Genomic DNA, 288,358 nt, shown 5'->3' with positions numbered 1-288,358 from the left:
GGAAATGAAAAACAGAAGTCATCTTCTCCTGTCTTAATTTTTTCATTCAAAAGTTTAAAAAAATTAGTTAAAATATGTGAACTTCCTGATTTGTTAACTATTCCTGGCTAGTGGGAGTTTTAAAAAGAAAAGTCTTGTAATGGCTCCAAGATGTTTGACCTTTAATCAGGCAGCTTTATTTGTCAGATAAGCCTTCCTAAAATATCAGAATTGCTGTGAACAAGCATTTTGATTGAATATTTCATAATGTATCATCATTTCCTATATTAGGATATAATTCTAACTTCCTTTCAAACTTGTTTGGTTTCCCCCTAGGTTTTCAGATCTAAATGTCTTGTGATGAACAAGACAATGGGAAAAAAAATTGTGATGGTTTGCTATTGCAAATTACATTTTGCTCCTGGGCATCTTTAGTAAGTGCAAGATTTCTCCTTAATACTACAGATGAAAGAGTTGTCAAAACAGGTTTTTGAAATTGTTATCCTTCCATTCTAACCAAATAAATCTGGGTCTATTACTGATTCTACCCTCCCACTAAAATGGCTGTCCAAGATGCAAATGTCCTTGATATTGCAGCAAGTCCTGCTCTTATTACACACACACAGACACACACACACACACACACCACAGGCAATTGCAAGCACACATGCATGCATGCACAGGAATATGAATATAATACTTTAAACCTTTTATTTAAATAAATTCTCATAGTTCTATATAATACACTACATAAAATAAGCTATTTGTTTCATACTATCAAAGAGGAAGAAGAAAATCCTAATTTCACATTAATAAAAATCTGCTACTAAATTTGTTGTTTCTGATATGAAAAAATAGCTTAAATATCATGCATCTGGAAACTAAATATAACGATGAGAAATGACTATTAGGGCTTGAGAAAGGATCAAATTTATATACATGTAGGAAGAACATAAATAATTCAAGACTGTGAGTGGATTGTGTTCAATTAAAGAGTAAAGGTTATTTATCCTTTTTCCAATTGAAATGTAGAGTCTGTTTTACATGATTATAAACCTTGATTTGGGCCCATTGATTTGTTTGGCAAATAAGAAATAACAATGTTTAAATTATAAAATTCAGAGAGCATGTTGAGTTATTAGTTTCTCTCTTAGCACTTAGAAATACTCCCTAGTTGTGCCTAACTATGATTTTATAAAACAATATAAGCTCTAATATGCAAAGTCTGTGAGGAAAATTTCTAGCCTGCAGGTCCACTTGAAGTCTTAGATACCGCCTAGCACCAATTACCAGCTTGTGAATTAGGACATTTTGGAATGTTCAATCATTTAGGTCCTACACCCAAAGCCATATCAAGCAAAAGAGCTGCCAACTTAAGTCTCAACAATCACGCTGCACTGTAGGACTGCCCTCCCATTGTTCATCAATTTGCTTGAGTGGGTACCTGTAATGTCTACAATAAATAATTCCTCTTTGTGCTACTTTTGTGTGGATGAATAGTTTATTGCACAACAATAAATGACAAAAATTGTATATGTTACTTCAGAATGGCCTCCTTCCATTTTGTTGACTTACTATCTTGTAAGAACATCGCTGTCCTCTGTGGATTCCTGATATCATGGTAGGAAAAGAGAAAAAAGAAATGGAAAATCATAAGAAAAATATTTTAGAAACCACATATAAGTTAACATATATATGCATATTATCATTTATTTTTGACCAATAATGATAGAAAAGGCCACATTCAACTACAAGAACCCAAGAAATTTAGCCAAGCAGTGTCATCATCATCATCCTGGTGAGTCTCAGTAATGTGTCCATTCCTCCAAGCCCTGAGATTTTAGAAGCCTCTCTCTATTCATCCTTCCAAGGATGCCGCATTGGAGGCTCTTTCAGGGTCAGGGGAATGAGACCCAACTTGTTACTGGTTTTGGCATATTAATACACCATGTGGACCTTGCCAGGCTCTCCCATGTAGGCAGGAAACTCCCAGTAGTTTGCTGGGTTCTCACAGAGAGAGAAGTAGACTATAAGATATCATGTGGCTGAAAAGGGGCTGCATGCCTCTGGGAGCTTGCTTTTAAGCCTCTGGCTGCTGGCCGTTGACAGGATTACAAGGTGGGGGGGGGGAATTGGAAATGTGGACAGAGGAGGCCCAGTCCCGATCCGAGCATGCTTGGAGGTCTCAGCCCAGGGTCCCACACACCTGGGTTCCTCTGCCGGTTCCTTCATGCATGAAGCTTGCCCGAACGTGTGGGGAAGGGCCTTGAGCATGGCTGTGGCTAGACTCCGGAGGTCTTCGGCAGCTGGGAGCTCTGCTCAGGGCAGGGAAGGAAACTGGGGCCCATCCCCTCTGAGGGGGCCCGGGGAAGACAGCCAGGTGCACGGGCAAGAGACTCTCTGCATATGAATAAAAAACAAAATATCAGCAATGTTCAAATAAGATAAAAATATAAGGATTGGGGCTATAGAGATAGTACAGAGTGTAGGGCATTGGCTTTGTGTGCAGTTGACCCAGAGACCCAGGTAAGATCTTTGGAATGCCATATGGTGTCCTGAGCTCCACCAGGAGTAATTCCTAAGTGCAGCACCAGGATTAGATAAGACCAAAGGCCTCTCTCTCTTTCTCTCTATCAATCTCTCAATCTGTCTCTCTATATATGTACACATTATAAGTACACACATATATAATATATATGCTACATTCTTTCCAAAATACAAGTAATAAAATATTCATTGTAGTATAAGAATGTATTATAATAATATAAAATGCTAAAATCATGTCTATATATAAAGTGAGAACATTTGAAAGGTTTGATGGCATGGATGCAATCAATTTAAGAATGAATAATAAAAAAAATATACATTTGGAACAAATCTTCTGTAATCAATGTAAACTAATTTAGGAGGTTTTTCTTGAATTCAATTGTGATGTTATAGTGTAATTTTCAATTTTACCTAGGCTGGGTTGTGGACACCAGATCCAGCAGTTATAACTCTTTATACTGAAGAATTAAATTCAGGAACTAACACATACAAGATAAGAATTACATCATACCAATTTCGAAAGAATAACATCTCCGATCTCAAAAAGAAATATTTTAAAAGACATATAAATAAAAGAGAGATACATGATATAACCCCCCAAATAAATTATTTATACTTAGGCAATTGAATTTAGATCTAGAACCCACTTCAAAAAATTGGGATTAGTAACTTAACAAAAAAATTCTTATTCAAAAGCCTAAAAGAAAATTAAATTGTAGTGGAACTGTAAATTGTGTGCATTTCTTCTTTGTAAGTATTTTCTGAAAATTATTTGCTAAAACTTGAGACCAGAACTAAATAAATGAATCTTGGAGTTTGATTTATTGCTGATTAAACAGAAAGAACTCCATAGAGATTTACCTCTCAGAAATATATTTTGCTTTTTAGAGATTGTGGGAGAGCTGAAACCCATCCTTTCTTTCCCATGAGGTTTACTTACATTAAAATTAAAAATCAGGATTCTTCCTTCAGAGTTCCCAGCATATTTCTTTAAGGAATAAGAAGCAAAACACGTGAAGGTTACTTAATAATTTTGTGAGGCTTAACAATTGTTCTTGTTACTGTGAGACTTGTTGTTACTGTTTTTGGCTCATAATGGAGATGTTACTGGTCCCCATTACAGCAAATTGATGAACAACAAAATGAACAACAGTACTAAAGAACAACGACAACAATTGTCCTCTGTGATATAGAAAATATGTGTCTAATTTCACAATAATATTAACTCAAGTTAATTAATAAACTTCATACCTAATTGTAGAACTGTAGAATGAGATAGCAACATTTTACCTATAACTTGCAGGAATCAAAAGAGCAATATGAAATTATGATATGTAGGAATTTTTGTCAGTAATAAGGAATCTGAAGAACCTATAAATTTTGGGGGGGTTATAGGAATGTAGATAAGGATAGAGGAAACATAACATAATAACTATAAACTCTAAGGTATAAAAACATAACCTGGAAATCTTCAAACATAAAGAGTTGCTTAAATGTGCTCCAGATACAAGATTACATCAAATAAACTAATCAGATTTTAACAGAAACTGCTCCATACAATTTCTTTGAAGTAACTAATTATAACAAAGTGAATAAAGAATTTTTGTTTCCTCTGTCTCACAATTGCATATACTTAGTCTCAGAATTCTACTGTTGTGAAAATAAAAACCAAATCTGGGGTATAGTTGTAACAATATTGCTAGCCCAAAATTAACATTATTTAAAAGAAAATCAAGGCCTACAAAAATAAGAAAAAGAGTTTCGTGTTCAAGAGAAGGTGGCCAGATTTTAGCCATACTGAATAAGCTGAGAGCAGTTTATTAGACTTAGAATTGAAGAGGGAAAGGTGTATTCTGTTATACTAATGTATCAGTGCATATAATTTTTATGGCATATGAGAGAAATAATTTCAGGACCATAAGTTATGAGGTCATTTTAGAAATATGTACTTGTGAAGCATGTGACTTCTCGGTCTAAATTTTTCTTAGCCAGCACAGTCAATTAAGTAGATATAGATTAATCTTAAATCAGAAAACATTGAAAAAAATTGTTTTCTCATGATTGGGTCTGCATTAACTGAGCAATATGATTATGTTCTTAAATACAAACTAACAGGTGAAAGGGGACGGTTCAAAGGCATATGTCTTGTATATAGAAGACCTTGACATGAGATCTCAAGTTCAATTCCTCTGGCCCCTAAGGACCATAAAACAATAATATGGGCATAAAACAATAACATAAGAGGGGTCAGAGACAGTACAGGGATAAGGACATATACCTTGCTAAATGGTTTGATTCAAAGTAACACATATGGTCCCCCAAGCACTGCCTAGAATGACCCTTATCCCAGAGCCTAAAAATTAAACCCTAAATACCACAGTGTGTGGACTAATGAAAAACATAAAATATATCATGAATAACTTTTGATTAATTCCAGAAAGCTTTCAGAAGTTCTAATGGCCTAGTTTTATGAAGAATTATGATGTTTTATGCAATGTCAGTGCAATGAAATTCTCTGTTAAATAATCATAATGAGATATTTTTATATTCCATCTTTAAACTCAGAAGGAACTGATTTAGTCCACATCCTACAGTTTGGAAAGAAAGAGTTCATGAGATAATAGATGAAATTTTCAGTTTTGAAGAAGTAACTCTGGCATGTCTATGTGCATGTATGTATGTGTGTGTTATGCATGTATGTGTATTGATATTTTGTTCATGAATTGTATTTTTCAAAACTATTCCTGACTATTAGTTAGTTTAACATCAAAGTTTTACCTCAATTCTCATAAAATTTCAGAGATTTAATTATTCTGTGATTTCTATCTAAATTCAATGATCATAAGAAATAAGGGCCTATGACGAAATTACACGCATATACAGTCTGAATTAAAATACTAGAAATTATATATCAATATTCTATTACTTATTTTAGTGATTCAGATTTATCTTAAAATTGGGGCTGGAAAAATAGCATAGCGGGTAAGGTGTTTGCCTTGCATGTGGACTACCAGGGTTCGATTCCCAGCATCCCATATAGTCCCGTGAGCACCACCAGAAGGAAATTCCTAGGTGCAGAGCCAGGAGTAACCCCTGTGCATCGCTGGGTGTGAGATCCAAAACACACACATACTTACACACAAAAAAGATTTATTTTAAAATTAAAATTGGTTACTCTTACTAATGATTTTAAAGAAACAAGGGAAATTTATTTTGAATGCTAAACTAAATTTTTAGCATTCAAACTAAATGTTTAACATTCAACAATACATTTTAATTTACTTTTTCCCTAGCTTAATAAAATCTGTTAATGTGTATTTTGAGTTTTAAATGTGAATTACAAAAAATATGAATTACAAATAAACCAATGTTGCTTATATAGAAATACAAAAAAGAGAGAAAATCTTTGAACATACTTCATTTGTTCTTTAACAAAACCCATAAAGTTAGAACCCCAATGAGTCAATTTTCACTGTAGAATACTGTAATTTGGTGTCATAATTCCCATTATGGCTAATTGGTATCAGGAAGTTAAAACTGCTATTCTACATTAAAAATGAAGTAAGTTCAATATCAAACTGAGCATATGCTTCAAATATGTTTAATATACTATTCCTGTATAAGTTTTACTCAGCAGGACAAACCACTAAAGTTGCTCTTCTAACAGAAATCACTTTGAATGTTCCACTTTTAACAATAAATAAATATAAGCAGAGGAAAAAGGATTGTGCAGACAAATTTGTTTATCACATACTAGCCACCTATGTGAATACAGTATTTGTTCATATTACTATGCAACAAAGTAGTTCCAATTTAATGGTAAAAATATTGAATTGTTCATGAATCAGAGGAATTCTGACTCACGTAAGCTCTAATCAGTCTGATAGATCTTCCACTAAGCATCTCACAAGGTAGAAATTAGATATTCAGTTTTCTTCTTCTTTCTCCTCTTCTCTCCCTTCCCTCCCTTTTGCCCTTCCCTCCCTTCTTCTCCCTTTATTTTTCCTGTTCCACTCCCCTTTCTTCTCTTCCCCTACCTTTCCTCTCATCTCCTCCCCTCCTCCCTATGCCCTCCCCTCCTATTCACTCCTCTCTCACCTCTCCCTCCACTCTTGGTTTCTCCTCTCTCTAAGTTTCTGATAAAAGCAGAGAAAAAGAATGGGTGTTGAGATGGTGGGCCCACGCATAGGCGGGATACAGAGTGTTAGGCGGCTGAGAGCCGCCTTCCCAGAAACTGGGCAATGGGCAAAGAACCTGGGAACAGAGAATGGAGAAATAGGAACAAGGCCCCAGGCTGGTCGGTAGTCAGTATATTTCTCTCTCCTCCCCGGCATTGTCCAATCTCTGCCTTTACAGTGCAGTCACAGGAATTGTTTCGGTCACAGTCCCAGTCATCAGAGTTCCATCATCCTAGTCTCCTCACAGACCTCAAAGTCTCCAAAGTCTCAATTCTTTTTGTCTTCAACATCTTATTGTCAACCTTCTAGTCCTCAGCATCTAGTATTCATCTCACTCTCCGCATCTCCTTCTCAGCATCTCTTTCCCAGTCGAGTTCTGGAGTCTTGTTCCAGAGTAGTTCTGTTTTCCTTCCACAACATCTAGTCTTTATTCACTACTATTCTTTTCTTTTATCTTCTGATCTGTCTCTCTCTTTTAACCCTAACAGCCTAGATATATAGAAATCAGGAAGGGTGAGGATACAAAGATGGGGTTGAACAATTTCTTTTCAACAATGAGAGGTCAAGGGTACTCCTTCAGGACATTAACTCAATGATAAAAATCTCAACAAATAGATTACTTAAGATTACTAGGAGATCAGCTCAAGGGCGGGAATCCATCCAAGGTGTACTGCTTTCTCCTTTCCTCAGCTAGCAATCCACTGAAACGGTGATAGTAAATTAACTTTCTATAATATTTCTAGCAATCTTTTGTACGAGCACAGTAAAAGATAAACTAAGCTTAAAGTTTGGCTCTTCCTGGAGATATCTCACTATATATTCCAGACCACAGTTCTCAGGCAGGTTAGTCTTCCTAACCCCAGCTGGGTTATTCAGTTGCCTCTTTTGGTATCATGACAGTGTTTGTCCATGACCATGCTCTTAACTTATAATTAAGTATTATGGCACTTGGCCTGGCCATTTTTAGTTCCAGGGTAACTCAGAACTTACCCTGGGTCCATCAGTCCTTGTTGGGACCCTGCTCTTTGAATGCTAGGAACTAAGAGAAACTGAGGCTTAAGTCAAGTAAATATGGATGTGTAGGAGTCACGATCACAATCATGAAATCCCATTAATCATTTATTTCTTGAGCGGGCTCAGTAACCTCTCCATTTGTCCTTTCCCTGAGATCTTAGAAGTCTCTCTCGACAATGCCCTCCCAACGATGTCACACTGGAGGCTCTTTAAGGGTCAGGGGAATGAGATCCAGCTTGTTACTGGATTTAGCATATGAATACACCTTGTGAAGCTTGCAAGGCTGTCCCATGTGTGCAGGAAACTCTCAGAAGCTTGCCAGTTTTTCCCAGAGGGAGAAGCAGGCTAGAAGATATTGCGCGTCCGTGAAGCAGCCATGCGCTTCTGGGAACTTGCTTTTAAGTCTCTGGATGTTGGCTGTTGATGGAATTACACACACCTGGGTTCCTTTGCCGGTACCTTCATGCATGAGGCCTGTCCAAACGTGTGGATAGGGGCCTCAAGCATGACTGTAGCTTTGGCCGCCGGGAGCTCTGCTCGGGGTGGGGAGGGAAGCTGGAGCCCATCCCCTCCAAGGGGCTCCGGGGAAGACAGCCAAATGTGCAGGCAAGAGACTCTCTGCCATGTGTAGGAGTAAATATTATTTTGGAGTCAATTAACTACCAGGCTAGATAGCATAGAATTAACTGTCTTCTTGTGTCTCTACAAAAAGGACTTTGCTAAATAAGCCACACAAATGACATAAAGGAAAGCGAAAAGCAAGTTAGTATTATTAGTGCCTGATGTAATTGGGTGTGGCTCAGTTGCACTGTTGTGGGAGTGGCTCAATAAACCTTAAGCTCCCTTCGGGAACAGCAAAGACAACCTAGTGTTATCCAACATGTTTACCTTCTTCTGATGAGCTATGTGTGTGTGTGTGTGTGTATATATATATATATATATATATACATATATATACATATATATATATATATTGCTGTTGTTGTTGTTTGTTTGTTTGTTTTTGAGTGCAGGAGGCGGGAGGGGTGACACCTGTGGGTTCTCAGGGCTTATTCCTGTCTCTGAGCTCTGGGTTCACTCCTGGCATTGCTTGGCAACCATATGTGATGCCATGGATCTAATCTGGTTTGACTGGTTGAATGTAAGACAAGCACCTACCTACTATACTATCATTCTAGTCCTTTTTTTTCTCTTTCCTTCCCTTCTTCCCTTCCTTTATTTCCTTCCCTCTCCTTCCCTTCCCTTCCCACCCTTTCCTCCTCTTTTCTCCCCTCTGCTCTCCTCCCTTCCCTTTCTTTTCCTTCCCTTCCTTTTCTCAGCTTTTCCCTTGTTCTCTCTTTAATTTCTCATGTCGTTTTCTCTCTTCTTTTCTTTTCTTTCTTCTATATTTTTAATTGCTCCATAACTTTTAAGGCTCAGGGCTTACCCAAAGCTGTGTGATCAGATATAACTCCTGATAGAACTTTAGGTACCATATTGTATGGCTAGGAATTCAATTAAGGTCATCAGTAAGCAGGACAAGCACCTCTACTGTATATTTTAATCTGAGACTTGACAAGGAAAAATGTTTTCATTTCATTTGTTGTTCAATCTTCATTTCAATTTTCTTACAAAATTAATTGATTTCTTGTATATCTGAGGGCCTGTCCTATGAACAGTTTGATGGAAACCCTCAATCTCAGTATACAGACACAGGACAATCTATACAACAACTACACAGAACCTTTCAAAACATGATTCTTATTTCAAGGCCATTGGGAGCAGCTCTTCCTCCAGACTTCTCAAATGAAGTCTTCTAATTACACAGTGTAATGACCCTAATCATGGGAGCGTCCGTCCCATTAACTTTTTCACCCTCTATTGACTAGAATCAAGTGTTGGTTTCCAGTTAACTCAGGGGGAAAATATTCCACAGAGATTATCCAATGATTCATTGCATTTCACTCTGTGAATCATCCCACATGACTACCATATTTGCTCACTTCAATCTATTACATTTTCATTTGATCCATATAAAACGTAGGTCCATTATTTTATTTAAACTTCTATATTATACTATTCCCATGATTTTTTTAAAGCCATAACATTTTATTTGTTTGCTTTTACACATCAAGGGTGTCATGCTTCCTTAATTGGCATAGGTGTATGAAATGTGTTTTACTTATCACTTACCAGAGAACAGCTTATTTGACAGAAGTCCCTGACCCAAAATTTCTTTACAACACAGCTAGGTAAACCACTGCTGTTTAACACACATCTATATAATACAGTTAAGAATACTTCCTTCCAAGTCTTTACAAATAATAAAAAAAGGATAGATGTTAAGTGATGACACCCCGAGCAAATAGCACTGAATTGTGTTTTACTATAAAGAAATTATAGACATAATTCTTCACAATGTAAAATTGTTGTTAATTAGTCATTTCAAACAGATTTACAGGAGGTTTAAAGGACAAGAGTTGACTACATTCCTAAATTCTTAATGGCAAGGTCTGTCATCACTTCCAGATTCAATTGAAGCTTCACAGATATTCCTACAGACATTTCCTAGGAATAGGGATGTGATGGCAGATGTGACAGGCATAATAAGAAAGTCGGCCGGCTACTCCTTAAATTACAAGCAATGAGAAGCCAGAAATCGTTAGCATTACTAAAATAGGACTTTTTATAGCTGGATTGTTCTTTAGCCGGCACACATTATGCACCCGCCATCAAATTAACGTTGCTATCTAGTCATTGCAGAGAATTTAAATTCATATAAATTCAAAGATTGTGGAAAAACTTTCCAGACTAATTTTCTCCTTAATAATGTTCTGGAGCTAAAGAAGGGAATAGACAATAATACTGATTTTCTTTCTCACTTTTTCTGTTGTAACGGAACTTCTAAAGAATCAAGGCTGGCAGCTATCAAGAAATATAAATGTTATAAGTGAAATAACATAACTTTAAATATACATTACATTAAATAATTATGGGATTGTATGATATAAATAAAGTGCTCAGTAATATATAAATTAGTGGCTTTAGATGTTTTACAATGCTTTGTAAGGCTGTGATAGCCTTGCAGGTAGGTGACTTAACTTCATCCCTATCATCATCCACTAAGAACCAATGGGAGTGATCCTTGAATACAGAGTTGGAAGCAAGCACTGAGCACTGCCAAGTGCAACCTATAAAATAAAACACTGTCACTGTCACTGTCATCCCATTGTTCATTGATTTGTTTGAGCAGGCACCAGTACCGTCTCTCATTGAGAGACTTATTGTTACTGTTTTTTTTGGCTGGAGTGATAGCATAGCAGTTCGGCTTTCACCTTTCATGTGGCCAACCCATGTTTGATTCCTCCACCCCTCTCAGAGAGCCCGGCAAGCTACTGAGAGTATGGAGCCCGCACGGCAGAGCCTAGCAAGCTACCCATGCGTATTGGATATGCCAAAAACAGTAAAATAAGTCTCTCAATGAGAGACGTTACTTGTGCCTGATTGAACAAATCGATAAGCAACGGGATAACAGTGAAAATAAAACAAAATAAAATAAAATATTTTCTAAGTACAGAACACAAGTAGAGGATTATAAAAGTCAGATCAATGCCAGAGAGAGATTCTTCAACAGGTAAAGTGCTTATTATACTGCCGACCTAGGTTGAACCCCCTGCTACGACATTTGGATTCCATGATCACTGTCAGGTGTGAACCCTGAGCATAGAGCCAGAAGTTAGGCATGAACTCTACCAGGTATGGCCCAGAAAACGAAGAAAACTGAGATTAATATTATATCACTAATATAAGCTAACATAAAAAACATCTAGATATCACATATTCATAATGTACAGGGAATATGTGTATAATAAGTTTCAAATAGTCTAGATTCTAATGACTTCTGGCAGTATATTGTATCAACTCCAAATGCTAACAGGAGTTATATATTTTAGGGAATATGAACACTTTAAACAAAAAAATGTATAGGCAATTATATTTTTGTATAAACAATAATTTAGGCATATAATACAATTATTTGAACCTATTATGTGATTAGAATAGAATAGTACAATATGCCCACCAAAATAAAATATATCAAGTATATGTAGCAATCATCAAGTATTTACTATCTCTTGTAAAACCTCCTATTACACACAGATCTTAAAAATAGCATTAATACTTGAATCATTTTTCTACTTTCTTTTTCATCAGTATTAATAATCATGATTATAATATGACTTATATTAATTTTATTTTTTCATGTTTTATTAATCTTTCATTTCCTTACATTCTTTACATTCCTAAAATATTATTTTAGGATGAATATAGCTGAAAATCTCTCATTCTTGCTATTATATATACATATTGATGTACATTATGCATATATATGATTTTAATACATCACCAAAGTTTAAGTGCCAGCTTATTATCAAAAGATTCCTTGAGTCATTATTCTGCCTATTATTTTATTCCTCCTATTTTTACTAGCTCATAGGTTTTACTGAGTCTAGGAACTAGTTTTTGTGATTTTTAATGATTTGTCTGAGATATATATATCCCTAATTATAGATATATATCCCTAATATATAGATATATGTACATATATATCTATATATCCCTAGTATATAGATACATATGTCCCTAACCCTAACCCTATATATAACCCTATATATATATGCCTGCATGTATATATATATATACATATATATATCATATGAGTGAGGAGACCTGAAATTCCTATTAAAATTGAGCTTAATCACCTTAAGTTCTATAGACTTTTTCCAAAGGGTATACTTCCATATTTTTATGGAAATTAGTACTTTATTGATTATTTATGACAGAGTCAATATGCAGACATGTGTTCTTGAATATAAAGGATTATTTAATATCCTATTATAAATAATACTTCTGTAAATAGAGTGTGCATTTTAAAATAAGTGCTTTTGTCCTTAGGATAAATTCTTGTAATAGTTTGTCTATGTAACATAGAATTTCCATTTCTGGAGCAATAGCACAGTGAGTAGGGCGTTGCCTTGCATGCCGCCTACCCAGGTTCGATTCCTCCGTTCCTCTCGGAGAGCCTAGCAAGCTACTCAGAGTATCTTGCCCACACAGTAGAGCCTGACAAGCTACCCATGGAGTATTCAATATGCCAAAAACAGTAACAACAAGTCTAACAATAAAGACATTATTGATGCCTGCTTGAGCAAATTGATGAACAATGGGGCGACAGTGCTATAATAGGCTATTTATAGTTTTTACATTTCTGCTTTAGTATATTTTTATTAAATTATAATTTAGGTCAATATTTTAAATAGTGTTGAAATTTATAGTTCTGATGTATATAGTTACTACACATCACTGCCACCAAAGTAATCAAGACTATATAATTCTCCATAGATACTGTACTGACTTAGATTGAAACAAATGCAGTCCATTGTTTCTCCATTTTGTCAAAAATAAACTGTTTAGTTTCAAAATATTTAAATAAACTTATCCCATAGGTATGTGGATAACGCTGGTTTTCCCTTCATCCCTGGCTGCTGGGAAATTATGTTTATCGATTGCCCCCCAACCTGTCAATTACCTTTGTCTTCTGATAGATAGCACTGTGACTTGTAAATATAGACTTTCTCTTCTCCTTGCCATCCTTCGTATGGTTACTATTTCAGAGCAATTGCTTTTTGTATGGATACAGGAATGCAGTTAAAAAACAAGCCTGTGGCTTGGGAGTTGATTGACACCAGGTAATATTACATCCTGGACATCTGCTCTCTCGACGAAAGCCTCAGTTGCCCTTACTTCCTAGATCCCCAAAAGCAGGGTCCTAATGATGGACTGGATGGACCCAAGGCAAGTGGTGAACTATGAGCTACCTGGCATCGAAATTGGCCTGGCCAAATTGCCCTAATGCTTAAGTATAAATTAAGAGCTTGGTCAAGGACAAATTCTGTCATGAACCAAAAGTAATAACTAGATTTGGACCCTGCTGGGGTTAGTAATTATTGATCCCGCCTAAAAGTGCGTATTATTGTGTCCATACAGAATGGTAAATATAAAGAAGGAGAATTAAAGTTGCAAGTCTAAGGAGAGGAGAAACACACCTTATAGGCTATTTTGCTCTTGCGGTGTGCTGGTGGTAGGGAAAGTCTGGAAAAACATTTTTGATCACGCTTCCCATGGGGAGTCATGGTTGGGGAGGCATGGTGAGAGAATAAAAAAGAGTGGCTGCTGGGAGAAATGGATGGATTGGAGGATTGGGGATTGAAAAAGGAGAGAAGAGAGAGATATCATAGAGAGAGAGAGAGAGAGAGCTAAAGGAGATGGATACAGCAGGAAGAAAGAATTACACTATTAGAGAGGGAGACAGAGAGAGAGGGGGTTGGAGAGAGCTGGGAGAGACGAGAGATTGAATAAACCGCAACTAATCAGCAACCAGCTTGGCCCTCATTCTTCCTACGTCTGTCCTAGGCAACAGCCTTCCCAGGTGAAGAAGCTGCTCGAGATCCCAGGAACATCCTTTCACGTGTTAGCCCCACTTTTGGATAAGGGCCTTACACAGCTCTGCGAGCGAGTGTGGGAATTTACACAGGTATGAAGTGGTATTAATTTTAATTTCCTTAATACTGTTACTTGAATATTTTATGTGTTTATGACCAACATTTGTACATCTTTCATAAACATATCTATCCATACCTTTTATACATTTTTATGAGTTGTTTTCTTTCATTAGTGTTGTGTAAATCTTTATTTTGGAAATCATCTCTTATACAAATATTTTCTTACAGTTGCCAAGTTGATATTTTTGTGACAATTTTGTTCATTGTGAAGTTGATTTTCAATTTCATGGAACTTAATGTTCTTTTTTGTTGTGTTTTTTTTTATGTTTTTTATTTTGGGGGCCATACTCAGCAATGTTCAGGGATTCCAGTTCTGCACACAGAAATTATCTCTGACAGAGCATGGTAATTAGCACCCTACCCACTGCACTATCTCTTCAGCTCTGGAGCATAATTTTCTTATTATTGTTTTTATTTTCCTTGGAAAAGGAGTCTTCCATTTATTTATTTGTATGCATTTTATCTTTTTGTTCTAATAACAAAGAATTTTATTAATTTTAGGTTTTTTTCTTGTTAGTGCTAACCAGAAATGTGATTTAATATTTTTCCAATGACTATCCAGTTTTTTCAACACCATTTGGAAATATATATGTTTTAAAATAATTTCATTTATTCACATTTTCTTTCAGAGACTGTTTATCGGGGGGAGTGGGGAATAGTTTGATAAGTCTGTGTGCTCATAGGAATAATAGTTTAACAAAAAAATTTCCATGTCAAGGCATTTATCAAGAATAAAACATAACAAAGACTCCTGAAATTAATAACAATATGGTTTGGGAAGATTTTAAAAGAAAAGGAAATATGTAAGAAAAGAAATCTCCTCTGATGTTATAATACTTCAGAACTAAAGAGCTAAATTATAGTTAAATTTTTATGAAGTATTCATGTTTAGAGAATGAACTTCATTGCTGCTTATAACATTAATTTAGCTGCATTATACAATTAATATACATCTCTGTCTAAGCATAAGTCAGTTGCAGATATGTTTATCTGAACTTTAGAGAATCTCTAACCATTAAAGTAGTGAGAATTTTGGAATTAACTTCACAGGATTCAAGGGACTAAACAAAACCATACTTATTTTCCATTTGCCTTATTATCTTGTACCTTTTAGGTCATTGATAGAATATAACCATTGAATCCCCAGCACTGGGAAAAATAATTAGTACTTTAACGGGAGTATTAAATGCCAGAATTGGGAAAACATTTTAAAAGATAAAAAAATAGAAGGGATACCATGCTAAGAAATATAAAACATTTCTACTGTGCCTTTTTGCCTTTCTTGGATATATTCCCAGGAGTGGTATTGCTGTGTCAAATGAGAGCTCAATTTCTAATTTTTTGATAGTCGTCCATATTGTTTTCCAAAAGGGCTGAACAAGTCAGCATTCCCACCAGCAGTGAAGAAGAGTCCCTTTCTCCCCACATCTGCGCCAACACCGGTTGCTTTTGTTGTTTTGGATGTGGGCCAGTGATGAAGTTTACATATAAGTGGATCAACATGGAAACTATCATGTTGAGTGAAATGAGTCAGAAAGAAAGAGACAGACATAGAAAGATTTGGAATATAGTGTAGCAGAGAGGTACAAGCTAGCAATGATGCAACTTCTGGCAGAAATTTCTCTAGACTTAGTTACTAAAATACAGAAATCCAAAATCTCGCGGCCACTATTGTGGCCACAGGACCTCATATCTCTTCATTCTCAGCAATGGAAAACAAATTATTAAATGCTTCCTTTCCAGCAGAATTTTTAGTTTTTGTTGAAATATTGAATGTAATCAAAGTAAAGAGAAAGTAAAGTGAAATTTATCAGCTACACAGGCAGGGTGGGGAGCTGTGGGATGTGGGGGTGTGTGGGGAGGTTTACTGTGGTTCTTGGTGGTGGAATATGTGCTCTAGTAAAGGGATGGGTGTTTGAGCATTGTGTAACTGAGACTTAACCTGAAAGCTTTGTAACTTTCCACATGGTGATTCAATAATATATATATATATATATATATAAAACAAAACAAAACAAAAAACAGAGAACCAACTATACTATTATCATTATTTTTTTAATATGCTAGTGTCATCCAAATTCAAATATTTCTAAAAATCTTTTGGTTTTGGGAACCACACACAGCAATGTTCAGGGTTTAATTCTGGTTCTGCACTCAGGAATTACTCTTAACAGGGCTCTGGGGACAATGTGGGAGGCTGGAGATCAAACCTGGGTTGGCTGTGTGCAAGGCAAGTGTACTACTCACTGTAGTATCCCTCGGGCACCTAGTGTCATCCAAATTTTCACTTATTTTCTCATTCTATTTATCACTTAGTTGATTTTTATGTGAGAAAGGAATGAAAAATAGAGTATCTTAGTTTTCTAGATATATTAAAAAGGGTTAGTGAAGAAAGAAATATTGGAAATTATTTTAAGGTAACAAATTCAACTACTTATCAAAACAATATTTTCAGAAGTATATTCAAATCATTCTCTATACATATTTGTCCTTTTCTGCTATTAAAAAGTTACATTAAGCATTGCTTACAGTTTTCTGTATTGTTTTCAATAGAATAATAGAATCTAGACAGAGAAAAGCTTTATCTCATTCTCACACTTAGCTAATAATCAATATTAAAATAGAGAAATGACAGAATATTTCTTAGCTCACATGACTTAGTGGATGGTAATATGAGGAAATGTTTTTCCAGTTGTGAATATTAGGGAGAATGAAGAAGAGAGAGAGAGGACATGTGTCTGTGATATACTTGTGTGTAATTTTTTCTTAAAAAAGAGAAAACTTTAGATGGAAAATTTTTGTGACATAAAATTTGCTCCTCATTGCTCATATCATTTGTACATCTAATTATTAATTTCCAACTAAAAGCTATTCCAAATTAAAGTATTATATTTTTTATCATTCAACTAAGTCCACATTGAACTTTTATATTTTTTACAATTCCATTACATTAAATATCATATACTCCTTTTTGAATGGTTTGAATTTCTTGTAGGATTTATAATTTATAGATGAAAGAGAATTCTTTGCCAATTTCTTTATTTGATTTTTAGGAGGATAATGTGTTTGCTTAAAGACTCTGGGCTATATTGCATCCTTAATGAAATCAATAGTCTTATGCAGAGATCAAAGATGTGTGAGAGTCCTACCTACATATTTAAGTTGTGGCTTTTTTTTCTCTACAAACCTCTGATAAAAATTACCACCTGCTATATAAAAGATACCCATGCAAGTACTTAAACATGATTTTTTGCAGCCTGCTGAGATATTTGTAATATTAGTGATATAATCGTCCAAGAAAGTATTGTAAAGGAAAAAAGTGCTAACATTTTTGTACTAACATTTTCCAGCTGCTTTGACTGTCTCTCAAAAATATGTGGAAATCAAAATAAATACTAAAATAGATGGCAAACAGCTTTGTTATCCGAGGTTAACAGAATTAATATTTTACTCAACATTGAAATGTCAGAAATGATGAGATTTGAATTTCTTGTCATTATTTGAAGTATTTAAAATGGTGGTTTTGGCTATGCCTATTTAATTGAATGTCTACAAGAAGGTACGTTTTGGGTTATGGAGATGGTGTGTCAAGAATAGAGAAAACGCATTGTAATATTTATTGAGCAATGAACTAAAATGGGATCAAATGAAAGCAAATAGAAACTTTCCTGAAGACACCACTCAATGGTAATCTTCTGAAATTGATCCTAAACTTGTGTCTGAATCACTTCCATAACTATATAAATAAATACTATGCAAAGTCAATTAGGCAATAACTAAAGTAGTTCTATCTACATCAGAAAAAGCAATCAAAGTTATGAAGGTCTTGTGCAAAGGCCTTACAAGGTCTAGTCCCTCACATCTACAACTTTAATCTCACTGCTTCATAAGAGTCGTACTGAACATGTTTGGTAAAATATGTTTATAGGAGTCATACTGAACATGCTTTGGTAAAATAAAGATGAACTGAAAAGTAATTCTTCCATTAGAATTCATCCATCAGAATTCTACCATTAGAATTCCATATTCTGTTGCTGAATGTTACATATTTGCATGTGGGTATATTAGATTAGAAGGTAAACACTTCACATTGTTCTCTTAGATGCAATCTAGTGCAATTTCTTGTTTATCTTTTTCAATTAATTATTAAAGTTCTATTTTAGGCTTGTATTATCTGACATATTTACTTACTAGTTTATGTTTTCTGTTAGTATTCTGCGTTATTTCAATGACTTTTTGAAGGTCTGATATTAAACATGAACTAAACTGTGTACAATAAATCATTTATAAGTCTATGAGTAATATTTTCATCATTTCTCTCTTTATGTTTAATGGGATTCATACTATTTCAACCAAAGAATCTTTCTATAGATTAAAATATTTCCTATTCATCAGCTCCAGAAGTTTTGGGTTTCATACAAGGGAACATAAGTCTTATCTCTTTTGTGAAAATAATTTTTATTAAACAAAATTGAGATGATGTACTTTTGAGTCTTTTAACACTTGATATTCAGATCTCTGTGCTCTTTTCTATCAAAGTATTTTCTTACTTTATATTTTTCATAAAATAATAAATCATAAACTAAAATAAAATGAATCTTAGCTATTTTAGATACATCAGTATACAATATTAACCATTATTATTATTATTGTTACTTGATGCTTTTGTTTTTTGCATGGATACAACCAGCAATGTGTGGGTCTTCCTCTTGGCACTGGCCCTGGGGATCACTCCTGGAAGGCTCAGAGGGACATACAGGGTATGCACCAGGTCATCCATATGCAAGGCCAGAATCATACCTTTCAACTATCCCTCTAGACCCTTTAATTTTTTTTTATTTGGGGACAAAATAAGCAAAGACATGCAAATAATTCTTCTTGTTTGCACTTTTATTAAACAGACAACATCTAAATGTATGGTGAATGTGTTCTACATATACACTAAGCTCATTTTAATAAAAGTGGTCTGAAAAAATTTTATATTGAAAATGTCAAGCATAAGATTTTACCAAAAAATAAGTCTAAAATCACCAATTTCGCTACACCAATTCACTCATGAAGTTATCCTAAAGAGTAGCTGATTAAAAATTGATGGCAAAGTATTAGACTTTGTCCATAATATTATTTTCAATACCTAAATATCCTGGACTCATAGTTAGCTCCAAGGATTGGATCATTTATGGGCTGCGGATTATGGAACATGGCTACAGGCACTGGAGCAGATAAGATCCGACCTTGCAAAGCGGCCAAGAAAGTTGGCAAGAATAGGGTGTCAGCACAGGGGTCCAACCTTGAGCCTCACTTGACCTCCTAGTCACAGGAGCCCAAGACTCAGGAACTGTCACGTATGCTTATCCAAGTCATCCTATAACCACGGCCATCTAGCCTTGATTGTGATTGGACCCAGGCAAAGCAGCATAAGAAAGGTAATAGGCCAATAATGCTAAACTCTATGTTATTGGACCTTCCTATAAGCCTAGATCCTCTATAAAACGTGCATATTGGGCAATAAAGTGAACAGCCACCAGCTGCTCCTAGACGGTGTTCCTTGGTGTTTGGCCATGTGCCTGTCATTCTTTGTCCCACGTCCACCAGGATTCAATGCACGTGTCCGGGCATCTTGGGTAAAAACGGTACCCCAAGAGTGGGTCTGGTCCCCACCTCTGCAGGATCCCTGAGCACTTCCAGGAGTCACCTCTAAGCACTGTGCCAGGAGTAGCCCCAGTACCAAGTAATATGATAAAAAAATAAACTCAATATCTAAAGTAAAACGAGGTTCATAAATTATAAATCAAAAAATAGTCATTACAGTTTACTGCCATCTATAATATTTAGATTTAACAATGAAAACAACTGGTACTCATTCTCTAGACTTTCAACATCTCTTTAAATAAGTATATACGTAAATATTGTTTATCATTAATTTTCTATAAATTTAAACTCATGCATATTGAAACAAAATTATTATTGTTTTAAAGATTTAACATTTAAATGTAATTGAGTTCAGATAACATATTTTGTTAAATTACAGATTGAAACACATACTAAAGATTAACTTGATAGTATGCATAGTGGTTTTTAATTATAAAATTACTGTACTTTATGTGTATTAGTGTAAAGTATGTGGGGACACCAGCAGTTTTAACCAGCTTATTTGGGTTACATGGTATAATAGAAGACTATGTAATAGATAATATTACGCATTTGGGGAAGTTGAAGTGAATATGAAATAAAATATTTATATAATATTACTTAGAATATAAAATTTGATCTTTGAAAGGTATGAGAGATAATCTACATCAGCTATCTTTCTTGATAAAGAACTCAAACACCAGTATAATGTAGGTTATATATTGACTTAAGAAGAAAAGTAATATTTTATTATTTTTCCTGATTTACATAACAGAACTGGAGGATTACCAGCTGAAATTAAAAATTATCTGTCTAGGCAGGACCTTAATTTCTCACATGTTTTCCATTTCAGATTTTTTGTCTGCTTTTTGTCTTCTTCAATCATTTATCACTTGCATGACAATAAACATGATAGCACAGCTTATAGTATGTCTTGCAAATTAACAAGAAGTCCCTATGTTGTATATGATTAACACCCAAGGATAATAGAGACAAGTGCAGGGAAGACTGCCTGAAGGTTGAAAGCATGCCTCATTAGCTGGGAGAGAAGGCAGCTGGCATAGAGAGGGGATCACTAAGTCAATGATGGTTAGAGAGATTGCTTAGGATAGAAGATGAGTGCTGAAAGTAGATAAACCAATACCAAACATGATGGCCTCTCAGTATCTGTATTGCAAACCACAATGCGCAAAAGTAGTAGAGTAAGGAGGAAATTATTTGCCATAGAGGCTGGAGGTGGGGTGGTAGGGGGATGCTGGGAGGAATTCTGGGTTCACTGGAGGTGGAAAATGTACACTGGTGGAGGGATGGGTGTTCTATCTTTTTATGACTAAAATTCATGAAAGATTTGTAACTGGATCTCTCGGTGATTCAATAAAAAAAAAGACATTATAGAGCATGAAATACCCATAAACTCCTGCACAGAAAACATGGTTCTGCACGGGAAACTTGGTTTTCTGTATTCAATATGTATGTTTATATACACATATATACAAAATTCATAAATATTAGCTTATCCTGCAAACGATGCATGTCTATAGCTGACTAATGGATTTTTCTGGATTTATGATATAAATATTTTCTTTGTATTTGTAAAAATATTTAACCACCATCAACTCATGTGAAGAGAAAAAAAAAACTAGGTTTTACAAAAATAAGAATAGGGGGGTGCAGGAGCAATAGTACAGAGGGCAGGGGATTTTCTTTGCATGAGACTGACCTGGTTGGATTTGGCACTCAGTATGGGTCCATGGACTTTCCAGGAGTGATGTCTGATTTAAGACCCAGGAGTTAGCCCTGGCACTGCCATGTGGGATTCCGAAATAAGTAAATAAAAATAGAAACAACATATAATTAACCATCAACATAGCATTTAAACATGTCCATTAGTTTCCTAATATATCAATACTAAAATGTAACAATAACAGGGTTAATTGCCCTAGTAGAAGGGCTAGGTTAAACAAACATCTGTGTTAAAATTTTAACTCAAAATATAAATTTTGTCAATATTTTTGACAATATTATGTCATGAAAAATAAACAATGACAATAAAAAGAGACATAATTATAGCAAAACTGTATTATTTTACAATAGCTGAAGAGAATATAAAACTTAATTCACATTAAAAGTAGCATTACAACATAGGATGTAACTTTAATACTAAATTTTAGTTTTCTCACCAATAGATAGAGCTTCTTTAATGTGTGCTTTTAAACATTAACGCACTATTTTAAAAGGTACTTAGTAAATTAAATATAAACATAAAAGTTCATAAGTTTGTAACTGCAACTCACAGTGATTCACTAATAAAAATTTTTAAAAGTAAAATGTTAGCAAAGTTTATATAACTAAGAAGTAAATGTTTCATGGATATAGGATGTATTCAAAATATAAACAGAAAAACAAAGTAATATTCAATCATTCAAAAGACCTGGTTGATGAAATACTAAAATAAGATAATGTTTATGGACAATCTTCTTAAAATACACACTGCTGAAATTTGAACATATAATATATGGTCAATAAATATATATGTAAATCATAGCAATTTAACACAATTTTCCCAAGCTTTTTTCTTTTCTAATATATTTAAGTATCTTTATTGAAATAAAAATATAATTATTTTTATGACAAATATAAACTTGGATACTTATTATGTAATAATTTGAAACATTTTATTTTCATGATAAAGTTAATATTTACCCACAGGACCAAATTAATCATGAATTATTGCTGAGTTACTTGAAAAAAGAACAGCAACAAAGAAAGAAGTTAGAACTTGTTTAAAAATGAATCAACTAAATTCTGCTCCGAAACTGCTGGCTTTCCCAGTTAACTATCCTATTTCATAAAGTGTTAAAATATTAATGTTGAACTTCTGAATTCATTCAAGTTGACAAATAAAACACAGTTTCATTTCACATAGGAATCTCAGTTAATTAAACACTAGTTGATCTACTCTATGCTTCTACTTTTTTTCATAGTCATAAGAAGGTATAAAACACTTTATGACCAATTTTAGATGATATGCACTTTTTTAAGTTGAAAAATTCTGTTCTAATTTAGAAAACTGGGGCACACTAAAAGTTTTTACAGTAAAAATTTAACTGAAAATCTAATTTTATAGCTACTGTCAATACTTAGTACTACATGTTTAAATACTATTAAAAAGGTTCTGTGATCAGGAATCACTCCTGGAGTGCATATATGAAGTGCCAGGGATCATTTCCAGGCTCGATGTACACCAGGGAAGCATATTTCCTGCTTTACTGTTCTACACAATAACACATTTCTAAAGAATGATGCTAGTCAAAATTTGATGGATCTGATTAGAGTAAAAAATGGTATACTTTTATTATTTGTCATTATTACGGCTGGTATGTTTGTTACTTTTATAAAGGGACATTAGATATTTGAAAGAGTTGTTAATTAGATCTGTGTAGAGAAAAATTTAGTCTTTCCTATTATCTATTCACAAATGAACTATGTATTTCCTCTTATTTCAGGAAATCATTCTAACATTGTGATTGTCATTAAGATAGGAATTCCTCTTATGCCATCCCAAAATCTCTGTAGAATTGTTAAAATTTTTATTATCACATAAAGTTGTTATATTAGTTTTGTAGATGTTATACTGGTCCTTAATGCCCAGCTGGTAAAGTCAGAAGTGAGAAAGTCACCTAGGACAATAAGGCAGTAATGAGTAAACCATTAGCCAAGCTGTATGCTTAATACTCGGTAGAACCAAGGGCTCAACTTATTCATACCGGAAATATATAAAGAGAACAGTGATCACATTAAAGTTATTATAAAAAAATCTAGCCTATATAAACAGCCAGTGGAGGTAATGAAATCTATATTGAAAAGAGTTGCTATTGAAGTACTAAGAGGAAGAAATGCAAAGGTGAGTTTTAGACATTGTATGGAGACCTTGATACCAATTAGCCAAGTAAGAATAAATTTCCATTTTCTTCTCATCTATTTTTCTAACCCTGAGATAACTTAACAAGTTAATTCTGATAAGATACAGAAAGAGAACAGATTACTCTCCAGTAACATCCTAATTTGACTCCCCCAACTACTGATCTCTCTGTCATTGTTCAGGACACAGATGACTGAATGAACATATGAATAAATATAAATTTTAAAGTTTTGATTTAATATGCTTTTATGAAAATCTGTAGTCTAAAGATAGAGAGGATGAGGAAGATTAGGAGTTTGAGAATAAGAAGCAGAGGAATCAGCAGAAGCAGAAGCAGCAAAAGAAGCAGAAGCAGAAGAGAAGATTATAAGGAGGAAGAAGAAAAAGAAGAAGAAGAAGAGAAGAAGAAGAAGAAGAGGAAGAAGAAGAAGAAGAAGAAAACCATTTCCTGATTATAGTCTATCAATTATAATTTAATATATTACATTAAATATAGTACATATACTAAAAATAAATATAAACATTAAAACTAGCTAGTGGTAGAGATACAATCAACCTCATGTTCAAATAAAATATATAGCTACTATTCTTTTTTTTTTTTTTTTTTTTTTTTGCTTTTTGGGTCACACCTGGCGATGCACAGGGGTTACTCCTGGCTCTTCACTCAGGAATTACCCCTGGCGGTGCTCAGGGGACCATATGAGATGCTGGGATTTGAACCCGGGTCGGCTGCGTGCAAGGCAAACGCCCTACCTGCTGTGCTATCTCTCCAGCCCCTATAGCTACTATTCTTAAGGCTTGACTGAAACTTCAATCCATGTTTGCTAACCTTCAAAGCCCTTGTTATATTCAATTACCCATTTATTATATTCTGACATTATTGTATAATGACTCAGTTTTTCCTATTTATTTCCTGCTACATCAGATGGAAGTTAAGAGAAATAAGTCTCCAAATACTTTATTAATGCCAAATCCTATAAATTCAAATGTTTTTGAAAATAATTTATCAAGTCAGGAGTAAGCTCTGAGCACCCCTGAAAGCAGCAACCAAACAACAAAGAAAAATACAAAACTAAACTAGATCTTTAATATACTAGGATGTGTACTAAAAAGTCATCATAGTCCTTAAGTTATAGAAATGAAATTGGTTAATAGAAACAAATATTTTTTTAAGTTGGAAAAGTGTAAAAATATATCAACTGGACAATAATTTTACATTTATTTTATTTTGATGATAAATTACAAATATCAAAATACATAGGATGTCTTTATCTTTGACACTTTAAAAATTGGATTGCTTTTATCATGTATATATAAACTAAATTAAAATTAAACTGTTCTAATTATTATGTCCTTTAATTCAGAAATATGCACATAAATAGATCATAGTTAAAAAGTAAAAAGGTATCCAAAAGATGTTCAGTAACATAATGTAGAACTGTGGATTCCATAATTTTAAAAAGTCTTAAAATAAATCTATTTATGGGGCTGGAGCGATAGCAGCGCGGGTGGGGCGAATGCCTTGCACGCAGCCCACCCAGGTTCTATTCCCAGCATCTCATATGGTCCCCTGAGCACCGCCAGGGGTAATTCCTGAATGCAGAGCCAGGGATGATCCCTGTGCATTGCCATGTGTGATGCAAAAAACAAAAAATCTATTTATGATTCTTTAATTATTTATTTACGATGTATTACCAGTAAATGCTTCCTTTACACATCTATTTTATTTATGCAAATTCCTGGGGTCACGTAAAAATTTCTTGGACAGAATTTTTGATGATGTAGCTTTCTTTCTCTGTATCTACCTGCATATTTTCTTAAGTAAATTTATTTAAATAAAGTGATTTTTCTTAATTAAAATATTGTTCCTAGTGTAATAATTTTAAGAAACCCTGGTTTGAAGAACTCAGTCAGTGAGGGCGAAGTCATGAGTTCAAACATTGATATTAACAAATACATGGAGACAGTCTGACACACCAACACTCTTGGATTCCAGAGAAGGTAAAAAGTGGTCAAACTGACTGCAACAGTGATAGTTATAATAGCAATACTGTCACTGTCACTGTCATCCCGTTGCTCATCAATTTGTTCGATTGGGCACCAGTAATGTCTCTCATTGAGAGACTTATCGTTACTGTTTTTGGCATATCCAATACGCACGGGTAGCTTGCCAGGCTCTGCCGTGCGGGCTCCATACTCTCGGTAGCTTGCCGGGCTCTCCAAGAGGGGCGGAGGAATCGAACATGGGTTGGTCGAGTAAAAGGCAAAAGCCCAACCGCTGTGCTATCGCTCCAGCCATAATAATAGCAATACAATAATAGTAATCCTTAAAATAGTAATATTAATAACAATAATAGTAATAGTAACAATGATAATAGTAGATGTATTTTTCTTAACTTAATGTCATTATGTTATAGATTGAATCCCCATGAAAACATTTTCTAGCCTTCTTAGTATTAATACACTAAATACACGCTACAATATCCTAAATCTACCATAATGCTTGCTTTATTATCTTTCTTCTTTTGCAGGCATGCAAAAACTCCTGCTAAGATAGTAATAAAAGTGCAAAGAGGAAAAGAGTGAGACAGGGAGACAGAGAGCTCCCAAAAGAAATTAACAGCCCTCTTATTGCTAATTAAAAGCTCTTTGCTTTCTCTCCACATGGCCAGTACAGCTGCTTCACATCCTATCATTGTAAAGGAAACACATAAATTTACAGACAATATTGAAAGCAGCACCTGGTTCTGGGTGCACCTGCCGTGATGAGGGTATATTTCATACTGTCAGTAAATTAACATTTCCAGGGGCCCTAAAAGATAATTTTTTCCCTAATTCAACTTTTTCACTCTCCCTAGTGGTAAAGAAACACTACTTTTGCTTCCATTTTTTTCGATACTAAATATATCATATTGTTGTTTGCTTCACTGGTGCAGACACCTTCCTCCTGCTGTAAATGCTGTGTTCAAGCTCCGAGAGATTTCCCCAGGGCTCCCAATTCAAGTATTGGCTTGTAACTATGGCTTAATATCGTGTCAAAATCTCTTAAGGAAGATACAGCCTGTCAAGTCATCTCAAGATTGAACCTTCATCTACTGAGATTCTGAAAATGTCCTCTGAGTGTTTGAAGCATGAGCAGACAAATAAAAGGCTAACAAGTCATTTGTAAAGATAATAGCTAACAGCATGCATTCTCTTTGTCCTCCCCCACTTTCCATTAAATGTTGATAAAGAAAAAGAGCAGACTGCAGGGCCTCAGTTTTCGTTATTTATAAACAGGTCAGAGGAAACGTAAAACTCTAGTGTTTTAGAAATAGAGAAAAAAAACGGAACTCCAATACCCTGAGAGGATTCAAGCATCACTGAAATGTGAGTGGGATGTCAATTTCTAAAGAAAGTGTTTCTGCAGATTTTGAGAAAGTACTCTGCTGAAACATATTTATGTATTTAAAATCTATATCCATTTTACTAGAAAAAACATTATTAACTCACTCCATAAATATTTGGGGGGCATTGGTTTGAGAAGTAATCTGATATACTATATGAACTGGGAAGATTAGCATATAATGTGGTTGGTGAAAAATCAATTCTACATATTTTGACTCATTTTAAATACATAAATAGTATATATGATGAATGATTTTAATTTTGACTTTCTAAAGAATCAAATTTTTTGAAAATAGATTAAAAAATAAATACTTCCTTATGAAAAGATTTGTATGTAAGGAGAATATAATTGTGTTCCCAGACTCTAGCAAGAGAATATTGGAATTGAAACATTTGCCGTACATGTCGCCAACCCTGTTCTATTCTCTCCAAAGCATCATTAATTGTCAAATCTAAGCACAGAGCCATGAGCCTTGAGCACTGCCAAGGTACGACTCAAACAACAATGCCCCCAATATATTCTTATATATTACATCTTTTAAAACATTTTTGATAACATTAAGATATTTCAGATTTATATCTTAATAAATATAGTGAGATTTTCTCTCTTTTAAGTTAAAACATTACAGGTTGATGTGATGTTTTAGAAATCTCATTCTTCTTTCTATAGTTTTATTACTTATGAAGTCATGTTTCTGATAATTAGGTAGCATGGTAAAATAAAGATAACATGCCAGTGGAAATGCCTACCTCAAAATGGAGGTGATAAAGTAGCTCCTGTATAAGATAGAATACCTTGTACATGAAGAAAAGAAAGACACACATTGATTTACCTTGTCTTTAAAAGGGGCTTACCAACCTCCATAAATTAGAAGCACTTTTAAACAGTGAGAAGGAAGCCCAGAGCACTGATTGTGTACTTATGGATTAATCATTTCTTTTTTTGTTTTCCTTTTTATAGTCACTTCCTCTTAGTCAACGTTTTTTCAAAGAGGTATAATAATTATGCTTCTTTATATTGTTAAATTGTTACTTATTAGTCAGAAAAAAAGACAAGCCTACTTTCAGAACTCTGACTGTAATATAATTATATTTAGCATTTTAGCTTTAAATACAAATTGCTGTGATTTTACAATTTATGCTAGGTGTGAAGCAATAGATATATAGGCGTTTAGGTTAAAAAATTTTATTCTATGAATACACCCAAAACTTCACTGAATGTTTTCAAAATTTAATCCGCTTTTTATTGTAACTTAAGAAGTTAAGAAAATTAACTATATAACCTCCAACTTAAAAAAATGTATTCATTTGGAATGAAAAAACAAACCATGTCATTTCGTTTCAATGTTTTTTTTTCTCTTTTTCTGACCTTGATCTGTCCATTCTGAAACTACAGTTTCAGTTAATGCTATTCTCAAAAATTACAGCTAATTAACAAAAGAAAATGAATAACTACTTAATTCTTAGGTAAAAAGAATGTATCATTACCTTGATTAAAAATCACCTTAAAATTACTTTCTAGCAAAATTTAAAGAAGTTTTATCAAAGAATATACCTGTTATATAAAATTAAACTCAACTCACAAAAAGAAATATGTTAATCATGGACACAAAAATCTCCAACAATTCTTTGAGATAGGCATGGACTGTCTCCTCTCTCTTGAACTTGAGAAAACTCCACAACATCTTTGATAGTGATAATTCATACGCATTTATATCATGACTTTGGGAGCTCTCGAGTAAGAGTCTTGGAATCCATGTCAGAAGTTCATCGCCATTAAATAAAGTTGCAATGCTAGGGAGAAGCTGAAATTAGCAATAAAGACGGATCATATGAACTGTTGAAGACAGAGAAAAGAGAATGAAGAGAAAAGTAAAAGAGGAATTGAGAAACAGTGAGAGAGAGAAAAGAAAGATTGAAAGATATAGTTCAGGACATATTTGTATTTCACAAACCTGATTTCCAAACATTGACTTAAAAATTTACATCAATGCTCTTCAAACTGATGTTCTCTCTTGCTTACTTGTCTCTATTTATCAGTTTACTTACACTCTGGAGAAACCTATGTTCTTTTTTGAACACGTATTTCCTCTCTTCCACTCCTCTAAGATTCTTTTAACTTACTGAAACTTAGTTTCAGTAAAATATCTTATTGATTCAATTAAAATGCACACACATATATGTATGTGTATATATGTATATATATGTATATATATATATATGTATATATACACCCTCCTAAAAATTAGAATCTGACGTTCCTTACTACTGCTTTGTAGTACAATTTGAAGTTATGGAAGGTGATCTCCAAAGTTTGCTTTAGCTATTTGTGGGGAGTTATTGTTCATATCTTCTATCACTTGTATCACTTGTAGCCCCATTGATCTTCGAATTGCTCGAGCGGGCGCCAATAGCATCTCCATTTGTCCCTGTCAGGAGCTAGTGCAGCCCAATGATATCTGCTTGCTCCAGGAACAGGAAGAGCCTCAAATCATTCATTCAGAGATTTGACAAAGAAATCTGACCATCTAGTTGGTGGGCGGTCACGAGGTCTTTTGATGTGCCATGGAATCCAGTCGGTAACAACTCTAGTCCAACGATCATCTCTGAATAGCATTACATGACCGGCCCATCTCATTTTTGATGCCTTGGCAAATGAGACAGCATCCCTGATTTTTGACGATCGACGGAGGTCAGAACTCCAGATTCCTTCTCTCACTTGATATTCCCAGCATAGCTCTTTCGATTTCTCTTTGGGATACCCTAGTAGCATTCTCATCCTGTTTGCGTAGGGCCCCAGTCTCTGAGGCATATGTTAGTGCAGGAAGAACGGTGGAATCAAAAAGATGTGCCCAGAGTCAGAGGTTCTTCGTTCTCTTAACCACCTCTTTGATGCTCTTGAATGCATTCCTCGCTGCTCTCTTCCTCCTGTGCAGTTCTGGCACAAAGTCGTTCCTCATGTTGATTTCTCAACCCAGGTACACATAGCTGCTGCATTCGAAGATGTTCGTTCCATTGAGAGCAAATGGAGCTTCAGGGACCAGTTCATTTTTCATGAACATGGTCTTGTTGAGATTCAGCTGCAATCCAACCTTTCCACAATCGTGGTCGAAGTTCGTCAGCATTTGTGCCGCTTGGCTAATGTTTGGTGTTATGAGAACAATGTCATCAGCGAAGAAGAGGTGGTGTAATTGCGGACTGTCTACCTTAACTCCAATTCCTTCCCATTCCAGTCGTCGCATGATGTTCTCAAGGGCGGCACTGAAGAGTTTCGGTGAAATGGTATCACCCTGCTGCACCCCTCTCTTTACATCAATGATCACTTCCTTGTAGAATGGTGAGATCCTGGTGGTGTATTCACAATACAGCTCGAGGAGGATTTCTATATACTGAGTTTGAATGCCCTGTTTGGCCAGGACTTCGATGACTGCCTCAGTCTCAACAGAATTGAAGGCCTTCTTTAAGTCAATGAACATTAAACCTAGTGGCACCCTGAACTCTCGAGAAACTTCGATGAGTTTGGTCACTGTGTGAATATGGTCTGTTGTGCTGAATCTCTTTCGGAACCCAGCTTGCTCGCATGGTTGTGCTTCGTCTAGTGTTATGCCTATTCTCTTCAGAATGACAGGAGTGAACAACTTGTAGATGACAGACAGCAGGCAGATTGGGCGATAGTTTCCGATGTCGTGGGATGTCTCCCTTCTTGTGCAACAGAACGGTCCTACTGCTTTTCCACTGGGATGGAAACTTGCATTCAGACAGGTAGTGTGTGAAGAGTCGGGCCAGTGTATTGATGAGTACTGGCAGCAGATTCTTCGGGTGTTTGGGTCTGACCTTGTCCGGACCAGGTGCTGTTCAAGTCTTTACCAGCAAAATGACATGTCAGATTTCAGAAGGGAGAACTTTGGGAATGACATATCCATCCTGCGGAATTTGGTATGTGGGCAGGTGAACATGGCTGTCAAAGAGATCCGAGTAGAAGTCGTGAAAAATTTTTTCCACTGCCTTTCTGGAGGATGTGATAGATCCTTCTGGACGTTGGAGGGCAATCATCTTGGTCTTGTAGTTGGCGAAGGACAGTCGAGCGTTGCAAATACTTTTCCCGGCTCCTGCTGCACTGGCCAACACTGCTGCTCTTCTCTCTTTGAGGTCTTCCTTTATCAAATCTCTGCACATCTTTGTGAGCTCGGACGTTAGCTTGTGGTTGCCTGAGGCTTTCTTGAAACCACGTTGACGAATGAGCTCGAGAGTTTCCAAAGACAGGCGTCTGTTTGTGGCTTTCTCACTCTTGGTATTCTTTGTACAGACATGGAGGTGCTGAACCAGTCGATCGTATTCCTCGTCGATGTTGTCAAGGACAGCATCTTCCCAAGTTGCTGCAATAGTGCCAAGGAGCTCCCAGTTGGTGGTCATTCTGGGAGTTGTCTTCTTAGACTTAAATTTTGCAGACCTTTCTCCCCGCTCTGTGAAGTAGAATTTTGCAAGAAGTAGATGGTGGTCTGATCCTGTTTGGAATTTTGGAACAACAGCGACATTGGTCAGGCAAAACCTTCGATTGAATATGATGTGGTCAATTTCATTGTGGAACAATTTTATTATTCATATAAATTTCAAGAATGTATGGTCTATTTCTTTGAAAAATATCATGGGTGACTTATAGGGACTGCAGTGTATCTGTATTATGCTTTGAGGAGTACTACTATTTTTACAGTGTTAATTCTCCCAGCCCATGGGCAGGGGGTGTGTCTGCATTTATTCACATCCTTATTTATTTCTTAAAGTAGCATTTTGAAGTTTTCTTTGTACAGGTCCTATACCTCCTTAGTTAAGGTGATTAGAACTTACTTGATTTTCTGTGGTACTATTGTGAATAGGACTATTTTTTAAAATATCACTTTCTTCTTTTTCATTATTTGTATATAAGAAAGCCATGGTATTGTGTATATAAGAAAGCTGTGGGTATTGGTTTAGTAACCTGCCACTCTACTATATAAATGTATTGTTTGGTATCGGAATAAAGACAGATCTGTAGACCGATGGATTAAAGTTGAATATCATGACACAGACCCTTAATATATAATCATTTAAACTTTAATAAAGAAGCAAAAAATATAAAATGGAGCTAAGAAATACTCTTCAACAGTGGTGCTGGGAAAACTGGACAGTTTTATGTAACAAAACAAAACAAAACATGAAATCAGACCTCTAGCTAATGTCATGCACAAAAGTCAGATCAAAATGAATGAAAAACTTCAACATCAGACCTGAATCCATAAGGTTCATGGAAGAAAACACAGGAAAATCCCTCTATGACATTGAAGTTAAAGGCATCTTCAGAGATGAAACACCACTGACCAAGCAAATGGAAGCAAAGATTAAAAAATGGGAATACATTATACTAGAAGATTCTATGCATCAAAGGAAACTGTGTGCAAGATACAAAGACAACCTACAGAATGGGAAAAATTATTCACTCTACCTGGTAAGGAGTTAATATCTAAGATATTTATGGCATTGGTACAACTTAACAAGAAAAAACATACAATCCAATCAAAATATGGGGAGGAGAAATGAACAGAAACTTCCCCAATGAAGAAATTCAAATGGTCAAAAGGCACATGAAAAAATCTACATTGCTAATAGTCAAAGTGATGCAAATCAAAATGTAATGAGATATCATCTCACACCACAGTGACTGGCACACACGAAAAAGAACAAGAACAACCAGTGCTGGAATGGATGTGGGGAGAAAGGGACTCCCATTCATTGTTGATGGGAGTACCAACTGGTACAAACTCTTTGGAAAACAGTATGGACATTCCTCAAAAAAACTAAAAACTGACCTCCCATTTGAGCCAGCAATACCTCTTCTGAGAATATACCCAGGAGTTTTAAAGACATACAGCAGAAATGACATTTGCACTTCTATATTCATTGCAGTACTATTCACAATAGCCAGATTCTGGAAATATCAAGAGTGCCTAAGAACAGAGAACTGGTGAAAGAAACATGGTACATCTACACAATGGAATATCATTAAGCTATTAGAGAACATGAAATCATGAAACATGCTGATAAATGAATGATCATGGAGAGTATCAAGCTAAATAAAATGAGTCAGAAGGAGATGCTCAGATACAGAATGACTGAATTTATTTGTGGAATATAAAAAATAATTATGAGACTAATATCCAAGTCTTGGGTAAACAGGAACCAGAAAGACTGCTCAATTGATGGAAGCTTGCCACAATATGTGTGGGTGTAAGGCAGTTAGAATAGAGAAGTATAGAGTATGGCAGTAATAGTTGGAAATCAATCATCACTCTTGACAAGAACTGGTGTTGAAAGTGGGTAAAGGGATATACATGATAAAGTTTCAGTAACTATATTGCAAACCATAATGCTCAAAAGGAAAGGGGTGGAGAGGAAGGGAGGGAGAGAAAAAAGAGATGGAATGGTGGGGAGGGAAAAGAAATATTAGTGGTGGTAATGAATAAAAAATACTGGTGAAAAGATGGTTGTTGGAACATTATGACTAACACCTAATCACCAACAACTCTGTAACTGTGAAAAAAACAAAAAAGAAAAAATAATAAAAGTCAATTTGTGATGACAGATGAAAAAAGAATATGATAATCTTAAAAAGGTGAACTTTTAACTACTAACAGAAATGTTGCTAGCTAGGTTGCATTGATGCCCTAGAAACAGTATTCTGAGCCCTACATCCTTTATTTCAAATCTTGAGGTTTTCTAACAATGACAGAATAAATTTCTAAAATTAAAACTAGCCATAGAAGGGCTGAAGCGATAGCATAGAAGGAAGGGCGTTTGTTTGCCTTGCACGTGGCCACCTTGGTTTCGATTCCCAGCATCCCATATGGTCTCCCTAGCACTGAGCACTGCCTGGAGTAATTCCTGAGTGCAGAGCCAGGAATAATCCCTGTGCATCACTGGGTGTGACCCAAAAAGAAAAAATAAAACCACAAAACTAGCCATAGTTTTATTTACCTAATATGAGTCTCTAAAGACCAGCTTGCATTTGATGTAAAACAAAGAAAAAAACCTAAAAAACAATATAAGTGATTTTTAAAAATAATATAACATAGAAAAATTATGTGTCATTATTTATTTGTGATTAAAATAAGGCATGTTTATATATAGACATATAATTATACTACATTTATTTTTAAATAGAATTTTCATATTTAACTTTAAGTAATTTAATCCTATAGGTCTTCAGAAGTAAAAATTTTCAAATTATTAACTTTTTAACTTAAAGAAAAATATAAAATTTAAATTCACTGTCTGTTAAAATTAATTTTCCATTGAAATTTTTCAGAAATTCCAGAGTTAACTTACTTTTTATTTATCTTTTTTGCCTCTATATTGCAACTTAGATCAACCATTGGCCACAATCCTTTAAAACCAGCATGATGGGTTAAGAGCACTATTTTAGGAGGTAGGGCTAAAATAGTGGCAACTCTGGTTTGATCCTGAGCAACAAGTGATATGGTTCCACAGCTCTGCCAGGGGGAACTGTTGAGCACAAAAATAAGAGTTTATGGGTTTCTGAACACCAGTTGGCATGCCTCCCCCAAAATAATTTAAATAAGAAAAAAATGACTATTTTTAGTCATTTTTGACTAAAAAAAATGACTATTTGGGGGCTCACACCAGTTAGGCTCAGGAACTAGTCCTGATTGGCCCTCAGCTCTACTCTCCATCAAGTAACATATATAAACAGTTACATTGAGCTATTTTTCCAGCCTTATTCATACCTATCCTATCTATGTAAATATCTATGTATATATGTTAAATTCTATGAATATGAAGTTCTTGCTCCTGTAGGATTTATAATAGGGTTCGTGAGTCATAAACAAACCCACAGCAAGATGGTTTCAAATATCTTCCATGAATGAAAATAAATTAGAAATGAGATAAAAAATGAATGTGGGGTAGAGTGGGTAAGAAATATATTATTTGGGATAAACATTATTATTTCAGAATATAAATTATTATCTGAATTATTTCAAAAGTGTTTATATATCTACCTGGAATAAGATCTCCCTGAACAAAATATGAGTTAATCTTATCAAAACCAAGAAACAAATGATCAAAAAGGATTCAAATATTGTCATGAGAGTAAGATAAACACTAAAAATTAAGTACTCATTTTGCTTCTTTCTTAGAATACTCTTCTCATCAGTTCAAATGATTTCTCTTATATCAATAGAGGACTATATTGACTTATATACCTCTGCTCAATGAAAGAAAACATTGATATTTGCTAAACATAAAATTTTATTTTTTATTTCATTAGTTTCAGAAATACATTTTCCTTTCAGTTAAAAAAATCATCAATTTAACTTTTCCACAAAGATGTTTCAATGAAAAGCTCAAGAAATATAGTATCATTTTTAATTTAACATACCAGTATTTCCCTCCCAAATCATGGAAGTCTTTTTCAGTTCAAAACTTTATTTATGAACTTTTAGTTTATAATAAACTTATGGTATGTAATAATTTTTAAGTAATACTCACTTCTATTTAATAACATTTTCACATGGCACTTACAACCTAGTCTTTTGAGGAAAAAATCTGTGACAATACTGCAGTTAGATACCAGTGTGATATTTGGTCATCTATAAAAAGTTTAGATACCCACATAACAATTAGGTCTTAACAAGTAATTTTCAATATACTTCACTATATTCCCCAAGCAGAGCCCCGGCAGTTGAGGACCTCCGGAACCCAGCCACGGCCATGCTCAGGGCCACTCTCCACACGTTCTGAGGAGCCTCATGCATGGGCGAGCCAGGTGTGTGGGACCCGGAGCCAAGATCTCCAAGGCTGCTCAGATCAGGATTGGACCTCTTCCACCCAGATCCCCCATCTTCCAGTAGCTAGACAGTCACACAGAGAGTCTGACCCTGGTGCTGTGTAATCTCATCCACGGCAACATCCAGAGACTATAAAACCAAGCTCCCGGAAGTACACAGCCACATCTAATAGTCTAGTTCTTCCTCTTGGAGAACCTGACAAGCTATGAGAGTCTTTTGCCAGCTCAGGAGAACTTGTCGAGCTCCCCGTGGCATATTCATATCCCAAATAAAGTAACATATGTATACATACCTCTTGGAGAGCCAGGCAAGCTACCGAGAGTCTCCCACCAGTACAGGCAGAGCCTGGCAAAGTACCCATGGCATATTCGATATGCCAAAAACAGTAACAATAGGTCTCATTCCCCTGACCCTGAAAGAGCCACCAATCGTTGTGAAAGACGAGTAAGGAGAGGCTGCTAAAATCTCAGGGCTGAGTGTAATAGAGACATTACTGGTGCACACTCTGGTAAATCGAGTAACAACGGGATGACAATGATGCAGTGATATACTTCACTATGCTTGTTTGTTCGTTGAATTATTAATGCAACTGCCTATAGTAGCATCATAATAAAAATCAAGCTCCTAATAGAAATCCCCATAAATATTTGTGAAGGATGCTTTTAAAAGATTGTCTGAAGTTCAACATTACATGTGTCATAGATCTGAGAAATGGTCAAAGGCTCCAGAGCTTATTCGCTGCATGCACTATGTTTCAATGGGCCTAGAATTTCCTTAGATTTGGCTCAAGCTCTAAACCATCTGGAATGCTCCCAGGGTAATGAGCAATGCTTAGACACTACGTGAATTATAATTTTATAAATATAATTAGATCACATGTCATCGAGCTAACTCCAATAATTTCAAAGAGAAAAAATATTTTAACAATATGGCACAGATACTATGTGGTATGTATTTTAAAAGAAACACTCTATTCCTCGGGCTAATAACACCTGGCCTAACTATAAATGCTGATAAACATTTTATATTAATAGTTTTAGTTTGTTTCTTTCAAGTATGATTAGGTAATTTTCTTGTGCTGTGCTACTAAATTGTATTGCCCATTAACACTTTTTACATCCTAACTACCTTGATTTTATAAAAATTTGAAACTTTTAAGTCTTCTTTTTGAGTTCATTCAGTTTTATTTTTACTTATAATTTTATAGACAAAGGATATATATTTTCATTACTGATAAAATAATAATTTAATAATTAATAAACAATAAGGAGACTTTATATTTATGTAATAAACATAAAGTAATCTAAAAATGTATGATTATAGCATAATTTGCATACCCTATAGGTAAAAGTAGTTCTTAAGAAAAGTCAAAAATATCAAGTAATTAATTGTAACTCTTTAAAACACTTAGAAAATCAAGAGGAAAGCATAAATATTTTAGTATAGAATTAAAACAAAGTAAAAACTAATACAAATTCAAATTGCAAATTGTCAGACATGCATTTTTCTAATATCATCTTTTACTTTGCATTACATTTATTTAAAAAATGTTCCTTAGAGGGGCTGGAGAGATAGCACAGCGGGTAGGGCGTTTGCTTTGCACGCAGCCGACCCGGGTTCAAATCCCAGCATCCCATATGGTCCCCTGAGCACCGCCAGGGGTAATTCCTGAGTGCAGAGCCAGGAGTAACCCCTGTGCATTGCCGGGTGTGACCCAAAAAAAGCAAAAAAAAAAAAAAAAAGTAAAAAAAATGTTCCTTAGAGTATTTTCATTAAACTATTTCTTTTACAGTACTTTCGTGAAAAGTAGATATGTAAGTTAGAACTCACTAATTTTAGGAAATTATAAAATGCAAATTGATCCTAAAATTTGTTAAGCTTATAAGGTAAATTTAAAAGCAGATAAGAGAAGACCTCTTTTAAAAGACTCTAAATTTGTCTTATTCTACTACTTCCTAGACACCTGTGCTGCCAGGGTATTCTATTCTTGCTTGGGCCCTGTTATATTTTAAATAGACTTAAACTACTTTATCCAGGAGACTTATCCTGACCTTGAAGTGTTTGTTAAGGAGCGATTTCCCACCTCAATAGATACAGCCTTGAGAGGGTCAAAAATCTAGAGAGACCTCCAGAGCTGGAGTGGTGAACATTCAACACTAAGGTTTTAGACCAGGAACTATTAGCATTGTCTTAAGAGCAGGTGCTGAGCTCTCATTTAGTCCACCTCTATATCTGCTCCTTCCACAACAATCCCTAATATGGTGAATGACACTATCACCTAGTTAATGAGACATTAACATTTGGATTCATTGAGATACTTCTTTACCACAGCATATATCCATCAGTCAACCATTACAACTACATTCTAAATATAAGTAACATCTGAGAGGCTATGGGCCTCCACCTCTATCCAAACTACTACAATCTCTTTTCTGGTCATCCTAAATGGTCTTATCCCATTAGGAATGATCAAGCACAGGCCAAGAGTAAGTGCTGGTCACAGCTGGGTAAAGTCCCCTAAACAAAACAAAACCAACAATAAATAACTCTAAATGAAATAGTTATAATGGCCCCCAAATGATATATATATCATATATGGTTTGACTGATGCAAAGCAAGCACTTTACTCACTATACTATCTCTCTGGCCCAAAATACCTATTTGTATATAGAAGATTGAGGTTTGAATTATTGGTGAAATTACACTGCCACAAGAATTATTAAAAACTGCTAAATTTACAGAAAACTATGCAAAAAGACATTAATTTATAAAGCATGCTCCTGTATTTCAAAAATATTAAATGTTATCTTATTATTTTGCATATTTCATTAGAACTTTGAAGTATTAAGCAATTTAAATCTTATTTTTTATGTAACACCTTCATTGTCATCTGTGATTTAGCAATATGACTCTTAGATTCTTATGGCATGCTTTTAATAATTCCTTTACAATACTACTAAAACTACATATTCTTTCATTGGTTAAGATTTGGTTTAGGTTTTCAGTTATTTGTTATCATATGGTCATATGTGTTGCATGATCCATGGGATTTATATATTTTAGAAACTATGTTTAGAGATTATTTAGAGTAGAAAAGACACAGGTGAATATAAATATGGCAACAATCGACAGCGCTTTGAAAGTAGACTACTAAATTGTAAATAAACATAAGTCTAGTTAGGGAAATAAGCTCAACTTACTGAGAACATGCATTGCATAGTGAAGACCTTAAATTTCCAGTCCTACATGGTCACTAGAGCAGCGCTATATAACTCTGAAGTACTGAGCTGGGGGTGACCTCTGAACACCACTGGTATGACCAAAACCAAAACAGGACAAGTTATGATATTTAATTTTTCTAGTGAAGTTAAGTATTTGGGCAGAAATTATATGAGATTTATCCAAGTGTCTTCCACTTTCTTATTAAAATATTTGTATAAGTATTTATGACATTTTTAATAAAATTATAATGTCAAGTACTACACTATAAGTGACAGGTTTCACTTCATTTGGGGTTTCATTATCTGATGGTTTTTGATGTTTTAGAAAGAGAAGTAATTATCTAAAACATATAGATATTCTTTCCAGGCATTCATATATTTAGGAAAATATGTGTCTTATTTTTTATGAGTCAAAATAATTATAATTTAATGGCATCCATAGAAACATTCACCAATTTTTACCCATACAATTAGGCAAGTAGAAGTTGGAAAGTATAGGACCTTGCCTTCCACGTGACCACTTTTGGTATCCCAAATATCCGCAAGTGTCCATCTTGAGAACACATCCTGAGAACCACAGGTATTTAAAAAAATTAAAATAAAAAATAAAAACTATATTGTTTGTTTCTTTGGGGGCCACATCTAGCAGTATTCAGGGTTTTAGACTAGCTCTGAGTTGAGGGATCATTTCTGGTAATCCTCCGGGAATCAGATGGGGTGCCACGGATTGAACCTAGATTGACTGTATGCAAGGCAAGTGAACTAGTAGCTGTATTGTCTGCCTAGCTCACAACAAAGATTATTTTTAATATGTTACTTGAAATACAAAATATTCCATTTCTACCAAATATCTAAAATTTATTTACAAAAATGATTTTTATCTATATTTGTTGAGTCACAAAATTGAAACTACATCAGCTAAAATCAAGCTCTATTTGTGTCTTCTTTATGTCACTTATATGAAAATTGTTCCAGATATATTTTCTGTGAACCAGTTTTTATATTGTAATCATGGACATATTTTCCCTCTCATTCTTAAAATAAATTGAATTGTAGTCCCTCTAAGGGCCACTAAATAAATAAGGCAGGTTTATAAATTTTTCAGAATTTCCTCAGAGTCCCAAATACATTTGTTATTTGTTTTGTCTAAGCTTTATAATTCTCTTAGAAATAAATAGAAAGAGTAAAGACTTCTTAGCCTAACAGATCTAGCCATTTGTAAATGTTTTTGTGAACTATAATAATATTTAAATGGGTTTCTATTTGGAGATAATTAATGATCCATGTAATATTGTGAGGAATAAATAACAGCTAAATTAGCAACAAAACACTTCATGCCAAAACACTGTACAGTGATACCACAAGTAGGTTCAGGTAAGAGTCAAAAGGATTCTTTAGTATATTCACAACAAAGACATATTTTATAACACTTTGAAAGAGAGAAATAGATCTTGTTTTTCCATGCTAAGATATCCACTGTATTTTATAGTTACCTACACTAGGACGTGACGTAAAAATATGTAAGATCTCAGAAACTTAAAGTCTTCCATATGGAATTATTAACTATGGTTTATTGTCGCTTCAGAAAATCCAAAATATTCGACTGGGCAGTACCGCTGTAGGTTGGGCCGTGCAAAAGGCTGTCGGAGCTTTGGTACTGGGAGTTGGCCTGCTCCCCTCCCAAGATCACCCCAAAGGTCTTAGCTGAGAACAGGTGTCTGAGAAATTTTTGCCACTCTTTAGAGATTTATTTATGAATCTTTACAGCAAGGCCATTAGATGAGATTACCTGGCAGCAGTGGCAGGACACACGTGTGTCTGCCTGGCTTCCCGAAGTGTAATGAGGTTGTGGGGGGAGCCATTTCCTAGAAGATCTGGAATCCTAAAAAAAGATCCGTGGCCAATTTGGATTTCTGTGGAGTTCTGTCCTTGGGAGGAAGAGATGGGTCAGAGGCATAGTGGCAGCTTTGGGGTGTGAATGCAGGATCCTCAAATTTGATCACCTGCACAGTGTAATCCAGCAAATACTTCCAGGAGTAGCCCCTTACCACAGATCATGGGATGGCGCTGATCACAACACACAGGTAAGGGACATAAGCAAAGACATGCAAAAATGACCGAAAGACTGAATATGAAGAGAGAAAATAGTCAAGTACTGTCATAGTCTATGATTATCTCAATTTGGGAGTGGAAATACCTGACCCAATCTTGTAACTTAAAGCATAGTCATATACCTTTTAGCAGATGGCTAAGCTAAGAAAAACCTTGTCCCATGTATTACAAGAGTAAGACAGTTTTGTCTGATATCAAGATGGAAAAGTTAGAAACAAGATTTATTTCACTTTGGTTTTGTCATAGAGCAAAGGAGATTTGTTGCCTTATTAGGATAACTTCTATCAAAATATTGTGGAGTAAAGTTATCATTTGCCTTTAGACAGTTACAATCAAGAGAGACAGATTGAAGTTATTTAAAATAACCTTGATAAGGCAACCAGATTTCAATGGACTGCTATTGAAAAAAACTGTGTGAAGGCTATTGATAACAATGAACCAATGGAGGGCTGCAAATTCACTGTGAAAAGTGCCATAACTAAACCTCACAAGAAAAAAAAATATCTTTACACATGTGCCATATTTAAAGGCACCAGGCAACATTCAGAGCCTTATTTACCCAAGAGTTTCCCAAATGTCTTGTTTTCTCTAACATGTTCACACTGAGTATTACTAGGATCAGAAAAAAAATTAATTTATCTCAGCATCTGAAGTCCTAAAAGAAAAAACCCAGAACTTTCTATTTATAAAGCCCACATTTACTTTGCCTAAAGATTATTTATCAGTTTAATTAATTCCAATTTCTGACATCTGAAGAATACATATATCTGTATTACTTCTAAATAACTGAAAATAGTTTTGTATTAAGATTCAATGTAATACACTAAATATTATGAATTCAATTGTTATGAAAATTGATTTCTTCTGATGAATTGATCTATATCTAGATTTTGGTCCCATGGTAAAAACAGCTTCTTCCAAACTTGTTTTAGCAGTAAGTTGGTACTTTGGGAATGATGTTCATTTGTGTTTAAAGAAAAACCATCTTTCCAAATAATTTTATTCTGAAAAGAATCTGCTGCTTCAAGTTTTTCTAAAGTTTATTTATTGATTTATCTTCTCAATGGTTGTCATGAAAGATATTTTAGACACAATTATTCCATAGTAAAAAGAACACAACAAACTGTGATTTAAATCAATGAGGAAATGTAGCTCCGATTTATATATATATGTGTATATATATATTATATATTTATTATTATTTTTGCTTTTTGGGTCACACCTGGCGATGCACAGGGGTTACTCCTGGCTCTGCACTCAGGAATCACTCCTGGTGGTGCTCAGGGGACCATATGGGATGCTGGGAATCAAACCTGAGTCGACCGCTTGCAAGGCAAACACCCTACCCGCTGTGCTATTGCTCCAGCCCCCTCCAATTTATATATTTAAATGCAGAATCAGTTACCAAAAATATTATTAAATTGAATAATAATATAGGAAATATGTGCATTATATATAAATAAATTGCCTTTTAACAATTATTTATCATTGCTGTTTTTAATTTTTTAGCTCAATCTTATCTGACATATAAACACCCAAAATAGGTTTCATAGTTTCAAGGATCCATAGTTCCCGAGGGAGATAGGTGTCATTATGAGAAAAACTTGCCTGCTATTTCTTTCCTCTTTCAATTAAAATAAACACTCAGAGTTATTATAGGAGTTAAAATTGAGTGAAATTTCCCAATAATTATTTATCCATTTTTTTTGCCACAGGGATCAACTTTATATCTTAAGTACTTTGCTGCTCAAACATAAAGCAATGTTATATGTAAGGAGATTGGCTTTGAAGTCATGGCAATTTCAATTTAAATTTTAGCTCTGACTCTCGGGGAGATTGATATTTTAGAATTCATCAGATATTGCACAGCACGAAGTGGCTACGTGATATCTTATAGCCTAATTCTTTTCTGGGCAAACTACCAGGAGTTTCCTGCCCACATGGGAGAGCCTCGCAAACTCCCCATGGTATATTAATATGCCAAAACCAGGAACCATGATGGATCTCATTCCCCTGAGCCTGAAAGAGCCTCCAATGCAGCATCATTGGGTGAGACAAGTAGAGAGAAGCTTCAAAAATCTCAGGGCTAGGACAAATGGAGACACTACTGAGACCGCTCAAGAAATTCGATGATCAACGGGATGATGATCATGATCAGCTTTTATTCTTTGCTTACTCGTTATAAACATTAAGTGAAATGTAGATGCATTTTTCCTGGCCAATTAATTATATAGATGAATTTGAAAAGTGCTGTGTGGCTGTTCATACATATACATATATATGTATATATGTATGTGTGTATGTATATATCCAAAATATTCATGATATCACTGTATTACTGCATCACAGTCATCCCAGCTGTTCATACATATATGTATGTATATATATATGTATATATCCAAAATATGCATGATATCACTGTATTACTGTATCACAAATCATCCCAATTTGCTCAACCAGGCACCAGTAACGTCTCCATTCATCCTAGCCCTGAGATTTTAGCAGCCTCTCTTTACTCATCCTTCCCAACAGTGCCTCATTGGAGGTCCTTTCAGGGTCATGGGAATGAGACCCATCATTGTTACTGCTTTTGGCATATTAAACACCATGGGAAGCTTGCCAGGCTCTGCTGTGCGGGCAAGATACTCTCGGTAGCTTGCGGGTTCTCTGAGACGGGGAACTAGACAAAAAGAGGTTGCAGGGCCGCAAATGTGGCTGCATGCTTCCAGGAGCTTTGTTTTATAGTCTCTGGATCTTGGCCATTGATGGGATTACACCAGGAAGTTTGTGGGTGTGACCGCCTAGCTACTGGAAAATGGGGGATCTGATCCTTCTCTTCCACCCTCCACCCAGATGCATGATATAAAAATGATAACTAGGGGAAAATGATGCCCTGTGATAGAATAGTAATACAGATATGAAATAGATAAGACAACTATAGATTTTTAAGAGTAAAATATGGCAATGTAAAGTTAAACAGAGATCATTAGCATCTTATGTGTTAATTGACACTTGAAGTTGTACATTGGAAGTCAACAAACTACATTGGAAAACATTATTTTGACTCTTTACCTTGAAGTCTACTTGGGCATAGAATGGTTTTCTTTTACTTTGTGTGTGTGTGTGTGTGTGTGTGTGTGTGTGTGTGTGTGTGTGTGTTTTGGGATGCTACACATGGAGGTGCTCAGGGCTTATTCCTCACTCTACTCAGAGATCACTCCTAGCAGGGCTGGGGGGACAGGATGGAGTCTTAGGCCAACCCATGTTGGCCCCATGCAAGGAAAATGCTTACCCATTGTACTATTGCTTTGGTCATCGGCATAGAGGGATCGTGTATGTGTGTGTGTGTGTGTGTGTGTGTGTGTGTGTGTGTGTGTCTGTGTCTGTGTGTCTGTGTCTGTGTGTCTGTGTTTGCATGTGTGAAGTGTTTTTGGGGGCACAGAACTTACTCCTGTTTCTGCAGTCATTGATCACATCTGGTGGTGCTCAGTTGAATATATGCGTTGCTAGGGTTCAAACTCAGGTCTCCCACATGCAAGGAAAGCATCCTTATCCAATGTACTATCTCTCCAGCCCCTAGACAGTTAAGTTAAAAATTAATCTCTGTTCTCTATGGGTGTTAATGGAAACAAATCAACAACTAAATCCAAATGAAATAATTCATTAATTTCATTGATGCTAAGTGAGTAGACCTGAATGGCTTGGCAAACACCAAATTTCCATCTCTCTCTCTCTCTTCTGTCTCTCTGTGTGTAACACAGTGAATAAATGCATGTTGCAAGAACTATCCCTTAGAAAAAATTAATAACATTTGAAAAAATAACATAAAATTCAATGGGAGACACTTGAGAGCTGAATGTAAATGCATCCCTTTTATCACGTATTTTCCTTTCCTTTATGATTTTTTTTTAAATTTCGTATATTTTAAGGTAGCAGTTGTATATGTATCACCCATGATCTCCACTCAAACACCACTTCCAAATTAGCTTGTGTGAGCTTCTACTAGGTTCATATCAGTTTTGTTGAAGGGGTGAGGTGGGGCTTCCAGCAGCTTATTTCTGCTCTGCCTGGAATGTGGTAAATGTGGCTTCTAGGATCATAGCAAGTGGTATGGAGAAGACTCTTGTTCATGTCTGAATTTTGTACTATTTGTACTAACTGAAAGCTCCTGAAAAATTTACCCCCATTCTTAACTCCCTGAACTGCCCTTATTTGTCCATATTTGAATCAATAAATTACTGGGGATATTGGTGGGTGAGGGGGAAGCTTGCTCTTCATGTGCACCTATAGCCCTTGCTCCTAATAAAAGAGTCCTTCCATGAGCCAGCTCCTGAACATCACAAACAAAAAGTCATTGAAATCCACTATTATTCACATGGGGAAAAAAGGTATAAAGTAAGAGCTTTAGAATTAGGTCCAAAGATCTTGTGCAACAGGATAAGAGCTAGTATACCATTGCCTTGAATGCTGTAAACTCCAGTTGGGTCCCTAGTTCTACATGTGCCCCTAGAGGACGGCCAGGCACGATTCCTAAAAACAGAGCCAGGAGTAAGCTCTGAACACTACTGCATGTGACCCCAATGTGCCCCTAAAAGACATGCAAATAGGAAGATCCTTGCTTTATATAAAACCAGTATTTTATAACATATTTAATAAAGAATTATTTTTATGTTTTTCCGCCAGTGGCGATACCTTGTAACATTTCATTTGCAGTTACTTAACCTTATTTCTAAAATATTTGCTCCATGTTAATGTTACCTATATTTTAAGTTCATTATGTTTTGAATAAAACGTCCATTCAAATGATTTTATGTTAAACGTGAACCCTATATGTTCCGTTATAACAATGTCCTTATGATTTTTAACTTGTGTGCAATACAAATGAAATAAATGAGAAGGAAATTGCTATGCATTAGAAAGCAGGGAAGCAGCTGTGATAAATGTGTGCAGATAGTAGCAATCAATAGTTAAAGGAACTATTTATTAATACATAGGAAAAAAAGTACTGGGTTAAGGAACTTCGAAACAATAACTTTCATTTCCCAAAAGGTTTATAATACAATAAAATATCAAAAGTGAAACCTCAATCATCAGCATTGTTTCTTCAATGTACAGTTAACAAAGGCACATCCATCAAATAACAATAACTAAAAATTATATGCATATGGGATACTTAGAAAATAAAAAATCTTACAAGAAAATAAACCTATAAGAATTCCCCAAACACACTACAAATTTTATTCTTTTTAAAGTGATTTAACAACTGAGATTTCTTTACTAAAAAAGACATTTTAAACAGTTATCATGTTGCTATGGCAAAAATTAATGTAAAAAACTAAGTGCTACAAAATCATAAAATTGGCATATATATATATATATATATTAAGCTTGTGGCATACATTTGTGTTATTTATGATCTCTTAATTAATTTTCTTATTTTAAATTATATTTTATTTTTCTTTGTTTACTTGCTAATTATTAATCAAATGCCATACACACTGAATTCTAGTTGACCTTTGGATATTTTTACATAATAAAATACAGTTAATGTTTATTTTCAATTCAGTACATTTATCTAGAAATACCTTGTACTGTTATAAGACAGAACAAATCTTTAGTCTCACGTAAATTTTATTTTACTACTGAGACAAAGCATTTCTGAATATTCCATTTGGTTCCCCATGATTTTCAATACTTACCCACCTCAGTTGTTGAAACACAACTATTCAGTGCCCTGCTTGAGCTTTGGAGATGTGCCTGAAAAATGTATTTCAAGTGCCTTTTCTTCCTAACTTCATGTATTTTCCTGTGTGTTGATAAGACATAGGTGTTTACTTGAAGAACATTCTCTATAAATCTTTGAAGTAATATTTTTCTATAACTTGTTATTGGTTCTCTGCCGCATATTCATGCTGCCTTGATCGCCAAGAGTCAGTTTCTCCCCCAGGGTTAATGGGTAGCTTGTGGTCCATACTTCTGCATTATCGCTGAAGAATCTCTTCAGGCAGCAGTAGGGACACTTTCAGAGTTTACCTTGCTGATTTTCCTTACTTAGGATGACCTGTTTTTCAGGTCTCAAAGCCTGAAACCATTAAGAGTAAAAAAGGAATAGCTGTGAAAAACTAAAGCACACTGACGGGCGTGTGCACTGACGGGCGTGTGCACTCACGGGCTCTCTGGGCAGCTCTGTCTCACCAGCCGTGTTCGGTGCTCTGGAACCGCTGTGTATGAACTGAATCGTGTCGGCCGTTGGCCAAGGGCAGGTGACGGAAGGACGAGGACCAAGCTGCTTGCTGATTAGTTACCATTTATTCAATCTTCCATCTTTCCCACCTCCCGCACTCCTAGCTCCGTCCTCTCTCTGGATCTACTGCAGCCTGGATTCTCCTTCACTTGTCTCTCCCCCTACTTGTCTCTCCCACCTTACCCTCTAGGCTACAGCCAGGTAGCAAAATCAACATAAGAAAGCCCTTCCTGAGGGCAGTCAGGTTCAAAGGGAACACTACCTAAGGGCATTCCAAAGCCCTTCCTGACACTTAAGGTGTTTTTCTCCTTTCCTTAGTCCAAACATTCATTAACATCATCTTGATACTAGTTATTTTTAACTAGTATCAAGTTAGGATGGACATAGCAAGAAATACATTGAGGCTTGCAAGGCAGCTCTCTTGGCAACATCTTGTTGCAGACTCTGACTACAGCAATCAGGCCAGATTAATCATTCCTAACCCTAACAGGGTTCAAATCTAGTTATCACTGTTTGGATCATGACAGCATTTGTCCATGATCAAGCTCTTAACTTATAGTTAAACATTAGGCACTTTGGCCAGCCCATCTCAATGCCAGGGTAACACACAACTCACTGCTTGCCCTGGGTCCGTCTCATCCCTGTCGGGACCCTGCTTTTGGGGGTGCTAGGAAGTAAGAATAGCTGAGGCTTAGGTCGAGAGAACAGATGCCCAGGAGGAAAATATCATGTAGACAAATGACTCCCAGGTTACAAAAGCATGGCATTTGCTAAGTCTTCCTGTGTCCATACAAAAAGGACATGGCTCTGAATAAACTATGCAAGGGATTCAAGGAGAAGAGAAAAACAATATTTACAAGTCAACAGAACACTAAGAAAGAAGCTACAAATAAACACAGAGGAATGGGAGCACTGTGGTGGAAGTAACCCAATAAACCTAAACTACCTGAGATTACGTTATCCTACAGCTAATGTGTGTGTGTGTGTGTGTGTGTGTGTGTGTGTGACTAAATGTACACAAACACAGAGATTCATACAAAGGAAGCTGAGTATCTTCTGTTCAGTGAGCCCAAACTAGTAAAATCCACTTGGAGTCCACTCTAATCCACAAATTCAGTTTGATTCACTTTTGATACATAACCACTCACCTTCAGAAGCATATCATCCAGGCGTGTTGCTTCTGTGGGTGCAAACAGGGTCCTTGTATTTAGCATGTAGTCTTGAAGGGGCCAGGGGACAATTTTCCCTATGCCTCTGCCCCTACAGTAGAGTAAGCGGTGGTGTGGGTACAGTTGTTGACCAGTAAGTCTAAATGACAAATGACATGGTAGCCTACACTGGGATTGAGGAAAGAGTAACAGTATTTCAAGGGTGCTTTGCTCCATGCATGAGACTAGTAGGCTATAATATGAGATTACTGGCTCTTCTCAGACGATGCATCTCCACCTCCCTTTTCCCCAAAACTTATCATCACACAGAACTTGTGTGTAGTCATACCATGGTGCCTTTATTAAAGCAACTTTTAACCTTGTACATACAGAACAGTGGCCAGAGAAATAGTGTAGTCAGTTAGGTGTTTGCCTTGCATTTGGTTGACCTGGGTTCAATTCCTGTTACCTCATATGGTCCCCTGATCCCTGCCCAAAGGTGATCTTGAGTGCAAAGCCAGAAGTAAGCCCAGGTATGTCTCCACCCTCAAAAATATAAAGCAAAAATTCTCAACGTTGAACCAAGGATGAACAAAAACTCTTTATTTTATCCAAAGAGAAATTTCATGGTGCCTCATTAAAAAACAGCAGCAGCAACAACAACAACAACAACAAACAAACAAAAAGAACAAACAGAGAGAGCTCAGCTTGGATTTGTGGCTGATGAGGCAGAGCACATAATTTGAATTTGTGAGGTCTTGGGTTCCATTCCCACACTGTGTGACCTCAAACTACAGAACGAATATTCCTACTAGCACCACCACCACCATACAACGACAAAAACTGGAAAAATTTTAGAACCATCATAGAGGAGAGTGTTAATCATGATAATATCCAAAAAATTGCATTCCAATTTTCAATTACATCAAATTCATTTTGCAGATTTGTGATATAATGTTATGGAAAAACCTTATTATTATTGAAAAAATAATATTACTAATATTTTTGGTGGTGGACACATCTTAATCAGTGCTCAAGAGGCCCAAGTGATCTATGATATAATGGGTACAAAGATGCAATGCCAAACATTACCTAGGCCACTCCAATGATGGCTGTACCTAGTGATGCTCAGGTACTATGCATGCAAAAGAGTTAACTAGGGTTAGTCACATAGAAGACATGCATCTTCAACCTTGAGCTATTTTGCTGGCCAATACTGCAAATTTTAATATTTGTTTATCCACTTTTATTTGTGCAAAATCTTTACATTTTGTTTTATTAATAATAGTACAAAAATTGTACAGATTTGATATTTATGTAAAATATAGCACAATGAACTAATAATTTGAATTCAAGCTGTGACCTACATTATATGATGATGTTGATAAAGGTGTTGATAAATCCCTTATCTTCATGAAAGCTGATCTAGTAGGAGAATAATGTTAAAAGAAGCGTTGAATTTCTGCAATATTATTTTTTTCCTATTATATAGGTTAGAAAGCATACTACTAAGGCAAGAATTTACAGAGTAGAACAAGGTTTTTCAACTATATATGTATTTGTTTCATAAGAATCAGCAGACTCTATTCCCAAGCCTCAGAGCTTCTGATTTAATAAGTCTAAGGTAAGGTAAGATATACATTTTAAAAATTACTTCCCATGTGATGCCAGTGAAGTGGCTTGTTAAATTGCAAGAACTCTGGTCTAAAAATTGAGATGAACAAAAGAATTTGGACTAGAATTGGTTATTGTTAAATAGAAGGAAATAGAAAGAGCACCTGGAATAGATGAGGAAAATGGTTCCCCTCCAATTTCCAGTACAAACAGTAACATCTTAAGAGAAGAATATATTTCATTATATATGTAAATTTTTTAAAAAATGCTTGATTTATACTCAGTTTTCAGAGCTTTACCAACTGTACATTTTTCTCCTTTTATAGTTTTGTCTTTGGATTTTTGTCTTTGGACCATACCATGAGGTGCTCATGACTTACTTCTGGCTTTGTGCTCAGGAATCACTTCTGGTGGGCTCAGGTGCCCATTGGGATTCCAGGGTCAAATCTAGGTCAGTTGTGTGCGAGAAAAAACCACTAATTGCTCTACTCTTATACCAAAGAAATATATTTGGAAGTGGATAGTTTTTCTTTCGTACAGAAACCACAAAAGCTGTGGGAGGCAGAAAGTCAAACAAAATGATAAGATCATAAAAGAGAGTGAGTAAGGGCATTATTTAGCCCTAGCAGAAATGATATAAAAATCAAAGCATTGTTACTGTGTAGTGACACGAGTTAGTTCAAATTTCAACTGCCAAACTCAAAACATAGAAGCAAATAGAAAGCATAGAAGTGAATAGAAAGAGCACCTGAATTGATGAGGAAAAATGGTCCCCTTCCTGTTCCTAGTACAAAAAGTAACATCAAAAAAAATTATGGTAATTAGATAGCTCATTAGATAGATACACAAGCAAGCAAGTTCTACATGTCAACATGATAAAAGTTGAAGCAGTTATTGTAAGATTTTTGTTGTGATTGTTGTTATTTTATTTCTATATGTCACAGACCTATAATGTTTTCACACTGATGTTCTAGATTTCTATTACAGATGCATATATATATATATATAAGTATGCATACATATATACATACACCTTTTTTATTACACCTTCACTGTGATGTTCTTTATTTATTTTTTAATGAAGCACTTTAATGCTTCATTTTATAACATCTGGCATATCCCTGTTCAAAACAAATATGTGCTCATTTTCAGGTGATAAGAAGAAAGGCTATATATGCAACTACATCAAAATGAATTATAAAATTTCTGTGTGTTATTTTCTGTTACTCTTCAAACAACAGCTCTCTTTTTTCTTTTTCTCTTTTCTTTCCTACCTCACTGTGATAGCAATCAATATGCCCTGGGAAACTAATACGTTTTATGTTCCTATTTTCCTAAAATTTTTCCTATGGGTGTTAATATTTTATGTAGACTTATATTGGTTACTGGGAAATAAGACACTAAATTTAAGAAAGTTACATTAGTCACAGATTGAGCATCCTAACAAATAGTGTATCAATTCTGTATTGAATCTTGCTAAATATAAAGTGTGCTTTAAATATAATTGTGCTTGTAGGGTAATGTACTTCTTTTTGTCTGATTGAATGTACTAAAAGGAGAAAAATTATAATGCTAAAGGGATACAATAAAGTTTTTTACTTAGGGAAAAATATAGGAATTTAATAAATCAGTTTCCATCCCTGAGAAAATATATCATGGTATATTTTTGTTGTGATTGCTGTTATTCATCCAACTTTGTTTTTCTCTACAAAGGTGGTTTAGACATTTTAAGATCTTTGCATTTACATGCATATTTTTAATCAGATTTTTAATTCATTCCCCTGAAAATTGGCACTGTGATTTTGAGAGGTATGCATTGAATGCATATTGGGGAAATTCTGACATATTAACTGTATTGAATCTTCTGAACTAATTAACTGACTATATACATATATACACATATATGTGTGGGAATTCATACATATATTTGTTTTTAGACCTCTTTTAAACAATATTCAATCTATACTGTGATTTGTTAAATATATCATAATTCATTTGTACTCTATTTGTTCTGTCTGTTGTTTGTTAGTCATTTATTTAGTTTCTATTCTCTTTGTAGGTTGAGAAACACTTATAATATCCTGGACTCTCATAACTAAAATACTTCATTTTGCAATTTTAGTGATTTCTTCAATACATACTTAATTTATCATAATTTTCTTTCAAAGTATGAAATTATGTCACATCCCTATATTATAGAAAAATGGTCTATATTTTATTTCATTTCTCTGCTATTTCATTTCTCTGTGGTAATTTTATCTTGCAGTTTGTATTTAATTGTCCTGGCTTTAATCTACATTTTAGAGTGCTTAATTACATTTGAAATTGAGTAATTAAACAACATTAGAGACATGCTTATAGGGCATTAAATAGCATTATATTACTATTAAAACATTATCTTGGTATTGTTTTCATTTAAAGTTAACTCTCCTTTAATGTCATTTTAGGGTTAAAAATATAGTTAAAAATTTTACATATCTAATTGCATAGTTATATTTTCTGATATTCTACTTCCATTTATTAGGTATGAATTTATTTCTGTTAGCATTTTCATTTTTTGGTGACTGCTTACTTAGATAGCTCATAATCTCCAAATCCTGTGTCCATATCATTGTGTGTTTTTTTCCTTTCTGTACTTTAGCTATATGAGTAATTCTGAACCAGTACTATAATATCATATTTCAAATTTTACACTGCTAGGGTTTGGCATGACCAATTTATAAAAATATATATTATAGTATAGATAATATATAGTATAGTATAGGCAGAGAATCTCTTGCCCCACACCTGGCTGTCCTCCCCAGGGCCCCTCGGAGGGGATGGGCTCCAGCTTCCCTCTCCACCCTGAGAAGAGCTCCCGGCGGCCGAAGACCACCAGAACCTAGCCACAGCCATGCTCAAGGCCCCTCTCCACAAGTTCGAATAAGCCTCAAGCATGAAGGTACCTGCAGAGGAACCCAGGTATGTGTAATCCCATCAATGAACAACATCCAGAGACTTAAAAGCAAGCTCCCAGAAGCGATATCTCATAACCTACTTCTCCCTCTGGGAGAAACTAGCAAGCTCCTGAGAGTTTCCTGCCCACATGGGACAGCCTCGCAAGCTTCCCATGGTGTATCCATATGCCAAAGCCAGTAACAAGCTGGATCTCATTTCCCTGACCCTAAAAGAGCCTCCAATGCGGCATCTTTGAGAAGGCCGAGAAGAGAGAGGCTTCTAAAATATATCAGGGATAGGACGAATGGAGATGTTACTGAGACCGCTCGAGCAACTCGATGATCAACGGGATTTCATGGCCATGATCGTGATAGTATAGATAGCATGGTTATAATAGTGTTAATATAATTTTTATGTTCAAATTAACTAGTCCTCTTACTCACTTCCTCAATCAACTGCTTGAAAATCTGTTTTACTACCTAAGATGAAGGATATGTAATGGTTCAATACTGTCTATTCCCATGTTTTGTACAAATGAGTTATGTATTCTGGTATATATATATGGGCTGATTCCATATCCTACCTAAAGTACTTCATGATGCAATGAACAAAATAAATGAACAAAATATGCCATCTTGTTTAGGGGCAACTATTTGGCATATATTTTTGTGTTGCAACAAGCAGCTAGTAAATACTTTGATGACTTAAATACGTTGGTTATATGAAGTTTAAAGAATCGGCTAATCAACCAAATATATAAGCAAATGATATTCCCAAAGTATTAAAAGATTGCCCAAAATTCTACTTGCTTAGCATGGAAAAATGTGAGTGGAATAAAGTCAAAATATGTAATTGTTATTTTTTAAAAAAAAAAGAATGTTGCTTTTAACATATGTATTTTATCTGATTACCAAGTGGTAGAAAATTAATGAATAGCTACTGAGGAAAGATCAAACTGGGACACTGCAATAAGGAAATAGTTATTCCTAACACATAACTGTAAAATACTTTTCTCAAATCTCATAGATATTGACATTATTCTCTCAAAGGGCTATAGTTAGAAAATGGCTCTCCAAAATATTAAGGATGTGTTTCACAAATCTTCTTAATCAAATATTAGGTCTCCTAGAAGATTTAGGGTATCACATCTCACCTGAGACCTATATAAAGTTAGCAATATTTTACGTTGTGGATATCTGTTGGTGTTTTTTATTTCGTTGAATTGAGTGAAGTTTAATAAAAGTCACAGAAGACTCGTGATTTTTTTAAAGAATAATACATAAAGTAATGTTGCCAAGCTGACCTTAAAACAAATAAAATCACAGGCAATGAAATTAGGCCTATCTCTTAGCCTCCACACAACCACTGGGAAACACGGTGAGAAAACTATCCAGCTACAAATATGTTTCCATTCACTAAGAAGGAAGGATTGTGAAGAAGATGAATGGAAAATTGGACTTCAGAGAAGAGGGCATCAGAGTGTTTTCCTCAGGCTTTCACTGTCATCATCATCACTGTAATCCAGTCTCTCATCAATTTGCTCGAGCGTGCACCAGTAATGTCTCCATCATTGAGACTTCTTGTTACTGTTTTTAGCATATTGAATACTCCACGGGTATTTTGCCAGGCTCTGCCCTGTGGATGAGATACTCTTGGTAGCTTGCAGGGCTCTCCAAGACGGGCAGAGGAATCAAACCTGGGTTGGTTGTGTGCAAGGCAAACGCCCTACTGCTGTGCTATTGCTTGCTTGCTCGCTTGGTTGTGCATCTCTTCCTCAGGCCTTGTTTTGTGTTGAATGTAATCAAGGTAAAGAAAAAAATGTAGTGAAATTTATCAGCTACGCAGGCAGGGGTGGGGGTTGGGGGGATGGGAAGTATACTTGGGTTTTGGGTGGTGGAATATGGGCACTGGTGAAGGTATGGGTGTTCAAGCATTGTATAACTGAGACATAAGCCTGAAATCTTTGTAACTTTCCACATGTTGATTCAATAAAATAAATGAATTAGAAAAAAAAACTAATATTACTGCTTGGATTTCAGGACAATTAAGGAAGTCTTAAATAAGGCATAGAGTAGACTCGCTACTCATATTTTAAATACAGGTTCTGGCTAGATGAGAACAAAATAACCAATATATCATAGATTAAGAGAAACTAGTTGAAGAGCTATACTGAAGTTATAGCACCTCATACTAACTTAGAACTAATTTAATAATATAATTTCAAATTTCAAGGTCATATTTTATTGAAATGATGTTTTAAGGGCCTTGGGGAATGTGCATATATTTTTGTGATGGAGCCAAATAATATGCATATATTGATATCTCAGTTTCCCACTTCATTGCATCAGGCTTCTTCCTGAGATCAATGATATACAAAGGAAATAGTTATTAAATACAGTAAATTCCATATAATGAGGTCACTTTTAATTAAATACAGTAAATTTCATATAATGAGGTCACTTTTCACCCTTCCACCCTTCTATCTCTCTGATCACTTGTTCTATGAGAATCCAGCTACAGTATCATAAATTCATTCATGCATCCTGTGGACAAAGCCATATTGAAGAAATGGAAACCAATAACATGTCATATTTGGCAATAAACTGAGGGCAAAACACAGATGATAATAATAGCTAGCAAAGAACAGAGATTCTAGGAGCAATTACCATTGTGGAACAGGGTGTGACTGACTGTGAGGATGGATGTATCCGTATCATTCCCTAGACAAGTTTCCAAGGGGAGTTACACACCATCTACTATGTTGATCAAACCCCTGTGAGTTTCACTGAACTAAAGACTGATTACATGAAACTCGGATCTGAAATTTTGCCAATAAACAGCAAAACAACAAACATGTATGAATTTAAATAGCTGTTTATGGGTAATTTATTATGAAAAATGCAATTTGCAATGATAATGTACATTGATAGCTTTCTCTAAATCACTTCCCTAGAAAAAAAGGCCTTCGGTCAGGGGTGAGGGAGTAGATTGATAGTTCAGATAGCACTTTTGCGTTGCACACAGTTGAACAGGCTTCTATTCTTGACACCATGTATGGTCCTTAAGTTTCAATAGGAATTGATCCCTGAGTGCAGAACCAGGCATAAGCCCTGAGCACCACCAGATATGGCCCTATAACAAAATAAAGAAAAAAAGGAAAAGGCCAGCTAGATGTCTTGAAACAGAATATTTCAAAGAAAGAATTTCACTGGAAAGAGGACAAATAAATGAAACTAAATTAGCTTATACTAAATAGATCTAAATCCCAATTTCTCCATGCTTTTACCTATTATTTTAATACTATGCATCATATCTGTGGCAAAGGTTAACGTGTCAATGAAGTATGTGACCCAGGTCAGGACATAACTCCGTGCATCAGACAAAGTCCCACCTTTACAATGTATGAGGTGCTCTATGGGTAGAGATCTTATTATAATGCAGTACAAGTTTGTGTATCTAGGTGTTTGACAATTTTAAAAATATTATTCAGATCATTAATACCTTTCATGTCTCTCACTTTTGAACAGATAGATTAAAATAATAACAGGACAAATATTTGTGCTTTTCTACTAATTCTGAAATCTGATTAAAATGTACTTTCTTTCAATAAATAAATAAGAACTTGTTATAGTAGAAATGACACCTGCACTTGTATGTTGATTGCAGCACTCTTTACAATAGCCAGAATCTTGAAAAACCCAAGTGCCTGAGAACAGATGACTGGTTAAAGAAACTTTGGTACATCTACACAATGGAATACTATGCAGCTGTTAGAAAAGATGAAGTCATTAAATTTGCATATAAGTGTATTAACATGGAGAGTATCATGCTGAGTGAAATGAGTCAGAAAGAGAGGGACAGACGTAGAAAGGTTGCACTCTTTTGTGAAATATAAAGTAACAGAATGGGAGACTAACACCCAAGAACAGGAGAGATAAATACCAGGAGGATTACTCCACAGCTTAGAAGCTGGGCTCACATACTGGGGGGAAAAGGCATGTCATATAGCGAAGGAACCACCAAGTATAGGATGCTAGAAGGGTCCGTCAAGGATGAGAGATGCGGTCTGAAAATAGACTGTAGACCAAACATGATACCACTTAATACATCTACTGCAAACAATAACACCCAAAAGGAGAGAGAGAGAGAGAGAGAGAGAGAGAGAGAGAGAGAGAGAGAGAGAGAGAGAGAGAGAGAGAGAGAGAGAGCAAGAGAGCAAACGGGAATCCCCTGCCAAAGAGGCAGGATGGGGTGGAGGGGATGGGGTGGGGGTAGGGGAGGGATACTAGGACCATTGTTGGTGGAAAATGGGCACTGCTGGAGGGATGGGTACTTGACCATTGTATGACTGAAATGCAAACACAAAAGTTTGTAAGTCTGTAACTGTACCTCACGGTTATTCACTAATAAATTTTTTTAATAAATAAGAACTTGTTTAAATCACAATAATTCCATTTTCTATGTGATTTTTTAAAAAAAATATGATTTTAAATGTCTGCTGGTTTCTGTTTGACTGATAGGATCTATTTTTTCTTTTATAGATGGTGACTAATATTTAAATTCTTATACATATATATTGAGATTTATTCTAATACTTCATTAAATTAATATTAAGCAATTTGATCCTTTCTGGTTTTTAAAGTTTATTATGCCTTTAAAGTTGTAAGGCGTAATAAAAGCAGTATTTGATCTACGACTATTGAATATTTCTGAGATAAAAATGTTCTGTATATTCAAGTATATAAAACTGCTCACTTTATTAACACTGAACACTGTTATTTCTAACACATCCTGTAGATTCTTTGCATGTATTAGCTACCTTTCTCTATTCTCCTGAATACTTGAAAAACACCCTTTGTAAATTTCCAGAACCTTTTTATTCAAATCTCGTCTCTCTGGTCTGTTTTAGTGAACTGCAGCACCTTACTACCCTTGAATATTATGGTAGTCTCTTCAACTCAGAAACCTCAAGGGACTCCTTCTGAGTTATCTTTTCCTGGAAGTTCTTTACAGGAAATGCAAATTTTGGAAGTAGGAGTACTCATATCACTTGCTTCCTATCATCAGAGATCACCAATGTCATTGTTTGATGTTCACTGTCTTGAAAAACATTGCTTCACATACTTTGCCTTCTTTTTTTTTATTCAGTGGAGTTTTATTTTATGCCATTAAAGTTAGAAGCCAAATTCCTTATATAGCATGTACTGAATATTTTAATTTTTTCATGTTAGAGTATAAATATGCAATAAGTTATTTTTAACTTTCTTCTTATATCTGTAATTTATCTAACTTAATATTAATGTTCTATGTGTTGTTTCTGATTTTAAGGAAATATTTTTGTAATTTTCTCCTTAAATTGAATGTTACCCACTAGTAATAAATGCCAAGATGTTCTTTACCAGTGTAAACAAGTTATTTTCTCTTGATAATATTCTGATAATTTTATATATCATTGATAGATGATAAAGTTTAATATCAAATATTTTCTAATTTTTGAGAACTCCTTTAATCCATTAGTGTTAGAACGTATCAATTAATATTGAAATTTTAAACAAACGTATCAGTCCTACAGTACATCTCACATTTTACTTTCTATTCTGTTTTAAATTTTGTACAGAAAAATAATTTTTAATTATAAATATATCTTATTTATGTATTTATTTCTTTATTTTTGGATCACCAAGATATAATGTTGTTCATGACTGGGTTTCAGGCATACAATGTTTCAACACCCATATCTCACCAGTGTACATTTTCCACCCCAGAGTTCCCAGTGTCTTTTATGCCACCCGCCACCTAGTCTGCCTCTATGGCAGGTATTTTCTTCTCTCTCACTTTCCCTCCCTGCCTCTCCCCCCATCTCTTTTTTTTCTCTCTCCCTCTCCCTCTCTCCCTACCCCTCTCTCTTCCTTTCCTTTCTGGTCATTATGGTTTGCAATACCAGTATTGAAAGATTGTCATGTTTGTCTCTCTGCCTACTCTCAGCACTCAGTTCTTGTCCAGAGTGATCATTTCCAACTAGCATTGTCATAGTGGTCCCTTTTCTATCCTAACTGTCCTGACTTCCCCTCCTGCTACACACGCACAACCACTTGTGGCAAGCTTCCAACCATTTACCAGTCATCCTGGTCTTTGTTTATGTTGATCCCTAGTGCTAGGGTGATAGCACAGCGGGTAAGGCATTTGCCTTGCATGTGGCCGACCTGGGTTCGATTCCCAGCATCCCATAGGGTCTCCCAAGCACTGCCAGGCATAATTCCTGAGTGCAGAGCCAGGAGTAACCCCTGTGCAATGATGGATGTGACCCTCGAAAAAGAATTAGTCTCATATGGTTTATTTTTAATATCTCATAAATGAGTGCAGTAATTTGATGTCTGTCCCTTTCCTTCTGACTCATTTCCCTCAGCATGATAATCTTCATGAACAATTATAAGCAATTTTAATGACTTCATTCTTCCTGAACTTTGCAACCTTGCACTCCAAGCTCAATGAGACACGGAAATTGCTACAATGTCCAGCGCTCCGCCCCAGGGATCAAACCCAGACAACCAACCCTACAGGAGCCAGATAAATACCTCACCAGCAGACCTCCACTATCTCCACTACCCAGCCACCGCCATGCTCCAGGCCGCTTTCCGGACTATGCAACACAGCATAGGACGCTTAATACCCATTTTGCATAATTTTTGAACCATATTTGATGGGCTTCAAATATGGTATGAACCATGGGAACACCTGTAAGGGCAATTGGAGGCCATCCTAAAAGCCTCCATCCCTCTTGGAGAGCCCGGAAAGCTACCGAGAGTATCCCACACACACGGCAGAGCCTGGCAAGCTACCCGTGGCGTATTCGATATGTCAAAAACAGTAACAATAATGGGTCTCATTTGCCTGACACCGAAAGAGCCCCCAATACAGCAGCAATACAGCATTTTTCCTGATGGCTGCATACTATTCCATTGTGTAGATATAGCATAGTTTCTGTCTCCAGTCTTGAGATCTTGACAGGCACTTGGGTTGTTTCCATACTCTGGCTATTGTGAATAGAATAATGTTTCAATGAACATAGAAGTGCAGGTGGATTGCCTGCAGTGAGTTTTGGGTTCCCAGGGTATAGTCCCAGAAGTGGTATTGCTAGGTCATATAGGAACTCAATCTCTTGTTTTTTCAGGAATAAGGAATACCCATATTATTTTCCAAAAAACCGTGACTGTAAAAAACTAAGGCATGCCTAGGGGCGCGTGCACTGGCTGGCTCTCCGGGCGGCTGTGTCTCACCACCCACTTTCGGTGCTCTGGAACCGCTGTGTATGGGCTGGATCGGGACAGCCTTTGGCCAAGGACAGGCGAAGGAAGAACGAGGACCAAGCTGGTTGCTGATTAGTTACCGTTTATTCAATCTTCCATGTTTCTCATCTCCCACACTCTCAGCTCTGTCCTCTCACTCTCGATCTACTCCAGCCTTTCTCTGGCTTCTCTCCTCTCTCCTCCTACTTGTTTCTCCCACCTTGCCCTCAAGGCTACACCCAGCCAGGTAACAAAATCAACATAAGAAAGCCCTTCCTGAGGTCAGGGCATTCCAAAGCCCTTACTGACTCTTAAGGGTTTTTTTTTTCCTTTCCTTAGTCCAAACACTTATTAACATCTTAATACTAGTTATTTTTGTAGGGACATAGCAAGAGATACATTGAGGCTTGCAAGGCAGCTCTCCTGGCAACATCTTGCCACAGACTCAGACCACAGCACTCAGACCAGATTAATCATTCCTAACCCTAGCAGGGTCCAAATATACTTATCACTGTTTGGATCATGACAGCATTTGTCCATGACCAAACTCGTAACTTATAGTTAAGCATTAGGCACTTTGGCCAGGCCCATCTCGACGCCAGGGTAGCACACAACTCACCGCTTGCCCTGGGTCCGTCTCGTCCCTGGTCAGGACCCTGCTTTTGGGGGTGCTAGGAAGTAAGGGCAGCTGAGGCTTAGGTCAAGAGAACAGAGGAAAATATTTCCTGGAGGAAAATATCATGTAGAGTCAAATGACTCCCAGGTTACAAGAGCATAACATTTGCTAAGTCTTCCTATGTCCATACAAAAAGGACATTGCTCTGAATAAACTATGCAAAGGACTCAAGGAGAAGAGAAAAACATTATATACAAGTCAACAGAACACTAAGAAAGAAGCTACAAATAAACAAAGAGGAATGGGAGCACTGTAACGGGAGTAACCAAATAAACCTGAACTACCTGAGGCTATGTTATCCTAGACGTGACCAGTTGGCATTCCCACCAACAGCACCACACATTCTCAAGTTGTAATGACACTTGTGAATAAAATTCAGCTTTCTAAGTTTTGATAAGATTTGTTTAATGCTATTAGGAGTAATCCCTGTGTGAAGAACATAGAGTCAATTTTGAGCACTAACCAGCGTGGCCCCAAAACAAAGCAAAACAAAAATCAATTCTGTTTTGGTTGCAAGCAATTTCAGAGATGCTTTAGAATAAAATAAGGGTACACATTAACCGATATTTATTTATAACACATTGGAAAGATTTTCAGATGGCTTTGTTGATCTCAGTGTACTCGTCTGTCAAAATATGGATCAATTAGCTATTAATTTTTCTGGAATCTCCTAGGATAAAGCATGCCTGAGTATGATTACCTAATGAGAGATGACTAATACGTGGAGTAAAACCAAGTCATTAGTCATTCTCTTGAGAAAATGAACTCCAAAGTCATAGAGCGATTAGGATTAGGATATATAAATTATCTCTATCAATGCAATATATCCATCTCTAAAATAAATTAATGATTCAATACATGAAAAAATGATAAAATATTCTTATCTTTTAGTAAATGAATGAAATGTATTATGTATTATAATGAATAATAGAAATAAAATGACACAAACTATTCCCTATGCAAGTTTATAAACAGTTTATAGCCTAACCAAAGCTGTTCTCTGAACTCTGGGGATGAAAAGTTGAATAATATCTATCCACAAAGAGCTTACAATCTTTGTGGATTGCAAAGAATTGCAATGCATAGTATTCTATTGTCTGAGTGGTGTAAAATATAAGTTCAAAGAAAAGGGCAATCTCTGCTCACTAGTGGGGGGTATGGATATTGCAAAATGCTTCTTTGTAGGTGACATGTTAGGTGAAGCTTGACAGATTAATCGAATTTCAATAGGTAAAAATGACAGGGTTTGAGGATTGCAGGGAAAAAAATGGTGTGAATAAGTGAAGGCAATAAAGTGCAAGACAAGTTCTGAAAAAATCAATGCCTGTATGGAACTCTAGCAGTAGTTTCAGGGATCAAATTAGATCTGCACTGACTTCATATAAAGCCTAAAATTTTCTTGTTGAAGTATCTATCATTTTTACATGATATCTGTATTTTTCTTATAAAATTTGAAACAAATGAAAACATGATACAGTATTTCAAAATCCTAACTTTTAAATCTCTCGTCTCTTTTTAAAAGTAGATAATGCTTACTTCATCCTAGCCCTACTTTCCTACTTCAGAAATCAAGCATAATTTGTATATGTATATATATATATATCACCAACATATATTTAAAAATAATATATATATATATCACATCAACATGTATTTAAAAAAATATTTCTCTGGGGTTAGAGCAGATAAGGTATTTGCCTTATACATAGTTGAGCAGGGTTTGATCCCTGAAAACTAATTTTCTAATTTGTGTTATGTAAATGAACAATAAGGTGGCATTAGTGATGTACTATTTATAAGCTTTCACTCTCCCCTAGGCCCTTGCCCTGTTTCCTAATAATAAGTAATTTTATTGTACTTTGTATGTTTAATTTTAAACTAGGTCTATAGGTCTATTCTTGGTGAGTAGGAAAAAAGCAATCACCAGAACTTCTGAGAAGATCCAGAAACTCTATAGATCCCCAGAGACATTCATCTTTGCCAAGCAATGTCATCTAAAATGGTGTAAGTTCCAAACTACCACTAACAAGAATCAAGTGAGACTGAACGTTTTTTTTTTTTTTTTGGATTGACTCACTAACTTTTTCTATGCTATCCTGAGGAATAGCAGACAAATCCACCACCTATTCAGGTTTTGTCACTGTATGGATGGTATAGAGTGTAATTATATAAACTTATATAGTATATTCGACTGTACATCTATTTATATAATGTATAAATATCTATATCTATATCTATATCTATCTTTCTCTATCTATCTATCTATCTATCTATCTATCTATCTATCTAGTGTACAATGTATATTCAGTATTTAGAACACCATTCTCCAAGAAGTAGATCAATGCATTCTTAAGCTATACATAGATTACAATATTCATTGTTTAATAATTTATTAGAGTAATCTGCCAATAAAGAATTATGTAATATCTATGGGCTGGAGCAATAGCACAGCGGGTAGGGTGTTTTTGCCTTGCATGCGGCCGACCCGTGTTCAATTCCCCCATCCCTCTCAGAGAGCCCAGCAAGCTATCAAGAGTATGCCACCCACACGGCAAAGCCTGGCAAGCTACCTGTGTCATATTCAGTATGCCAAAAACAGTAACAACAAGTCTCACAATGGAGATGTTACTGGTACCCCTTGTGCAAACTGATGAACAACGGGATGACATTGCTACAGTGCTACAGTTATATCTACATGGATGGACGCCTTTTCTGTGCTCATTTATCCAAGAATTCTAAAAACTGTGGCTGCATTGCAGAAGAGGGAAGGGAAAGAAACTGTCAGATTAAAGTCAGATTAAGTCCTGAAAATCTGGTGGGCATTAGTAATGTAGCCTGAAATAATAAAAATATCCCTTACACACTATTATGAAGTATAAAAATTTAATTATCAACAAAAATTTATAGTTACTACTTGACAAATATTAGGTTTTCAATATTCATCTACTTATTGAGCAAAGGGTGATGAGAAAGTATATAAATAATATCTGTGTACCACCTAAAATCTGTTGCTTGAGTCACACGGAAGTGGGGTTATCCTCCCTGAACTGGACGAACCTGAGTACTGTAATTATCAGAATTCTGCTCTGTGGGAATTGGATTCAGTAAGGAGATAGTACCATCCTGTGGTGCAGAGATTTGCCGCTTACCTCATCTTTGGAGGTCTGAGGGCTCTGAAGCACTAAAATCAGAGCTGAGTTGAAGATCAACTGCAGAACTATTTGAGACTTACAGTATGGCAGCAATGATATTCAGTCCTCCTGTTGAATCTTCAAACACCAAAAGGAAGGATAAAGGTTTTCTTTTTCTTTTTATTTTCCTTTTTTGGGTCACACCTGGCAATGCACTGGGGTTACTTCTGGCTCTGCCCTCAGGAATCACCCCTGCTGGTTCTCAGAGGACCATATGGGATGCTGGAAATCGAGCCTAGGTCGGCCCAGTGCAAGAAAAATGCCCTACCCACTGTACTATTGCTCCAGCCCCAAGGAAGGTTACAGTTTTACCAGGAAATTCATTACTCAATGAAGATTTAAGATAGCTAATCAAAAGACATTGCAATGAAGTTCATACTCAATTTCCTCTGGATTTTGCCAAATATGTGAAAACATCTCTATAGTAGTAGAAGAATGAAGAAGCGAACTTTCTTGTATATTTGTGTATTTGTACAGAAAATATACTGTTCATGTGGGACTTTTTTTTTTTTTGCAAGAGAAAATTCTTAAGAATCAATGGAGGAGGAAGAATTACCCTTTGCATATAGGACGTTTCCATCCCAATTCAGAAAAATATTACTTTGTTTAGAAAGAATAAACTTCTCCCTACCTCTGTTTATGCATTTCTTTCTATTGATACTGATTTTTGAAATTAAAATACAATATAAATACCAAGTGATAGCTTTTTCCAAAAATTATTTGGAACTAAACTTATTAAAATTGTTAAAATGCAGGCATAGAACATAAAAAGAACATGCCTGTTACCATTTTGTTACTCTTTATAATTAAATATTTATTTTTTTATGTAAGCAATAGCACAGTGGGTGGTGAATTTGCCTTGCATCTGGCTGACTTGGGTTCAATTCCCCTGTCCCTCTTGGAGTGCCTGGCAAGTTACCGAGAGTATCCTGCCCACATGTCAGAGCCTGGCGAGCTACCCATGGCATATTTGAAATGCCAAAAACAGTAACAAGTCTCACAATCGAGACGTTACTGGTGCCCGCTGGAGCAAAAAAATTAACTCTGGGACAACAGCTCTACAGTGCTACAGTGATACTATCTAAAATGTTTTCTTATAGTATATTTCTGATTTCAGTTTCAAAGAATGAATGATAATATCAGATGGGTAATATTTCCTACAAGCATGGTTAGCAAATAGAAATATTTTCCTCTATTTCACTATAAAATTTATAAAAATTTTTGCCCCATGAGGTATTGTGCAATATACCCACACTGATGGGCTGGAGCAATAGCACAGCGGTTGGGCTTTCACCTTTCACACGGCCAACCTGAGTTCGATTCCTCCGCCCCTCTTGGAGAGCCCGGCAAGCTACCGAGAGTATCGAGCCCGCACAGCGAGCCTGGCAAGCTACCCGTGCATATTGGATATGCCAAAAACAGTAACAATAAGTCTCTCAATGAGAGATGTTACTGGTGCCCGCTTAAACAAATTGATGAGCAATGAGATGACAGTGACAGTGACCCACATTGATGAGAAAATCATAAGTCAGTCATACATAAATACATGTAAAGAATCTTTATTTACTTCATGCACTGTAGCCCTGTTATTCCATTGTTCATCGATCTTCATTATGAGACTTGTTGTTCCTGTTTTGGACATATTGAATATGCCACAAGTAGCTTGCCAGGCTTTGCCATGCGGGCTGGATACTCTCGGTAGCTTTCCAGGCTCTCGGAGAGGGACAGAGGAGTTTAACCCAGGTCGACCATGTGCAAGGCATATGCCCTATCTGCTGTGCTATAGCTCCAGCCCATGCAGAAATTAAGTGAGAGAAGAGTTTAAGAAAAGGAATCTTTTTTTTTTTTTTTTTAAAAAGGCCCTAGCAAAGCAGAGTATGTTTCTGGTTTAGAAATCCTATACTGGAAATAAGACATAGAGATATTCGGACATTTTGATTTTTTAGTTTTTGACTACACCTGTGGTGCTCAGGGTGTGCTCCAGGCTATTTACTTGGGAATCACTATTGGTGGGTTGAGAGGACCCTACGGGGCCCCAGGGATTGAACCCAGCTGAGCTGTGTGTCACTACTATCTGGACCTAGTATTTCAATGCTTTTTTTTTTTTTTCAAATGTTTTCTTCCTGTGATGTGACCATGAGAGAGAGGGACAGGGTCAAAAACGTGCTCACTATTCCTATTCCTAGAAGCTAAAAAATATATGCAGAAGGTAATGTTTATTAGGAAAGTAGGGATTAAACCCTATCCCCGACTTTGCTATTAATAATGCCTTTCAGGAAAGTATTTCCACTGGTGAAGTTTTTAGAGGCCCTACGGTGGTGAGTAACGTTTGAAATAAGTTTTCCTTATCACAGCACAAGAGGAAGTGTTTGGAAACAGAATGCTGTATCTGAAATCAAGAGGCAAGCAACGGGCTTATGGATCACCATTTTATAATGGACACAAGAGTCCCTAGAACAAATAATAAACCAATCCCAAATTTAGTGGCAAGAAACTCTAAATTAGAATTACGTTTTGATAATGTGTTAAAGCTGAAAAATTCAAACTTCAAGTTTATAACATAATATGTTCTAGTAAATCAAGCTTAGCAATTAGGATATTACTCTTAGGAGAAAAATAAGAAATAAAGCACTATAAATAATTCAGTGCTATTCAAAATGAAATAAGAGAAAATTTGTCTCATTCTGTATGCATAAAAATCTTTATAATGAAAATTTAACCAGTGATATTGGTCATTAATGTTACAATGTCCAGAATTTAAAAATTTCCAGAATTAAACAACAACAACAAATTATTGCTTGATGCTATGCAATATTTGAATTTGCACATATCACATTATTTTACTTATAATTCAGCAGGGGCGGGGGTGGGGGGTGCCAAAAATTATAATTCAGCAAAGATAACTTTAGTATTTTCTTTTTTAAATAATATAAATTGGGACTGGCCCTGTCCATGAGACAATTTATATTTATTATTGTTTATGTTTGGTCTTTTTTTCACAACATGTGTTTATGTAACACATTATATGATATTCATGTATTAATATGAGCTGACATGAGGTTTTTATTTTTGTTGTTGTTGTTTTCTAGAGTATGAATGCCAAAATACTGAGAACACTGGTGACAGAAAATAAAGGATTTTCCACACCTAAACTTGATGCTGCCACTGGACTGGGAATTCTCCTATCTAAAACCAAGCATCAGTTTCAGACAACTTCAGCTAATCAGTTTTTCAGACTGTTGTACAATTCTCTCCCTCCTTACAGCAAAACCAGAGGCAAATGATTTCTCTTTTGTCTTCCTGGTCTCAATATCTTTCAGTCATTTGCTGACGTGAGTGATGTAAACATTAAATATCCATTATGGCAAAGTCCACCACCCTGAATTTCTTGCTCAAACTCAAGTTAGTTCCAACAAGGCAAACTATTGTTTTTATTAGTGCTTTGCAGAATTTTCAAGGAAGCTTTTATTATGTTACCAATGGAATGATTATATTGCCAAAGAAGCAATTCTGATTTTATGGATCAGTTTTGTGAAAGCAATTAAGTTAACATGACTCTGGAGAGAGGAAGTCATTCCATGTATCCTAATGAAATTATGTTCTAAGACTACTAATCTTAGAAGTATTTCTTTAATGGTTATAAAAGTCATTAAAGAAATAGTGATCTATTGATGTTATAGAAGTGAGACAAGAGATATAAATCTGGTGTTGCACAACTCCTTTATTCTACAAATATTAATTTCCATGCACTATCTCATGTGTAGTTATGATTCTCTCCTGAAATAGTAATCATTATATCCTAAATATGGATTTATATTGATCAGCATATACTTAATATAAATTTACCAATTTTTTAGATTGGTAAATGTTTTCAAACAAAACTGTCATGAAAGGACAGAAGCATTTGATGTGTTTGTATATATAAGATTAAATTTAAGAGATAAATGATTATATTAAAGAATTTCCAGTGGTGCAAAACACATAAGTGAAAAAACGAACTGACTAAAATAAGTAGAAAACATGTAAACTAACAAAGTTTTCAGGGGGAAGAAGCCTAATCTTTAAACCTTACCTAAAATACATGCTCCATTTTAATTTCAACACATCCATAATTTTTTTCTTTTTTGTTATAAAATTTTAAATGAAACACCATGAGATAGAATTACACACTTACACACTTTTGTGATTGAGTTTCAGTCATACACACAATGGTCGAATACCCATCCCTCCACCAGTGCCCATTCTCCACCATCAATGTTCCCAGTATCCCTCCCGCCACCCCCACCCCATACCCCTCTGCCTCTGTGGCAGGGCATTCTCTTTCACTCCCTCTCATCTTTTGGGTATTAATGGTTTGCAATACAAGGACTAAGTGGCCATCATGTTCGGTCATAGTCTACTTTCTGCACACATCTCTCATCCCAAACGAGACTTCTAAGCATTCTTTACTTGGTGGTCCCCTCTCTATCTCGGCTGCCTTTTCCTACAGCATGTGAAGATGGCTTTCAATCTGTGGAAGAATCCCCCTGGCTCTTTTCCCTGCTATTCTTGGGTGTTAGTGTCCCATTATGAAATGAGTCAGAAAGAGAGGGACAGACATAAGACGACTGCACTGATTTGTGGAATATAAAGTAACATGCACAAATTCTTAGTGACCTTATATATTGACTAATAATCCTTTAAGATAAGAAGAATCTGAGTAACCAATTTTCTTATACACATTTTATCAAACAAACGCTTGCAATATTAGAACTCTATTGAAATGTGTATATTGAGACTACTGATAGTTATATTGGAAATACATGAAAATATTTCATTATCAATTCAAAGTCATCATTGGATGCATACTTATGTTTTGTCTCATATTCGTGGCAAAGCATTATGAATTTAATCAGTGCAATTTAGGTGTTTATTTTGGGGGGAGAGGGCTTCCAATGCCTTTTTATTTTACAGTTTAATTTATTAATAAAAATAACCTACAATGTTTCTTGGTTTATTAGTCATTGGTATACTCTGGAAAAAGACCCTTAGAGCAAAAATTTTATTTTTTAGTTATATTCGATTGCTATAGGAAGAAGTTTAATCTTCACCCCCGTGGCCATCTTGCCTCACTCAGCAGTGAAGAATCCTGGCCGGTGGGGACCACAATGCCAGAGAATGCTCCGGACTCCAGACCGAGCCAATAATACCAGGGTGCCCCAGATGGAGCAGGTGCAGTTTCCCCACCTTCTCCAATGAAATCCCAGCAACCATGAGCTTCTACAAATATGGTTCTGGTATGTGGAGACCAGAACTATTTTTCCAATCCCGGCGACATTTCCTGATATATAAAAAACGTTAAGGAAGGGCTCCTCTGCCCCTGAACGGCCATGATCTCAGAGGCACACAAACTAATCTTAGAGTACAGCGGCTTCTGGGAAAAATGCTTATGGACTGTGAATTAAGCTAAGGCCGCATGTCGCCCCTGGAGGGGAAGGGTTTTTGTCCCTCGGTCTTTTCTCCTTTGCAGCAGCATGGCAACTGCCACCTTTCAGAGACAATTGGGCAGAGAGGTAGAAGTTTGCAATGATGGGGTGAGCGGGAAATCTTGAGATGGGGAGGAGGAAGCCGGCCGGCCCTGCTCCCCACCCAGACTAGACCCTAAGTGACTGCCCAGGAATAGCTCCTCCGCTCTGGAGTGGCCATGAACCCAGAGGCACACACACCAATCTCAGAACACAGTGGGTGCTGGCAGAAATACCTCTGAACTTACTTGCTAAAATAGCGGAATTCCCAAAACCAACATCATATGCTCTTCATTATCAGCGATAGAAAACAAATGATCTAATGAAGCTTTTTCAGCAAGTCTGATTTTAAGGGCTAATCCCAAATAATAATGGTGGGTTTTCTGTCAAAAATTGAATGTAATCAAAGTAAAGAAAGAGTAAAGTGTAAATCATCTGCCACACAAGCAGGGTGGGGGGTGGGAGGGGGCTATACTGAGATTCTTGGTGATGGAACATGTGCACTGGTGAAAGGACAGGTGTTTGATCATTGTATGACTGAGACTTAAACCTGAAAGCTTTGTAACTGTTCTCATGGTGATTCAACTAAAAAAAAAAGAAGAAGTTTAATCTAATCCTTATAAAACAACAATAGTTTACAGAGATGTAAAATTTTACTTCTAACCGAAGTTTCCTTATATATAAATTTTGTATTAATTAATGATGTTTTTAGAGATTGATGTCATGTTTTAATTAGTTGAATAAAGTGCTTCCACTGGTTAGCACTTAATAATTTCCCATATATTGCCTCACAAATTTGAACTTAATTGTCTTCCATTATGACACTTAATAATTTATTTGTGTCCATCCTTCTTCAAGAGACTAGTGTGAATTATTATTCTTCCTTTTCAGAGAAACAATTTTTATAAATTGATTTTATTTCATAAAACTCCTTGAATACTTCAATAAAAAAGTTCTTTATATTTTTTGAATATTTATTTTAAAAATCATTAATTCTAAATGGCTGGAGTTTAGAAAGGCAGGATTTATTAAAGTCTTTTTTTTTTTTTTTTGCTTTTTGGGTCACACTCACAATGCACAGGGTTCACTCCTGGCTCTGCACTCAGGAATTAACCCTGGCGGTTCTCAAGGGACCATATGGGGTGCAGGGAATCGAACCTGGGTCAGCCCCATGCAAGAAAAGTGCCCTACCCACTGTGCTATCACTCCAGCCCCACAGTCTCGAATTTTGTAACTTTGAAAGCATATTTGATAGCACAAAGCCTTCTAATTTTTAGTGAATCAAGAACAAGGAAAAATACTTTTTAACAAATGAATATCTTAGTTTATTATTTTATGAAATTATTATGCGTGATATGTGAATGAAAACAAGTTAAATTCAAGTCTGGTGATGTACAATTACAAAAAAAATAGTAGCAATATTAGGTATTTATAGAGTAGAAAGTTAATCTGAAATGAAAATGTGTGAACTAAATATAGTGTTGCCAGATATGTATCAGTACTACCTTATTGTGTGCTTGTTTGACCTTCTGATTATTAAGGGTTCTTGATTTTCTGGTCAGCCATATATATATATATATACATATATATATTCATATATATATAATACCATCGAATAATACTATGTGAAATTAGTCAGGCAGTGAAAGACAAATACTGTGTAGAAACACATGTAAAAGATCCTTAAAAAGTCAAACTTATATTAGCAGAGCAGAACATGATCTTAGACTGAGAAAATAGGGTGAATGATAGAGGTTGGTAAATTATTACAAACTTTAGTTATATGATAAAATATGAGTATCAAATGTTTAACATAAACGTATAGGTGACAATATTATTTTATCATTGAAGTTTGATGGAAAGAATGCTATCTTATCACTGAAATTTGCAGAGGTAGAAATTAAATGTTCTAATACACTGCAGAAAAAGTACATGTGTAGATATAAATATTATTTAAATCAATAGATAGAATAATGCTTTCACATAAACTGTACCTGCTTATCAGTTATTGTATTGTACACTTTAAATATCTGTCAATTTTATTTGTAAACTATTCCTCAGTGAAGCTGAGGACAAAATAATAGTGAGCCTGCTGAAAATAGTTTCACTTTGTTTTTCTTAGAGTACAAAAAAAATAATAACATACAGACCAGCAACCTGAAACTTCACATGAATGTAAAATTTCAGTATTCCAAGATAAGGAGAAAGATAAGGGGCAAGAAAAATCTTTGTTTACTCTCACCTCAGGTTTTGATCTAATTACAGGGACAAACCTTATCTTTCTCTTTCTTAATCAACTAGAAAATCAAACAAAATACATGAAACAAAAGTTTTTGCAGATTAAAAACAGACAGTGAAGGGCTGATCATGGAGGCAGTGTGGGGAGAGTAGGAAATGAGGTGAACTCTAAAATTACTTCAGTTAACTGCCTGCAGGCAGTTTTCCAGGTCACCTCACAGGAAGAACAAAAAGACTAAACAGACCCTGCATTATTGACAGATTAAGGAGATCTTAATCAGAGTTTCGGGAGAAAAGACAGTTAGAATTTGTGGGGCAGAGCACTGAAGAAGAGGTAGCTTATGTATATATGATAGCTTCAGACATCTTCAGACGGCCCCCTTGAGCCTTTGGCTGTGTTCTAGTCTGTCCATGCATGAGAGAAAATTTACCTGAGGCAGGAAATAACCAGCAGAAAGCAATAGTCTAACCAATTCCCAGCGTTCAAACAAAATTGCAAATTCTTATGTTCCTATCAGTTAGAATGGAAAGAAGTCTTGAAGCATAGGACACTGGAAAGAATCTTCCTTAGGAGCCTTACCTCAGTGGTTTGACTAACTAGACCCAGAATAAAGTTTACTCTGAAGTTGACCTAAAAAGTTTATAAGTGAGCATAGAAAAGGTAAAATAGATTCCAAGAAACTTTACTGAGGAAAATGTGACAACTTCTTAAACAGACAAAATTGAGCATAGAGCATCCTACCATTAATTGGCATCTAAAAAAAATCTGCCCAATTACTCAGAAATATATAACATATGCATATTTTATATGCATATATAATGAATATATATTTTATATATATTATATATATTATAAATTACTATTAATGCCATTGCCTGTGAAGGGTCTTTTCTTGGCAAGGACCCCTTCACAGGCAATGGCATTAATAGTAATTTCCTGGAAAGTCATAGCTCTGAAGTTGCAAAAAAACAGGAACAAAGGCCTGATAAGACTGTAACCTGGCATCCCCTCCTACAGGAGCTCTATCAGAAACAAAAGGCCAGAAGAGGAATTTCAAAGAAGACCATCACAGCTCCCAACCTCCTTGGTAACCTCTTGGCAACTTTCACCCAGGTAGAATTCCCACTTGGTACAGGTTGGAGAAACACTATAAAGGCCACGTTGAACAAAGGAAGTGCTATGCACATATGCTGCCCAAGCACATATGCTGCTTGTGCCCATGTGGCTGAGCACATGCGGTGCCTGAACACATGTGTCGCCCGAATCTCCTCTCTTGAGATGTGTACTTTCATGCGTTTGTGTCTCATGCTGGAATATGTGTAGGGGTTCTCTGCTCTTCTAGAAGTCCGCGTTCTCTCTCTAGCAAGTTACTGTCCACTCTCTCCCACTCTCGCTTCCCCCTTCCCTTCAAAAACCTCCAAATAAAAACTTTTGCTTCACTGCTTGTCTACTCCCGAAATTCTTTTCTGCAAGGTGAGACAAGAACCCAGTAACCCTGGGTCCAGGTGGCAGAGGCTGGTGGGGAGAAAGTAAGCATCTTTCTCCTCCCTACTTCACATAAGGCACCAGTGGGGTCCATGGACCTCACACACACACACACACACACACACACACACACATACACATACACATATGTATATATGTATGTGTTTATATATATATAAAGATAGATGGATAAATATTTTTTATGAATGGGAGAAACATCAAAAAATATTAAGTTTCTAGGATAGTAAAGCTAGAAAATAATTTTGGAAGATATATTTTTTCTTTTACTTTGCTAAAAAATTAAATACCACAATTTTCAGAAGTAACAATATTAACATTGTAGGAGTGAGTATAGCATCACAACAACACACCTCCCACCAGTGTCAGTGTCCTCCATCGCTGATTGTAGATCCATTCTTGTCTCTCAGTAACTTTTCCATGATTAAGTACATTTCTGAATATCTTCATTGCAAGGCATCTGTTTTAATAATATTTTTCCAATGTTCTCAAGAATGTTTGTAAAAAGGAGAGCCTTTGTAATGGTTTTATGTTGACTATAATCCTCCTGAGAGATGGAGAAATAGAAATATTTATAATTGAAATGAAGTGGCATGCCACCAATTAAAGCAGTCAGTTATTTAGATAGACATTTACAAGAAGATGCTTGAAAAGATGGATAGGAAAGGTAGTGAGAGGGTAGCAAGCCAGAATGGAAAAAAAAAAGAAACTCTCATGTGCAGAGGACAAGCCCAAATAAAAACTAGTAGGAGCATCTAAAAATCACGTCTGAAAACATCAAATATAGTAGTTAAAGTATGTTAATCTGAGATTCTATGGACTATGCCTATTGATTTTTCAATACCTAGTTCAGACTTGGAAGCTGGTAGTAAAGTCTCTAAGTACAAGCTAAGTGCTTCTATCCTAGACAAACTGACACTGTAAAGGAGTTTCCAGATCCATAACTTAAGACTCTTTCTCCTTGATCTCCAGTACCTCATCTTAATATCCATGTTTCCCCAGTTTAATGCGAATTAAATTGTATATTTATATTGTTATTTATAGATTTTCTTCTATAATTATGCATGATTTACTTTATTTGGAAGTAAAACCTTTCTACCCAGTATATATTTAGCACCTTAAAATTATGATTCCAGGAAACTACTATACCCTAGGAGTAAATGTGGTATTTTCATATAGCTTTGAAAGAGAGATGGCTTTTTCATTCCACCTTAAATCACTGGTCTTGAAAATCCAGAGTAACAATGCTGACGCTATAATAATTTTCTTTTTTTTCTTTTTTTTTTTTTGCTTTTTGGGTCATACCCGGAGATGCACAGAGGTTACTCCAGGCTCATGCACTCAGGAATTACTTCAGGTGGTGCTCGGGGGATAATATGGAATGCTGGGATTCAAACCCGGGTCAGTCGAGTGCAAGGCAAACGCCTTACCCGCTGTGCTATCTCTCCAGCCCCAATAATTTTCTTGAGTACTCTCTATTGTTTATACCTTGTAAACACAATGTCTTCTATTATTACACATAAAACTATGGCAGATGAATGAGTTAGTTTCTCAGTAGGGTAAAATTCCACTCCCTTCAAACTTTGTTCCTTTTAATATAAGAAATATATTAAAAATCAATGACAACAATGCTTAAAATATCAAATAAAGTAGAGGGAGAGAAACAATATGAGGCAAAATAAAATTACAGTGACAAGAAGAACTGTTAGGAAAAAAAAATAGTAGCCTGGGGCCATGGAGATAGCACAAAGGGCTAGAAAATATGTTGCTTGCAGGAGCCCCAGGTTTGATACTCAGTAGTACATGGTCCACTGAGAATGACTGATAAACTTTTCCGAACAAAGAACCAGGTTTAGTCCCAGTATCCCCACTAGGTATTGCCTACAGTCAACAAGCAAACAACAATATAACATTTGCTGTGAACATGATTTAGATTAATTGTAGATTAACAGGTAGAAAATATTTAGCAGGCATAAAAACAAAGCAAGTAGAAATATCTAAAATCGAGTGCAAAGAAGAGAGAAAGGTAAAGGAAAGTTAAAAACTATAATGCACATTAAAATTAGAATATTGAAAATAAGTGATAATATCTTTACAAGACTATGAAGAGTGGGAGAGATAAACACATTACATAGCAAGAAATAGTTCTAAGTAGCAAAAATCTCTCATAAGAATTGCAGATAAAAATGTCTGATGCTAAATTTAAAATAGAGAAAGAAATTATTTATCTAACGTGCTGTGAAGAAATATTAATATGGATTTTTAGGCAGTTTAAAAATTCCAGTCCAGATTTTCATATATATGAAACTACAACTCTGACCCTATTTTGAATCCCATACTCAGTACAGTATTTATCAGAAACAAAAATTGAGTTTATCCTTAATAGGAACAAAAATGAAAATGCATCAACACCAACAAAAACAAATACATACTTAGGAAGAAAGTAGATAATATGAGATCAAAATTTGATCTTAGAATAAGAATTAAGGAGTTGTCACACAATTTTGATCACATATAAGTTTTAATATCTCAATTATATTAAGAAAATTATTTAAATAAAGTTGGTAGTCTTGATATACAGTAAAATTTATAAGTAGCATGTGTGATTAATATATAGCATACAAAGGAAAGTTTAGCATTACAAGAATCAAAAAGCACTTATAAAGTGTTTATATGCTATATGTTCATATGATATGCTATAATTCAAAGTAATCTAAGGTATGATAAAAAAGACTATAAATCCTAAAAGAGCCACTAAAAATATAGCAACAAAGCATGCACATATTCAAATTATGAATAAATAAATCTGAAGAATAAAAATAAAAATTGAAATGATGGAATACTGGAAAAATATTAAAATTAACTAAGAAAAATAAAAGATATATGAAATAAATACTTAGATGATACATTTGAGCCAACAATAAAAATGTGTGAATTTTAAGCTGGAAAGAAAGAGTAAAAGAGCTAAACATATACTTTGCATGTAGTAGACCTAGATTCAATGCCTGGATTCACAAGGTCCTCTGAGTACAGCTGGGAGATACCTCTGAGCACAGAGCTGGAGTAGCTATGAGCAATGTCAAGCATAGCTCCAAGCAAAACACTAGCAAAGCACACAATCCAGTGAATGCAATCTAAAGATTCCAGTATCATATAATCATTAAAATTGAATTTAAAGATTTATGTATAGCTATATGAAAAATCGTTTTAGGTTTTGTAACAAATGACAGATAAAATTAAATATTAAATACACTGGCGTGCTGAGCTGTGAGTTGTCTAAGGCAAGATGGTGAGCCGGGTTCGGGAGAGCATGAGAGGTTCGGGTGGCATTGGCACCATCTGCTGGAACTCTATACGTGATTCCTGATGGATATCACAGGCTGTTTTGCCAGATTCAGATAGAATGGAGTGGATGGGGCATGGAGAAACCTTGGCAGTGACTGCAGTGTCACCACCCTCCCTGGCCCGGATGAGTCGCAGCACCGTTGGACATAGACCCGTGGCAGCAATGCGCGATATAAAACAAGATATAAAATCTAGATATAACAAATAATACAAGATATAAAATCTGGCACAGACCCTCCTCAATAGGGTCCTGCTCTGTCAGCTGCTCAACAACCTCCAGGTGCACTCCATCAACCTCAAAGAGGTCAACCAGAGTCCGAAGATGTCCCAAGTGCTGCCCAGAGACTCGCCAAGTGCATATTTGTCAGTGTGCAGCAGATCTTTACAACAGGCCAGTAGACCAAAAGCTTCCGGAAATTTGGTAGACTGGGAATACCTGTAAAGGCGATTAGAGGCCGCCCCAAAAAGCCTCTGTCCCTCTCAGAGAGCCCAGCAAAATACCGAGAGTATCCCGCCTGCACGGCACAGCCAAGCAAGCTACCAGTGGCATATCCGATATGCCGAAAACAATAACAATGACAATCCTCATTCTCCTGATTCTGAAAGAGCCCCCAATACACCATTGGGCTACATTAGCTCTAGACAGAGACAAATGGAGATGTTACTGGCACCCACTTGAGCAAATCAATGAACAATGGGATGACAGTGATACAGTGATACAGTGATTAAATAGAATAAATAGTGTTAAAAAATAGAAACAACTAATTGAATGTCAGAGATAGCAGAGTTCAGAGTAAGGGTATTCTGGGAATAGAGAAATATTTAATAATAACAAGGGTATCAATAATCAGAAATTGAGAAATCTTTAGTGTGTTTCTAACACCCAATAACAGAATAACTAAAATACATTAATCAAATTAGAGAGCTTATCCAAATCCATAGTCACTGCTAGAGATTTCAGCTCTCTTCTTTTAATTATTAATGAAAAGCAGAGAAAAATAAATAACACTATAAAAACCAGAGCAACAGTAATAAAAATTAACTATTCCTTATAAAAACTTACTGAAAAATGTATAATAATAGAAAATTATACTCTGTTTTCAAATTTATATAGAATATTTATTAAGGGCAAATACATTATTGGTAATAAAACATTTCAATACTATAAGGATTTTTGAATCATACAAATAATGTTCTATGAACAAAAGTAGAATTAGACAACAACAAATATCAAAACTATATATGGAAACATGGAATATATCATAATTTCAGGAACTGAACACATTTTAAGAAATTTAGGGCTTTAGACAATAATATATGTATATATAATAATATATGTGAATTTATATGATTTTTTTTTCTTAATCAGGATTAATCTGTGTTGAAAGTCACTGTCACTGTCATCCTGTTGCTCATTGATTTGCTCGAGCAGGCACCAGTAATGTCACCATTGTGAGACTTGTTACTGTTTTTGGCATATCAAATACGCCACGGGTAGCTTGCCAGGCTCTGCTGTGCAGGCTAGATACTCTAAGTAGCTTGCCGGGCTTTCCGAGAGGGCTGAGGAATCATAAGTCATAACATAAAATACATGCAATGAAGCTAAACTAGTCTTAGAAATTAAGAAATGCCTCATCAAACTTTTAAACTATGTTCTGCTTTTCATTTGTTTAATCATTTTAATGAATTTAGGGGTTTGTGAATTTATACAGGTATTAAGGTATTTGCTTTGCACAAAGCCAACCATGAATTTATACACCATATGGTCCCCTGAGCATTGCTTGTATATATATCAGGTATATCACTATACCTGAACACAAAGCCAGGAATAAGCCCTTAAGACTTTCATATCTAGGCCAACTCTGCCAAGAAAAATTTAGTGTTGGGGGAGGTTGGGCCACTCTCTGATAGCCTACCAACAGGGCCAGAATATTCAATGCTAGAGTCATTTTTTTGCCTTGGTCCCACTTTTTAAATGCTTGTATGAATAATTGAAATCTGCAATTAAAAATATCGCATAGAGTTGCACAAGACACTAGAAATGCTTAAAATGTGGAAAAATGTGATAAAAAACTACAAAATGCTATAAATAACAAAGATGAAAAGCAAATGGAGAGATACATCATGTTTACATATTTTAAAAATATTTAGATGTTACTTCTGCCCTACTTGATCTATAGAGCACATCTCATTGAGAAAATCACTTTAAAAATGGAATAATCTTAATTGTATAAATAGTAATATGATTGAAACAATAAAAACAGTACTTTTTTAAGCAACAAACTTGATTCATATATATTTAATGTCATCACTAGCTCTATATTAGAATCAAGATAGGGTGATTCTGACACACAGCAGACAATTAATAAATATAACAAGATATAAAATCTAAACTCACAAATTAATCTTAAAAGAGAGCAGCAAGATGCAGAGATGCCTCCAGATTTCACATCTGGCTGAGTTTCATCTTGGTTGCCCCAGAAGGGGTTGTAGGTGAGTCCACCACATGCCTCAATGGAGCTCCAGCATCCACAAACCTCCAGGACCCAATCTCCTACATCCTCAAGGCCAATCTCCACTGGCTCTGGATGAGCCTCATCCATGAGAATGAATCTGCTATAAAACTCAGGTTTGCATGTTTTGTAGGCTCTCATGGGATGGGTGATGGATGGCCTCCCCATCTTCCTGTTCTTCCAAGAGAGTGGTAGTCATGCCAAGGAACTGCCTCTGCCACTAATGGCTCATTCATGGCCATGATCCAGACTCACAGATAAATCTAGGAGGGGAGATACAAGCTGCAGAGATGCCTGCAGATCTCAAAGTCGTCATCCAGTTAATGCCCTGCCGAAGAGGCAGGGTAGGTTGGTGGGGGATGGGGTGGGGGTGGTGAGAGGGATACTGGGATCATTGGTGGAAAAGAATGGGCACTGGTGGATGGATGGAAAAGCGATCACTGTATGACTGAAATGCAAACATGAAAGTCCATAAGTTTGCAACTGTAACTCACAGTGATTCACTAATAAAAAATTTAAAGAAAAATTAACTCCACCTGTATCACCCTATTTAAAATTTTAGAATTACTGGAGCATCTCACACTCTACGCCACTGATGCACCAATATTTGATGGTGTGAAAAGTAGAAGGAAACCGTTCCCTAAGATATATATAGATATATATGTGTATATATATATATATATATATATATATATATATATTAGCACAGGGGGCTGAAGCAATAGCACCATGGGTTGGGCATTTGCCTTGCATGTGGCTGACCCAGGTTCAATTCTTCCAACCCTCTCAGAGGGCTCGGCAAGCTATCCCGCCCACACGGCAAAGCCCGGCAAGCTACCCGTGGCATATTTGATATGCCCAAAACAGCAAAAACAAGTGTCACAATAAATACGGTACTGATGCCAGCTCAATCGAATAGATGAGCAATGGGATGACAGTGATACAGTGATACAGCACAGAAGGTTCAACCTAAAACAACATGCTAGTAATCTCTTATAAAAGGGCTTAACGGCTCCAGGGTGAGATACAATATTCTTCACACACCTTCCTCCAAGGAAGTGAGGAAGGGAGGAAAGGAGGAAGGGAGGGAGGGAGAGAGGGAGGGAAGGAGGAAGAAAGAAGCAAAATTCAAAGTGATCGACATGTTTTATATCAAGCTCTCTTTGGTGATTATATCATTGCATACATTTGTCAAACTCATCAAATTGCACTCTAAACTTTAGGAAAAAAGTCTAATTTATACATCAAACTGATTAAAAGTTTAAATTGTTTTTTAAAAGGACAAGGAAGATTTAAAAATGGAGATTTTAAACTTAAACGATAATAAAATTAATTTAATGATGAAAGAAAACTGACTAAGTGATTAGGTTGTAATTAATTTTAAATAGGTTCTCTATATTTAAAACTAGTAATTAGCCTGATTTTTTTTGGTCCTTGATGGCTAAGTTCACTTTATTGAGACAAACCAAGAATCAAATTACTTGATTTCTGTTTCATGGTAAAAAAGACATGTTGCTCCTAAAGGACACAGCCAAAGATTACTTTGAGACAGAAAGGTCTCCTGTTCACATGCCATTATCAAACTATCATAGTTAATCATTTCTTCTTCTATACTGTACAAAATAAGAAGAACAAAGATGAGATCACAATAATGTTCAGTATCGAAGATACAAAAATCTCTTGGGCCATTGTTTGTTTCTTCTTCAATTCAAATAACACCTCCCAAAGACTAGCAAGTGTGTGTGTGTCTGTGTGTGTGTATGCACAATACTCATATACATAATTAAGTGGTCATATTAAAAGATACTGTAGTCATGAAATTAGCTTATAAATGGATGGCTGTGGAGAGTATCATGCTGAGTAAAATGAGTCAGAAGGAAAGGAACAGACATAGAATGATTACACTCATTTGTGGGATATATAAAACATATACTATGAGACTAATATCCAAGGACAGTACAAACATGGTCCAGAAGTATTGGTCCATGGTTGAGAGCCTAACTCAAGTGCTGTGAGAGAAGGCACTTAGGATAGACAAAGAACAACTAAGACAATAATTGTTGGGAATGATCACTCAGAATATGGAACTGCCTACTGAAAATAGGTAAAGGAAACAAACATGATAACATCTCAGTATTTGTATTGCAAACCATAATGCCCCACAGGAGACAGATTGATGAAAAGTGCCTGCCATAGAAGCAAGCTTGTATGGGTGTGTGACAGGAGGGAATCTGGGGATATTGTTGGAGGGAAATGTACACTGGTGGAGGGATGGGTGTTTAAACATTCATCATCATCATCATCCTCATCCCGTTTATCGTCTATTTTTTTTGAGCAGTCACCATTTGTCCTAGCCTTGAGATTTTAGCAGCCTCTCTTTACTTGTCCTTCCCAATGGTGCCTCATTGGAGGCTCTTTCAGGGTCAGGGAAACAAGACCTATCATTGTTACTGGTTTGGGCATATGAATATGCCACAGGGAGTTTGCCAGGTTCTCCCATGCGGGCAGGAAACTTGTGGTAGATTGCCAGGTTCTCTGAGAGGAGAACTAGGCTATAAAATGTCCAGCAGCTTGGTTTTATACTTTCTGGATATTGGCTGTGGATGGGATAACATGGCATAGGGGGCAGTTGCTGGGTGTGACCACCTAGCTACTGGAAAATGGGGGATCTGGATGGAAGAGGCCCAGTCCCAATCCGAGCAGACTTGGAGGTCTCAGCCCTGAGTCCCACACACCTGGATTCCTCTTCTGGTTCCTTCATGCGTGAGGCTTGTCCGAACCCATAGGGGCCTTGTGCATGGCTGTGTCTGGGTTCCAGAGGTTTTTGACTGCAGGGGTTCTGCTTGTGGCAGGGAGGGAAACTCAACCCACCCCCTCCAAGGGGCCCTGGTGAAGACAGCCAGGCGTGGGGGCAAGAGACCCCCAAATATAAGCTAACAATTCAGTGAGACATAAAAACCAGTGCAACAGGCATTCCTTGGAAGCACGTGGGAGAGCACAGACACATCCCATAATATACAACTGGTTGGAACACCTAACGTTGCCATGGTGGCACTTAAACAGATCTCTAAATACTCACAAATGGGGCTGGATTGATAGCACAGCTGGTAGGGTGTTTGCCTTGCTCGCGGCTGACCTGGGTTTGATTCCCAGCATCCCATATGGCCCCCCGAGCACCAGCAAGAGTAATTCCTGAGTGCAGAGCCAGGAGTAAACCCTGTGCATCGCCATGTGTGACCAAAAAAGCAAAATAAAATTAAATACGTAAAAAAAGGAATGGCTTCCCAAGTGCTGACTGTGGGTCCCCAGCTAAGCATTCAGAGAAAGAGGTGACAGCAGAGAAGCAAGGCAACAGTTTGTCCCCTCAGTGGTCAAACTAAGCAGATGATGTGATTATAAATACCCAGAGACACGGCTACCAAAAGAGAAGCATGAGCCTCTCTTCACTAAAACAGCAGAGAACAATGGAAAGAGGAATCGAGGACAAGTTAATGGGCATCTACTAAGCACCCCACCCCCCCAAAATCAGCCTAGTCCTTTGTCCCCAGACAGGGGGGGGGTTATGATGCTTCCTCCCAAAGTGGGCTGTCAAGGCCCCCTGGGAGAGGCCTGGAACTCTGGGGTCAGGTTTGTGGCCTTGGGTGTGAATGTGGGGATGCTTTTCCACTTGTTCCCTTAAAGAGGGTACATTTCTAGAAGGGTTCTGTACTCACAGGGGGAAGGGAGCAGGGAGCAGAGGGAGAGGGTCATTCCCAAAGGTGCTCAGAGCCACGTAGTGCTGGGGGTCAAATGATGCCCAGAATAGTGAAGACACCCCACAAACAGGGACAAAATATTTGTGCACCACTCATCTGATAAAGGGTTAATATGCAAGCTATGTAAGGCACGGGTAGAACTTTATAAGAAAATAAAACATGGGGCTGGAGCGATAGCACAGAGGGTAGGGTGTTTGACTTGCACACAGCGTGGCCAACCTGGGTTCGATCCCTAGCGTCCCATATGGTTCCTTGAGCACTGCGAGGAATAATTCCTAAGTGCATGATCCAGGAGTAACTCCTGTGCATTCCCGGGTGTGACCCAGTAACCAAAAAAATACATGAAAAAGTAAATAAATTAAAACACAACCCTATAAAAAAAAATGGGTGAAGACACAGAAACTTCCTCAAAGGCAAACAAATAGTCAAATTAATAATTAATAAAAAGCTCTGAGCATCACTAACCATCAGGAAAATGCAAATCAAACTAGGGGATATCATCTCACACCAGTGAAACTGGCACACATCACAAAGAATAAAAACTACCAGTGCTGGTGTGGCTATAGGAAAGGGGGCACCCATTCATAGCTGGCGGGAATGCTGAGTGCCCAGCCCTTTCAGAAAACGAACATTTATCGAAAAACTAGAACTGAGCTTCCATACAGCCCAGCGTTTCCACTCCTGGGCATCTACCCCAAAGGCCTAAGAACCCTAGTCAGAGCATAGTTCACTTCACTGAAGCACTAGTCACAGGAACGAGCACCTGGAAAACACATGGATGTATCTACAGAGTATCAGGATGAGTGAAGACAGAAAGGAGAGGAGCAGGGACAGAATGATCTCTCTCGTACTGGGGATAGAAAGGAACAAAGCAGGGGTATGTTCTGTTGCCAAGGGGCAACAGAAACTGAGAACTGGTCTTAAGCAGAAACTTTTCACAGGGTGGAGAGGGACGGGTAAACAGTGAGTTGGGGGAAAAGCTGGGAAAAATGGTGGAAGAAAGTGGACACTCTCATGGGGGATTATACTACTGAAATCTGATCATGAACAGTTTTGCAACTGTGTATCTCATGGTGAGTCAATAAAAAAATAAATCACGAATCACGAAATCTCAAAAAGCGAATAATTAATTAATTATTAATTAATTAATACCTAGCTTTGATTTTTTTAAACAATTTATCTGCTAATTTTAAGGTCTTTACTATTTTTTGATCACTACATATTGGCTGATATTTTTAATTGCAAGTTACATTATCCTTTTATTTTTTTCTGATCATAGATTTTATCTTATTAATTTTATATTGTTGTGTGTATGGCTTTCATTGTCATATTTTCAAGAACATTTAGCTTGTTTTATATCTTTGGTCCACTCTAATTTTCTTATTTGGAAATTCCATTCCAGCCCAAAGCAAGGATGTTCTATTTACTTTATTTCCTTTTGTCTGAATAAAGACTTTTTCTTTGTCACGAATGCTATCTACGTTCATGTTGTCTTAATTTGGATAGGGTCCTTAGGAGCTGGAAATGAAGTATGAATACTAAAGTCTTCATATTTATACGGTTTTGTAAAATGTTTTTTCCAAAGGTTATAATTTGTATGTAACCAACTTCAACAAATATATTTTAGCAATTAATATCTTTATTATTTTAATTTATATCTCTATTTCTGATAGAAACTCTGTTGTACTTTCTCCTCTTCTTCCTCTCCCTCACCCCTCTCCCCTTTCTGTAGCAATGCACTGTATTTGATAGAACAATCAACCTGTAACAATCTCAATTTCTTTCTTAGTTCTAGTGAGCTACAGTATGTGTGTATTTGTAGATTTCTCCTCCAGCTTTTCACAATAACTTTAAAATGTTTCTATTGTTTGTTTGTTTGTTTGTGCCACACCCCAGGATGCACAGAGATAACTCCTGTCTGTACACAAAAATGGCATCAGCTGGATCATGTAGGGTGCCAAGGATCAAACCCATGATAACCTGTGCAAATAAAGCACTGTATCCACTGTATTATCTCTCCAGCACCCACGTTATCACAGTTCTAACAGAAAAGTTTGAAAACTTCTTTTCATGCTGTCATCTTTTCTCCCATTTTGAAAGGACACAATATAGCTACAGTAACTATAGAAATGTTACAGTAAAAAAAAAAATGGAATAACTGAAAACAGTAAACTACAAGTCTATTTCTAGGGCAAACAGTAAACTACAAGTCTATTTCTAGGGCAAAAATGTGATACAATTTTGTGAAGCACAAATTCTCTATCTGACAACTACACTGGAATCTTTTTCTAGCTCAAATCTCTGGGGAAGGGAGAAGGCAGAGATATTAGTACAGTGGGTTGGTGGGTGTGCGCTTCCCTTTCCTACTGCCTTCGCTGGTGGCAGAGCCAGGAATAAGAGCCAGGAATAAGTCCTGAGCAGTTGCCTGTCTCCAAAACAACAACAACAACAAAACTTATGCAAATAGAATTCTCTTGGGATAATGATGTTAGTGTTTAATATTTCATGAAAGAGGTCTTGGTTAGTTCTTAGGATCATTCCTTAACACATAAACTGGTGTTAAAACACTGCGAGAAGTAGTCTTCAGAAAGACAAAATTATGCTCCCTAGCCATCTTCAGCTTATCAGAAGAGGTTTTCTTAAATAACCAAAAGGAAGTAGGAAAGTTACCTGAAATCTGACTCCCCACAGCTTTCTTTCTTCTCTGCAGCCCACTGGAGCCCAGGATGTGAACATTTGTTGAGGGAATTTTGTTAGAATATGGCTGAGTTGCTTATATGGTTTTTGCCTTTTGTGATCAATGTGTTTTTAATTTTTAATCTGTCTTGCTCTATTAAATCATTCTGAGCATCAATCAAACTCTGAGAAGCTTACCATCCGGACAGATTCAGAAATGATTTTCACCTCTTAACATTTAGATCATAGGAATAAAATTCCCAGGGTATTTTTACATTTCGACATATTAAGTTTGCTCTCCCTAGTTACTTAGAAATTCTTATTTCTTTCTTCTGGACCTACTGCTAATACTTTATAACATGTCCCTCTTTGCAGGATCAATTAATGGATTTAGAACAGCATTTCAGAGATAGACTACAGAGCTCTCTTCTATGTGCAAAACAAAGAAACCAGAACACTTTTAAAAATAAAGGATTTTTCTCAGTGTCTTAGGACCCACAAATAACCTCGAGGGCCATAAAGTTCAGTTTGTCCTATTATAGCTTTTGAATTACTAAAAGAAAAAAAAAAGGTAATAAATAAAACTAAGTAAGCACTGCCCCCCAGTGTTCAATTTGTAGTACTGTACAAATTGCTCCATCAGGCTTTCTCATTATTTATCCATCGAATTTAAGGAAAATATTTTAATTTAATTATTCACATCCTGAAAGATCTTGATCCTTTAGTCCATCACCCTACTCTATCCCTAGAAGTTTGTTTTTAAATTTCAATTTAATCTTCTTGTAAATTACCCTTTGTCTCAATAGCAGAAGTACATGCATATGTCTATCTAAATGTTCATATGTAAAAATAAAAAGGTATTATGAGTATGGAAATGTACTTTTTTTCTAGAATGGCATTCAAAGTTGTTTCATTCAGAAACACAAATAGTTACAAAGCTGTTCTAAGGGGACAAAATTATATTTTCCCTGCGTTTAGTATGTGCTTAAGAACAGAATTTAACAATAAATGAAGATGAACATGGTTTATTGACTAAAGAGTGATACATACTCAATAGTTTTTAAAAACTTGTTTCAAATTCTGAAATGGTATCACCACTGACTGAACTCACAACAAATTCATACCAGTAAAGAATTTATACCAAGTGAACACTGTAGCACTGTAGCACTGTCATCCCCTTGTTCATCGATTTGCTTCAGCGAGAACCAGTAACGTCTCCACTGTGAGACTTGTTGTTAGTGTTTTTGGCCTATCGAATATGTCACTGGTAGCTTGCCAGGCTCTGCCGTACCGGGGCGGGATATTCTTGGTAATTTGCCCGGCTCTCCAAGAGGGACAGAGGAATTGAACCCAGGTCGGATGTCTGCAAGGCAAATGCCCTGACCGCTGTGCTATCGTCCCAGTCCACCAAGTGAACACTACTTATAATAATTCTTTAATTATTTTATTTAGCTTAGAATATTATTCTGAGTATGAAAGTTTGTTGTATATAGCATTAAAATAAAATGAGTGAAACAGAATTGGTACAGACCCCTTAATCTTGACATATTTAAGAGGTACATGGGGAAAATCATGAGAGAGTTAGCACGTCTTTAGGATCAAAAATGGTGAAGAGTTAAAACTAAATTTGTTTTTGCTATAAAAAATGACCAAAATTCCAAATATTGTCTTCTTTCTTTTAATTTTTTTAAAAGACTGATTAAAGCTCAGTGTACTTTAATACCACATTTCTCTCATGCTGTATGTTTTTAAGGAACCATTGAAAAAGCAAACAAAATAAAACCTCCTATTTTTATTTCTAGGTTAAAAAAACACTCAGTAAATGGAAATATTTTAAAATCAATGATATTTTTATTGTATGCATATTTTCTATTAATCGATACAGAGAAAAGCCTAAGGATTAAAACAAGACAATGACTTTATTGAACAAGATTTAAGAAAGCAAATGGTTGAAGAAAATAGATCACTACTGTGATCTATGAGAAAAATCCGGTGGAGTAGAACTGAAACAAGGAAAAGAAACAGCGTCAATAGTGTGCTTTGAAACAAAAGTTATTGATACCCATAATTTAGCTACTTGAATGTAGCAGGGCAGAAAGAATATAACTCTCTTTGCATTGTCATAAGGGAATTTCCATAAGTGGAAAGAAATTAACCACTATTCTGTGAAAGAACAGCCACTGTAAATCTTTAGCTAAAAATGTGTAGAAAATAAGAATGTTCTTGAGCTGTGTCAAAGCTGGAGAGTTAATATTTCAACTAGGGTTGCTTTATCTTGCTTTTGTGCAGAGGAGGTGAAATAGATCAATTCACAGGTTTTAAAAGCATAAATTTCACTTAAAAACATTTCCTCTTCTGCCTTAGCAGGAATCACACTCAATAAATGTTGAGATAGTATATTACTCTCCCCAAAGTTTAAAAAAGTGTATTTGATAAATGCTTTTTTCTAATCATCAAAAGTGAAAGATGTAAATATAAATAAGCCATGCAAATAAAGCGGTATACTGGCTAGGATTGCAAAATTAAACTCTAAAATTTCTCAACTAGAGTTTTTTTTTTTTAATTTGCAAAATAAACATGTAGCACTGTCTGTAGCCCTGTCTTCCCGTTGTTCATCAATTTGCTCAAGTGGGCACCAGTTGTTACTGTTTTTGACGTATTCATATCGAATACTCCACGGGTAGCTTGCCAGGCTGTGACGTGTGGGCGGGATACTCTCAGTAGCTTGCCAGGCTCTTGAGAGAGATGGAGGAATCAAACTTGGGTCGGCCACATGCAAGGCAAATGCGCTACCCACTGTGCATATTCACGGATAAATGTGAGTCTTTTTAAAAGTCTATAATTATTTTGCTATTTTTTGAATCTCTTTTGGTTGTGAGAAAACTACAATCTTTATAAAATCAATTAATAATGAATCAGAAATATGATTTTCTATTGCATTTCATTTACCAAACACATCCCCCACCACCATCTCCATTTAACGTTTTCACTTTTATTTCTTATTTTCTCATATGAGATAAGAAATTAGAATAGAAATATTTATAGTCCAATGCTGCATTTTAGGGAGGAGGGGATATATACAGAGGAATTGGTCTGAAATGAGAAACCCGAACAAAATTCTCCAAATGATTTCCAAAACCAAATGAGATTTTATGCCTTTAAAGCTGGACATTTCTGGAAGTGGGGAGATAGCTCAAGTAGTAGGTCTATGCCTCACATGTTCAAAGAAGTTTCTGGGTTTCTCCATAGGCACTGCAAACCAGATAAAATATCACACTACTGGGGACGGCTTCTATAAGAAAAACAGCATAAGAACAATAATTCTTTAGATAATTGTGTGGTATTTTTTGCTACGAATGCCCTGAGAAACCCCAAGATCCATCCGGTGAAAAGTGGATGGAAAATAATTGCAAATAGCTGCTACAATATTCCCAAGGTAAAAGGCAAAGAGTGGCTGTTCTTTCGCAGAATAGTGGTTAATTTCTTTCCACTTATGGAAATTCCCTTATGACAATGCAAAGAGAGCTATATTCTTTCTCCTCTATAGCTCCATTATCTTTTTCTTAACCTTTAAAATGCAAGACAGAATTTCATGACTTCATGCTTTCTGGTAGCTGCATAGTATTCCATTCTGTAGATGTACCACAGTTTCTTTATGTGCTCATCCATACTTGGGAACTCAGGTTGTTTCCAGATTCTTGCTATTGTGAATAGTGCTACAATGAACATAGAAGTGCAGACAGTGTTACTGTAGAGTGTTTTTTTCCCCAGTTACTTTGACCTAATTACACTGAAATGTACAAGACCTTCCTTCCTTCCTTCCTTCCTTCCTTCCTTCCTTCCTTCCTTCCTTCCTTCCTTCCTTCCTTCCTTCCTTCCTTCCTTCCTTCCTTCCTTCCTTCCTTCCTTCCTTCCTTCCTCCCTACTTTCCTCACTTCATCTCTCTCTCTCACTCTCTCTCTCTCTCACTCTCTCTCTCTTTCTCTCTCTCTCTCTCTCTCTCTCTCTCTCTCTCTCTCTCTCTCTCTCTCCCCTATTCCCTCCCCTCCTTCCACCTCAGTTCAATCCTCCTCTTTTTTTTGAGTTGGGGGTGTGTGTCACAACCCATGATACTCAAGGCTTACTCCTGGCTTCACACTCAGGGATTACTCCTAATGGAGATGGGAGGAACATAAGAGGAGCAGAGATCGAACCCTTAGATGGTCACATGAAAGGCAAGCACATTCTATGCACTGTATTGTCTGTCCATCCCCTAATTGAATTTTTTATGTCCAATTTTACTTCAATGTTTAAATTAATGTCACTTCAATCAAGAGTAGATTCATAGGTGGGTGGCACGGGCCCCTCCTGCGGCCAAGATGTGACCCCGGGAGCTCTGCAGCTGCACGAGCGTGAATCCAGACCCAGCTAAACTAGTTTTGGCATGGGCAGCTCCTCGCAGAATGTCTCCAGCCTGAGAACTAAGCCACGGCCTGTGCCCTCCCAGGAGGGGAAAGGTATTTCTCTCTCTGCCTCTTCCTTTCTGGGCATGAAGGACATGGTGACCGCCATATTATGACGACCACAGATGGGGTTTACAAGTTTGCAATGATCCAATATCTAGAAGAAATCTCCCTGGACTTAGTTGTTAAAGTACAGAAATCCAAAACCACATGGCCACTGTACCTCGTATCTCTTCACAACAGGTCTGACTCTTGTGGGGTACTCCTAACAATAATAGTGAGGTTTGTGTTGAAATATTGAATGTAACCAAAGTAAACAGAAAGTAAAGTGAAACTTACCATTTACAAGACGGGGGCAGGGTGTGGGATGGGAGGTGCACTGTGTGGGTTTTTTTTTTTTTTTTGGTGGTGGAATATGGGCACTGGTTAAGGGATGGTTGTTTCAGCATTGTATAACTGAGACTTAAGCCTGAAAGCATTGTAATTTTCCACATGGTGATTCAATAAAATAAAATTCTTGTTAAAAAAAGAGTAGATTCAGACTTTATTTTCATCACCAAAACCAGCATTTCACATAACAGTTTTCTCATATTCTACTAGAAGCTACATATAATAAGAATTTACCACAAGGCTAATTATAATTATAGAAGTCTATTGTCAAATTTCCTTATTAGGTCATCCTTTTATTCCTTTTCTATAGTATACACATAAGATAAGTTGCATTCCATCTTTATACCTCTCTGCTCTCTTTTAAAAAATAAAAACAGGGCATTGTTTCTTTTTAAAAATTTTAATTGAAGGATACACACACACAAACATACACTCACACACATACACATACGTAACACTGTGGCACTGTCATCCCATTGTTCACTGATTTTCTAGAGTGGGCACCAGTAACGTCTCCATTATGAGTCTTGTTACTATTTTGGAATATCAAATATGCCATATTTAGCTTGCCAGGCTCTGCTGAGCAGGCGGGAGAATGGGATACTCTCAGTAGATTGCTGGGCTCACAGAGAGGGACGGAGGAATCGAACCCAGGTCAGCCACGTGCAAGGCAAACACCCGCTGTGCTATTGCTCCAGTCCACACATAAATGTATGCATATATATTAATTCGTAATGAAGCACAAAAAAGAAATTAGTAAAAAATGACTTGGGTGAAATTAAGGAATAAAGTTTTTTATTGAAGATTTCCAGTTGAAATGAAGAAATAATGAAACAGCAAAATAATTTCACAAAACTATATCATTTTATTCAAAAAACACTCATTAACATATGTGTATCATTTGTTAAAATAATTAATTTTGTAATTGCTAATAATTTTATTTTATATGTGAAAGCAAAATTTACTTTAAGTTGGAAAATATAAAAGACAGGATTTTACAAGTGTCCATATGACCACTATTAATAATGGGATATATTTATATTATGTGTATTCTGATGTGATAACATGAGATGCACACATTGATAATAATAATTGGAGATACCTAAAAACTGAATATCAGTAAAAAAATCACAAAACTATACGTGGGCTGGAGAGAAAGTATACTGGCTATGTTTACCTTGTATGCAGATGTGGTCCAGTTGGTTCAATGCACAAATCTTCATGAAGTCCCCTCAGCAGAATCTAGAGTAATCCCTAAGTCAGAGCTAGGAGAAAGTCCTGAGCATTGGGTATACCTCCTCCACACCACACACATACACACACACAAACACAAATACACAACAAAACAAGCAAAACAAAAATTAACAACTGTAAACATATATATACTGTGAGATGACTAGCTTTCACTTTTCAAAAACATTTATAAACTAATAAAGTAAAAACAAAAGACAAAAACTAAAGCAGACTGATATGGACACTGAATGTTAACATGGTAATTACATTGATAGCTCTCAGAAGTTATTGGCATCGTTCATGATCTTAAATTGGGAGGTATTTATTTATTTAGTTAGTTTGGGGGCCTCATTTGTAGCAGTGTTCAGATTTTTTCCTGGCTCTTCACTGGGGGATCTATCCTGCTGGTTCTCAGAGGAACATATAATGTGCCCAGAATTAAATTTAAGTCAGTCTCATGCAAGGCAAATGCCCTACCCATTCACTATGAACATAGCTTAATTTTTGAGTTCTCTGTTTTATATATTTAAATATAAATATATGTGTGTGTGTTTGTAGAGAGAGAGACATGTTCTTAAAAAAGATTTTGACTATTTATGGTTTGCGTATTTTTATATACCCTAAAGGCTTAACAGGTAAATTGTACTATGTCCCTTCATAGTATTGTTCTAAGGTCTTTGCATGTCTATTATATAACATTATTTCATTTCAAAGTGGTTTTATATATTAAGTAATATAATGACTTTCATATTGTGGGGAAGTAATTCATTGTAAGGGTGTAAATTATATCCAAAAAATATTTTGCTATCTGCCTCAGTTCATAAATTTTGGTAATGAATCTAGTCTACTGACTCCAGAGTCCCCTTTATTAACCATGAGGGTAACAATTAACCTTCATATCAAAACGTTAAGAATTAAACTTCTTATCCAATTATTTTTTAAACATTTCCCCAAATATTCTTTTCTACATCCTCTCTTTTTCAATATATTTTTAAGAATGAATCTGACTTCTATCAAAACTATGGGTATAAAAGTCTCATAATATAGGGATTGACTATCTTTGAGGGAAGGGAGTCACTCGGGGTGGTACTCAGGTTTCAATAGCTACTGCTGGTGGTAGAACTGGGCTCAGGCAGCCACAAGGAGGCGAGCTCCTTGCCTCCAGTACTCTCTCTGCAGCCTAAGTCCATCTTTTAGGAGAAATAAGAGATGCCAGAAAATGTTTTTAGATAGTTCTGAAATAAGATGGTATTTTAAAGTATTTTTGAAGTGATAGCCCAGTGCTTAGGCGTTTATCTTGCACGAAACTGACCAGGGTATGATTCCTCTGTCCCTCTCAGAGAGCCCGGCAAGCTACCGAGAGTATCCTGCCCACATGGCAGAGCTTGATGGCAAGCTACCCGGGGCATATTCGTTATGCCAAAAACAGTAACAACAAGTCTCACAATGGAGACGTTACTTGATCCTGCTTGAACAAATCAATGAACAATGGGATGACAGTGCCATTGTAGCTATAATGTATTTTAACCCTGACATAGTAAATAAAGCAACATTAATTAGTATATCTATCTATCTATCTATATATATATATATGACTGTATTGAATAGAACAATGCAGTACATATAGTATGGCATAAATTGTTTGTATGGGAATTGGAGTTTTTAGAAATTGTGCAGGTACTCTTTTTTCAGCAGTATTAAATTTTCATTTTAAACAAGTGGCCAGGATCAAATTGCAAAGGCTAGAATAAATCTTTAAGCTCATTTTCTTAAAAAAGGAAACAGACAGATTTTTAGTTTTCAATAAAGAAAGTTCAAGGATTTCTCGCAGATCTTTTTACTTCAATAACTAGCATAGCCTTCTTCATCAACTTTTGAAAAGCTCAATACATAAAATAAAAATATTATCCCAACAGAATAATTTTCTGCAGTTTTGGTGTTGTTTCTATTTTGTTTGTTTGTTTTTTTTAATCCTTAAATCCCTGGAGTTACATAGCAGAACCCTCTGTTTCATTTTCTGGGGCTATAATGACAGAATAAAAAACTACAGTGCACTCTTAACAGCAAATTTTTTAAATGTATCAAAGCTCCAAAGGGAAAAATACACTGAGAATTATAAGTTCTATTAGGCAGCGACCCACTTGTAGGGTGACATTTATGTGTATGCTTACAATGGACTATTCCTCAGGAGACACTGTGGATTGTTGTAGAATCAGCATGGACTTAACCACTAAAACTAGTGCCAGGGATGCATTAATGTTAATTTCTTAAAGCTAGCTTTCCAGATTTTCAAACTTGACCTTCAACAGTTGTATGCATCTTTACCACTCTGACATCTAAAATAAAAGTATGTATGTTTAAATGTTTGAAATATTTATCTTCATAAGAATCATCACATTAAAATTTCATAATTTCTCTCAAACAAATACACCCACATGCTATTTAAATCTTACACATTAAATTATTTGTGCTTACTTGTTTTGTTTTGTACTTCTGTCCTAGCCTCCCTCTAACTCTCCCACTTTTTTAAATCTTTTTCTTCTCAAATTAATTGTTCCAAATTAATGAGGTGGAGTCTCTGTAGGGATGCAAAGCATGACATTTGAAGACTGTCTTTTTAGGTCTAATGTCCGCTGACTGTGCAAGGGAAAGTTAATTGGCCAAATATATTTGCCTTTTACAGGTATATGAACCTTAATAGTAAATTCTTTTCACAGCCTTCACCTTGTGCCTCAATATACTTCTATTATCCAAAGTAACCTATTTGCTTAGGAACTTTAACATCTTCAGAGTCACAGCTTGAAATTTCAATCAGTAGACAGCAAATTTTTAAATGACAAGGATTTTAGTACATATGCTTCTGCAATGAGCACAAGATGACAAGGATTTAAAAGCAGAGTCTTGATATATATCTATAACGCAGCCTGAAAAAAAAATGGATGGGTGCAAAAAAAATTATGTATCAGTCTAATGCCCTGATTGACTTGCTACAGCTCATGCAACTCTCCCAAAGATTAGGCCCTGTTGGTGTATGCCAATGTTATCAAACTTGTCTAATAATGAGAAAACCTGTGCTGCTTGTGGTTAGAAATACAGATTTGGGGCCCCCTGGAGAATCTAATTGTGTAGATATGGAGTAGAATTCAGGAAACTCAGTTATTAATAAGAACCCCAGGTGATTTTATTGATTCTGCAAGTGTGAGTCATACTGATTAGTCAATGCATGCCATTGGCAACACTCTACAAGTTGCAGTTTATTCCAATACTATCTAAAAGTTCACTTCTGAAATTCCTCGCAGAATTTTATTTATTTCTATTTCAATTTTGCAGGTTTTAGGCACAATACTTCCTTTTTCTAAGATCATATCAAAGATATTTTCACACAGACTTGTATGGACGTTTTCTCTGTTTTAACGCAGTGTGCACGATGCAAGTGTGAGCTCTGTTGCTCTAAGAAATAGGTCTCTGCACCGCCTTTACTCAAGTACTCCATTTGCATAAATTAATCATTTTAACGTGTTGTATTTGTTTGGATCCAGGTTTCTGTTTAACTATTCACCAAATAGTAATCTAGCAAATGACTATAGTCTCTTGGAAAGAAACACAATTTCCAGGTTGACTCTTCTCCACTATTGAAAGGAGAGTTCCAGAATTTTCCCATCATGTGTCATGTATCTTCTCCAGCTCAGAGTCTTTTGCTTCTAACTGAATGAGTAGTGAACAGAAGAGGAGCTGTCTATCTTGATAAACAGTTGTTTCAGATGGACTAGTAATGTGCTCTTAATGAAGCTGGAGATGATTTTTTTTTTTTTGGTTTTTGGGTCACACCTGGCGATGCACAGGGGTTACTCCTGGCTCTGCACTCAGGAATTACTCCTGGCAGTGCTCAGGGGACCATATGGGATGCTGGGATTTGAACCCGGGTCGGCCGCGTGCAAGGCAAACGCCCTACCCGCTATGCTATCACTCCAGCCCCCTGGAGATGATTTCTTAGTGTCTGTTGAAGAAAAGGAATATGGGATGTGGATGGCATACCTGTCTGATCTACTACCTTATTTCTATTGATCAACAGATATTCTCTCTGTCAGTATCCCTGTAAAAACTAATAGCAGATTTAAAATTTCTGGTTATATTTTTAAAATACGTAATTTTTGTAAATTTTATTTTTATAAAGTATTTCACAATATTTGATTACATTTAATACTCGAACACCAATCCAACCACCATTACACCTTCCTATGACCATACTTAGAATGTTTCCATCCTGAGCCCCAACCCCTACCCCAAAGAGGAACCAAAATAATTTAGTTTGTATTGTATGTTACATATAAAGCGCTAAAAATGCTCCAGAAACCTTTCCTTAGGGGAGAGTGTGTGAAGATTATTGTATTTCACTCAGGGGCCATTAAGCCATTCTATAAGAGATTACTAATATGCTGTTAAAGATTGAGCCTTGTGTGCATATATATATATATACATATGTATAAAATATATATACACATTTACATGTAAACACATAAACACAAATATACATATGTGTGTAAAAATATAATTCCCTCTAAGACTGATTGCCTTCTATTTTAAACCCCATTAAGCGTGGTGTGGTACTCTTGGAATATGAGTGGTTTGAGGTGTAAGATGTCCAGGGATAGGTTAAATCATGAGTGATGCTCGACCCAAGAGCATGTGCAGAGTGACTGTGAGTGTGTAGGTAATTGAGTTCTGGAGATATTCACCTGCCTGGACTGGGTGCCTTGGAACTGGGAGGGGCCTCACCTGCCCCCTTCTGGGTGCCTTAAGTGAAAGAGCCTGGCTCTGCACCCAGTGACATAACTCTGGATAGCAGTTTTATGCTCTTTCCGGAGAGAACAACAGTGAGTCTCTAAAATATGTAATTTTTGGATTTTATTTAAAACAACTGACTTTAAAAGACTTCAGAGATAATAAGAGTCCAAAAAGACAGCTCAAAAATAGTGTATTTTTTAATTACTTTTTGAACAAGAAATGTTGAAGATGCACATTCCCATTATATTTACTTGTGTTTAAAGTTATAAGTTAGTCTACTAGTTAAATAAATAACATTGAGACTTAATCTTTTGATAACAAAGAGAGACTACTTTTTTCTTTCACAGAAAGGACAAAGGGATAGTCTTCCCCTCACACACTACCATCCCTGTCTATACCCAGTCTATTCAGACAAAAGGCTTTATACAGAAGCATTATAAACATTTTTCCTCTTTAGACCTTTAGAAACACAACATGGCATTAGTTCTCTTGCCTCCATAGTCTCCATTAGTTCTCTTTAGTTCCACAGTCATTTATTTATCTCTGAATATTCAAGGAAACATTTTGATTCATGGAGCCTTCATTTAGATAGGATATGACAGATATTTAGGCAAATAGGCGATGGTTGTGAGACTTTTTCCTAAAACAAACTAGAATCACATAAACAATGTTAAGTGTGTTTTCATTAAAGTCAATGCATACATAAGACAAGACATGTAGTGGATGAAAATTCAATAACCTTCAACATTGAAATATTAGTAATCCGATTAGTGACTGCAGAATTATGAAAAGCAAAAGTCAAATTTTTCAGAAGTAAGGTAGTAAGTATGTTCAAGCAGTGTTAGGATACATCTATTTGCCACTAGATTTATGGCTCATTTTTCATATCATCAGAAATAGTCTTCCCTCATACCATATTTAAAGAAAATAAATCATTGATCCTTAGCTTCCAGAAATATAAACTAGATTCTGTCAAAATTTCTCTCCTGTAGTTGTCTGCCTCTCCAAATTGTGTGCTTATTCCTACAAACTTTCTAACAAAAATGTTACAAATTCTTTGTTTTTGGACATGTTTTCTGACTCAAATGATTTCAACAACTATTTCTTCAGTCAATTTTAACTTAAGTTTTGACATTCTGAATGAAAGTTTGATTACTTCATAATCTCTGACTTAGAAAATATCATGTGGTATTTTTTATATATTTCATCTCTTATTTTCTAAATTTATCTTTGAGATATCTTGATTATAGTTTATCTTTTAATACAACAAAATTTATAAATTATTTAAATGTTATTAACAAGTCATAGATTGTTATTTCTCTATTCAACAGAAATCGGAAAGAGAATATGTCCACAATTTGGACAGCAATCATATTGCCATGAAATCTAAGTTTGTTTGTAAAAAGAAAGGCATATATATGTCTGTATGTACATATGTTTTAACATAAATTTGATTTTGTGACCATAATTGTTACAAATTATGCAAAACTTAAACAGAAAAAAATTTATTATGCCAAAATCTGTAGGGCTAGCATGAGTATTATTTGAGGCTAAAATAAAATTGTTTGCATGACTGTGCCATGTATTAGAACCTAGAAGAAATAATTCTCTCCCATGTGTTCTCTGGCCTTTGAAGTAAAGATAAGGAATGGGATATACCTCAACAGAGGGCACATATCTTACAGAGACCTAGGACACACACACATCTAAAATATCAAAACCATTACCATCATAAACACCACCATGATGCTAGACTCAGGGTCACTTTTTTCATACTTAAAGTCAGCAGGGTTATATATTCCCAACATACTATTTCTAAGTATAATTGGAATTTTTTTTTACTTTTAAGTATGTTATTGTATTATATTGTGCAGACTTAGGTAATAATCAATAGCTTCCCCAACTTAACCCTTCCTATCAAACTGACAGTGTGATTTCTTTATTTCTCCCTATAGTTCTCCTAATTTTGCAGTAATTCTGACACAACAAATTAGTAGTTTATATTCAATTTCATACAATACTGAGAACATATTTTACTATGATTTACAATTTTTACTCATCTTCTATAAATTTCTATGTAAATTCATATAGCTTTTAAATTCATTAATATATTATTAATAGTTCATCATTTTATTTTATTTTATTTTATTTTATTTTTATTTTATTTTTATTTATTTTTTTAATAGTTCATCATTTTAATGTATATTTTAAATTTTCAATGATATGATTGAAAAGTCTAAATATTTCATACTAGATCACTTGTATCACTTGTCATACCATTGTTATGTCTCTGTCTCTAGTCATCCCTGTGGCATGCTAGTGTAGCCCAATGGCATCTGCTCGCTCCAGGGACATGAAAAGCCTCAAACCTTTCATTGAGGGTCTTGACGAAGAAGTCTGACCATCTCATAGGTGGGCAGTCACACGTTCTTCTTCCTGCACAGTTCAGGTGCCAGGTCATTTGTCGTGTTGACTTTTCTACCTAGGTACAGATACCTGCTGCATTCGGAGATGTTCCTTCCATTGAGAGCAAATAGAACATCAGAAACTATTCTGTTTCTCATGAACATTGTGTTCATGAGATTGAGCTGCAGTCTGACCTTTCCACACACATTCATGCTGCTTGGCTGATAGTTGGTGTTATGAGAGTGATGTCATCAGTGAAGTGGAGGTCATCTGTCCTCCCGTCTATCTTCACTCCCATTTCTTCCCATTCTAGTCATATGATGTTCTCAAGGGTGGCACTGAAGAGTTTCAGTGAAATGGTTTCGCCATGCAGAACCTCTTGCTTTATGCCGATGATCACTTCTTTGTAGAATGGTGACATCCTGGTGGTGAATCTGTAATACAGCTTACAGAGGATACTGATGTACTGAGTTTGAATGCCCTGTTTGGGTAGGGATTAGATGACTATTTCAGTCTCAACAGAATCAAAAGCCTTCTTTAAATCAATGAACATCAGACAGAGCGGCATCTTGAACTCTTTCGAAGCCTCAATGAGCTTGGTCACCTTGTGGATATGGTCGATCATGCTGAATCCTTTTCAGAACCCGGCTTGCTCACAAGGTTGTCCTCCATCCAGTATTCTGACATTGCGATTCAGGATGACTCGAGTGAAAAATTTGTAGATGACGGACAACAGGCAGATGAGGCGATAGTTGCTGATGTTGTGGATGTTTCCCTTCTTGTACAACAGAATGGTCCTGATGGTTTTCCATTGCGACAGGACCTTGCATCCAGACATATAGCATGTGAAGAGGCGAGACAATGTACTGATGAGTACTGAAGGAAGATTCTTCAGGTGTTCAGGTCTGACCTTTCTGGACCGGGTGCTGTACATATCTTTACTGACGAAATGGTGGGTCTGATTCGGAACAACATATCCATCCTGCAGAATTTGGTATGTGGGCAGGTGGAAGTGGGTGTCAAAGAGATCCAAGTAGAAGTCGTGGATAACCTTTTCCATTGCCCTCTGGAACATGTGATAGATCCATCAGGATGTCACAGTCATTTTGGTCTTATAGTTTGCGACGGACAGGCAGGTGTTGCAAATACTTTTCCCGGCTTCTGCCACATGGGCCAACACTGCTGCTCTTGTCTCTTTGAGGTCTTCCTTTATCGCTTCTCTGCACAGCTTTGTGAGCTCAGATGTTAGCTTGTGATGGTCTGAGACTTGCACCAGACCACGTTGGCAAATGAGCTTGAAAATTTTCATGAACTCATATCTTGCATCATGCTAGATATTCACTATAATATAGATAAAAATGCAATAAACAAAGTTTAGAGTACACAAGGCCACAACATTTCAGAAATATTTTAAAGTAGCCATAACATTGCAATTCTAACCATTGTACTGAAATATAATTTTTTCTAACATCCAGGACAATATTTTATACTAAACTATTGTTGGCAATCATTCAAAGTCATTCTTATGTATATATAGCTAATAGTAACATAAAATAATTCACCTTGGACTTATATTCTGTTAATTCTATTTTTTCCAATTTTTCTAAAATTTAATTGATTTGGGCTAGAACAATAGCACAGTGGGTAAGGCATTTGCTTTGCATGTGGCTGACCCAGGTTCGATTCCTCCATCCCTCTCAGAGAGACTAGCAAACTACCAAGAGTATTTCGCCTGCATGGCGGAGCCTGGCAAGGTCCCCATAGCCGATGGTATTTGATATGCCAAAAAAAAGTAATAGCAAGTCTCACAATGGAGATGTTACTGGTGCCCGTTTGAGCAAATCGATGAACAACAGGACAGTGCTATAGTGCAACAGTACTAATGATTTATTAGTCATAGAGAATAGAGACAAAATGCTAATTATTTTAAAACATATGTCACAAAACTTTTCCTTTTCTAGGTTGTTTTTATTTCTGGTAAAACACCTTTTAGAGTCCAGAGAGTTTGCACAAAAGCTTAGCATATACTTTGCATGTAGGTGTTCTAGGAAGTTCCCTGGTGTCACATAATTCCAAGTACTGCCAGAAGTAAGCCCCAAACACAGCTGAGCAACATCAGGTGTGCCCCATAAGCAATTCTTAATGCCTCTTAATTCATATAATTTCTGAATTTGAATGTGATAAAAGATTTGTCTTTTCCTATATACTTAATATTCTTCTGCTTTGTTAAAAAATCATTGTCCTCAAGAGGATTATAACGATATTTTTTTCAAAAATTTTCCTAAGTGACCAACATATTTTTAATATGTTTGTGATACATTTTCAGATGCTTTCTAATATACAAATAACTTTCACTAAACTTCTCTGCAGGAAAATATTTCAGTATTGTTTACAGATTAGTTTCACTCTAAGTAAAGATTTTTTTTACTGGCCGTTACACATTGGCTTTTGTTTTTTGCCTTATTTAATAATCCTTGATTTCTCAATTTGCTGTTTGTTTTGGTCAGAAGGCCACAACCAGCCCTACTCCATGGTTTACTCCTGCCTCTTGCTCAGGGAACACTCTAAATGCTCAGGGGATCAAACCCAGTTCCACCATATGCAAGCCAAGTACAATGCCCACTTTTCTATCTTACATGCTCTCAGCATGCATTTTTAAGAATGGGCACTGGTGGAGGGATGTGTTTGCAAACATTGTATGAGGGAAAAACAAGCTCGAAAATGTGTGAATCTGTAACTGTACTCTCATGGTGACTCACTAAATTAAAAAAAATAACACTTTCTTTGATTAATTTCGGATGTTAGGTCTTATAAATAAACTTTTAGATTTTCTTCTTGAATTCTACCATTGGATCCTGTATCTGACATAAAGAGCAACTTTTAGGAAGTAATTGTGTGCCACCCCTGGGACATTTATAGGCTTAAAAATATAGTTACAGGACAACCCATAATTAGACAGAAGATTGACTATGTGTCTGAAAATTAGAAGAAATTGTTTTCATGAATAGCTTGTCAATTTATGATTAAATATTCTCTTCTTGATTCCAAATCTTTTTGTTTTCTACATCCTTAGGGTTAAGAAGCTTCCAAACAGTATTTGAGGTCCTGGGACCATTCTAGGCAATACTTGCACAGATTTGATGCTTCATGTTTTGATCCCAGAACCAGGAAACCATAGGGTTAAAAGGGACACATCTATTAAAATCATGATGAATAAACAGTAACTAAAAGAAGGGTTTATTCTTTGAATAGTACACATATAATTACTCTTAGATTACTCTTAGCTAAGGTTTTTTTTAACTGTTTCAATATTGGATCAGGTAGAGATAGCAATTTTAAAAATTGGAATGTAAGGAAGCATAATAACAGGTAAAAGAGAGAAGGGGGAAAAAGTCAAGGAATGATAGAATAAATTAATTAAGAAAATGAGAAACTGGAAGATTTTCCTTTCTGGTTAAGGAAAAATGTTAACTCTTGCACTTCCATAAGTCTTCATTTTTTTTTCTTGATAGCTAAGGACAGATAAAACTTATTACAGAATAATGCTTACTGTATTAGTATTATTCTTGTACTCTTTGGATAATATGGAAATAAGCAGAAAAAAATGTGAGGATTTTGTGATAAAGTGCTTAAGAAGATTTTCTTCTACAGAGAGATTATTTTGGTATCTTAATAGTTCTTATATTCTCAGTTACTTATGCTTTACTTATCTGGGAAAGAGGTATAGCAAGAATCCATAGTAGAGTGAATTTCTACTGATTAGGATATTTAACAATTATTTGAGAAACATGCTTTTTGTCAAAGATGAAAGGAGAATTAAACCAAATATTGCAACATATTCATAGGGAGAAGTTATAACTGGATTCTAAATGCACCATTGTTTAAAATAAGCTGCTCACATTGGAAAAATTTATAGAAAAATTAAACATTTCTGCCAAAAATATATACATGAAACCTTTAGCAAATTTTCTCTTCAACATTTTTACTGTTTTAAGTGTGCAAATTTATCATTTAAAAGAAAATTTCGCATCAGTTTTTTCTCTTTAACAATTATGTAAAAAGTGATTGGAATAAAAGTGCTGTAACAGCACATTATTAGAAAAGGATCCCAGCTACTCCATCTACATCACAAAATTTCTTTATGTGAACTTCCTGTAAGTTTTTTAGTAATAACATTGCAAGGATAAATGCCATTTTTCCATAAAGGAGCTTTGAATCTAATACCATACCCCTTGTCTTTAGTGAATTCTAGAATTACATAAGAAAATCACATCCTTGATATAACAATGGAATCTTCGATGATCTCTGAACATGTTCTTACAAACTTGGTTTGTGGCTGGACCTTGAGCCTGTTTGATATGACAAATTTCCTGTTAACACCTGATCCAAATAGAAAAAAACATTGCAACAGCTGCTCAGAAAGAGCACTGGAACTGGCCTACTATCCTATTGTTGCAACTTACAACTCTTCATGGTTTTTGACTTCAATGTACTATTAGAACTTTACCTCAGGCATTAGGTGAAAAAAAGTCACTGTCATCCAGTTGCTCATCGATTTGCTCGAGCGGGCATCAGAAACGTCTCTCATCACGAGGCTTATTGTTACTCTTTTTGGCATAATGAATATGCCAGGGGTAGCTTGCCAGGCTCTGCTGTGTGGGCATGATACTCTGGGTTTTTTGCCGGGCTCTCCGAGAGGGGTGGAGGAATTGAACACCAGTTGGCCTCGTGAGAGGTGAACACCCTACCGCTGTGCTATCGCTCCAGCCCAGGGATTCAGGTAATCATCAAAAAATAATAAGAAAAAAAAAGGAAATCAGTAGTACTTCCTGGAGTTCCAGGAACAAACATTCTGAACTGTCAATGCACCCATCATTAGTCTATGACTTTCTGAATCAAATGTTCTTGCCTTGATCAGATACTGTTATGTGTCTGTCCAGATTCCCCTTGTTTTCCCAGAAGAACCCCATTATATGTTTTAATTTCTCTATTACTAGAACCTTGTACATATTGAACATTAGTTATGTGTGCAATAAAAATACTATTGAAAGTCAGAGTTTAGCTTTACATATTTAAGGTTTAGAGATGATTAACCATTATGATGGAATTAAAATTAGAACAATTTGGAGCAACATAGAGGGAAGGATACATCCCAGTGCCTTAAGGTAGCCATTTCAATTATTGGTAAGTATTTGGCAATTCTACTAAAACAAATGTATATACATACCCAACCATCCAAAAATAGTTTAGAAGAACTTATGAAGTGCATATCTATATTTATACTCTAGTGATTTGGGGAAGACAAATTCTGAATTAAGTAGATACTATTCTTAGGTTCACTTTAGTGGATTTTTTATGATTGACAATGTTATCCTATGAGAGAAATAAGTTATTGTGGATACTGTTACTTAGCTTTCTTGTCTTGTGACTGCACTGAGATATCCTGAGTAGCCCCTGATATTTCTATTAGAAAGGAAATTTCATGCTTCTTCGGTAAGGGGAAATAGGACCAGACTGGGGAAGGAATAACAGTTGATCACCAAACTGGTGCTTACTGAAGGGCATAGGAAGTACTATAAATAAATTTTCTCTATCCTGCCTTACTTTAAAACTCACGAAATGTGTCATGTCAGCTTACTGTGTGCCCCCATTTTAGTTTAAAATACTGAAAATAAAATTCTCTAGAAATCCAAGGAGTTGCCATAATCAGAAAGTCTGTCTGTTGAGCACGTTTAAAAATACATAACAGTGGTATACAATTTTTTTGAAATGAAGAAAAAAGAACTTTTTAACATTGTCAGAAATGCAATTTTATGGATTTTATAACACATTTCCAGTTCACCCAGTTCACCTGTTGTATTTTGAATTAATTATTATTATCATATTTAATAATTTTAATGATATTTTATACTTTTAGCACATAAAATTATGCAAAATCTGACAAATTATATAAACATATGTGTGCCAGATTCAGATCTGTCTACTATTAAATAGTAAGAATCTGTTATTATTTTTAGTGTTGCCGCTTTCTTTTATTCCTTCATGTAATTTTAGTAACTGAAATTTTCAAGTTTTATAAAGAAAAATGACTGAACATATAAAAAGCAAAATACTTCTGTTCTAATATCTCAGGAAATCAACAGAAATATCTTAAGTATTTGAGTCTTAGAAATTCTGTGATCCACTTATCTGCTACATCTAGCTGCTAAAATGTTTTAAATTGATCTCTTGCTAGAAATAAATGATACAATAACAATTAATCATTTTTATTTTCAGTTTTAGGTCAACATCTTGCTGCACTCAAGGCTTTGTGTTTAGGGATTACTCCTGGCCGGCTCAGGGGACCATGTGAGATGTCAGCAAATGAAACCAGATTAGTGTTGTACAAGGAAGGCACTTTACCACTGTACTGTCTCATTTACACCAGATTAAGTTTGTTTATGAGTATAATGAAATATCTTTATTATTCAGTGCCCCTTAAGGAGTATGCCCTGGAGCAGAGTGAAATTAATAAATTGCAAGATTTGAAGCCAAAGTCAAACTATTTCCCACCAGTTTGAACACACTCTTCATTTGTCTTGCTAACTGTTCTATTGTAAGTAGACCTGACATGTAAAAATAGCTCCAGCAGTAAACCTTTGGTCTCTAAGTGCCTACCATTCCCCATGAGTGGTTGTATAACTATATCTTACTTTGTTGTAAAGTTGTAATGACAGCTGTCATCAGAAGGCTTTCATGAAGCATTTACTGACCTTTAGATGCTGCATGTAACAAGTACCTTTATATCTCCAAGGCATTTTCTCTGTAGTCTAACTATCAATATAGTTTTCACATGATCAACCTTTAACATACTAAATAAAATCTGATGCTTCATATCATTTCTTTTCCTTGTACTTCTTCATTCTCTACAGATTTACCAAGTTCCTCCAATTTGCCACAAATTGTCTTAAGTTCCAGATACACAATCATGAACAAAATTACCACTTCATATTCTTTTGGAAATTACCACCCAGTAGCATTTCTGGATAATACAGAGTCAATATTATAAAATATATTTTGTCTTTGATAGTTGCCCTATTTTTAACCTAAAGCAAACTTCATGCACCTCTTTGTTTCTGAGCTTTCTAATTCCTTTCACCACACTAGCTCAGTAGAAAGTTTGCAGCCCTTTTTCAAACTTAATCAGTTCAGCAACTTCCCAAGCCTCATGTGAACAAATATGAAAGAACGGAAAAGTGAAGCTGCTCAATACAATGGGGGCTCATTAACATTGTTTTAACAAGCCTTAGCTTATGCAAGCCGATGTCTTACATGCAGTTCTAATTTGAATCTACCCTTCTCAGCATGGTAATGAGGGCTCAGCTGAATGCCAGTGTTTGTGCATATACATGAGAACTCTGCATTTAATTCAATCAAGGAAATAGAAATTTATAATCAAAGTTATTGTACCTTTGGGTTAACAACCTGACAATACTGGAAGTTTCCAGTAAACTCAACTTCTTAAAGAGGGAATTAGAGAACATGATGAAATGATATAACATTGCCATCATTTTAGGCGAGAGATATTTAAATTCTTTAGTGTGGGGGATGAATGTTCTATATTCTATCACTGCATTGATAATGCCACCTTTGTTCATGTTCAGATGATGTTTAACACAAGTACAGAGCAAGGTGTTATATTTTGCTGCATAGTATCATCTGGCATTAAGTAATTCATGTATATTGGTATCTGTAAAATATTTTACTACAGTATGATCATTAGGAATACAATAGAACATATACACTGGACAACCAAACTGAATATATATAGCTTATTTTATTAAAAATATAACCAAATATCAGACACAAAATATTGCAGCAGTAGAATTTTATGTAATAATGCAAACTAAAAATTAATAAATTTAATCGGAAAAATATTTTAGCAAAATTATTATGTATTAAAAGAAGATCAATGGATTTCATAATTTAAAATGCATCATAGAGCATTTTATTAATTCTGAAACATGATGGTTAAAAAGTGATTTCTAAAAAAAAGTTGCACAGAGGTAAATATGTTAGAATACAAATATTTAGAATTAGAAGTATAAAAGGATTGTTTGTTTTGCTTTTAACAGGGAATCTAGCACACACAAAACAAAAATACTTTTATTATGGTAAATATATATTTAAAGCTTTCCAGTTTACACTTAAATGTCATCTTTGCCCTTTAATTTCTTCTAATAAAGAATAATATACTGTCACATTACTCAATTAATTTCTTTATTTGCTAGTGAACTTGAATTTTATTTTTTAAATATTTTATTAATTTTGAAATTAAGGACAATGGCTGGGAGAATGTTCAAGGTATGCACTGCATGCTTTGTATGCAGGAGCCCTGAATTCACTCCTGAAACTGTTACCTTTTGGTTCATGGCACTGCTAGGTGTATTTCCCACCCTGGTACTGTGGGGCCTCAAAACGAAAGTTTTTTTTTTTTTTTAGAAGTAAAAAGTAACATTTTAAGAACCCCAAATTGTGAACATCCCTTTCACAATTTTTAAATCTGGAACACTTCAAAACACAAATGTAAAAATGTAAATATTTTAAAAGTCAATAATCTTCTTGACTGTATTAAAAAAGGGAAGAACAGCCTCAATTTCCTTTCACAAAAAAGTCTTTTGACTTTTTTCCAATGATGAGTCTAGAGAGGCATATTTTTTAATGATGCAGCTGTTAGTTTAAGACAATTTCAAAGTTAGAGCTATTTGGTTGCATCTAATTAGAAAATTTTCATGCAACACAAAAGTAGTCATGAAAATTTGAATTCCAAACATTTCATTAAGCCATTTGTCAATGTCACTGTCACTGTTATCCCATTCTCATCAATTTGTTAGAGTGGGCACCAGTAACATCTCTGGATTGTGAGACTTATTGTTACTGGTTTTGGCATATCCAATACGCCGTGGGTAACTTGCCAGGCTCTGCCGTGCGGGCTCGATACTCTCGGTAGCTTGCCGGGCTCTTCGAGAGGGGCGGAGGAATCAAACACGGGTCGGCCGCATGAAAGGCGAATGCCCTACGCCATTTGTAAAATAATTAATTCCATCTCGCAAGATAAATTTGAAATAATATATAATATGCCAGTCAAAATTAGATTGTATATTTTTCCTTTGAAAATTTATAAGCAAGTGCATTATTATTTGTCAATGACATGGTCCAGTGGTGACAATGTCCCCTCGTATGTTTGGGGCTGATGACTATACCACCAGCTGATAGATGAAGGGATGGGGACACGGGCTAGTAACCAGTGACCTTTATTCAAATCCACAGATTTATAAAAGGAAAATCATGAAGCATTGGAGGCGGCAATTAAGTGTGATTTGAACAATAACATAAACAGTGAACAGATGTAAGTCCCCTCCTTCAGGGAACATTCTCTAGGAGATTCATCCAAGGACAGAATTTCATCTGGGGGCTTCAGCACTCTATATTCCTTCTAGGATATCTGCCCAAGGGCAGAATTCCATCTAAGGTCACATTGCTTTCCTTTTTCCTTTACTGGTAATCCATATAAATGATCTTATTAAATTTACTGATAGCACAGAGGGTAGGGTGTTTGCCTTGAATGCAGCTGACCTGGGTTCGATTCCTCCACCCCTCTCAGAGAGTCAGGCAAGTTTCCAAAAATATCTCGCCTGCACAGCAGAGCCTGGCAAGCTACCCATGGCGTATTTGATATGCCAAAAACAGTAACAACAACTGTCACATAGAGACATGACTGGTACCTGCTTGAGCAAATCAATGAGCAATGGGATGACAGTGATACAGAATATTTTTAGTCCTTTTTTTATGAACACAAAGAGATATGGATTTTTTATCTATGCCTTAGATTAAGCTTAAATGGTCTCTCTGGACTCATGGTTACGGGTGGCTTTTTCTGGGAACATATCTGCATATTTCCTAGATTACAGTACTCAGGCAAGGTTTTCCTAAACCCAATACGGTTACTTCTTTTTGGTTTACGTGAGTTTGTTCTATGAACATGATCTTAACTTACTACACTTTTTAGGGCACTTAGGGTGTCCCAGGACTGGAGCAGTAGCACAGCTTTTGCCTTACACTCAGCCAACCCGGATTCAATTCCTCTGTCCCTCTTGGAGAGTCCGGCAAGCAACCGAGAGTATCCTGCCCGCTCGGCAGAGCCTGGAAAGCTCCCCATGGCATATTCAATAATATGCCAAAAACAATAACAACAAGTCTCACCATGGAGATGTTACTCGTGCCAGCTTGAGCAATTCGATGAACAATGGAATGACAGTGCTACAAACTGTCCCATGTCAAAGCCAGTGTAGCTCATGGTTACATAAGCAGGACCCATCTTTTGGGGTGTAAGGAACTAAGGTCAATCTAAGAGCAAATGAGGCTTACGTCAAGTAAATATGATGGATGCACAAGAGTAAGTATTATTCAGAATTAACTAACTCCCATAATACAAAAGCATAAAATTACCTGGTTTCCTGTGCTTTTTCAAAAAGGACATTGCTCTAGAATAAAAATATGCAGCGGACATAAAGAAAGAAAAATGTAATATTTCTCTTACATATTAAAAATCCAGAGTCATCATAAGATTTGACTTTACACATTACCATGTCTGATTAGGAGATATTTGTGACTAGCAGATAGGGGAAGACAGGCACAAAGCAGAAGTTAAATATAAACACAGAAGACTAGAACCGATCCACAGTACTGGGTGTACCTGAGGAGCACTGTGATGGGTATAATTTAATTAATCTAAGCTTCCTGTGGGTGGAGAAAAAAAAATGTTAAACCTAAAATACTTTAAATTATAATCTAACAATTACTGTGTAAAAAAATCTATAGAAAATATGTAGACCATTTATCCAATCATTCTTTTTTAAAACAAATTCTACAAACCATTAAGTTAGATAATATCATGTCCCGTCCCGCGGGACCAAGTTATTCCAGGGTCTGAAAAGGCGCTACCTGAAATAGCAAGGGCGAGAAAGAAAAGGGAGACCAAGCAAGGAACTGTTGTAAAGGTCTCGTTTATTGAAGGCGAGTATACAGAGTATATAGGCTGAAGGGCAAGGCTTGCATGCAAGGGGGCCAGGGTGGATCACGCAGGGCATTTGCGGGGCATTTGCATAAGGGGGATCAGCAGGCTGGAACATGATATGCTTGTCATCTTTGTGGGTTTTGCCCTTGGTACAGGATGTCTGTTTCAGAATACAATATCTTGCTGGGCACTCCCTGTCTGGGGAAATGGCTAAGTTCTCCTTTTCCCAGGATTTCGGCCCCCCACAATATCATAGTAAAGCACAATGCCACATTGCTTTTTATGGCATCTTGAGTTTTATACATTTTTTTTGGATGCTTATGGTGTGCCCCCTTGAATGCCCTTGCTTAAATCCCTCGTGGTACCTAAGAGCTGTCAGGTCTTCTGCTTTTAGTCCTTCCTCCTGCTGAGTGTGGCCTCTGAGTAACACTTTCAAACCTCTGTACCAAAGCAACAATTAATCACTGGGCCTGTGCTCTAACCCTTCCCCATTGCCAAACATTAGCGGTTTTTGTCTCATTTTGGATAGAGTAACACGCATCACTCCCACTCAAGACATTCTACAAACTTGTAATTCCTCTTTCATTTTTTTTTAAACTAAGAAATAGACTTCAGGGCTAGAGCAATAGCACAGAGGGTAGGGCATTTGCCTTGCACGCGGCTGACCTGGGTTCAATTCCCAGCATCTTATATGGTCTCCTGAGCACTGCCAGGGGTAATTTCTGAGTGCAGAGCCAGGAGTAACCCTTGTGTATCACCAGTTGTGACCCAAAAAAAGGAAAAAAAAAAAGAACTAGATTGAAACAAAGGAAAGCCAAACATGTCCTAGTTTTAAAATATATAAGGGCAGTTCTGCGAATATAAGCAAGAAGAATTAAACTATCTTTTCATATTAAGCAATACAAGACATGTATCAGTAGTCAATGAGGACAGGGCAGGAATTCTATAACTCCTAGTATAGATAGCATTAATTCTACAATTTTTCAACCCAAGTAAATGACACATATTCAATCTTACAATACACAAATGTGGTAATATCAACAATGAATATAAAAAGAAACATAAAATATTGATTTTATTGACCTACCTATTTGCATAAAAATTTTAGTAAAATAACTATTTTGTCAATATCAGATGTAAATTGAAATACAAATATTAATTCAGCTTATTGAAAACACATATTCATTTAAATGTTTTCTAGTTAAGGTAACAGGATTACTGTAATGTGTGCCTCCATGCTTTTAGTGTACAAAATGACTGCACTAGCACTGTACCCTAGACCTTCCAGCAGTTGTCCCAGTGTTCCTTGAGGTATACCTCTTTCTCCTTTGATGCTGCTTATTAACCTCAGTTCTGTATTCAAAGCCCAAGGAGTTTAATGTTATCATCAGATATCATCTGCTCCTTTGGTTTGTTTCTCTAGATATCACATGTAAGTGGTATCATCTATTATTTATTTTTCTCTCTCTGAGTAATTTTGGTTAACATGACCATATCTAGCTGCATCAGAGTTGTAGCAAAAGGGAAGATTAAGTTTTATGCACATCTTTAATGTATCACTGTAATCTTATTGTTCATTGATTTATTTAAGCGGGCACCAGTAACGTCTCTATTATACTCAGCCCTGAGATTTTAGCAGTCTCTCCTTACTCGTCTTTCCCAACAATTGAAGGCTCTTTCAGGGTCAGGGGAATGAGACCTATCATTACTGTTTTTGGCGTATTGAATACGCCATGGGTAGCTAGCCAGGCTGTGCTATAACTAACATCTTAGTTGCTCTAAATAGTGCACTGCAATGAACATAGATATCATGTATATATACTTTGGAATTAATGTTTTAGTGTTCTTGGGATTGATATCAACAATGGAAATCTCTGCATAATACAGGTATTTTATTCTTCAAATTTTGATAAGTATAAATGACATTTCCTATCGAAGTTGAATCAGTTTACGTTTTTGTCAAAAGTAGAATAAGTATTCTATGTTTCTACATCACTACCAACTACCAACTTTCTCGTTCTGTTGAGATCAGGAATTTATCTTGAGTGAAGTTATATATCATTGATTTTATTTGAATTTCCTTGATAATAATTGATGAAGGTCATTGTTTAATAGGTCTATTGTCTATCAGTATGTCTTTTTCAAGGGAGTGTCTGTACATATCACTCAATTTATTTAAGGGGGTTGTTTGTTTTTTTGTCACTGAGCATTAAAAGTGCTCTATATGTTTTGGATAATTGGTTGGAGGTATTTGCATTAATAACTCTGAAAAGTTCTGAAATCTCATTCTTTGGGGGAGTTGAAGAGACACCCAACAGTACTCAGATCTCACCCTTAGACTAATGCTCCAGGATCACTGCTGGCCATGCCCATGGGAACTTATGAGTGGGGGATAAAACTAAGACCAGTTGTGTTAAAGGTAGGAGTTAATTCCCTGTACTACTTGTCTGACATTTTTCATGTCCTTCTTGCTTGCAAAATTCCATTTGAGAAATCCACTATAAATCTAGTGAAATTTTCCTTGTATGTTTGTTTTATGCTTCTCTCTCTCTGCTTTTAGAAGATGGTTTCTGGTTCTTGACATTTTGATTACACGATACCTTGGTTTCTATTTGAACTAATTTCATCTGAAACTCAGAGTTTCTAGATCAATGCACATGTCTCTATTCATAGATTGAGGAAGTTCCTAACTACTAACTTTTCCATCAATAATTCCCCTTTCTTTTGTTTCTGTAATTTCTGTGACTCAGATGTTTCTCTTCTTGATATTATAATTGTCTTAGGCTCTCTTTTCATTTTTTTCTTCTTCAAAAATGATTTTCCTCTAATTAATTATTGATGACCTGATATCATCAATTATGTGAGGTGACCTTTGTCTTGACTTTGTTTTTTAGTCCTATCACTGTGTTAGTTATTTCAGCTACTGTCCTTTAGTACCTTCAGCTCTACATAGATATGTTTTTAACTTTTTCTTGGGCTTGCTCATGCATTTTCCCCCTTATTTCTTCATATTAGTAAACATTGCAAGAAATAGTTATTTTGAAGGCTTGCTCGGACAATGACAAAGTTCTAATGTATGTAGAAGAGGTGCATGTGTGGGATGATGTCCCCAGCTGATATAGTGTATTTACTTTATGTTTCATTATTCCTGCCACTACTTGGTGTCAAGAAATGTAACTCTGTGGACAAATTTGTTTCAGCAGTGACCTGCTCTTCCTGCTCACTACATCAGCTTCTGCCTTTGACTCTGGGTTTGTGAAGGGCTAGAAATCTGCAGGGTGTTTGTGGCTTCTAGTGCCATATACTCTTTATAGATCTGAGGTCTAGACAGACTGAGCTGCAGATTAAAGATCAATGTTTATTAGCCATTGCCCCAGATAACCAGCCAGTTTAGGGAGAAGCTGGATATGATGTGCACAGCAATCCAGTCCCCATAGTTCAGCTAGAATACCTTTATAGTTACTGGGGACGATTTGCCAGGTTTAGGATGCAACAGTAAAGCCAAATTTCAGCTATTCTGGGATGTAACCTGTTATACGCTATTGTTATTAGAATGGATCTACGACACACAGTGGAGGCCTTTGCTGCTGCCACAGGCCTTAATTCCTGCCTGACTCATTATGACTGGTATTATATTTTAACAGCCCTGAAATATACTCACATATGTCTATGTTAGTTTTAAGTAGCTTTGGTTGCCTCATGTGTTGTTTTTAAAAACCATTGAAACTCTTTAACTCCTATTTGAAATATCTGGGCAGAAACTGCCAGAATTCTGGCCATCTGTAACTGTGGGCTGAAGATTTAAACTTTGGATGATTAGACTTCACATTATAATTTTCTCCAGGTGTAAGACATAGATCTTTACTTTGAAAAGATCTTAATGATAGATCCTGGTTTTCTATTCTCAACACTTGATAAACTATTGACTGTGGTCCCCTATTTCTTGGACCTAGAAAAAAAAAAACACCAGGTTTTTCTAGTTTTCAAGTATTTGAGGGGAGCTCCTGGACTAGGCAGAAATCAGGGTGAAGGATCTGAGTTCATAAACCACTGGGACTGGCTTGCTTAGAATTAACTTGCAAGCCTGTAGCATAAGCTACAGTACTTGGTATATTTGTTTCAATGGCACTCCCAGGAACCACTGAAGATGGAATTTGGATCTCAGTTTTGCCCTGCACTGTCACAGACCAGTGACTGGTAGGAGGTCAAAAAAGTTGAGTCAACTATTTTAACTCAATTTTATATATAATGTGTCAATTCACCTTAAGTTTATCTATAGATCTAGTGTAACTCAAAAATGTCAACATACATTTTAATAAAAATTAACATATTTAATGCAATCCCTATCAAAATTTATAACACATTTTTCACACAGTAAAAATAAGAGATAATGGTGTCAATATTTGGAAAATACTACTACTAATGTGTGTAAGTTAGTTAGTTACCACTTTTTGATAATTATGTTTTCTCACAGAGGGTCACAAGGATTGGGCCATACTTCGCTCTGCTCAGGGATTACTCCTGGCTATTTATAGAGATCACTCATGGTGGTGGTGCTGAAGAAATTTGTGCAGTGCTGAAGGACCATATGCAGATCAAACCAGCATCAGTAAAGTGCCACACAAGCACTTTAACCTCTGTAGTGTCACTGTGGTCTAGCAAATACATTTTTTTTTAATGAGAATATCTCACACATCTGTAAATGGCTATAATCCAAGATAAGTGTTGGGAAAGACGTGGGAAGAAGCGAACCCTTGTCCAAAATTGTTAGGAATGTAATATTAAGAACTCATTTCCATTTCTTTTATTCAAAGTAGTATGAGGATACCACAAAAATTTAAAATAGAAATTTCATATCGTTTAATTTTTCCAATTCTTGCTATTTGCCTGAAGAATATACAATGACGAATATGTCTTCTGGACTTTGCAATATTTTTGATAACTTCCAAGAGCTGGAAATTTCCTAAAGCATATTGACAAAATTTAGTAGAGAACATGTGCATAGACTTCTACTCACCTACATACTTATTTTAAAAGACAAATTTGTTTATTTACAATAGCATATATGAAACTAAATGGTCTAGTGCTTAGCCAAATATATGTGCATGAATTTTCCTTCTCTACCTAGACACATATTGTCTAACAGTTATCAACATCATTCAGCAAAATGAAGAAACATATATACTTAACAATCATGGAGCAATAACGCATCAGGTAGGGCATTAGCCTTGCACTCAGCCGACCCGGGTTCAATTCCTCCACCCCTCTCGGAGAGCCCGGCAATCTATCGAGAGTATCTCGTCCGCACGGTAGAGCCTGGCAAGCTACCCATGGTATAATCAATATGCCAAAAACAGTAACAGGTCTCACAATGGATTTGTTACTGGTGGCCTCTCAAGCAAATTGATGAGCAACGGGATGACAGTGACAGTGACAGTGAATTTTCTATAGTTTACCTTTGTATTCACTCAGGGTATTAGAAAGTCTATGTGAGTAATCAAATCATAGTGAATATTCACATTAGAATATTATCAGTGACTAAATAATACGCCTGTGGTACTATTAAAAAATGTACTTTTTTTCTTTTGGAATCACACATGGCAGCACCCAGGGTTTATCCCTAGAAGGGCTTGGGGAACACTATTTGTTACCAGAGATCAAATTCAGGTTGGTTGTTTATATATATATATATATATATATATATGTATATATATATTATACACACACACACACACATATGCACCTAACCTACTGTATCTTTCTGCCCTCCCCCAAAAGCTGTTTTTGTTTTTGAGGTTAGGAATCATCACTCAGGCCTATAACAAAAGGACAGTGACAAAATATGTTATGTCAGGGTCAAGATCAGCATAAGGGGAATTGTAAAGAAGCAAGCAGAGGAGTGACCTAAATTTGGCCATTTATTTGTGACTTTTGAATATGGGAGTATAAGATAGAAAGTTGCCATGTGGTAGTCTACAGCAACTATCAGTTGATGCCTTTCCTGTCTTGTTTGCTCATCATAAGAAAGGAGACAACTAGGTGCTACTTTTTTTTCACTGCCATCTATGAAGAGATATGAGTGGGTACTAATTAATAGTGGTTTGCGGAGAGTTGGGTCAGTATGCTAAGGCAGACTGCTTGATTTTTACTTAGAAACCTCAAAACGAAGTTAAAGAAGAGATAGTCCTTGTTTGAGTAAAACTATCTTCTAAACTATCACAGAATATTTATTACCATGAAAATTCTCTCTGCTTTATCCGTTCTCCCCTACAATCTCTGATTATTTTATTGTCTCCATAGATTTGCCATTTTCCGTACCATATTACAGCTGGAATCATACAATAAATGGCCTCTTCAGTTAGCTTCTTTCACTTAGTAATATGCATTTATTCTTTGTCTACATCTCTTCTTAGTTTGATAGTTCAGTTATTATAGCCAAACCTCCTTGACATCCACTCACCTTCCCTGAAATCTTGCACTTAAACATCCTGGAGCTCAGGGTGTGTGAAAATGCCAGAAGCCCGATTGTCTCTGGGCAGCCTGCCCCCAACTGTTATTGCAGCTCTTCAAACAACCTTCTCAAGTTGAAACCACGAGTGAAAAGCATTTCTCAATATGGAGTCAGTTAGCTTCTTGCCTTCCCATCTATATAATGCAGTGTAATGTTCCTGATTTCCCCCAGATTCAACCCCCATTCCTGACAGGTTCTACATCTTCTTCCACCTCTATTACCCAGAGCTTCCATCATGCACCTCATCCTTCCTTACACTCTTTTAAAGGTTCCTTGCTTTGAGTCCCTAGAGGATTTCAAATTCTCTGTTCCAGGACCTCTGGTTGTCGTGTTCCTCATGCTCCTTATACTATGTAATAAAACTGTGCAAACGCATCTCCCCTCCTTCTGCTCCCTACTGATGCTACATGCACTGGGAATTGCCGTACTGCTCTTCCAGGTCAAGGGCTTGAGGAGATTACACTCACTGCATGCGTGGGACTTTAGGATACTTTACTATGCCAGATTCCTCCCTAAGAATAGCTTATTCAGGTATGACCCTTTCCCAAGATCTTGGGATTATAGTGCCCACTGAAAAGTCATATTATTTAGGTAAGTAAGTTTCCCAGTGGATTTTTCAAAAGCATGCTAGAAAAAAATAATTCTACAAAAAAATGGAATTACTATCTGCCAAATTTATGAAAGCCAGAAGTAACAATGTTGAAGAGTCTATATAAAAAAATATTATTGACAGTCTTTGGAATTACTCACTGGTAAAACCATGGGATATAGTTTACAGATGAAGTAGCAACTTTGTACCAAAGGAAAGGCCTTTCAGTCTTGTTCATAGAATGCGGGGGTGATTACAAGAAAGTTTTTGACATTGATTTTCATGCTCTATTCAGCTTTTCTAATAGAATTAATGCATCACTTTTATCTAATCTGGTATTTCTTATCTCCACGTTCACACACTAGAGAGCATTTCCATCCTCTGAAATAGCTTAGCTGCATTCCACTTCCATCTCTTCCCTACTTAAAAGCTCTTTTCTACTTTTAGAATTCAATTTATAGTTAATGCGATTTTTACAGCCATAGATGTTATTTTGTAACACTAATTACTATCTATCTATTTTACAGATAGAAAAAAATACTACAAAATAATATAAACATTGATGTGCATATACATAGTTTTGCAAATACTTTCTTGTATGGTGTTTCCCAATGGTAAAAGTATCACATAATGTAATTATATAGTTATTTGAAATAGCATCAATCCTGAGACATGGGGCTATGTTAAATCTCTTTCTCTATATATGTACATACATATAAATTAATAAATAATTACATATGCACACTTATATAGTTATACTGTAAATTTATATTAACAACCAGGATTTAATTTTGTTTTATTTTCTTCTTTGGGGGACACCCAGCAGTGCTCCTGGCTTACTGTAGACTGTGCTTAGGGATCACTCCTTATGGGCTCAATAGACCACATGGGGTGCTTGGAACCAAACTCCTATTGGCCACATACAAGCCAAGAGCCTTACTTACCCATTGTACGATTTCTCCAGCCCCATACCAGGTTTTTAGTATAAATTTCAATGTATATTTTGAAAATCACAATGCCCCTAAAAATTACAAGTGTGAATATCACCGCTTTAATGTTTGGTGCAGGAATTTGTCTTTGTTTTTGTTTCTTTGGGGATGACACCCAACATTCCGTGGGGTATTACTGAATGTATTGAGAAGTGTGTTCAGGGAATCATCTGTAGTACCAGGGATCTGAAAAGGAGTCACAGATGAAGGCTAGTATCTTCAGCCCAGTACTAAAATTTGGGCCATTTAAAACTGCTGTAAACCTAAAACTACTCTAGAATTTATCTGAACTAAAAACTGTTCATTTATTTGAATTATCTTATCTCTACATAGTAGTTTTAAATGAAAATCAGTAATAAGAGTTAGTTAATAGTTGTTAATAATAGTAACATGGGTTAGTTAATATAATCTATAAAGTTATGGTTTACATCTCCCACAAATAGTGAACAAATATTATTACTTTAGATGAAGAGTTTTATTTAAAAGTGGATTGATAAGTAATCACTATTCAAAAGCCTGGCCTAAAAGAAATTGAAAAATTAAACAGAAAAATGAAACTATAGAAACAAAATCAAAATCATTACCAAGTTTTTCACCTGAAATGAATAACACATTATTAGGATATTTCAAATAAGTAGTAGTACAACTACCAGCATAACTGACCAAACAAGTGGAAACAGAGATAAACAAATGGGACTATATTAAACTAAGAAGCATCTGCAAAAGATACAGTGAACAAAATACAAAGACTATCTACAGAATGGGAAAGGATATCCACCCAATACCCATCCTATAAGGGGTTGATATCAGGGTATATAAAGCACTGGTTGAACTCTACAAAAAGAAAACATCCAACCCCATCAGAAAATGGGCCGAAGAAATGAACAGAAATTTTTCTAAGGAAGAGATACGAATGGCCAAAAGGCACATGAAAAAATGCTCTGCATCACTAATCATCAGGGAGATGCACATCAAAACAACTATAAGATACCACCTCACACCACAGAGAATGGCACACATCCAAAAGAACAAAAACAACTGATGTTGGAGAGGATGTGGGGAGAAAGGGACCCTTCTACACTGCTGGTGGGAATGCTGACTGGTTCAGAGATTTTGGAAAACAATATGGATGCTTCTCAAAAAATTAGAAACTGAGCTTCCATTTGATCGAGCAATACCACTTCTGGGAATATATCCCAGAGAAACAAAAAAGTATAGTCGAAATGACATCTGCACTTATACATTCATCACAGCACTGTTTACAATAGCCAGAATCTGGAAAAATCCCGAATGCCCAAGAACAGATGACTGGTTAAAGAAACTTTAGTACATCTATACAATGGAATACTATGCAGCTGTTAGAAAAGATGAAGTCATGAACTTTGCATATAAGTGGATCAACATGGAAAGTAACATGCTAAGTGAAATGTGTCAGAAAGAGAGGGACAGACATAGAAAGATTGCACTCATCTGTGGAATATAAAATAACAGAGTAGGAGACTAACACCCAAGAATAGTAGTATATAATACTAGGAGGTTGGCTCCATAGCTTGGAAGCTGGCCTTACATGCTGGGGGAAAGGCAGCCCAGATAGAGAAAGGGACACCTAGTAAAATGTGGTTGGAGATCCCGTGCTGAAAGTAGACTAGAGACTGAACACGATGGCCACTCAATACCCCTATCACAAACCACAACACCCAAAAGGAGAGAGAGAACAAAATGGAATACCCTACCACAGAGGCGGGTTGAGGTGGGGGGAACAGGATTGTAGGGTAGGAGGGATACTAGGTTCATTGGTGATGGAGAATGGACACTGGTGAAGGGATGGGTTCTCGAACATTGTATGAGGGAAACACAAGCATGAAGATGGGTAAATTTGTAACTGTACCCTCAGGGTGACTCACTAATTAAAAAATAAATAAAATTTAAAAAAAGAATAGGAGAGTCATATAAAGGTGATTTTAGGTTTCAAATTTCATGATCTTTTTAAATGGTATTTAACATGATAGTGATTTTCAAACTAGGTTACAGTTTTATATTTAAATAATTGGCAAAAAAGTTTTTCAAGTTCACTGTCAGAATTTTTTTTATTAAACTCTTGAAGAATGCTTATCCCTAAAAGTATCTGTATAAAATGCATTAAAGGAAGCTACTATCAGTCATAGAGCAATTATAGTTTGATGAATAGATAGTGCAATTAAAACTATACTACTTCATATATTGCTTCTACTTTAATTTCAATGACAGATAACAACGAAGGAAATTGATAGAAAATGAGCAAAGAATAATTTAAGGTATATTGTAGTATGTAAAGGTATTTTCTGTACATTTTACCCACAATTTTTAATGATATTATTCTTCCATGTAATTCATTTGCTTCCTTTGATTGACACATCATGTAGCACACTTTTATTACCTTGTGAATATTCTAATTAGTTTTTATGTTTTTTTAATTATCACTAGAACGCTAAGCAAGAAGCCAAAGGGTTTTCATTATATACCAATGTGTTCCATCAACAAATCAGTTCTCTTTAAGAAATAACTCTAGTTTTTATGTGCTACCTACATCCGATGTCACGTCCTCAAACATTGCAGGTATCCCACCAAATTTTCACCATTTTTCCTCACTTCTCTTAATGTCCAGTCTCAAAACTACCTTCCTTTAAGTTTTTCAATTATATCTTATCTCTTTCAATCCTATGTATATTGATTATATCTTTTACATTATGTTGTATATCACACTCACATATTGTGTTGTATACCAAGCTTGATCCATTGATATGCTCCAAGCAATGTCTATGGTCTTTAAAAAAATCAGAAAGCCAATATTATTATTAACAGACAGATCACAGTCTTGTCTTTATTAGTTTAGATCAGTGCTTTGTTATCTCTGGTTCAGTCTTTTCATAAATAATGCTAACATCTGTATTATCATTTATAATATTCTGTGTATTTTTATAAACATAAATTTATTTTACTTTCTCCCATGGTTACACACCAACATAACTCTAACTCTAACCCAAATTATAAGCCTAACTATGACCATAAACCTAGCTCTACCCTAACCCTATCAGTTGGTGTATCAATTACACTGACACTCGACCTCACATTAATTTCAATTTTATTTTTTATTTTATTTTTTTAAATTTTATTTTATTGAATCACCATGTGGAAAATTACAATGCTTTCAGGCTTAAGTCTTAGTCATAAAATGCTGAAACAACCATCCCTTCACCAGTGCCCATATCCCACCACCGAAGACAAAAAAAAAATAAACACACAGTACACCTCCCATCCTGCCCACCCCCACACCCCCCTGCCTTGTAACTGATAAATTTCACTTTACTTTTTATTTACTTTGGTTACATTCAATATTTCAACACAAACTTCACCATTATTATTAGGAGCACCCCACTAGAGTCAGACCTGTTGTGAAGAGAAATGAGGTCGCGCGGTTTTGGATTTCTCTAATATCCTGGGCGGGCATGGGGTCACGGCTTAGTTCTCTGGCTGGAGACAATCTGCAAGGAGCAGTCCATGTTGAAGTTGGTTCAGCTGGGTCTGGATTCACGCTCGTGCAGCTGTGGAGGAGCCGCACACATGCGTGCGGCCCCCGGGGTCACATCTCGGCAGCGGTTAATTTCAATTTTAATAGTCTATCATGACTTCACACTAACCAAAATCCTAACCCTAGCCCTAACCAATACCATAACCTTAAACCTGACAACAAATTATTCTAATTTTTTATCACACCCTAACACTAAACTTAAATCTAGACATCATGCTACACTAAACCTAACTAATCTACTCACTACGCAAACAATAATATTAACCCTTACTCTATCTTTAATTTCTTCAATGGCCCCTTATCTGAATCCTAATACTAAACTAACCTTATCCTTAACCCTATCCCTAAGTTTAATATTAAACTGAAGTTTAACCCTTGCCATTGCCTTAAATGTAGCATTCACCCTAATCCAACTTTCATTCTTATGTTCTACCATATACTAACCCAAATTTAACCCTAATCATAACCCTGAACCTGATATTACCCATTAGCCTAACCTAATTTTAGTGTTAAATCTAACTTCCATTGATACTTTGTCATATCTCCCTAATCCAAATATAACCCAAATTTGAAAGTATAGAGAATTAACACACAAAACATAATCTGAATCCTACCCTAAACTTAACCCAAACCTAACTTTAATGATATCCCTTGTTCTGATCATGACATTAGCTCTAGACCTGCCCTTACATTTATCATAACCTAAGATTTATCAGCACATTAACTTTATATCTCACATTCTATCTAATTCTAATTATAACACTAACACCTTTCCCCTTTTGTTATAATGATGGCAGTGGCTGAATATCATATACTTGATTGTAGTACTTTCACGACGGAATTTTCAGATTTTAGAATTGGTATAATGAAGCGTGCACATTATATTTCTGTAGTTTCAAATATTCCAAAGAAGTTCTGAGTATTAAATATGTCATGTGTGTAGTGCCAGAGGTCCAATTTGTTTTTTTTTTTTTTTTTTTTTTTTTTATTGAATCACCAAGTGGAGGGTTACAGAGTTCTCAGGATTATGTCAGTTATACAATATTCAAATACCCCTTCCTTCACCAGTGCCCATCTTACATTCCCAACCCCCCCAGTCTATCTGCCGCCCCCTCCCACCTCCCTAGTCCCCACCCTTATACGTGATAGGTTTCACTTCATTTGCGCTTATCTCGTTTACATTCCATGTTTCAACACACAACTCACTACCGTTGCTGGGGTTTCCCCCCAAAAAGAAAAAGACAGTCCTATTGCCAATGAGGCATTTGATAATTCTCCATTACTAAGCATATAGAGATATTAAGTCCTGCTGTTTGTTACATAACTTTTCTTTTTCCCCCTTGCCCCGCGCCACCGAGTTCACGCCTGTTTAGTAATCGCCACGCTGTCTGACAAAGGGAAAAAAAACCGAAGAGGATGGTTATTTCCCGTCATCAGCCGGCGTGGGGCTCTGGCTTAGTTGATAGTCTAGTAGAGTGTCTGGAAGCAGTTTCCGGAACCAAAGCTCTTGCGCTGATATCGGCTCCGGCTCGAGATACCACCAGCGTCCCGCTGGTCCATGTACCTAATTTTTCCCCTTATTTCCCATTCCCATGCCACCAGGTCTGTTTGCTTAATAGACATCACACTATGTTTGACACCACGCCACGTTTCTTCCCGAGAAAGAAGGATATTTCTTCTCAGCCAGCGTGGGGATATAGCTTAGTTCAGTCTAGAGAGATGGCTACCATTTTGATTGCCTTCAATATTTCAACAAAATACTTACTATTCTTGTTAGGAACACCCACAAAAGTCCGACCCATTAAGAAGGAACCATTACATACTGCTGATACTAAGATGACATTAAGTCGCGCGGCCGCGGCAGCGGCCGCGCGGTTTTGGGTTTCTGTCTAAAGTCCAGGGAGAAAGTTGAAGGAGAGAGAGAGAGAGAGATTTCCGCACGGGGGACCTGGCGGAAACTCTCAAGTCACATACTGCAGGTTGCTGGTGGGCTGCCGGTGTCCCAAGCAGCTCCGTCCTCTTCGTCAGTCATTCTGGGGGTGCGGGCGCGGAGAAATCCAGAGGTCCAATTTGTAAATTCCTGGCTAAAGGCAGTTATTGTACCACTAACAAAAAATGTTTCCTCCATTTAGTTCTTTTGTCATATGTATTAATGTATTTTTACCACAATGACATTTTTAGAAACTTTTTCTTTCATATTTCCTGCTTTATTACATTATATATGAAGTATAATATTATATACTTATATGCTATGGTTATACGTTTCTATTTTATCCTTTTAATACTTGAAAATGAGATCAAACTTTTCCGATTTTACTTAGGAATATATAGAGATACGTGAATCTTTTGTTATAAATCCATTTTTAAAAATCCATTAGTTTTTATGAATTCAAGTACTCTTTCAATTATTACTTTTTCAGGGGCATTGATGAATTAAAGTTTTAATTATCCTTCTTACTCAGTACTTTATCCTACTTTTATGTACAAAATGCGTATTAAATCCATTAACAGATATGGCTATAAAGACTAAAAGAAGCCAAGTAAAGTTATTTCTATATAAAGACTTAGTCAATTTTATTGAACTCATTTTTTTCTTCACTGAAAATGACTTTACTATTTTTCACTGTCCTAGATAGTTGTACAGGCAAAGGGGCAATGGACTTCATCACATGTTGGGCCAAAATAATCTTAAAATGTTACCTTTAGGAACATATTTTTTTTCTTCCTAAAATATAGCATTTATTGAAAGTCTAAATTGAACACAAGTAGAAGGGATTTTATGAAATCCAATTATAGGTAAAAATTGAAGTCTGATAAGAAAACATCACAGACACTACTAGATAGATAACTTACAAGATACTGACAGATTAGATTTGAGTTCTTAATGTAGAGGTAATCGATTATTACTAAAATTAATACTTGCTATTAAGTCATCATTCAGAACTACAAATGCTATCATTCAATTTTTGATTGCCCTGTAGCTGTAGCTTTCTTTTCAGTCAAAAGTTTATTGTATATTATTTTTCATCCAAAATATCTTTTGTGCACATGGGCAAATGTATGATTAATTCCAAATTAGTAATTTTTAATAACTTGCTTTTTAAGCAAGGATTTAACTCAACACTTGCTTATGTGAATATGTGAAACTTTGGGTGTAATCCCAGGCACAAAACAAACAATATTTTTTATCACCACCTACCCCTGCCACCACCCCAGTTACTTATTTTTTAAAGTGCTAATTCTGTTTGAGGTTTTAAATAACTCAATTGGTAACAAAAAATTTAAAAAAAATAGAATTAAAAATGTTCTTAAATAAAACCTAACATGCTTTAAAGGATATATAAAATAAAAGATCCCTATTTAATAGAAAACTTTTTAAATTTAAAATCATAATCTAAAATATGAATAGCATAGATAATTTAGAGCCATGTTTCTCAAAATTTTGCTATGAAAATACTGTAGATTTCTAGATATTATTTTCACTATATCCTAGTATCTCATTTATTTAAGATAAGGCTGTAAACGATTTCCTAAACAAGTACTATAGCTAAAATTTAGAACTAATGATTTATACAAGACACCTGATTTTGTTTGTTTTGCCCCATTTTTCTCAAACTGGAATAGTATGTTTGAGAATACAATTTTCAATAAATTCAGTCAGTACTGTATTATATTTAGAAATCATCTGGAGTATATTTTTAAAATGTACTTTGAAAGATAATACTCATTATTTATAAAATTTAACCTTCATGAAGGTTAAATTTTTAGGCAGACCTCTTACTAGAAATGTAGATGCTTTTCCATAAGCAATTTTTCCAGGAGTGAATATTTTCCATTGTGTGATATGAAAAATGTTTAATGTCTTTTTATATTTTTACATGGCTAATAAATACCACATATTTTTCTCCCAATTGATAATGATATTTTACTATATTAAATAGTAAATATTATGTTGAGACAAACCCATACACAAATAAAGGCTAAAATCAAATACAACCAAAGTGTTATTAAGCTTTCCTTCATACATTGTGCATTTTCTAGATATCAAGAAAAATATGTGTGTACTTAATGTGTGGTTGCTGCAATGGTTTAATAATTAACCTTAAGATAGAGTCAGTATTTTTAAAAATTAATGAGGTATTTGCTAGATTCATTAGGAATTATGTCAGAAATAGCTTGGATTATATAAATATAGCATATGACAAATGGCATAGCACATGGTCTTTTAATGCACTATTAAATTGCAACTGTCCTGGGTAAAAGAAATATACATAAAGACTGTCAGGAGAACTTAAAGTAATACATCATCCTCTCATAAATAATAGTTACCTGTCAACAAGAAGCTGTTTTGTGTGCAGTAGTTCAAGTTAGAGTAGTGTTTCAATTGCCTGTGTACTTGCACTATTTTAGTGTCCTTAAAAATTCAGTTCCAGAAAAACTTTAGTCACTGTGACTAATAATAAATGTATAAACATGGTTTAGACAGAAAAGTTTTACTGCAACATAATTAAAAAGTTATCAGATTCCTGGTTTCAATACATTCTAACACCTTCTGCCATCTGGTAGACTGTGATAATTTGAATTGAGTTACAACCATTTAATTTTATTTATACTCACCTTTATTCAATAATAGATCACTTTTATAACTTTGCCATTTATTAGGCGCTCATTTAATCCTCACAATGACCTTTATGCGAAATACAGTAACAGTATATATTGCAAGGATGTTTCTGTTGATAATAATGACAAGCATAAAGGTTGAAAACTTATTCAGGGTATCCAGCAGAGATGTATAAGACGATAGATTCAAACCAATTCTATTTGCTCCTAAAGAACTAAATATTTCTAAAAGTCTACTTGCATCTTCTGTAGACTACACTATATGATGAGCCAATAGTTATAAGTAAAAGTGAACTTTTTAAACATTCTGACTATAGAAGCCAGATAGTATAGTGGCTAGTGTGCATGCCAAGCTTGTGCCAGGCGACTTAGATGCCAGCAAATAAAAACTGGTCCCCTTAGCAACACTGAGTTAAGCACTGGAGGCCCCAAGCACAGACCAGGTTGGACCTGAGAGTCCTCTACCACTATAGGGTTCGACTGACACCTGAAACCTCAAGGTCAGAGCATTTCCATTGGAGTTTTACATTGAACCACTGTCTGAATTGATGAATAATCACCAGTAGGGCCCCGGGGCCTACTGAGTTCCACTTAGGAAACACCCTTCCTTCTCCCCAAAGATTCTGACTATAGTGCTCTAGCTTATGTTAAAAAAAAAGTTAACAGGACAATGAATTGGTTACCTGATATAAACTTGATTAAATATCAACAAAGAAGGTCCAATAACTTTAAACCCCCAAACCAAATATTGGAACCATGTTTCCTCAAAGACAATAAAATGGGGATATAATAATATTGAATAAATGAGGTTTAAAAATGTTTGATGCAAACAATTTGAAGATGTTGAATATACTTATAATTTATAATCCATTCTAAATAATCATACATCTTAATCCATAAGAGAACACAAATGATATTCTTTACATTGTAGTATAAACAATAAATTCTATGTGTGATGTTTATGTTAGTGAGGAAACAAATATAATTTAAAAGAACTTTAGAATTTACGTCTATACTTAGTAATACTAAAATGATGATTTGATTTTAAATAGACTACCTGACTTGACTGAGAATTTTGAGGCATCCAAGTGTAGAATGCTGTAGCAATACTTAACAACAAGGAACATTTGTGATTGATATAGTAAGCATCAGAATCACTTTAGTATTCATATTGTTGAGATAAATAGGAAAACAAAGTATTAAAGAATTGAAATTTTATCCCGGAAAAATATAAATAGCATAATATAAATAAATTATACTAGAATTCTGTAAAACTGACTCTGCTTCTCTTTGTTAACCAAAAATTTAAGAAATAATAAAAAAAATCAACAATAAACTTTGAGCCATCCAAATGATGCACAGACTCAACTGAATTCCTGGTTTCTGTCAGTCCTGAAACGTAGTATTACAGAATGTGCTCTTGAAAAATTATTGTAGGTTTTCAGCAATAGTTTGTGTTATAAAATTCTCATCTGGCATTCCTAAATGGACTTATTCAAGAAACCATTTATGTGGAAATTAAAATCAGAGCCAATTGTATCATTGCAATTATCAAAGCAATTAATTACCAAAATTAATATTGATAACTTGGCATCTAGAATGTTACTTAGATTAATTGAACTTGGCCTACTTGAATACTTTAGTGAATCAAATAGTTTTATAAATATAATGTTTTGTTATTTTCCTGATTCTGAATACACATTTGGAGTTGGTAGATAAGGCCACAAAGACTTGCTAAAACCCCCTAACATACATAAAAATCCAGTTTACTTTTGTCATAGAACTAAACAAAAGAAACACTTCACCACACTTGAAAGAAAAAAGAATAGTGAGCATTCTAAGACATCCTTATCACTTTTTCCTTTAATTCAGGTACAACAATTTCCAAAACTATTCATGCTGAGTTTTAGGCAATTTTCCAACACTAATCTTTTTGCTGCAGCAGGAATGGAAATGTGCAGTGCCATGTAACTTTACATCTCTCCCATTGAACAAGTAGTGAATCAGAATAGAGAATGGGATGCTTGAGGGACCACCATATCCCTGGACCACTGTCCTTCTGGACTCTCTCTCTCACCTGGAACTCCAGGATGGAGGAAGGCTGAGTGCCTGGACACAGGGCACAATACAGGCAGGCCACTCAGGGATAGACTGAGACAAAATATAGGCAGAGCTCAGATGCTCAGGATTGCTCAGGCTTGGGCAGAGCTTGGACGCCTAGAGAGTGATAAGGAGAAGAGTACAGGTATCACACCCATGCGCAGATGGCTTTCACCCAGAAAGCGGGAAAGCCAGGACAGGACCACAGGAACTGCTGGGGTACAGTTGGGCAGCCCAGAGATGGGTTTAGAGCATAGGGATCTCATCCATGTGCATGCAGCCACAGGCACACTGAGGGAAGTTTCCTCTGGATAGAGTGCAGTGTTAGGGACAGGACCTGGCGTTCATCATTCACTGGGGGCAAGTAGACTGGGTGGGGTATTATGGGGAAACAGGACTAGGAGGAGTGAGAAAGAGAACCAGTGATGTCATTCACTCACTCACCAGTAATGGGGAAGCCTGGACTTCTAAGGAGAGACCACTACCCATCTACTCGTCGGTACAATAAACCCTAATTTTTAATCTACTGAGTTTAATATGCAAATCTCTCATGCAATTCTCCAGAAACCACCAGTATAGGAAAATCCACTTTTATGCTAACAGTATCACTGGGGTCAACTTCTCTCCACCAATGTCCCCAGTTTCTCTTCCGTTCATTCCCCATATTGCCTCTTTGATCAGTACATTTTGAGATTGATTGCTAAGTTTGATTGTATCTCATGCTTTTAGTTTGCTCTGTGATTTTGATGTATAGATAGGTAACGGGCTGGAGAGATAGCACAGTGGTAGGACGTTCACCTTTCATGCTGCTGACCTGTGTTCGGCCCCTCTCAGAGAGCTCGGCAGGCTACCGAGAGTATGGTGCCTGCATGGCAGAGCCTGGCAAGCTACTCATGGCATATTGCATGTGCCAAAAACAATAACAAATAAGTCTCACAATCAAGAGACATAACTGGTCCCTGCTCGAACAAATTGATGAGCAATGGGATGACAGTGGCAGTGACAGATAGATAACATCTCTTCAGGCCTGGAGCCATAGCACAGTGGTAGGGCGTTTGCCTTGCATGTGGCTGACCCCTGTTCAATTCTTCCGCCCCTCTTGGAAATCCCGGCAAGCTACTGAGAGTATTTCAACCACCTGGCAGGGCCTGATAAGTTATCTGTGCTGTATTTGATATGCCAAAAACAGTAACAACAAGTTTCATGATGGAGACCTTACTGGTGCCCTCTCGAGTAAATCAATAAGCGATGAGATGACAGTGACAGTAGTAGTGATAGTGAACATCTCTTCACCACCAATGTCCCTGAGGCTGCTGGAACCTGTGTGTATTATGTTCCATCTACCTCTCCTTGCAAACCCCCACCATTTATTTCCTTCCCTATACTTCTCAGTTCTATAATCTAGGGACCAGGGTAATGTAGGTATCCCCAATTTGATACCTTGAATTCCCATATCTTGTTGTCCTGTATACCACATATAAGTGAAAACATCCAGTGTTTGTTTTCATTCTGAATTATTTAGCTTGAGGTGTTGTCTTCCAGTTCCATTCAAGTTTTTATGATTCAATCATATGATTTCATGATTTCTTGCAGCTGCGTAGTATGTCATTGTATATATATGGCATACCTAAATTATCACTCATTGTTATTGGACATCTAGCTATTTCCTATCCTAGCTATTGTGCTATGAATTGCAATAAATAATGGTACACATTTGTTTTATTATACCATATTTTGTGTTTTGTGGGTAGATACCAGTAAGAAAAATGGTTGATTGGTATGATAACACTATTATTGCTTTGTTGAAAAGCCTCCATGTTTTCTGAAGAGGTTGAATCAGACAACATTCTCACCAGTAGTGGATGAGAGTTCCTTTTTCCAACATCCATGACAACATGCTTTGTTCCTAAAATTCGTAGGAAGTACCATTCTCACTGATGTTAGATGATGTCTCATTGTCGTTTTGATTTTGATTTTCCTGAAAATAATTAATGATGAGAACTATTTCATGTGCCCATTAGCCATTTTTCTGTCTTCTCCAGAACGTTTGCTCAGGCTCAGGTTCAGCTCCTGCACCATATGCAGTCCCTTTGAGAGTTTCCAGGAGTGGTCCCACAGCACAGAGTGCAAAATAAATTAATTGTGCTGTTGTATCCAAATAAAAACTTATTTACAACTGCTAGAAATGAAGTTTTTTTAAAGAAATTAGTAGAACAACCAGCCATTATATCATATATAACTTTTTTTTTAAATTTTATTTATTTATTTTTTTTTTTATTGAATCACCAAGTGGAGGGTTACAAAGTTCACAGGATTAAGTCAGTTATACAATATTCAAACACCCTTCCCTTCACCGGTGCCCATCTTCCATCACCAACCCCCCCAGTATATCTGCCGCCCCCTCCCACCTCCCTAGTCCCCACCCTTGTACGTGATAAGTTTCACTTCATTTACGCTTATCTCGATTACATTCCATGTTTCAACACACAACTCACTACCGTTACTGGGGTTTCCCCCCAAAAAGAAAAAGACAGTCCTATTGCCAATGAGGCATTTGATAGTTCTCCATTGCTAAGAATATAGAGATATTAAGTCCTGCTGTTTGTTACATAACTTTTCTTTTTCCCCCTTGCCCCGCGCCACCGAGTTCACGCCTGTTTAGTAATCGCCACGCTGTCTGACAAAGGGAAAAAAACAGAAGAGGATGATTATTTCCCGTCATCAGCCGGCGTGGGGCTCTGGCTTAGTTGATAGTCTAGTAGAGTGTCTGCAAGCAGTTTCTGGAACCAAAGGTCTTGCGCTGATATTGGCTCCGGCTCGAGATACCACCAGCGTCCCGCTGGTCCATGTACCTAATTTTTCCCCTTATTTCCCATTCCCACGCCACCAGGTCTGTTTGCTTAATGGACATCACACTATGTTTGACACCACACCACATTTCTTCCCGAGAAAGAAGGATATTTCTTCTCAGCCGGCGTGGGGATATAGCTTAGTTCAGTCTAGAGAGATGGCTACCATTTTGATTGCCTTCAATATTTCAACAAGATACTTACTATTCTTGTTAGGATCACCCACAAAAGTCCGACCCATTAAGAGGGAACCATTACATATTGCTGATACTAAGATGACATTAGGTCGCGCGGCCAGGGCAGCGGCCGCGCGCTTTTGGGTTTCTGTCTAAAGTCTAGGGAAAAAGTTGAAGGAGAGAGAGAGAGATTTCCGCACGGGGGACCTGGCGGAAACTCTCAAGTCACATACTGCAGGTTGCTGGTGGGCTGCCGGTGTCCCAAGCAGCTCCATCTTCTTCGTCAGTCATTCTGGGGGTGCGGGCGCGGAGAAATGGGAAAGCCCACGTGGCTGCACTCTCTTTAAGTGTCCGATGTGGGCGGGGACCGGTACTTCCCCGCCCTCGATCCCCCGCCAGCCGCGCCGCGCGTTTGGGTGCGTCTCTCCATTTCGTGCTCAGAGAAGTGGGGTAGATGCTGTGCCGTGCCCAGGAAAAGTTGTGGGAAAGAGAGAGAGATTAAAGAAATAAAAAAAAAAAAAAGAGAAACGCCGGTCCCCCGCTCGGGGGACCTGGCGGAAACTCTCAAGTCACATACTGCAGGTTGCTGGTGGGCTGCTGGTGTCCCAAGCAGCTCCTTCCTCTTCATCAGTCATTCTGGGGGTGCGGGCGCGGAGAAATGGGCCATATATAACTTTTGATTTATATTTTATTTTGTTTTGTCTTTTCGGTCACACCTATCAGTGTCAGGACTTATTCCTGGCTTTGTTCTCTGGGTTCTCTCCTGATTGGCCTTAGAGGACCACATGGGAAACTTGGGATTGAACCTGCATCAACTTTATGTTAGATAAGCAGCTTTCTGCTGTATTATGTTCCCAGTGACCTGATTTTGATTTTCTTACAATCAATAAACAATAACTGCAGAATAAATAATAAACCACTTTCTATATTTGCTAGAAGGACCAGAATATTTCTGAATTAGTTAATTATTTATATACAAGAGTATGTGATAATATCGTGAGACCACAGTTTGTCACTCAGATCTACTACCTTGAAATATCAAGATTAGATAATATCTTCAATGAGTATATGCCTTCAGTATCATTGGAGAAGCATTGATACCAAATTTAGGGCAATAAATCCTACAAAAATATGAGATGCCTGTAATTTTAATAAAGTTAGACTTCTGTGTTCTATAGTTCTTTAGGATATACTATCACAGAGAAATGACAATTGCTTCATTTTAATCATTTAACCAAATGTGTAGGGCTGCTTAAACTTGAAAAATTTATGTAAGTAAAATCCATTATTGTGTTGTATATCCAGAAAGTATCCTGGGTAAAGCTAAATAAGGAAGTGGCTTCCATATTACCTATTCCTCTTGTAATATTACTGTTTCTTTTTACCCATATGTACTACTATGAGTTAATACCAGCTTTTTTTAGGATAGTTGGATCAAGAGTACAAATAGCAAGTTTCAATAATAAATGGCATTGCATAATTAAAATATCATATTATATGTCACTTAATGAAGCCTCTGAAGAAAGAATATTATGTCCTAATTAAATAACTCAGTAGAACTATAATTAACCTTGTTTAAAAGGAGCTATGACCTCAGTTCAGACCTATATTGATTCATGAACTTTTATTATTTCTTTATTTAGCCGGCTAGGAATTTGCAGGAACAAGATTAGAGAACAGGAAGCTAGAATAGAGAATTTAAAACAATAAACTTTGGAGAAAATTATATACCTTTTTATAGTAAGTGGCAAATTGTGAGAGTATCTCATTAAAAAGTTCAGAAAAGACCTGGATATTCATAAAAATATGATTCTATGGTGGAAGTCTGTTGCTATCTTCTGTAAAACAGTACTCACTTGATAGCTTTACAGACAAATACTTCAAAAATATAGAAAATAAGTTGTTTAAATGCAAAAATGGAGGAAGTTTCTTTTCTCCATAAGTCTGTTCGTGATATTTTCTTCACATATTCAATAATTATCTACCTTGTTTGTAATAGTGAACAAATATAAACACCATGAATGTATATACTGGAAACAGGTTGATAATAGTAGACTAAAACTTTTATCAAAATTTTTTTCTTACTAGAGGGAAATATTTGTTTTTTTTTTCCTTGAAATCTACTCTTCTGTTAGAATTAAAATCTGGAAGCTTCTTAAAAACTTTATTCATTATCTTCCTAACCCATTAAATACTGCTTCTGAAATTTATATATTTTCTACTGAAATAAAATAATTATTCAAGAAGTAAAAGTTTATAGGGCTTTTTAAAATTTCATTTTCTGTAGTCAAAAATAACTGACCATAAGGAATGGTCCTCTGAATAAAAAAATTTGTACTTTTTCCAGATGCAACGTGTGCTTTTTGCTGAGTGTTGCATGCTCTCTTTGAGAATATTGTTTCCATTACACTTTACTGAGGTTAACTGTAGTCAATACATGAATTCAAGAAATAAAACATGAATATAGTAATCATGTTACACATATTTCTATTACATGAAACAAAAAATATTTGCTTTCTGCTCTCATTAGTTTGTTCTTCACATTCCATAATCTTAGAACCTCAGGAAGGAAAGTTTCTATGAATCAACAAATTATCCTTTGAAAAAATGAGTTTAATTTGAAAAATGCTCTAAATGATTAATCATCAGGGAGACTCAAATCAAAACAACAATGAGATATCATCTCACACCACAGAGATAGGGACACACCCAAAAGAAAAAAAAAACAGTGTTGGTGCAGATGTGGGGAGAAAGAGATTCTTATTTATTGTTAGTGGAAATGCTGACTAGACTAGCCATTTCGGAAAATAATAGGGGCATTTTTCAAAAATACTAGATATTGGGCTCCTATTTGACCCAGCAATATCACTTCTGAAAATATACTCAGAGGGGCCCAAAAAGCTCACAGAAGAAACTCCATCTTTACTTCAGTGTTCATTGTAGCACTATTCACAATAGCAGAATCTGGAACAACCCAAGTGCCCAAAACAGATGGGTGAATTAAAAAAAAAAAGAAATACCATGTTGCTATTAGGAAAAAATGACGTCGTGAAATTTACTTATGAATGGATGGACATGAAAAGTATCATGCTGATTAAAATGACTTAGAAGGAGAGGCATAGATACATAATGATTGCATCAATTTGTGCTCTATAAAAATAGTATGACACTAATACCTGAGGTGATGAAAAACAGGGGCCAGGATGAATGACTGGTCAGTGACTGAAAGCTTACCAAAATTGTTTGAGGGGCAGAAGATAGTTAAGATAGATAAGGGTCCTGTATGACAATAATAGCTCGAAATAATCTCTCTGGACAAGTGTTGAAAGTAGATAAAGAGTTATACGTGATAATCTATCTGTATTGCAAACTATAATGCCCAAAGGGAGAGACAGCAAAAGAGATAGATAGATAGACAGATAGATAGATAGATACAGAGAGAGATAGGGAGAGAGATAGGAATAGAGAGAGACAGACAGTGAGAGAAAGAAGAGAAGAAGGATAAGAAGAAAGAAGAAAGAGAAGAAGATGGAGAAAAAGGAGACCATAGAAGCAGGTGGGGGTGGGGAAGGAAGCTGAAACTGTGGACATTGGTATTAGTAAATGTACACTGTGAAGAGACAGGTGTTGGAGCATCATGTTACTGAAACCCATTCATGAACAACTGTGTAACTGTGTATTTCACTGTGATTTAATTTAAAAAAAAATAAATAAAGGAAATAACAAAAGAAAGTGTAACAAGTAAACGGATGTGGGCACAAAGCAGCTCCCTCAAGGACACCACCAAGGAGAAGTACACGTCTTCTGGGGGGGGGGGGAAATGAGTTTCATTTCTGACCCTTTAGGAATTCACATATCATAAACAAAGAAGCTAAAAACAGTATATTAATACAATGACTGAAATAACTGTTTAAGGAAAGAAGTTTATTGTCAAAAGAACTATATATATGTATATACATGTGTATATATGTTTAGTATTAGTATCTTCTTGATTTCTTTCTATGCTGGCATGATCTGTGTTAAAATATTTTATTTGATTTAAAAAGCTGAGGCCTTTGCTTATTTGTTTGATTTCACTGAATAAGATCTTAAAAGCAAATCACTATAAAACATGGTATTTTTCTATGGGTACTAATATGGACTCAGTTTTGAGAATGGCATTGAGATCTGGGGCTAAATTTTTATAAACGAATGAATACTCATCCCAAAATACCCTCAGGTGCAGTGAATTATGAAAATAACCCATATTATTTGAAGACCATCCTCTGAGTTGATTGAATCAGACTGAAAGTCAGACTGGGAAATAATATACAGGAAGAATGTTACTATGGCACCTAAGCCAATTCTGATCATGTATATTAGAGGCCTTTCTCACTTCCACTTTTAATTTATTCTCCATAATTGCTGTATTTTCATGTCAAAATAATCCCGATGGAAGCCAAGTGACTACCATACTTAAAAAAAAAACACAAATAACACAGAAATGAGCTCAACAGAGATTACTATTACATTTCTGACCACAATAGCTGAAATTTCAGACCTAAAAATCATGAGCTTATTTTTAGGACACTAAGTTTTGGGGATAGTTTTTCAGTAGATTATACTCAGAGAGTCTCTTGCCCGCATGCCTGGCTGTCTTCCCCGGGGCCCCTCAAAGTGGATGGGCTCCAGCTTCCCTCCCTGCCCGAGCAGAGCTCCAGGCCACCAAAGACCACTGGAACCTAGCCACAGCCATGCTCAAAGCCCCTCTCCACACGTCCGGACAAGCCTCACGCATGAAGGTACTGAGAGAGGAACCCAGATGTGTGTAATTCCATCAACGGCCAACATCCAGAGACTTAAAAAGCTCCCAGAAGTGTGCAGCCGCTTTGCGGCCGTGCAATATCTTATAACCTACTGCCCACATAGGACAGCCTCGAAAGCTTCCCATGGTGTATTCATATGCTAAAGCCAATAACAAGCTGGTTCTCATTTCTCTGACCCTGAAAGAGCCTCCAGTGCGGCATCGTTGGGAAGGCCGAGTGGAGAGAGGCTTCTAAAAGCTCAGGAATAGGACAAATGGAGAGGTTACTGAGCCCACTCGAAAAATCAACTACCAACGTGATTTTTTGTGATCACGTGATTCTTGATACCACTAATGTACCAGGAGAATCAAGCATGAATAATTTCATTACAGTATTGGTATAATCCATTTGTGTGAGCATAACCCATGTAGGATGGAAATTCCAAGATGGAAATTATGGAGACCATAGAAAAGACAAATGTCTTGGATTCTGGAATAAAATATTTATAAATAAATAGTCACTCATGGTGGATGAGATGGCCCCTAAATATTTATAAAATTGACAGGTCAGTAACGCAGGTTTAGTTTTTTAAGTTAGCCTTTATTTTAAAAATTTTGGACATCTTACCAATAAAATAAATGGAAAGAAGCCATTGATTATATCAATGGATCAACTTGCCATCTCCACCTCATCTTTTGGTGACATTTTGCAATTGTTTATACATTGATGAGTTAGCTTTGTTTTAAAGCATCTAAAAGTGTTGTTGTCTGGTTTTATATAAGCCATTATATCTTAATATGTAATTACTAATTAACTAATTAATTTTATATTTATTGAAACACCGTGAGAGCATTTACAAAGGTTTCAGTTTAAGTCTCAGTCATACAATGATGAAACACCCGACTTTTCACCAGTGCACCTTTTCAACCACCAAAAACCCCAGTATATGTCCCATCCCATGCCCTCCCCCTACCTGCGTGGCAGATGATTTCCACGTTACTCACTCTCTACTTTGATTACATCCAACATTTCAACACCAAACCCACCATTATTATTTAGGACTTTACTCCAACACTCAGATCTGCCAAAAAGGCAACATTAGACAATTAGTTTTCTATTGCTGATTACGAATTGCAAATGATGATGGAATTCTAAAGTTTTAATAATTAAATCGGAAGGGATTTCTGCCAAAAGCTGCTGTGTTCCAAGCTTTGTTTCTGAGTCTCTGGGATCATGGCCGATAAGTTGCTTGATCCACCACAAGAAGACTCATTCGTGGTTGACAACTCAGGGTCTCCTGTGGGTGGGGAGGGCCGGCTCCACCCCCATCCCATGAGGCCCCTCATTCGTCTTCACTGTGAGCCCCTGTCTGGCTGTCCCTAGGCTGTCCCTTCCAGGTCTCTGGAAGATGGTGGTGGCGACCGAGCCTCCAGTGGAAACAGGACAAAGCACAAAACCTATTCCCACTGGGGTGGTCCAGTGCCGGAAACCTAATGCATAGTCTGGACACATTTCTACTAAACACCGCATGTTTGATATTTAGCAATACAATGATCAATCACCCATCTCTCCACCAGTGCAAACTTCCCATCATCAATATTCCCATTATCCCCTCTTTTTCCATTTCAGTCCTTACCTTGCCTCTACGACAGACAATTTTTCAGGTACTCTATAGTTTTAGGCATTATATTTTGCTTGGATATTGCCACCGCCATTCAAGCCTGTCTTCTAGGGGCAGATGCTAGATCATCTATTTTCCATTGCTCAATTTGTATATCAGAAAACGTCGCGTGGCCATGTTAGTGGACAAATAGTCCTGGTCCCCACATACAGGAACCATGCTTGTAGGAGCTCATGGTCACTGGGATTCCATCTGGAGAAGGCGGGGAGACTGCACCTGCTCCATCTGGGACACCCCGGTGTTATCAGCTCGTTTGGGGTCCGGAGCATTCTCTGGGCTTGTGGTGCCTGCTGGCCAGGATTTTTCACTGCTGAGTGCTGCAAGATGGCGCTGGAAGTGGGTTATGGACGTGACTTCCAGAGTCAGGGGCGGGCTGGAAGCCAAGATAGAACTTCCCGTTTCCAGAGCCCCCATGCGGTTCAGGGAAATAGTCCTGGTCCCCACATACCGGAACCATGTTTGTAGAAGCTCATGGTCGCCAGGATTCCATCTGGAGAAGGCGGGGAGACTGCACCTGCTCCATCTGGGCACCTTGGTATTATCAGCTCGGTTTGGGGTCCAGAGCATTCTCTGGTCTTTTGGTGCCCGCCAGCCAGGATTCTTCACTGCTGAGTCAATATCTTAATATATAATTTAAATTTCCCCTCTACTAAGGGTACAACACACTTCTCTTTTTCTCACTTTACATTTCACAATACTTTCCAAGATACTGTCACCTCAGATACACATACACTCATAGGGGCTGCAAGAAAAATCATTCAAATTTTACAAAAATATCTTTTACTGTCACTGTCTCTGTCATCCTGTTGCTCGTCGATTTGTTAGAGTGGGCACCAGTAATGTCTCTAACTGTGAGAATTACTGTTACTGTTTTGGCATATCCAATACGCCAATGGGTAGCTTGCCAGGCTCTGCCATGTAGGTGCGATACTCTCGGTAGCTTGCCGGGCTCTCTGAGAGGGGCAGAGGAATTAAACATGGGTCAGCCGCATGAAAGGTGAGTGCCATACTGCTGTGCTATCACTCCAGCCCAACTTTTACTGTAAGATGAATAAAAGAATGTGTTTTCTTTTCCTTATTTTTCTTTTTTTAAAAAAATATTTATTTATTGAATCACCATGAGAACAGTTAAAAAGCTTTCAGGAATAAGTCTCAGACATACAATGGTCAAGCACCCATCCCTCCAACTGTGCACATGTTCCACCACCAAGAAACCCAGTACAGGGGCCGGAGCGATAGCACAGCGGGTAGGGCATTTGCCTTGCATGCGGCAGACCTGGGTTCGATCCCCGGCATCCCATATGGTCCCCTGAGCACCGCCAGGAGTAATTCCTGAGTGCAGAGCCAGGAGTAACCCCTGTGCATCGCCGGGTGTGACCCAAAAAGCAAAAAAAAAAAAAAAAGAAACCCAGTACACTCCCCCTCCCACTCCCCCCTGCCTGTGTGGCAGATGATTTTCACTTTACTCTCTCTTTACTTTGATTGCATTCAATTGGGTGGGAAGAAGGGCCAGATCTGCCACCTCCCTCCCCCATGTCCAGATACCCTGCCCCGCACTGCAAGCTCCTACCTCTCTGTCCAATTGGCTCTGAAAGGTGGCAGTCACCATGCTGCCACAAAGGGGAATTGGCTGAGAGACATGAACCCTTAACCTCCAGGGGCTGCACAGGGCCATAGCTTAGTTCACAGCCCAGGAGTATATCTGCCAATAGCCACTGCATTCCGAGATTGGTTTCTGTGTCTCTGGGATAATGGCATCTCAGGGGTGGGGGAGCCATTCCTGAGCAGCTTTTTATATATCAGGAAAGGTTGTGAGGCTGCTTATGTGGCGTCGAGGTTTGGAGAAATAATCCCAGTCCCCACATACCGGAGCCATGTTAGTAGAAGCTCAGTGTTGCCGGGACTCCATCTGGAGAAGGCAGGGAGACTGCACCTTCTCCATCTGGGTGTTCTCTGCCCAGTCTGGGGTCCGGAGCATTCTCCGATGTGGTGCCCACCAGCCTGCATTCTTCACTGCTGCTTCTGTTTAATTTTCAATCATAATTGTTAATATTTCCCCTTCCATACTTCAAATTTTCCTCACATGTTTAGGAAGCATTCTTTTCTAATCTAATGTATTTTTGCCATTATTTTGAAACATTTATTAATTAGATATTTCAGCTCCATAACCTGCACTGGAATATAACTTGTCATTTAAACCTCATAACCAGCTTTCCTTGAAATAATATAAATAGGTTCATTCTAAGAATTCCATCAGAAATTCCTTTGCTGTGGTATAATAATCCACACTATTCCTTACAAAAATTTTGACAACAGAGAGGAAAATTATCAGCAATTTAAAATTTAAAGTATGTTGTTCTTATATCTTTTGTGTAATCACTGAAAGAGTCACGAGGGAGCCAATGTTTAATTCATATAAAATTATATGTATTCCCTTTACCTGAGTCTTATCAATGTTACACACATTGCAGCTCATTTGAAACACAGTTACTGCTAAACAAAGGAGCCATTAAAAGAGCATTTAACTGGTAAGAGAATGTCAAAAATGATGACATACTTACATGCAGGTAATTTTTAAAACTTAATTTTGTCATTTAGGTCACCAATATAATTTTGCAGTTCTAATATCAATTTGTAAAAGTACAAGTATTTCTTTGAAAGCAGTATGTTTCATTTACTTTTTAATTCAAAATTGAAAATAACATTTCTGGAGAATTATAGAAACTGCTACATATACTTAAGTAGATGAAAGTAATTCATTGGATGATATTTATTTAAGACTACTAAGTAATACTTCTGTACTTGAGGTTAAATATAATACCTATGTTCAAATAGTATACTTAATTTTGTAAGCTAAGGAGTTTTTGCCAAGACTTTTGCCATTGATCATTCTCAGGACTATATGTGCTTGTATTTCAATACATAGACTGCTCAAACAATCTCAGTGGGTCTGACTCCATAACTAGATTTTATTTATGTGGGAGGCCACAACACCCGGTGATATGCTCAGGGCATACTCCTGGCTCTGTGCTCAGGCTTCACTTATTACAGGCTCAGGGCACCACAGGTTATGCTGGGGGTGGAACCCAGGTCAGCTGAACACCTTATATGCTTACTCCAGTTCCTTAGAAATATTCTTAAAAAGAATTACAGAGTAAGAATGTAAAGCAAAATAGTACTTAATAGTAAAATGGATTATAATCATTTGGAAAATGTTTCATACATAAAATAATTTGTTAATTGTAGAGAGAGTGTAAGAATAAGAATGATCTACATCCTATGAAAAAAATCCCTGGATCCAAAGTGTCCTGTACTTCCACATTATTCATTTCTTCTTTCAACTTGAAGTACACCACATATTTGCCAACGACTCAGTCTTGACAGTTCAGATGAGAATCTGGAACTGTTTGGCTCATCATTTTGCAAGGACAAGATGTCATAATGAGTGCTTCAGGACAAAATGCTCATCATCAAATATCTCTCAGTGAATGGTCTTGTCCCCATGCCATTGTGGCTAGTGAAGATCCCCACCTGGCAAATACATCCTTGGATAATTCTGTGGATGAAAGTAACTTTTTGTTCTTGAAAAATTCTTTCTCACCATTTCTCAGAGCATAAAAATGTTCTTTTGTGTTTGCAACTTTGTCTGCAAACAGCTAGAAGTAGATGCGTCCCAGAGACTCACCTGGGATAAGGTGAGTAAAAGCAGACTGGGATATTAAAGAGCTAGGGTAGTTGAAGACATACCTTGGCAGTTCAACCTTAGCAGTTGAAGACCTCAGGAACCCAGCCACAGACATGCTCAAGGCCACTCTCCACATGTTCAGATGAGCCTCGCACATGAAGGAACCAGCAGAGGAACCCAGGTGTGCGGGACCCAGGGCCGAGTTCTCCAAGGCTGCTCAGATTGGGACTGGGCTTCTTCCACCCAGATTCCCCATTTTCTAGTAGCTAAGCAGTCACATCCCGAAACTGCCCACGCTGCAATGTAATTCCATCAACAGCCAACATCCATATACTATATAACCAAGCTCCCAGAAGCGTGTGGCCTCCATGTGGCCGTGCAATATCTAATTCTCGCTCTTGGAGAACCTGGTAAGATACCAAGAGTTTACTGAACTCAAGTTCCCTGTGTCGTATTCATATGCCCAATACTATAACAGATATATACATACCTCTAGGAGAGCCCGGCAAGCTATCGAGAGTATCCTGCCCACACTGGCAGAGCATGGCAAGCTACCCACGGTGTATTCAGTATGCTAAAACCATAACGATAAGTCTCATTCCCCTGACCCTGAGAAAGCCTCCAAACGATGGGAAAGACGAGTAAGGAGAGGCTGCTAAAATCTCAGGACTGAGAGGAATAGAGACAGTAATGGTGCCTGCTTGAGTAAATCGACAAACAACGGGATGACAGTGATACAGTGATGCAGTGTAGCTGCAGGACACAAGGCATTAGTATTAACTGCAATTCAAAGAGTGTATTTTCTTTGTTCCTTTGTGATTTTTACATTTTATTTTATTTTTAGAATGATGTTCATAATATTTCATTACATTTAATATTCAAGCACCGATCATACCACCATTGAACCTTTTCCCTACCATGTTCCATATTTCCAATCTTTCCAACTCAAATTCCAAACCATGCCTCCCAAAGCAGAACCGAAACAATTCATTTTGTATTGCTTGTTATGAATAATCCACTAACAATGGTCCAATAAAGTTTCCTTAGTGGAATGTGTGTGAAGATTGTTGTATTTCATCCTAGAGCCATTAAGCCCTTATATAAGAAATGACTAACATATTTGTGAAACCCAATCAAATGTGTGCAACTCTTGGTGCATCAGTGGTGGATAGTATGGGAAGCTACTCCAGATATTATACAATTTAGAATATAATTATCCAACAGATTCACTCATGGGTGAGGCCTATGCCACTCTCTTCGAGGAGCTTTATTTCTGAGTCTCAGGATCTTGGCCACTATGAGATTGTGTGGGCCAGGGGCAGTTTGTGGGTGTGAGTGCCAAACTACCGGTAAACTTGGGAGATGAGGGAAGGAGGCCCATTCCTGCTCTTATTGAGCTTAGAGATTTTCAACATTGATCCTGCATACCTAGATTTTTCTGCAGATAGACACATGTGTGAGGCTCGTCCAAGCCTATGGAGAGAGTGGCTGTGAGCATGGCGGCGATTTAATTCTGGGGGTTTTCAGCTGCAGGAGCTCTGTTGGAGTTGGGAAGGAAACAACCTGTCAAGTACATTTTCTTAATGTACTATGAATGACCTATTTTTATATTCTATTATCCTTTATATACATTTTTTCTTATGTAAATATTTTTAATTTATTCTAGAGCATTTAAAACTGTATCTGGCCATCATGCTATTTGTTGATATATACTATTTTCATTATACATAAGCAGATTTTGTTTCTCTATACATGCAGAGCCTGGCAAGCTACCCGTGGCATGTTCCATATGCCAAAAACAGTAACAACAAGTCTCACAATGGAGATGTTACTGGTGCCCACTCAAGCAAATCGATGAGCAAGGGATTGACAGTGACAGTGACAGTGATATATGCATATGGATATTATTTTCCTAAATTATAATGGAATGCAAAGGTTTGAAGTTATTTTCCATTATGAGAAATGCTTAAGAAAAATTAGGTACATTTTCTTTAGGTACATTTTTGTTTCTCACCAAGTGCATTTTAAATAAAACAACAGAGCTATGCCAGTGCAAAACCATATAGACATAACAAAGTGTTATTTTCTCTTTTGTAGTCAAAGCTTTAAAATCAATTATATGTGGGCAAAGGAAGCCTGAGGATACCAAGTGAGTCAACACAGTTTTATTGAGACTGGCCTGTCTTTACAACTGAAACACACTTTAGCTGTATGTCAATCATAACCTAACTGCAAAGTCTTCTATTATTTGTCTCTAGATTATTGCTTTCTTCTTAGTTTAAATGGATTGGAAAATTGAAATGCTACTTTACATTTTCTGCCTCCATGGGGAAAAAAAAAACCTAATTTAAAATGAGGCAACCAGCAACATATCAACTTTGTCAATCACTATTGACATAATATTCAATTCTATCTGTATGCTAATATAGATTTATTTCTGGAAGTGTATTTTCAAATACAAATCAACCAAGGACATGAAGAATTAATATGATCCCAATGAACAAATACAGATAATTTTCAGCAAAACGGTATTAGTGATTACATTTTAGCAAAATTCTTAGATAAAGCAAAAACTCACACAAAACATTTCAGAATGTGTTGTATTCATATTGATTTTCAAAGCTATTTTTGAAGCCCAGTATAGTGCCTACAAAAAAAAAACAATATAGTTAAGAAGTGTTTGCTTGCTTTTTGGACCACATCTGACTTTGTCAAAGGCTTACTCCTCGCTCTGTGCTGAGAGATCACTCTTGAGGGGATATAGGTTTTGTTGGGGATCAATCTGAGTAGGCTGTTTTCAAAGCAAGAAGCATGACCACATGGATGTTTTCTCTCTGGCCTAGTCAACAGTTACATTTTATAAACAAGTGGTTTATAAAATTAGGGCTTGATTATAAAATTTTTGATTAATTATGAAAAACTTTAAAAGTAAAATGGTGGGGCTGGAGAGATAGCACAGCGGGTAGGGCGTTTGCCTTGCACGCGGCCGACCCGGGTTCAAATCCCAGCATCCCATATGGTCCCCTGAGCACGGACAGGGGTAATTCCTGAGTGCAGAGCCAGGAGTAACCCCTGTGCCTCGCCAGGTGTGACCCAAAAAGCAAAAAAAAAAAAAAAAAAAAAAAAAAAAAGTAAAATGGTGCTTAAATTCTATTTGCTACATTTACTTGAATTGAGCAATAAACATCTCTATATCTTATTTTTCTTTATTAACTAATTTCACAGTAAATTAAAAACACTCATTTATGACTTATATGAGACTTAATATTTTTCTGTAATTATAACCCATTTGTATATATTGATAAACCGTCTTAACCCTTAAGTTTAGAAGCTACAATTTTATAACAAAGCATTTAAAACGTTTTAAATGTTGCACAGCATTTTTTTACCTTAATATTAACAGCAGGATTAGTTTTTATTTTCCATTATTGTTCAATGTAAATATATTTCTAAAAATCACTTATCTGGACCTAACTGATAGTACAGTGGGTAGTGTGTTTATGTTGCACTCGGCCAACAGAGTTTGTTATTCTGCCTCTCATATAGTCCACTGAGCACTGCCAGAAGAAATTTCTGAGTGCAAATGCAGGAATAATCCCTGAGCATCAAACAAGCATCAACGGGTGTGACCAAAATGCCAAAACAAACAAACAATCATAGAAACAAAAACACCAAAACCCTCACTTCTGCATTATATAATAGGTTAATAGGAGGAGGAAATGCATGGCCAGGAACATAAAAAAAGTTGGCCATTTTGATTTAAAATATTAGGTCAAAATATTTTAAGTAAAATATGGGTTGAGATGTTAAGTTTCTAATAAAATAAATTGTCAATTGTAATAAAAATGAGAAAATGTTAAAGGCATAACTAATTTTATTCCTATTGAAAGTAACAAGATAATTGGATGCTAGCTATATTTATTCATAGTATATTCTGTCTTCCTCCCCAAACACATTGAACATATTTGTCTATTTGAAAAAAATTGCTAAATTATAGTTTCATAATCTACCACACACAAAAAAGAGTATTTTACCATCCAGAGAGAAAATACAAAGGGTAAGGCATTTTCCTTGCAAACAACCAACCTGGTTTCAAACTCAGCATCCCATATGGTTCCCAGAGCATGCCAGAAGTAATTCCTGAGTGCAGAGCCAGGTGTCACCCCCGAGCATTTCTGGGCATTGCCCCCAAACAAAAACAGATTATTTTATATAGTATATAACTACTTATAGCTATAAGAAACGTTTTCTTTACATTATTCAGAAGGCACTCAAAATGTTAATGCAGATTAGTATAGGGCTCATATGTATTTTTTATAGATTGTATATTTAAAACATATGGAAACATTTTATCTGCTTATTTAATTTAATACATGCCCAACCTTAAAATATTCATCAAAATCTTAAATATTTAAAATCTAGTTTCATATATAAATTTCAAATTTATATATTTCACAGTGCTCTATGGGAAAATTATTATTATGTGTGTACATTTAGAAAAAATGTAGTGAAATTTGAAGAAACAGTATTTTCCTATTTAACTGGATTCAGCGTTTAGAGGACTATTTGGGTCTCAGAATTTACATAATTTGCAATGCTTTGGGAAATAGAATGTAAGTGGAAAGCCATTATATATTTAGTAACTCCATTTGACCAAGTTAAGCCATTTAAGCACATTTCAAAGATATCTAAAATCCTTAATGTTGTTTTGAATTTGAAGTGATATTACAAATACAGATCATATAGTATCTAAAAGCAATAAATGTTTGGAAATGTTACAGAACCATATAAGAATATTTTCAAACTGTATTTTATATGTATCATAAAATAACAGAATTTGAGAAGAACCTGTATTATTAACCACAGAAAACAATCATACTTGGGTAGATTTTTATCCCTAAATTAAGTCATAAAATATGAAAAGAAACAAATTTATTTTCATTTATGACCATTTTTAGTAGAGACAGGTAATTGCATTTAAGTTGTTCTGAACTGCCTAGGTAATGAGGAAATAGTCTCACAAAACCAATTTTGGAGAAATAATGCTAAGTGTAATTTGTTCCCTGAATACTAATTGTTAAATACATCTACCATAGTGCAAAAAATATATATGTATGCATATAATAAATGTATTGTCACTTTCAGAAGATAAATATTGTTGCTAAAATATAGTGTTCTCTTAAAACATTTTTTTCTGCAGCATTTTCAGTAGCTCTAGGGGTCCAGAGAGCCACTCCCAGCAGTAATTCACTGGTTGTGTGAACCTGACAATTTAGTGTTCAATTTGTTGATGTGGTGCTGCTCCCACCAGTGTTTCTGGGGCCACCCGTGCAACTATAGCAATGCCTAAGGGCCATCTGATTATTTGTTAACACTGGATTGTATATTTAGATATATTTCCCTTGTAGTTATCTGCACTTCATAAGGTTTGACTATGTTTGTCTATGTAGGGCATTTGCCTTGCACAAGGCCAACCCGGGTTCCTCCGCCCCTCTCGAAGAGCACAGCAAGCCATCTAGAGTATCTCACCAGCATGGCAGAGCCTGGCAAGCTACCCATGGAGTATTCAATATGCCAAAAATAGTAACAACAAGTCTTACAATAGAGACATTACTGGTGCCCACTCGAGCAAATCGATGAGCAATGGGATGACAGTGATAGTGACAGTGAATTTTCATTACAGTGATTATGTTCCAATTTCCATCATGTAATGTTTTCTATATGCTTTGTATTGTTTATTAATTGAAGAACACTCCAGAGCAGTTGTCTGTTTCTACATGTGTATGACTCACTCTTTCTTTCTTTCTTTCTTTCTTTCTTTCTTTCTTTCTTTCTTTCTTTCTTTCTTTCTTTCTTTCTTTCTTTCTTTCTTTCTTTCTTTCTTTCTTTCTTTCTTTCTTTCTCTCTACTCCTTATCTTTCTATTGTATCCCTTGCTTTTAAGTAGGGACTATGTGAAATGCTGAGTCTTTAGAAATGTCAGTGTATATTATCCTATCATGTGAAATAGTTTTGTTTCTTTTAAAATTTGTACTCCTTGGGGGCTGGAGAGATAGTACAGCAGGTAAGACATTTGCCTTGCATGCAGCAGGCTCAGTTCGATTTCCAGCATCCCATATGGTCACCTGTAAGAAAACACGCAACCCGGAGATTCTTCTGGTAGCGATTTATTAAGAGACCTTCTCGGGAAAGAAGAGGAACGAAGGACAAACGAGGAGGAATCCCCTTCCTAGCTAGGCAGCTTCCCTCCTTTTTACCCCTCGCTGCCTCCTTACGCCCAAGTGTCTGCAGCTGATAGGTTAGTCACAGCTTATGGGCGTGGCAAGACATCCTGTTTCCTTATTAGGAGTTGTTTTCGAAGCACACAGTTGTTGATTACAAAGAACGCTACAAAGCATGGTCCCGTGGGGGCTCTCCACAGTCACCCAAGCACTGCCAGGAGTAATTCCTGAGTACAAAGCCAGGAGTAACCCCTGCGCATTGCCAGGTATGACCCAAAAAGCAAAAAAAAAAAAAAAAAGATAAAAAAATGAAATTTGTACTCCTTAGATATATTTTTCTTTCTTAATTGCTCTGGTGAGCACTTCTACATCATGTCAAAAAGTGATGGTGAGAGCAAATAAATTTAAAACTTTATTTTCTCTCACTGGGTACATTACTTCTGTATTTTTCACATATGGCCTAAAATACCTTTAAATATATGTTATGCCTAAAGTCAATTCAACATTATTTTTATCATTAATGGATGGTGGACATTGTTAAAATATTTTCAGCATCTATTTATATTATTATGTCATTTGTATATTTTTTTCTTTTTTATGCTGTATAGTTGATTTGTCATCCCATTGCTCATCCATGTGTTCGAGTGAGCACCAGTAACACCTCTCGATTGTGAGATTTATTGTTACTGTTTTTGGCACATTCAATACGCCACGGGTAGCTTGCCAGGTTCTGCCATGCGGGCGAGATACTCTCAGTAGCTTCGCTGGGCTCTCTGAGAGGGACAGAGGAATCTAACACGGGTCCGCCAAGTGAAAGGCGAACGCCCTACCACTGTGCTATCACTCCAGCCCATTAGGTATTTTTGATTTGGTATATTGAATTTGGTAAGTTAATTTAGGTATATTGAATCATGCTCACCTGTCTGAGAATCACACTTGGTTATGCTGAATTATTCTATTACTGCGTTGTATTGAGTTTGCAAACACTTTGTTGGGAGATATTTAAAGCTGTTTTCATCAAAAATAATGATTTTCTTTCTTCCTTTCTACCAATGATAAATAAACTTGTTGCTAGAGTGACTTGTGATTAGTTTGGTCTAGATATTTCTTTCTGGTTTGTTCTTGAACGCCTGATTTTTCTAGGTTGTACATTTTTTTGCATTGATATTTATAGTAATATCTTAACTTATTTCGCATACCTAGAGTTTCTGATATTAATTCACTTCATCAATTTCTGATTCTTTTAATTAGGGTTTTCTCTTTCTTCTCCTGGGGATCTTAGTAACGGAAAATCAATGCAAATTACATTTTCAAAGAGAAAATATTTGGTTTCAATAATAACTTTTTAAAATTCCTTATTTAAATATATATATTTCCTCTCATTTTAAAAAATTTCCTTCCTTCCTTTGACTTTTGGCTCTGATTTTCCCTTTTGCTTAGTTTTTTTAGATGTAAAAAGTTACTAAAATTAATGAGTTCAATGAGGTTATAGAACACAAAATCAATCTACATAAATTTGTTTTATTTCTTTTTATGCAAGCAAGTTGGAGGAAATGGATGTTAACAAAACAGTCCCATTTACAATTATTAAAATGTTAAATACCTAGGAGTAAGCCTAACAAAGGAGGTGAAAATTTACTGAATTGCAAAGAATTGTAAAGACAGCCTCAATCCATGGCTTTGGAAAATAAATATTATTCATATAGACATCTTACCTAGAGCAATATAAAGATTCAACACAATCCCTATAAAAACACAAATGTCATTTTGCAAGAAAATAGAACAAACAATTTTAAAATTTATCTGGCACCTCAGAAGACCTGAAAAAGTCAAGGCAATTCTGAGAGAAAAAGAAAAATATTTGAAGCACCTTATATTCTAATGTAAAATTATAATACTAAGAAATAATAATCAACGATAGTTATATTGGAAAAAATAAGGCACACTGAACAGGGCTAACTTTAGATCTGTGCTCAGGGATCACCCACTCAACTGCTGATCAGGGAACCCATACAAACTACTAATGTAATAATACATTGTGAAGATTTTGAGTAGTGCTATGGTATTTGCCATAAGAACGTATTTCAGGATAACTTTAAAATTAGATATCACTTTATAAATGTATGAACATAATGCCTAGATGAGTATATTCCATTTTTTATTTGTTTGCTTTGTTTGGGGGCCATGATAGTGGTTTCCAGTGCTTATTCTTGACTCTGTATGATCACAGATCATTTCTGATAGTCAAGATGGGCCACATGGTGCCTGGTTCAAATCTGGGTAAGCTACATGTAAGGCAGATACCTGGCTCTGAACTATCTTTCCAGGCCCAAGATGAAGTATATTCTCAATCACTATTTGTGTTTGCAATGCCTATTAATTATAAGAAATAGACAAAACTATGTTCAAGCTACATTAACTGAAGCAAGTCCTATAAGAATATTTTTTTCCTGCACTCTCAAAGATATTTGTCTGAAGAATTCCCTTATTCTAAATTTCAAAGGCGAAATACTACTGTAATCAAATTTTCCAGGTACATATTTTTCTTGTTCAATAGATTATAAGGGTCATAGACTATGAATTCATGAAGTGTACTGAGAGATTAACATGTCTTTCTTATAATAGATGGCAGTGAATGAACAAAAAATTATGACCAAGATTGTATTTTTTGGTAAATTTTTAACGAAATGACAAGAGGACTAAAAATCATCAGTACTGTGTGTATCAATTACACTGAACTCTGAGCAAATGTAATAGAATTATTATTCAATGTTAGCCAACTTATAGAAAAAACTATATTATAATGAATGTAACTGAACATATTCAACTCGTTGTAATAGAAAGGTGTGTTTCTTTAAAAAAATTAAGTTTCACTTATTTTATACAGAGCAGATTTTCAGCTTTGTGTATTTATTTGCTCATGCATTCCTTTGGCTTTGTATATTTACTTGGAACATGTGGGAATAAATCTCTTGGAAAATTATTTATCTTGAAATAATGTAGTTATTGCCAGTTTTTGAGCAGTCCCTTTAAAGTGCTGTCAGAACAAATATATCAGGTCACACAGCAGGTGGTTTATCTCTGTGAAAGCCTGAGCATTAAACAGAGAAGGCTGCTGACTAGTAATTAGGTATTGATTGGTTTATCTAACACATTCTGCACATTTCTAAACAAATGCAGGATTGTTTCTGATTCTTTTCTTTTAAACCTCAGAACTTGTCAGTGCATTCATTTTAAAGATTACAAAATATGAAGTGCAGTGTTTTACAACCAATTTTCTGATCTCGCTTGAACTAAATCAATACATTTCAAAAAATGGTTCCATTTTTAATAAAATGTCACAAAGATCAACAGATGTCCATTTATGCCTGCAATAAGCACCTATACCTTATATAATCAGAAATATGTCACTATAGATACATATTCATATGTTGATACATAGAAACATAGGTTAATTTTTGCATTGCCAAGTATAAAACTTAGGACTTCAGAAATGCAATGATGACACCTAAGACTTCACCCTATCACTAAATTTCATCCTTAGGCATGTATGTCTGTGTACATATATATACATATATACACACATATGTATGCATATGTATGCACAAATTTATCAAAAATGTACCCAAGTCTTAAATACATACATTTTTCTTTGAGAATCACAATATCATCCTATATCCCGTGTAAAGGTGAAGATAAGCAAAGTACCAGTGCTTTCACCATTAATCAGGATACTAGGATTTAATATATATGAGAAAGTAAAGTTGCAGAGAATAAATAAATACATAACTAAACTGAAAACAATGTGAAAAAAACAGAAAAGGTAAAACAAACACTTAAAAGAAGGTTTAAATGTATTTGAAAGCTTATGATAGCATCTCTATTGATTTTTTCTTATTTTGAACAGCAATGCTAGTACTGTCTTGATGAATTAGAACTGAAAAATTACTAAAATAAATTATAATTTTTCCCAAATAATTTTCTCAAGATGATAGGAAAATAAATGTATGTGAAAGAAAAAAGAAACAAAATATAAGTTTATGTATATTTGTACCTTGTAAATTAATACAATATAAAGCCCCTAAATTTATTTGGACTTACAAATAAAAGTTTCAAGTACTCGGGGTTGGAGAGATAGTACAGCAGGTAGGGCGATTGCCTTGCACGTAGCCGACCCGGGTTTGATTCCCGGCATCCCAATATAGTCCCCTGAGCAGTGCCAGGAGTGATTCCTGAGTGCAGAGCCAGGAGTCAGCTGTGAGCATCACCGGGTGTGACCTAAAAAGCAGAAAAAAAATAAATAAATTTATAAATAAAAGTTTCAAGTACTATTAAAAGTAACTAATCATCTTTAATTTAAATATATGAGTGCAAAAAAGAATAAAAACATGGTTAATTTTCCAGAATTAAATAATATAACATACCATATATTTTCTTTCATCAGTCTTTACTACCAAGAAACATTTATAAATTTTACTTCATACCATGTTTGAACAAACTGCATTATGTCATATCTCATTTTTCCTTAGTGTATGCGATTCCAAATTCAAAGAAATTATGTGCCTTGTCTAAATAATGAAGTTTGAGATTAGGTTAGCCAAAAACTTTATAAGCATCTGTTTGAAAATTTCCACTAATATGAAGCAAACCAATAATATAAACTAATACATTTAGCAGTTTAGAATTGAACACATCTGTATTTATTTTGGAATTCTCAGTCTTCTTCGATTGTATATCATGCAATCACAGAGAGCCAATATAATATAGAATTAAAATTTCTATCTCCTACAGAGAAGGTGAGGAGGAGGAGGGGCTGGGTGGAGAAGTTATGCATTATGGGGAAACAAAAGAAAAAGAAAAAAGAAAAGGAAAAGAACAACTAAACTGGGAAAGTAAACCTAATGTGGCACAATTTAGAAAATTACTTCTGTTCCTTGCTTTGAACCAATTTATTTAATGTAGAATAAAATGCCTTTATTGTTTACTTGAGTTCTTATGTGTTAAGAACTCATTGAACTCAATGGAAGTAAGAGAAAGCAAAACACATGTGTAGAATGGGGTCAGAGCAATAGTACAGCAGGTAGGGACATGCCTTAAACATGACCGACACAGTTTTAATACCTGGCACCTACCATGATCTTCAGAGCACTACCCGGAATAATTCCTGGGTACAAAGTCAGGAGTAATGTTTGAGCATCACCAGCTGTAACTCCCTATAGATATAGATATAGATATAGATATAGATATAGATATAGATATAGATATAAATATATGTAGATATATGTAGATATACAGTTTTACTTGAATATGCTTGTTATATATGCTTGCTAAAGAGTCAGACATTTTTATCTAAGAGAACTATATTAGGAAATATTAAACTTCTAGCTATAACAGGCTTTCTTAAATTATTTGAAACTATATAGTACAACACATATTTATCTTTGTTTTTTTTCTGGAATGTCTTAAAGTTGGAACAAGTAGATTCATCTACTTATTATCATAATGACTACTCAGTGCATTATTTCTATGCAGGTGACAAATTTTATCACTTTGAAATACTGACCAAAAGAAATTCTGTGTGTGTCTATACAGAAGCCTTTATGTGCAATTAAAATATGAAATCATAAATTTCATTATATTGTAGGTACTAGTGTCACAATAGTGTTTCCTGTTATAGGACTGATGTCCCAAAAGTTATTGTATTCCACCACCATCAAAGCACTGCGTCCACTGGCCACTGACACACTCCTCCTGGTACTCCTGCTTCAGATCGCTTCACCCCAACTAATATCAATCCTAGAATAATCTTTGATTTAGCCAAAGTGATTACCAATGATGGTCCATGAGCACTTGAAAGTTTTTAAGATGCATCTTGAAGGCATTTAAGATGAAATCAGACTGTCATCTGCATAGCAATAAAGCAGTGAGTAATCATTTTGACAATAAGTAGATTAATCAATGAGCTCCAACTTTAAGACATGCCAGAGAAAAGAAACCAGAAAGAGAAAGTGATGATGTATTCTATAGTTTTATATAGTTTAAAAGATCCTGTTATAGCTAGAAGTTTAATATTTTCTTATATAGTTCTCTTATATAGAGAGCCATTTAAATTCAGTCAACAAAAATCTGCGTTTGGGTAGACTAATAATAAATGGGAAAAATAGGCATATGTTGTATCTATTTATTTCTGTGGTTTTTTGATTTGGGTATTTTCCTGGCTGTGCTCAGGGCTTACCCTTGCTCTGCTCTCAGGGACCATATCTAGTATTGCTCAGGGAACCATACCGGGTGCTGCAAATTGATCTCAAACTGAACATTTGCCAGGCAACTGCTCCACTTACTGTACTACTCTCTGGATCCTCTCAAGGGCATTAGCACCTGAACTTACTCTTTTCTCTCTTTTTTCTGCCTTGTCTTTGTGTGTATGGGGGGAGGGCACACCGAGCAGTGCTCAGGGAACTCTCCTGGTTCTGCACTCAGGTAACTCCTAGTGGCCTTGAGGACCATATGGAGTATTGGGGATCAAACCCAGATTGTGTGTATAAAATCCCCTGTGTAAGAATCAATAAATGGAGTCTGCTTGACCACCAGGCTTCCCGGCTCTGCTTGGTGACCTTCTCCGTTGGCTTCTTTCTCAGCAGTAGGAATCCTGCGGCAAGCAGAGGGCCAGGGCAGAGTCTTCTCCCCTTCCCACTCCCTCTCCCATAGGGAGTAATTCGGTGACTTCCGGACTCATACTCCAGTGTGTCGGGGTTGACAGGCCAGGACCCCGACATATATATATATATATATATATATATATATATATATATATATATATATATATATATAATATAAAAAGTTGTGTGGAATGCGTGGTTAAATAGAAAGCTTACTGAGGAATCTTGGATAAAGTATTTTTCATAAGTAAAACATATTATATAAAGTATATTCTAATGGTTGACTCAGTATTATATGCAAAGTGGTCTCTTGTGAATTCTAACATATCAGACAGAATATTTTTAAATTAGAAAAAACATTTATTAATGTACATAGCTTTGTTAATTTTTTTGCACAGTAATATTAAAACAAGGATTTTATTAATATACTATATATTGTTTCTATCAATAATATACAAACAAAAATAAAGAAAAAAGAGACTATAGCAAAAGAAAAAGAAAAGACACTATTTTCTGAAGCTATAATAACCATATGCCCATTATTTAAATTACTTCTCATGAAGGTTAAGGAGAAGGAACTATGGATAACTCTATGCTTTGTGAGCATGAGATCATAAGTTTGATCCTGAAGACTCGGACGAACAAGATCCTGATAGCTTTGCTGTCTGAATTCTAAAAAAAATGTGAATGATTTCCTACGGCATTGCAGTTATGTATGGGCAAGCATCACTATAAAAGATGCAGTACACTATAAGCACCGGAACTAAAAGTACTCGTGCCTCAAGATCTAAGATTTGAAAGTATGTATGCAATCAATGCAACTGATAGTGAGATGCCCAGTGACAACCTTAGCCAAATATCTACACCTTACAATATGATATGCCCAACACTATGAACATTCACATGTCTCAACAGAAGGAAATGGAGGGGAATAAAAACTGCTCATTGCATCAATTTGCATGATAGTTTAAGGATTAAAGATTTGTGACTTCTTGGGATACGTAATTAAATCCTTTTAAACATAAAGTCCAAGACCTCCTAAATTTCTTTAAAATTGAGCTGTCATTACATCTCACTTCATTTCACCTTGTTTTATCTTTCCATATCTGCAGCTGTCTTCTTGTAATTCTTTGAACAGAACAGATTTCTTTTTATACCTGAAGTGTAATGCCTAAAAAATTCCCTACCTAAGTCTTATACACTCAATATTTCCACTCTTTAACAAATCTAGGTCATAATCTCTCAACCCTTGCTACAGATCAAAATCATCTGAAAAGCATATTAAATCACAGCTTTTTACATCTCACTACCCAGAGTTTCTGACAAAGTAGATCTAGGTTAGGACAAGAAACTTCCTTTTTCTTACAAGTGACTACTTGCTTCCAAGGGGACCACCCTTAAGAACCACCAGTTTAGACTTCAAGTAAAGGATGAACTAATTCCTCGCAGAGGTTTCCCTGACCACTTACAGGACACTAAAACTTTCAATAAATAATCTACTGTTTTACCCAAGTGTTTTTTGTCTTGTTTACCTTCTATTATGTTCATTTAAAATTTCAGTAAAATGAATGTGATGGTATAGTAAAACGGATGTCATGATTGAGTGTAATTAACATAAAAGGGACAGCATAGTTCAGAAGATTAGAGGATGCATGTTTCTTTTATTCTAGTTTAGCTTTCACAATATTACGAGGTCAACGATCACAAGTTCTCCAGTGAATTACTTACTCAGTCATAATCCTATAAACAAAATAAATCATAGGTTTCAATAAGAATTAACAAAATTTATCTTCAGCATACTTTATTTATTACTAAATCACCATGAGATAAACAGTTACGAAGTTGTCCATGATTAAGTTTCAGTCATAAAATGTTCCAACCCCCATCCCTTCACCAGTACACATTTCCCATCACCAATGTCCAAAATTTCCCTCCTTCCACCGCCCACATGCAGTCTGCCTTTACAGCAGACTATTATAATTATAAAAATAATGATAAATATTTTTATTTTTTTTCTTTTTTGGTCACACCAGGCAATGCACAGGGGTTACCTCCTGGCTTTGCACTCAGGAGTCACTCCTGGTGGTACTCAGGGGACCATATGGAATGCTGGGAATCGAACCCAGGTCAGCCCCGTGCAAGGCAAAAGCCCTACCTGCTGTGCTATTGCTCCAGCCCCCTGATAAATATTTTTAAAGACTAATACTTGATGGCTGTAAGATCAGAAATTGGATTTATTTATGTAGATTGTTATTGAATTTTTTAAGACATGAATTTGTGAAACCTTGTTTCATTCACATAAATGTATATGGTAATTATCTAAGAATATAGTCAGTAGTTTTCTCTCTGAGTTTGGGCTTTAGTTACAATAAATCTCTAATTGTTTACTGTCTGTTTTTTAAAACCTTTAGCATACTTTAAAACAATTTCTCTTGTATATTCCAATTTATGCATGCTACATACAAAATAATACAATGCTTGCTGTTTTCTAGAATTGTCATTCTTTAATATATTTTATGTCTTTACCAAATTCTTTCTACATCATTCTCCACATGCTATCACATCTGGCAATAACCTCCCAACAAGACCCCATATAAATGTCAATTTATTCCCAGTTTGTATTGTTCCTGATTCCAGGAGCTAGCAATATTACCAACAAACTCTTCAGAGAGAATGCTGCTTAGAACTTCGCCCACTCTGGGAGGCTTCCTGTCCTCTACCCTTTCTTTTTCCTTCTCCTAAATAAAATCTTAACTGAAAAAATAAGACAAACTAACGATTCTTCCAAGCATGTTAATCATGTACATTTGCTTGATGACCCTTTATGATTGCAATTTCTGTGAAGAAACCCTTTATAAATATTTTATGCTCCATATTACTTTTTATCATGTTTGGTCTTAATCTATTTTATCAAACACACATGTTTGATAAAACCAATGAAAAGAAGTGTTAGAAAATGTTATCTAGAATACAGAAAGTCTCAAGAATCTAGACTTCTAATATATGCAGTGATATTTTCTGTGGGTAATCTCTTATTCATATTTCTGAATTATAATTATACATAAATTGCAATAAGGCTATTATTTTGAATACAAAAATTATCCAAAAAGCAAATTTAATCATAGTTAAATCATATCATGGGAATTAATGCCATCTTATTTTTCTTAAAAGTTTTATGTATTAAACATACTTAACTAAAGCTATCCTTTGGATATATAGTATACATTTCTGTAAGTCTTATATAATCTCTTCTGAATTTTACAATTTAAATCATTAAAACGGATATTCTGCTCTTATATGAAAGTTTTTAGATAAGTGAAACTTAATTCTTTTAATTAGTTTATGGAAAATCTGAAATGAAATATTTTAATTGTATAAATAGTGTTCTTTGGTAAAAATAATTTAGGAAACTAAATTCTTATACTATAAGTAGTAAATTAAACTTTATTATATTGTGTATGAGAACCATAGAATTAGCACATTCTCTAATATAAACATTTTGTTTATTTGACATCATGCTATTTGCGCAATTAACATAAAAATCAGGAAAATAATGAAATGTTTGTTACGTTCCTAATTTAATCTGATCACGGTCACGAAATCATTGATTTCTCCAGCGGGCTCAGTAACCTCTTCATTCATCCTTTTCCTGATATCTTAGAAGTCTCTCTCCACTTGGCCCTCCCTATGATGTCACACTGGAGGCTCTTTCAGGGTCAGGGGAATGGGATCCAGCTTCTTACTGGATTTAGCATATGAATGCACCATGGGAAGCTTGCAAGGCTGTCCCATGTGGGCAGGAAACTCTCAGTAGCTTATTAGTTTATCCCAGAGGGAGAAGTAGGTTATAAGATATTGCATGGCTACAAAGCAGCTGCATACTTCTGGAGGCTTGCTTTTAAGTCTCTGGATGTTGGCCGTTGATGGGATTACACACACCTGGGTTCCTCTGCTGGTACCTTCATGTGTGAGGCCTGTCCGAACATGTGGAGAGGGGCCTCGAGCATAGCTGTAGCTAGGTTCTAGTGGTCTTTGGCCTCCAGGAGCTCTGCTTGGGGTGGGGAGGGAAGCTGGAGCCCATCCCCTCTGAGGGGACCCTGGGAGGACAGCCAGGCATTGAGGGCAAGAGACTCTCTCTTTAATCCATTTCATGAAATTCTAAGAAAGTATTTGTAAACAATGTGCTTCATATTTACAGCAATATTTTATATCGTATTCAATCATTAAATTACAAATGCAATAACTTATTACTTTAAAGCACATATTTAACAAATGGTCTCAGAACACTATTTTAATATAACTTTAGATAAATATAAAAATGGAAAATATTTTTTCTAAAACATATGTTGATTCGATTGTATTTGTATGAGTTTGACATTTCTTCTACTTAAGAAATTGACATTTTAAATGTTGACAAAGAAAAACGTTTTTCTCCCCCCAAAACTTTTTTAAGTACATATTACTTTCATGATTTATTTATATTATTAAAATACATTTTTTCATATGTGTGTCTAGGAAAGATTGCATTTCTCTCTCAGATTAAACAAGAACTTTTATGTATGACAATGTTAAAGATCTGGAGATTTATTTTCCTGTTTTATAATCCTTCACTATTGAAGAACATTTTGATTTAAAGATGACATTTTCTGAAAATCCCAGAGTAGCATTAAATTTCTTTGGACTAAACTGAATCACCAGTGATCATCTCAGCTGTCAATGACCTATAGATGACATTTGTATCTAATTAATTAGATGTCTTCCTTTGAAAGAAACTGTGCATCGTGCATAATTAGAAGCGACATCAAGGTTGTAGTCACTGGCTCATTAATCTAATGAAGCTAGCCTATGGCATTTATTTTTCTCAGTAGTGATGTTATTTTATTTGCAATTAACAGTGCTATAGAGTAAATGCTATTTCTTCATAAGGTACATAGAACTTGGGGACCAGAGCAATAGTACAGCAGGTAGCACTTGCTCCTCACCTGGCCAACCTGAGTTCAATCCCTGGTACCACATATTGTTCCCTCATTCCAGTCAGTTAGTCCTGAGCACAGAGCCGCAAGTAAACTTGAGTGCTTCCAGGGTTGGTCTCCCTGCAAGAAAACAAAAAGAACAAAGTCATATTCTCACAGGAAATTTCAAATATGGCTCTCTGACATATTTTCTTGCCAGTATTTTTTCTGCTAGGGAAGGAATCTGATTGGAGAGGATATTATTGGTCAATGACCCTACTCACACACCAGTGATCCATCCATAATGCTTCTGCTTTCTTACAAAGGTGAGCTTTGAACATGTACCCACTTTCCCAACATGGTGTCTGTCCAAGGAACAGAAATGTGACATGATCCAGGCATATGTGTAGGAATTTTCAAATTTATTTGTCAGTAAAATAGTTCTTTCCCTTTTTGGTCATAAAACTATACAGAGATTAATACCTTGAGGAGATATAAACCATGAATCCTGAGAATACACAATAATCATAGAAATCAGAGATGAGGAGAGAAAGTCACTGATTTTATTAAATCTCCAAGCTTGCAATTTCTAAGATGACATCATGTTTTGTTCTTTAAGAAATATAATTTCCTTCTGTTATTCTAGTTGCCTAAGTAGTGGATTTCCACTAATGGGCATTACAATAAGCCTGATTATACAAGTTACATTTGATTATCAGACAAATTCAGAATGAACTAATGCAAAAATAAAGATGAAAACAGAAGATATTATTGGATTATAATCAATTTTAAATTCATCACATGGAAAGTTAATTATTACTCTCATACTAAGAGAGAGTCTAGTATCTGTGAAGTATGTGACAAATGACAAGGTGTGTCAGATAGTGTTGAAACCCAATACATACAGAATTTTGTACAAACATATATGCATGGCAAATAAAATTCATAGATGATATTAAATTTATGGATATTCACTTTATATTCTTTAAGTTGACAGTGCACACAAAAAAGGTGGCTACTTTCAATTTGATCTTTCATATTGTGAAGGATAAAATCAAAGATGGTAAACTCAAAGAAGGGTAAACTCAAAATGTTTGTTTGATGGTGCTTATAAAACCTGAAAAGAAGGAAGATTGAATTTTTTGCCAAACTGCATTTGAGCATTCGCAACTACTTGCACCCATTTAAAATGAGGAAAATTCACTCTATGTGCAACAAGAACTACAAATTATTAAAATATAACAATATTAAAATATAGCTAGCATAAATAGAAACGTGTATTACATTCTGAAAAAATATTTCTTAACATAAATTATTTAAAATGGTAATAATTATAGAAATGAGTTTGAAAATTGCAGATAAAATATTTGCAGAATGAATATGAGAAACATTATAGCCAGAATAAATAAGCACACATGTCATGAATGTTGGACTGGAGCGATAGCACAGCAGGTAGGGCATTTGCCTTGCATGCAGCCAACCCGGGTTTGATTGCTCCATGCCTCTTGGAGAGCCCGGCAAGCTACTGAGAGTATCCTGCCTGCATGGCAGAACCTGGCAAGCTACCCGTGGTGTATTAATTACCCAAAAACAGAAACAACAAGTCCCACAATGGAGATGTTACTGATGCCTACTTGAGCAAATCGATGAACAACAGGATGACAGTGCTACAGTGCTAGAGTCATTAATGTTTAATTGCCACATCTATAATAAACATAGTTTATTACAGACATAATGGTTATACTTTTAAAAATACAGCATAATATATAGTCTTCCTAGTGAACAAAACACATACTAAAAGCCAAGGTTTTAAGTCTATATAGGCTTGCAATTTTAAAGTATGTGACCTTTCCTGTGGTCATGGAGCTAGTACAGAAGTTATGCTGCCGGCCTTGCATGTGGTTAATTTTGGTTAGATCTCAACTAGCACTTGACATCATTGAACATCACTAAGAGTGATCCCTGATTATGGTGCAAAGAGTAAACACTGATCTACTCCAGATACAGTTAAACACTGTTTCAAAAATTCTTTCCTGGATTCCAAAATAGGCAAGAAACTTGTTTTGGTGGTTTATATGGCCAGGCTGCCTGTGCCCAGGACTGACTTCTAGTTCCTGTTCTAAAGAATTACTCCTGGCAGTGCTCAGGGACTGTGGTGCAGGGAAATAAACCTTGCTGTACTACATGCAGGGCAAGTTCCTTTCCCACTGAACTATCTCTCTGCCCTGAAGAAAAAACAATTTCATTTCTAGAAATTTACTAAGATAAATGTGAGGAGAGAAAAAGAGTGAGATACATTTGCAAGAGAGAAAGTGTAGTTCTCTAGAAAAGAAAACTGCACCAAAAGACCTTTAAAAGGACTTGATTACACTCTAAAGAGGCACAGAATTGCTAATTTTCTAAAGTAGTCTAAGAAAGTATAGCGGTAGCATACTATTGAAGCAAGGTCATCTCTGTTCTATAAAATAGATTCAGTGAATCTGGGAGAAATTCTTGGCCCTCTGAATCACAGTCTGTTGTAATTAATCTAAAAGTAAGAAGCTTTTCTGATGTTTTATTGCAACAGTTTGATGATATTTAGTATGAAACTACATAGTTGCTATTAAGGAACAAAGCTAAAGTATGTGGTTAATCTTAATTCTGTAAAGTTATAGCTAACAACTCCGACCCTAGCTATTTTTATATGAATCAAACTTAATCCCAATTATTTCATAATACTTTTAAATAAATATTAGAAAGAAAACAGTAAAGTTATAAATTTTTAAGTAGATTAATTAGGTAAAATAAATCCTCTAAGAATTAAAAGCCAAGTTTAATGTTTGTTTCTGATCTTTATATTGAATTTATTAATACAAGTGACTCTTCTGTGGCAATACCTACTTTAAAATATTTGTGAAAATATTGATGAGATTTTATCAATAAAATCTGTATTCTGTCATAGATGAGTCTAATATGCCTTAAATATTTCTATACTTTGTATTGAATAGCTACATAAACTTTTCAGCTCTACCAAGTAAATATGTTTCTATCTCTTTACGCTCAAAGAAGTAAACACATAAAGGGCATATATAGAAAACTTTATGTGCAAACCCTTGCCCTGAAGCTCTAATAAAGTATATATGACTTCTCTTTGGAAAAAAGAAAATGCTTTTATTTCAGTTTACAGGAACCAGGTACTTCCCTTTTCAGGTATTTTTAGCAGCAATAGTTCTGTAAATATAGATACAAGTGGTCTTCCTTAATGAACAGACTCAAAAATAAAAAATTTTATAAAGTAAACTGCACACAGTTGTAGTTTTATTTTTTTCTTTACCCAGAGGAAAAATTCAGTTAAAATGGACAAATGTACTTTCAGTATGAGCAAAGCTTTACATCTCCCCGATCCCGCTACCACCCCTAGTTATATTTTTGCCACAAATAGGTGAAACATGTCCTTGCAACTCTCTTTAGTGACATCTCCTGGAGAGAGCAAACACAATCATCTTCAGTAACTGCTACTGAGCTGTGACTCGTGGCATGCTGCTCCATTTTACACGTCTCCAATTTTACTGTTTGTTTGCAAAGAACTAAGGAAGCTTTGTAGTCCTCCCCCCCCCTTTTCATTGTACTGGCATGAATGGGATTTTTGAAAAAAAAAATACATCTCTTCCTTGTTAACATTGAGAAATGGAAGGTTGCCTGCATCGCACTTTATTTTTCCACAAGTGACAGGATCATAGATATTAATTCTATATCCATTCACCAGCGATGTTTCTGTGTATTTTTACATCCATTTAAATTAGGCAAAAACAATCTTAGCAGGATTCATGGAGATGTTAAAGCTCACAGATGTGCAACTTAAAAAAACTTAAGAGAATGGAATCAACTGGGAAATGTTGCAGCTGATAGGTCTGGTAATGAGCATTTGAAATAATAGCACTGTAGCACTGTCATCCCCTTGTTCATCGATTTGCTTGAGAGGGCACTAGTAACATCTCCATTGTGAGACTTGTTGTTACGGTTTTTGGCATATTGAATATGCCAGGGGTAGCTTGCCAGTCTCTGCCGTGCAGAGGGGATAGTCTTGGTAGCTTGCCAGGATCTCCGAGAGGGACAGAGGAATTGAACCTGGGTTAGCCACGTGCAAGGCAAATGCCTTACTCACTGTGCTATTGCTCCAGCCCTATTTGAAATAATATAAGAAGAAATTGCCTCAACCTGAAGGAGCCCAAAGGCATGGAGATATCCCTATGAGATACAAATTCTGAGCTGTGTGGAGATGGAGTAACTGAGGCATCACCCAGAGAAGGTTGGAGCCCTTGTCAAAGAAGAAACTACATGAAAAACTGAAGGCACAGACCAGAAAGAACATAGGAATTTCCTGTGACAACACCCTGATGAAATTCTATGAATGCAGAGAACTCCAGACCAGGAGGAATTGTATATAACCTTCTCCCCAAAATATCTGTCTGTCTATGTGTGTGTGTGTGTGTGTGTGTGTGTGTGTGTGTCTGTCTGTCTGTCTGTCTGTCTGTCTCTCAGTCTGTCTTCCTTTCCCCATAAAGCTCATTTTTCTGCACATATATTCCTCTCTTTCTCTCCATCTTACTCCTCTCTAAATTTTATTCAATGAACTATTTTGCTTCAAAGAATAAAAAAAAGTGATGCTTAAATTAATATTTTGGTTTTATCAGTTATTTCATCTCTAAAATGTGTGTATCACACATATTTTATATTCTGAATGCTGAGAAAATAGTTACATTAAAAGTCATAAAATTAAAATTCAGTAGAAGCTAAATATAGCCAAAAGGTGATATTCACTTAGAATAATTAACAAAAAAGTTTAAATTTTATATTATATTCCATTAATTTACTGTGTTAATTAACATATATCTGTATTTTAATCAATATTTAGTATCATATTTCTATCAGACCTTTCTCATAAAAGTTCTGAGACATCATTATTCTGATTGTTAATGCTATTAAATATTGTTCAATCACTCATAGGATTGACTTCTCACATCATTTTCGCTATATAGAGAGGTACATTATATATTTCCCCAATCTGCTTTAATTTAAGGGATTGGTAAACATCCTGACCACAAGTCATTGAGATAATCCCCTTCTATGACCCCTTTCTACTTCTTGCAAAGATTAGCACATAGGAAAAAGAAATCAATGAATGTGTTTACTAAATTGAATGAAATGCACTGACTTTGAAATTCAGAATTGACCTTCATGAAGATGTGAACTTTAGTGAACACATATTACATTAAAAATGTATAACTATTCATTACATTGACAGTATTGGAAATAATTTTAAATGTAGCAAACCCATGTGTTTGTGCAGTATATTAGTTTTATTGCTAATTCTTTAGTTCAGTTGACCAACCAGAAAGGTAAATTCTGAACAAAGGAGATAAAGATTATAAGATGAAACAATAGAAGGGTCCATAAAGACCTTAGCCATGCAGCAGTGAATTTCATGGATTGCAATGTCATTTATTCATTTGGCACTTTATATTTTTCCTGCACCAGTGAATGTTCTTTCTTCAAAGTTAAGTAAAAAATATCTTAAATTGGCTTCTAAAATTTTTCAACACTTATTTCTATTTCCCAGATGACAAATATAGGAGGATATAAACACATATTACATATAAACTAGTTTGCATTAACTAGTCAAGTTCACTTTTTATTACTACTAAATGATTGTTTTCTAACACATAAGTTTTCAGCTTCTTATACTCTGATAGTCATACATTTTATCTCAAGTTTTGCTTCAATTGCTGAATTCCTGCTACTGTTACATCACTGACCATGCATCTGATTAAATTGGGTGGCAAAATGATTGTTCTGTAAACGTTATGTTTGTTTGAGTCAAGGTTCTATTTAAGTCCCTTTTACAGTTCAATTTTTTTAAATAGAAAATTCTGAACATGGTTAAATTTATTCCCAAATTATTCAGTTTATTCACATACATGTATGTACATATTTATATATAGATATGCATGCTTGTGCATTGGTTTATATATTTAATTTTGATGCACTGTAATTATATATACATATAATATATAATATACATATGATTGCAGTGCATCAAAATTAAGCTATTAAACTTCAAAATAACTATCTCTGATAGCTGTACTATGGTGTCACTTCCTTCCTTCAATTTTATCTAGTTTGTGCTCAAACTTATGACAATAACAATTCTTTGTTTTCTACTATAAAATTAGAAAATTAAAGTAGAGCATAACCAAAATCCCTATTTCCTTTTTTGTCTATATACTTCCATTACTGCATGAAAAATCTACCTTTATAAGCTACTTTTAGGGTTTTTTTTGTTTGTTTGGGGAGATCACACCTGAAAGTTTTCTATGCTTACTTCTGACTCCGGGCTCAAAGATCACTTGTGGTAGAGATTGGGAATCACACAAGGGGCCAGGGATTGAACCTGAGTTTGTCATGTGCACGGCAAGCACTCTACCCACTGAACCAATGCTCCAACCCTTTATAACCTATTTTAAATGTCACGAGTGTCAGTTTTGTGGAGATAGTTTGCAAGTGTTTAATCAGCATTAAGTGAAGCCTTTTAAATTTTGACACAACTCTGTTATATACCAGCAGAAGGACTTTGGCTTAATTTATTTTTTCCTCTCATGCTCAGTCACCTCACCAAGTAAACGAGGGAGAGGTAACCCAGAAGTATAACTACACAATTTCTATGATTTGTTAACAAGAGCTCATGATTTAAGCCAAGTGAATAACTACAAAAGCCTTATTAAATGTATGTATACATATGTATGTTTGTGTGTGTGTGTGTCCATGTCTGTGGTAGTGATGAACATACAAGGTCCTCACACATGCAAGTTAAGTGCTCTTCCACTAACTTCTATAAACTGCTCTAATTACATTATTCTATTAATGTTTACTGTAATTTTTTAATTAACTTTAATTCATTTCCTCATTTTTTATGAATATACTTTTGTGTTTATTTCAGAATTTCATCTAGAAGGACATCTTACATTTAGTTGTTATAATTCCTTAAGCTCCCTTGGGACAATTTCTTCAACTTTCCCTCTTATTGATCACTAAGAATCCTTCAAAAGTCCTATGCAGATCTTTTGTGGAATTTCCTCAAGTTAGAATGTAATATTTTTTCTTTGCTTTGTGTTTTTAAGTTTTTACTTTTTGACACCATTATTTTATAATTTTACAATACAATGGGGCTTCATGAATGACATTCTAACACCACATCCTCCATCAGTTTCTGTTTCCCTTCACCAACCTCTCAGTCTCTCAGGGTCCAGTTACACCCCTCACTGTCACCTGACTTAAGGAAACCCATTTGCCATCCACATATGGCTCACATATCAGTTCTATACATAAGTTCTCAGAATCTCTTGCTTTGTACAATTGATCAACATCTTACCTTTGCTTTGTAGCTCACATATGAGAGAGATAATTCTATGTCAATCTCCCTCCTTCTGGCCCAATTAACTCAGCATGATACTCTCCAGTTTCATCCATGGATCAGAAAATTGCATTATTTTATCTTTTCCTTTAGCCAAGCAGCACTCCATTATGCATATATACTATAGTTTCTTTATCTAGTTATCTGTTCGTGAATGATTTGGATTATCTCTAGAGAATGGCTATAGTGAATTGTGCTGCAGTGAGCACTTGGGAACAAATATCTTTCATAACATAGAATCTGAGGTATCTTGAATGATTCTATGCCATTAGCTAAGCAAACTGAAGGAAAGATAAACAAAAAAGTGAAACTGCATCACTCAAATCAAAGTTTCTGCATGAGGTAAGATCTGATGATCAGAACAGAAGAACAGTTATCTCCCCACAGACTTGGAAAGAGTACTCGTCCATCACTCTTCTGTCAAAGGGTTAGTATACAAAATACATAAAACACTTAAAAATATTAGCATAATTATAAAGTGTTGGATATCATTGGCTTGTCCTGCTCCCCTTGCCACAAGGAGCTTAGGTTTATCAGTCACGCCCATCAAAGTGCTTCGGAGTCACTCCCATTCCTTTGTTTATCTGTAACCACTTCTACCAGTTTATCTGCTCTTCCTCTAATCAAACTCTTAATTTGTAAGGTCAGACCTTGCTAGGACAAGTGTATCGTAAGTTAATATTGTTTCTCCTCTCTTATGTCTTTTGAATAGTTAAACTTAAAACAATATCCTTTTTGTATGGACAAAGAAAGATATTTATTAATATGCTTTGGTAACATGGGATTTAATTGGCTTCAAATATTATTCATTCCCGGGCATCTGCTTTCTTGACTTAAGCCTCAGCTGGCCTTACTTCCTAGCACCCTCAAAAGCAGGGTCCCAACGAGGGACAGGAAGGACCCAGGGCAAGCGGTGAGTTGTGTGCTACCCTGGCATGGAGATGGGCCTGGCCAAAGCGCCTAATGCTTAACTATATGTTAAGAGCTTGGTCATGGGCTGGCATGTCATGATCCAAAACTAATGACGAGACTAGGCCCTGATAGGGCTAGGAAAGATTAATCTGGCCTGAGCACTGTAGTCTGAGATCGCGGTGACCCCCGGAGAGCAATTCTATAAGCTTAATGCATCTCTTGCTATGTCCTTACAAAATGATTTATAATATGAATACTTATATGTTAGTCGGACAAAGAGAGGAGAAACACACCCATGGAATTCCGCTCTTGGGCAGATGTCCCGCTGAGAGATTCTGTCCTAGTGAAAGGGATAGAACTTTACCCCATGTAAGTCTCGGCCTGCCACATCGCATCCAGAGCAGATGCGGGAGATTTAAGGTAGCTGTGTGAGGGGGCTGGGGCAAGTCAAGTGGAAGGAGAGAAGGAGAATGAAGTAGGATGGGGGAGGGAGAAGAGGAGGAGAATCAGAGGAGAATGGAGAAAGAAGTTTGGAATAAACTGCGGTGAGATCAACCATCTTGGCTCCGTTCCTTCCTTCGCCTGCCACATCATCACCATCAACCTCCCCGGGGTGGTGGAAGTGGCCAGAGACTACCGAACTCGGGTGGCGGGAGAGACAGCGCTGCTGCCCTAGGCCCTGTGCCTGGCTAGGTGTGGTGAGGTGCTCTTTCCCTCGCCCGCGCCTTTCTTTTATTTTTGTGTTTTTACACAATAAAGCACTTGTAAATATTATTCTGGATTTAAAAAAGAGAAAAAAATGAACAGAAACATACTCATATTGATGAAATAAGCATATGAAAAAATCTGAATTACTTATCATCAGGGAAACACAAAGAAAAATAACAAAGAGGTAATCACCTCAAACTATAGAAACCGGCACACAGGAAAACCAAAAAGTAAAAAAAAAAAAAAAAAAACCTGTGCTGGCATAACTGTTAAAAAAAGGAATTCTCAATCAAATTCTGATTGGAATGTCATCTGAATTGATCTTTTTGAAAAATTCTGTAAACGTTCCTCAAGTAACTAGGACTTGAGCTTCCATATAACCCAGCAATTTCGTTTTTGGGCCTCTACTCGAATGGCCCCAAACTCTATATTAAGAGACCACAGCTTGCATTAACATAATATGTCCATTTCTTTCCCTGGCATTATGTTTTTAAAATATGTGATCTTATATAGTTATGGTGAAAGAGCACATACAGGTAATTAAAGCAAATGCATATTTTATAAGCACTGTAGACTGTTGTCCCGTTGTTCATTGATTTGCTCAAGCAGGCACCAGTAACGTCTAGATTGTGTGACTTGTTGTCACTGTTTTTGGCATATCGAATATGCAGTGGGTAGCTTGCCAGGCTCTGCCATATAAGAAAAGCGTCACTGTATCACTGTCATCCTGTTGATCATCGATTTGCTCAAGCGGGCATCAGTAATGTCTTCATTGTGAGGCTTGTTGCTACTGGTTTTGGCATATCAACTACACCATGAGGAGCTTGCCAGGCTCTGCCATGCAAGCAGGATACTCTCAGTAGCCTGCTGGGCTCTCCCAGAGGGAAGGAGAAATCGAACCTGGATTGGCAAAGCAAACGCCCTACCTGCTGTGCTATCTCTCCAGTCCCTCGTCAAACTTAGCATATTTTATAAATAACTTTTAAATAAAAATTACTGATTATGTACAATATATTTCTGACCAATGGAATTGTATACGTAATTAGGAAAATTTTCTGACTCATTTACATTGAAGTACCTACTAGCTGTTTTCTATTTGTCTTGGTTTCTCAGACACTTTTGATATAGATTCTTATTTATATAACAATATAATATGATACTATCCAGTTATTATAATGCAGAAATAATTTGTAAATATTTCACTAAACTATATTTTATTATAATATATGACACATTATAAGAACAATATGGACAATTTAGGAATGTATAATATATTCCAGCTATTTGAAACATTTAACATAGTCATTACAGTACCAAGAACAAAAAACTTTTGAGGCCAGAGATGTAATAGAAAAATAAGCACATTTTCTTGCAATAAACTTATGCCAATAGATCCTGGATGCTATATATGCTTCCTTAAGCACCTTGGGGACTGATCCCTGAGCACAGAGCCAGGTTTATGTCCTAAGCAGCACCATGTATGGCCCAAAGCATCCCCCACAAAAATAAATCTGCTGTTGAATATTTTTTGCTTCAAACTTTAAGAGTCTTATATTTCAGCATTATAATCTACAGCCTATGTAACATATACTTCTTACACAGAAACTTTGGACACCCTGTGGCTTCCCATGGCATTCTCTAGGCTTGTCTAGTTCAGTTGTGATTAATTAGTTCCAATTTATTACATATTTATAAAGCACACACTGCTTTCCAGGCCCTCCAAGATTACATCAATACCATTTCCTCACTCTTCAGACTTATTAACAAAATCAATTATTGAGTGCTTCCTAGGCACCACATTTTACACTAAGTGCTTCAATTGGAATATCCGAGTCTTTATTCATAGCATTCCTATGGGGTAAGCATTATTACTCTTATCCATAAATTAGTGTGAGAAAACAGATGGAGAGAAGCTAAGTGCTTGTTCACTGTCCCTCAGGATAAACTATCAGGCAATCTAGAAGCTGGGTCCTAACGGTTCCTTTTAACCACTCTCTTAGAAGGAGGTCATCCAACAGACACAACCACCAGCTGACCCTTGAACTGAGCCCAAGCAATCTCAGCTCCTTGGCCCCTCCACATTACCTTACTGAGGGTCACTTCAAGTAGCTAGTTCTAAATGAGTAAAATGTTGAGATAAACGAACTGAATATGAGACAATTCCCTCAAGCCCTCTGCATAGACATTTAAGATTTGGCAGACAGGTGCAGTATCAACATACTGCAGCTAAGACAATCCTATACTGCTGATTAAAAATGTTACCTACCAATTTGGGGTCTTCTTCCTTCTCCTTTGGTGTCTCCGTTTATATCTGCCAGGTATAAGCCAGTTTTATATTTCTCCCAGAAAGTTCCTGAGACTCCCATCAACACACTCACCTGTCAGGATAGGAGACATTTAAGAGAAAGTATAGCACAGTTTTCTATGGTCAGAGAAAAAAAAGGCAGCTAATGATCAGAAAAGACCTGGAACTGAAACTTTCCTTAGACTCCCAGAATTTCTCAGAAAATATCAAAATGTGATTTAGAATATAAATAAGTTTTATAAATAGAAGAGAAAAAGGGGAAAGAAAAATGGTAGTCGATGAAGTTTAAGAAATAACAAAATATGGGGCTGGAGTGATAGCACAGTGGTAGGGCATTTATTTGCCTTGCATGCAGCCGACCTGGGTTCGATTCCCAGCATTCCATATGGTCCCCCAGCACTGCCAGGAGTAATTCCTGAGTGCAAAGCCAGGAGTAACCCCTGCACACTGCCAGGTGTGACCCAAAAAGAAAAAAAAATAGCAAAATACAAAAGTAATTAGTAAGTAGCACTTAAGAAGTTGCAATCTTAATTATTTAAAATATAAACCAGACTCCTGATACTATGTTCTTTGGAGAGATTTTTATAGGCAAAAGTCCTTCTGCTAAGAGACAGATGACAATATTGGAAAGATCAAGGGACCCGAAAAAATGATGGGATGATCTTAATGTAATTACAGAACTTGACCTCGTTCTCCTTAGATCGAGGCATTCTCATTTGTAATTCAAGACCTCTTCCCTGTAAACATGTTTAATTTTATGAAAAAAAAGCTTAGTCATTAAAATTAGGAAAGTGTCTCTAATGATATAGGAAGGGTAAAAAATCAAAGTGATAAAAGATCAGTCTGATTTCAAAGTAGCAGCAAAAAAAAGGAAAATTCTGTTACATAGCCTATGTCCTCCAATGGTTCCAACACTACTTTCAATGTCAAACCTGCCATCAAGACATTGACTCCTGAAATGATACCTACTCCTCAATATGAATTGTTTAAAACAAATCTGAAATTACTAAACCGGTATTGTTGCCTGCTTTATCCAACCTACTTCATCTGGTTTCTCTTTAATCAGTTGCTTTTAAGAATATCTAAGAAAACAATCAGAGTCAACTAGTTTGGGCACTATATTGTTAGTTAATGAAATATTAGTTCCCAGGCATTATTTTCACAGATACAATGATTTCCACTGAATAACTGACTTGCATTAAATGAAGAAAGATTCACAATCTCATTCATGAAATGAAATAAATATCTTTCTTATCATGTTTAGAGTGTTTATTTACATTTTTAAAAGTAGTATGTGTAAATTTAGTTGAGACTTTATTATTAGAGATGATACCACATACATGAATGCTATCACTTACTTTCAACTGTACCTATGATAAAAAACACATTTGAAATGTCACTTATATTTGAAATTGGAATTCTCCAAATTTTTCTCAAGAGGTACAACATGTCGCTGCATGTTAAGAGAGATGGTCACAGGAAACTGAAAGCAAGAAGTTTAATTAGTGTAATCAGGTTAAAAGATAAGTTAGAAAATTTTAAGACTATTTTTAGGAAACCCAGTAGATAGCACAGTACTAATATAGAAATATGATACCACATATCCACTCTAACACCTGGAGACTCTCTCTGTAGGGCACTGAGCATCCATGGTAAGCCCGGTAACTTTAGCATTGCATCATCTCCCCTTGTCATTAGTCCTGGTTGGTCCAGCTGACAAGTATCACAAGATAATGTAAGTGCTGCTTGAGAAGCTGGACTCCACATTCCCCCCTCACAGAAAAAAAATAAAACCTTCATTCCCTCCAATATTGTTCTGGAGATGGTAAAATGGAAAAGGGGTGTAATATTGCTCCACTTACTTGACCATTTGGAACCTCTATAATAGAGCAGATAATGGGACACAGAGATGACAAAGACCGTTAAGGGCCTATTTCACATCCTGCAGACCCTGTATCCCCAGCACTAAATGTGGTCCCCAGGGGTCATTTATGAGCACAGAGCCAAGAGCAGCCTGTGAACACCTCCCTCTGCAAAACAGATTTGATTTTGCAAATCAGATGGGACACTTTGTTCATGTTTTCTTTCACAGCATTTATATGTGTTGTAGCCTGGTGATTTTCCATCTGTATAGGAACTCCATCTGATAAGAAGAGAAGAACTGGAGTACATGTTAGAGAAGGTGAGGAAAAAGAACAGTACAGACATGTTACCTGCTTGTAATAGTCATGGGGAAATTTGCTCATCCAACCCCTAGCCTGTCATTATCAAATTTATATTCTAAGAGTTACTTACAGAGAGCAGGGAATTCATGTAGCTGCATTGGTGAAATAAAAAAAAAACGTGGCTAAAAGCATTTATTTTATAAACAATTGAATGCAAATCGTACATGAGCACTCATCAGGGAGATTGACTTTAAAGAACTGTTTGGCGACAGACTATGCAACTACAAACTTAGGAAACCCAGAAACTTATTTTTCAGGTGTGTTAGCATTTTGTGCTTCTGAGTGCCTGAGCCCTGGAATGCATGAGATCATTGCTGTGGGCAGAAGAAGGAGCCTGGGAGCCTTGTATCCTCTCTGTCAGGAAATTTTCTGACATTAAAGTCCTGCCATGCAGAAAAATGGTGGATATACTATTCTGTTTGATTCCTCATGTGTGCAGTTTTGCTGTGCCCACACTATGTTTCGTGTTTTTGTTCCTCCAGAAAGCCAGCATAAGAATCATTTAAAGTCTCTTTTGTCAGCTGAATAAACAATTCCACAGCTTTCCAACTTGCTAGCTTTACTTCAGTTCACATTTTTGATGAAGTGGTCTTCAGGCTCCTCATCAGCCAGTTCCTTTGTTTTGATCTCTCCATTGCTGATTCTCTATTAGTTTCTCACCCTCTTCAACTCCTGGAGGGTTTCAAATTTTACCAGTCCTTAATCCTCCACCGAAGAGGCATGCCTGCTTGCAGAAATCCAAATTATGTCATTCATATCGAATCTTTCCTTGGAGAGGATTAAATAGTTTTCCAGAAAACATGGGGTCTAATAAGTAGGGAACATCTCCCCTCTAACTTCTACTCAGTAGTGATGGAATCATCAGCTTCTCTGATTGTATGTTCCCCACTGCCTGGTGTCCCGTGTATCTTCAAAAAGGACTCTTTGCACTGAATACTTTGCAGTCATTAGTAATGCATAGAGCAGAAGAATAAAAGTGCGTTCCCTTTCACATAGAGACTGGAGAGAATGTGACACAGTGAAGAGTGGTCTTTTACTTATATTCACAGAAAAAGAAAGCTATATATAGTTATTTCATTGTGAAAGAATAGGATGGAAAAATAGTCATTTGATGTTAGCAAGCATTCCTCTTTCTGCACCTTACTTCACCAAGTATAGTATTTTAGAAGAAAACGTAAAAATCAGTATCACACATTCTTAATTCAGCGATGTTAGAGCAGAATTTTCAGAGATCTTTTGACTCATAATTTTGACTCAGAAATACATAAAAAAAGGTGACATAGGTACATAGGTACATTATACTTTTATACTTTCCTTTTTCTTTTCAAAGTTTGTTAGTGTGTCTCATTTTCCCTTTATGTCTCTCCAAATATGACCCAGGTATTAAAAAATTATAGCAGCAATATTAGCCTCCATTTTTTCTTTATTTCTAGTTTACCTTTTATGGAAGTATGTTCACTTTCACTGTCGCTGTCATCCCGTTGCTCACCGATTTGCTCAAGTGGGCACCAGTAATGTCTCCATTGGGAGACTTGTTACTGGTTTTGGCATATTGAATACACCATGGGTAGATTGCCAGGCTCTGCTGTGCCGGAGAGATACTCTCAGTAGCCTGCCGGGCTCTCCAAGAGGGATGGAGGAATCGAACTCCAGTCTGCTGTGTGCAAGGCAAATGCTCTACTTGCTGTGCTATCGCTCAAGCCCATGGAAGTATGGTAAACTAAAGAATTAAGGGATATGATGAAAATCAGAGGGGCCAGACACGTAATGAGATTTAGAGACGACTGCTGGACTAGAGCTCCTACGGACTAGATTCCACGGCACATCAAAAGAACGCCTGGCCACCCACCAACAAGATGGTCAGACTTCTCCATCAAGACCCTGAAGGAAGGGTCTGGGACTCTTTGTGTTCCTGGAGTGAGCAGATGCCATTGGGCTACACTAGCATGTGACAGGGACAAATGGAGCCATTTCTGGCACCCAATCAAGCAAATCGATAAGCTAGGGGATGACAACTGATATAAGTGATGAAATGACAGTAAGAAAATATAATTAACATTCTTTCATTGGTGAAAATAATATAAATTTGAATTAGCCAGCTGTATGATCATGGTGTTGACATTGCTCACATCCATGTCATAAGCCATTTTTTTATTACCTGCTGAATCAGTTGCTTTTTGGACTTAAAATCCAGTGAATACAATTATGCTGTTGTCACTTATACTCATAGCTGACTTGGTGGTCAGCGGAAATTTGATGCTGACATGGTTGTAAAGCCTAGTTGGCCTGGGGCAGTCTGCAGAGGATATTTGGGCTGTCTTCTCGGCCATAGTTTTGGACCGTCGAATATTGGTGAACTGAGAATCTTTTATTTATTTATTTTTTCTTTCCTACATTTTTTCTTTCATTTTTGCTCCACACTGGGGATGCTAATGTTTTAGTCCCAGCTCTTTACTCAAAGATCTCACCTGGTGGGACTCAAGAGACCGTATGTGGTGTTGTGGATCATACCTGGGTTGACAGCAAACAAGCCAAGCACATTTCCTCCTGTGGCTCTCTGGTCCCTGGATCTTCTTTTTCTTTGGAGGTTGAGGACCTTGCTTAGCATGACTTTCAAATGATATGTTGTTTGACTTCAGTTTTGGGAAGTTCAAGACTTTCTTTCTCTGTTTTTAATGTAATTTTGTGAAAAATGGTTTAATATTGTTGTTTTTATGTCATAAATTTGTTTTGAAGTACCATCTCTAATATTAAGAATGGAGCAATATCACTCCCCTGGAGAAATTTTTTTTCTCTCTATCCTATCTATCTAATGGATACGATTTTTTCCTTTAAGACTCCCCAGACTAAAAAAGTATAGTCGAAGTGACATATGCACTTATATGTTCACCGCAGCACTGTTTACAATAGGCAGAATCTGGAAAAAACCCGAGTGCCCTAGAACAGATGACTGGTTGAAGAAACTCTGGTACATATATACAATGGAATACTATGCAGCTGTCAGAAAAAATGAGGTCATGACGTTTGCATATAAGTGGATCTACATGGAAAGTATCATGCTAAGTGAAATGAGTCAGAAAGAGAGAGACAGACATAGAAAGATTGCACTCATCTGTGGAATATAGAATAATAGACTATAAGACGAACACCCAAGAATAGTAGAAATAAGTACCAGGAGGTTGTCACCATGGCTTGGAGGCTGTTCTCTCATTCTGGGCAACTCAGAGAAGGGAACAGCAAGTAAAATGTGGTTGTTGGTCATGTGGGGGAAAGATGATGCGGGCCAAATATAGACTAGAGACTGAACGCAATGGCCACTCAACACCTTTATTGCAAACCACAACACCTAACCAGAGAGAGAGAACAAAAGGGAATTCCCTGCCATAGTGGCAGGGTGGGGTGGGGGGAGACGGGACTGGGAAGGGGGGGTGGGATGTTGGGTTTACTGGTGGTGGAGAATGGGCACTGGTGAAGGGATGGGTTATCAAACTTTGTAAGGGAGAAACATGAGCACAAAAATGTATAAATCTGTAACTGTAAAAAAAAAAAAAAAAAAAAAAAAAAAGACTCCCCAGACTAAGCTAGTTTAGTTAAATATTGGAATTTTAGAGCTTCGCAGAGTATTCACCTCTTTAAAAATAAAAAATAAATCAAACTGAAATTTATTTATTAATCATGAGTACCAAGCTATATTAACTTGGTTTCTATATTAACAAGCTATATTAAACAGTTTCAGGAAAATCAAATGTAATATGATCTAAATCTATATACAGGAAAACAAAATAGTACATCAACCTATAGATGTATCCTTGATTAACTTTACAACAAAGGCCCGGGGGTGGAGTATCTAATTTTTTAAAATGAAAATCCTACATATTGCAAAATGCTTCATAGAAAATTGTGAAATAGAACTAAATCTGTAGAAAAGAAAAATGGTTTCTATAAAAAAGTTTTACATTTTCCTGGAGCTACCTAAAGAGTTACATAGCATGAAAATCTGGCACTGGAAATGAAACTTGAAAAATATGACTCTGACAGGGCCTCCGCATTTCATGGAGGCTAAAAGCAACCATTTTATTCAGAAACTCACCTTGGTGGTGAGCAACCCAGGACTTTGAAGACTAAATAGGAAGGGTCGTCCTAGGTAGAATTCTTTTCTTTTCTCCAGGATCCAAATGGCCTACTTGAAATATCTACAAGTCGTTCATCTAAACAGCAGTGCATCATTACGAGAGCTAATTGCTCATTATTTTTGCAGCCCAGCTTAAAAGGAACACATGAAAGGTTTCTTAGAGGGTTTGCGTTTCAATTTTGAAACCTGGGGTGAAAGGACTTAGACTGTGATCCATTGTGAGAGCTGACTAGCAAACAGAGACTGTTGCAGACACCCACTGTGTCCCCATGTCCTGAAAGAATACAAGCCTACTGTGTCAGCAGTTGTATCACACACACATGAATGAACTTTCCGAATGACCGTTTTATTATGTGTATCTAAAAATGAGACAAACCCATATGCCTGGGGTTCGGGTCTTCAGAAACGGGGAATGCATGACGGCTCGTGGTTTGATTAAGCATTTTACCTTATTTTGAAGGTATGGTGCCTGTGAGATCAAACTATGGCAGGTGCCTGCTTGTTCTCTATGAAGCCAACTTCCCTTCATACAGAGGGGATACTAATGGGCTGCTGAGCTATTAATGAAATTCAATTTCAAACCATGTTTCATAGCCAACCATGCTGGTAGGATTCAAGAACAACAAGCACAGCACTTTCAACATCCCTTTCAGGCTGAATTAAATAAGGATGATAGAAATACCCCATATGTAACAAATAATAAAAAAAAAGAACTGAATAATGAAATTGGGACTAGGCAGCAAGGTAATTCACTGTCAATATCTTACAACTGTAGGATATACGTCTCTATAACGCTTGAAAACTGTGATTCAGAAGTTGATGAAAAATGTTTTGAACTATAATAATTTAATCAGTTTTAAAATCTTAAGAATTGCATGACAAGGAAACAGGACATTTACTGTCTTTTAGAGTATAAAATGTCTCATTGGACTTTCACTAACTGCTAATAAAAAGCTTAGCATCACTAATTTACTTTTTTCTTTCTATTAATAATAGAATTGTTTCTCAATTCAATGTGATGAACTTTAATCTTGTGCACCATTATTTTCATATAATAATATTTAGATCATTTCACATAAATTACAACAAAGAAATCGTTAATTAGGGAAACTAACTGCTTTATTTACTTTCAATATAACTAAATTTACATAGTTTATACAAATAATTCTATATCTATGGAACCAATATTTCCAAATATTTATATAGTTAGATTCTTACTGCCTGTACATTTTAAATAATTATTTGTATATTATAATCAAAAACACTATATCTCAAGTAATATGGTTTACTAAAGCATGAATTACTTCAAATTAATTTTCTTATTTTGAAGGTATTACTTTTCACTCCCACTTTACCTAAGACATGCAAATATTAGCTATTGGAAACTGCTATAATTTTATCCTTTTTTTGTTCGAATTTCAAATAATAGAATCATAGAAAATTGATGTCAAGGAGGCTTGGGAAATGATTTATCTGAAAGGCTCATTACAGAAGAGATCCCTAAATTCAGTAATATTCAAGAACGAGCAATAAAGGGGTCAATAATCTATTTTTAATACATAAGTGCTAGTAAGCAGATCTCCTTAGCTATCATCTGTTATTTTCTATAATTTATATCTTTGTACTGACAATGACTCAAGACTACTTTAATATAAACTAAATTTTTATTCTTAATTTCATGCTCTAGTTTCAAACGTATTTCAGTGTCTCAGATAAATATAACTTAAAAACAGGTCACATGCAATTAAGATACAAAAGAAGTCAAAGTTAGTAGATACAGTTCCCTAGTAATGCTTTGTAATTTTTTTTATCTTCCTTAAACCAGCTTGATTTATTTCTTTATATAAACCAGCAGTCTACAGTGCTAATACCTATCTAAATCCATTTGTTTCTAATTATGATTGCCCTGCTTCCTTTCCAACTGCACACTGTGAAGACTACACCTGGTAATCCATTCTGTGAACCATTAGTAGTTTTGTTCTACCTCAGAGAGGTTAAGCTAGTTATTTAAGGTCACACACCTATGGAAAGGGGGGGTCTGGTTTCAAACTCAGATCTGACTGAAACCAATTTCACCTTGAACTCTGAAGCCTTAGATAATAGACAGTTACTGAGGTAAGCTAAATTAACACTTTGGCTGCCAGTACAAATGACTATATCTTAGAAATGAAGCAAATAATCAATAAATTGACACCTTGCTCCTATTTTCTTTTAAATACCGCCTAGGTTATGAAAAAGAATGTGTAACTTAGAGTCAAATATGCTGGAATTCCAATACTATATTCATGCTAATCTGTGATTTTATCTGAATGTTCAAACTCTCTCTTAGTTATTATATCCCATCCCCCTTTCCCATCACTCTCATATAAAAAACTGTCTTTTGTATACATTTGGCTATCCACAAAAGTTACACCTTCATTAAATTAATGAAAATTGTGTTCACTTAGCTCAGCTTAACAAATTCACTGCTTTAAACAATATTCAAAATTCAAGTTCACTCAGCTTAACAAATTCACTGCTTTAAACAGTAAAAAAATTTCACAATCTAATTCGAGCATTTATGCTGTATTGTAGTTAATTTACATGAATATATATGTTTATATACACACTGTTTCTAGTCAAACAGCCCTGAAACAAAAATTATTTTGAATTCATTTTTTTTCTTCCTATTATTTTTAGGCAGGAAAAAAAGTTTTGAAATTTTAAAAATTTCCCATCTTGAGACTTGTTGGTGGAGACATTACTGATGCCCGCTCAAGCAAATCAATGAGCAACGGGAAGACAGTGATAGTGACAGTGACAGAAAACTTCCCTTCATAATTTATCTTACATATAGCTGTTCTATACTTTCCATAATTGTTATCTCTTACAAAGTGTGAGAGTAAATCTTAATCATTTTAAAACATTGCTTATTTTTCATTTTGTTAAGTAGTCTCTATCATGTTTATTAAAAATATCAATAAATATAAAAGTTTTAAAGACATAACATTTAGGAAATGGTGAGATAATATACTGGACAGGTATTATTTTGGACACAGCTCAACAAGTTTGATCCCTCAGATCCGATATAATCTCATATAATTACCAGAGGAGTGATCCCTTAGCTCAGAGCTTAGAAGAAGCCCAGAGTGCTACTTGGTGTGACTCAAAAACATAAAAATAAAAATAAAATGGGGTGAATTCTGATATCATCAACTTACAGAATAACCTTTGAAAATATCATCTTTCTATTTAGGGTTCCTTGATTATAACTTAACCATGTCATAGTCAATATCTAAATTAGTAATTTTGCTTCTGCTTTAAATTTTATTAATATATTATTATTGTTTTGAAATAATACTGGACAGGAAAAAAATCTAAAAGAGACATTCAGAAAATAACTAAGACTCTTCAGTCTTCAGTCCCTCATTAGAGTATATATTTTACCCTGGTTCATCTTATTAGACACTTTGTTTTACTATATATATATGTATATTTACTATATATATGTATATGTATATACATATATATACACATATAAGTTTACATAGGTTTTATGATGGTCATGCAAATAAGTAAGTTTTCTGGCTTAATTTTTCACATATAAATTGCATTAGAGTTACTTGTCTCTTTTTTTCAAATGCAACCAAATAATATTTTCTAAATGATTCTGGAATTCTGAGTTATACCTATGACTTTTTTCTTTGATTTCTGTATTAATAGATTATACTAAATCAAAAAGAATTTCCTATCTTCACTTTTATATATTTTCTTCGATACTTAACTGTAGCAATAGCACAGCGGGTAGGGCATTTATTTGCCTTGCATGCAGCCAACATAGGTTCAATTCCTCTGTTCCTCTCGGAGAGACTTGCAAGGTACCCGTGGCATATTTGATATGCCAAGAACAGTAACAAGTCTCACAATGGAGACATTATTGATGCCTGCTCCAGCAAATCAATGGACAATGGGATGACAGTGCCACAGTGCAGTGCTACTTAACTTTTGATGGTTGCATTTCATGAAGTGTTTCTTTTTGTCAGTTGCTTTGTTGTTATTTTTATATTTTGTTTATAGAAACTATTATTTTGATTTTAAGCCTTGATTTCATGTTAAACAGTTCTCATTGATATAAGACATCTAGACTTTTAAATATTTATGCTCTATATTTTTTTGTAGATGGACTTTTGGGCCACACCCCACCATGCTGAGGACTGAGATCTTACTCCTGACTCTGTGCTCATGGATCACTGTTTATCACTGATTATATTTAGTGCTCATATTTGGACCATGTTGGCTATGTGCTAGAGCCTTAACCTCTGCCTATCTTTCTGATCCATGCTCTAAATTTTAGGTTATGTTATTCTATTCTATTCCATTTGTGCATATATATGTATATATGTTGGGTTTACATATGCATATATATATGTTGGTTAGTTTTTAATGTGATTAAATATTTTGAAAATAGTTATAATATAATAGTTCTGTTTAAAGTCCTTCTCTTTTTTTATTTTTAAGGGGGTACTTACTTGGCAGTGCCCCGGGCTTACTCCTGGTGAGGATTGAGGAAAGTAAATAGGGTGCCAGGGATCAGACCTTAATTGGTTGTGTGCAAGGCAAATTATATGGTAACTATAATATCTTTCTGGCCCCAAGACACTCTCTTCTTAATAGTCCTCTGCTTTTACTTACTGTGCTGTTGTTGCTATAGCCATGTTGTGAGTTTTCTTTTTCACATAATTCTGTTTACACTTTCATTTGATTCATTTATGCTTATGGTTGCTATACGGGCGTATTTTTCATAGTATTTTTTTTAATATTTCTGAGGTTTTGTTTTCATTTTTAAGGCCTCAGAAACCCTAGAAATATTGTTTCTTCCCTTGAGTTTCGAAAAATCAAGCATGGCTTTTCTTTATTTTTTTAAGCATAAGCAATCATGGTTTTTGATAAATACACTCTTAATCTTACTCTCTCCTTTGTGTTTTCTGTTCATCCCAACCTAAGATTTTATGATTTTAATCTTAATCATATTATAGAATAACAATACTGTCATTTTTACAATGTGTCTACAAAAGTATTTAACACACGATAGTGTTTCCCATTAATAATGCCATTGAGAGATCTAACGTTTTTCATACATTTTTTAAATAATGTTTTTGATAATTCCACCTACAATTTTTTTGTAACACGTGATTAAAAATATATTATTTTGTGCCTACTAGTGCACAAGATTCAGGAGGTAGGTTGGAAACTAGGGTGGAGGCCAAGCCACATTGATGGTGTGTTTGGTGCTGGGAAACTGAATGCCCAAAACAACTACAATATGAATAACTTTGTAACCATGGTGTTTAAATTAAGTTACAAAAATTAATTTTTAAACAAACAAGCACTGGCCTATATGATCCTAAATGCATGTCAATTCCAAGTATAGGACTCAATAGTTGCCACACCTTAAAAAATGTGAAGATCTCTGTTTTTCATCATTCTTTGTAGAATGGTGATTATGTGATAATTTGCATGATAATACAATTTATTTATTTGTATAAGCAATTCAAAATATGCAATTTAATTTTATGAAAATACATATGCTGGCTAATGTGTTCAATTTTAATATGTTATACCTTGCTACTTATTTTGTGGGAATCACAGTTTTATAGTTTATCTTATTTCTGTCATTTTACTTCTTAAAATGTACTTCCTTATAACTTTTAAGCAATAATAGAATGTCCCAAATTTAACCTTCCAAATAAACTCAGGTTGTTCCTTGGGATATTTATAATTCCGGAACAAGAATTTATAACACATGCATCAGTCCCAATAGTTTCTATTTTCTCCCTCTGTGCATCCTCTTAGTGAAAGAATATCAGTACCTAAATATAATTTTCTGTGTTCCACTTTAGCCAAGTCCCTTTTGCAGAAAATATTAGCTTTCACTTAAGTTTTTCTCTTTTTTTTTGACTTTTGTTCTTTCTTTCACTATAACAGTTTTCTTTCTCTGTGAACATATCTTCTTCATTTAAAAATGCATTTTACCATGTTTTCGACCTTTAGTGTTGCATCGATTCAGTGCATTTAGTAAGAAGAAGAATTCTCTTATAAAAAGAAAATAGGGATACAAAACACATACATGAAGATGATTCATCTAGATTAAGTAGTCTAATTGTATTTTTCCAAATCCATGATTTAAAAGTAGCATTTACTAAACACCATACAAATATATAGGTGGATACAGCTGTTTTACTAGTTCTAATTATGAAATAATTATTATGTTACTCAGGAAAAAATTCATGTATAATCCTGTCCTCAAATTTTAGCTTAAGCAAATATGAATATTCAAGTGAATATTTTCTTGGTTTTTTATTTGAAGTTCACCGTTGAGCATAACTTAGTTCTATTCTCTCTGTTTTGCCTTTGGGTCTGTAAGCTGGAAAAGCTGTCTCTTACAAGTGTTTTTCTTTTGGTAGAGAAATCAAGAAAAAGTTAATAAGAGTGTTGTGTTTGATGTTCCTTAAAGTATTTGCCTGAACACGGCAATGTTTTCTTCTTATATCCTATTGGTCAAAGACCATTAAACCTCATACGGTATGAGAAATATATACTTGAGCTGGCTTTAATGGAAGTCTACATGACATCTTATGATAAAGGTATTGGATATTTATACATTTCTCATAATGAAAGTAAAGAAGCAAGAAGACTTAATATAATCTATAACAGTCAGATAGAGTTTCATTAAAGTTGTTTTAAAACATTAAATTTTAATATAAGACAGTAAAAAAGAAACAGTGTTCACTGCAATTTAATAATACTTAGATATTTGTTGCTAGAATATGTAAATCAGTAAAACATTATTTTCCAATAATAGAAAAGGGGGTGAAATTGCCAAATAAAAATATTATCTTTTATATTTTTTGGGCTGGAGAGATAGCACAGTGGTAGGGCATTTGCCTTGCATGTGGCTGACCCAGGTTTGGTTCCTCTGCCCCTCTCAGGGAGCTTGGCAAGCTACTGAGAGGATCTCGCCCACATGGCAGAGCCTGGCAAGCTACCCAGGGCATTTTTGGTATGCCAAAAACAGTAGCAAGTCTCCCAGTGGAGATATTACTGGTGCCCACTCAAGCAAATCGATGAGCAACAGGACTTCCTGTTGTTGTCTGTTGTTATATTCATTATGATATATCTCAACCTCAATTGTATCAGTACAGGTAAAAATAACTTATTTTTACTTCATAATCAGTATGCATATGTATTAATGTATCACTGTCATCCTGTTGTTCATAGATTTGCTCGAGCAGGCACCAGTAACGTCTCCATTTCTCCTAGCCCTGAGATTTTAGCAGTCTCTTTACTTGTCCTTCCCAAAGTGCCACAGTGGAGGCTCTTTCAGGGTCAGGTGAATGAGACCCATGATAGTTACTTTTTTTTGGCATATCGAATACACTACAGGGAGCTTCTGTGGGCAGAATACTCTTGGTAGCTTTCTGGGTTCTCCGAGAGGGAGAACTAGACAATAAGAGATCCCCCAGCTGCAAATGAGGCCGCATGCTTTTGGGAGCTTTATTTTATAGTCTCTGGATCTTTGCCATTGATAGGATTACATGGCGCTGGGGGCAGTATGTAGATGTGACAGCCTAACTACTGGAAAAAGGGGGATCTGGGTTGAGGAGGCCCAGTCCCAATCCCAGCAGTCTTGGAGATCTCAGCCACAGGTTCCACATACCTGCTTTCCTGTGCCGGTTCCTTCATGCCTGAGGCTTGTCCGAGCATGTGGAGAGTGGCTTTGAGCATGGCTGTGGCTGGGTTTAATAGGTCTTTGTCTGACAGGGCTCTGCTTGGAGCAGAAAGGGAAGGAAACTCAACCCGCCCCCCTCCAAGGGTCCCCGGTGAAGACAGCCAGGCGTGGGGGCAGGAGACTCTGCTGTCAAACTTAGGATGCATACGTTAAAAAAAATAACAAACATAAGAAATATGATTATAATCTTATTCACTTCAGAGTACAAAACCAAAGGAATCTTTGTAATTACAGATTTTATTTTTACCATTGTTTGTTTCCCAGCATATGTATAATCAATAGCAATCATAAATGACTTGAGGATGAGTTGAAATGAGTATTTTAATTGTCACATAAAAGGATAGTAATGGAAAGGTAACATTTGTATTTTAAACAAATTTATATTAGGAGAGCAAACAATTGAAAATTAAGTCATCTTAAAGTAATTTAAATCTTTCTACATTTTGAACAGTTATAAAAAATTATAACATGAAGTTTGAAAAAATATACCTCATAAATATGGTATTTTTAAAAATCAATTGAAAATTGAATAACTATAATCATGAATAGGTGCTGAAAAATATTAACCTTAATTTAACAGGGCCAAGTATTGACATGCGCTGTGTGCAGAAATGAAGGCCAGGTCCAATACTGGCACCACATGTTCCCGTACGTACTGCTAAGTGTGCCCTTAAATCAATAATAGTTAACCATTAATTTGTACATGTTAATTTAGTACATTGTAAGAAACTAAAAATGAAATGTTTTATTCTAGTAAAAATATCAGTCTGGTATTAAAAAATATTTAAATTAAAAGAGATAAATCATTTATTCTTTATACTCTTTTCCAATGGGATCACAGTGACACTGATAGTGACTCTATTCATATTCGTATTTGCATTAGAAGACCTAATCAGTGCAATGAAATCAGAGAAAATATTATGTCACAAAAATCATAGAAAATTCTTTACTTTTAATTAAATTGATTGGCTACATAAATGTAAGGATTCATGTAAAAACTTAAATTAATATATTTAAACAAACTTAAGATAAAATTATCATATGAAATAACTTTCACTTTCTAAACACAAAAGTCCCATTCATAATAATCAACAAAATCAAAATATATCTAGACACAAATCAGCAAAAAAACACAGATTTGTAGAATATATCTAAGAAAAGAAATATTAAATTATTTTATTTGCCTATAAAAAATATGCACTGCAGCGCTGCACTGTTATCCTGTTTTTCATTGATTTGCTCGAGCAGGCCCCAGTAATATCTCCATTGTGAGACTCATTCTTACTGTTTTTAACATATCAAATATGCCACAGGTAGCTTGCCAGGCTCTGCCGTTTGTGCAGGTTACTCTCTGTAGCTTACTGGGCTCTCCAAGAGAAAAGGAGGAATCGAACCCAGGTCATCCGCATGTAAGGCAATTTCCTTACCTGCTGTGTTATTGCTTCAGCCCATATCCTGTTTACTCACACAGAGTACTCAATTGAGTACTTAAAATCTCTTCTAAATTAATTTACAAATATAGTAAAGCACTCTTAACATATGTATTCATGTTTACAAAACAAAGACACCCTAATTATCTTAAGGGGTGCAAACATAAATCAACACAACAGAAAAAAATAGTCTTATTAAGAGGGACCATATATATGGAAGCCCATTACAAGGTATCAGTAATAAATAAAGTGTTACTGAAAGTAAGCAATTGTACATATTGAAGTATTTCCCTACAAAATAAGCAATGAATATAAAAAATAATTTATAAAAAACATGAAACTTGAACATAATGTTAAGAACAACAAACAAATGTTAATATTAAGTCTTTTAAATTAAAATTACTTATGTAAATAACTCATTTTATAATAGTAACATTATTATCATGAATTAATATTATAATAAAGGTGTCAGATCATACTTGAATCTATTCTGGATAACATAATTTGGAACATTTATATTCACTAGTGTTGTCATAAAGGATTGTGTCAACAGAAATGGAAGAGTCAAACTATTAAACTTATTTTATTTTATATGTCTTTTATTTTCCAGTAACATTTTTAAAAGATTGTTTATCGTATTTTATTATTGCATTTTTTATAAATCCAACTTAGCACTAAAAATAAAGCAACTGCTCAAGATCATATGTTTTGTAAGTGGAAGCATTTCTTGCATAGTAAATTTTTTGCATACAAAATACTTATCTAATTTAGAATAGTTCTAAGGAAGGGTTTTTATATCTAGTGGAAATAAGAAATTTTTTTGAAAATAATGTAATGGTTATTTGAAATTTAATATTATCTGAAATTTGGCATAATTCTCTTTATGCAGTAAAAAAACAATTCATATTTTGCATAGCTAATTTTATCACTTAGAGTTTTCAGTATGAAACAAAAAGAAATTATGCCTATCAAAGACATGTTGATCTTATATGCCTCTACTGATTTATGACTGCACATGAATTTAAATTTAAATATCACCATTATATGAAGACTTTCAGGAACAAATAAAAACTTTATTAGGTAGGAAATTAAGAGAGGATTAAAAATATGGTTTATAGAGATAGCTCAAAGGGTTTAGCAGACTTTTGCTGAGGGAAGCCCAGGTTTGGTCCCAGAAACACATAGTTTCATGGGCATTTAGTGAACAACTCCATAAGAACACACTGGGAGTAGGTCCCTAGCACTGCCTTAACTGCCCAAACAAATTGCAAATGATCAAATGTACGGAAAAATGTTTTAATGCAAAATTTCAAGCATGGAGACCTTTCCCTATATCCAACAATGGAATGTAACAATGCTCTTTTGGCTTCTATACTCCTCATATCACACAATGAATTAATTTTAAAGAATTAATACTAAGATGTCATTGAGGGACCAAATGGTCAAGTGGAGTTTTTTTATGTGAGAGACCGTGACTCAATTCCAGGCATGATCTCTTCACTTCTACATCCTTATGAGTATTCCACAAACACAGAGACAGTGGCTCCTGTGCACTGCTGTGTCCTCAACGATGATAAAACAACAACAATGAAAAGATGTCATTGAGATGTCTCCTAAAATTCTAATTATAGTTCATCATACATTTTCTCTAAATTAAGATTTCCAAATTGAAAGATATTTTACTTTACTCTGTCGACACATTGATTTGAAAATTAAATGATGTAAGACTGTATCCAAAATTTCAAATAAATCAATGCTATGGAGGAAATATTCAAGTTGATCTTATTCATTAATATTATAGAAATGAGCGAGGACCCCTATAGGTCCCCTGAGCCCACCAGGAGTTATCTCTGAAAGCAGATCCAGGAGTAAGCCCTGAGCACAATCTGATGTGGCCGAACACAAACACCCCAAATATACATTGTTGGACACGGAGCAGGGCTGAGATCTCCAAGAACGCTTGGACTGGGACTGGGCCTCTTCCACCCAGATTCCCTACTTTCCAGTAGCTAGGCAGTCACACGCAGAAACTACCATCAATGGCCAACATCCAGAGAATATAAAACCAAGCTCCTGGTCACCTGACATCTGATAGCCTAGTTCTCCCTCTTGGAGAAGCTGGCAAACACCAATTGTTAATTGCCCAAAAAGGAGAGAGCTGGCAAGCTCCCTGTGGCGTATTCATACGCAAATACAGTAACAGTAATGGGTCTCATTTCCCCTTATCCTGAAGAGCCTCTAATACAGCACTATTGGGAAGAACAAGTAAAGAGAGTCTGCTAAAATCTCAGGGCTGGGATGAATGGAGACATTACTGGGCCCACTTGAGCAAATTGATGATCAACGTGATAACAGTGATACAGTGATACAATAAATAGTTCAAATTAAAAACTACAGAATTTCTCAATACCTATTTCAATGTTAGCAATCTTCAGTAATTTTGGTTTACTCAACCAAATACAGAAATGTACTTATGTACTTTTTCATCAAATCTGGTGTCATAGTACAATGGGTATGGCTTTTGCCTTACAAGCGGTAATAGGGATTGGATCCCTGGCATCCCATATGGTTCCTTAAGCACCACCAGTAGTAATTCCTGCGTACAGAGCCAGGAGTTATCCCTGAGAATCAACAGATATGCCCATTCACCAAAATGTCATCAGCACAACAACCACTGATCACCTAAAAGAACTGTTATTAAAGAAAATAGTTTCGGGGCTGGAGTGATAGCACAGTGGGTAGGGCATTTGCCTTGCATGAGGCCGACCCTGTTCGAATCCCAGCATCCCATATGGTCCCCTGAGCACCGCCAGGGGTGATTCCTGAGTGCATGAGCCAGGAGTGACCCCTGTGCATCACCGGGTGTGACCCAAAAAGCAAAAAAAAAAAAAAAAGAAAGAAAATAGTTTCTAAGGAATGGTGAAACAAATGTAGGCAAATAAACCTTTTCATTAATGTAGAGCCAGAACTCAATTGAATATAACAGGAAATAATCTTATCAATGTATAGCATAGTTGATCTAAACATTATTCAACTATGTTTATTTGCATGTGCACTGCATATAATTGAAAGGTTGGGCATCTACAGGTAAAGACAACATGGTGTGGTTGTTGGGAGACTCAGCACAGCAAGGGAAGGACCAAAACTCAAATAAAGTTCCAAAATATCTGTGACCTTACAGACAGGCCAATAAGATTATACTGATAGAAAATGAAATGTGATTTAAGAAAAGATTTAGGAAAAATAAATAAACTGAGGAGAATATGAAGTTCTATTGAAATGGTAAATATCAAGGATTACATATTTTAAGAGGTAAAGATATAGAAAAGGGAGCACAGACCACTTTTAAAGAAATATAGATGATAATTTCTAAAACCTAATAAAGGAACTCTAATAGATGTCAAAGCAGTTGAAAAAACAATTAAATTTGAATAAAAATGTCAACCTTAAAGACACATTACTATTTAAATACCAAAGGAAAGAAAATATTGAAAATTTTTTAGGGAAAAAACAAATAATAGCATCCAAATGAATTTCTATCAGGCTTTCATACTATAACTCGGCATAAATTCAGCAACTTAGAATAAAATGTAATGAAATAAATACATCATTTAGGGACTGAGAGTGATAGCACAGCAGGTAGAGTGTTTGCCTTGCATATGGCCAACTCAGGTTCGATTCCCAGCATCCCATATCGTCTCCTGAGTGAAAATCCAGGAGTAACCTGAGCATCACCAGGTGTGACCCAAAAAACAAAAACAAAAACAAAACAAAAAGCACATCATTTAAAGATAAGACTAGCTAAGCAAGAATATTTAACGCCTCCCAATTTTTTTAAAAAATTATGGAGATATAAGACTTTTACACACTAAGGAAGGGAATAGAATTTATCACCAATGATTGCCTAACTAGAAATGTTGAAAGAAGTTTTTCTACCAGAAATGGAAAAGCAAGATAATACAAACCATCATGATGAGGACAAATAGTAATATGGTAGCAGAAAATAAAAGTGATTACAGATGAAAATTTATAAAAAGAGAGCAGGAGAAAAGCATTGGTTAGTCAAATCATGACAAGTTAATACCAGTAATACATAATACTGTTTTAAAAATAGAAAATTAGATACAATCTTCATGGTAACCACAAATGAAAGTCTGGAGAAGAGATAAAAAATGGAGATAATCACCAGGGAATATAGTCCAATGAGAGGGGAAAATACAGAAAGGAACAAATGAGAAGGAAAATATTTTTTTGAAAATTCAAAGCAAATAAAATACAAGAGAATGCAGCTACCACATGTATTAATAATCACATTAAATATAAAGAGTCTGAAATCTCCAACAGAAAGAGAATGTGAGTGGATTAAGAAATATAAAACACACATACTATGCACATGACTTATGTCTGATACAAAGAAATTTAGAAACTCAGTGTGAATTAAGATTGGAGCAATGTGTCCCAAGCCAATAATAAAGACAAAGAAAAGAAACTGAGGCCAGAGAAGTTTTAGAATGGGTAGGGTACTTATGCTGAGCAGAGATAACCTAGGTTTCCCAGTACCACAAAGGGGCCCCTATGAACTGACAGGATTTGATTCCTAAGCATCTTCAGTCTGGCAGGTTATGACCCAAAAACAAAATAAGAAAAATAAATAATAGGAGAGAAAAAAACTGCTAATAGTATATCTAATAAAATATTGAATGAGAATGATGGGTGCTGTATATTCATCTATCAACAAGATATGATTAATATAATTATTAATATACTTATCTAAATATAATTAATTGTAATTAGTTAATGGTAATTGATTCCTGCTGGAAATCTATGCATGATTTCTGATGGACATTGCTGGCTGTCTTGCAAGATTCGGACAAAATGGTGTCGGTGTGGCACTGAGAAACCGAGATGGTGGCCACAGGATCGCTGCCTGTCTCAGTCCATCAACCTCAAGGACATCAACCAGAGGCCGCAGATGTCCCAGGTGCTGCCCAGAGACACAGACACAGACACAGCATGTTTATCAGTGTGCAGATCATTACAACTTGCCAGTCAACCAAAAGCTTACATTCGGTAGACTGGGAACACCTGTAAAGGTGATGAGAAGCTGCCCCAAAAGCCTCCGTCCGTCTTGAGGAGCTCGGCAAGCTACTGAGAGTATCCCACCCACATGGCAGAGCCTAACAAGCTACCCATGGCATGTTTGATATGCCAAATACAGTAAAAACGACGGTCCTCATTCCCCTAATCCTGAAAGAGCACCCAATACACCATGGGGCTATATTAACACACATGACAGGTATTAATGGAGACATTACTGGTCCTACTTGAGCAAATCGATGAATGGGATGGCAGTGATACAGTGATACAGTGAATATATTTGTTATGAAAATGGGGCCAACCAAATTATAGTATAAAACAACCAATAGAAATTAAGGAATTACTTGATAGTAGCTCAATAATTGTAAGGCATGTCAACTCCAATTTCAGCAATGGACTGATCATGAAATAAGAAATTCGCAAGAAATTAATGACATTGAAAGAAATCAAATAGAAATAATTTATATAAATGCTATGACTAAGAGAATTTTCACTTGTTTCCTATTGTTTTGGTACTATATCCAACAGCACTCGGTGCTGATTTATGAGTTTTGTTCAGGAATTACTACTGGTGGGTATTCAGGAGAGCATATACAATGCTGGGGGTTAAACCCAGTCCTGCTGCAGGCACAGCAAGAAATTTCCAGTGACTTGACTTGAAGGGCCAGCAATTTCAATACTTATAATATCATACCCATGACTGCCAGTAAATTTTGTTTATTATCAACATACATAATAAAGTATTGAATGAGAATATTTTTGATGTCTATCTCAAATAATGATGTGGAATACTGGTAATAGGTGAGAAAAATTATGGCCGGTAAGAATAATTATCTTTGTTAAAGCTAAAAAATAGAGAATAATGCAAAGGAGTATTAGGGAGAGAAATAATTATGCCATAGTAGATTCCAGATATGTGGGACCCGGGGCTGAGACCTCCAAGGCTGCTCGGATCGGGACTGGGCCTGCTCTGCCCAGATTTCCCATTTCCCAGTATCTAGGTGGTCACACCCAGGGACTGCCCCCAGTGCCACCTAATCCTGTCAATGGCCAGCATCCAGAGACTTAAAAACAGCCCTGAGATATCTTATAGCCTACTTCTCCCTCTGGGAGAACCTGGCAAACTACTGGGAGTTTCCTGCCCAAGTGGAAGAGCCTGGCAAGCTCCCCATGGTGTACTCATATGCCAAAAACAGTAACAAGTTGGGTCTCATTCCCCTGACCCTGAAAGAGCCTCCAGTACAGCATCGTTGGAAGGACAAGTAAAGAGAGGCTTCTAAAATCTCAGGGCTTGGACGAATGGAGATGTTACTGAGACTGCTCGAGAAATTGGACGATTGACGGGATGATAATGATGACAATGATAGTAGATCTTAAAAAATTATTGGTGTAAGTAATCTTATACACTGCAGTAGGTAGCCTAAAGAATATTATTTAATTCATTTTGAATAGAAGTTTGTGGTGAACTGCACACTTTCATTGTCTGCATCAGAGAACATGATGACTGATTCCATCCACATAAGTGAATTTTAGAACCAATGGCTATTATAAGATTTGCAGGCATTGTGTATTTGGTCATTTTTTTATTAACTACCCTCATTATTTCCAAGTGGATTTAAAATGTTCGAAGCATTATTGTATACTCAAATCAAGGTCCTTTCAAACCTAGTATTTAGCTCTAAGTTTGAAAGGACCTTGGGATTAAAAATAAACTTTGGGTTTGATCTTCACCTTGTATTAAAATAGTTGTTCAGTAGCAGAGTTAGGTGCTTATGCTTTTATCTATACAGAACTAGAAATTGGGGCCAAGGGCTGCCTTATCTTTCATGTAAAAGCTATTAATAATGTATCTGACTACAGATGTGACAGAAGAATATGATTCTGATGAGTTCTTTTCTTTGAAGTAAAGTGCAAACTTTCATTTTGTCATTGAAAATCCTTTACATACAATACTTCCACCTCATCCCTTGCAGAGTGCAGTAGTTTAGGTTAACTCTGGACATAAGGAATTCATTGACTTGCCCCTGGCTAATAGATAATAGAAAAAATATTTCAATGGCATATTTCTTCTTTTCTGTTTGTATAACTAAAAGAATACATGGTATAAAACTTCATAAAAATTTATAGTACTATCATTTTAAAAGTCTTAACTCCTAAAGTTGAACTAAGTGAAAAATACTGGCAAATAAATATGTAAATCTGATACAATACGGCAATAACTTTAGGAGATCTTAATTTATATGTATAGTGTTTCTACAGGCAAGGCTTCAGAATAATAACAGAAAAAAATAAAAATTATTATAAGTACTAAATAGCACCAAATCATTTGTTTATCACTTTCTGTCTTAAAGTATTTTGACACTGAGTATAAAAACAATTTTCAAGTTTGGAGAAGTACTTATTATTTATTTTGTTTTAAACATAATTCGTGACATAGTAAAATAATTTCATTCCCATCTAGATCAGAATTTAAAGAAAAGAATAACAAAATTTGTGGTGATCATGTCAGATAAAAACAAGCAGTCACACAAAAACGTCCTTTTGACAGGATGGAAATAAAGTGTAATTGAAGCAATCTTTTATATTGTAGCAGAGACAATTTAAAATGAAAATAACAGCCTCATTAATCCTCCATCTCCAGTGCCGTGAAATTTGAGTTAAAGAGCTTTGTTCCCTTTGCTACTTAGCAGGGACACAAGCCATGTATAGTAACCATTCTGTATAATTTATACTCTTCACATATAGAAAAGAAATGAAAACATAGGAGATGACAGGTGAATGAAGCTGCTGTCCCCTTAATTTTATTTAATCTACCATAACAAGCTCTCAAATATACTCCAGAAATAGCATGATTTTTTTCTTATGTATATATATTATCCACCAGCACCACCAAGTGGTAAAAATTTTACTGTTATTGTAGAATGATTACTTGAGGAGTAATTACTTGAAAACAAAAGAGAAACAGTCCAAGGATAATAGTAAGACTATTTAAGCCCCTTCAATATATTCGACATAAAATTTATCTAATATTCCAAGACACTATAAAAATTTTTCAGAAAAAATTTACATCACAAGTAATAAAGTTTGAGAAATTCAATGAATGTATCACTTTATTATGCTTTTTTTTCTTTTTTTTGTTTATGTTACCTACATTTTGTATTCTAAAGAGATTCCCTTACAATCACAATATATTTTAGTTGAAGTGTCCAGTTATTCCAATCTGGTTTTAAAAGAATTATAATACAATACTTTGGTTATCTATCATTGTATTTGGTGGCAGAATTTTATAAACTAAAAAGTCATGAGTTTAAAAAATAAGTCATGAGTTTAAGTATTTGGAAATATTTTAAATATATGAGTAACACTGTAAATGGCTATGAAATTTAAAAAGTTACATAAAAGAATTACTGTTTAGTGACAACAGAAAAATAACAGTCTAACTATGAATAAAATTCTATATGAATATTTTTAAATATATGTGTCAAAAATGACATTTTTATGTAATGGCATTCTGGTTTTCTAGTAGCTATTGTATGCCCTAAAATATAATTTCTAGATATAATCAATCACAACAAAATCAAATTCACATTTTTCAAGTAAAAAATATCAGGCTCCTAACCACAAACTGTACTATACTCATTTCAGTAGAAAGGAGAATGGAGCAGTAAGCAGTGTCAGTCAGACACCTTGAACACTGAGAAAATTACAGTGAAAAAGAAGAACATTAGCATCATGACTTGGGATAAGTGCCCTTGCATTAGAAAAATATCTTATGTTCCTTTATCGTGTCAGTCCCAGTGTTAAATATAAGATATACACAGATCTCCATATGAATAACCAATATCAAAGTTAGCTATTAGTGCAATGATCAACAAGGCTGAACTAGTGTTAGCAATGAGGTTCTTGTTACCCCACATAAGCCACTAAACAAAACACCAACAATTTTGTTTTCCTTAATCATGCTCGTATCTAAGGAACTCAAAATATAAAAAATACAAAAAGAGAGACAGAAATTAAAATCAAATCTTACTTAATGACATGGGTCACTTATTTACCTCTGAGACTCTTTATTTACTCCCTTTCCTTAGAACTCAGAAGTTATCAAAATATTTTAGTTAGGGTAAGGACACCATTTATCAATCTGTATTTAAATATACTGGGAATTGTGAGGCAAAGGACTCAAACCAGTATGATTCTGTGGAAAACTTGTACTTAAATTCTTACTCTACCCTCATTGTGTGGAAAGAAAGTTGCCTAATGTATCCATCAGAGTTTGGTCAAACTTCATGGTAGAGAAGGAAAGCTAATATGACCCTGTTGATGGGGTAACTTTGGATCAATTTATATTAAAATATGTGTGACATGTTATATGCTATATATGAATCTTTAGTAGGAATTAGTGTTTTCTTATGTATATTCCTTCTTTCCTGGGCTGGAGCAATAGCACAGTGGGTAAGGTGTTTGCCTTGCACCCAGCCGACCAGGGTTCGATTCTCCCGTACCTCTCAGAGAGTCCGGCAAGCTACTGAGAGTATCCCACCCGCACAGCAGAGCCTATCAAGCTACCCGTGGCATATTCAATATGCCAAAAACAATAACAAGTCTCACAATGGAGACATTACTGCTGCCTGCTCAAGCAAATCAATGAGCGGATGACAGTGACAGTGACAGTGATTCCTCCTTTCCTAGTGTGCAAGAGTATACTTCTCTGAAATAGAATGGCTATTCCCTGCAATATCCTTAGTGGTTCAACATCATCCTAATGGGCTAAATGAAAAATGATCATTTTATTTAAATGCCAAGACAACAATAATAGTACAAGATGCAGTATCTCACTGTAACAACTTTTATGTCCCATGGTAAAGGAAACTTAGAATTTACTGTTATTTTTGTTTGTTTGTTTCAGAAGTCACATCCAGCAGAGGTCAGGACTTAGTCCTGGCTCTCAGGTATCACTCTTGGTAGGACTTGGGGGACCATAAGTGGTACATGGAACTGAACAAGGGTGGACTGTATGCCAGGCAACTGCCTTCTCCACTGTACTATCACTCTGAACCAGAATGTATTATTTTTAAGTGAACTCAATTATTGTTCACATATTTCAGACTTTATGGCAATAACTAAATCAACACCGATAGATCATTATATGCAGTCTTGGAAAAACCAACAATAACAAATGTTCACATTAATATCAATATCTTGTAGTCTGTGATATTTTATTTAGGACATTTATTTAGGGTGCAATTATTTATAAACCTTGATGGGATAATATTGAGCATGAGTAGTTTTAAATTCCAATATCCAACAATTTCACTGCAAAAGTTATGTGCTTTTGGATGACAAATGAAAGATCTAAGTAAAACTCAAAGAAACCTCCCTTTTAATCATACCAAAAGGTTGAAATGATAAACTCCAAAGAATGTAAGGGCTTCTAAGCAATTTGAGTTCTTTCTAAAATATGTAACTTAATTTGTAAAAACTGATCTTTATGTTACTCAAGGATAATCTTGTTCATCAGTCCCTATCCTCCAAATTAAGGTTCATCGTCTATCACACTCTTTTAGATATCCAAAGGAGCTTGTGTCTCATTTTTATTCTGTTTGGTCCTCTGTATAAGCTATTACAACTCCTTAGCTTCTGCAGGTCTCATAACCATTGTAAGGTCCTTAATTTAGCTTATTTTTGGTTCTACCATTTCAGGCCAATTTCTCTGACATATCAGAAATAATGGGTGTTTCTAGCTTCTGCGTCTCCTACACAAAGCACCTGTCAACAACTCTGGATTTTTTTCTCACTTCTATTCCTATAGCCATCATTTGTCATAGAGTGGAATGAATGTATGTCACTTGGCTGATAGGTTGGACTGACTGCCCTTAGGCAGTCCTTCAATAAACAAAGATTCAGGGTAATTATTCAAACTCAGTTGTGAAAGTTCAGTCCTCCTACTTGGCTTGGGAGGTCATCTTGGACATTGGATGCACAGTCATTCAGTACTGGACAACAGATATTGTGCTTTGGCCAGGGGTGGAAGTTATAACAGTTTTTAATAACAATTTTCTTTTTTTAATCACCAGCCCATTTAAATGTCTGTGTGTGTGCAAGCATGTGTGTCTACATGTTGCCAGTCTTAATGACTGTCTCCCCAAGGATTATGATGACTTAATAATTATGTCTTAATGACACAGTCTTAATGATCATGTCCCAAAGGACTGTTCTTAACAAGATCTGTGTCCCTAAGGATATAAGAGGCCTTAAAAGTTACTTGAAGAAACAATGATGGTAGATCATGTAGTTCTCATCTATGGGGATTTGTATTGTTGAAATTGATCATTTTCTCTTTTCAATGTTTTGGAACACAATCTCCTTTGTTCAAGACCTCTCCTGGTTCTATGCACAGGGATCATTCCTGGCAGAAACTTGGGAATTGCAAAAGAAGCATATTTCTTTCTCTCCTGTCTCTTTGGACTTTATAGCTGATTCTCTAATTAAATTAATTCCTAAGTCATTAATTTTTCTCACTATACAGTATTAATATTTAGCTTATTATTGAGAAAATTCTAGACATTTATTTTAATTTCATTACTATGATTTGTAGATTATTTTTGTCACATCAGTTCCTGTCAAATCTGACCTATCGTCAATATACTAAGTCAGTTGGAGCCTGCCTACATTGTCTTCACTGTATCACTGTATCCTGCTGTCCCATTGCTCATCAGTTTGGTCAAGTGGGCACCAGTAGTGTCTCTATTCATTCCTGTCACATTCAGGGTCAGGGGAATGAGGCCAATTATTGTTAGTATTTTAGGTATATCAAATATGGCACGGGTAGCTCAGGTTCTGCATTGGTCTCATCCAAGAGCTTTGTTTTATAGTCTCTGGATCTTGGCCATTGATGAGATTACATGGCACCAGGGGCAGGTTGTGTGTATGGCTGCCAAGCTACTGGAAAATTGAGGATCTGGGTGGAGGAGGCCCAGTCCTGATGTGAGCAGTCTTGGAGATCTCAGCCCCAGGTCCCGCATACCTGGGTTCCTCAGATGATTCCTTCATGGGTGAGGCTCGTCTGAGCATGCGGAGAATGGCCTTGAGCATGGCTGTGGCTGGATTCTGGAGGTTTTCAGCTGCCAGGGTTCTGCGGGAGGGAGGAAGACTGAACCTGTTCCTCTCCAAGGGGCCCTGGTGAAGATAGCCTGGCGCTCACTGGGGCAGGAGATTCTGCCTTCAATTTCTCTTAACATGGAAAATATCAATAGAAGAAGAATTCATAGGAATTATCATCTCTTAGAATCATTGTTCTTTGTTGACTACTGCGTAATGTTTTGAAATGTTTTTTTTTAACATGTTTATCAAAGTACCTCTTTTCTTTAAAATCTAGGATACATCAAGCCCACATTAGTTCACCTTATGTGAAAAAACAGAAGCCTCTTTTCATCTTCACTATGAATTTCATATAAGATAATCAAAGTTTAGCAACTCTAAAACTTAATTATTTTTATGGGTAATTGTATTGAATTCACCAGTTAATTGATTGAGAATTGAGAATCGGCATCTTTGTGATGTACCTCAATTTATTGATGCTTTTTGAAATATTTTAACATAATAGTTTTATTATTTATTCTTAAGATACACAATTGATTTCTACATAGTTTACAACTTTTGTTATTATTGAGAGTACAATTTTTATCTTCTATTATTTTTCCAAATAAGTGGATTTTATTGGTGGTGGTGGTGGTAGTTTTTATATTTGATTGTTTTTGTCTTTTTTGGTCATGCTGAGCAGTCTTTAGGACTTTCTCCTAACACTGTTCTCAGGGATAAGTCCTGGTGGTGTTCCATATGAAAGGCCATGGATAGAATCCTAGTTGGCATATGCAAGGCAAATATCCTACCTGCTGTGCTATCACTTCAATCCCTCTAGAAAGGTTTTGAGGTAGATTAAACATTTTTTTTATTAAAGCTTGATTTTAGGCCTAACATCCTTTCTTGTTTTATTTTTTATTTTTAAATTCCATTTTGTTTTGTTTGGGGGCCACACCTAGTGATGCTCCAAGACTAATCTTAGTTCTATGTTTAGGAATGAACCCTGTTGGTCCTACTGGAACCATAGGCAGTGTGCATAAATTGAACTAGACTCAGTGGAGATATAAGGGCCGTTCATTAACCCCTGGATTATCTCTCTGGCCATTAGCATTTGTGATCAACTGTACTAGCAAATTCAATGTTTATTATTTTATTTTAAAACATCCTGTTTTCTTTCAATTCTGTATGATTTTTAATAAGTGATATTTCAGTATTTTCTTTAGAGGATCTTCCCAATCAATTCTCATGCAAAGTTCTTCAAAATATCATCTAATTCCATACTCTTTTTATGACACTTTTTTAAAATTGTAATTACCTACGACAATGCACAACCTCATTGTAAAATTTTTAAAACTCATTAAAGTTTTGGAGCTGTTTGGGTTCCAAAGACCACCTGGTTCCTGGCCTGTGATATCTAATAAGCTCATGTGGCTTGAGCTCAAACTAGCATCTGCCTCTCCACTGGCAAACACAAAAGGAATGGGCCCTCAGTTGTTTTGCCTATTACTTTGCCTTGAAACTTTCCCGCTTATACAAACCATGTGCACATTTTGGGGCTTTGTCTCTATTTGATTTCTAATAAAACTATAATAGAGTAGTCAAAACAATTGTCTCCGCTGAATTAGACTGTTCTGGTTGTTGTTTTGACCCTTCCTTCTGTCTGCTGTTGTAATCACGCTAACTTTGCCGTTGGCATTTGAGTGCTACAGCTTGGCGCTGGGATCCAATTACTCCCTTAAAATCTAGATTTCCCAATAGTCACTGCAATTGTTATTATAAGATCTAGCCCCTAGGGAAAATTAATCTCTGATCATTTCAATGATTCCAGGACTACTATCTTAAATTTCTATTTTAAACTTACAGTGGAAAATACACCTTCTTGAAGCTCCCAGTTTGGGCAAATGGGAGCTTAAATGAAAAAATGAATCCACCATAACATATGAATGTTCCTAATGTTTTACTTCAAGAAAATCCTGGCATTTCTAATTTAACCACTGCAGGTTACCTCTTAGTCATTGTTATTGTCAACTAGCAAAACAAAATCACAAAAAAATATGATTAAAGCTCTTCTTAATCCACTCAGGCTGCAACATTAATTGTAGCATTTCCATTTAAGGAGAACATGCACAATATTTATTCTGATCCAACTTTGTGTTCCTTAAATCATTATCTCATACTATTTTTATACATGCTCTCAGATTTCTGTCTATATGCCTTAGAAAATAGAATTGGTTATTTTAGAAAGTAAACATCCGCTTCATGAGTCATACTTTGTATGTCATATTGGAGAACCTGCAAGGACTTAAGTGCAGTTAGGCTTTAGAAGCAAAGAAAGTAGTTTGTTGAGAAAAATCAGCATTTTCTTCAACGACACTCTTAGGAGAGGCTATTACCATTACCCCAGGCAATATAACTTGATTTAGACTCTATCTGCTGAACTAACAAAGACTAGCAGAAAAAGACATCAGATTTTTGAGGTTTGTCTTGTTTCTGCTTTTGTTTTCATTTATGAGTCACACTGGTGATATTCAGGGGCTACTCTTTGTTCTGTGCTTAGGAGTTATTTCTGCAATACTCAGGAATTCATACAGTTCTAAGATTAAATCTTAGTTTACAAAGCATGTCCGCTAGTGCATATGCTTTGTAAGCAAAGAATGTGGTCAGCCCTTCGACCAACCTCTCTGAACAGAATTTAGGGGTTTTATGTTTGTTTATTTGTTTGTTTGTGGGCTACACCCAGTATATTCAGGGCTTACTCCTGGCTTACATTTCACACTGGCTCTGCAAAATCAACATCTGTGGGAATCTGTCAGCACTCAAGGGTAAAACACTTTAAACATTCCCTGATTTAATTGTGACCTTTTGTTCCTGTTAAAGCTCTTCCTCTGCTAAAGGGTTCTAGTATTCTCTGGGTCAACACTAGCACCTATTATTCTCTGACTTCAGTTCCTTCATTGACAATGAGGTTCCAGTTTTCATATCTGGTATGCTTTAGGCCTATACAAGAGTATATTCTTTAGATCACATACAAGTTTTATTATTTCCCAAGAAACTCATTGTGCAGTGCCCCAATCCAGCTTCCAATTTCCGGGATTCAGTCTGTTTCAGTTTGCATTGACAAGTATTTTTTAGACAATTGTATAGGATTCTTCACTGTACAGGTATTTGTTTGTTTTTAGTAAAAACACCATGATTTAAAGTTGTTCATTATATAGTCATTTCAAGCAGTTAGTGTTCCAATATAGCCAGTGTGTCCTTCCCTCCACAAATATCCCCAGGTTCTCTCCCTATCACAACCTGCCCTCTTAGGCACATAACAAATTTACTTTATATTGCTTATTCTAACAAAACTTTGAGAACTGGCAGATAGAATGATGAGAAGATGAATCAATAAGAGCCCATTAGTTATTATGATTTTGAACAAGGTGTTTATTTATTATTTTATTTTCTTAAATTTTATTTTGTAATGAATCACCAGGTTGGTATCCCTTCCACAACCTTCACCCCACCCCTCCACCCTCTCCCCCTCCTCTGAAGCAGGCACATTCCTTTTTACTCTCTCTCTCCTTTTGGAGGTAAAGGACCTATACAAAGAAAACTACAAAATGATACTTCATGTAATAAAAGAGGACATGAGGAAATGGAAACATATCCCCTGCTCATGGATTGGAAGAATTAACATTGTCAAAATGACAATACTCCCCAAATCATTATACAGACTCAATGTGATTCCTATAAGGATACCCATAAATTCTTCAAAGAAATGGACCAAACACGCCTTTGGACCCTGCTGCGGAGCGAGCATGATGGAAGAGCCCAAGGAAGCGCCCTTGGACTCCAAACAGCCCACTGAACTAATTCCGGCATGGGACCAGAGACCCCACGGTGCGCTGAAACAGTGGGAGCCGGGCATCCCCCAATTCTTTTAACCTCTCTCTCTCTCCACACCTCCCCCCTGAGCACAGCGCAGGATCCGCGGTTTTCCTGAGCGCAAAATGGAGACGCCGAGCCTCTCTCTAGGCTTCTCCATATTATGAGCACCATAAAAGGGTGAAAGTTTGTAGTGATGTTATTTCTGGTTGTACTTTCCCTGGACTTTATACAGAAACCCAAAACCACGCGGCCGCTGCCGCGGCCGCGCGACCTAATGTCATCTTAACATCAGCAATATGTAATATGTCCCTTTTTAATGGGTCGGTCTTTTGTGGGAGATCCTAACAAGAATAGTAAGTCTGTTGCTGAAATATTGAAGGCAATCTAAGTGGTAGCCATTTCTCTAGACTGAACTAAGCTATAGCCCCACACCAGCTGAGAAGAATTTTCCTTCTTTCTCGGGAAGAAACGCGGCATGGTGTCAAACATAGTGTGATGTCCATTAAGCAAACAGACCTGGTGGCGTAGGAATGGGATATAAGGGGAAAAATTATGTACATGGAACAGTGGGATGCTGGTGGAATCTCGAGCCGGAGCCGATACCAGCGCAAGCCCTTCGGTTCCAGAAACTGCTTGCAGACACTCGACTAGTCTATCAACTAAGCCAGAGCCCCACGCCTGCCGATGACGGGAAATAACCATCCTTTTCGGTTTTTTTTCCCTTGTCAGGCAGCGTGGCGATTACCAAACAGGCGTGAACTCGGTGGCGCGGGGCAAGGGGGAAAAAGAAAAGTTATGTAACAAACAGCGGGACTTAATATCTCTATATTCTTAGCAGTGGAGAACTATCAAATGCCTCCTTGGCAATAGGACTGCTTTCCTTTTTTGGGGGGAAACCCCAACAACGGTAGTGAGCTGTGTGTTGAAACATGGAATGTAACCGAGATAAGGCATAAACGAAGTGGAACTTATCATGTACAAGGGTGGGGACTGGGGAGGTGGGAGGGGGCGGCAGGTATACTGGGGGGGGTTGGTGATGGGAGATGGGCACTGGTGAAGGGAAGGGTGTTTGAGAATTGTATAACCGCCATAATCCTGAGAACTATGTAACCCTCCACATGGTGATTCAATAAAATTATTATTAAAAAAAAAAAGAAAAGAAATGGACCAAACACTCCTGAAATCCATATGGAACAATAAAACTCCAATAAACCCTACCCGCTGTGCTATCACTCCAGTCCAATCTTTGATATGGGAGAGAGAAATTTGGAGTAAGGAAAGCCTCTTTGGCAAATGATACATATTATTAAGGCCATGACTTCCTCCTCACAGTGCTAAGAGAGTAGAGGAAGGTGGCTGTCTCTGAGCATGTTCTATTTCATCAAGATTAAAAAACTGAGATCAGTTCATTTACATTTTTATAAAGATAAAGAATAGAAAAGAAAGTGTGAGTTGCACCAGAATGAACAGTAAAATCTTTCATGGGTTGTTCCCCTGAGATGATATGGAAACTTAAAGAAATGCTTAAGTTTCAGAAGGACTCTATGAGTAACAGAGTGTGAGGATTCTTGAGAATAGGAAAATGGTAGTGAAATTATCCTTGTCCTTAGCGAAAGGATAATTGCCCATATCATATAAGTTAACTTTGGCCTGGCTTCACTCTCTCTGATAAAGTCTACATTCTCTCTTTCACGCATTTCTTTTTCCTCTTATTAGTAAAACGTATTTGCTTCAATAATAGTCCTCTCCTGAAACTCCATTCTGCAAAAATAAACAACCAGTTGAGGCAAAGTGAGTGGAAATTGGTCTGACAACTCCAGAGTATAAGTGTGTCTCATCTAAGAAACAGAAGCCTCCCAAAATTCATGTGGTAAGGATTTTATCTGTGTCCCATCCCATAGAAGAGAGATCAAATGCATATTATATGCAGCTTAATAACTTCCTTAGTTGTTTTGGCAAGATTTTAATATTCTACAATACAGAGATTCCTGCAAGTTGTTATCAGTCCTTACTTTCTTACCCATATATCCCACCAACAGAGTTACCCATGTCTTTCCTTCTTAAAATAATTATGTAGATATATTTCATATCTATAATACTACATCAGTATAAGTGTACTCTGTTCTATTGAAGTCAATCATTAGCACATTTACTTTTAATCAGAATAAAAATTCAATTTCAGTATCTCCAGAAGCAATTCAAAAAAGTCATCTTTAAAGTTCTCTTCCCCAAGAATAAATCTCAGTACCAAAATTTAGTATTATGATGGTTTGCTAAAGGGACAATTATACAGTTACAGATGTTGAGAAGCTAGCAATTATAGTCTACCAGCTGGAAACTCAGGAGAACTTACTGAATTATTCAGATAAAACTAATGGCCTGAAAATCAGGAAATCCAAGGTCTATGGTACAACCTGAATTCAATTCCATAGGCAGAAGACTAAATTCCCAGATGGAAGTTAGGCAGAGGAAGTCTTTCTTACTCAAAATCTTACTCTACCTAGTTCCTTAGTGTATCAGAGGAGACTCTCCTACATAAAAGAGGAAAATCTGCTTTATACAATTGATTCAAATGTGCATTTGGTGACCAGAAATGTTTCTCACATGACTTAGAGAGAACAAAGAAGTTCCCAAAACTCAAAGTGTTTTTCCCCTGACAACATTCTGGCGATGACCCCCCACCTAAATTGAGGTTAGCTTGGTAAAAAAACAATATTAAACTAACATTGGAGAAGCAAATGGTACATATTCCATTCTGAAGTCACCCCATACCACCTCTGTGGATCTTATCCCAGGGATAAAAACAAAGCAGAAAGTGAATGGGAACCAACATCCAACAAACACGATAATATGCTCAACAACGGAGAACATAGATCATTTATTTCTCCTGGTAAAGATCCACAGAAAACCCTCACAAGAGCATTCTTATACATTAATAAACTTTAAAAAATTGCTGATTCTGCACCATGATATGGGATTTCTTTGCTGTTTATATATATATATATTTGTGGTATAAATCTCTGTTTGAAAAACAAGGACCTGGGTATTCCCAGCAGCAAGCATACCTGGAATTAAATACTGAGTATTTGGCAGTAGTTGGTCAAATATAAGTTGGTGGCATCAGCAATTATAGAAATCTAATGTTGAGAAATATCATTTCATCTATAAGCTAAAATAAATCTATTATTCTTAGAGATGTTAGCAACCTGAGAAATATGATGAACTTGGCCAGAAAAGCAACCTTACACCGATATTAGTCTATGATATGGACCCTTTGAGAAAATAAGTCAGAGTAAAAATGGGTAGTGTGTTAGTGGGCAATTGTTGTCCAGTCTCAAAACAGTCTGACTAGTATTGGTGGTTTAATGAGTTCCTGGGAGATGGCAGTCTATTCTTTATAAAACTCTGAAATAGAATCATTAAGCAAGATATACCTCTGGGATGTCTACAAGACAAACTTTAGGAATCTCATTGAGGGCCTGGTCTTTGCACTTTTGTCTTCATGTGTAACTGAAACTAGCTTAACAGAGAACAATCAATGCATTAAATATTCTTTGTAATTGTATGATAGTATAAAGAGCAATGAGTATGGAAGTGTTCTAATAACTGTGTAATGAAAAAGATAGTCTCCAATAATGTATGGCTTACAAAAACAATATAATGAAGGAACTTTAGTAAAACCTAAAAGGAATAATGTTGGATATATCTTCATAAAGTTGGACAGGATCTATACTTAAAGATTTAATGATTACCTTCCAATCCGAATATCTAATTGGGACTGGGAAGATTTTATGATTAAATTCTTAGGACTGCTGATTATAGAATGTAAGAAAATTAAGAAAATTAAGACTTAGTAGTTAAAAAATTGAAAGTAAGGGCTTCCCTTTCTGCCAGCTTGTGCTCCTCTGCATCCTCCCCACACTTTGCCGCCACTGTCAATCAAGCCCAGCGCTGCCCCATCTCACTCGTCTTGACAAGGTACGACCTACCTGGAAACGCTTCCCTGCGCTGCGAGGACCTGTGAGAAACTGCGACCCCACCAGGAAGATGCTGGGGGCGTGGCCTGTATCTCAGTGGGCGTGGTCTCAAAGTGGGCGTGGCCTCCTGTCCTTTATCTCCACAGATATTATCTTTGACCTTAGCACAATAGGTATTGTCTATTTCTTTGAAAATCACTTTAATCATCTCAACCACCTATGCAAAATACCCATTAGCTTAGTCTAACTTTATAAAACCTATCAGTGAATAAGGGAAGCTTAGCACAAACAGAGCCCCTCCTTCCCACAACAAGAGAGAACAGGAATAAAGAACTACAAAGCTCAGACTCTACACTTCCATATCAAGATGAAGAAGCAGCGAAAATCCCCTATGCCAAGAGAGGGAGAAGAAAAGATTCCAGAAATATCATCACGGGCTACACACATCTACAACCTCTCAGATAAACAATTCAGAGAGGAAATCTGGAGGAGAGTCGACCTACTCCAAGCAACCATGGAACAGACATCCAATAAGTTAAGGGAGGAGATGAATGAAGCACTGCAACGGTCTACCAAGAAAATGCAGGAAGAAATGAGAGCAGAAATTTCAAACCTACAAACGGAAGTCACACAAATAAGGGAATTGATATATGAACTAAAAATCTTATTAGATGCCCTCAACAGTAGAATGACTACAGCCGAAGACAGAATCAGTGACCTAGAAGATGAGCTACAGAAAGCTTATAGACAACAACAAATAATGGCCAAAGACCTCAAAATGGCTATAGAACGAATCAGAGCCCTGGGGGATGACTTCAAGAGGAACGACATTAGATACATTGGAGTACCAGAACCACAGGGAAGTAACCCCAATGAAAAAAACACAGTCAAAGACATCATTGCTAAGAAATTCCCAGAGCTGGAGAAGGCAGGCATCCAGATACAAGGAGTCGGAAGAGTACCAGCAAAAAGAGACCCAAATAAAAAGACTCCAAGGCCTATCATAGTCAGAATGATGGATGCTATGGATAGAGACACAATTCTGCAAGCAGCAAGGTCAAAGAAGGAAATCACATACAAAGCAGCACCCCTCAGATTTACAGCAGACCTGTCAGAGGAAACCCTCCGACCCCGAAGAAAATGGTGGGACATAGTGAAAAAACTCAATGAAATGAATGCATCACCAAGAATACTTTATCCGGCTAAACTCTCACTCAAACTCGAAGGAACCATACACTATTTCTAGGACAAACAACAGCTCAGGAACTTCATAGACTCAAAACCAAACTTGAAAGGAGGTCTAAAGGGGCTACTGTGAGACAAGTAGGAGCCCCATTAGAACAACAAATCCCACAGAAAGATGACACAAAACCCCATCACAATAATCTCTCCCAATGTCAACGGCCTAAATGCACCTATCAAGAGACATAGAGTGGCAAAATGGATCCGGAAATTAAACCCAACATTCTGTTGCCTGCAAGAAACTCACCTGAACAAACAGAGTAAACATAGACTCAAAGTCAAAGGATGGAAAACAATCCTGCAAGCAAACAACCCCCTTAAAAAAGCTGGAGTGGCCACCCTAGTATCTTTTCCAGTGCACATGGAACATTTTCTAAAATAGACCATGTACTGGGCCGCTGAACATACCTCAATAGAATCGGAAAAATAGAAATTGTATCAACCATCTTTTCAGACCACGATGCACTGAAGATAGAAGCTAACTACTCATCAACACGGAGAATCGAATCAAACACCTGGAAATTAAACAATTCAATGTGGAACAATGAGTGGGTCAGGAAGGAAATCAAGGAAGAAATAAAAAAAAAATTAGAAACAAATGAGAATGAACACACGAGCTGCCAAAACCTATGGGACGCAGCTAAAGTCGTGTTAAGGGGAAAATTTATAGCTCTCCAAGCATTCCTCAGGAAGGAAGAAAGGGCCCACATAGACAGCTTGACTTCACGACTCAAGACCTTAGAAATGGACCAGAAAAAGGAACCCAAACCAGACCGAAGGAAAGAAATAATAAAAATTAGAGCAGAAATTAATGACATGGAAACCAAAAAGACAATCCGAAAGATCAATGAAACAAAGAGCTGGTTCTTCGAGAAAATAAATAAGATTGATAAACCGCTAGCAAGACTCACAAAGAAATAAAGAGAGAGAAGCCTAGTAAATCAAATCAGAAATGAAAGGGGGTACATCATAACTGAAATCAGTGAGATTCAAAAGATCATTAGAGACTACTTCGAAAGTCTATATGCCACAAAACTGGAGAACCTAAAAGAAATGGATGGATTCCTCGATTCCTACAATCTCCCAGACTGAACAAAGAAGACTTGGAATACCTGAATAGACCCATCAATGTTAATGAAATTGAAACTGTAATCAAAAACCTCCCGCAAAACAAAAGCCCAGGCCCAGATGGTTTCACTGGCGAATTATTCCAAACATTTAAAGAAGACCTGTTGCCTGTTTTCCTCAAACTTTTCCAGGAAATTGAAAAAACAGGAACTCTCCCAAACAGTTTCTATGAAGCAGCACACATCTCCCTAATACCAAAAGCAAACAAAGACACCACTAAGAAAGAAAATTACAGACCAATATCCCTGATGAACACCGATGTGAAGATCCTCAGCAAAATACTAGCAAATAGGATCCAACATCTCATCAAAAAAAATCATACATCACAAACAAATGGGATTCATCCCGGGGATGCAAGGATGGTTTAACATTCAGAAATCAATCAACATAATCCATCATATCAACAAAAGTAAAGATAAAAACCATATGATCATATCAATAGATGCAGAGAAAGCATTTGACAAGATCCAACATCCTTTCATGATGAAAACCCTCACAAAAATGGGGTTTGGAGGAACTTTCCTCAAGATAGTCGAAGCCATCTACCACAAGCCTATGGCAAGCATTATCCTCAATGGGAAAAAACTAAGGGCCTTTCGTCTAAGATCAGGCACAAGACAAGGATGCCCACTTTCACCACTCCTCTTCTATATAGTACTGGAAGTACTTGCGATAGCTATTAGACAAGAAAAAGAGATTAAGGGCATCCAGATAGGAAAGGAAGAAATCAAACTATCACTATTTGCAGATGATATGATACTATATCTAGAGAAGTCTAAAGCCTCTACTAAGAAACTCTTAGAAACAATAGACTTATACAGTAAAGTTGCAGACTACAAAATCAATACCCAAAAATCCATGGCCTTCCCATATGCAAACAATGAGGCAGAGGAAAGGGACATGAAAAAGCAATCCCATTCACAATCGTGCCCCAGAAAATCAAGTAACTCGGAATCAGCTTAACCAAGGAAGTAAAAGACCTCTACAAAGAAAACTATAAAACGCTACTCCATGAAATAAAAGAGGACATGAGGAAATGGAAACATATACCCTGCTTGTGGATAGGGAGAATCAATGTTGTCAAAATGGCAATACTCCCCAAAGCATTATACAGATTCAACACAATCCCTATAAGGATACCCATGAGATTCTTCAAAGAAATGGATCAAGCAATCCTAAAATTCATATGGAACAACAAACGTCCACGGATAACTAAAACAATTCTTGGGAAAAAGATGATGGGAGGCATCACCCTCCCCAACCTCAAACTTTACTACAAAACAGTAACAATTAAAACAGCATGGTACTGGAACAGAGGCAGAGCCGTAGACCAATGGAACAGGGTGGAATATCCCTACACACAACCCCAAATGTATCACCATCTAATCTTTGATAAGGGAGCAAGAGATGTGAAGTGGAGCAAGGAAAGTCTCTTCAACAAATGGTGCTGGCACAACTGGAAAACTAAATGCAAAAAAATGGGCTTAGACCTTGACCTGACACCATGTACAAAAGTCAGATCAAAATGGATTAAAGACCTCAACATTAGACCACAAACCATAAGGTACATTGAAGGCAAGGTCGGCAAAACCTTCCACGATATTGAAGATAAAGTTATCTTCAAAGGTGACATGGAACTAAGCAATCTAGTAAAAACAGAGATCAACAAATGGGACTACATTAAACTAAAAAGCTTCTGCACCGCAAAGGATACAGTGACCAGAATACAAAGACTATCCACAGAATGGGAAAGCATATTTACACAATACCCATCAGATAAGAAGTAAACCTCCAACACCATCAAAAAATGGGGCGAAGAAATGAACAGAAACTTTATCAAGGAAGAAATACGAATGACCAAAAGGCACATGAAAAAGTGCTCTACATCACTAATCATCAGAGAGATGCAGAACAAAACAACCACTAGATACCACCTCACACCACAGAGACTAGCACACATCCAAAAGAAAAAAAGCAACAGATCTTGGAGAGGATGTGGGGAGAAAGGGACCCTTCTACACTGCTGGTGGGAATGCCGACTAGTCCAGCCCTTCTGGAAAACAATATGGATGATTCTAAAAAAATTAGATATTGAGCTCCCATTTGACCCAGCAATACCACTGCTGGGAATATATCCCAGAGAGACAAAAATATATAGTCAAAAAGACATCTGCACAAAAAGACATCACAGCACTGTTTACAATAGACAGAATCTGGAAAAAAACCCGAATGCCCTACAACGGATGACTGGTTGAGGAAACTTTGGCACATCTATACAATGGAATACTATGAAGCTGTTAGAAAAAAGGAAATCATGAATTTTGCATATAAGTGGATCAGCATGGAAAGTTTCATGCTGAGTGAAATGAGTCAGAAAGAGAGAGACAGACATAGAAAGATTGCACTCATCTGTGGTATATAAAATAACAGTGGGAGACTAACACCCAAGAATTGTAGAAATAAGTACCAGGAGGTTGACTCCATGGTTTGGAGGCTGGCCTCACATTCTGGGGAAAGGGCAACTCAGAGAAGGGATCACCAACTATAATGTAGTCAAAGGCCATGCGGGGGAAGGGTGTTGCGGGCTGAATGAGGGCTAGAGACTGAGCACAGTGGCCACTCAACACCTTTATTGCAAACCACAACAGCTAATTAGAGAGAGAGAACAGAAGGGAATGCCCTGCCACAGTGGCAGGGTGGGGTGGGGGGAGATGGGATTGGGGAGGGTGGGAAGGATGCTGGGTTTACGGGTGGTGGAGAATGGGCACTGGTGAAGGGATGGGTTCCCGAACTTTGTATGAGGGAAGCATGAGCACAAAAGTGTATAAATCTGTAACTGTACCCTCACGGTGATTCACTAATTAAAAATAAATAAATTTAAAAAATTAAAAAAAATTAATTATTGTATAATATTCTTCTAAGTCACTGGCTATGACTAATTATTGTGTGTATATAGGGCTGAGAAGATCAAAAAATCTGGAGCACATGCTTTGCATGTGGCGGCCTGGAGGTACCTGGGTTCTATTCTCAGTGCTGCATGATCTCCTGAGTACCACCATGAGTGACCCCCAAGCACTGAGCTGGGAGCTGGGTGTGACCCCCAAATTAAAAAATCTTTGTATGTACTTATTGTTATTTATCTTGGTTTTGAGGCCACACCTGGTGGTGCTCAGAGTTTACTACTGGCTCTACATTTGGAAATCACTCCTGGTGGTGCTCAGGGGACCATATGGAGTTCTGAGGATTGAGCCATGGTCTGCCACATGTGAGACTTACCTACTGTAGTATATCTCTGGCTCTAGATTTGCTTATTTTAAATGATAATTTCTTTAAATTATATGTTTAGTTGTAGATTTGTTGGGTTATCTGAGAACATGTGTTGATGGCAAAGTTGTGATTTTATTATGATTGACTTTCACTGCTTTTATTTTAAGGCATTACAATATCCTTTTGTCTACCAAATAAAGAATTTATTGTTTGTGATATACTAAATACTGTGGTCAGGTATACAGATAGAAAGGTATTAGGTTTGGAAGGACAGAATTGCCTCAATTTTTAATCATTTTTATTTATGAACTTTTACAGATATCAGTGAGCTCCTCATCAGTGTTGAAATGCTTCAGTTTTACCAGAAACTAATAGTGTTATTGACCTTTAGAACAATAAAATTTATAAATAAAAAAAAATTGAAAGTAAGCAATGCCTAGGTAAGGAATTTATTATCCTCAGAAAGTAAATGAATAATCTATTTGATACAATAAATTAGACTCAAATAATTTAATATATAATGAAAAGAATACATATTTCTTATAAATTTTACATCCTTGGGCAAGAATTTTCTTATAATGAACAGCTTTGTTAATAAAAACTATCAATTATCAATCATTTAATATAAAAGGAAGAATTTAAAGATTTTCTACTGAGCCATATACATTGCTATTACTTTCAGTATTTGAAAAACATTATGCATAGCTACTTAACATATTACAATGAAAATGTAAAGATAATGTGTCACAAATTATACGGCAGATTTTATAATAATTTCTAGTTATTTATGTAAATTTTTAAAGTATAAACCATTTTTTGTTTATTTTCTTCAGAATTTCTGATTAACATATTTTTTTATACAAGGACATTCTGTAATAGTAATGAAGAAAATTTAGAGAATAAGTGCCAGAGAAATGCTACAATTGATAATGCGATTGCCTTGCACATGGCTGACCCAGGTTCCATTCCCCAAATCCCATAAGATCCTCTGAGCCCACCAGGAGTGATCATTGAGCACAGAACCAGGAGTAACACCCAAGACTCACTGAGTGTGTCTCCAAACCAAACCAACAAAAAATTTTGGGAATGAAGAGATAGTAGACGAGGTAGAGCACTTGCCTGCATGCCGCCAATCTGGTTCAGTCCAGTAAACCTCATAGGGTGCCCTGAGCACGGCTAGGTGTGATCCCGGAGTTCAGAGATCCAGCAGTGACCCTGAGCACACCTTCGTCTGGCCAAAGAAAACAAATATATAATAATTAAGAGCTAAAAATGCTTAACATGAACAATTAGAAAACATTATTGTGAACAATTCCATTGATATGATAAAGATTTCAGTCATTTTAACTTTTAAGAAGTATCTATTTTTTCCTATGGACTCATCCTCAGAGAATCCAGATGTTTCTATCAATCGCATTCTCAAAAAATCATCTTTAATGAATGCAGTTGACATGGAAACAAGCAGTCAACACCACAACTTAGACTATTAGGTGCAAATAGCTGTCCATTTGTGATATTAGTAAATAGTTTATTTATGTCTGAGGAATATGTTTAACAATAATTCGACAATAGATAAAATGACTCTTTAGGATATGTTCATGTTATTATGTATATACTAAAATAACTGAGAGGTTTGAAGATGCTTGTATGTTCTATATATAATTTATGAAAACGTAATGAAAGAATATTGAAATACTAAAATAATAATCAAACTTGGGGATTGACTAGCATTTCAATTATATTTCAAGGATTCAACAAAATCTTCCACGTATTCTATAGCTAAATATAAAATGATATCCTTGAATTATTTAAATAGGTAGGAAAAAACCTTGCAAAGTTTATTAGTATCACAATGCTGATGAAGTTAAAAATTGAAGCTGAACGTAGAAGTTAGCTTCATTTTCCTTCCTATTCTATAACGCATGCAGCCTTTGTGTCAGTTGCAGCTCTTTGATAGCATGTGTCGTGTTTAGTTTGAGTTATGTTTTGAATAAGTATCAAATACAAAAATGTGTTTGCAGCTACTTTATTGTTTTTAGTAAAATTTAAGTCATCAAAATTATATTTAAATACCTAAGTCTAAATTTTGAAACTAAGTTACAAAGTAATCTAAAAGCAACATGAGACATTGGGTCACAGAGGAATATAGACACAATTGCACTGTAGCACTGTCCTCCAGTTGTTCATCAATTTGCTCCAGGGAGCACTGGTAATGTCTCCATTGTGAGACTTGTTACTGTTCTTGGCATATCGAATATGCCACGGGTAGTTTGTCAGGCTCTGCCCTGCGGGTGAGATACTCTTGGTATCTTGCTGGGCTCTCCGAGAAGGATGGAGGAATCGAACTGGGGTCAGCCATGTGCAAGGCAAATGACCTAACCGGTGTGCTATCGCTCCAGTTACATAAACTAAACTCTTCTAACATATTTATTGAGAAGTATTAGCAAATTATGATTACTAAATAAAGAAAACAAACACAATATGCTCGACATTTATTAACTAACACTTAATAGATATTCATAGGGACATCAGGTTGAGTAGTAAAAGCCAATTTTAATATTTTCCTTGCAGTATAAAGACCAAATAATATTGATTATATTTACCATTTCTGATAAAAATTGCACTAAAGGCTCTAACTATGGAAATTAGTGAAGAAACATAAAGAAAAAGCTCAAATTTGGAAAAGAGAATCTATTTATGACCTATTTATTATGTCGCTTTGTAGGAACTTCTAAGGAATTCTTTAAAAAACAACAAATTTACTGTGCTAGAAAATGAATTCACAAAGTTTTCAGGCTAAAAGTAATACTAAAAAATTAATTTACATTTCATTGTAATAAAAATTCAAAAATATATAAATCATTCATTTATAATGGTATAAAAATGTGATTTTATGTTTTCTTGTTTGGTTTTTACAAATTACATCTGACAGTAATTATTCTGTACTCAGGAACTATTCATTGAGGGACTTAGGCTACTTCCAGGAATGATACCAGGTGAGAAGGATGGAATATTAGTGGGTAGTGTGCAAGGCAAGTGCTTTACCTGCTGTACTATAAATCTGAGCCCAAGGGTACACAATTTTATTTATTAATTTTAATTTTTTAAATCACCATAAACTTCATTTACAAAACTTTCATGTTTGAGTTTCAGTCAAACAATGATCAAACACCCATCCATCCACCAATGTATATTTTCCACCACCAATTCCTGGATTCCTATAACCTCCCAAGGCTGAACCAAGAAAATTTGGAATAGTAAATAGACCTATCACAATTATGGAAGTTGAAATGGTACTAAAAAGTCTTCCCCATAACAAAAGCCCAAGTACAGATGGAATTAGTAGCAAATTCATCCAAACTTTTAAAAAGTACCTACTGCCAGTCCTCTTTAAGCTTTTTCAAGGAAATTAGAAAAACATAAACACTCCTATAGAGCTCCTATGAGGCAATCATCACCCTGATTCCAAAAGCAGACAAACCCACCACACACAAAAAAAGAAAATTATAGACTGATACCTGATTAACACTGATGGAGGATCTATACATGATGTAAAGATCCTCAACAAAATACTAGCAATTAGAATCCAACAAAAAATCAAAAAGATCATGCATCATAATCGAATAGGAATCATCCCGGGGATGCAAGGATGGTCTAACATTTGAGAGTCAGTCAACATAATTTATTATATCAATGAAAGAAAACTAAAAACCATATGATCATATAAGTGATGCAGAGAAAGTATTGGAAAAGTTCCAGCACCCATTCATGATAAAAAAAAAAAAAACTCTCAACAAAATGTGAGTTGAAAGAACTTTTCTCAATATAGTCAAAATCTTCTACCACAAGCCCAAAGCAAGCATTATTCTCAATGGGGAAAAACTAAGAACCTTTTCTCTAAGATTAAGACAAGATAAGGTTTATCTCTCTCACCACTTCTATTCAGTATAATACTGGAAATACTTTCCATAATCACTGTCACTGTCATCCCGTTGTTCATCTCTTTGTTCAAGTGGGCACCAGTAACGTCTCTCATTGAGAGACTTATTGTTACTGTTTTTGGCATATCCAACACGGATGAGTAGCTTGCCAGGCTCTGCCGTGCGGGCTCCATACTCTCAGTAGCTTGCCAGGCTCTCCTAGAGGGGAGGAGGAATCGAACACGGGTTGGCCGAGTGAAAGACGAACGCCCAACTGCTGTGCTATCACTCCAGCCCAACCACTTTCCATAATAATTAGGGAAAAAAAGATATCAAGGGCATCCGGATAGGAAAGGAATAATTGAAGCTTTCACTATTTGCAGATGACATGATACTATATTTAGAGAACCCTAAGGTCACTACCAAAAAGCTCCTAGAAACAGTAGATTTGTATAGTAGTGTGGAAGGTTACAAAATAAATACACTAAAGTCCATGGATTTCCTATATGCAAGAAATAAAAGAGAACAAATTGATGTTATATAAAACAATCCTGTTCAAAATTGTGCCTCAGAAAAGCAAGTCCCTTAGAATCAACTTAACTAAGGAGATAAAGTGCCTAAACAAAGAAAACTACAAAACACTACTTTGGAAGTAAAGGAGGGCATAAGGAAATGTTAACAAAAGCCTTACTTATGGATTTGGAGAATTCACATTGTCAAAATAGCAATACTCTGCAAAACATTGTAAAGATTCACAGCAGTCCCTATAGAGATACCCATGACATTTTCCAAAGAAATAGATCAAACACTCCTGAAATTTATATAGAACCATAAATCACTACGAATAGCTAAATCTATGCTTGGGAAAAGGAATAAGGGTGGAATCACCTTTCAAATTTAAACTGTACTACAAAGTGGTGGTAATAAAAACATCATGATATTAGGACAAAGACAGACCTGTACAACAATGGAATAGAGTTGAATATTCTGATACAGACTCTCAAATGTATGATGATTTAATCTTAGATAAGGGAGCAAGAAATAAGTAGTGGAGCAAGGACTCTTTAACAAGTGGTTCTGGGAATACTGGATAGCTATATGCTAAAAATAAAAATGAACTCAGATATCTCCCTATCACCATGCATAAAATTCAGATCAAAATGTATTAAAGACCTCAATATCAGAGCTGAATTTATAAGGCATAGGAAGAAAATGTGGGCAGAACTCTGCACAATACTAGCATCTCAAGATGAAATACCTCTGACCAAGCAAGTGTAAGCAAAAGTAAACAAATGGGGACTACATTAAACTGAGAAGCCTCTAGACTTCAAAAGAAACTGAGTAAGCTATAAAGACAGCCCATGGAATGGGAAAAATAATTCATTCAATACCTAGTGAATTATTGGGGGTCAATATCAATCTTATTAGGGATCAATATCAAAGATCTACAAGGCACTTGTATAACTTTACAAGGAAAAGATCCAAACCCATCAAAAAATGGGAAGAAGAAATGAAGAAAAACTTCCTCAAAGAAGAAATTCAAAAGGCACATAAAAAAATATTCTAATAACTAATCATGAGGAGATGCAAATGGCACAAATGAAAGGGATTCTCATTTATTGCTGGTGAAAATGCCAACTAGTCCAGAACTTTTGGAAAACAATAATTGACATTCCTCAAAAAACTAGAAACTGAGGTCCCATTTGGTCTAACAATACCACTTCTGGGATTATACCCTGGGGATACCAAAAGCACAGAGCAGAAACACCATCTGTACTTCTATGGTAATTGCATCACCATTCACAATAGCCAAAATCTGGAAACAATCTGAGTGGCTGAGAACAGATGACTAGATAAAGAAAAATATGGTACATCGACATAATGGAGTACTGCACAGCTGCTGGCAAAAATGAAGTCATGAAATGTGCCTATAAATGGGTGGACATAGAGACTATTATGCTGAGTAAAATGACTCAAAAGGAAAGAGACAGATAGAGAATGACAGTATTCATTTGTGGGATATATAAAAATAGTATGAGACTAATATTCAAGGCCATAGAAAACAGGCTTCAGGAGAACTGGAAAACGGTTGGAAGTTACCACAAGTGTGTGGGAGACAGAGGATAATTAAAATAGAGATGAGTTCAGTATGGCAATAACAGTTGGAAATGCTCACTCTGAAGAAAAAATGAATGTTGAAAGTAGGTAAAGGTATAAACATCTTAATATTGCTGTATCTATATTGAAAACTATAATGTCCAGAAGAAGAGAGAAAGGGGGGGGGTTCTCCTAATGTCTATCAGGAAGGAAAATAAGCTTCAAATAAGGCAGGAAAGAGAAGGGTGTAGAAAACCTGCCTTCATGAAATGCCTTCCCCCACACAGCCCTGCACATCTTATCACCACTTCCAGAGTTCACACCAGAACTGTGGCAAGTTCTTACAGCTAAAAGCTCAAAACCTGTTTACAAAGACTTTATACAAATCCAGATACATGAGTGGAGTAAAAAACAAAAACTAAAGGCAAATTGGGCCTCTAATACTAACAATTATAGTAAATAATGCTTTCAGTAATAGTCCTAACCAGAACAAGCATAAAATTCATATTAAAAATCCATTTTTTCTAATTCCTTTAGGACTTTTGGACTTTTAACAACACAAGTATTTAAGCAATATGCTGAAATATCTTAATCACATGTTAAATAACTAAATACAGTCTCAAGAGACAAAGCAAGCAACAAAACTAAACTCAGCTATGGTAGTATTTCAAATTATGAGACAATGATTTAAATTTGCTATGGCTAATGCACTAAGAGATATAATGGGGGAGAGGAGAACATGGATTGCATAAGTATGGTTGGGGATAATGAGGAAAATAGACTCTTCAGGTTACTGTCTCTTTTATCCCCATTAAACAGAAGAGACCAGAAACAATGACACTGCCTGAGGTTTAGTACTATGGATGGAGAACATAAAATACTGATATGAATGTTTTGAATTTGGGAAAATAAATTGTTCATAAACTTGACCTTTGATTCCCCTTTGTAAAACTATACTTGCAAGATGAGAAATAGCAGCAACCTACAGGGTTGTTTACAAAGGATTATCTACATTGAAGTAGACCTAACTTTCCCCATTAAAATTTACTGGATATAGAAACATAATTATGCCACATTCCAAAAGAGTGTTTGGTAAGATTTTTTTTTAAATGAGAATTTTAATGTTTAATAAGAGGAGACAAAAGACTTCTATTTAAAGCTATAATAATATATTCAAACAGTACTGGTCATTTCTTTTCATTTGTTCTAAAGTATACAAGAATTTGCTTTTGTTTTCCCCAAATGGAGTTGATGTCCTTTGCTAGCTTAGAAAACAATATTAATCTTTAAAAAATTAAATAGGTTCTGTCCTCCAGAAGGACATTAGAAAATACAAAGCATGCAGTTGCTGCAGTATCAAAAAATATGCTACACTAGAAAACAAAATTATTTTTTGAGGCTATCTTAAGTCTTTGAATGTTTACTCCTTAACCTGTTAAAGCAAACATGCTTTCGATTACAGTGGAATTTCACCAATCCAAAATAAAAAAAAATATACGCAGCACTTTTAATATGCAGTACTCACGGGTTCAAAATATTTTCATCCAATAACCACACTATGTTGTTTTCATGTTAGATGAATATAAGAAACGAACCAGTTTTTATAGTAGGAATGTGGACCATTATAAAGAGACTTCTGGAACAGTCTGTTCAGTTTGAACTACTTGGAATCGAAACTTGATGAGCTGAGAACTGTATATAAAGTGAATTGTGTGTAGTTTGAAATTTGGTGTTTGCACCAAACCCACTGGCCCTTCTTTGAAGGCACTAACTCTGGTGCTTAGGGGGACATGCCAGGTTGGGAATGGAATCGGACACACCTGCATTCAAAGGTGCTTTAGCCCTTTGAACTATCTCCCAGGCTCAAATAGTTCTGTTTTGGTTTGATTTATGGGCCACTTTTGGCTCAGGGCTTACTTCAGGCTCTGTGGTCGAGATTTGCTCCTGGAGGTGTTGGGTATACGGTATAAAGTGCTGGAGATTGAACCAGGGTCAGAAGCATGCACGGCAATTGCCTTTATCCTTTTACTATTTCTCGAGCCCCAAATCTGTTCTTAAATATTTATGGGTGTGGTGAGAGAACAGAACAACCAGGAAAGATGAGAAAAGAGTGTGAAAATATGTTAGTGTTAGTAGCAAAGGTGCAGAGGGCAAAAGAAGCTATTAGGTCAACTTAAAAAATTCAGAGGAGAGGTGGGTGGGAGGGGACCTGATCTGGCTTGAAAGATTCAAAGTAGATTCTCAGACCTTCTTGAGAGTAACGCACAGGCACTTGAGGCAGAGCTAAATAAAGTAAAGCTAGAGGGGCTGGAGCGATAGCACAGCGGGTAGGGCATTTATTTGCCTTGCATGCAGCCGACCTGGGTTTGATTCCCAGCATCACATATGGTCCCCTGAGTACCGCCAGGAGTAATTCCTGAGTGCAGAGCCAGGAATAAACACTGAGCATCGCAGGGTGTGCCCGAAAAGGAAAAAAAATAAAGTAAAGCTAGAGAAATAATGAAAATTAAAGAAAAATAACAACTGAATACTGGTCTTTGTGATACTGTCTGAAGTCTGCGTTTTGAAACACACAAGTTTTCCTTAAGGTGTAATAAACTTTACTAGAAAGGTATACTTCTGAAAGGTTTTAATTTAAGTTAGATATTTGATATTAAAAAAATCCTCTGGAGAAGAACAAACCTAATTGCTCCTAAGTGACCCAGGAAGATTAGTTTGCCCAGTAACAGGAGGCCAGAGATTAGGAGTTTTCACTTCTCTGCTCTTAAATTAAAATTTGCAATAGATTAATGAGGTCACCTCCTGAAGACCTCTGGGCAATTTCACATTAGGATGCCAGGTACCTCCTACAAAAGTTCTATTCAACTGTCCTTCATACAGAGATAAGTTTTACTTTTATATCACCTTGTGTACTTTTGACAATATGTCATATGCTATGTAGAATTTTATACAGTTAATTTCACTTTTATAGTAATTAGATTAAATACTTTTTGCTTATTTATACAGTCATAAACATTTTGGTCTTTTAGTAATGTAATCATGCACATTGATGGGTAAGTTGATCTTAATATTCCAAAATTCTAAGAATATATATGTCATATTATAATTTATTAAAACTATCTTGATTAAACTTCTAAATTTCCTTGAGAATATGATTTTCACAAAAATAGGCTGTTATGCAATAGTCTGTAAGAGTTTTTAGGACAAATACATTTGGAAACAGAATTTCCTTGATCAGTGAGAAAAATTTCTCTTTTAACCTACTCGTAATTTAACTTACTTTTAAGAAACAGAGTTACTTCTAAAATTTCAATGTATAGGTGTTACCTAACATTTTATCTGTAAATCTAACAAGAAAATATATCTTTGCCAGAGAATTCTAGGAGTACAAGACTTCCAAAGAAGCTCATATATATGACAGAAAAGATAAAAATTCAGCTAATTCCAAAAGTACCCCAAGAGAAATGAAATTACTGTGAATAATCAAAACAAACCAATTGTTATAAAACAAACATCAGAGTAAAAGAAGGTATTCATGAGAATAAATAAAATAACTCACAAAATTAAAGAAATATAAGCTCTTCATAAAAATCAGAATATTTAAGCACGCCACTAAATTCATATTGAGAATGTAACAGACAGACCAACTATATGCTTTATATAAGAAATAAATCTTAAGCATAAAATAAAAGTGGATTAAAGTAAAAGCATGGAAAAATTATACCAGACAAATATAAAAATGGAGAATGAGTATTGAGGGGGAGAGAAAGGTTAGAATAGTTATAATCATATCATCCAAAGCAGATTTCAAACAAAGCATATTTTCAGAAACAATTAAGATCAATAGCAAAAATATTAACAAAGTTAATGCAAATTAGTTATTATTTTCTATTGAAGCAAAAGCACATAAAATGAGAGCAAACCTCTTAACACACTTTAGAGTGCAGAATATAATATTAACTTTCCACAAAATGCTTTGTAACATGTCCCAGAGTGTATTTGTCTTAGATAATTGAAACTTCATACTCATGAAACTGTAACACTTGCACTGGTAAGATATAGAAACAATAGAAATTTACATGGACAGACAAATAGTTATGAAAATCTGGTCTTTTGTGAGTCTGGCAGAAAAGTGCAATCCTGAGTCTGAGAACTTAAAGATACTGAGATTGAGTTTCAAATTCTTTGCCTCTGACATTATACCAAGTTGTAACAAGTTTACTGAGGAAAGAAAACATCATGAAGAGAATTCTTTCATTCAAAACAGCTCATAAGGTCCCTCTTTAACCTATCAATACCATTTAGATCACAATTCACATAGATATTTTAAAATAAATGCACTCTTTGGAAATCAGAAAAAGAGAAAATATGAAGGGAAGTGATAATATATAGCTCAGAATATTACTCAGCCCTAAAAAGGAAACACTGACATGCTTGATACTGCAAATGAGTCTGGAAATGGTATGTTGAGCAACATTTACCTATCAGAAAGTGTAATATGGCAGATTATTAATGTGTGATTTCCTCCTGAACTGTTGATAAAAGAGGCTCTTAGGGGGTGCTCGGGGGACACAGGCCTCTCAATATTACTGAGTCAATAGTGCCAGGGAATAAGCCCAAATGAGACTCAAGCATGTGCGAGAACCTCTGTATTAATTTCTTATAGGTTGAAGTGGAAAGTAGTTTAAGCTACCTGCATTTATGTGCACAGAAGTCTATAGAAATATAAAAATTAATCTGAAAACGGTCTTGTTTCTCTTTCTTTTGTCTTTTACTGGGATTCTCCAAAGAGTGTTCAGGGGACCCTAGGGCCAGTCCTGCTGGTACCGGATTAGGTTATGCAGGTCTGAGAAATCAAAGCTGAGACTGCTGAGAGTTCATGGCAGAGCTGTGGGTGGACTTAGGATCTATGCAAGTAATCTTGTAATCAATTCTGAGGTAGCTCCCCTGCTCCTAATGTGAATAATTTTTAAGAAACATCTTAAAGAGGACTGATGAAATGTGAATTATGTTATAATAGTTATGGAAAAGAGAACTGCTAATTTATTGACATAAACTTTTCATATAGTGATATTTATTTTCTTATAGGCTGGAGCGATAGCACAGCGGTTGGGCATTCGCCTTTCATGCAGCCGACCCGAGTTCGATTGCTCTGCCCCTCTCGGAGAGCCCGGCAAGCTACTGAGAGTATCGAGCCTACCCAGCAGAGCCTGGCAAGCTACCCGTGCATGTTGGATATGCCAAAAACAGTAACAATAAGTCTCTCCATGAGAGACGTTACTGGTGCCCGCTGGAACAAATCGATGAGCAACGGGATGACAGTGATAGTCTAAACACAGGCTTTCCTCCTCATGCAGCCATGCCTTCATGCAGCACTCACAAGCTGCTTGCATCTTCTTCTGAGCTGGCAGGATGTTGCTGCACTTCAGTTCCAGGTGCCGCAGCTTCACGTCCAGGGCACTGTGGCCACCTGCGGCACGCGAGAAGAGGAGCCCCAGCGGGGTGCTGTTCTCTGGGTGGCACTTGATCTCCAGCAGCTCCTGGTAGCACTCCGACTCCTCATCTGTGAGGCCTGGTACATCCGGTACCCCACACCCACCCAGCCCTTCTTCCCCCCCCTCAGCCAGCAGGGGGTCCATGCTGATGTGGAAGTCGAGGCTCTGCAATGCCGGCGCCTCCCCCTGCAGACCGAACTTGTGAAGTGTCCTGGGGGTGTTGGTGCTGGGCGCTCGTCGCCCAGCAGGTCGTGCTCCACAGAACGCTCCTCATTGCACGTGTTCTCGTCAGTCTGGCCCATGCCACTGTCCAGCTCCTGGCTGTTGCTCAGGCTCGAGCCCGCCTGGGGCGTGTGGGGGGAGGGTGGAGGGAGGGGCTTTCCCCTCCTTGTTTCCAGCCTGCTGGCCCAGGGGGGATTTCAGCTTCCGTACACGCAGATCTGCCTCGTTCTCGGAGCAAAAGTCATCCACAAAGTCATCCCGCTTGGCCAACTGGCTCTCGGGGCCGGGCCACCAGCAGGGAGATGTTGGTACTCTCCTCCCGGCTCAGGATGGACACTGCCTCTTCCCGGTTCTGAACATCCACACCATTAATCTGGATAATGCGGTCCCCTCGCGGATCCTGCCGTCTTTGGCTGCAGTGCTGTTGGGGTTCACCTCTCCGCCGTAGATGCCCAGGTCCTCCTCGTCGTCCGGGCTGTAGCAGACCATGAGGCCCAGCTTGTCCCGGTGCTGGCTATATAGAGCTTCACATCTTCATACTCCAGCTCGTCAAAATGGTCTGCCTCCTGAGAGCTACCCTCCGTGAACTCCACTGTGTCATGGCTGTGAGGGTGGAGGGTGCTCCAGGATGACTGCAGGTGGGGTGGGTGGCACAGCTGGCCCAGCACCATGATGTGCTCGAAGGTGACATCTGTCTGAGAGCCACTGATCACCAGCTGCAGGTCATGGCATGAGAGAGTCTCTTGCCCGCGTGTCTGACTGTCTTCCCCTGGGCCCCTCGGAGGGGATGGGCTCCAGCTTCCCTCCCCACCCCGAGCAGAGTTCCCAGTGGCCGAAGACCTCCGGAGTCTAGCCAGAGCCATGCTCGAGGCCCCTCTCCACACGTTCGGACAGGCCTCACGCATGAAGGTACCGGCAGAGGAACCCAGGTGTGTGTAATCCCATCAATGGCCAACATCCAGAGACTTAAAAGCAAGCTTCCAAATATCTTATAACCTACTTCTCCCTCTGGGAGAAACTAGCAAGCTACTGAGAGGTTCCTGCCCACTTGGGAGTGCCTGGCAAGCTTCCCATGGTGTATTCATATGCTAAAGCCAGTAACAAGCTGGGTCTCATTCCCCTGACCCTGAAAGAGCCTCCAATGTGGCATCTTTGAGAAGGCCAAGAAGAGAGAGGCTTCTGAAATCTCAAGGATAGGACAAATGGCGAGGTTACTGATACCAATCAAAAAATTCGACAATCAAAGAGATGATGATGATGATGATGATGATAGTCTTAATAGTTATATAGTAATTATAAGTTTATTATTTATTGTTTTCTCTCACATTTTGTGACCTGATAATAAAAAAATAGTATTTTGTTTGTGTGAAAACTGAACCTTTGCAATGTTGACAAATTAAATAGAAAGCTCTGTAGGTTATATAAATTACATCCATTTTAACAGTAGACACATCTAAAATTAAGAGACTTCTAATTGAATCATTTGCAAGAATGTTTGTAAGTGGCTCCTTAATTTTAGATGATAGCCATTAGAATTGAAAATCTCTGGAGCTGGAGAGATAGAACAGCCGGTAGAAATTTTTTCTTAGTTGAAGCCATCCCTGATTGGATCCCCAGCACCCGACAGAGCTCTGCAAGGAAGGATTCCTAAACACAGAATTAGGAAAATGCCCTGAGCACTTGTCAGTGTGGTCCAAAAATAGAAAAAAAAATTGAAATCTTAATACTGAACATAAAATCTCACAAATTACGGTACTACTGCCTGTTCGTATGAAACCTTCCAAATATGGGTTCAAAGTTTAAGTATTTAAATAAGATTGTTAATGCCATATATTTTTAATGGTCAGAGTTTAGGGGATGATGATGTGATTTTTCTAAGTGAGGTTAACATAAGTGAAAATTTTATAAAATAGGAAATTAGAATAAGTCGACTGTACTTCATTTTTGAGAGTGAAACTTACAATTAAAACATGCGAAAAAGGACAATTTTAATTTTTTACCTGTGATATAGATTTATTTGCTATTTAATTTGCATATGAGTGCAATTTCTTGAGTGTCAAGAGTCTTGCTTGATAATGATGCAAGGAATGAGTATGCATGAGCATCTGAGTGTAATAGGAGGGCTTTAGTATGAGTACTTAGTACTACGAAAATCCTCAATAACTGGAGGCTATTACACTGAGGAAAATATACATTATATAATGATAGATGAATGGATGGTAGATGAATAGACAGTTGGAGAAAGATTAACGGTAGGGAGAGAGAATAGTATAACTCTAGAATTATATTCCAGGAAGAATGTCATTCTGTGTTGCTTCCACCGTACTTATTTGAATCACATCAGAATTTCTCTGCAGAGCAGGCTATATGTGGATCAGCATCCTGTGTCACTCCTCTCTCTGCCAGCCTTATCTGAAAAGTGGGATGGGGAAGGTCAGTGATATGCCTGGTGTAGTAAATAAACCTCAAAGCGAGTTACTTCACCCTCATTTTTCATCATAAGGAAAAGCTGCTTCTGAGGTATTGTTTTTGAGTAAAATTTCAAGATGAAGGTATTATCTCTGTTCATCATCATCATCATCCCGTTGATTGTGGATTTTCTTGAGCAGTCTTAGTAATGTCTCCGTTCGTCCTAGCCCTGAGATTTTAGAAGCCTCTCCTTACTCATCCTTCCCAACAATGCCACATTGGAGGCAATTTCAGGGTCAGAGGAATGAGTCCCAGCATTGTTTCTGGTTTTGGCATATGAATATGCCACGGGGAGTTTGCGAGTCTCTCCCATGTGGGCAGGAAATTCTTGGTAGCCTGCTGGTTCTCCCAGAGGAAGAAGTAGGCCAAAAAATGTCTTTGGTTCCCAGAGCTTGGTTTTAAGTCTCTGGATGTTGGTCTTTGATGGGATTATAGGGCGCCAGGGGGCAGTCCCTGGGTGTGATGGCCTAGCTTCTGGAAAATGGGAAATCTGGGCAGAAGAGGCCCAGATTTGGATATCTATCTCAGCCCCAGGTCCCACATACCTGGTTCCTCTGCTGGTACCTTCATACTTGAGGCTAGTCCAAACGTGTGGAGAGGGGCCTTGAGCATGGCTGTGGCTGAGGCTCCGGAGGTCTTCGGCCGAGGGAGTTCTGCTCGGGGTGGCGAGGGATGCTGGAGCCCATCCCCTCCGAGGGGCCCTAGGAAAGACAGCCAGGCACGCGGGCCAGAGATTCTCTGACCTATCTCTAACCTACCTCTGTTAGGTGGAAAAATGGATTAAGACAGAAGATCGAACACAGATAAAGTTTAGACAATATAGCAGGTGCACAAAACAACAAAGAAGCATTACTGCTTAAGAATTAAAAATTGGACAAGAAATGCTGTTTTTAAAAAGTTTTAAGTTACTGTAGGAACTTACATATGATAAATAATTTCAACTTTATACTTTAAGTCAGAGTTTCCCAAATGAAAGCAATTTTGCTTCACTAACTAACATTTGGCAATGGCAAGCATTGTTGATTTTTGCACCTTGAAGTGGGGTTCTGGTAGTATAACGTCTAGTGGACAGAAATCAGGGGTATCACTAAACAGCCATATAGTTCACAAAAGTCCACCACAGTACAGTATCTGCCCTTTTTTTCTATTTTCGTATGTGTTTCTTTATTTGGATTTTGGGCCAAACTGGCTGCACTCAGGATTCACTACCTGGATCTGTACTCAGGGATCTCATCTGGTGAGTCTCTTTTAGGACTGTATGTGGTGCCCTGGGTCAGACTCAGGTCAGCTGTGTGCAAAGCAAGCAGTTTGCCAGTGTACTAGCTCTCTGGACCTAACCCAAAATGTTAATACCATGAAGGTGAAGAAATCCTGATGGAACTGGTGTATAAGTCTAAAAATATATCAAATATGCTTCTAGTCCACAACGGTAGCTATCTACCTACATAATATGATTTATAAATGTTCAATATGATAATACATATTTTCTATTACAATTTGTTGTGAAGTTACCATACACTTTCCATTCTTGATTGACACTGAGGATACGACAGTGTTTACATTGCTGAAATAGTTACTTTACCATGTTTCGCCTTTAAAATTAAAACTACAGCCATGACTACAAAAGTGACTAAGGATTAATTTTTAATCTTCCCCTGCCATCTGTTTTACTGTTTGATTGCACTGTTCCACACAATATTACATTTTGATTATAAAGGGCTGAGAGAACATTAATTTGGTATTGGCTCAAGGAAAAGATTTCAATTAGATTTCTCGAGTCTCTCCATTTGACCTCACTTATGTTTTCTCCTTAGCACTATGTGCAGACAATTTTTGAGAGATGAATTGTAATTGGTTAAGTATAAAAGTGATCTGGGTTTAAATATAAGCAGCAATAACATAAAATGCTAATATTCTTGGCGTCTCGATGGACTACATTTTTCTCAAGCTGAATTGTATTGTTAAAATAAACAGCTTCATAAGAAGAAAAAATCCCAATAGGAGTAATGAAATGACACTAAAAGCACATAGAAACACAAAATTAGTGATTCTAACAAAATTTAATCAAGCAAAGTATTATAATAATCTTTTCAAGTACATCAGTATTTAATCTACCAAAATAAATTAATTCAGATTTAGAAGGCAGTTATGAGTAAAATAATGTTAAACATTTATTTCAAATTTAAAATTTAAAGCTTCAGAATCACATCATTTTTACCAGTATAATTTATTTTCTTCCAAAGCTACTTGGAAATACAGATTAATCAGGTTTCAAATGTCATTTTTGGTTTACAATATAAATACTCTCACTTTATATTAACTGAAAACACCTGAGTAGATTAGTAAATTTCTACTCTGATTTATTGCTCATTCTAAAACATGTTCTCATTTTCTGGAGGATCCTGAAAATTCTTTGGTCAACTTGGTTGGTTAAATATCAATGGAGTAATTATGGAGAAGAAGTTTTCTCATAAAACTAACTCCTCCTATTCGTGAACATGTAGAACTTTTCTGATGATTCATTTATATAAACAGGCATCAACTATCAAGCTTTCATTTATATAAACAGGCATCAACTATCAAGCTTTTATTTATAGAAACAGGCATCAACTATCAAAGCGTCATATCCTGTTTAAGATTTATTCCTAAGTATATTACTCCAAGTTTCAAAGTATGTTAAATATTTTTTAGTATACTGAACATTGTTATTATAATGGAATTTCAAACTTCATTCTTGAAATAATTCTGATAGTATTATCCCAAGTAAAATGTTCTATATTTTCAAAGTTTGGATTTGTTATTTTTAATATGTTTATTAATGGAAAGCTATCTAATTTTTTAAAATTTATTTTTTAATGTAAATGGGTGCAAGCACCTGACTCAGTGGGTGGAGTATATGCAAGGTGCTGAGTTTCATTGACATTGCTGCTGTAGGGTCCCTAAATCTGCCAGGATGGGCCTGGTGGCAACCATGTACTAGCAGGGTGGTTCCTCTGACCCCCAAGGCATCCAAGCGAAACAACACAGGATGAGCAAAGGCCAGGCGCACAGTGTTAGGCATGTCTGAGTGGACACCAGCCCACCCAATACCACTAACACTACCCAATTCTAACACATGAATGGCTGTTAAAATTTCACTAAATAATTTCTCACTAACTCTAGAGATTAACTTATAGGTTTTTTTTCTTTTTCTTTTTTGATTGATGTCCTTAGTGCAACTGGGGTTAGGGTATTTCTCTGAATCAAATCAGGGTCTCTCATGAAAGGCAAGTGCTTTTCTACTGAGCCATGTTCCTACTCAATTAATAAATACTATCTAAATATTTTCTTTTATTAAACTCTTCTTTTATTTCTACTATATATTCAAATATATTCAAATAGAATGGCAACTCTTGTTCCTAGGCTCCTAATATGCTGTTTTCGAACGCTAGACGCAAAGACACTTTGTCCATCTTTATTTGTTGCAACTTACATCATCTTTGGTACCATTTGTTTTCTTTTTATAACGTGTGGGGCTAGTATGTGGAGGACATATTTCCACAAACCCCTTTAAGACAAAAAGTACACTATTTCATAGAGTGGAAATATTTTCAGTAGCTTTCATAATACTCCAAGCAGAAATTCCCTCTATACTCTAGTTAAAGAAGGAGTTGAAAAGTAAAGGAGTCTGGTTATATATGCATTCTTAAATATTTTAAACTGTAATTTATCATGTTTAGATGCTAAATATTCTACAAGAGCTCCAATGTGAAATTTTATGATATAAAACTTTAATTTCACATTTTAGAAGGGTAAACAGATGTTGCTCTGGGAAGAAATAATAAATTAGTAAATTTTTGATAGTAACCTAGGGAATTTAAAAGCATTTTGTTGCGGTACAAATAACATGAACTTTAAAACCAGACACACTGTAGTTGATAAAGGATAGTTGGTTCCTATTTTTTCCTGTGATGTGACTTAAATGAGCCACTTAAATGTCTTTTGCTTTGGAGTATTCTTTTTTTTTTTTTCAAAGGAGGATAATGTCACACATCTGGAGACCACTTTTAAGTTAAATGAGAGTATTTACATAACAACAAAGAAGACATTTGTTTCCCCTTCTGGAAAACAATCATTGTAACATGGAAAATGTATGTTGAACAATGTAAATTTCTTCTGAAATATTACATAAAAGCAGTTTTCCTATAACTGAAAGTATGGAAAAATGTTTATAAGAATTCTGCTTTAAATAATATACGCTAGCCTTAGGGAATTTTTAAAAAAAATGTGGGGCTGCCTCACAGAGCCAGGATTACTCCTGACTCTGTGCTCAGGGACCGCTGAGTTCAGCGGTCCATATATTAAGCCCAGTTCAGTCATGTGCAAGTGCCTTCTCTGTTGTATCATCAGGGACCCTGAACCCTTACAAAAGTATTTTAAAAATCACATTTCAGTAGATTTACAATGCATATAACTGTATTACTCTCATCCAGTTGTTCATCAATTTACTCAATCTGGCACCAGTAATGTCTCTATTACACTCAGTCCTGGAATTTAGCAGCCTCTCCTTACTCATCTTTCCCAGTGATTGAAGGCTCTTTCATGGTCAGGGGAATGAGACCTATTATTACTGTTTTTGGCATATCGAATACCCATGAGTAGTTTGCCAAGCTCTGCTGTGTGAGTGGGATACTGTTGCCGGGCTTGCCGGGCTCTCCAAGGTGTATGTTTATACCTGTTACTGTATTTAGGATATGAATGCAACACGGGGATATTGCAAGCTCTCCTGAGTGGCAATAGACTCTCGGTAGCTTGTTAGGATCTCCAAGAGGGACAAATAGGCTTTTAGATGTCTATCGCATCCCGAATAGTTTTATAGTCTCTGGCTGTTGGCTATTGATGGGATAACAAGGCACCGGGAGCAATTTCTACCCAGAAACTTCCTAGCTACTGGAAAATGGGGGATCTGGGTGGAAGAGACCCAGTCCTGATCCAAGCAAATTGGAGATCTCGGCCCCAGATCCCACACATCTGGGTTCCTCTGCCAGCTCCCCAATGCGTGAGGCTCATCTGAATGTGTAGAGAGTGGCCGTGAGCATGGCCATGGTTGGGTTCCGGAGGTCCTCAACTGTCAAGGCTCTGTTTGGGGTGGGAAGGGAAATGCAACCTGTTCCCTCTGAGGGTTTCCGGTGAAGACAGCCAGGCCAGGAGGCAAGAGACTGCATTAGTCTCTTTCAGGAACTTGGTTTTAGTCTCTGAATGTTGGTCATTGATGGGATTATAATGGGAGCAGTTTCTGGGTGTGACCTCCTAGCTACTGAAAAATAGGGGATCTGTGTGGAAAAGGCCCAGTCTTTATCTGGGCAGACTTGGGGATCTTGGAACTGGGTCCGGCACACCTGGGTTCCTCCGCTGGCTCCCCCATGCATGAGGCTCATCCAAACCTGTGAAGAGTGGTCTTGAGTACTCTCCACAATGTGTATTATCTATAATACAAACTGAAAGATTCTTGACCCTCAGACCACTCCCTTAATCTGATTAATATTAGTGATTCATCCCAAAGAAGACCATCACCACTCCCAATCTCCCTGGTAATTTTCTTAGCAATGGACTTTTACCTAGGTGGAGGCAGGTAAAACTGCCCTTGTGGGGGCAGTTTGGAGAAACCCTATAAATGCCACCTTGAACAAAGGAAGTGCATGCATATGCTGCCAGAGCCCATGTGCTGCTTGCACCCACGTGGCCGAGCACATGTGTCACCTGCATCTCCCCTCTTGAGATGTGTACTTTCATGCTTTCGTGTCTAAAGCTAGTATGTATGTAGGGGTACTCTCCGCCCTTGGAGAAACCTGTGTTCTCTCTTGAGTCTCTCTCTCTCTCTCTCTCTCTCTCTCTCTCTCTCTCTCTCTCTCTCTCTCTCTCCACACTTTAAAAATCCACCAAATAAAATCTATTTATTTCACTGCTTGTCTACTCCTGAAGTTCCTTTTTGCAAGGCGAGACAAGAACCCAGTAACCCTGGGTCCCGGGTGGCAGAGGCAGATGGGGATAATGCCACAGTCTTTCTCCTCCCCACTTCACATAAGTCACCCCCCAGAGGGCCCACCGACATCAATTACACATTTATTAAATAAGAAAAGAATCAATATATTTCCTTTGCTCCATATTTTAATGAGATAGTATTTCATTAATAAATAATGAAATACATTAAAAACTTTAAAGATATGCATTAAATAGCCAGCACTTAAATTTGTCAAAATTTGTCCTATTATATGGATACATTAGTAATATTTGTAGATCTATATTTACTAATTAGCAGCCTGATTTTTATTCTAGGTAAGTGAGAAAAAATGTGAGAACTAGCTTATAGTAGTTTTAAGGGAAAAAAAGGTAAATTAATTTTTCCTCTAAAAAATAAACATGTTAATTTAGATTTTGAGATTTCCAAAATGAAAACTAATGTAAGGATGGAGGAAGTATTTAAAACTATAGAAGAATGGAGGAACTTTATATGACTTAGAAATGAAGGGTTCTGAGAAGATGTTCAAACCCTCATCCCACAAAGTCCAAGGACTGGGGTGGTAATAGAATTTACCAGGAGCAAGACTGTTTAAGTGTCGTGAAATCAGTTCTCTCAAAAAAAAGTACACTGGTCAGACTGATACAGCAGAATCCTCCCAAGACAGAGAGTGTGCTGCCAGTCTCAGAGGACACTTTTTATCTGGGCTGCATCAGGCAGAAACTTCTGCTTTCTGTAGATGAATCCTGGGGGAGGGTGAACAGAAAACATGCATCCAATTTTGGGAAAAAAAATTAAGCACTGTAAGCACTCTTTGTCCCATGCTCACCGATTTGCTCAAGTGGGCACCAGTAACATCTCCATTGTGAGATTTGTTGTTACTGTTTTTGGCATATTGAATATGCCACAGCCACCTAGCCAGGCTCTGCTGTGCAGGTGGGATGCTCTCAGTAGTTTGCCAGTCTCTCCAAGAGGGATGGAAGAATCGAACCTGGGTCAGCCATGTGCAAGGCAAACGACCTACCCATTGTGCTATTGCTCCAGTCCGGGGAAAAATTGTATATAAAATATTATAAGCCAATAGCATAAACAGGGTAATAAATATACATAGCGTATTTTGGATCAACTATGAAATGTTTGACCAATCATATAAAGATATTGGAATAATTTTAGCCTATCCCTGAAAGAAGTTTAGGAATCAATGCAAACAATGAAGGTCTTACCGAGGCCAAACTGCTAAGGCAGATGGGGTCCCTAAGTCAGTTTTAAGGCCTGGGAGGCAAAATAGAGCAATAGTAGAGTTCAGAGTTTCCAGGGAACTGCTGATTATCTTAGTTTAGAAGGGTCTCAACTTGCCAGGTCTTTGAAATGGGGACTTAAACTAGGTACCTTTTTTAGGGGTATTTTGTTACACCTTTTAAAGAAATAAGCATCTTACTTTTTGTTGTTGGAATGAAGCCATAGCACAGTGGGTAGGGCGTTTGCCTTGCATGCGGCTGACCTGGGTTGAATTCCTCCATTTCGCCCGGAGAGCCTGGCAAGCTACCGAGAGTATCTTGCCCACACAGCAGAGCCTGACAAGCTACCCTTGATGTATTCGATATGCCAAAAACAGTAACAAGTCTCACAATGGAGATGTTACTGGTGCCTGCTCAGGCAAATTGATGAGCAATGGGATGACAGTGACAGTGACAGTGATGATTGTTGAGCAATGATTCCTTATCTCTTTCAACTTTAAACCAGCAAGAGGGTTGTACATCCTTCCCAGGTTTTCAATGCCTGAGTTCCCCCTTTGTCAATTTTTTTTCAGTTTTTCTTTTTTAAATACTTTAAGCCAACCTGTATAGCCAGCAAAATATGCTTAGGTTAAATTCACTGTATGTGAGTATAATTGCATCTGGGAAGTTCCTTAGTCCTAGAATTTGACGCATTTTTATAGTTAGGTCAAGTTCATGAATCAATGGGTCAGCATAGTACAGATAAGAGATTTTACTTATGATTGTCTTATGAAAACTTAAGATTTTAAAAACATAAGCATCAGAAATATTTTCCATATGTTTGAAGACAGCAGTTTAATAGAATTTATTTGTAGATACTAAATCAATTATTTATGGGATTTGATAGACTTTAAATTTCAACATTTATTAAAGGTTTATGATAATATCTATGGCTACAAAACCTTCAGGTTTCATAATACAATTACATATATGTGCATGTGCACATATATATACCTATATATATAAATTTGTAAACATAAAAACATATTTAGAGAAAGGGACCCATACCTTTTCCCCAATCTTATTTTGGTAAATATTTTATTTTATTTTTATTTTTTTTTTTTTTTGCTTTTTGGGTCACACCCGGCGATGCACAGGGGTCACTCCTGGCTCATGCACTCAGGAATCACCCCTGGCGGTGCTCAGGGGACCATATGGGATGCTGGGATTTGAACCCGGGTCGGCCGCGTGCAAGGCAAACGCCCTACCCGCTGTGCTATCGCTCCAGCCCAAATATTTTATTTTATTTAAGATATATACAAGACATTCATATCATAATTTTTAAATGTTAATAATAGAAAATAATAATCAATCTACTTTACAAAAATGAATAAGACTTATTCCAGTTTGAAATGATTAGCTGATTTTAAATGTTTATTATAACTAAATTACTATTCTTGAACTTTGGTTCAAAATATATTTCTCTTTTGGATTGTGAGAAACTTTGAACAAGGGCAAGTATAAAGTTGATTTACAAATGGCAACTTAAATTCTGTCAATATAAATGAATAATGCAATATGTTTCCAGTAAACCTAATGCAAAAAAGACTTTATTAATAGAAATGTTACATCTAAAAAGAAATATGAAATGTCCACACTGTTCCAAATGTTTTCCAGAATTTATTGAGATGTTTATATCGAAAATATCTAAGCAAAATAAAATACTTAAACCTTTAAAAATTGAAAATTCAGAGGTCACTTCAGTTTTGGTTAAGTGATTAAAGCATTTTCTCTATAAATAATTAAAATGACATACAGTTATGATGATAATAATGAAAATAATATCAAAATTAATACTATAGTATATTGTTCAATTATGAAAGATTATTAAAATAAATTATAAAAATTATAAAACAGGAGAAGAAACTATACTTTCAGACATAATTTACTAACAATTCTAAAGGTGAAGTTTCAGAGATTTTTCTCATCAACCAAGAAACTGCTACTCTTCAGGAAGGTGACCTTATTCTTATTAATATAGACCCACAAGCACATGAGGAAGGAAACCAATAGCATTATGCTTCAAATTCGTACTTTGTGATCCCCACGTAGGACAGATATTCAAATTGCTAACTGCTAGATTATCAAATCCAGCTTATATTTTCAAGATTTATTTAATTATAACTACTCACAAATCAATATTTATAAGATATATTAGTTGATGAATTTGGAGACAGATGATAAATGATACTACGATTATGGATTACTTAACTGAGAATCTTTGATGGTAGAACCCTAGCATCTTCCCTGCTCTGCCCCTATTACCTGCAAATTTGAAGGATTTTCTGCAACAAAAAATTTTAAATTCTGCAAAAATTTTGTGGATAGTAAATTAGACTAACTGCTCAGATCTGCAGAAACGCTAATTCTTGACAATTAAGTAGAAGATTAAATAAGAAAACAAACATGAAAAGAGGGAAAATAAGCTATTGATTTTATGAAATAAAGACTTTTTTAGATATCTGCTGTAAAGTGTAAAACATTAAGGGCTTTGCCTTCCACATTTTGTCAAGCTGGTATGAATTGTCACCTTAAAACATTGACTCCTCTAATCTGTGAAAGTGAGACAGCTTTCCATTTTAAAAATTTTCCAAAGTGATCAGCATTTTGTAATTTTCTCTATGAAGTTCATGTATATATTTTGTTAAATTAAAAGAGTTTAGTGTTTTTTTATCTTGGCATAATTTTTTAAATTTTAAATCCAATATCATTCTAATGCATTTTAGCAAATGACTTTCAAAAAAATTGCCTTGTATTTTTCCACATTGCTGTAATATTTTGGTTATGAAATAAACATATTCATTCCTTGGATTTTTATATGAAGACAGTTTTAATTTTTCTCTTTCACTGTCACTCTCATCCTGTTGCTCATAGATTTGTTCAAGCGGGCACCAGAAACGTCTCTCATTGAGAGACTTATTCTTACTGTTCTTGGCATATCCAATACGCACGGTTAGCTTGCCAGGTTCTGCCGCGCAGGCTCGATACTCTCGGTAGCTTGCTGGGCTCTCCGAGAGGGGCAGAGGAATTGAACTCAGGTTGGCTGCATGAAAGGCGAAACCCATTTATATGCAAATTACATGACTTCATGTTTTCTGACAGCTACATAGTATTCCATTGTGTAGATGTACCAGAGTTTCTTTAACCAGTCATCCGTTTTGGGGCACTCTGGTTTTTTCCAGATTCTGGCTATTGTAAACAGTGCTGCAATGAACATAGAAATACAGATGCCATCTCTACTATACCTTTTTGCCTCTCCAGGATAAATTCCCAGGAGTGGTATTGCTCGGTCAAATGGAAGCTCAATTTCTAATTTTTTGAGAATCATCCATATTGTTTTCCAAAAGGGCTGAACAAGTCAGCATTCCCACCAGCAGTGAAGAAGAGTCCCTTTCTCCCCGCATCCACAGCAACAGCGGTTGTTTTTGTTTTTTGGGATGTGAGCCAGTCTCTGTGGTTTGAGATGATATCTCATGGTTGTTTTGATCTGCATCTCCCTGATGATTATTGATGTTGAACATTTTCTCATGTGCCTCTGAGCCATTCGGATTTCTTCTTTGGGAAAGTTTCTGTTCATTTCATCACCCCATTTTTTGATTGGGTTGGCAGTTTTCTTCTTGTGGAGTTCAACTAGTGCATTGTATATCCTTGTTATCAACCCTTTATCAGATGGGAACTGCGTAAATATCCTTTCCCATTCTGTAGATTGTCTTTGTACTTTGGTCAATGTTTCTCTTGAGGTTCAGAAGATTCTTAGTTTGAGATAGTCCCATGTATTTATCTCTGTTTTCACTTGCTTGGCCAGTGGCGTGTCAGCTTTGAAAATACCTTTGGCTTCATGTCGTGGAGGGTTTTGCCGACCTTGTCTTCAGTGTACCTTAGGGATTCTAGTCTGATGTTGAGGTCTTTAATTCATTTTGATCTCACTTTTTTACATGGTGATAGGTGGAGGTCTAAGCCCATTTTTTTGCATGTAGCTGTCCAGTTTTGCCAGCACAATTTGATAAACATGCTTTCCTTGCTCCACTTCACATTTCTTGCTCCCTTATCAAAGATTAGATGGTCATATATTTGGGGGGATGTGTCAGAGTATTCAACCCTGTTCCATTGGTCTGCCGCTCTGCCTTTGTTGATTCTCTCTATCCATGAGCAGGGTATATGAGAAATCCTAACTTTTATAGAAATCTTTTTATTAAATAAAAAGTATCATGTTGAGTAAAATGAGTCAGAAAGAAAGAGACAGACATAGAAAGATTGCACTCATATGTGGAATATAATGTAACTGAGAAGTACAAGTTGGCAATGATGCAACTTCTGGCAAATATCTCTCTGAACTTAGTTACTAAAATACTAAAATACAGATAACCGTGAGGCCGCTAAGTGTGGTCACTCGACCTCATAACTCTTCATTCTCAGCAATGGAAAACAAATTATCTAATGCTTCCTTTTCAGCAGGTCCGACTTTAGGGGAGAGACTCTCAAAACAATAATAGTGAGTTTTGTTAAAATATTGAATGCAATTAAAGTGAAAGTAAAGTGAAATTTATCAGTTACACAGGTGGGGGGGTTAAGGGTGGGGGGCTAGGGTCCTGGGGGCGCTAGGGGTGTGGGGGGGCTAGGGGTGTGGGGGTGCGGGGTGGAGCTATACTGTGATTCTTGGTGGTGGAATATGTGCACTGGTGAAGGGATGGGTGTTCAAACATTGTATAACTGAGACTTAAACCTGAAAACTTTGTAACTTTCCACATGGTGACTCAATAAAAAAGAAAAAAAATGAAAGGTGAAAGCCCAACCGCTGTGCTATTAAAGACATTTTATTTAATAAAAAGATTTCTATAAAAGTTAGGATTCCTCATATAACCTGCTCATGAATAGAGAGAATCAATATTGTCAAAATGGCAATACTCCCCAAAGCATTATACAGATTCAACGCAATCCCTATAAGGATACCCATGACATTCTTCAAAGAAACAGATCAAGCAATCCTAAAATTCATATGGAACAACAAACACACACGGATAGCTAAAACAATTATTGGAAAAAAGACAATGGGAGGCATCACCCTCCCCTAATTCTAACTTTACTACAAAGCGGTAACAATTAAAACAGCATGGTAATGGAACAAAGGCAGAGCCACAGACCAATGGAACAGGGTGGGCTATCCCTACACACAACCCCAAATGTATGATCATCTAATATTTGATAAGGTAGCAAGAGATGTGAAGTGGAGCAAGGAAAACCTCTTTAACAAATGGTGCTGGCATACCTGGACAACCACATGTAAAAGAATGGCTTAGACCTCGACCTGACACATGCACAAAAGTCAGATCAAAATGGATTAAAGACTTCAACAACATACCACAATCCATAAGGTACATTGAAGACAAGGTCAGCAAAACCCTCCACATTATTGAAGATTAAGGTATCTCCAAAGATGGCATGCAACTGGCCAACCAAGTGGAAACAGAGATAAACAAATGGGACTACATTAAACTAAAAAGCTTCTGCACTGCAAAAGATACAGTGACCAGAATACAAAGACAATCTATAGAATAGGAAAGGATATTTACCCAATACCCATCCAATAATTGGTTGATATCAAGGGTGAATAAATCACTGGTTGAACTCTACAAGAAAACATCCAACCAGATTACAAAATGGGGCGAAGAAATAAACAGAAACTTTCTCAAGGAAGAGATACAGATACGAATGGCCAAAAGGCACATGAAAAAGTGCTCTACATCACTAATCATCAGGGAGATGTAGATGAAAACAACCATGAGATACCACCTCACACCACAGAGACTAGCACACATCCAAAAGAACCAAAGCAAGCACTGTTGGAGAGGATGCGGGGAGAAAGGGGCCCTCCTACACTGCTGGTGGGAATGCAGACTGGTTCAGTCCTTTTGGAAAACAATATGGACGATTCTCAAAAAATTAGAAATTGAGCTTCCATTTGATCCAGCAATACCACTGCTTGGAATATATTTCAGAGAAGCAAAAAAGTATGGTCAAAATGACATCTGCACTTATATTTTCATCACAGCACTGTTTACAATAGCCAGAATCTGGAGAAAACTCGAGTGCCCTAGAACAGATGACTGGTTGAAGAAACTTTGGTACATCTATACAATGGAATACGATGCAGCAGTTAGAAAAAATGAAGTCATGAACTTTGCATATAAGTGTATCAGCATGGAAAGTATCATGCAAAGTGAAATGAGTCAGAAAGAAAGAGACAGACATAGAAAGATTGCACTCATCTGTGGAATATAGAATAACAGAGTAGGAGACTAACACCCAAGAATAGTAGAAATAGGTACCAGGAGGTTGACTCCATGGCTTGGAAGCTGGCCTCACTTTCTGGGGAGAGGGCAGCTCAGATAGAGAAGTGAAATGTGGTTGGAGGCAATGCAGGGGAAGGGTGATGCTTGCTAAATATAGAGACTGAACACAATAGCCACTCAACATCCAACCAGATTACAAAACCACACAATGGCCACTCAACATCCAACCAGATTACAAAACCCTTATTGCAAACCACAAAACCTAGTTAGAGAGAGAGAACTAAAGGAAATACCCTGCCACAGTGGCAGGGTGGGGTGGGGGGAGAGGGTATTGGGGGAGTGGAAGGGATGGTGGGTTTATTGATAGTGGAGAATGGACACTAGTGAAGGGATGGGTTCTCGAACTTTATATGAAGGAAACATGAGCATGAAAATGTATAAATCTGTAACTGTACCCTCATGGTGATTCACTAATTAAAAAATAAATGAATGTTTAAAAAGTTAGGATTTCTAATATCATATTGAATATGATTGGTGGAGTAAAAAATCTTCAGATTCTTGTTATTTATCTTTAGCAATGATTCCCAAATTTATTTAGCTTATCACCACCTTGTCAGAAAAAGCATATCACTCATTGCTCTTCCAAGGTTTACTACTGTCATCTTGGATTATCCCAGTGACTCCCGCAAAGATATTCCCGTACTCCTGAAAACACTGACTTAGTGGCAAAGCATTCCATTTTTCACAATGAAATGTTAGTTGTAACTTTTACAATTTCCTATAAATCAATGAAAAGGAAGTGCTCTTTCATTATTAGTTATGTACTTAGAATCATGAATGGGCATTATATATTATAAAGTTTCTTTTCTTGATTGTTACTATTGTATGACTTTTCTTATACCGGTAAATTTGATAAATAATGATTGAGTCTCAAATATTTTACTATTTTCATATACCTAGACTAAATCCAACTGGTCATAGTGTATAAAACCTTCATCATTGTATGATTCTAATTACTAATACTTGGTTGAGAGTTTCATTACCATGATCATGAAAGATATTGGATAAACTAATCTTACTGTATGATTTAGGAGTTTCCCTTTATTTCTTGAAAGTGGTTGTTGTAATACAACTAATTTATTCCTTAAACATTGAATAGAATTTAATAAAACCATCTGGCCCCAATAATTATTTACTTGTGACCAGTTATTAGTTTTGATTCATTGTGGTAGGCACATAAATATTGATCATTGAGGCTTTCTAGGTTTTAGTAACTAAAATAAAAGGATAATTTCAGTAAAATTTATCAAGCTTCTGGCATTCACTTTTCACAGTATGACTTTTTTATTTTAATGTCCTTGTTACTAATATTGATCATCCGATATTAGATTTTATATTTATAACATATTTGCTTGTTTCTTCTTTTCCTAGAGATGTATAAATTATATTGGCTTTCTTTTTTACTTCTTTGTTTTGGGGACCACAGTTAGCAGATCCAGGGCTTATTCCTGGCTCTCAATTAGGGATAATTTCTGGCAGGCTCCAGGAGCCTAGGTTGGCCTTGTGCAAGGCAAGTACCCTACCTACTGTATTATGGCACCAGCCCCTAGTTTTGTTTCCTTTAACTATTTTTTCTCATTTTCAATATCATTCACTTTGTACTTTATTAGTTTTCTTATATCTACTTTAGTTTCTACTGCTTTAATTTCTCTGGGAAATCTAAGGTAATTGCTAAGTTAACTTTTCACATTGAATCTTTTGGAAAATTGTTATTTCATTCAGAAATATTCAATCACACAAGTTTCATAATATTTTAGAAAACTGAAACAATAAAGTGTGTATAGTGGAAAACATTACTTCTCGTACTAGTACTTGTAGGGAGGAAATGTCTCAATCCCCTAATGGAGTTCAGTATGAGTAACAGTATTAGAAACAGACACATGTCAAAATCTTCCATAAATTCCATCAGGAAAATATATGAGTATATAAAGATTTAAGTATAAATATTTTTAAAAATGTATATAAATGACAAGTATATGCATCTATATTTTAAAAATGAACAGACCATGAGATATCAGAGGTTTGGTAAAAGTAACAAATACCACAAGCCAGTAAATTAGATTTCAGTGTCCTTACACTGAAAACAAATACTCAATGCAATGTTTATTATGAAAATAATCTCCCAACAAACATATTTTAGCTCATTCCAAATCATTAGTATAATTTAGTAGCAGTATAATTTAGCAGCATAAATTTGTATAATTTAGGCTAGGGCAATAGTACAGGATGGTAGGATGCTTGTCACGCATGTGACTCACTGGGGTTTAGTCTGATCCCTGGCACCCCACATAGTCTCCCAAATACTCCAGGAGTGATTCATGATCAAGGGTCCAGGAGTAACCCGAGCATTAACCCCTGAGCATAGCTAGTGTGACCCCAAAACAAAAATAGAAAATAAAAGAAATAGATTTGTCAGGATTGCCTGGGTGACCCCCAAGCAAACAAACCCAAAACAAGACCAATTTGTTTCAAATCAGGAGGTAGGACTATTAGTCAGGATTTTGACAGAATGTGAAGAAGGAGCCATAACCTAATGTTGCCTTCTCTATAAACCACTAAGAACAAAGGAATCAAACAAAGTCACCTCTGAAGCCTCTAAAATTAACTCTCCCAATTTAATATGATTTAAAAGTGGTGACCTCTAGAACTGTTAAAGAACATATTTGTTTGTCTTAAATCTCTAAATCAGTAGTAAGCCTTTACATAGCAATAGAAGACCAATCCACAAATTTAGGATGATGTGCATTTTTCATTCTTAATTAGTAAGCTATTTCAATGAATGATTACAGCACTTGATTTCATTCTCTCCCACTTTCATCATTTTTATAAAACCTCCCCAGTCTATTAGAAACAGAAGGCCAAGACCTAATGGAGGACTAAGAGTAAATGATGCATCCTCACTCTCACTTAAGTCAAGTAATTGGTTACTACTGCTTAATTTGCAGATCTCTGATTGAAATCTTATACTTTGGAACGTTAAATGAGCTTGAACTATAGATGACTAGCTTCTTTTTATCTTCTCGAGTATAAAGTAGCTTGAATTATAAGCATTGGTAAAAAGTAAACATAAGATCTAACTCTAATGGAAAAAAAAATTTTTACTCTTTTTTTTTATTTTAGCACCATGTGGAAAGTTACAAAGTTCTCAGGTTTATGTCTCAGTTATACCGTATTCAAACACCATCCCTTCACCAGTGCCCTCTAATGGAAAATTTATAAACAATCTTTACAAACAAATCCCCTCAGATTAACAATACCCAGAGAATATTTTAGGTGGCTTGAAATATTATGAAATAAATGACTCACAGAGTTACTAGTTATTTTTAAGGCTTGCTTGGGAAATACTGAATATTGTTTTTCACTAGATTATATATTCAGTACATTAATCAAAATGATGTTCCAGTTAAAATTATATGATAATGATGATGACTGGGCCAAAGCATAGTATAGAGTTAGAGCACTTGCCTTGTAAACTGCTGATCCAGATTCAATTCCAGGTATTACATATCATCTTTTGAGTCCAATAGCACAGAATTTAACACCACTAGTAAGCTCTGAACACCACCAGTTGTGGACCCAAGCAAACAAACCCAAAACAAAACAAATAATGCAATGATGCTAGCCACTAAAAATGAACTTATATAAATATAAAGACTAATATTAACAGAGCATCCTAACTGAATTATCTTATGAGAAGGTAAACAATGACAGTGCAATGTGTCGAGTGATTAGAAAAATGAAATAATATTTTGCACACCCAATTATTGCCAATAGTAAATAGGTTAAATTATATCTGGTAAAACTTAACAGATAAAACTGAGTTTAAAGTAAACTTTTCTTAGATGATAAGATGAGAATAACAATTTTACTTCATGAGTAATAGTGTAATTTTGTTAAAACATGACATATGAAGCTAGAAATTAATTTAGGTGAGTACTACATATCTACTTTTGACAATATATATATAATTACAGCCTTTGCATTTTTTTCTTGGCCTTTTGGGTCACACTCACCTATGTCAGGGGCCACTCCTGGCTCTGCACTCAGAAATCACTCCTGGCAGTGCTCAAGGGATCATATGTGATGCCAGGGATTGAACCTAGATAAGCCACATATCAGGCAAACACTGTACCCACTGTAGTACCTCTCTGACCTCACCTTACCATTTTTAAGAGTTTAGAATTTACTTAATATTCAAAGCACATCTTTAGAACTACTAAAATAAATCCACAATTCTCATTGATATAAATATCAGCTATTATTAGTAATTCTAATGTATGTAAAATACCTCCAATAATTCCTTAGTAATAAGACTCTTGCAATCCTTTCTAATTTATTTTAAGCATAATTTTCTTATTTTGTTCAGAATCTAAAAATTGGGTCCCAAGAAAATAGTGGAGAAAGTAAAGTTTTATCTATTACAAAGAGTATTGAGTCTACTCTTCTCTTTGACTTTTCCTTATACTACTCTTTTTTATTAATTTTAAATTTAGAAGATTTGCACATAATTAGAACTTCGGTCAGGAAGAAAATTATGCTAAAAAACAGATATATGGGTGAAATAAACATCAAGTCCTAATTGGGTCATGCTTTCCAATTCACAGTAGCAAATGATCAGAAAGAAGTTTTAGGAAAGTAGGTTCTGTATAGTTGAATTAATCAAGGAAAATTTACAACTAGAATAAATTCAGGAAATAAAAGGTTAATGAGAAAATAAAATATATCTGACATATAATTGTATTACATTTAATTTACCAAGGATTATTGTATAATGAATAATACATCATCATATACAATGGTATTTTATAATATAAATTTTATAGATTATAAATTTTCTGCTATCAAATTTGTCTAAGACATTTTCTCTTTACACATTCTCAACCAAAATTATGTAAGATACATGTGAATATATGTATACATAAGATATATTCCATTTTTCAACAAGATATAATAGTAAATATTTAAAACAAACTGCCCATTTTCCTCTATGTAGGCAGAAAAACACTTGCTAGTGAACCAAGATCATGAAAAATCAGTGATTTATCAGTGGGTACAGGCAGTACAGGAGTTAGGGTAAATGCCTTGAAAGCACCCAATATATATTCAATCCCTGATACTTCATAATCTCCCAAGGATCATTGGGTGTAGCACTTAAATCCCCTGAGTACTGAGAATCACGGGGGATGTCCCTAGTGTCCTTGAACATATCCTTGAATTCTACCAGTTTCACCTGATAATTTTCAATGCTGCAGGACTCAAGCAACAATGCTATCTTGGATCACAACACGGCCCCACCAGTTTAGTTTGAAAAATATCACTGGGAATATCCCCCAGACACCCTAAACACTGCTGGAGAGCCTCTGTTCCCTCTCTAAAATGGCATTATATTATTTCTAATACTGCACTGTAGCACTGTTGTCCTGTTGTTCATCGATTTGCTCAAGCAGGCACCAATAACGTCTTATTGTGAGACTTGTTGTTACTGTGTTTGGCATATCAAGTATGCCATGGGTAGCTTTCCAGGCTCTGCTGTGTGGGATACTCTTGGTAGCTTGCTGGGCTCTTAGAGAAGGATGGAAAAATCAAACCTGGGTTGTCCTTGTGCAAGGCAAATGCCCTACCCGCTGTGTTATCATACCTGTATTTATAATACAAGTAATTAAAAATCACTGACATATTTTGAATTTAACAAAACACATTTTAAAAAGTGGCAGCATTCTATAAATCTGTGACAGCTGTTTTTGAAAAATTAGTAACATCTAATTAGTTAACATAGTTAAATTAGTTAACAAAAGTTAACATCATTGGGTACATAAATTTCATCCATAATATTTCCTCTTTGACAAAGAGTACATATATTCTCATTGCATTGTGCCGAAGGAGGTTCATTTACAAGGAAAGCAATGTGACTCATTACACAAGGGAGATGTGCACCTGTCTATGCTTGTTTTCAGTCCAACATCTACTTTGTGGAATGGTGGGCATGAAAATTAAATAGCTATAATGAAACAAAAAATAACTGTAGAAAACTTTATTTTCTATTTGCTATGTGAAAGATGACATACTGGGCACTTTCAAATACATATTTCATGGAGAAATTTTATTTTTCATAACTTTAAGTTATAACTATTTATACCATTTAACAAACAGGCACCGAATCTCAGAAAGGTGTACTATTTCCCAAAGTTACACAGCTAGTTAGTAAAAGAAACAAATTCTGTTTTTGATTAATCCCAAATGCTCCATGGATCTCATCATATGAGGACTACCAATGTGTTTCTATCAAGTTTAATTGACCATGGAGGTATTGTAATAGTTTCCTCTCCCAAAAAGTTAATTTTCTTCTGACATATGCTTTGGGAATTTTGCACAATATCTATGTATTTCCTTACTTCCATGAATAATTCACCAAAGGACAAACAAAAAATTTTATTCATCAATTATTTACAATTTGTATAGTTGCCAGTTTATTAAACAAGAATATAAATGAAGATTAATGAATTCATTCTATTTCGTTTCAGCAAATAGAGGTATAGTGGCCTGCATTCTTTAATCATTACTATACTTGGTTTTTGCCTCATTATGGCAAAGAATATTTTATTTTCCTACTTAAAGAGAGGTTATTTCTGACTAAAAGCAATTTAATAAGTTATACTAAATACTTGAAATATTGCTTCAAATGTAAATTATTCTTTTATTTGGAAGACTCTTAATTATCTAAGGTTTTTTATATGCTGTTAAGGATAAACACTATTTTAAGTAAACATTGACCCTCTTAATTTAAAAACATAGCTATTTTAAACAGACTGTTACTACCAAGTGCCAAGTGTATTACAATTTTCTAAAATATTGCCAAGAGCCTTATATCTGCTGAACCACTTCTCTAACTACGCATTTATCCTTGCACTTGATTTTAAAAAGTATCTCAAAAAAAGTTCCTTTAAATATTTTTAAAGAACAAGGCAAAGTGTAATAATTGGATGTTTTCCAAACTAATGCAAACAATAACTACCACTGTGGTACTATAAGATGATTTGTCTTAAAGTGGCATGGAAATTCACTCCATCCAAATATTTTACAGTATTCCGCTGTTTCTGTGTTTTCCCAGGGAAGAGGCAAGCATGAAGATTTTGCTTTCAGAGTAGGTCTGAATTATCTAGTTTGAATTATCTTGGTCTGAGACTCTAACCTCTCCAGGTGCTGGAAGTTCTATTTTATGGTAATCTGAAAATATTCAACATTTGTATTCAAAATGCATTCAAATAGTCTGTATCTCCACAACAACACTTTCAACACCACAATCTTACTTTGCTTATTTTCCCCAAAAGAAGGAAGTTGTAACTCCGGAATGTAACATTCTGGCATTCCACCACTGGTCATATCTCTATACTCTCTAAACTCAAAAGAGGATGGGTATAGAGGGGTGGGCCCTTTCATACCAAGGCTCATATTATATGTTTCCCCCTGAAGTATTTTTCTTGACCTATGGTTAGTGATTAAAAATAATGGGCATAGTACTGGCATTATGTATACACGATGTCATCATTAGTGGTATTGTAAATCACAGTATATCAATAAAAAAACAACATTACCTCAACAAACACCAATATAATAAATAAATTTATTAAGGATAAATAAATAAATTTATTATATTGGTGTTTGTTGAAGAAATGTTAGTTTACAAGTTTTATTTTTTAAAAGTAACTTAACACTCTTTTTCAAAATATGTTTCTATATCAGACCCACCATAAGGCCTCAATACCCCTCTACTATAGTTCATTGAAGTGACTCATTCTCTATTCTAAAGACCATAGGTAAAATGTCTTTCAAATAATTTTATCCTTTTGTTTGTGATATTTTAAATTACTTCTTCCTTCTCCCTTCCCTTTATGGTGTTGTATATTTTACTGTTGTGATGACTGGGGTTGCAGACATGCCTGATTGTGAAGGAGCTTGCACGTTCACCTGTGGTAAAGCCAAGATGATACATCATTATTGTGAAGTTTGCACACTAGACTTGCAGTGCCCACTGAGATTTGTTCCCTTAATGTTATGGGACATGCCCAAATGCTCACAGTAATTCACATTCAGTTGGTGCACACATGTTTTGGGTGTGGTGCTCATTGCGCTATTCACACATCTATACTTACCAGGGGTACTGTTCACCAAGAAAATATATAGTAAATGCAACACAGACACACAGGGACAATAGCACAAGAGGGTGGAGGCAGAGACTAGAATATAATAGCTATAAGCAAGGGATACAAGGAATTGGCAGTCAGCAGAAACTACAAAGAGGCGAGAGCATTCTGTCCAGTCTCAGAATCAAATGCTTTGACTTAGAGGATTGTAGAGGTAGTTAACGAGCTTGATTGCATGCCGTCTACACATGGATCCATATGAAAAACTAACTCTGATTCTGTTCTCATTTGTAATACATGCTATTTCACCATGAAAAATTTTTAACAGAAAGGGGCAGAGAGATAGTCCAGTGGATAGGGTATTTGCCTTGCACATGGTTCGCCCAGATTTGATCCCCAGCAAGCTATATGGGTTCTGTGCCCACTAGGAGTGATTCCTAAGTATAGACCCAGGAGTAATCCCTGAGCACCACCATATGTGGTGAAATAACAAAACAAAAAGTTGTAACATAAGTCCCTGAGATAGCTCAATAGGCTAGTACTTGCCTTAAATTAATTAAATTGTGAGTTCTGTCTCCAATACGGTCCCATACTCCAAATGTAATCCTCGTGGCATTGCTGTCTGTGATCCAGTAAATCAAGCAAATATGTGTTTTCTCCCAGAAAGCACTGAAACTAAGTGCAACTAAGTCTGTAGCACCTCAATTGTGTGCAACCCAAGGTCATTACAGCAGTCAAGGCGGGGAGGGTAGACTGGATATAACAGGTTTATACTATTATTATCCCTTTGATTTTTTTACCATATTAATTTTCTGATTGCCTAGCTACTGTGCACATGTATTTTGTATGCATGTTTTGAGAGAGTTTAGTGGTGCACAATGAACCATAATTCATGGATTAGCGTAATCCTCTCTACTAATCAGTTCTGTCTCTATGACCTGCACTAATCAATAGAATAAAGCAGGAGTCATGTTGTGTCAGTTCCAGATTAAACCTCACAAAGTCCTGGAATCTTTCAAATTTGCACTCTGAGAGAAATTAGGCACCAAAGATATAATCTGAATACTATGGGGTCTTTAATTTTATTGACAGATGATACAAATAAGAATACATACTACATATACTACATTTTAATTCTAAATTTTAACCAAGGTAAAAAAAGATTGAATATATAACATTTCTATATATATATATCATATATCATATGATAACTTATAATATATAATATACATCACTGTTACTGTTACTGCCATCCCATTGCTCATCGATTTGCTCGAGCAGGCACCAGTAACATCTCTATTGTGAGACTTCAATTGTTGTTACTGTTTTTGGCATACTCCACAGGTAACTTGCCAGAATCTGCCATGTGGGCGAGATACTCTTGGTAACTTGTCTGGCTCTCTCAGAGGGGTGGAGGAATTGAACCTGGGTCTGCTGCATGCAAGGCAAACACGTTACCCACTCTGCTCTCACTCGAGCCCACATAATATACATATAAATATATATGCATTTTCCAACATGTAGACAGATACCTTAGTCTCAATCTGAATGGTAAATTTTAAACTTTACTTGCCTACATTTTTCCTTATTTCCAGTATGTCTGGTACTGTTGTGAGAAAAATGAATACCCAAGATCCCAAAATCAAGGATCTATCCTTGAAAAATAGTTGCCAACAGCTAATGGCTTGCGACATAGTTGACTTCCAGAAAAGCATACATAAGGATAAGCTATATTCCGGTATTCAATATTATTTGATTGTGAAATGTATTTTCTTGTTACCACTAATTGTTTTTGGGGTATAGACAGAAGCAGGGAGAGGATTATTAATTTTTAGTCTTCTTTGGCTTGGGATAGCCTCATTATATAGCGCAGAGAAACAGCAAGAGTGCAAGAACGTGGCTGTAAATTTTGAGCTCATGTCATGTTAGTACTGAGCTTTACTCTCTGTATCATATGAATGTTGTGCCTCAGATCATACCTCAATAGAAAACATGATTTTTATGATCATGATAGAAATTTTTCCTGTATATACAGTAGCAAAAATGTTTTGAATGAAAGGATAGGTGTTATTTATTTATAGTATTCCCTACTTTATAATTGGATACATTTTTATCCAGAATAACTTTTTCCCATGAATGTATTATTTGATATTAATTTCATAAGTGGCAAGGAATTTGTACAATCACCTTATTCTTATACTGCAAATTTGTGAATTATATGTGGAAAAAATCGTCTCCTTTTCTTTTTTTTTGCTTTTTGGGTTTTGCTTTTGCTCAGGGGTTACTCCTGGCTCTTCACTCAGGAATTACGGAATTACTCCTGGCTGTGCTGGGGGACCATCTAGGATGTCAGGGATCAAACCTGCGTTGGAAATGGCGAAGCAAATTCCTTACCAGCTTTACTATTGCTCCAGCCCCCTTACTTTTTCTTAAAGAACAATAAGCAGCCTGTACACCAATAGACAGTGTGTTTGGAATCACAACTTTAAAAGCATTTTCTTTACCCAAAGTAATGAATAGGAAGTAGCAATATTTAAAGTACACCGAAATTTTGGAGTTTCATTAATTTTCTGGCGGAAAGTATGAGAACATAAAGGTTTAGCAAAAACTTATATTTGATACATTTTTATTTTTTATTAAATTTGAAAAAACAGTTTTAGTTAAATAATAAAATATGGTTCCTTCTAAAGTATACATTTCCTTTTAACAGCCAAGTTTATATTTTTAATTAAAGTGTTACTAAAGTAAAAGTTCAGTGTCACAATCACAATATGTAAAAAGCTTACTAGTCTGCAAAATATAAATAGAAACAGTTATCTTTTGGAGAGGTCAGTGGGTGGGCATGGGCTTAATCTTGGCTTTGCACTCAGAGATCATTCCCAGAACTGCTCCTAGGACCAAAGGGGGTGCCAGAGATCAAGCCAGGATCAGCCACATTTAGTAAAGCAATTGCTGTCTCAATCTCTTTCTCACTCTCACTCTTTCTCTATTTCTCCTCTCTTTGTCTCTGTCTCTGCCTCTGCATCTGCCTTTGTCTCTCTGTCTCTCTGTCTCTGTCTCTCTGTCTCTGTCTCTGTCTCTGTCTCTCTCTCTCTCTCTATGTCTCTCTCTCTCTCTCTCCTTCTCTCATGTTCCTCTTATATTACTGGGGCCAAAGTGGAAGGTTTAAGTTTCCAAATCTATTCTTTATCAGTAAACTTAAATATTAAAGGGAGTTTTAAGAATTGGGAAAGAGAGACAGGAAGAGGAAGATAGAAAAACATACTTGTTCACAATCATTTCATCATATCTCTAAATAGAAATATTTAACCATGTGCCATGAAATTTAAACATATACTGGTCTTTCCTGTAATACTCTAAATCAATGTTTACTATAATTCTCAGCCAATGGCAATAAAACTTTGATAAACATGTATATTCAAAATACTAAATTTAGTTGATATTGAGGGTTAAGTATTATGACCCATATTCCATTTAAATTTTGAGAAGTAGTACAGTACTAATATTCTTAACTAGGATTAAGAGCAGAACATCTGCATTAACTATTTACAACTATTTACCTTCTGGTGTTTTGATCTTGGTTACAATAATTTACCTTCTAAACCTGGTGTTGCACAATTGAAATCTTGGAATAAAAGAAAATGTTTAGACTTTGTCTTAATTATTTTGGAAGCTTGCAATCTAATTTTCCCCATTTTTATAAAGTTTATTCAATTCGATTTTTTGGGGGGATACAGGTGTATACCCTTTTAATCATCATTCCAATCTCAGAAATGTGGTTTTGGCTACATGGTGCAAATCTCCTAGAGTTGATTCCTCAGTATACTTGCATTTCAAATCATTAAGTGTTTTTTGTGTTTGTTTTTACATCAAAGCAAGCAATTTAGGGAGGAATGCAAGATCTTGGTAATGGATTTTAGGTAATGTCAGAACACAGTCAAGCCCCTAAGGATTTATCAAAGACCCATCAAAGGATAATTCACAAGTCCTTTCTTGATAATGACCTCCAAGGACCTTAAAGTAGGGCATTTAGTAATATCCTAACCAGCTTTACAGAGGAATGGTGCACTCTCCATCTTTCTCGTAGTGTGTGTGTGTGTGTGTGTGTGTGTGTTTGTGTGTGAGTGTGTGTGTGTACTGTAGTACATACGTTTTATTGGGGATGGATGGTGGATGGGTGCAGAGTGACCTCTGAAGCAGTGCTCAAGAAGCTGAGGGTATCTGCTGGCTGCTCTCTGTATGATTGAATGCTTGAACTCAATGAAGCAGTGATATTCATGCCCAGTGCTGCTGCTGGGAACCACCAAAACTACATAACTAGTGTTCTGGAAACCTCTAAAACTACATCTAGTGAAGCCCAGGGGTGGAAGAGCATGGGGTGTTTGAGATCAAAAGAAGGTAGGGCATATGGATGACCTGTGTCCTAATTTCTGTGCTATTTACACAGTCATTCTGGGAAGTTTTGTGCGTCCTGGTCTCCAAGTCACCTCACAGGACAGTGGGCCAAGCAGAAGGATGACAGTAACGCAACAATTTCAAGTAACTGTGAGGTTCCCTATATACTTGCCAGCAGCAACATATTATAAATATAATCTCTCCATCAGAAACCAAAGTTTTCCTTAAACATTTATGAAATGTTTGATTGACTATTATCATCAAGGTGGTCAACACAAATGCTTTTTTCAGAGATCAAAAGTTTATTTTACTATTACACTGACACTGCGTAGCATTAGGAAAACTATGTTTTCAAAGATTTATTAGGTTGAGCTGATGAATTTTTATTCTCAGCAGAGGAGAGATTTTTGAAGAGATTATGACAGAAATGTGAATGTACTCTGTAAGGTGGAAATACTAATATTGTGTGTTGACTTTTAAAATAGAAAACCAAATCCTATATCCAGTGTCACCCAATGATAACATTCATAAATACAGAACTAGAAGCAAGATAGTGGGCTTTAAATGACGTTTATAATATATCGACAAAATGTCCACAGTCAAATACTCTGCCCTTGAGTTCTATCTCCTGATTTCACAAACTTACAGAATTTTAATTATGATATGTATCTTTCAGCAAAAGTAAATTGCACTACATTCCCAATTGATATAAGAATGAACTTTAAGAAATATGATTATGTCAGCTCATCGAATCAGAGTTTAGAAGCTATAATTATAAGAACGGCATTTTTCTTGATTATGCTCATCCAGATATCAAGTCTAGGGTACTGAAAATACATAGTTTATCGAGACTGTAAAATGACAAATGAATTTAAGATTCTAAAACAGTAATTCTCATCAAAGCTTGTGAAAAAACCACTTGCTACTAAAGGAGGAAGAGAGCATAAAAATGTATCTGCCCCAGAGGAGAGTATGAAAACCATAAAGAGACAAAATAATGGGTGAGATAGATAATGTGGGAGTAAGATGCATGCCTGGCATACAATTGACAGTTTGGTTTAAACCCCGGTATCTCTATCACAGCCAGGAGTTATCCCTGAGCACAGAACAAGTAGTGAGTACTGGCCCCAAGATAAGACCAAATGTTCTCAATACTTCTAATTTAGGATTAACAACTAGAGCTTATAGTTAGTAGTCTACCAAAGAAAATTAGCACAGTGGTTGAGCTTTTGCCTTTCACGAGGCCAACCCGAGTCCGATTCCTCCGCCCCTCTCTGAGAGCCCGGCAAGATACTGATAGTATCCAGCTCGAGCTGCAGAGCCTGGCAAGCTACCCGTGCCTATTGGTTATGCCAAAAACAGTAACAATAAGTCATTCAATGAGAGACGTTACTGGTGCCCGCTCGAACAAATTGATGAGCAATGGGAAGACAGTGACAGTGACAGTGACCACTGAAAATTACTAATTTTGACCAAAATGACTGTGAAGTGTCTTTTCTATGCTTTGTTGTCTAATGGCATGCAACTTAATGTATAGCACTATAAAAGAATATCACAATCACTATTTTAAGCATACCATAATAAAGAATAAAGGAAAGGATTTGAGAAAATTTAAATCAGATCCTCTAATACTATTTTTCTTAATAAAATAATATTATTGATATAAGAGTTATGTGGATGAAATAGATTCACTGTATGTTCATGTGAATAAAACCAATTTTGTGCGACATTTTGCCATCTACAACCAACAAATAGGGTTTCTGTTCACAAAACTGAAAAATGCTATGATAATATCTTTTCCACTCAAGAGAAAATAATAAATCATCAGAATGGAGTGTTTCACTTATGATCTTTCAGGAATTAATTTCTGGAAAGTATTCAGAGAAAATTTGTGACTCTCATCACAGATCAGTACCTGAAGCTGGATCTTTAATAAACATTACTTATTTCAGCCTTTTGTATTCTGTGAGGTGGATAGAAAAAAATAGGAAGAAAGACAGGGTTGTTTCACGTGCAAGCCACAGAAATCCAATCATTCACATTGTCCATATCCATGATCCATAATGCAAGGTCTGATCAAATTGTCACATCACACGAAACAAATAGTTGTGTTTCTGAGATCACAGCATTTAATCAGGCTGACTCATACCAACACAACGGACAAAAAATAAAAATACATATTAACAGAAAAATCAAAATACTAATTTACACTGAGCAGTATATCTATCACACAAGTCAGCAAAGTTGCTAAAGTGGCCAAATAGATATTTTGCCAGAACAAGTGTTTGGTGTTCTGATAATTGGCATTCTTTTTTTTTTTTTTATTGAATCACCATGTGGAAAGTTACATAGTTCTCAGGGTTATGTCAGTTGTACAATACTCAAACACCCTTCCCTTCACCAGTGCCCATATTCCATCACCAACCACCCCAATATACCTCCCGCCCCCCTCCCGGCCCCCCAATCCCCGCCCTTGTAAGTGATAAGTTTCACTTTGTTTACTCTTTATCTTGATTACATTCCATGTTTCAACTCATAACTCACTATTGTTGCTGAGTTCCCCCCCCCAAAAAAAAAAGACAGTCCTACTGCCAAGGAAGCATTTGATAGTTTTCCATTGCTGAGAATGTAGAGATACTAAGTCCCGCTGTTTGTTACATAACTTTTCTTTTTTTTTCCCCCCTCCTTCCCGTGCCACCGAGTTCATGCCTACTTAGTAATCTTCATAGTATGATTGACGCCATGCTGCCTGACAAAGGGAAAAGAACCGAGAAAGATGGTTATTTCCCATCATCAGCAGGCATGGGGCTATAGCTTAGTTGATAGTCTAGCAGCATGCCTGCAAGCAGTTTCTGGATCCAAAAGTAGTGCGCTGGCATCGGCTCTGGCTCGAGACTCCACCAGCGTCCCGCTGTTCCATGTACATAATAATTTTTTTTCCTTATATCCCATTCCCAAGCCACCAGGTTCATATCTGCTTAATGGACATCATAATATGGCTAACGCCACGCCGCATTTCTTCCCAAGAAAGAAATATTCCTTCTCCTCAGCCAGCCTGGGGTTATAGCTTAGTTCAGTCTGGAGAGATGGCTACCACTTTGATTGCCTTCAATATTTCAACAAAAGACTTACTATTCTTGTTAGGATTATCCCCCCAAAGTCCAACCGGTTACAAAGGAACCATTTCATATTGCTGATGATTAGATGACATTAGGTTTTGGGTTTCTGTATAAAGTCCAGGAAAAATTCTGCCAGAAATTATATCACTACAAACTTTTACCCTTTGATGGTCCTCATAAGATGGAAAAACCTAGAGAGAAATACCCGGCCCCTGCTGTAGCAGCCTGGCGTAGATGCTCAGTTCGCATTCTGGAAGTATTTCATTGGGCTGCTGGTGTCCAAAGCAGCTCTTTTGGGCTCCTCGGTCATGCTGGAGCGGCAGCAGCGGCGAAAGGCTAATTGGCATTCTGATAGAAATACAAAGTGATTCTGTTTGATTCAAATATTATATAGCATCAGAATGTTTTTATTAAAAAAATCAACCTGTAATAAGCACCCAAACTTGTGTTTTTTGTCAAACTGTTTATTACCATTTGCCTTGCTCCATGTTGAAAAAAAATGGTGAATTTTGCTTCTCTGTTATTCAATTTTCTTACTGATTGCCACTCTTCTTTGATTTTTATTAACAGGGAACTATCTAGAAGATTGCATTGAAAGCTATAAACTGTGCTGCCATCATTACTGATTTGGTTTTGATCACCTTTGTTTGCATTTGTCAATATAGAGGACACAAGTCTGTACCTCAAAATTTAGTGTGTCATGGGAAAAATTGAAATTGAATTCAGTCTTTTACTTCTTGCCAATGTTACTCTACCTGCTAAATTTCAGTAAGTTTTCATTTCCTCTTAATGAGTGGGTACAACCTATCAGTCTAATGAGGAACATTGAGGTAGAAAACAAAAGTTTTTGAGACATGTATTGGAAAGACAACTCAAGTGAACAAACGTTTAAGCCATGCACAGCATATAAAATGTAATTTTTTAAAATTTTTTTTACATTTTCTGAGGGCGGGGTGGGCGGGTATCTGGAAACACCCTACAGTGATCTGGAGCAATGTCTGGCTCCAGGCTCAGGAGTACACCTCTGAAAGTGCTGGGAGACCATAAGTAGTGCAGGGGATTTATATTGGGTAGGCCTCATGCAAGGAAAGCAGCATAACTCCTGTACTAACTCTCCAGTCCTAAAAACACATAGTTTTTGTTGAAACCTGAGTAAAAACTTTCAAATTTTTTTCACCTGTGGTAGAAAGCAAAGTAATCTTTGTAAAAATCAAGATACATCAAGTCAGTTTTACTACTGAAACAAGTCACTTCAGAATACTTACAATTTTTTTCTCCCTACTGTTATGACTATGCTGAGACACTTCATGTTCTTGGTTTACCTTCATTAATCAACAGTTTGCAATTCTGATTTCCAGTACTTGAAGGTGTGTGAAGTTCTCCTCCAACACTAGAACTCCCAGCTATCAAATGAGCAGTTCCCAAATCACTAAAATATATCATTTCTATATTTTTCTCCATTTCCTCTCTCTCTCTCTAAAACTTTTACGTGAACTTTAAGTAGCTTTGAAAAGTTGAAATATTTATTCTAAGTCACATAGAGTTATTATGTGTTTGGATAGAGATGTGGTTTGTACTTTCAATTCAAGGTGCATTTTTTAAAGCTATGGTTTAAAAAGCTATGGTCAGACCTCTTAAAACTTTTCTCTGCATGTGATTCCCCTTCTTACCTGTGAAACAGCATGGGAAAGTGCTGTAAGAAACACCTCAAATTCATTATTCAGTTGAGATAGAGAGAGAGAGACACAGAGAGACAGAGAGATAAAGACAGAGAAAAAGGGAGAGAGAGTATATACCCTCAAGTAGTGCTCAGGAGGCACAGAAAATCCTCCTTTTCTAATCTCAGCCAAATAGGCCAGCAATTTCATGCAGTACTTCTCTATCCTTGTCTTGGAAAGAATGACCTGGGCCACTAAAGTGCCTGGAGATCTCTATCCATGGCTAGAGACCAACACTAGTTGTAGAATCATGTAGTGCCTAGACGAAGCTACCCGTGGTGTATTCAATATGCCAAAAATAGTTACAAGTCTCATAATGGAGATGTTACTGGTGCCCACTTGAGCAAATCGATAAAAAATGGGATGGCAGTGCTACAGTGCAAATCTGACTATGGATTGTTGGATATCATTGGTTTGCCCTGCTCCCCTTGCCACAAGGAGCTTTGGTTTATCAGTCACGCCCATCAAAGTGCTCCTGAGTCACTCCCATTCCTTTGTTTATCTGTAAACACTTCTACCAGTTTATCTGCTCTTCCTCTAATCAAACTCCTAATTTGTAAGGTCAGACCTTGCTAGGACAGTGTAAGTTAATATTGTCTTCAAGTTAATATTGTCTTTCTCCTCTCTATGTCTTTTGAATAGTTTACCTTAAAACAATATCCTTTTTGTATGGACAAAGAAAGACATTTATTAATATGCTTTGGTAACTTGGGATTTAATTGGCTTCAAATATTATTCATTCCCGGGCATCTGCTTTCTTGACTTAAGCCTCAGCTGGCCTTACTTCCTAGCACCCTCAAAAGCAGGGTCCCAACGGGGACGAGATGGACCCAGGGTAAGCGGTGAGTTGTGTGCTACCCTGGCATCGAGATGGGCCTGGCCAAAGCGCCTAATGTTTAACTATATGTTAAGAGCTTGGTCATGGGCTGTCATGTCATGATCCAAAAGTAACTACGAGACAGGACCCTGCTAGGGCTAGGAAAGACTAATCTGGCCTGAGAGCTGTAGTCTGAGATCAAGATGACCCCCAGAGAGCAATTCTATAAGCTTAATGCGTCTCTTGCTATGTCCTTTCAAAATGATTTATAATATGAATACTTATATGTTAGTCGGACAAAGAGAGGAGAAACACACCCATGGAATTCCGCTCTTAGGCGGATGTCCCACTGAGAGAGATTCTGTCCTAGTGAAAGCATCCCCTAAGGGAGATAGAACTTTATCCCCTATTGACTGTAACCACACCTATTGTGTAAATCCAGGCCTGCTGCATCCAGGGAGGATGTGGGGGATTTAAGGTGGCTGTATGAGGGGACTGGGGCGAGTTGCAGTGGAAGCAGAGAAGGAGAATGAAGTAGGATTGGGGAGGAAGAAGAGGAGAATCAGAGGAGAATGGGGAAAGAAGTTTGGAATAAACTGTGGTGAGACCAACCATCTTGGCTCCGTTCCTTCCTTCGCCTGCCACATCATCACCATCAACCTCCCCGGGGTGGGGAAGCGGCCGGAGACTACCGAACTCGGGTGGCGGGAGAGACAGCGCTGCTGCCCTAGGCCCTGTGCCTGGCTCGGTTCGGTGAGGCGCTCTTTCCATCGCCTGCGCCTTTCTTTTTATTTTTGTGTTTTACACAATGGATCCCTGTAAATATGGTACCCACAATTTAGCTTAAATTGATTTGTAAATTTGCAGAACTTAAATAAGTCATTGCACATATTCTTCAATATTATTCTACCACATCTTCAATATATCTTCTCGACAAGCTATCGAGAGTATTTCCCCCGTACAGCAGAGCCTGGCAAACTACTTGTGGCATATTCAATATGCCAAAAACAGTAACAATGAGTCTCACAATGGAGATGTTACTGGTGCCCGCTCGAGCAAATCAATGAGCAACAGGATGACTGTGACAATGACATAGTATAAGATAATATCACGAAGGCACTAGAAGTAATATATGATTGGACTACTCTTTATGTACATCAATGTCTAACTTTTCTATAACTCAAGAACAATGTCACTCTTACCCCTCAATAAAGCTTCATTATGTGTAATTAGAAACTGTGTTTTTGTGCACTAATAAGATATGTAATTATAGTATGGCGTTATGCATATATAGCATATAAAAGGTGCACATATATAGGAGTACATACATAAACAACTTATTGTTTACAAAATAGATTATCTTAAGTTGGCAAAAAAGACAAAAATGATGAGTTCGCCATAAATTTTAGTGAAAACTGATATTTTAAGTCTTTAAATTTAACTTACAACTTTCACCCCGTAATTCAAGTGTGATTGATTCAAAATACACCTTAGTTCTCAAATAGTCCCATTATTTATCACCGAGAAAATAGCTGACACAGTCCAGTTTGCTCAAATATTAAGAAAGAAAAGAGTAATGGGTGAAATTAATGGAATTGTTTTCATCCCTTATACTTATACCCAGTGGAATCAATTTTCCCATGTCATGTTATGGTCCGTGATATATGAGAAACTTGGAGAAAGGGAGTACGGATACAGAAATATTTCCTCTTCTCTCAGTTCCAGAAATGAAAAAGTTTCTTTTCTGTCAAGATTACATCTTGATATCCAAAGTCCATCATATTTTTTTTAAAAAAATAGATCAATATATTTTTGTCACCTTTATATCAGAGGTTCTAAAATTATAATACATTTATTTTATACTATCTGAATGTTTTCTGAAATACTTGTAGTTTATTTATAAATATTGTCTACATTAGAGTGTTTTGGCAACCTACATGGGATTATATGTAACCTAAATAATGTGTACAAAACTTCTTAAATTTTCTAGAAAAATGTTTCAAATACATTTGAGACTTACTAAATAATGAGATCAATTTATTGGTCTAAGTACTATATTTTGCGATTGAGAAGTAAGGATGTTAATCTAATTTATGACAGACATTCAGAAATCTAATCTTTAAATCCAGCTGCTCTCAACAGCACCACATCACGTCACATGCCTCATTCAACATACCTCGTGTTAAGTTCAGTATGTACCAAGAGCATAGCAGCATTGAAAAGGGAATTTTCACAGAACCTATTATTTTCTTAATGACAAGTGCAATGTCACAGTACATTTTATCAGTTCTCATTTTTTTGTGGCTAAGAAATTTTCTGGCCAGTAGATATGAATATAAGTAAGGTCAACATTTCCAGACCTAGTCCATATCAGCATCCAAAATAAATAATCCAACTATTTTTTCCCTTCCTGAAATGTAATGATTGATGATAGGGAAATTTTTAAGTTTCAGCAGATTGTATTTCTTTTGGTCTGCAAGTTTGAATTCCTTCCTAAAGCAAATAGTGCATCTTTCATAACCCCCCAAAGTATTAATTTTTAGAAATTACATATGGTAGAAACTGAATTTGTATTGTGATATCCATTGTGATTTCTGGGTTTATTTATTATAGAATATAGTACTTTTTGTGTATATGTATGTATGTATGTATATATATGAGTATATATATATATACATATATATATATATATATATATATATATACTTCTGGGTCTCATTCCTCTGACCCTGAAAGAGCCTCCCACATGGCATCATTGGGAAGGATGAGTAAAGAGAGGCTTCTACAATCTTAGGGCTAGGACAAATGGAAAAGTTACTGAGACCACTCGAGAAAATCGATGATCAACGGGATGAAGATGATGATGATGATGATGATGATGATATATATATATGTGTGTGTGTGTGTATCTATACATATATATATATATATATATATATTAAGGATGGCATCTGAAAACAGAAGTTAGGTCTTTAGTTTCAGAGTACTATCCATTTTATTTGATGTAAGAAAAATACAAAATTCCGAATGGCTGAGAGGCACATGAGAAAATGTTCAACATCACTAATCATCAGGGAGATACAGATCAAAACAACAATGAGATATTATCTCACACCACAGAGACTGGCCCACATCCTAAATAACAAAAGCAACCGGTGTTGGCGTGGATGTGGGGAGAAAGGGACTCTCCTTCACTGCTGGTGGGAATGCTGACTCGTTCAGCCCTTTTGGAAAACAATATGGACGATTCTCAAAAAGTTAGAAATTGAGCTCCCATTTGACCCAGCAATACCACTCCTGGGAATATATCCCAGAGAGGCAAAAAGATATAGTAGAGATGACATCTGCATTTCCATGTTCATTGCCACTCTGTTTACAATAGCCACAGCATGGAAAAAACCAGAGTGCCCGAAAACAGATGATTTGCTAATGAAACTCTGGTATATTTACACAATGGAATACTAGGTAGCTGTCAGAAAACATGAAGTCATGAAATTTGCATATAAGTGGATCAACATGGAAAGTATCATGCTGAGTGAAATGAGTCAGAAAGAAAGAGACAGACATAGAAAGATCGCACTCATATGTGGAATATAAAGTAGCTGAGAGATATAAGCTCACAATGTTGCTATTTTTGGCAGATATTTCTCTGGACTTAGTTACTAAAATACTAAAATACAGAAATCCAAAACTGTGCGGCTGCTAGTGCGGCCTCCTGACCTCATATCTCTTCATTCTCAGCAATGGAAAACAAATTACCAAATGCTTTCTTTTCAGTAGGTCGACTTTAGGGGGGAGGAACTCCAAATCAATAATAGTGAATTTTTTGTTGAAATATTGAATGTAATCAAAGTAAAGTGAAAGTAAAGTGAAATTTACCAGTTACACATGCGGGTTGGGGGGCTGGGGAGGTGGGGGGAAGGGGGGAGGTATACCGTGATTCTTGGTGGTGGAATATGTGCACTGGTGAAGGGATGGGTGTTTGAGCATTATATAACTGAGACTTAAACCTGAAACTTTTGTAACTTTCCACATGGTGATTCAATAAAAATATAAAATTAAAAAAAATGGGGGTTGAAGAGATGGTACAGCAGGTAGGGAGTTTACCTTGAACACAGCTGACCTTGGTTCCATTCCCGCATCCCATATGTTCCCTCAAGCAGCACTAGGAGTAATTTCTGAGTGTAAAGCTACAAGTCACCCCTGAGCAACACTGGGGGAGACCCAGAAAGAAAAAAAGAATAAAAATACAAAATAAGTACAGTTTGCAAATTTATTTAACAGACTTTTCCGGAAAAATATAAAATACATATCTCAAATAAAGAAATTTAAAAATTTTTTGGCATTTCAATTAAGCTTTTAGCGAATTGTATATGGAGAAATCTCTTAGGAACTAAAGGCAATACTATATTAAAATTATTTGACAATGATATTTCAAATTTGACAGTATGAATATGACATTATTCAATATATTGTGATTTGATTATTATTGATTCATATAAAATGGTTATATTTAGGAGTTCTTAATTTACCTAGGCTACTACTTAGGGGTTTATTAATGAATCCAATAAGTCACCATCTTTCTACTGCTTTTATTGTTGGTATTTCAAAGTTATATTAGAATGAGTATTTTAGAATGAAGATGGATTGCATCAGTATAACATCAACAAATATCAACCACAATAGAAGAATGCATGACATACATAAGGTGTTTGGTCACTATTTCCTGAGGCCTTGAAAAAAATTGTAGTGATAAGTTGGAAACAAGGAAAAGGGGGTTCAGTAATCAAGGTGATATAATTGTTCATTTAAAAATCTTACTTATGTGAGACAGAGTTAAAGAATAAAATTACCTAATGGTGTAGCATGGAAAGGGCAGTGTGATAAGTAATATACACAAGTGCAAGAAATTGCATAGACAAGAATATATAGATCAGTGATGGGTGGAGCAAACGGGATGATGAAGACAGTATAAACCAGTGACCAGCAGCTGGTGTCAGGAGGCCAGTAAAAGGACACAGGTGGGAGGCGAGTTCTAGATTCACAGGTAAGTGGCCTAAGCAACAGAAGAGTCAAAATGAGGTAAAGAAGGAAAAAAACCAATTGGGTTTCCGTTCTGCATGTAAAACTTCTTATTTCTGGGACTGTTAATGTCCACAGAGGTATACCTGCATGGTTTGAAACAGGGAAGGCTTTTGGATTTTGACATGATAAAAATCGTACATACAATCTGATGGTCTACAAGTAACTTAAATTAGCCTTTTCTGACATAAAGTAAGCATACATTTGCGTGAGCTGATAATAGTCATGAGAAGCCCCCCAAAAGCTGAAGTCTCTAATATTCTCAATTTCACAAAATGCCATACAGAATATTGGCAATGATGGTGGCTACCATAGGATAAGATCAAGTTCCACTGTTCTTTATAAGTATGTAATATACATCGTAAAGACATGCGTGTAACATGTATATATACATAATGTATATATGTATATACACATATGTGCATATACATATAATGTATATACACATATGTATATACATATAATACACATATGTATATACATACAATGTATATATACATATGTATATACACATATATCTATGTATATAAACCATAATGCTCATTCATTATAAGAAATTTGACTAATGTATAAGGTAATGACTAGTAATAGAATAGAAAATTGAACCTATTTTGTAGTAGAGATATATATGAAGTGAGTGGCCATAAATGTGATCCATATTGGATAATGGATAGATGAGAGATTATAGAACCATTCTTGCTTTTGTATACTTAATTTTCTTTATAAGTTGCTCTGTGAAATTTATGAAATTTATGTTTCTATTTGACGGAATAATCTTCACTGGATTGTAGTTTTACTGGCCACTGGAAAAATGATGCCTGAAAATATATTTTTCTTGCTGACTTTTTGTATAATATTTGGCTATTTTCAGAAAAATGAACTGTTGAGATAAACTTCCGGAAGACACAGAAAACATGTGAAGACTCTGCAGAGGAAATTCTATTGTTATGTTTGTTTATTCATTATCTAGGAGTGTTAGGGCACATCCAGTGGTGCTCTGAGTTCTATATACTAAGAGATCACGCCTGCCAGTGCTTAAGGGACTGTAGATTGAACAGGGGTCTTCAGCATACAAAGTAAGCTCTTTAACCCCATACTATCTCTTCTACCTTGAAATATTATTTTACCTTGTTTTGATTAAAGTAGAAGAATCGGATTTGTGGAATGATAAATTCAAAGAGCAGAGCATTTCAGGAGGCAGATACCTCTTTAGTAGAGCATAAAGGTAATAATGAAAATGGGAAAATTATATATAAAATGGATATATTTTGTGACCATAGAAAAAAATTATGAGTTCTCAAAGTTCTCATAGGATTTTAGAATTTATATACATATCATTGCTGCTTTGATTTGTGGGTTGACATTAATACAGAAAGCAAAACGAAAAAGTAACATAATTTAATTAACCGCAAGATGGCGCCAAAGCTCCTTCTGACCAACACACAGCTTGTATTTCCACCCCCGCTGGATGAAAACGAGTAGAATTAGAGCATGACATATAAGCTCAGTGTATTAAGCAAGTAGTTAAAATAATTAAAATTTGAACCTAGCTATTACCAAGAATGATTTAATCATAAGAGACCTCATGCATTTTAATCACAGATATTAAATGCATTTATTAGTTCACATTAAGAGTTAGAAAAAGTACATATTCGTATATGGTAAGATTATTCTTCCTTAATATCTTGGTCAAACTGCAGATAAAGTTTTATTGGTAGCACTAATAATACCAGAACAATTAATACCGAATTCTTACTATATTCATTAATGTGAATATTTCTAATAATTCTAAAACTGATGAAAATATAAAACAGACCTTAGTCCCATATTAAGTTCCCCCCATTGGCGTTTCCTTGCCTTTCCCTTCTACTTTCTAAAGAAGAGAAAAAAGAAAGAAAATGTAGAACAAAAATGTTAATTAGCCATAAAAGTTTTTTTTTCTCAATATGTGGAAAACGGTAAATTAACCTTGCTGCTACAAAAATCCATGTGACTTAAGTACCAGATATTACCATTTTACCTTAATTGATAGCATTTTTCTGAATATTTATTTTTATATTGAAATTTATATTAATGTAATACTGGTTGGAAATATCACATGGGTTTAAGATGTATGCTATGTAACTTTAAATATGAATATACTAAAGAGGATCCTACCGAAACCAAGTTTCTATCTTCAGCATATAATTATGCATTTTTTTCTCTTTCTACTCCTCCTTATATTTTGGTAAACACCACTTTGTCCTCATGACCTCAGAGTAGGTCATAAGTGAAATCATACAACAACAGCAACAACAACAGCACCAGTAGCAGCAGCAACAAAAAGACTTGGCTTTTGTTCTTCAGGTTGTAGTTTAAAAGTGTGGTTACCAGGGAATGGAGTTGTCATTCTTACTTTTCATATTACCTCTTTGTTGAAACATTGTTAAGAAGGTTCTGGCTTCTAACTCTTGTTTGCTTTTTCTTAAAGATCTATATTTAATTTTACTTCTTCAGATTTTCATTATGTTTGCTAGCTTTGTAGCCTTATTTATTTGTGTTTTAGATTTTTAAGTAACTTTTTACTATATACAAACTACCTTTTATTACTATACTTTCATTCTTATAATTTCTGAAATTTTAAATTCAATTTGTGTAAAACATAGGTCATAGGTGAAAGTAAACTGTGTAGAAATGTGCTTAGTATATAAAAATAAACTAGTTTCAAAATGCATGCAGTAGCATTTATTTTTCGTGTTTTTCTGCATAATTAACGACAGTGAATGAAAAGAAAATTCAGTACATGTGAACTAACATGTACCTAACATATGTGTGTTGGTAGAGGTTTGAGTAGGATGTTAAAGAGACCTGACTAAGGATCTTACCATTCAGAAAGTTTTTATGTAAAAATAAGTATTTATCACAGTTTAGTATCTTACAGTGGTGGTATTCAAGTCATTGAGGATTTACAAGGTTTTGTTGTTTGTTGCCAGTTGAGCCTTCTATGTTAATATTTTGCTTACTGAGCTTACTGAGAAAACTTTATGGCACTTTCCCATCAAATTTGCTGAGCTACAATTTTCACAAATTTTATTTTACTGAATATTTTTTGGATAATTCCCTTTGTCATTTTGCTGTGACAAGCAATATAAAATAAAGTACTTTGTGCGTGTTGAGGGGGCAGACTTTGGGGGCGGTGGGAATCTGAGGACAATGGTGGAGAGTAGGTCACACTGGTGGTGGAATTTGTGCTGGGATATTGAATGCCCCAAACAACTGTGTTATAAACAACTTTGTGAACCACAGTGTTTAAATACAATTTTACAAAATTAAAGATTCACATAAATGGTGAAAAATCTTGGGGCCAGAGCAACAGTACAGCTGGTAAGTTGTTTCCTTGCACATAGTAACCCTGATATCCCTTTTGGACTCGGCCTGCCCTCAGAGATCCCTAGTGCAGAGCCAGGAGGAAACCCCTGTACTATGTACTGCGGCCTAATAAAGAAAGAGAGAAGAAAAAAAGATGAAAAAGATCTAAGTTTTATCCAATTTATATTTTTCACTCTATAATCATACATCTGCTATATAAATACAAGCTAGAAGATCAAAATATTTTCAGCTGTTCACATTTATTCTCATTATTCCTATTTAAATAATGTATAGATCTTTATATTTAGTACTGAACTGTCTGACTTTTAATTTAGAATAAAACTTTATTAGAAGTGAAAAACATTTATGCAAAACTTATGCAATGCTTGGGGCTGGAGCAAGATAGTACAGTGGGTAGGGTATTTTCCTTGCACGCAGCTTTCCCTGGTTCTATTCCCAGCATCCCATCTGGTCCTCTGAGCACCACCAGGAGTAATTCCTGAGTGCAAAGCCAGGAGTAACCCCTGTGCACAGGCAGGTTTGACCCCCCAAAAAAAATTATGCAATACTTTTACTAAAACTTTGGTTTAATTTATCTTTTATCTAGGCAGCATGTCCAGTGAGCAGAGTCAGGGAACATGAAAACCGCTCTTCTCGGTCGAGGTGAACTACAAGCACCTAGGCCAAAGAAGACCCCCAACAAGTCTTTGGAGTGCCACAGAAGTGAACTGAATGACAAGTCTGGCACAGGCACCAAAGTGGACCCTTCCCTCCAGGTATAGTTGCACTGTGGCTATGGCATCCGGGATGGTGGGCAAGGTTATTTTTCCCTTTCCCAGCACTTTGAGCTTATCCCTCAACCTTCATTATCTAATTCTGATGAGGACAGCCTGGCTATACCAAACATACTAGGCCAATAATCCACTGGCCTGTTCCAATCAAATTACTCCACAAACTCAAAAAAATAATGGAGAACACAGGAATTTGAAAAAGTCTAATGTAAAAGAACACATCCCTTGACGCTGCACTAGAGGCCTCACAGGAGGCACAGAGGAGCACCAAAGAGTTAGTATTCTTAAAGGGGAAAAAGGAGACCACCATCAACTGAGAGAATCCTTCCTTGCAGTGAAAGGGCATCAGATAGTGAACTGGAGGGACTCACGTCCATACTACCACAGCAACACGAAGAAACAGCAGAGATCCCTACCATGAGGAATGGATGAAGAAAAGAGCCCTGAAGCCTCAACAGGGAATACTCACATATACAATTTCTCCGATAATGGTAAGAACCCAGAGGTGAAATGGTAAGGATATTCAATGAGCTCAAAGAAATAGTAGAGCATCTAGTAAATTAAAGGAGGATATGAAGGAAATATTGGAATGGGCAGCCAATAAGATACAGAAAGAAAGGAGAGCAGAAATAAGACAGCTACAGATAGAAGTGTCACTAATAATGGATTTGGTCGATGAAATAAAAAACTCAGTAGGTGCCCTCAACAGTAGAATGAAAACAACCAGAGACCGAATCAGTGAGAATTTGGTATGTGGGCAGGTGGACTTGGCTATCAAAGCGATCTGAGTAGAAGTCATGGATAACCTTTTCTATTGTCCTTCTGGAAGATGTGATAGATCCATCAGGACGTTGGAGGGCAGTCATCTTGGTCTTATAGATGGCAAAGGATAGGCAGGTATTGCGAATATTTTCCTGGTGTCTGCTGCATCAGCCAACACTGCTGCTCTTCTCTCTGTGAAGTCTTCCTTTATTACTTCTCTGCACAGCTTTGTTGGACATTAACTTGTGATTGCCTGAGGTTTGCGCCAGACCACATTGAGCTCGAGAGTGTCTGAACATAGGCAACTTTTTGTGGTTTTCCCTCTCTCTGCATCCCTCACACAATCATGGAAGTGCTGGCCCAGTCGATTGTATTCATTATCGATGTTGTCAATGACGGCATCTTCCCATATTGTTGCAAGAGTGCCAAGATCTCCCAGTTGGTGGTTCTTCTGAGAGTTCTCTTCTTAAACTTTGCAGCCCTTTCTCCCGGCTTCGTGAAGTACTTTCACATGAAAGAGACAGTGGTCTGATCCCGTTTGGAAATTTGGGACAACAGCGACATTGGTAAAACCATCGATTGAATATGATGTGGTCAATTTTGTTGTGGAACTGTCCACCAGAAGACTCCCATGTCCCATGTTTAGATTTAGCCTTCTGGAACTGTGAGTTACCATGAAGGGTCTTGGTCAACATGATGAACTCAGACAGTCTCTCACCCTGTTCATTACATTCTAGGCTGTGAGTCTCAATATGGAGTTCTTCAGGTGACCTTCTAGGTCCTATCCTGGCATTAAAATCACCAACAATGACCTTGTAGAAGTTGTGGTCATTTTTATAGTACTTCTCCAGCTCCATGTAGAATTTCTCAATTTCTTCTTCGTCCTAGTTAGATGTTGTGTAGACAATGAAGATAGAATCTGCTGGCAATGAGCCACATCTATTCAAATGTAAGCATCCGATTCGGGTTGTTACGCATTTGATTGAATCAATGCTCATGGCCAAGTTCGCATTTGATTGAATCAATGCTCATGGCCAAGTTTGTGTTGACAAGGACACCGACACCACCGATGCCTCTAGTGTCACATGAGAACAATTGTTCAGAGGAACAATTCTTCTCCAGTGTCGAAAAGAACATAATATGTTCCATGCTTTCTTGTCTTGGTCAATTCAATGACCTCATACTTGATCTTCTGGACTTGCACCATCAGGTCTTTGATGGATGTGTCCGATACAAACATACATGCGTTAAATGTGCAAAGAGTCATTTTACTCCATCTTCATTTTGGCAGCCTAATTTGGCCCTGAGATTTTTATCAGCCTTTCCTAGTTTGTCCTTCTTAACTTAACAGTGCTGTGTTGGAGGCTCTTCAAGCGTTATGGGAATGAGACCCATTGTTGCTACTGTTTGGGGCATATCAAATACTCCACGGGTAGCTTGCCAGGCTCTGCTATGCGGGCAAGATACTCTCGGTAGCTTGCCAGGCTCTCCTAGAGTGACGGAGGAATCAAACCCGGGTCTGCCGTGTGCAAGGCAAACACCCTACCTGCTGTACTATCTCAATTTAGCTAAAAGAGTTGAAGTAAAAATTTACTGTTATAGGTGAAGATCAAATTACTGAATCTTATTTTAATTATTTAAAATCAATTCATAGATATCATTTTAGAAATGAAATGATGTAAACTTTTATATCACTTAAATATTAAAAGATAATGAAGAGAGAAATCCACATAGATTATCCCAATTAATTCTCCATAATTGTCTGATAAATATTTGACAATGATTACATATTTAAAAAGAAATGTATAATACATTTGCACCCTTCTACTCAAAATAAATTTTTATCACTGAAAAAATTAGAAAGACTCTTTAATGCTATAGAAATTATTTGTGAGATTTAGGAATTAGGTCTTAAAGAAACATGATTTTTTTTATTATCTTATGCAATGACCTTAGGGGAGAAAAACATTTTTCTCATCATTACCAGAGATATTTACTAGATAACTTACAAGCGAACTCTCCTCTTTCTTATATGCTTAAAACTACTTTTGGTAGTAACTGATAAAGCTTTCATTTGAAACAGGCTTTATGCCCCTTATACCTACATCATAATATTTTAGGGGGTAGTTTGGTGGTTTGGGCCAGACCTGGATGTGCTCAGGGCTCATGCCAACCTGGGTTGGCTGCAGGCAAGACAAATGCCCTACCCACTGTGCTATTGCTCCATCCCAGTTAACAAATCACTGTATCACTGTATCACTGTAATCTCCTTGCTCATCGATTTGCTTGAGCGGGCACCAGTAACATCTCTGTTGTGAGACTTGTTGTTACTGTTTTTGGCATAGCGAATATGCAACAGGTAGCTTGCCAGGCTCTGTCGTGCGGGAAAGATACTCTTGGTAGCTTGTTGTGCTGTCGAGAGGGGTGGAGGAATCATGCTGCGTGATTTGTGATCTCTTTTACTTTTGTACCCGATACTACATTTTTCCTGCTAAGTAGGACTGAGAATTAAACTCAGATGATCATGTATAAAACATGGTCATTAACCCTGTATACTACATCACTGATCCTAAATTTTAATTTTATTAAGATAGAAGGAAGAAGTTATTGCAGTCTGTCCCAGTGTTTTTCTATTTCTATTTTACTAGCTTCTATGAGGAAGACAACAATAACCAAGTAACCACAGTAATCCACATATTGGTGTACAACCTAAAAGAACAACTGTGAAAGTCTACAGGAAATAGTAAAAGTACTATAAAATTAACAAGTTATTTACAGGAAAACAATAGTCATATTTCTCAATTGGAAAATTATTGTTCTATGCAATGCTTCTAATGGCTCTTTATGCCCAAGTTAAATTACACTATAGGTTGAAAAATATGAAAATGATTGATTTAAAATTATAATCTGTTTGCATTTACTATGTGTTCTCAATGATAGTATTCAGTATAAATGAAGTATAAAATAATATTTAAATACAGAATTCATGATTATGCACTGTAGCACTGTAGCACAGTCATCCGTTGTTCATCTATTTGTTCAAGCAAGTACCAGTTACATCTCCATTGTGAGACTTGTTACTGCTTTTGGCATATCGAATACACCACGGGTAGCTTGCCAGGCTCTGCCCTGCAGGCAGGATACTCTTGGTAGATTGGCGGGTTGGGGACAGAGGAACCATTGACAGAGCAGGACAACAGAACCAAACCTAGGTTGGCTCCGTATAAGGGAAACAGCCTACCCGCTGTGCTATTGCTCCAGTCCTATGATTATGCAAGTATGAATATTTTATTTTAAAACGTATTCACATCTTTATATATTAGTACTTTCAAAAACAGAGTAAGTTTAATTTTCATCTTGATACATTAGCTACTTACTTATAGTATAGTGTACTGATATCCAATATTAAGTGTCCAACAAAATTAAGCATACAAAAACACTCTCCTATTATAGCCAACAAGTTTGGAGCTTTTTCTTCAGAATGCCACAATGATAGGTTTCCTTGACAATTTCCTAAAATCAAAGTGTAAAAATTTGTATTATTACATGAAGGGAGGACTGGAGTAATACCACAGCAGGTAGGGTGTTTACTTTGCATTCGGCCTACCCAGGTTTGATTCCTCCATCCCTCTCGGAGAGCCCGGCAAGCTACCGAGAGTATCCCGCCTGCACAGAAGAACCTGGCAAACTACCCATGGCATATTCTATATGCCAAAAACCGTAACAACTACAGTTCTTATTTTCCTGATCCTGAAAGAGTCCCCAACACACCATGGGACTACACTAGCTTTTGTCAGGGACGAATGGAGACATTACTGGTGCCCACTTGAGCAAATCGATGAACAACAGAATGATAGTGATAGTGATATAGTGATAATATTTCCTTATTTTACTGGCTAGCAAATCTGAATTTAAATGTTTTATAGAGTGGTCTGAGGGCTAGATCAGAAGGTAAGCTGCATGCTTTGTACCCAGCTGACCTAAGTTCAATCCTTGGCACATCATATGGTCCCCTGAGCCCACCAGGGGATCTGAGTGTAGAGTCAGGAGTATGACTTGAGCACCAACAGGTGTGTCCCAGAAAATAACAAAAAGTCTTATAGACATCAGAGACATAGTAATTATGTCATAACATAAAATAAAATTAGAGAAATTACATATGCTTATATGTTTGAAATGCTATTTTTTAAATGAAGTTTGTCAGGAGGAATATGAATTTGTCAGGAAGTATGGAACTGCTTCAAGCTTCAATGTCAATTTTAGAAAAATCCGTGAGAGCAATTGTGTGATATGTGTAATAGAATTATTCATCATACTAATTCAACATCATCAACTCATTCATTTCAATTCAATTCATACAATTCAAATGACATGTTTTTAATTCAACTGATATAATTTAGTTCACATTTTCCATCATTCATTGAATTCCTTTATTTACATATTTGTGTTGGTCAGACATATATGTCTGGGACTTCCAGATTCTTAATTTTTAAATTTCCATATAACTCTGTGGAATAAAGCAAATTTTACTGCCAACATAGGTAAAAACTATCAAATAGTATTTCTTTCCTTTTAATTTTTTTCCAGAACTTGTATCAATATCTGATATGCTCCATTTTTTTTTTTTTTTTGCTTTTTGGGTCACACCCGGTGATGCTCAGGGGTTACTCCTGGCTCTGCACTCAGGAATCACTTCTGGTGGTGCTAAGGAGACCATATGGGATTCTGGGAATCAAACCCGGGTCAGCTGCATGCAAGGCAAATGCCCTACCCGCTGTGCTATACTCCAGCTCCAGATATGCTCTTGATACAACTTACGTGTTTTCTCTCTCTAGTCCCATTTTCTATGAGAACATAAGCTCCTATGGATAGGCAACATTGTTGTAGTTGTTAATGCTGATGTCACTTTTACTTTCTTTCTACACTCTAGAATATTGTTTTACACGTAAAGGATTCCTTTACATGTAAAGGGAGCATAAGTGAATGAGCACTTAAATGTATAAATGAATATATGAATAAATTAAAAATGAGTCTGAGAAGTCAGTATAAGAAATAGTATGGCATTTAGAATTTTTGCAAACTATTTCTGATATTCATTAATTTCTTTTTGAAACGATAGCATTTTTTCTGAAGAAATATTTCTGGAGAAAATGGAATTTTAATTCCTGTTCAAATTGAAGAAATATATTTCTTGATATGTGATTCTTTGTATATGATGTAATCAATAAAAATATATACGCATATATTTTTGACAACTTTTTCTTAAGAGAATGTTTTAATTAACTTGCAAAGTAAAAATAGGCATACTCTCTGGAATTTTATTAAAAGCATAGGGTCCTAAATGGATCCAAAATTGCCTTTGCAAAGTAAATAAATTTCAGAGACGAAGTTATTAGCAAAATATCAATTAGAGGCAAGTGGTCAAATTAGGAACATATTGTTAATAAGTATAGAGGAAGAAAGAATCAGTTTTTAATAGATTTTATATAAGCTTGACAAGAAAGAGAATGAAGAATGATACTGACAGCTTTATGAACACTGTGTACATTATTCCATTGAATCCCAAACAATCTTAGTTAAAAAGGCCAGATGTTCTCATTGGAATTTCAAACAAGTATGGAACTTGAAGTTTTAAATGACTGATGCAGGTTCAAGATTAAATGATTAAGTGTCACATCTGGGCAATATATATATATATATATATTTTTCCATTTGGCACTGAATCTAGTACTTTTAGTTTTCCAGTCTTTCTGCTCACAGGGTCTAACTTAACACCAGTGTTTGCACAGAGACTTACAAAAGGAAAAGAACCTGAGTAAAACAACTTATGATTTCTTAGAATAAATTTTATGGTCAACAAAGTTTTATTTAAACTACTCTGTAGCGATGTCGTCCCATTGTTCATCAATTTGCTTCAGTGGACACCAGTAACATCTCCATTGTGAGACTTGTTAATGTTTTTGGAATGTCGAATACACCACAGGTAGCTTGCCAGGCTCTGCTGTACAGGCGGGATACTCACGGTAGCTTGCCAGGCTCTCCGAGAGGGATGAAGTAATCGAACCTGAGTTAGCCACCTGCAAAGAAAATGCCCTACCTGCTGTGCTCTAATCCTTAAACTACTCAGTTTCCTAATTTAAGTTCACATTATACAGTGATGAATTAATCAGTTTTATACAAAGAGAAATATTTGACTCTTCTAATTCTGTGACCATGATTTAAAAAAAATAATAAAAATGCTGCTATTTTCACTAATGTGCATGTCTTTTAAGCCATGTTTATATTAACTCTAAGTTACAAATTGTGGTTTATTATTTTCCATAATTTACCATCTTCTGAAGGGTTTGTAGAGTGATAAAATGAACTTCAGAGACAAGACTAGGAAAATAACACCATTATGAAGGCGAGCTTCAAATGTCAAGGAAAACAAATTAAATACCTTTACAAAGTTCATTTTCTTTTAAAACATGCCCTACTAATTGTCTTGAAATGAGGAATTGTTTAGTAATCTATAAGATTGCTGTTCCTTTGAACTGATGTATAAGTAGAAACTGTGAGCTGATTATTAACTGTGATGCATTGTATAGAAGGTATTTTAATAATTCATTATATATTGCTCCACACTTACAGTGATTATGAACATATTAAACTGCAAAAGAGCTTGCAGAGAAACAATACAGATATTTCTAGTTTATTTTTAGAATACTAGATAGTATATTTCTTAAATAGTTACAATGGGGTGAGAAAATAGCAATCTATAATGCATTCTACATTTGTGTATCAGTTTAAATTGGCCATTACTTGGAAATAAAAATGTACACAATGAAGATCACAATTTACTCTCTCTACCTATTTCTCTCTATTTCTCTCTCTCTCTTTCTCTCTTCTCCATCCAGCCATCCATCCCATTCTTGTAGATATGTTTAACAAAGAGATTATGAGAGGTCCTTTATTTTTCCTTAGTTTTATTTTCTTTTTAAAATTTTATTTCCTGCTTAATGTTTAGCATGACAAAATTTTGCAGTCATTTTCTGTGTTAATAGATTTCTACCTTATCTCTAAAATCTTTTTTTTTTGGCTTTTTGGGTCACACCCGACGATGCACAGAGGTTATTCCTGGCTCTGAACTCAGGAATTACCCCTGGCGGTGCTAAGGGGACGATATGGGATGCTGGGAATTGAACCCGGGTCGGCCGCAAGCAAGGCAAACGCCCTACCCACTGTGCTATCACTCCAGCCCTTATCTCTAAAATCTTAACGGAATATCACTTCATGTATAGGAAATGCATTAAGTTTATGGTATACTACATATTAGTACATCACATTTAAAATGTCATAAACACACATATATATTGATTTATTTAAAAAAAATTATTGAATCACCGTGAGATAGTTACAAGCTTTTATGTTTGAGTTACAATCACACAATCCCATCCCTCCACCAGTGCACATTCCCAACCACCAATATCCCCGGTATACCCCCCCTTTCCCACCCTCCCCCTGCCTCCATGGCAGACAATATTCCCCATACTCTCTCTCTACTTTTGGGCATTATGTCTTGCAACACAGACACTGGGAGGTCAGCATGTTTGGTCCATTATCTACTTTAGGTCCACATCACACATCTCGACTGATTCCTCCAGCCATCATTTTCTTAGTGATCCCTTCTCTATTCCATCTGCCTTCTCCCCTCCGCTCATGAAGCAGGCTTTGTTTATGATTGTGAATTTACCTACAAACTATAAAGAACAAAGCAGAAAAACAAATACCATAATGGTTGAATTGATTTAATATTTATCATGTTTAAAGTTTTGAAAAATTCTTTGAGTTAAGTTGCTGAGAAAGCACTGTGCATAATATGTCCAATTATGAAGAAAGCAAAAAGAATGGAACAGAATGAGTGGAAAGGAATGAAAGAATATTAGTCAATTTCTTATTTCAAGGGTTTTATAATTCCATTGTTGATATAATTAGATATAAAATAGAAACCAAATGGCATTATAGATCTCTTGCTTCTCTAAGTGATGATGATCAAGGAAATAATCAGACCACAGTGACATTGGGGAATGAAATTGGGAACACATCAAATAATTTATAATATAATTTCATATAAAACAGGCAAACTAGTAAGACTTTTCCAGATATGGCGTGTAGCCAAAAGAGTACACCTCACATGGTAAAAATAAAAATTATTTTATTAGATTTTCCTGAACACAATAATCTATATATTTGGGGAGGTAGTTAATGGCATTTGTGGAAATATTTAAATTGAACTAAACAGTATGTCATTCATCCAGACATTTTTAAAGATGAGTGAAAAAGGTAATGTAGAGAGAAATTGTTAGGTTTTGGATGTAAATGCTGTAGATCACAAAAATATGTGAATGGCTACAATTAACTGTTTAGTTTGATCTAGTTGAAATTAAATAGTGCCTATAAGAAAGTAGGAAAATATTCAATATCTTAAACTAAATGGCAAGACAGGACTAAGCCATCAATTGGAGATAGAATTTTTTAAGGGCAACTATGTGTCATTCTCAGCTTATGGCGTATGCTGATTATTGAATTTAAGTGTTTGAATCTAAGTACTCAATTCCACAGGATTTTCTTTTATATATTTTAAATTGTTTTAACACTTAAGAAAGTGCTAGCTTTCTTAATGGCTTAAATGTACTCCAGGCTGAATGGTTTTCTTTAAAACCATGTGTTTTCTTATGTACAAAAAAAAAGACAAAGATAAAGTTGCTATTTATCAACATTCCCCGATATCAAATTTGGAAATATGCAAAAACTAGCATTGTTTTTTACAAAATACTTTTCAAATTCTATACCTCTATTATATATATATTATTTCCATATATCGGGTAGGGCATTTGCCTTACACTCAGCAGACCTGCGTTCGATTTCTCCGTCCTTCTCGAAGAGCCTGGCAAGCTACCGAGAGTGTCTCGCCTGCATGGCAGAGCTTGGCAAGCTACCCATGACATATTAAATATGCCAAAAACAGTAACACCAAGTCTCACAATGGAGACATTACTGGTGCCTGCTTGAGCAAATCGATGAGCAATGGGATGACAGTGATACAGTGATATCATACTCTATCAATAATACATATTGATTTATGTATCATACAAGATATAACTGTAATATAGACATTTACTCAAGCATACATTGTCACTAAATTTAAGTCATTTCATATAAAAATTTTACAGACTTTATAAATATTGGGATTTTTAGTGACATTATTCATATTTAAAATTGCTATTTAAAATATTAAAGTGGAGCAAAGTGAACGTACAGCAGGTAGGGAGTTCCTCTTGCATGTGACCAAGTAAGGTTTGATCCCTGGCAATATATATAGTCCCTAGAACCCTGCTAAGAGTGAATTCTGATAGCAGAACCAGGAATATACCCCAAGCACTGCTGGGTGTGAACTCCAAACAAAAGATAAGTAAATAAGACATAAACTAATTTGAGATATTCTAGGATATTCACTTTTTACTAAGTCCTCCTAAAATAGCCTTAATGTTTAGTTATTTATAAATCTGAAAAATATTTAAATGTATTATTTCCATTTATAATTATTTGACATACATTTATAATTATTTGACAATCATTTTCCAATAAAGTCATCTTATTTACATATTCTCTTGAGCTGATTGGGCAAGGTTTTCATCCATTAGTTTTCTCTTAAAAATAATTACAGGAAAATTATTTCTAAGTAATAGTGATAAAAATAAACAAGATAGTAAGTGTTTGGATTAGAAGTACTGGGTTTGGATTTTATTGAATTTGACTAAAACAATTCAATAATTGATTATTTGATATTTTTCTATTTATAGCTATATTTACAAGCACAATAACATGTTTTAACATGTTTTAACTAATATTGACTTTCCCCATCTGGATCTAAGTAGTGTTTAATCCTCCCAAATGCTAATTATTGAGAGACATAAAGATGCTTATGTTCACAATAAATCCATTAACATAATGCACAAGGTTTTTATATTAAATTGTCCACAAATAATATTGAGTCCATTAATTTCCAGGGCCAGTGATTATAAGTGACTATGAAGTAACTGCCTTGTCATGACAACAAGTAAATCATGTCATATGCTCTACTGAACAACACTTCTTAAAATTATATTGGAAACTATAAATACAATCTGGGCAAAGGATGGCAGCACTTATGGTAGGATAATGACAGTGTCATAGTACAGCAAAAGTAACTGAACTGGAAGCCAAGATCTATTTGTTCTAACTTTGTTTTTGTATTGTGTGTTTATGGGAACATATCACGTATTTTATTGCATCTCAATTTTTTCTTTCTAGTCCTGAGGTCTATCTTTGATTTTCTAATCACTTTTCCAGTCATAAAACCTTATAATTTGATGTAAATATAATTATTGGTGGTACATTAATTTACTGAAAGACTACTCATTCAAAATTATGTAAACTATGTTTGTAGAAAATATAACAAAAATTAAAATAAATCAGTGGTTTGCTTAATATTCAACCTACAATACATTTCTCAATACAGAAAATGTATTGAGTGAGTTTCTACTTTTATTATAGTAACATATTTTTATATATCATTATAGCAGAGCAGGTAGGGCGTTTGCCTTGCATGCAGCACACCCGGGTTTGATTCTTCTGCTCTTCTCAGAGAGCCCTGGTAAACTACGAAGAGTTTCCCACCCTCGAGGGAGAGCCTGGCAAGCTACCCGTAGTGTATCCAATATGCCAAAAACAGTAACAACCACTCTCACAATAGAGACATTACTGGTGCCCACTTGAGCAAATTGATGAGCAATGATATGACAGTGACATTATACAACATATATAATGTAGTATATACAGTCTTTATTGAAATACTTTATTTCAAAATAATGAAGAGAATATACATAATACATGGAATCCCAAAATTACTTATATTGCTATTGAAATATGAAAAAATATAATTCAGTATTCTAGTTGTTTAAAATTTCATTAAGGAGTTAGGTAAATAGTACAGCAGGTAGAGCACTTTCCTTGCACAAGGCTGACCCGGTTTAAATCCCCAGTATCCTACATAGTATCCTGAGTAGCAAAAGAAGTAATTCCTGAGTGCAGAGCCAGACGTCACTCAGAGTATCATCTTGAGTGGCTCAAAACAAAAACATTGAAAGGTTTCAATAATTGTTATACTTATTGAAACATAATTATGATTTCATCTTATATATATATTGCATAAAACAGCATTTTAACTGTCTCTATAGTCTATAACCCACGATTTGATTCAGCTTAAATTTTCAGGAAGTCATTTTTCTATCTCCAATAACAATATAAAAAGTTAAAAGTAATTCATGTAACATTGTCAAAATGAAAATGTTTGGGTTTAAACATCAAGTTTTTAAATTTTCTTAATGTTCATATCTTCTTTCCATAGAACGAACCAAAAAAAAAAGCCAAATATAACCTCTAACCAAACATATAAGAAGCCTTAGTCCATGAGTTCATTTTCAGCTTCCAAGTGTAACAGTTCCCAATAAGGATACATCTTAGGACCTGCCTTCTTTCTACAATAAAATATTCCCAGTTTGCCTGTCCATTTTGTCTCTGCCAAAACAAAAGTGAGGGGGACCGACTTGCTGTGAAAGCAATAAATAAATTTCATCTGCTTTTATCATTTGTTTAGTCTTATGTTCCTAAAACATCACTCTCTTATGAGAACAATTCTGATTTGTTTAAGGGTTAGCTCTTTTTCCAAAGATAACTTATCTCCAACTCTTGAAAGATACTGTCTTTTTTTTTAAAGTTATTTTCACTGTTACAGATTAGAGTCTATATAGCTTTTCTTGGAAAAGCTACATAATAAAATATACTTTGTGATGTTTATTGATAACACCAATACCTAACAACATATCTGATATACAGTACACACTCAAAAAAAATTCTTCAGTGAGTGAATAAATAAATTAAAGGGAAAGTTGCATAACAATTCAGCAGATACTCCTGTGGTATTAATATTTAACTATGAATCAATGTGTAAATCAAAGGCAACTGTTAGTTAAGTTAAAGTTAGAGCAAAATTGAAGTTTCTGAAAATAATTCTACTTACAAATGAAGAACAAGTTAGGTCACTGATTACAGTAACGTTTTCACATATAATTTAACTTCCACCACACTTTAATTCAGTTCATATACGTATGCTTATTATTTCAGATGCAAATCAAAATTTTAAAACTGCATGTTATAGTTTTTAATAACATTTCCTTTTTATCTTTTGCCAAATTAACAATAAACTGTATGATACATGTGTATATATTGGGATAAGAGCCTTACCGAATTTGTTCGTGCTCCGAATTTGTTTCTTGCTTTGTGCTTGGGGATCATTGCTAGCTGGGCTAAAAAAAAAAAAAATGCTATGCCAGAGATGGAACCCAGGTCAGCTGCATGCAAGACAAACATCTTACTCTACCATCTTTGAGGGCCTAATGTCAATATTTATCTTCTAGAAAAAAAATATAAAGGACTGAAAGCATTGGGCTTATTCAGGCTGGAGAAGAATGTGCCCATAACCAGATATTAGAAAGATGAATGTAGTTTATGGCAATAGTCTGAAAACAGAGCTACTATATTAACAGTGATTTAGACATAAGGAAGAAAACAGCAATTCAAGAGTAATATTAATAATTTTTATTCCTAAAAAACTGAAAGGAGCTTCAGATAGCAAATACTAGTCCCTGCATATTTCATATGAGGAAAAGGTCAAGAATTCTTACCTTATTATTTCAGTTATTTTTCTTTGCCAGAAACATTTCTCCCTTCCTCATTCCCATTTGTATCACACCAGAAAACAATCTGGAAAGTAGTCTTTTTTTTTTTCTTTTTGGGCCACACCCGGCGATGCTCAGGGGTTACTCCTGGCTTTGCACTCAGGAATTATTCCTGGTGGTGCTCAGGAGACCATATGGGATGCTGGGAATCTAACCCAGGTTGGCCGCTTGCAAGGCAAATGCCCTACCCGCTGTGCTATCACTCCAGCCTCAGGATAAATAGTCTTAAGGTCTCCAAAAAGATTCGAATTGTTACTTTGGAAAGGGTTTCAAGGATTTGCCTAATATAACTTAACTTTTTGCTAAGATACTAAATTATTTTATTTTGTATTAAAAATAAAAGATTGTCCTAGTAATGCCTATTAAATTCACTGCATTAAAAATTCAGCTGGAGATAAAATAAGGTGTGATTTGGAGAGGACTGAATTTCTGATCTATTTTCTCTTCCTCAATTCTACTGGAGTAGACTTCATATTAGCCTTATAATCAGAAGAGTGAGGGATCTACTGTCAAGGAAAGGAAGAGTTAGGGGAGCTATATAATTATCTGCTACTGCTTCTAACCAGTAGAAGAATACTTCCATTAATCATCTCTGAAAGGTCAGAAAAATATCTCCATAAAATGTACCATGGAAATGTGCTTTCTGAAACAACTCGAGTTTTCCACCAAACTTCCTATTTTAGACTTAGCTTATCCTGCTAAGCCTGCCTCTCTCCTTCCATTTTCTCCCCATCATTTCAGCAGACATGATCATGAGTCATTTTATATTACTCTCTAACATATAGTCTTTAACTAATTTAACAATAATAAATAGTAATTGTTTTATTCATTGTCTTATGTATCAGCATAATATTAGTAGCCTTGTATATACACACTCTCATATCAACAAAACCATGAGGTAAGGATTATTATACTTAAGACAATAAAATTTCTAGAAAATTGATTTGCTTTAAGAAGACAGATTTAGAAAATAGAAAATGTGGAATATTTGACTTTATGTTTATGTAGTTCTGTGACAGTATATTTCTCCGACTCTTTTAAGAATCTTTTTCACTCACTGCTAAAATTCATATGTATATTCATATCATTCTTTGTTAGGTTAACGCCATGGTGTCATACATTGCTTCCTCTATATTTGCCTCTGAAATTCCTTTTAAAATGACAACCACAGATACCTTGCAAAAGAACAAAATCAAGCTGTATTTCTGCATGAAACTGACTCATGCTACTACACTAATCTTTTATGTAAGGAGTAACATGGTTTGGTCCATACCTTGCGGTATTCAGTGCTTGGGAATAACTTCTGGTAATGCTTGAGAACAATTTAGTTCCAGGGATCCAAAACTGTATCCAAGCATGCAGAACATGTATTTCTGCCTGTTTACTTACCTCCCGTGGCCCTATCCTACGACTCTTACTCTGAATATAAATACCCTATTTATCAAGAAAATTTGGGGTCCATAGACTTAGATTATATTTGCATGATATTATTACAAGTTTTTAGCAATCCAGAAATTACAGGTGCTATATCACTTTGAAAGAAACCCTCAATTTTTTGGCATTAATATTTAAGACATTTAAAGTCAAAACTGTTGAGAATTGCTTTCTATGATATCAATATTTATTTTCTATTATGAGAGAGGCAAAATATTAATGATAACATTCTGTGTAAAAGAAAATATGAGTATAAGAATTTTGAAGCATGGTATCAAGGATAATTTCAGTAAAACATACTATCCTATTGAGAAATAAATGTCTATAAACACATATATTCATATAAGCCTACATATATACTAACCAATGGAGATCAGTTCAATCTTTTTTCCTATAAAAGTTTGACATCTTTGAATATTGTTTACTTTTGTGAAATTATCAATTTTTATCTGCACATGAGTGAGTGAATCTGTCTACCATTTTTAAAGTGAGGAAAAGGTACAATTAACTTGAGTTTATTTGTATGATTTATAATTTATAAAAGGGATATATTCCAGTAAAAACAATACAGCTAATGTGTTTTAATCTGTTCTGAAAAAACAGATAGAGGAGAAAGAACTAATGCAAATTTGGAAAAGCCTTTTAAACCATTGCAGTAATGAGTCTTTTATTATGATTAAATTGCAAAGTCCAAACCATAATTTATATTAAGGAAATTGGTAAATCTATCCTATTTTTTCAGTTTCACTCTGGGTACTATGTTGTACACAAACTAAGGAGGAATTGTGGGAAAAGTTCATTTACGAGGTGACTGATATAATTCTACAAAGCAATAGTTGTGGTGGTGAGAAGAAATTAGGCCTTATTTCAGAGCAAACACAACAGTAATTACTGATAGATTTGATATGAAATGAGAGATGCCAAGATGAGCTAAAGATTAATATCTATACTCTATACACCAAAGAATGCATTTGTAATCCACTAAGGTGGGGAACATTTTTTTCCTAGGGAATGGTAAGAGCTGGGTTATAGGCATATTAAATCATAACTATCTATCATACCTCCAGGCATGGATACAAAGTTATTAGGTGAGATTATGATTCATGAGATTAGAGAGATATTTTTCATTTTCTTTATATATTAGTGATTTTTCTAGGCATTAGAACAGGAGAAATCACAAAGAAAGTTGTCAATAGAAAAGAACTCTAGACTAAATCCTTAAATATTGCTAAGTGAAGGGGTTTAAAGAAATGCATAAAAATAGCAATGAGATTCCAGATAAGATATATGAAAATTAAATTTACTCATCAACTTAGAAATGTAGGTATTATTGGCAAATTAAACAGCAGAGTAATATTTATGAATTGGTTTCTGTTTAGATAATATGCATTTAAGTATAAAAAGCATTCACATTTCCCTGTTGTGCTTACCACTTATATAACAATAGTCTTTTTACTAGAATATGATAAAATATAATCACATCTTTATATAGTATAAAATTCTCCCTGGGCACCTGGTTGCCAAGAATCTACACTTAAAAAATTCCATTTTAATTATATTGGGCTTTGTCTACAGTAGGTGGTCTTATTAATATTTATTAATCAATCATTAATCTCAATTATTTAAAAAAATCATATTGGAAAATCTGAATTGAATTTCATAACGTGAATGTTTCTCTAGTTTGCTATTCTCTGTCTGGTTTTATTTTTATAGTACTTGAAATATAGTTGTAATGGTAAGTGTCATCACCATGAATCAGGATTTCAATGCCATTCATAGAGAAAGACTTAAGAAACAAAAAAGTATAAGATAAATTACGTGGTATATTCTTTTTTTAAACCAATTTTTGCATCAGCAAGAAGAATTATATATCCTTCAAATAACTGCCTTTATTCTAATTTTCCTCACTTCCAGTCTGATACCAGGCCAAGCTAAAAATAGGTTCCTTTATTTTACATTGAAATTAAAGGAAAAGAAATAATGAAGAGCTATTTTTAAAATGTTGCATCAACAGTGAAATAAAACATATAAGTGGACTAGGGGATGATGGCAAGAGAATAGAATAAAATGGTGGGAGAGTTAAAGTTGACTGTTTAGATTAATACATTTTGTTTTATTTCATGCATTTTATTTCAAGTGAAATTCATATTCACTTTTGAAATAAAAAACGTGAAATTACTGTAAATGTGGGTTTACATAACTTCCAGTCTCTGAATATAGTTACAGATTGATTGAATTAGCATTGTGTTTTTCAACAAGTTTTCAAGTTGACATTGAAAAAGAGTTTGTAAAACTTTTCATCTTTTAATTCCCTTTCACATACAATGTTCACATCAAAATTGTTGGAAAAGTAACACATTAAGAATAATAAAACTGGGGCTGGAGCAATAGCACAGCGGGTAGGGCGTTTGCCTTGCACTTGGCCGACCCGGGTTCAATTCCCAGCATCCCATGTGGCCCCCTGAGCACCTCCAGGGGTAATTCCTGAGTGCAGAGCCAGGATTAACCCCTGTGCATCATCGGGTGTGACCCAAGAAGCAAAAAAGAAAAAAAAAAAGGAATACTAAAACTATTATATATCATGGTCAAATAAATTTTTGCAAAACCACCTCTTCACCAAACATTTATTTTAAACTTTGTTTTTGAGATCTATTACATGGTTTGAAATCACTTAGGTAACAGAAAAAAATTAAAATTAAATAAATGTTCCTTTCCTGAATTCAGTTAAACTCTTCACTTCTAATCACCTCCTGCATAGTTTTGCCTGTCTTTTCTCCTCGTTAAAACAACACCAAAAATCAAAACAAGCTTTCCTGCCTGGAAGATTTTTGAAAATCTGTATAAAAAAGCAATTCACTCCAAAGCAGAAAATCTATTTAACACGTTCCAAAAAGAATCACCAATCAAGCATTAAAATTACATTTCAACCATGATCAAGCAGACATAGCATAATCAATTAGGTGTTAAAGCATCTAAACACAATTATCCAAAGTCATAATTGAATCCAAAAAGGAGTCTTTAGTCTTAAAACAGAGAAAGTAATACTTTCATGCTTACAGATATATCCACTGATTAATCATAAATACAATGAAAACTATAGCAATTTAAAAATATGTATTCTTAATATAATTAAATGTATCCTATAGTTTAATACTAAATAAACTTCAGATAGATCATTTTATATAATGATTTAAAAGTTACAAAAAGACATTAAACACATTTACTTGTTATGGGATTTATTTTGTTTGTTTGTTTGTTTGTTTTGAAACCAAACCCAGCTGTGCTCACAATTTGCTCCTGGCTCTGCACTCAGGGGATTGGGAACCATCTGGGATACCAAAGTTCCAACCCTACATAATTTAGTTACTACTACAGAAATTTGAGTAAACTTAGTTTTATTATAATTAAACTTAACTTCCATAATATTTTTACTGAGCCTTATCCATGAGTAAAACCTTAATCTATGCATTAGGAATAAGATAATGAAAAAGAGCAAGTCTCTGCATATTCTATGTTGTGTACCAATGAATTGTTACTCTAGCTTAAAATATAAAACTCACAGGTTAACCTGTTATAATATTATACAATTAACATTATACAATTAAAATTGTATAATATTATACAATTAAAAATAAGTCTTATATTATTATGTGAATATCTTCACATGTATTTCAATGTTTTGATTTTGTTTTCCCTTTTATTGGGGGGAGGGATATAATTGGGAGCACTCAGGATTTACACTTGACTCCATACTCAGATATAAACTCCAGCTGTGCTCTGGGGACCATATGGGTGCCTAGGATCTAACCCAAATCTGCATCATGCAAGACAAGTGCCCTATTAGCAGTACTAACAAAACAGCCCTTCACATTTCCTTTTTTATATGAAAACAAACTTTCTGTTGCTATCACAATTCATGAGGCATAACATGCATTTAAAATTAATGGAGAATTGATGGTTATTGAGTTTAGATTTATGAGAAAAGTATTATGTTTGATGTAAAATATCTTTCAAAGATATCTTAAAAGTGTTTTTAATTCCTAAAATTTTCAAAATAAAGTTGTTTTACCTTAAATAATATCTGAAAAACAAATATTCTTCTGTTAGCTCTTCATAGATCTTTTAATATCCTCTAATCTTAGTATGGCAGATAAATTTATTTGAAAGCTATTTAGATAGTGTTTTTGTGGTTTTGCACCACACCCTGCTTTGCCCAGAGTTTATCCTGGCTCTTTCTTTAGGGATTACTCCTACATGAGGTTGGGAGACCATTTCTGATGCCAGGCATCAAACCGAGGTCAGCATACCTGGGCAAATACCCTGCCTGTTGTACTATCACACTGGTCCTAGATTGTGTATTTTTTAAAAGATTCTATTGATACAGTCCTATTAAATGACTCATAATGTAAAGAAGAAGTACTATTTTAATTGACAACTAGCTATGATGTGATAAGCCATATGAAGTTTAAAATGATTCACAGGTTTCCTGGTTCATATAATATACGTATAATATATCAAGTATGACATCACTGGTCTGACTGAAACAAGAAGGCATCAATAACATCACGCTATTTTTGACACTGGAGAAGAACTGTGTAAAAAACTAAGGCACGCCGACGGGGCATGTGAACTCGAGGGCTCTCCAGGCAGCTCTGTCTCACCGCCCGCGTTTGGTGCTCTGGAACTGCTGTGTATGGACTGAATCGGGATGGGTATTGGCCAAGGATAGATGAAGGAAGAACGAGGACCAAGCTGGTTGCTGATTAGTTACTGTTTATTCAATCTTCCATCTTTCTCATCTCCTGCACTCCCAGCTCCGTCCTCTCTCTGGATCTACTGCAGCCTCTCTTGACTCTCTTGTCTCTCTCCTCCCTCTTTCTCTCTCCCCCTTGCCCCTAGGCTACACACAGAGGCAGGTAGCAAAATCATCATAAGAAAGCCCTTCCTGAGGGCCAGGCATTCCAAAGTCCTTCCTGACTCTTAAGGTGTTTTTCTCCTTTCCTTAGCCCAAACACTCATTAACATCTTAATATTAGTTATTTTTGTATGGACATAGCAAGAGATGCATTGAGGCTTGCAAGGCAGCTCTCCTGGCAACATCTTGCCACAGACTCAGACTACAGCACTCAGGCCAGACTAATCATTCCTCATCCTAGCAGGGTCCAAATCTAATTATCATTGTTTGGATCATGACAACATTTGTCCATGATCAAGCTCTTAATTTATAGTTAAGCATTAGGCACTTTGGCCAGGCCCATCTCGATGCCAGGGTAGCACACAACTCACCGCTTGCCCTGGGTCCATCTCGTCCCTCACCGGGACCCTGCTTTTGGGGGTGCTAGCAAGTAAGGGCAGCTAAGGCTTAGGTCGAGAGAACAGATGCCCAAGAGAAAAATATCATGTAGAGTCAAATGACGCCCAGGTTACAAAAGCAAAGCATTTCCTAAGTCTTCCTGAGTTCATACAAAAAGGACATGGCTCTGAATAAACTATGCAAAGGACTCAAAGAGAAGAGAAAAACAATGTTTACAAGTCAACAGAACACTAATAAAGAAGCTACAAATAAACAAAGAGGAATGGGAGCACCGTAAGGGGAGTAACCCACCCAATAAACCTAAACTACCTGAGGCTATGTTATCCTACAGAACTGTTCCTCAGAAATGCGAGAATAGATGTGTAGGTAGCGTTAGTGTCCTTATCAAAATGAACTTGGCTATGAGCATTGATTCATTCGAATGTCTAACAACCCGAATCG

The 288,358-nt window shown here is 36.0% G+C and overlaps 1 pseudogene; it reads right to left on the bottom strand.

Moving 5' to 3' along the window:
* Window positions 1–77,048: 77,048 nt before the first annotated feature.
* LOC101542027 (PDZ domain-containing protein 4-like) lies at window positions 77,049–269,208 on the bottom strand (annotated as a pseudogene).
* Window positions 269,209–288,358: the final 19,150 nt, after the last annotated feature.

This window comes from Sorex araneus, chromosome 1, assembly GCF_027595985.1.
Source record: "Sorex araneus isolate mSorAra2 chromosome 1, mSorAra2.pri, whole genome shotgun sequence".
Taxonomy (NCBI): Eukaryota; Metazoa; Chordata; class Mammalia; order Eulipotyphla; family Soricidae; genus Sorex; species Sorex araneus.
This window is presented reverse-complemented; position numbering and strand designations above follow the sequence as displayed.